Source organism: Neofelis nebulosa, chromosome 18 (assembly GCF_028018385.1).
Source record: "Neofelis nebulosa isolate mNeoNeb1 chromosome 18, mNeoNeb1.pri, whole genome shotgun sequence".
NCBI lineage: Eukaryota > Metazoa > Chordata > Mammalia > Carnivora > Felidae > Neofelis > Neofelis nebulosa.
This window is the reverse complement of record NC_080799.1, coordinates 327,355-565,773: the sequence shown is the minus strand read 5'-3', so window position 1 is coordinate 565,773 and position 238,419 is coordinate 327,355. Positions and strand designations below refer to the sequence as shown.

The 238,419-nt window shown below is 59.6% G+C and overlaps 4 protein-coding genes and 1 long non-coding RNA gene across 12 annotated transcripts; 2 read left to right on the top strand and 3 right to left on the bottom strand.

Moving 5' to 3' along the window:
* Window positions 1-8,227: 8,227 nt before the first annotated feature.
* On the bottom strand, window positions 8,228-14,634 carry LOC131501232 (uncharacterized). The gene is made up of 2 exons (XR_009256697.1): window positions 13,723-14,634; window positions 8,228-12,656 (listed from the first exon to the last, which is right to left on the bottom strand). It is a non-coding gene; the product is annotated as an uncharacterized LOC131501232 (long non-coding RNA).
* Window positions 14,635-18,875: 4,241 nt separating this feature from the next.
* Window positions 18,876-67,599, bottom strand: DNAAF5 (dynein axonemal assembly factor 5). Of its 3 annotated transcripts, XM_058711055.1 has the most exons (13): window positions 66,948-67,597; window positions 64,303-64,487; window positions 55,933-56,057; window positions 55,433-55,551; window positions 43,912-44,144; window positions 42,645-42,857; window positions 37,677-37,820; window positions 36,248-36,416; window positions 34,108-34,255; window positions 31,479-31,629; window positions 29,922-30,078; window positions 27,353-27,547; window positions 18,876-19,897 (listed from the first exon to the last, which is right to left on the bottom strand). In XM_058711055.1, exons 1-13 carry the CDS (start codon window positions 67,564-67,566, stop codon window positions 19,761-19,763), a joined length of 2,595 nt encoding a protein of 864 aa, XP_058567038.1. In that variant the 5' UTR covers window positions 67,567-67,597; the 3' UTR covers window positions 18,876-19,760. The 3 variants fall into 3 exon arrangements, with proteins under 3 accessions (XP_058567038.1, XP_058567040.1, XP_058567041.1); XM_058711057.1 differs by lacking the exon at window positions 37,677-37,820; XM_058711058.1 differs by lacking the exons at window positions 18,876-19,897; window positions 27,353-27,547; window positions 29,922-30,078; window positions 31,479-31,629 and adding an exon at window positions 32,637-32,875 and having other exon boundaries at window positions 66,948-67,599.
* Window positions 67,600-79,909: 12,310 nt separating this feature from the next.
* PRKAR1B (protein kinase cAMP-dependent type I regulatory subunit beta) lies at window positions 79,910-184,947 on the top strand. Of its 2 annotated transcripts, none has more exons than XM_058711060.1 (11): window positions 79,910-80,032; window positions 81,518-81,718; window positions 98,174-98,332; window positions 101,028-101,119; window positions 150,607-150,668; window positions 151,062-151,108; window positions 159,953-160,111; window positions 166,125-166,185; window positions 171,404-171,525; window positions 183,104-183,185; window positions 183,529-184,947. In XM_058711060.1, exons 2-11 carry the CDS (start codon window positions 81,539-81,541, stop codon window positions 183,699-183,701), a joined length of 1,137 nt encoding a protein of 378 aa, XP_058567043.1. In that variant the 5' UTR covers window positions 79,910-80,032; window positions 81,518-81,538; the 3' UTR covers window positions 183,702-184,947. The 2 variants fall into 2 exon arrangements, with proteins under 2 accessions (XP_058567043.1, XP_058567042.1); XM_058711059.1 differs by lacking the exon at window positions 79,910-80,032 and adding an exon at window positions 80,362-80,488.
* A 17,450-nt stretch (window positions 184,948-202,397) lies between these two features.
* Window positions 202,398-206,187, bottom strand: LOC131500765 (uncharacterized). 2 transcript variants are annotated; one of them, XR_009256449.1, is made up of 2 exons: window positions 203,568-204,507; window positions 202,398-202,713 (listed from the first exon to the last, which is right to left on the bottom strand). XR_009256449.1 is itself a non-coding variant. In XM_058710220.1 (2 exons), the coding sequence occupies exons 1-2, from the start codon at window positions 205,420-205,422 to the stop codon at window positions 202,438-202,440; spliced, it is 1,002 nt and encodes a 333-aa protein (XP_058566203.1). In that variant the 5' UTR covers window positions 205,423-206,187; the 3' UTR covers window positions 202,398-202,437. The 2 variants fall into 2 exon arrangements, 1 of the variants encoding a protein (XP_058566203.1); XM_058710220.1 differs by lacking the exon at window positions 203,568-204,507 and adding an exon at window positions 204,697-206,187.
* Window positions 206,188-206,376: 189 nt separating this feature from the next.
* Window positions 206,377-226,881, top strand: PDGFA (platelet derived growth factor subunit A). Of its 4 annotated transcripts, none has more exons than XM_058710222.1 (8): window positions 206,377-206,496; window positions 207,942-208,071; window positions 209,517-209,613; window positions 214,306-214,410; window positions 216,896-217,083; window positions 223,355-223,481; window positions 223,868-223,936; window positions 225,776-226,881. In XM_058710222.1, exons 2-7 carry the CDS (start codon window positions 208,009-208,011, stop codon window positions 223,921-223,923), a joined length of 636 nt encoding a protein of 211 aa, XP_058566205.1. In that variant the 5' UTR covers window positions 206,377-206,496; window positions 207,942-208,008; the 3' UTR covers window positions 223,924-223,936; window positions 225,776-226,881. The 4 variants fall into 4 exon arrangements, with proteins under 4 accessions (XP_058566205.1, XP_058566206.1, XP_058566204.1 ...); XM_058710223.1 differs by lacking the exon at window positions 206,377-206,496 and adding an exon at window positions 206,869-206,983; XM_058710221.1 differs by lacking the exon at window positions 206,377-206,496 and adding an exon at window positions 207,296-207,546.
* The last annotated feature ends 11,538 nt before the right edge of the window (window positions 226,882-238,419 follow it).

Below are 238,419 nucleotides of genomic sequence, written 5' to 3'. Positions count from 1 at the left end.
CGGTCGAAGCAGAGATGACAGCGGCCTCTTCTCCGCGAAGCCCACCGCCCGCGCGCACACACAGTGATGGGAGGAAACCCACAGCCCCCCTCCCCTGTATCTTGTCTCTGCCACCTGGGGAGTATCAGTGATGGGGAAAGAGGCAGAAATCAGGGAGGAACCCAGTGGTGCCGACTCAGGTGAGCACCTGAGCTGGGGAACAGCTTCCACACCTGGAGCCCTTCCTGCGACCCTCAGCACCCTTACGGGCTTCCATCTAGCCTGTGTTGCTGCGTCTGGACTGAACTGGCTGCGACCGGAATGTACCAGTGAACCGGTTTGAAAGAATCCATCTGTTACCATAGCTGTGGGAGGCGGGTCAGCACCATGACGAATACCCTGGAGGACGCTAGTCCAGCCTCTCGAGACAAGGCGTGAGAAGGGAGAGACTTCTCTATGAGCACCGTCGGGGCGATGGGGGCCCTTGCATTACTTGCCTTGTTTGCCCCCCTTCCCTCTCGCTGTTGGCGGCCTACTCCACTAGACCTTCCCCACTCGCCCGGCCGGTTGGTGATCCCTTTACCCCAAACCCAGCACACTCTCTCCTGGACAGTTCCTCAGTCCTCTGTGTCCTCCTTACTGGGATTGCACTGATTGAACGCATGTCTGCTGGGTGCCAGGTACTGTAGCAGGTGCGGAGGTGCAAATTCTCTGTCCCCGTGTTCCAGGGGGCAGAGCTATGCGGAAACAGCACCGTGTGTTTCTGTGGTCTGGGAATGTGGTGAGCACCTTGGAAGAAAACAAAGCAGACTCAGGGCTAGGGTGTGGGGGGCCTGCAAATTTAAATGTGGCGGTGACACTTGAGACCCAAAGGGAGGGAACGAGCAGAGAACTTGGGAGAGAACATTCTGGGCAGAGAAGAGTGCAGGTGCCAGCGCCTGAGGTGGCGGTTAAAGACAGAGAGGCCTTCGCTCACTGTTCAAGGAAGCAGGGTACGTGTGGACACTGGCTTCCAGGTGGAAAGAAAAGGAAAGAATTCTTCAAGATCACAATGAGAGACCTTGACTGGAACGTGACGTTGTAGACTTAAATCATGGGAGGAAGACACAAGTCCAGGAACAAAGCTAGTTCTTGAAAAAGAGACACTGCCTTACAGTGTCACGTAAATGCAGAGGCCAGGACTTGAAACGCACTTAGGAAGCGACGAGCGGTTCACCGCAACACGAATGGGCCGCAGGACTCTGTGGCTCACGCACACACGGCACAGAAAACCGACAGCTGTAATTCTGTCCAAGTAGGGGCGTCTGAGATTGCTTTTCTCTTCCTACTTGATGTTATCTGTATTTTGCACAATTAACTCAAAAGTTTTAGAAATTTTAAAAGTGTCTGGGTGCCTGGGTGGCTCAATTGGTTAGGTGCCTGACTTCAGCTCAGGTCATGATCTCACAGTATGTGAGTTCGAGCCCCACATTGGGTTTTGTACTGACAGCTCAGAGCCTGGAGCCTGCTGCGGATTCTGTGTCTCCCTCTCTCTCTCTGCCCCTCCCCACTCATGCTCTCTCTGTCTTAAAAATAAATGAAACATTAAAAAAAAAAAAAAAAGACAAGATGCTTGAGTTCACTTGTGATCCAAAGAATGCAAATGGAAGTAAGTAACTTCTTCCCTCTGCACCTCCGTCCAGCGGGCAGCAGAGGGTGGGTACCACCAAGCGCTGGTGCACAGGTGGGGGGCACAGGGATGCTCGCGCCCCGTGACCTCACACCCCGCCCCAGACCCGTGGGAAGGGGACCTGAGCAGGCCCTCCCTTCCGGGACACCCATCCTGATACCCTAGGGAGGAACGAAAAGCTGTACTCGGCAGTGGGTAGATGGGCACTGGCCGTGTCGAGCGGGGCAGTGAGGACACCTCTGGTCGTGCAGACCCCGACACCCTGGCAGACAGGGGGGCCCTGGCCCAGTGGGGCAACAACCTGGATCGGCGTAGGCGAACTGGGAAGATGGTGTGCTGGTTAATTTCATGTGTCAGCTGGACTGGCCACCGGGGGCCCAGATATTTGCTCACAGATTATTCTGGGCATGTCTGTGAGAGTGTTTCCAGATGAGATAAACATTTGATTCAGCAGACTGATAGGGCAGATGGCCCCCTCCAGTGTGGGTGGGCCTCGTCCAATCCACTGTGGCCGGGATAGAGCACAAGGCAGAGGGAGAAAGGATTGTCTCTCTCTGCCTGTCCTTGAGCTGGGACATCGGTCTTCTCCTGCCTTTGGATCAGACTCAGACTGGAGCTCACAGCAACGGCCCCCTGGGTCTCCAGCCACCGGATGTCTGAGCCTCCATAATCATGTGACAATTTCATATATTTATACACACACACACACACACAAACTTATTATATATGATACATACATCCAGATGTCCTGTGGGTGCATACCTCGCGTACATGACGTGTCTCCCACTGGTTCCGTTTCTCTGGAGAACCCAGACTAACACATACTGACTCCCTCCCGCAGCAGGACAGCATTTAGTTAAGCGAAAACACACCCAAACACTGCTGTATGTCTAATGAGGACACTGGGGACAAGAAAGACACCAAGCATACGGTACAGATGCCTTTGGGGACGGGGGTGGCAATGGAGTAGGGAAGGATACGGAGAATAAATGGGTAAAATGAGAAGGGTTCAACGATGATGGCCATGGAGGAGGGTTTAATTATTGCCTCCTTCCACACTGGATGGGGAGGTGGGGGACGTTATACAGATTGATGGTAGGTAAATAACTAGGTAAGGAGAAGACGGATGGATGGATGGATGGATGGATAGATAGGTGATAGATAGATGATTCATAGGGCTAATGCTCCCCCGTCCCCTTCTCAGCCCTCGATGTCTTCCCTCAGCTAGGAGGCTGGCGGACAGATCAGCAGTGGCTGTTCCTCCCGCACACGCACAGCCCTGGGTATCAGTGCACCTGGAGCACCAGTGCGTGCCCCGCTCTGCTCAGCGAGCCCCCCACGTTAGGATTTGAGTTGGAACCCCTTGATTTCGAGGGCTCGACTCCATCCCTGATGCCGGATGTGTCGTATTCCACACTGAGGACAGAATAAATCTGACCTGATGTTCTCGTAGTGGTGGGTGTTCAGTCCCCTCCCAGGGTGTGTCTTGTGCAGAAGCTTCGCTAGCGCGTTACCCACAAGTGGAGCCTCTCGGTGCAGAGACGACACGTTACCAATTTTAGACACAGCTATCTTCATAATAAATGTTCGACTTAATGTGGTTATGTGTTCTATTAAGAATTATTATTTCAGGGTGCCTGGGGGGCTCAGTCGGTTAAGCGTCCGACTTCAGCTCAGGTCATGATCTCACAGTTCATGAGTTCCAGCCCCGCATTGGGCTCTGTGCTGACAGCTTGGAGCCTGGAGCCCTTGAATTCTGTCTCCCTCTCTCTCTGCCCCTCCCCTGCTCACATTCTGTCTGTCTGTCTCTCTCTCTCTCTCTCTCTCTCTCAAAAATAAACATTTAAAAAAAAAAAGAGTCATTATTTCAAGGGGCGTCTGGGTGACTCAGCTGGTTCAGCGTCTGACTCTTGGTCTCAGCTCACGCAGGGCTTGATCTCAGAGCCCTGGGTTCAAGCCCCATGTTGGACCCTGCACTGGGTGTGAACCCTACTTAAAAGAAAAGTTATATTGCATTTAGAGAAGTTATTAAAATATGACTAAATACAGACTATGTTAACAAACAGTACATTTATATATCACGTAAATATCTACATGTATCATAGAAACAAATGAGTTCAGTATGTTTGTGTATCCTATGAGTGAATACAAGTATAATTTATTTATTTACAACCACATAAATTCCAAAGAGTTAATGAAGAAAAACCCGCCAGATTTCAGTCAAGGTAGAGAAGCAACAGAATCCAAATTTCTCTGATACTTTCCCATTTTTTGGAACTAAACGTGATTTTTTCAAGATAATTTCACGCCACTCAAAAACCCATTTTGCCTTAACCCACAGGTGCGGAATAAAGTCGTGATAGGTGGGAAGAGTGGAAGATTGTAGGTTGTTATTCTCCCCCAAGGGCTAAGCGGGGGGAGTGTGGGTTGGGGGGACCGGCGGCTCCGGCCTCACACCCACCCTGAGTCAGCCAGCTGGAGCTGTGTGGCCCAGGCCAAAGTCCTCGGCCTCTCTGAGCCCCAGGGGCCTCCCCTATCAACAGGATTCATAATGTGTACCTGCAGGGTCTGTGCGAGAATGGAGGTAAAGTGTTTGCAGTGGCCGGCCCTCTGGAGGTGACCGGTAAGGGATGTCCACTGCTACACAGCAGTGACAGCAGTAAGTACATGGGATGGAACCTAGGGTCAGCTCTGGAGCAGACAGGCTGGAGTCTGGGGACGGCCTCAGGACCCACGTCGTGGGCGTGCGTGCAGGTGGGTCGCTCACCTCCGAAACCCCATCGTTCTGCAGGCCCGAGGCGTCACCTCACACCCCGGCTCACCAGGCCAAGGGACACTCCTGGTTGTCACGTATCATGTGCGTGAAGACAAGGGCTTTCAGGAGCATGACTCAAGTGGCCTCTGCACCCAGAGCCCACGGCCTGGTCTCCACACTGGAGAGGACCTTGCCCCTGGGGGTGCTGGAGGCCTCCGCGTAAGGGAGGGACCAGGAGAGGCAGGCGGGAGGGTCTGGGGGGCCTCCCCACGAAGGGCAGCCAGGGTCTGCTTCTCTGCCGGGAAGCAAACAGCCTGGTGGGCTGCCAGCCCACCCACCACACTCCCAAACTGCCGGTGCCTGCGTTGCCCGCCTCCCCGCTGCTGCCGGTCACAGCCCGGCCGGAGTGGAAACAGGGCGGTGACACGGCTGCTCACGGTCTCAGCTCGAGGCCGGGGAAGTAGACAGAGGGCAACGACCGCGGAGGGAACGGTTCTCTTTCCTCCGGGAGCTCCTGCCTCCAGTTTGGCACGGTTGCTTTCAGTTGTAAACAGAACCTGACTCCAGGGAGAGGAGGAGGAAAGCCTTGTAAACAGAACCTGACTCCCGAGAGAGGAGGAGGAAAGCCGGGGTCAGAAACCCAAGCCCGGCTCTGAGGGCCAACATGAGATCAGGGGGCGGGGCTGGCAGGGAGCCGGGTTAGGAAAGTTACCAGGGGCAGCGCCCGCCCGGAGAGGGGGAACAATTTCCCCTCTTGCGCTGGTTCCTGCCCCTGCTGCTTCTGGGTCCTCCTTGGGCCGGGGGTGGGGGGGGGGGGGTGTCATCCACAAAGGACCTGCTGGCCTCTGCTGTCTGTAAGTGTGCCCTGCGGGCGGCAAACGGTGGCTCCCAGGCCCTGGTGTGGTTTCACGAACAACGCAGGGATGCCTAGAAGGAACGAGACAGACAGCTGTGGCCGTGCCGCTCCGGCCAGCTTTCCCAAATTCCAGAATTCCAACATCCGCGTAGGGATACGCTCACTGTCGACAAGGGGTTCTCTCTGTTTTATTCACCCTGTGTCCCTAACAGCACCAGCCAAGGGCTGCAAGGAGCCTCGTGAGGGAGGCTCTTCCAGGCTGCTGTGCGTAAGTGGGGAGGGTCCCTCCGTGTCTCTCCAGCTTCTGGAGGCTCCTGCCGTCCTTGCTGTGGCCTCCTGCTTCCGGCTCTTTCCCCGTGTGGGTGTCCTTTTCTGCCTTTCTCTTCCTGTAAGGTCACCCGTCGGTGGGCTTAGGGCCCCCCCTAACCCAGGGTGACCCCATCACCAGACTCTTACTGCAATTAGATCTGAAAAGACCCTTATTCCAAATGAAGTCATGTTCAGGGTTCTGGTGGGCACACTGATCACCCCACCACGTGTGTTTCATAAACCTGCTGAGGGACACCTTGTACCCCTCCCCCGTCCTCTGCTAAGCAAAATCGCTCGCATCCGAAAAACCGAACCACAAAACTCAAAAAACCTCCCAGGCCCTCCTCTGCCTGCCTCCTCGTTCCTCTCCTTGGAGGAACGATCCGCTCCCCCAGCCTCCTCTTGCTGTCTCCGGAGCCCTCCTTGCTTCTGCTGAGGCCACCGCCGACCTCTGCCTCACGGAAGCCAGTGCTTGGCCGCAGCCTCATCTGGATGGTGCTCCGCCCCAACCCCGCTCCACGCGTCCCCTGGCTCTCCGGCTCCTCCTCGGCTTCTTCGAGCCTCCTCATCCCTCCAACCCCTCGATGCCCATGCCTGGACGTCGTATTTCTGTCCAACGCGCATTCCTTTCAACACGTCGTCGGCTGAGGGTGCCAAGATTCGTGTCTCCAGATGGGAACCATCCCTGACCTCTGGCTGCAGACGTCCGATCACCTACAATCCACCTCTTCTCAGATTCCCCTCTACCTTGCAGACAGATGCAGAGTCGGACCGCGTCCCCTCTCTGTGGCCATGACCCCGACCCAAGCCACTACCGCTCTTTGCTCAGATTACCACAGGAGCCTCCCAGCCGGTGTCCCTGCTCCGGCTTAGCCGTCAGACCCTTCTTGGTCCCATGACCTCTCCCTTCACAACCACCCGTGGCTCTCAGGTCACTCAGAGGAAAAGCCCGAGTCCGTATCCTGGCCTTGAGCAACTCCCCCCTTTTAACTTTTCTTTTAATTGAGGTGAAATTCACATAACGTAAAATTAACCAGTTTATGAGAAGGCAAAATGGTGCCATTGCTGTGAAACAGTCTGGCAGCTCCTCAGAAACTTAAACGGATTCCCGGGTGACCCAGCAATTCCACGGCCGGGTACGTGACCAGAAGAACGGAACGAAGCACTCAAAGAAATGCTTTCGCCCCATGTTCACAGCAGCGTGGTTCCCAACGGCCAGGACGTGGGAGCCACCCAAGTATCCACTGACAAGCGAGCGGATGAACAAAATGTGGTCCGTGCACACAGAATGTCAGCCTTAGAGAGGAAACCTGCCACGACATGGGTGGTGCTCGGTAAGACAGACGCTGTAGTATATTGTGCTTCCGTGGGGTCCCGGGGTCTTCAGACTCACAAAGACAGAGTAGGCGGTGGGGGCAGGGGCTGGGGGCAGGCGTGTTTAACGGGGACAGGGTTCGTTCTGCAAAGAGCGAAAGCGCTTTGGACACGGACGGTGGCGGCGGCCGCACAATACCACTGAACGACCCACTTAAAAACGGTGAAGGGGGGGGCGCCTGGGGGGCTCAGTCGGTTAAGCGGCCGACTTTGGCTCAGGTCATGATCTCACGGTCTGTGAGTTCGAGCCCCGAGTCGGGCTCTGTGCTGACAGCTCAGAGCCTGGAGCCTGCTTCGGATCCTGTGTCTCCCTCTCTCTGACCCTCCCCCGTTCATGCTCTGTCTCTCTCTGTCTCAAAAATAAATATACGTTAGGGGCGCCTGGGTGGCGCAGTCGGTTAAGCGTCCGACTTCGGCCAGGTCACGATCTCGCGGTCCGTGAGGTCGAGCCCCGCGTCGGGCTCTGGGCTGATGGCTTGGAGCCTGGAGCCTGTTTCCGATTCTGTGTCTCCCTCTCTCTCTGCCCCTCCCCCGTTCATGCTCTGTCTCTCTCTGTCCCAAAAATAAATAAAAAATGTTGAAAAAAAAAAAAATAAATAAATAAATATACGTTAAAAAAAAAAAAAAAAAAAAAAACGGTGAAGGGGGTAGACTGCATGTGAACCATCACGAACCATCTGGAAAGCAGCCTTCCCCAGATTCTGCCTGTGGATGAAATTCCCCCACAGATTGTAACACCACCTGCTTGGGGACTTGAACCGGTCCAGAGGAGAGAGGGCGGCCTGCATACCGCGACCCGGGAGCCAGACGGGAGAGAAGCGAGGCTTGCCTCTGATGGGGCGCAAGGGCGTCGCTCAGGCCACAGTGGGGCCACACCCGCTGCAGGTGGCAGCCGCTTTTCAGCTTTTATTATTTTTCCATTTCGCAGGCAAGCTGTGTTGTAGTGAAAACGGGAGGAAAAACCCATCATGGGAGGACAACCTAATACCACCTTAAGACATCCCTGCAGCAACCCACGGCCAAAGTCAAAGACGAGCTGCTCACGCCCACCACGTGCTCATGCTCAAGCTTTTGTACTTTCCCCCCAACCTTCCACACCCTTTGAGGAAAACGGGCGCTCTTTGCACCCCCCGGCTGGCCTTCCTGGGGTGTAGGACGCTCAGAGCCAGAACCCCCGTGGTTCCGGGTGAACCACGATGGTTGAAAGTCCTATCGGTCGTCACGGAGATGTGCTGTGTGTGTAAACACACGTCAGATTTGAAAAGACTCAGTATGAAGAAAAGAATGTAAAATAACTCATTCTACTTTAGGTTGACTAGTGAGATAATTTTTTTATATACTGGGTCTGGGTGAAATAAAGTATGTTATCCAAATGAATTTCCTCCATTTCTTTTTTTCCCCTATCGCAGCCATTAGAAAAATTTAGAGGCATACGTGTTACATGATGCTTCTGCTGGACACGATGTATCTGACTCTGGGTTCTGGGAGGCGGTGGGGGGGGCGGACTGACCCACATGAGGCGGATGGATTCTGTACAACAAATGGACCCTGGGCCTATTTGTTTGCATGGACACACACCCTTGGAAAAATTATGCCAGGAAATACTTTGTAATGTTTATTTTTGAGAGAGCGCAGGCAGGGGAGGGGCAGAGAGAGGGAGACACAGAATCGGAAGTGGGCTCCAGGTTCCGAGCTGTCAGCACAGAGCCCGACGCAGGGGTTGAACCCACGAACCGTGAGATCATGACCTGAGCCCAAGTCGGACGCCCAAACCGACTGAGCCACCCAGGCCCCGTTTGTTTTTTTTATCTTAACATAATAGTAGGATAAGAGCCAGCCTGGATGGAGCCTGCCCGCTGTGGGCCCGGCCCTCTGCTGGGCTCTGCGCGTGCAGCCTCACGGGGTCCTTGGAGCGGCTCTCATGGCCAGGGAGGACACTGAGGCCGAGGGTTCGCTGCTAGTAAGCGGCAGATGTAACACTTGAAAATCCAGACTCAAGTGACCCCGCAGCCCGCGCCTTTAGCCACCATACAACTTCTGTCCTCATAACCGAAGTTTCTAGAAAGTATGTGAAAGTGTGTTAAACTTAAAAAAAATGTATAGGCAACTTTAACCCCACCACCCAGAAGTAACTACTGTAAATGTTTTAAGGCCTATCCTGTCACTTGTCTATGTACACGTAGATTTTTATATAAGTGGATGCCATGTACGCTGTTCCATAATTGGCCTTCTTTACTGAGCCATGCGTGTGGACATCCGGCCAGTCTGCGAATGGAAATCCAGGCCTCAGTGCGAGATAGAGAGGAGCGGGGCAATGTCCTCCGCTGTCACCTCTGGCCTCACGGAGGTGACTCACAGACTAGTGCAGTGGGAGGGGGCAGGCAGAGGTGTGGGAGGAGGAGGCTCCCCCCCCAGAAGAGGTATGGGGGGTTGGGGCAGGGTGCAGGTGGGGCTGGCACCAAGGGACGGCCTGAAGCTGGAATGAGTCCTCCTTCCATAAGCCCGCCACACAGCAACGGGTCAGAACGCCAGCTAGCTCTTCTCCCAAAGCACTCGGGAGCGCTCGGGATCTGGTCTTCCCAAGTCATTCATTCCTCAGTCTGGCATCTGGTAAGGCCTCGAGCGGCTCCTTCCTTTCCGAACCTCACAGAAAAAGCCCGACATCTGGTGAACCCTCGGACATGAAGCCCCGTCATCCTTTCTATTTAGCAGGGAGGCCCGTCAAGGAAACTGAGTTACCTGGAATGATCAAGAAAGTTCTGACCACACCAAGAGATGGAAAAAATGCAGGGAAAATGGAACTCACACATTCCTGCTGGGAATACCAGACGGGCGACTGCTTCGGAGAACAGCTCAGCGGTTTATTATCTAGTTCGACGCGTGTTTTCCATGCAGCGTGGCTGTTCTACTCTTGGGTATTTGCTCAGGCGACATGAAAACCTGTCCACACAAACGCTTGTACACTTGTACGTTCGTAGGAGCAGCGTTCAAAAGTGAGCTGGAAAAACCCCAACACCCCTCACCCGACGAACAGTCTAAAAACTGTGTTATGTCCACACAACAGAGAGCTACTTAGCAGTCAAGATGCAGTGAGGTGCTGATAGATGCAAGGACGTGGGTCTCATTATGCTGACCACGACAGTCTAGAAAACACAACTCCAATCTGCGAATCTGACGGTGGGTGCCCAGAGCCTGGGTGTGGGGTGGGGTGTGACTGGGAAGGGGCCCAAGGTAACCGTATTTTGATGGTGGTGATACTCACACAGTGGCATAAAAACTCATCAGAACATACACTTAAAATGGGACCGTTTCATTGTATGTGAATCAAATATCAATAAAGTTCATTAAAAATAAAAGGGAATCCTAAAAAGTAAGTGGTAGAAATAAAATGGTTAATAGGAAGGTTAGAAGATAAAGTCAAATATCTATCTCAGGACATAGATCATCAAGTGATCCAGAAAGAAAAGGAGTTAGAAGAGGAAAGAGAACAGGTGAGGTGCCGGGACAGGGGGACACATTCAGCATGTGCAACATCATGCACACAGACGCTTGTCACCAGACGACAGAGAAGACTAAGAAAAGGGCCCCACTTGCACGGAGCAGAATAAATGAAGAAAAGATTCCGTCTAGACTTGCTCTTGTGGAATTTCAGAACATTAGGGATAAAGAAGGATGTTAAAAGCATCCAGAAATTGAACTCATGACTCTTACAAAGGAAGCGTCATCAAACTGTCAACAGCAAGACACTAACAGAGCTGTGCCTTCACAATTTGAGGCGAGACTTGGGATCCACAAGTCTACGTCCGCTAGGACGGCAAGTTAAAGGCCTTCTTAGCGCGCAAAGACTCCCCTTTCTGAGGACCTGCTTGTAACGTATGTCAGAGAACCAAGGACACCGAGAACAGGGGAAGCATGGGACCAGCTGAGCAGTGGGCCAGTCCGGAGGCTCGTGGGGTGATGTCCACAGTGACGGCCGGGCAGCAGGCCTGGACAGCAAAGAGGCTGGAGAGCTCTGGGACTGACCACTCCAGGGGAAAAGGCGGGCATCTGGGGCAAGATCTAGCATGAGAGGCCGTGTCAACTGACGATACGGTGAAGGCACGCTCTTTAGAAAATGAGAAAAAATAAAGGCAATCAGAAACTCAGTAAATAAAATGAAAAGCTGTAGCCATGAGCTGTGCAAATATGGCCCAAAGAAAACTATGGCAACATCTTGGGCTATTCATGGAACGTAATCATTTTCCTTAAGGCCATCGGGCATGAAGAGAGAAATGCTAGTTCAAAAGGTTGTTCAAGAAATAAAACTCATATAGCAGCCATAAAGGGAAAATATTGCTGATTGACTTCTAGACTTTGGCATCAGCCTACAAGCAACACAATCTCTTCTAATGATAAGCAGCAGCCTGGACAATGTCCAGGCAAAAGCAAAGGTGACGTGAGCCAGGAGGCGGTGGAGGCATGGGAGGCCGAGGGGAGGGTGGGATCCCTCTCTTCTGTGGTGGGAGAGGATGCAGAAACCATCCAAGCTGCTGGACCAGATACAGAGCTTTAAGTATGAAATAGGACATAATGCTACACAGGTAATTGAGAAAAACCCAAAAGGATACTCAAACCGTACTAAATGGAGGTGGGAGATGTGAAGGGGTGGGTGAGGATTCCTTCTCTAACCTCACCTGATGTGGCCCCCATGACACGCTGGCCATCTGTCCAAGCTCGCCTCCTGCCACCTTCCTCCTGCTCATCCATAAGCCCCCCAACCTGGGCTCCTCGTCGCTCTCCAATCTGCCGAGCTTGTCCCTGCCGGACACATCCGTACTCGCCAAGCCGGTAAAGGCAGGTTGGGCACCCGAGAGCCCATGAAGGGCAACCACCCGAGCTTCCCATCAGCTCGCCCCATTCCGGGACACGAGGGCAGCCCGGACGTGGACTCCCCTTGCTCCCCCAGCCCAGGAGAAGGATGAATTCACCCTGGCCCACCTGAATCTGGCAAACAAAACAAAGCAAAACAAAGCACAGACAATTCGCAAATGCTTTGCCCAGCTTTTCCCACCGTTAACGCCTTACAGCTCTATGGCATAAATATCAAAGCCAGGTAGCTAATTCTGGTGCAATACTGTCTCGGTCTGGTGGGGCCGCCGGAACAAAATAACACAGGCTGGGGAGCCAGAACGACAAGCGTGTACTTCCCACGGTCCTGGAGGCTGGAGTCCAAAGCCAAGGCTTCGGCAGGTTGGTGCCTGGCGAAAGCCCGCCTCTTGGTTCAGAGACAGCTGTCTTCTCTCGGCGTCCTCGCGTGGCAGAAGGGACACGCTGGTTCTCTAGGCTCTTCTATGAGGGCGCGGGTCACATTCTGGAGGGCTCCACTCTTAGGACCTCAGCACCTCCCACAGGTCCCGCCTCCAGACACCATCACACTGGGGATTAGGTTTCAAAGGCCAAGTTCGGGGGGGAAAACACGAATATTCAGTCCGTGGCGCACACTGTCAACTGCCTCTGGACTTGATTCAGATTTCATGTTTTCCACTAACGTACTCTTCCCGGTCTGGGCCAGTCCAGAGCCCCACGTCGCGTTTGGCTGTCATGCTCCTCACACAGCTCCGATCTGGGACAGCTCCTGAGGACTGCCTTATCTGCCGGGAGCGTGGCCCTTTGGGACAGCACTCTGTTCCGCTGAACAATGTCTTGCTGTATTTCTCTGACCTGTTCCCAGGATCCTGGCGAGAAAAACCACAGAAGTGATGTTGGGCCTTTCTCAACGCGTTACTACATCAGGGACCATGCCGTCGCTTCATCACCGCTTCTGCTCGCTGATCTTAGCACCGTCCGATCTCGCGGTGACCGCCACGGCAGAGGCGCCACGGTGGCGTCTGCCTCGAGTCGCTCCCCGGCTTCCCCCACCCCTACTACACCTCTTGTGATATTTCTACAGGAAAGGGCCGTCCCTTCTCCCTCGCCGACTTGGCTGCTGTTTCTTTATAGCGCTATGGACTCGTGGGTGTTCAGCTACGAAAACAGTTATCACCCAACAGCACTACCTCTGTGCTCATTATTGCTCCAGCCTGGGCCGCCGGGAGCTCCTCCGGGCTGGCTCCTGAGCCCTTGCACACCCCATATCGGTTGGTGAGCGCCTCCTTCCCTTCTAGCGACACAGGACGCATCGGGCTCATCCTGTGCTCTCCCGATGGTGCCGGCCCTGGAACCCGCCCGTTCGTTAAGAGGCTCATTCGGAAGCAGCAGCAGGGTGTGGTGAAGAGGGAAGGAAGGGCGCTCCCGGCCTCCTCCTCCCACCCCAGGCCCCCGAGGGGTGTGCTTCCCACCCCGGAGGCTGCGGCGGGCAGCAGGTGGACTCCCCGCAGCGGAGCGCGGAGGGGGTGTGGGGGAGGGGGCCCTGCGGCTCTTCTGAGGGCGGCGTCTGGGGCTGGCGACTGCAGTCGGAGGTGCGGGGCGAGGCCTCGACGGGCGGGGCACCCCGGAGGAGGAGGGGGGGCTAAGTGCCCGCGGCCCGGGCCGCACTTGGAGGTGCAGGGTGTGGCCTCGGCTCCCGGCCCGCCCCCCTCCCCCCCCCCCCCCCGCCAGCCCCAGGAAGAAGGGCTAATTGCCGCACTCGGGGCTGCAGTCGGTCGGCACCACCTCCCCTCGCCCTCTGGGCCCCTCCCCGAGTAGGGACGGCGTGGGTGGGTGGGTGGGTGGGGGGTGAGCCCGGTGAGGATGGGCTCGAAGCCCAGTGGCCCAGGAACCTCCTCTGGGTCAGACCGACGCTCGGGAGACGGACACTCTGACCTCGAACGGGTCGTTCTGACCGCGGTTGGCCGCTGTTTCGAGGGAAGAACGCTCGGCTCGAACCGGCGCCAGCAGCGCAGGCTGCGAACACCCGGGGGTCTGCAGGTGCATTTCTGGGAGGGGGAGGGGGACAACGCCACCCCTGCACCAGCCACCGCCGAGGCGGCGCTGGGACCCGGGACCTCCACCCTCCAGAGGAGGGGCGCGGCCACGTGACCCGGATGCGGCCAATCGGGGGCGACGGCGCAGAGGCGCCCGCGCCGTTGTCTTCCGGAGCGTCGCCTGCCGAGGGCGCTGGGCGGCGCTCGCCGGGTCGTCTGCTGGTGGTCACGTGCCCCAAGCGACAGCAGGGGCACCTGTCAGGCTACTCGGAGGCGACGGGGCCCTGGGGGCTGTGGGGGCGGGCGCCGGGCGTGCTGGGGGTGCTAGGGACGCGAGCGCTAGGGGAGCTGGGGGCCGGGGCGGGAGGGCGCCGGGGACCCTCCCAACAACCCCGGGCGCAGGGAACGCCGGCTGCGCCCAGCTGCACCCAGCCCTGCATGTTGGGCGTGGGCACCGGCTGCTAGGTGACGCTGGCGCCTCCACCATGTCTGGCGGTGGGCTCTTGGGCTCCGATCCGAGGCATCCCGGGCCACGCAGCTGGGGGAAGATAGGGTTTTGTCCTAGAGCGAGTCCTAGACAAGTTGGTAGTGCCTAATCGTGGTTTTGCCACTACGTGTTTTATCAGGGGTTTCAAGTCGTGTGTGAAATGTTCACAGTGGTTTCTCAAGAATAAATTTCACGTCGTGAATAAGGGGAAGATGTGCAGGTTAAAGCCCTTTGATGAGAGGGTTAGTGGCAAGGGCCGTCATCCCGCCAGGAGGCCCAGGGCCCCTTCTCAAGGACGAGTGAAGCCTCCCCAGGAGGACCGTTTCCAGCAGGTTGTTGACCTGCCCAGCCTCGGTCACCTGCTGGTGTGCAAGCGGCAGGACTGGTGGGTGTGCTCGCACTAGAACCAGGACGCCCCTGCGCGCGCACACAGCCCAGAACAGTTGATCTTGTTGCTTGTAGACCGAAACATTGCCAATGTTGCACACCAAAGCCAGTTCGCCTGCGTTCATGTAAAAGGCAGTGTTTCCCGGTTTTACATTTGCCGTGGTCGCTGCACCTCTTTGCGCTCAATCTTAGCCAAAACGGCCAACTCACATTCTGAAGGACAAAAATGTAAACTAACGAAGTCCTAGAGGATAAAGGCGCCCGGCAGTTAGGCCCGGGACAGAACACTTAGGCTTCTTCATAGGTTCTTCCGTCTATGGTTATCTTTCTCGTCCGCCAGCGACAGGCACTGCCGTGTCTCCAAGTTACACTGTCCCAAACCGGAAAACCCCGTGCAGATGCCTGGGGACAAATCAGCAAGTGCTGCTGTCCTCGCTGCAGGTCCCAGGCCTCCCTGCCCCAGCCAGGAAGAGTCACAGGAAGGAGGCTCGGACCCTGGGGACAAGGCCAAGGACACTCCCAGGTCAAAGGAGGGGCTGGGGGAATAGAGTCCAGGCTGCAGCCTCCCTTCCGGGACAGCAGTTCTCATCCACGACCGCACTGCCCGTGGCCTCTGAAAATCCGTAGCCCACCCTAAGTCACACGTAGTAATTTTTCCCTCGTGTCTGACATCACACAGGCAGTGACTGGATGTCTGATGACCCTGGCTGTTTAGACAGTCCGGGAGATGGAGAAAAGTCAGGAAGAAAGCTTTTTCTTTAGAGAAAACTTAATTTTCCACCCTGATTGTAAGGCGACTGGAAAGGTGAGTCTGGTAAAGGGGACGCCCCACCCCCCGCCCTGGGGAGTGGTGGCCTCAGCACCAGTCTGAGCCTGTGCCTTCCGGATCGTCCCATGATTGTTTTTCAGGTTTGTAACACTTTCAATTATGGAAATGTTCACACAAAGTTTGCACATGTGCAAGTAGAGAAAAGAGGGTAACGGTCCCTGAAATGACCATGTTGATTCAGTGGTTGAAAAACAACTGGCGGGGGGGGCGCCTGGGTGGCTCAGTCAGTTAAGCGTCTTGACTCCTGATTTCTGCTCAGATCATGACCTCATGGTTCCGGAGATCACGCCCTGCGTTGGGCTCTGTGCTGACAGCAAGGAGCTTGCTTGGGATTCTCCCTCTCTCTGCCCCTCCGCAACTCACTCTCTCAAGATGAACAGACATTAAAAAAAATATTTATTTATTCTTGAGAGACAGAGAGACAATGCAAGCAGGGGCAGGGCAGAGAGGGAGAGACAGAATCCGAGCAGGGCTCAACCTCCCCAACTGCGAGATCATGACCTGAGCTGAAGTCGGACGCTTAATCGACTGAGCCACCCAAGCACCCCAACAAACATTTTTATAAGAAAGTAAATTCAGAGACACCAAAGGGCACAGATAGAACTCTCACTGCAGCTGTCACACAGGCGCCCTCCCCGGAGGCCACCACCCTCACGAGTTTCTTCTGTGCCCTTCCAGAACTAGTTTATGCGCATGAGAGCAAACAGGCTAGCTCTCTCCTCTTACATACGGTTCATCCTATACAGCGTGGTTTAGTCACTACTGCACTTTATGCGGGCATGTCTGGGGCCACATGTTTTATCTTGCACCAACTGCCCCTAGAGACATGCCGTGTGTTCATAGAGGCCACAGAAAGGAGATTTTCAGAGCAAGTGAAGCTTGCCTTTGATTGGTGCTGTAGGTAGGGGCAGGCAGAGGAATCATCTGTGTGTAAAGAACTTTCTGAGCTTCTTAAAGTTTAGAAGTGAAACTTGCGTTTCAGTGAAGATTTCTTAGAACACAAAAAACACAATAAAATAACATATTGATACGCTTTCGAAACTAGTTTCTGTTCTTTGAGAGACGTTGTTGGAGGGTGAAAACGGGCGCCCGGCTGGCCCAGCTGGTGGAGCGCACGACTGTCCATCGCGGGTTGTGAGTCTGGGTCCCGCGCTGGATGTGGAGGTTACTCAAAAACAAAAGCCCAAAGAGGAAGATGAAAATAAGCTCCAGAACGAGTGGTAATATTTGCAAGCCGTACGTGACGAAGCTCTCGTATCCACAATATCTCATATTCAATATGAAGGCCTCATTTTGAAAAAATGGGCAAGAGATTTTAAGACATTTCACCAGTGAAGACATACACAGACAGACAAGCACGTGGGAGGGGCTCTGCATCGTTAGACGTTAGGGAAATGCAGACTGAAGCCATCCCGAAGTCCCCCTCCGTGCCCGTTAGAGTGGCTCCGGTTAAAGACGCTGCCGTGTCACGTGTCGGCAGGACAGTGGTGCTGGTGGGCGGATGAGGTGGTCCCGCCGCTCCGGCTGGACGTTCCCCCCTCCTGGGCGTCCGCCCCAGAGAGATGAAAGGCGTGTCCATTCGACGACGTGCACACAGTGTCCCAAGAAGCCATCTCTGTGATGGCCACCAGGTGTGGCCTAGACACAGGGCGGAACACTACTGCTCAGCAACGGAAGGAACAAGCCGCCACCCACCGGCGCTACAACGTGGGTGCATCTTGGTCATGCCTTGGGAACGCGGACGAGGAAAGGAGACCAGAAACACTGTGTCCACTTACGTACAGTCCCACGGAGGGCAGACTGTGGGGTAGTGACCACGGCAGATCAGAGTTGCCTGGAGGTGGGCAGAGGGGCGGGAGAGAATGCCTGCGGGTGGCGGGGAGGTTGGTGGTCTGGCCTGTGGTGGTGGTTCTGTGCGTGTACGCGTGTGTCGGGATTTCTCAAAGTGCCCACTTAAGTATGTGCAGTGAATTGTAGGTCAGGCATCCCTCAGTGAAGCAGTAAAAAATAGCAATAAATCAATCAACCGGGGCTACAAACACGTATCAAATATGACCTAGTAATTCTACTCAGAGGTACCCGCCCAAGAGCGATGGCCATGAATCATCTACGCGTACCACAGAGCTCAGAGTGGTTTTATTCATGATGGCCTCAAACCTAAATGCCCATCAACAGGTGAGTGGAAAACAGTAGAGTTGGGACTATTGGGTCCACAAAGCCTAAAATATTTACCCTCTGGCGCTTTCCAGAAAGAGGTGCCCATCCCCGAACCAGTGCGTGAATAGATAACCTCAAAAACTATGCTAAGTGAAAAAAGCCAGACGTCTAAGACCACCTATCATATGGTCCCACGTATATGAAGCATCCGGAACACACACCACCTTAGACACAGAGCAGCTCGGTGCTTGCTGGGGCTGGGAATGTGGGCAGGGATCAGCTGCACACGGGTTTGGGTGGGTGGGGGCCCTCGCATGATACAGTGCTGAACCAGCCACGGCGGTTGGCATACAGCTCCGTAAATTACATCTCAATAATGCTGTAAACTTTCAGGGACCAAGTTTTTTTTTTTAATGTTTATTTTTTATTTATTTTGAAAGAGAGAGGGAGAGTGCTAAAAGGGGAGGGGCAGAGAGAGAAAGAGAGAGAGAGGATCCCAAGCAGGCTCTACACCGTCAGCACTGAGCCCAATGCGGGGCTTGATCCCTCAAACTATGAGATCATGACCCGAACCGAAATCAAGAGTTGGACGCTTAACTGGCTGAGACCCCCAGACACCCCTCAGGGACCAAATTCTACGTGTCCCTGTCCTCGGCCACCAGCACAGGGAGGGTAGGGCTCCATGAACATTTGAGGAGTTGAGCGAAGAGTGCATAACACTTGCCAAGGACACGTCGGTTCTCAGGCACTTAGATCGCTAACCCCGTCAGCTGAGCCTTTGTGTCTTTCTCCGGACACACACCTGCTCACGTCACACCGAGTGGTACTGACTCACTGTCCTGCTGCCTCTGCACACTTCCCCTGGAAGATGTGCAGAAACAACGTCCTGCCTCTCCCTGGCGGCCGGCGTGGTTTGGATCCCGCTGCCTCTCCAGGCCCGCTTTCCCTGCCTGCGCCGCACACTCAGGCGCGCCCGCGGAGGGCCCCACGAGCTTGGCGGCCGGCGTGATGGGGTTTGGAGCTCCTGCCACCTGGTGTCCAGAGAGGACACTGCACCCAGCAGTGGGAGAGCCTGGGGCCCGCCACCCAGATCTCGGGGCGGGGTCGCCGGGGGATGAGAGCTAAGGGAAAAATAAGCGATTTCCAAAAATGTTGATTAACTACTAAAGCACATTAACACAGGCATACAAAATAACTGTAATAAATATTTTTAATTAAATTTTCAAACACCTAAGCATAAATGTTCATATTTGATTGTTAGAAAATACACACAGTATTTTTTTCCCTGGTAACATAAATATTTGGCTTATGGAAATAATATCCATTTAAAATAAAATTTTTTAGGCACTTGGGTGTAGAAAGTGCTAGAGAATAGAACCCCATTTTACTTTACTGCTGCTTATATGAGAGAGCTACCAAAATTACATCTGATAAAACATTGTATTTTCAACACTGTTTGCATAAGAAAAAAATATCATGACCGAATGTATCCACGAACACTCCGAGTTCCAGGTATCTTACACGGAAAACTGTAACTGATAAAGATTTCAAATTCCTTTTAGACTGTTCACTGTGATGCTAAGTTTTAGTAGACACAACACAAAGAAAGAACAAAATTTCTTTTTAATAACTTTTGCTTGAAAGAAAAAGAGTCAAGAACCTTCTCGGTGAGGCGGGCATTTACGCAAGACAGATGTTGACCCGCGAGCGTAGCAGGTGCATGCAGCTTTGAAACAAACAGGACGCTTCGGCTGCCGGGGTGAGCAGGTGCCATCTCGTTCTACTTTCAAATTACCCGCAGGTTTTGGGGAGATGTGTCAACGAACTGTAATAGATGAGACATGACAGTACAGAAGCCGCTCGGCGAACGTTACCTCGGAAACTGCCGGGCCCGAGAGGTGTCTTGGGGGAATCTTGCACACGTTTCCTGCAATACTCTCGCTATCAAAGTCTCGCCTGTGAGCGTCCTAGCTCGTTGGCACCAAGGTGCCGCGTTGTGAGGTGGAGAGGCCCCGGCCCCGCCCCAGGGGAGCACGGGAGCTCGGGGCTCGCTCGGGGCTCGCTCGGGGCTGGCTGCTCACTGGGCAGGCGGCTGGGCCTGCAGGTGCTGTAGCAGCTGCTGGCAGAGGGCAGGAGAGCGGTGCTTGTGGACGACAGCCTCTGTCTCTCTAGCCAGGAGCTCAGGGGACAGGACACTGCCTGCTTTGAGGACCTCTGTAAAACAGCAAAACACCATTAACACGCCAGAAAGAAACACGAAACCAATCCCTGTTTATGAAAAGGGAGCGAGCGGCCACATGCTACCCGATGACAAAGGGTCAGATCTCCACGCGACCAACGAGCCTGTGCAGTACGTGCCCTAATAGCAGAGCGCCCAACCACGTGAGGCAGGTCAATCCACGCTGTGTCTAGAGACTTCCACACTCTCTGTCAGAGATGGACGGACCCGGCCAGCAGAGAACCAGTGAGGACGCGGCTTAACAACGGCACCACCCATCACTGGCTACGACGGATGTGTGCAGACGACTCTGTCCGACGGCATCCGAATACGAGTCCTTCTCAAGCTCTTGTGGCACACTCACCAAGACAGACCACGTTCCGGGCCATGAAAAACACCGCAACAAATTTAAAAAACACCAGTCCTACGATGTCTGCTCTCAGAACACAATAGAGTTAAACCAGAAATCAATGAAAGAGACGTAAGCTGGAAAAATCCCCAAATACGTGGAGATTAAACAAAACATTTCTAAATAACACGATAGTCGAAGAAATCTCAAGAGAAACGGAGACTATCTGAACTAAACGAGAATGAAAACACAACTTAACCCAAATTCGTAGGATGTGGCGAAAGCGGTGCCTGGAGGGGACTCACAGCATCGAGTGCCCGTGTGAGACGTGCAGAAAGATCTACAAGTCGATACTCTCCTTTACCACCTTAGGAAACTAGAAAAAGAAAGGCAAATCCAAAGTAAGCAGAAGAAAGGAAGTAAGAATTCTAAAAGCAGAAACCAATGAAGAAAATCAACAAAACCAAAAGCTGGCGTCCTCTGACCAAGTCCTGGACCGCAGATGTGACGTGACCCCGACGGGGTGGACGGACCCCTTCCCTGAAAGACACTCACACAGGAATAGACGATCTCCACAGACCTACATGGATCCAAGAAACCATCAATAATTAATAACCTCCCCAAACAGAAAGCACCAGCCCCAGATGGGTTCACTGGTTCACCAAACTTCCAGGAAGAAATTCCACCAACTGTCTACCACCTCTTAGGAAGAATAGAAGCTTCCTAACTCACTCTATGAGGCCAGCATGACCCGGATACAAAACCAAAGACATCACAAGAAAAGGAAGCCACGGATGGTTACCTCTCATGGACAGAGATGCAAAAATCCTCAACAAAATAGTAGCAAATCGAATCCAATAGTGTTTAAAAAGAATTACGTGTGAAGCCCAAACGCAAGATGGTTCAATATTCCAAAATCAGTTAATGTAATCCACAGCATCAATAGGCTGAAAAAAAAAATCATATGGTCACATAAATAGCATTTTGACGAACGCTGGTACCCATTCATGGTAAAAATTCTCAGCAAACTAGGAATAGAGGGGCACCTCCTCAACACAATAAAGAAAATCTGTAAAAAACCTCAGAGCTAAAGTCATACTTAATGGCGAGAAACTCAAAGCTTTTCCACTAAGATCCCAAATTGCCACTCCTTTTCAACATTGTACCGGAAGTCCTATTGAGTGCAATAAGAAAAAGAAGTAAAAACTAAACCAAAGGTGGTATATAAATGAAAGAAAAAAGAACATAATAAAATAAATGGGACGGCCATTATGTGAATTTCGGGTTCAAGGACAGGAAAGCTCAACATTGTTAAGATGTCAGTTCTCCCCAACTTGATCTATAGACTTAAGGCAATCACAATAAAAATGCCAGCAGGTCACATTTCAGATACTGACTAAGTGAATGTAAAGTCCCAGAAGAGCCAACGCAACACTGAAGGAGAACGAAGTTGGAGAACTGACACATTCTGACTTTAAGAGTTTCTATAAAGCCAGAGTAGCGAAGACAGTGTGGTCCTGTTGAAGGAACAGATAGATTGATGGGCCAGGACAGAGACCCAAACGCAGACCTGGTCACCCAACAGGGCACAGAGGCTCCGTTCCAATAAACGGAACTGGGACGAGTGGGTGTCCATGTGCCGGGGGAAAAAAGAATCTAGACACAGACTTTACGTCCTTCACAAAAGCTAACTCAAGACGGGTCACAGACCTAAACGTGAAACTGGGCAAAGAATGAAAAAGTACAGGACTCCTGGAAGAGAACGCAGAAGAGAACCCAGGGGACCCCGGGTGTGGCGATGACTTTTGGACACAACACCGAAGGTAAGACCCACGGAAGAAGTAACTGATGGGCTGGACGTCATTACCTTCAACACTCGTGCTCCACAAAAGGCAGCGTCGAGAGACTGAGAAGGCAAAGCCTCGGGCCGGGAGACAGTTCACAGAAGGCACATCTGATAAAGGACTGTTATCCAGATGCACGAAGAACTCCAAACGCTCACCAACGTTGAGAACAATCCAAGCAAGAAACGAGCCGAAGACCTAACGACACCCCAGCAGGGGAGACACAGAGCGCAGACAGGCACCGGACACGAGGTTCCACGTTGCGTGTCCTCTGGGAAACGTGGAACAAAACAGCAAGGGGACGCCACCACGCGCCTGTCGCAAGGGCCATGGCCCACAACACGTCACGGCGGACGCTGGCGAGGACGCGGAGCAGCAGGAATCCCAGGCCCTGCCGGCGGCAACGCGGAACGGGGCAGCCGCCTCGCAAGACAGGTTGGCGAGACTCGTGACAGGACTAGTACGTTCTCACCACGCGACCCCGCAATCGTGCCACTTGCTATCTACCCGAAGGAGCTGAAGCCTTATGTGCACACATATTTACAGCAGCTTTGTCCGTAACTGTCCTTCAGCAGCCGGACGGGTGAATAACGGGTGGTCTGTCTAGATGGTGGATTATTCAGTGCTGAGAAGAAGTGAGCTGTGAAGCCACGAAAAGACACGGAAGCACCTTAAACGCGTTAGCAAGTGAACGAGCCGGTCTGGGAAGGCTTCATACTGTAGCACTCTGACCCTGTGACACTCTGGAAAAGGCCCAACTATGGAGACGGTAACAGACCAGTGGCTGTCGGGGTGGGAGGCTTCAGGCAGAGCACACACAGCAGTGGGACTATTCTGTGTGGCTCTGGAATGGTGGGCCCGGGTCACACGTCCGTGCGCGGCCGCCTAGAGAGAGCCTCACGGAACCTGGACTCTTGGTGGTGCTGGCCTGTCAGTGTGGGTCAACAGCCGTGAGGGACAGGTGCACCGCCAGTGGGGAGGGTGATGCGTGTGGGGGGCAGCTGGTAAGTGGGAGAGTTCTGTACCTTCCTCTCAATTTAGCTGTGACCCTAAAACCACTCTAAAAAAAACAAAGTTTTAAATAGAAAGTTGTTACAGCATTTAAATCCGTCGGATGTTGCTGGGTCAGCATACAATGGTCCCAGTGTAGACAAACAGAACTTAAAAATAATCTTGGAGGGGCGCCTGGGTGGCTCAGTCGGTTGAGCGTCTGGATCTTGATTTCGGCCCAGGTCACAGTCTCACGGCGTAGTAGGTTCGAGCCCCGTGTCGGGCTCTGTGCTGGCAGGCAGGGCCTGCCTGAGGTTATCTCTCTCTCTAGTCCTCCCGAGCTTGCACTCTCTCTCTCAAAATAAATACACTTAAAAAAAAAAAAATCTTGGGAGTTGTTGGTGGACCACGAAAGTCCTCCAAAATCCCCAAGGGTGATTTATGTGTGTCATTTTGGCCTTAGAAACAGCTCTTACATTAGTAGATAAACTGGCCCAGAGATATGGTCAACCCTGTCATCACACTGACACTGATTCATTCAACAAACACCTCCTGCAGGCCCGCTGTGTGCTGGGCTCCGTGGATACGGCAGGCAACAAACGTGTGTCTAGGGACCCTTCGCACTGTAGTCTGAGAGCAGCCTCTGAGAGTCAGAAGGAGGAGGGAAGCCGGGAGCAGCACGCGAGAGTCAGAAGGAAGAGGCAAAGCTGGGAGCACATAAAGAGTCAGAAGGAGGGGGGACCAGCGTGCAACAGTCCGAAGGAGGAGGGACCAGCACACGAGAGTCAGGAGGAGGAGGAAGGCTCAGAACAGCTTGCAAGAGTCAGGAGGAGGAGGGAAGGCTGGGAGCAGCATACGAGAGTCGGAAGGAGGAGGGAAAGCTGGGAGCAGCATGCGAGTGTCAGAAGGAGGAAGGAAGCCGGGAGCAGCACATGAGAGTCAGAAGGAGGAGGGAAAGCTGGAAGCAGCTCATGAGAGTCTGAAGGAGGAGGGAAATCTGGGAGCAGCACACAAGAGTCAGAAAGAGGAGAAAGCGGTACATGAGAGTCAGAAGGAGGAGGGAAAGCTGGGAGCAGCACGCGAGTGTCAGAAGGAGGAAGGAAGCCGGGAACAGCACATGAGAGTCAGAAGGAGGAGGGAAAGCTGGAAGCAGCTCATGAGAGTCTGAAGGAGGAGGGAAAGCTGGGAGCAGCACATCAGAGTCAGAAAGAGGAGAAAGCGGTACATGAGAGTCAGAAGGAGGAGGGAAAGCTGGGAGCAGCACATGAGAGTCAGAAGGAGGAGGGAAAGCTGGGAGCAGCACATGAGAGTCAGAAGGAGGAGGGAAAGCTGGAAGCAGCTCATGAGAGTCTGAAGGAGGAGGGAAAGCTGGGAGCAGCACATCAGAGTCAGAAAGAGGAGAAAGCGGTACATGAGAGTCAGAAGGAGGAGGGAAAGCTGGGAGCAGCACACGAGAGTCAGAAGGAGGGGGGAAAGCCAGGAGCAGCACACGAGAGTCAGAAGGAGGAGGGAAAGCCGGGAGCAGCACACGAAAGTCAGAAGGAAGAGGGAAAGCCAGGAGCAGCACACGAGAGTCAGAAGGAGGAGGGAAAGCTGGAAGCAGCTCACGAGAGTCTGAAGGAGGAGGGAAAGCTGGGAGCAGCACACGAGAGTCAGAAAGAGGAGAAAGCGGTACATGAGAGTCAGAAGGAGGACGAAAGGTGTGTGCAGCACGTGAGAGTCAGAAGGAGGAGGGAGCACACACGAGAGTCAGAAGGAGCAGGGACAAGCACACGCAAGTCAGAAGGAAGAGGAAGACTGGGAGCAGCACACAAGAGTCAGAAGGAGGAAGAAAGCACAGTGTTCCTGGTCACCACTACAATGGGCACGGTGGGGGGCTGGTAGGGGCTGGACTCTGGGTGGGAAGGGAGGTGGCAGGTGCCGTGGGCCGAGCACTGGAGTCATCCAAGCCATCTTGCAGGAGTGCCCTGGTGGATGCAGGCAGGGGTGGACAGAGACAAGCCGACTTAGGAGGTCATTGGATTTGGCTCCGAGGTTTCTGCCGTCAATCACGAGGAGGACGGAACGTTGCTGGTGGTAATAGGGACGTGGTGGGGGAGCAGGGTGGCCAAGCAGGGGCAGTGGCCCCGGGGGTGGCCCGAACGTTACAGCTGTTGTGCCCGGCAGACGCTCGTGTCCTCTGAGCACCTGGGTATGTCCGTGTCTAGAATCTGGGGCAGACGTCTGGCCTGGATTTCGGTTTGGGGGATCCCGGCACATGGGTAGCATCTGAAGCCAGGAGAGGAGACAAGGTCACCAAGATGCCATGTGCGGAAAGAAGCAGTGGCCAGAGGGACGGAAGGCAACCCAGGAGCCATGGGGGTGGTGACCAGTGGTCCCGTCGAGTATATGCAGGTGCAGAAGAGTCCCGAGCAGGAGGCTTGGGCAGCAGGCTCTCAGGCACCAGGACAAGAATGGGTCTGGGGGGGGTTGGGGACACGTGGGACCAGCCGTGGGAGTGGACATGGAGGAACTTCGCCTTGTCAGTGGGACAGAAGCACCGTCATTGGTCAAGAGGTCCCCAGGTGTGAGGTGCTGAGGGGAGGCCGGCAGGGGGAGCCAGTCTTCCGGAGGGGAGGCCGGCAGGGGGGAAGACCAGTCCTCTGGAGGGGAGGCTGGGAGGGGGGAAGTCCAGTCCTCAGGAGGGGAGGCCGGGAGGGGGGAAGGCCAGTCCTCAGGAGGGGAGGCCGGCAGGGGGGAAGACCAGTCCTCCGGAGGGGAGGCCGGGAAGGGGGAAGTCCAGTCCTCAGGAGGGGAGGCCGGGAGGAGGGAAGGCCAGTCCTCAGGAGGGGAGGCCAGCAGGGGGGAAGGCCAGTCCTCTGTAGGGGAGGCCGGGAGGGGGGAAGACCAGTCCTCCAGAGGGGAGGCTGGCAGGGGGGGGAAGGCCAGTCCTCAGGAGGGGAGGCTGCACCCGGTCTCTCTGTCTCCGGTTGGCCCTGTCTCTGTGTTCTCCCTGGCCTCCTTTCTTGATTTCCTTTGGGTTATTGGAGTATCGTTTGGAATTCCATTCAAATCTACTTCTTGGCATTTTACTGGCACTTCTTGGCACAACACTGTTCGTGCTGCTCTGGGGACGACACCTGATGTCCCTGCTCTGCGGCATCTGCCGTCGGAGTGTCCTGTGCGGTGGGGCGGGGGCACGGCGGGGTGTGCCTGGGTCCCCAGGACGCCGCTTCCACGACAGCACGAAGACTCAGGTTCCTCGCACTTGGGGACCAGGCAGGACACCGTCTCAAAAACGAATAGAGTGACGGTACTTGTGGCCAATGAGAAGATTTAAGCTTTCAAGCGGAAACCGCAATCATGGTAACTTGTTTCCAACACCGCCAGCTGAACGGCTTCCTGCAACTTTTCTTCCCGAGACTTTTCTGAGCTCGATGCCGACAAATGTGACTTCTGGACACGGCCTGACAAAATGTCAACGTGCAGGACCGACCAACAGGCGAGAACGTAGCCGGAGTCAACCCCACAGGACCCTGGAACGACCGCCTGGGCAGGTCGGGGCGGTATGAAGGCATCTCTGTGGTTACACACAACGGGTACCCCCCGCCTGCGACAGCGTACCTGTCCGGGGCCAGGTTCCTTCACACGCTTCCCTGGACAACACGCACCACGGCCAAGAACGCGGAAGCCGCAAACGCCCAGCTGCTTCTACTGAGACGCGCAGAAAGGTAAAGCGATGCTCCTCTGTCTGCGTGTTATTGTTTTAGAAAATACATCTTCCAGGGGCACCTGGGGCTCTGTCAGTTCGTCTTCCGACTTCGGCTCAGGTCATGCTCTCACGGTTCGTGGGTTCAAGTCCTGTGTTGGGCTCTGTGCTGACAACTCAGAACCCGGAACCTGCTTTGGATTCGGGGTCTCCCTCTCTCTCTACTCCCTCCCCCGTGCCAGCTCTCTTTCTCAAAGAGAAATAGACACTAAAAACGTTTTAAAAAGAAGAAAGAAGAAAACCTACGTTTCAAAACCACACATTAATTATGTTAATATATGATGGATTTATAGTTATTCTAAACAAATTAATAAACACCTCAGATTTTTCTCCACTGTAACTTCTACCGTGGTAAGTTTCGAGGGCTGTAACCCACCCAGGAGGCCAGTCCACAGACGCCCTGAGGCCGTGGCCCTGCCCCCTGCCCGCATGTGGCCAGCCCGTGACTCGGCTGTGAGGAGCCGCGTCCAGGCTCTGGGGACAGCCTTCACAATGCAGCACGCACGGTGGAGACTCCTACCTAAAACCGCATCCTGGACAGTGCTGTCCGGGTCATCGAGGTACACGAGGAGCTCTCTGTACAGGAACTGAATGTGGCTCTGGTAGCAGGACTTCGCGTCGTTGTCGCTTCTGACACACGCCAGCCACGTGACCAAGGTGGAGGTGGCCGCGAGCCTCACTTCGTGGGAGACGTCGTCCAGACGCTTCAGGAGCTCTGGAGGGAGGGCCAGATGGGACAGTGAGACAGAGGCCAGCACAGACGGAGCACTGGAGCTTCCAGAGTGGGGACCTGACCCCACCCCTGGGGCACTCGCCCTCGGGCCATGGTAAACCCAACCTGTGGGGAGACTGGTGCTCGCGTGCCAGGGGCTGGGGGCGGCTCCCGGTGTGCCGGGCCCCTTGACCGCACTGGCCACAGGGTGGACCCTGGGCAGGGTGGGAGGAGGGGTGGGCAGACCTGAGCTGCTCTCCCTGTCTCACCTGCCAGGTGTCCCGGGCTCTCTGTGGCTCCAAGATGCTCCGTGTGTCACCATGGGCATCACACCCTGGCTGCCCGTCCCCTGGATGTACACACCGCCCTCCCAACTGGGCTCTGGGGACAGAGCTCGGGCCCCAGTGACATGACCGCCACCACCTGTATCAGTGTTGTTTCTGCTGAGCTCTGGGGCCAGACCACTCAGCTGCTGAAAACAGGAACCACCTCTCCAGTTAGCAGAAACTCACCGTTCACCGGTGAGGTTTTTATCAAATGTATACTTTTCTCCCCCAGACTGCGAGAAATCCCTGGCCCTGTGGCTGGGTGTCTCTGGAGGCTCAGCAGTCGCTCGGGCACTCCGTGAGCAGGGCAAGAGGTAGCCGGGGGTAGGGGGTAGGGAGCAGGGCTGTGGCCCCAGGTGGTGGGAGGCGCGGCCCCCGGAAGTGAGCAGGCAGGGCTGTGGGCTCGTGGCACTGCGGCCTCCTGCCGGGCACTAGCTCATGGCAGGAGGGCTTTCCTAAGGGTCTGGGCCTCACCCAGTCCTGGGACGGCGGCCTGGCGGGCACACCACCACCCGAGTCCCGCAGGGACTCCTCCCACGTCCTCAGTTCCTCCGGCTCAGGCCGACTCTGGCGTGGCGTGTTTTCCTCTGACGGTAATTCCCGAGTTTTAAGAAGTGGCCTGGAAATTCACTTTTGTGATTGGGGTCAGCCGTCACGTGCAACTGTGGGCTTGGAACAAAGGGTGGCTCTCTTGGGGCCCGTGCTGGGTACACATGCATCCTCCATACGACAGACCTCGGGGCGTCCTGCCCTCTGCAATCACATCGCCACCCAGAGCCCTGAACTGGTCCCGAGAAAGGAGCCCGCGAGGAAATGCTTTTGCATGAAAACAACCCCCAAAGCCCAGATATGTGCGATCTTTTCGCTGGCTCTTTTTAGACGTGAGCAAAATCCCAACGGACTCTGACAGTCACCAACTCACTTGGCGCAAACAGAACTGTAAGGGTCGCCGGGAGGAATACGGTGTTTGTTGTCACAAAAGTAAACACAAAAAGCGAAAAGAAACTCGCAAGAACGCGTGAGAAAGGGGACTTCAACTCTGGATTTCAGCAGGCGGCTTCCTGCTCAGCATCAAGATGCACCACCTGCAGTTCCGGAATATCCTGAGCCACCTCCTCTGCCGGTATCAGCCGTCCATCCCTCCCCCCGGGGCTGGGAGCGCTGGAGCCCCTCTCCCCGCAGACGCGTGTCTTCCTCTCACGGCGTCCCGAGTGGACTCAGCTCACGAATCCCATCCCCACCACGCTCCGTCTTGTGCACCCAGTGGCTGCAGCTCTGAACTTCAGGGACTTTTCATTTCTGGGACTTCTGAAAACCACCTTTTAGGAATCACTCCATCAGCTAAATGCTGCGGCACGGAGGACAGCCCAGTGCGGCTCTGACGGGCCGTGGAAACCAGCCACAGGTGCACCCGCAGACGCTGCACGCCCCACCTGAGGCTGACCGCCCCCCTCCTCCTCCTCCTCCTCCACCTCCCCTACCTCTTCCTCCTCCTCTTCCTCCTCCACAGGACCCTCCCTCCAGTTGGCGTGCACAAGCCTAGAGCGTCTGCTGGGCCCCTTCTTATCTGCAGCTTCGTGCTGTTTGCGTTTTTGTCTGAGCTCTGAGCTGGGCTCTGGAACATCTATCCCTGCAGCGTTGGGATCCTAGTTCTCCTCCTCAACGTGGTTTTCTCTGTGTTCTTAGGAATCCTCTGCGTTTGCTACTCTGCTCGGCGCCGGGGTTGTTCCTCTGCTTCTGATCGGAGACTCGCCCGGTGCTGGGGCTCCAAAGAGGCGGAGACGTGGGACGGAAGGCACAGCCGCCGCAGAAGCTCTTGCCGCGCCCGTCCTCGCACCCTGGCCTGGCTGCAGCACCTGCTCTGGGGCGGGGGTGCGGGGCCCCACTGCCTGGGCACGGGCTGCCTGCCTCGCTCTCTCTTCAGTGACGGCTCACCTGTCACGGCTGCGTCTGGACTCCTGGCACCAGGCCGACCGGAAGTCCAAGTACCAGTTTCCATTTCCCTCTAGAAGAAACAGACCCACACAGTTCGGGAAAGAAAACCATCGTACCAGGATAAACCTTGACGAGCTTATCGGCACCAGCCACACCACCGGAGGTCTTTAGAAATGTGTTGATGATTTGGCACGAAATTAATCGAGTCATCTGGGAATCTTCTTCCAGGGAGGTTAGAATCTGCGGCATCAGCGTCTCCTGAACTTTCCGGATCTGTAATCGGAAGACAGAGGAGGGTCCTGATCGGCTCTATCCCGGAGGTGACAGCGCTGGTCCCTCCCTGTGCACACGCTGCCCATGATGGAAGGAGCTTGGCTCTCGTACAGATATAAAGGAGTCTGGAATGTTTTAAACATTTTTATATGAGAACTCAAACCTTGATTTTAAAATCTAGATGACTTAGGGCGCCTGGGGGGCTCAGTCGGTTAAGCGTCTGACCTCGACTTCAGTTCGTGTCATGATCTCGTGGTTTTCAAGTGCAAGCCCCACGTTGGGCTCTGTGCTGACAGCTCAGAGCCTGGAGCCTGCTTCTGATGCTGTGTCTCCCTCTCTCTCTGCCCCTCCCCTGCTCGCATTCTGTCTCTCTCTCTCAAAAATAAACAAACGCTAAAAAAGAAATAAAATCTAGATGAACAGTTGAACAGTTTTGTTTAACCTGGTCAGTGGACAAGCCCATCGCTCACAAAGCCGTGGAGACAAGCCTACAGCCTGCTCCTTGCTAGCGTGGCTGCATGTTGTGTCCATACAACTTGGGGGACGTTTTAACTCAAATCATGGTGGTTCACATTTGCAACAACGTGGATGGAACTAGACGTATCATGCTAAGTGAAATAAGGCAGTCAGAGAAAGACAAGTATCACACGATTTCACTCGTGTGAAATTTAAAAAACAAATGAACATAGAAGAAGGGAAGGAAAAATAAGATAAAAACAGGGAGGCAAACTGTAAGAGACTCTTAAATACGAAGAACAAACTGAGGGTTGCTGGCGGGGTGTTGGGTGGGGGGATGGGCTAAATGGGCGAGGGGACGTTAAGGAGGGCACTTGTTGGGACGAACACCGGGTGCGATACGTAAGCGATAAATCGCTAAGTTCTATTCCTGAAATCACTCTTACGCTACATGTTAACTGACTTGGATTTAAGTTTGAATAAATCAATAAAACAAAACCTACTTAAAACTCATGGCAGTTCAGTGGACCAGGAGGTGGAGCTCACACACTAGACGAACACCTGGCCGGATGCCTGCAGACCTGGGGCCAAGCGCAGAGCAACAGCAAGGCCTTCCGACAGCTGCCCCTCGCCCCCCGTTTCCCCGATCCCGTTGCGCAGGTAGGAGTAACAGTAGCGCAGAAACCCCGAGATCGGCCAAGCTCAGGCAGAGTTCTGTGCATACGTTCTCTGCTCCGTAAAGAGCCACATTCAATATATATCAATACATACACCTAACAGCAGCCCCAGCTGATCAAAACAAAATGCTACGGGTCACGATGGCCAGTGGTGCCCTGCGCGGCCCCCAGGCTCCCTCCCCTGTCAGTTTCGGAAAGCAGTGTTTGGCGGCTACACGTGTGTGTCCCCACCCCCCGCCCCCCGGCAGGTGTCCCTGGGAGCCCCACCTGCTCGTCCAACAGGACCTCACTGCTGATGAGCGCCCAGAGGCAGGACACGGCTGCCGTGCGGATGGCTGCAGCCGTCTTCCCTGCGTGCCACTGCAGATTGGGGACCAAGATGTCCTTCGTCACAGTGTCGAGGTAGTGGTGAAAGTGCCTGGGGTGGAGACACGAGACAGCAGGTGAAGGGGAGCGCGCGGGGCAGAGGGGAGCCGGAATAGGAGGACGGCTGCCTCCCTGGGGCGGGCGCCTTCCCTGCAGGGGAGTGGGTGCCCGGGGGAGAGCCAGCGGCCTTCCCAGCTCCTGCTGGCCTCTGCTGGGCCTGCAGCCTCCAGAGCACCCCAACCCCCCTCTGCAGGGGTGAGGCTGTGGGGGCCCCACCCATCTCTGCTGGGCTCTAAAAGAGGAGACGTGAGGTCACCGGGCACATCGACCAGGCCAGCAAAGTCATTTGCACGTGTGGCCATCCTACGCACGCACACCCGACACCCTCCCGTGGGCACGCTCCCCTCCGCACCCAAGGCCCGAGCGCCACGGTCACAGAGACGTGGACGTTCCTGCCGGCAGTCTGGGCACTTGGTCTGGATGTAAACTCACACATCCCGCTGTGCCGGGCGGCTCGTGCTGCGGAGTCACACTCTGAGCACCCCGTTGAGAGGCACCCAGAGAAAAGCCTGAGCGTCCTCACGAATCCCACTGCGCTGCCACCATTAGACCGAAACACGTTTGCTTGAACGAGTAATTCATCAACTTATTTCTGAACCTTACTCCAAAGTGTATTTCAAAGGTGGCTCACGTCTCAAATACCAGCTGTTCTGGAATACCGAGAAGGTGTAGTAGCTTCCAAGGCGAGGCCAGAGCTGCGTGGCACCGAGGCTCTCCCTGCACCCTGCCCTCCGGCCTCTGCTTCTGTCCCTCTCCGCTGCCTGGACCCTCACTCAGGGACCGTCCCTTCTGGGGAAGGCGCCACCTGCTTGCTTCCAGCAGGGGGCACCCAAGAGCCAGAGATATAGGTAAGCGGCAAATCTGGTTCTGGACTTGCACACACACACACACACACACATGCTCGCTCACATGCGCGGGCGCGCACACACACACACACACACACTCACACACACGCTCACTCACACACACACTCACACAATTAGGTTTTTAACGTGCTTTAATTTTTACACAAAGGGCTATTTCCCGCAAAACGATTTACAAGAGGGCTCTGTGGAAAGACCCAACGGTCCTGTTCTCTGAGGCGTCAGGTGAAGTGGCTGGAAAAGCAAGGACCACGTGCTGGCCAGGCTGCCGCTCTGCCGTGGGAGATGGGCAGCAACCCAGGGCCCATCAGCGCTGCGCTAAGACCCAGCACCTGACTTTGCGGAGCAGCTCCATTGCGCAAAGGAAGGTCCCCGCTGGAATGAGGACGCACGTCGGCAGGTCGCCCACAGGCCTCCCCCGGACCGATGCCGTCCAAGGAACCGCGGGGCCACCTTTGCGGGCAGCGCTCTGAAGACAGACCTCCTACCGCTGTTGGCGCCCCTCCCCCAGTCCCCAGTCGACCTCGAGGAGCGGGCAGAGCCCAGGTGGTGGCCAGCAAGGTCTGTCGCGTCTCCACAGACGCCCCGGAGAGCAGAGGCCACGGGATTGGGGGTGCAGGGACCACCAAGAGCAATGACCGAACCCAGGACAGGCGGGGGGCCGGCACCAAGGGCCCACGCTGGGGGCGCTCTGTGGAGGGAGCAACCCGTCCATGGAGGGTCCCTAAAACAGCACCTCCTCAAACTGAGGAACCCGACTTGGCGCTTCAGTAGGACATCGTGAGGCCAAGGACCCAGGGCAGCCGATCAGCGCCTGTGTTCCGCCACCTCGGCCTCAGGTTGGGACCCGCAGGCGGCCGGCGAACACCTTCTGGCAGAAAAGGGTCGGCAGTGCATCCCCAGGGCTCCCCGTGCCCGGGGGGCTTGTTGAGGCCCCTCGCGAGGTCGTGGGGGAGCACAGGCTGTGAGGCGCCAGCTGGCCCGCGCCCTTGCGGCTTATCCACGGGAAGCTCCCCTGCTGGGAGGCCTGCGGGCCAACATCATCTCTTTATGGCCCTTGTAAGCTGGAAGCTCGGGCAGATGAGCAGCAGACAGGATTCCCTGCCTGCGGATGGGCCGGCAGGGCCCGGGGAGAGGAGGAGCCCCAGGGAAAGTTCCCAGCACACTCGTGACATGGCAGGGGACGGGGTCCCCACACGCCTTACCGCCCACCCAGCCGCTGGGGGCCTGGGGGCGAGGTGCACCCACGCGGCGCCCGACCAGCCAGGGTCTGCCGCCGGCCCGTCACGGGTTTGCTGCCCTAAGTCCTTGCTGGCAACAGGGTTTTCCTCACGCTTTAACCACTAATGGCGATTCAGCCCATTCTCTATTAGGTTTCAAATGTACCAAAGGCATTTAAAACTGAGAATAGCTAACGTATAAACCATTAACAGTTAACGTTCCCTACACCCTCTTCGTTCGATGGAATTTTAATGGCCACGTGGAAACGACGTGGACTTCATGTCTGTCTGGGCGGGTGCTCGCTCCCGCGGCCAGCGCCAGAGCCCGGGGTGACCCCAGCTCCCACCTGAGAACACCCGCAGAGGCTGGAGGCCGGGCACACCTACCCCTGGGAGTCGACCGTCTGCTTTGCGCTCAGCAGCACCCGCGACAGGGAGGAGAAGAGCCGCAGGCGCATCTGCGGGTCCCGGGAGGGCTGGAGGCAGCTCCTGAGGACGGGCACCAGGTGGGGGAGCACTTCTCCCAGCGCCGGGCCTGGAAAACACACAGCTCACGGTTCCCACGGCTCCTGCTCGTGGGACGACGCAGCCCCCACCCCGCCGCCGGGTCGGCGCCGGGTGCCGGGGAGGGGCCGTGGGCACAGGGGCGGTTACGGCCCGTCCACCACCTTCCTCTCCTTTCTGGATCGAGGGTGTCCCTGTAAAAGCAAACACTTAACCCCCAAATCGTGCTAATTGTTCAATACGGTGACTTTCTATTTCCTCACGTTTTCTCAGATTCTTAAAAAAAAAAAAACGTTACAGTCAAGCAACACTTTAAAGATCAACCAAGATAAATTATTCAGAACACGTACGGTGTTTAATATTTGCCTCTACACTCGGCAGCCACCGCCCTTCCCAAGCTGCTGCTGGACAGGCGCCTACGCGGCTTCCCCAGGACCGTGGGCCTCACACACGGGCAACGAGCCTTAGTATCTGGAAGCGCATCGAGTCGTGATCGGAATAAAGAGTCCCCGGGGTGCAGACACGCGCTCAGGGTGCAAGGACCCGGGTCACGGAGCGCCCTCCCCTCCAGGCGCGCCCTCTCCCAGCCACCCTGCTCACAACGCGCTTGCTCGTCCCACGGCAAGGCCCAGATGCATTGTCTCACACTCGGCGTCAAAGATGCAAGACGGAAACGCAAGGCCGCGCATTAATCTGAGGGCAGGTGTGAGTCTGGGGGAGAAAGAGAAACAAAGGCAGAAGGAGGACGTGGCCCAGGGGCAGGACACTGCCAGTACCGGTGGGCACCGGGTCTGCTCACACCCTCTGGGGTTTGTTTTCCTTGGAGATCGTACGGAAGACAGAGCTCCGGACCTCTCCCTGCAGGAGGAGGGAGCAATCTTCCGGGAAGAGACCCCGATCTCCCGAGGCCGCGTTTTCACGGAAGACAGAGCGCACGAGCAAGAAGAGAGAGGGGTTTCAGGGAGCATCTTCCGGCCCCTCCTATAAAGACACTTTCCGCTCACGTGCATCACTGTCCCCTCATTGCTATCCAGGCACCAAATGCCGTTTTGAACAAGTCCAGTCTGTTGAACATGCTCTATAAAAACAAAGTTTCCTCCAGACAGCAGGGCGTCTGTCACGGCTGACGGAGTAACGAGACACGTAAACGGGAGCGTCCTATGGGAGAATGCCGACACCGAACAGACCCGGGGGCGCAGCAGTGTGCTCTCAGCGGGACGATGCTGCGTGGGGTGCGGGTACCTGGCGATGAACGCCGCCCAAGCACAGCGCGTGTGAAGCAGGACGCTTCCAGACAGAGGACGGAGAAACACGCCATCAACACTCTGAGAAAGCACTTGGAAAAGCGCACTGAGGCCGCGTCCCCTCTTCCTGATTGGCCGGCCTCAAGGGTGCACAGGTTTTCGGGTTCCGGAGCCTTGGGATGCGGCCTCTGGCCGTTTTCTAAGGTGGGGAGGGAGCTGCTGTTCAGAGTCTAAGATCTTTTCTTTTTTTTTTTTGACTCATCTTTTTAAAATGAAATCTGTCCGGTGAGACCTCTACGGACGTCCCAAGGCAGGGAGAAGGCACGGGTCTGAGCATAAGCTCTGCCTAAGGAACGTTCTTTCACCCACCCCGCGGCCCGGCGGGGAAGGGCCTGGAGACACTGGACCACAGAGGCCCACGCCATGAGTGAGGCTCTGCAGGGACACTGCGGACTGTGCGAAGAACACACTACGCCCAAGGCCACAATAAGCACACCTCCGTGGCTTAACATAAACACCGTATGCCTGGCAGACTTTCTTTTCTTTACGTTTTTGTTTACTTCGGAGGAGAGAGGCAGAGAGAGAGAGAGACACACACACACACACACACACACACACACACACACACACAAGCCGAAGCAGCTCCAGGCTCTGAGCTGTCAGCACAGAGCCCGATGTGGGGCTCGAACTCACAAACCGTGAGATCATGACCTGAGCCACCCAGGTGCCCCTGCCAGGCAGACTTTCAAGGGCCACATTACACGGTTTCGGGAGCTCACCTGCGTGGTTGACCACCACGACGAACTGCAGAAGCTCTGCTGAGTGGACAGTCCAGTCGTGGTGCGACGCGGCCAGCCACTCCACTAGGGGGCCCGCGTGTTCCCGGTACAGATCCTGGCGGCCGTCGATGTCCTGTGCCGCGGCCAGCGCGTCCATGGTCTCCTGGACCTGGAAATGCGAGTCAGTGGCTGGGGAAACTCCACTCCTAAGGCTCAAAAGCCCAGGGGAGACCAATCGTCATCATCAGAGAGCGCTCTGTCACACGACAGGCTAGGATGACCCGGCCGACCGGGAGCGCTCCACCGCTGAGGACGCGCGACACGACAGAGCCCCTGGAGCACCCGCGGGGGCTAGGACTGCAGGGGCCTGTCTGACGGCTACTGTTCACGTTGGGTCTGCGCCATCTGGATGACAAAAAACAGACTTGCATTTATAAGAGATTCAGCCGCCGTGCCCCCAGGCTGCACAAGGCTTCTCCTGGGGTCCTCAGGCCCCCTGCGGCGGGAGGGCTCCATCTGTGAGGAACAAGGGCGGCTGGTGGCTGCAGGGCACTGAACTGAGGGACATAAACTATGCTTGCCCGAGGCCACCCTGTGACCAGGCCTTCCGGTGGTGACAGTGGTGACAGAGGTGACAGCGGGCCAGGGGACAGGAGATGGGCCGGCAGCCACCTCCCAGCAGCCTGTGCCTACAACCTGGCGGCTGCTCGGTTTCCTTCCTGTGGGTCCCAGGCACATGGATTCGGCTCTTGCTAGTGTGTGTGGCTTTACGGTGACAAGCCGCCTGCCGAGGTATGTGCCCTTTGGAAAAGTGGAAAGGTTGTCTTTAAACGAAAGAGAACACAATTCAGATGCCCAAGAAAGGAGGGGGAGGGCGGGGGGCTTCCTGGACATAGGGCCTGTGGTCCTGTGAGGCTCCCCGGCACGCCTCCTCCATAGGTGAGCCCCAGAGCTCTGTGCACGGCTGTAGGAGGAAGACACCCCCCCCAAAAGGTCCCTGGAGCCCAAGGGGAACTGGACGTCAGTAGAGCATTTAAAGCCTAGACCCAGAGCTGAGAGAACAGAAGCAGTCCTGTAAAGCTGGCCTGTGATTAAACAGGGAACATGATGCTATTTTCTCTCTAGACGGTCAGTCACCTACGTGTTTACCACAGACGGGAAGCGAGGCTACACGTGTCCGTCTGTCTGTCTGCAGCTGTCACCCCTGAGACACGATGACAGGCGGCAGGTGGAGGGAATCTGAAATTCCCCGCGTCCCCGAGGCTGCCTCACGAGCAACTCGTCCCACACGCCCTTCCACGCTTCCGGTCAGCCGAGCCAGGCAAGCCCGAGGCTTCCGATTCCACAGCAGGATTTCTGGATGGTGGTTCCGCCTGCTCAGGGCCGAGCACCCTCCTCAGCATAGGCTCCGTCCCCCGCGCAGCCTCACCTTGTCGCCGAGGCCTGTGGCACCCCAGAGCGCCTCTATGGTCACCAGCACCTCCAAGAGCTGTAAGCTGCACTGTCTGCAGTCTTCGCGGCACACGGAGACCAGGGTCCGCACGCACAGCAGCAGGTGCTCCCCGTAAAGGTGCTGCCGGGAGAGCAAGGGAGCACCTGAGCCAGCTCTCCCCCAGCCTGTGTGCTCCTGCCCCCTGCCGCGCCCCCAGGGCCGCCCTGCACCCCCGTCCCAGCCCCCTCCCCTTCTGCCCCCTCCAGCTCCTGTCTCCCCCTGCACCCACCCACAGGACACAGCACACTCTGGCCGCAGGTTAGAACACACGGACCGTAAGGAGGGCATTCCTCGACGGGAAAACTTTATGGCGTTCTTTTCCAGGGGAAACTGAACACGGCCCCGCAAAGAAATGCTTAACGTCTCTGAGTTACGCTTAAAGAAGTTCTCACGCGTCAGCAACACATCCCCTAGAATTCACAAGGGAAACGGATCTGCTTGCAAACACCCAGCCCCCACCAACCTGCCCCCAAAGGTAAGAGAAACAGCGGTGGGAGGTGGACACACAGCAGAGTCCGAGCCCACGGCCGCTGAGGCTGTGTGGGGGCACACGGGGTTCATTCTGCTCTTCTGCTGCTGTGTTTCCGAGTCTTCCCACGCTACCGTTTTAACAAAAAGAAAGAAATTCCGTGGCTTGGGAAGTGCTTCCTGGTGGCCAGGGAGACAAGGGGCTGCCTCGCCTGGTCCGTCCAGCCGCTCCCCTCCTGGCCTCCCAGCCTCGTCATCTGTGGGCCAGGAGCGAGCGTCCACGTGTGCTTCTAGTGCGTCCCTCCACACGTCTGCTTCACGCATTTCACGAGGGGCAGGAAGGATGGGGTCGTGGTCACGGAGCAGCGCACAGACACGGGAGGCGTGCTCACCGTGCCGCTGGCGGGGCTGGGTCCAGAGTCCCTTCTGGGGCCCTGGGGCTCGTGCACAAGGGACGTAAGCCACCAAAGTTTAAACAGAACTCACACGGGATCACAGAGGAGTGTGGTCTGTGCACGCGGCTCGGGAGCAGGACAGGACGAGGCCTTGAGGGCTGGGTGTCCAGCTACCCCGAGGAGCCAGGCTGGTGACTTTGCTCAAAGCCTCACGTGCCCTACAGCCCAATTCCTTCTGGTCCTGGACTGAGAGCAAATGAGTTTCTGAGGACGTGAGTTCAGCGAATTTCTTTTTTGTTGTAAATATCTACCAAGGGAGACAGCGAGACACGGCGCGTGCGAGACAGGGGAGGGGCAGAGAGAGCGAGACCAAGCGAGTGACAATCCCAAGCAGGTTCTGTGCTGTTGCACAGAGCCTGACTCGGGGCTCGATCCCACGAACCTGAGCCGAATTCAAGAGTTAGGCGTCTACCCGACCGAGCCCCGCAGGCCGCCCTTAGCTAACTTCTGAAGTGACCTGGACCAGATGCTTCGGGAGCGATTCGGGGAGGAGGAAGCTCCCTTCTGGAGGCGCGAGCTGTTCGATTCTGGGTGGTCCCGAGGCTGCGACTCCCGTGCCAGTGAGGAGTCACGTTCCCAGCGGCGGCGCCGACCACGGAGAACGGTCCCCACCTACCTGCCCCCCAGAGGCGGAAAGGGCGCAGGCCGCACACGGACACCCGAAGTCATGTTTTAGCCTCTGCTCCTGAAGGTGTCACCCGAGGCCGCTGACTTTACTGCCAGAAAGTGCTTGGGACTGACGTTTCGGTAACGGCGCCGGCGCCCCCGCACCCCGGGTCTCCGCTGGTTCAACGGGACCGCATGACTTCTCCTTACGCCATCAGACAATTTCCTCACCTCGAGCTCCTGTCACAAAGCAAACATTTCGAAGGGAAGGATCTGATCCCTGGGCCCGGCCCCGGCCAGACGCACGCACCTGTCGCGGGTCCCCCGACTCACCCCCCCGCCCCCAGGCCCCACTGCTGGACAGACACGATTGTGTCCACCCCTCGGCTGGCTCTCGGGAAACGGCCGCCTGGGGACGTCTGCGGGAAGCACGTGTGTGTCCTGGGTCACCACAGGAGCACGAGACCCTCCCCGCCTGGGGCTGGGGCCGGGGGTGACAGGGCTGCGTCCGCGAGTGAAGGGGAGGGAGGCGGCTGGAGCGCGTCCAGAGGGACACTCGGCGACACGGCGCTTCCTCAGCGAGGCGTCTGTGTACAAACGTCGTTGCAGAAACACCTCCTCGAAAAAGCTGGGCGCTTAATCCGAACCGCGTGGGTTAAGGGACCGGTTTTCCCGTGGACGACACCGAGGCATGAAGGTCGTATCTTCTCTGCCGTAAAACGTGGAAGATCTGTGTTCGAACACCTGTGCGGGGGCGCCTGGGGGGCTCGGTCGGTTGAGGGTCCGACTTCGGCTCCGGTCTCGCGGTCGGTGACCCCAAGCCCCGCTCTGGGCTCTGCACCCTCTCTCCGCCCCTCGCTCACGCACGCCCTCTTTCTCTCTCTCAAAACAGATAAATAAGTAAAACGCTAGCGAAAAACAGAAACATAAACACCTATGCTCCTTCTCAAACTTAATTTTCTGGGAGGAGAAAAGCTTCTGGCTCACACATCTATAGAGGAGTCAGAACTGTTTCCAGACTCGCCTGCATACACGTGCACAATTCACGTGGATTCGCTGACTCTCTGAAAACCAGGTTTGGGAAGAGGTGAACCGTCCTGGAAGCACCAAAAGCAGGTGGAGCGGCTCACGGCCCCCTCCCGCCGACACAGCCCCACTCCCTCCGTTTAGACGGCCTTGCACGTGGATGTGTGACCGAGCCCAGACCACCTTGTCGCCTGGGAGCGAGGCGGGGAAGGGGCCGCGAGGACCAGAGGAGCCCGCGCAGAGCACCCTGGTGGCCGTGCGGGAGGCGTGGCCGGGCCCCAGCCCCGCCGAGCGCCCCGAGCGGGGTCCCTGGCCGGCCAGCGGGGGGCGGGCCCTTGTCCACACAGAGGAGAGGGAGGGCAGCGCCCAGGGCTGGGGACACAGGGCTGAAGCCTGTGGCCGCCGCGCACAAAGTCCTCATTTTTTCTCAACGGGAAACGATTGCAAATCAGTCCACACGGCTAGGCCCGAGCGCCCAGACGGCGTCGGGAGCAGAGGGGGCGGACGCCATCACCGCTTCCCAGCGCGTTAGTAAAACATCCAGGGACGCGAGCGACGCCCCGGCTCCTGGGGACGGGCCCGGCCCCGCGGCCGTCCCCGGCGTGGACGTGTCCCGCTCCGTGCTGCCCCCCACAGAGGCTGCTGGGCAGGTGGGAGGAGGCCAGCGTGCACTTTCAACATGTCTTTTTAAAAAACGTTTATTTTCGAGAAAAGGAGAAAGTGCAAATGGGGGAGGCGGGAAAGAGAGGGAGACACAGAATCCACGGCAGGATCCAGGCTCCGAGCCGTCAGCACAGAGCCTGATGTGGGGCCTGAACCCACGAACCTTGAGATCGTGACCTGGGCCGAGGTCAGCCGCCCGACCAACCGAGCCACCCACGTACCCCCCAACGTGTTTAGTTTTACCGTAACAGGCTACCGACTGGCCAGAGCAGAACGTGGCAGTGGGCACAAGAGTCCCCAGACCCTGGCTGCCATTGTCAGGCGGAAGCGTCTGACGGCTGGGACCTGACGTCATAACCATCACAGCAGTGCATGCCGGGACCTCATCTGACAACAATCTGCGGCGGTGCGTCCGGTCCGGCTAGAACCATTCGTGGCAGTACATCCGGGACCTAACGTCATATCCATCCGCGGCGATGCGTGCTGGGGGAACCTCATCTGATAACCATCCGCGGCGGTGTGTCCGGTACCTCATCTGATAACCATCCATGAGGATGCGTGACGGCACCTGATGCAAGAACCACCCGTGGCGGTGCGTGCCGGGACCTCAATTGATAACCATCCGCGGCGGTGCGTGCTGAGCTCATCTGATAACCATCCGCGGCGGTGCGTCCAGCCCAGCTATACCCATTCGTGGCAGTACATCCGGGACCTGACGTCCTAACGCTCCGCGGCGATGCGTACTGGCACCTATCTGGTAACCAGCCGCGGCGGTGCGTGCCAGGCCCTCATCTGGTAACCATCCGCGGGGATGCGTCCGACCCTGACGTCATAACCATCTGCGGCGTGCGTGCCGGGACCTCACATGATAACCATCCACAGCGGTGCGTCCGGCCTTGACGTAATAATCATCTGCGACGGTGTGTGCTGAGACCTGACGCAACAGCCATCCGCGACAGTACTTCCGGACCCTGACGTAATAACCATCCGCGGCAGTGCGCCCCAGACCTGACGTAATAACTAGCCGCGGCGGTCCGTGCTGGGATTTGACGCAATAACCACCTGAGGCGCTACATCTCGGCCCCGACATCATAACCATCCGCAGCAGTGCATCCGGGACCTGACGCAGGAACCTTCCGCGGCGGTGCGTGCTGGGACGTCGTCTGATAACCATCCGCGGGGATGCGCCCGGCACTAAGGTGATAACCATCCGCGGCAGTGCATGCCAGAACCTCACGTGATAACACTCCGCAGCGGTGCGTCGAGCCCCGACGTAATAATCTGGGCGGTGTGTGCTAAGACCTGACGCAATAACCATCCGCGGCAGCACATCCGGCCCGTGAGGTCATAACTATGCGCAGCACTGCGTCTGGTACCTGACATCATAACCATCCGCAGCAGTGCATCCGGGATCTGACGCGGGAATGCGCCCGGCACGAAGGAAATAACCATCCGCGGCAGTACATCCGGGACCTGAAGCAGAAACCATCCGCGGCGGTGCGTCCTGGCACCTGACGTCATAACCATCTGCGGGGATGCATCCCGGCCGTGACGTTATAACCAGCCGCGGCACTGCTTCCGGGACCGGATCTAATAGCTGTCCGCGGCGATGCGTGGACAGTGTCGGCAGGGGGCGCTGTCCACCCCCTCACGACGCGCTCCACCCGCCTCCCTTCCTACAACTTACATTTTCAGAGCCTTGACAGATGTGGGGCCGGGCCAGCTCCGTAGCGATGAGCGTCAGGTGCGGCCGGAGGGCCTCCCTAGGGCAGCCTCTGACGATGGACGCAAGGGTCAGGAGGCCGGAGGGGGAGGGCGACTTCTTCAGCGCGGGCAGGACCAGCTTCAGAAACACCTCCGGGCTGACGAACGCCCCGACCAGCTCGGCAGATCGGGTGCCCTGTGCGAGGAGAAGAGCCGCTGGCGGGCTGCTCCCGGCCTTCCCGCGGCTCCCTGCAGGCCTCCCGGCCCTCCCGCGGCTCCCCGCAGGCCTCCCGGCCCTCCCGCGGCTCCCCGCAGGCCTCCCGGCCCTCCCGCGGCTCCCCGCAGGCCTCCAGGCCCTCCCGCGGCTCCCCGCAGGCCGCCAGGCCCTCCCGCGGCTCCCTGCAGGCCTCCCGGCCCAGCACAGACAGCGAGGTCTGTGCCCGGCGTGTGTGCCACAGTTAGTGCCCACCGGGTCCCACACCCCTTGGCTGCTGCCGGTGACCCAAGCTTGCTTCGAACAAACAGCCACACGACGGCACCACCGTGCCATGGGTGCCACTGGGCAGTCGGGACAGTGGGCCCTAGGGCATCGGGAGGAGCGAAAAAAGCCGACCTCTAAAGGGCACACTGCACGATGCCATCTACACAATATCCCCTGGTGACGCAATGGGACGACCACCAGACTGTCAGGTCACTGTTGCAGGCCCACATACGTCCGAAGTGAGGTCCACGTGGGCTGTGGCTTGGCAAGGTGGGCCAATCAGGACAAGGGAAGTAAACCTGAGGCTCGACTCGCGGCACACGGGGTGGCGCTAACCGCCAGCCGTCACACGCCGGGCCGCACCCCTGCCTGGCTTTCCCTGCAGAGCCCGTGGGCGTGACGGCCACCAGGGCCAGGGAGGCGCCCTCCTGCCCAAGCTAGACTCTCAGGAACAAGCCCGTGGGCGGTGTCCCCGGCTCGCTGGTGGGATCGATGCGTCCAGAGCCATCGCCCGCACGTGCTGGGAGCGCAGCCGTGGGGAGCGGCGGGCTGGAGCCTGCTGAAGAGGGACCCTACGTGTCCCCCTCCGCGGGACCCGAAACCAGACATGGGTTGTGCAGGGGCTGTGAGCGAGGGCGCGGCTGCCGAGACCCCAGGGGATCTCAGGCGACGCGAACGTTATCCTGGCCCTCCCGTTTGGTAAAACCCGCAGACCCGCGCGGCCTAACCAGGGTAGCCACAGCTTCCGTGACCGGAAGAGGCAACTCACGCTGCGGACCACGGCCCTGTCGTCGTCGGCGCAGGCCCGGTGCAGGGTTCGCAGGACGACCTCCAGGTGCTGCGTGACGTGGTCCTCGGCGTGCAGCAGCAGCACCGCCAGCAGCTGCGCGGCCTTCACCCTGGTCCCCGCCACCCAGTCGGTGACATCATGGCAGATGGCGGGAAGGATCTTGGAGAGGTTTCTGAAGACGAGCTCCCGACAGCCCAACCCGGGGCGGTTGTCTGCGGGCGAAAACACAAACTGCAACTCACAAAGCACGTCCCACGACTCCCGGGGAAGGTCATTGCTCACACATCCCTTACTCGAGGGGCGCCTGCAAGTCCCATTTCATTTCGAGATGTTAAAAACGCACGCTGCCTCTGAGGACGCACATGGAGCCGCGTGTCCTCACTTGGCTCAAAAGGGTTGCATGGCGGCCGAGGGCTAGGTGACACACAACCAAGTGCACCGCGTGCCTGAGCCGCTGTGTTCTGACACGCGGATACACCTCCGCACCGGCGCTGCAAGCAGGATGCAGCTACCCGCGGCCCCAAAGCTTCCAGCACCCCTGTGGGTGGTGCTCCCGGGCTCCCCACTCCGCTTCCCGTCGCTGCACACGGGCCGGGCCGTCTCTAAGCGGGACCGTGCGGCTCACACCGGCTTCCCCCTTCCCCCATCCGTGTGGCCGTGTGCGTTCATCCCTCTGCCTGTCCGTCACCTGCCGGGACCTCGGGCTGCTTCCCGGGCTGGCTGTGGCCAAGAAGGTTGCGTGGACGCAGCGGCCACTCCCCGGGGGCGGGGACGACGACGACGACGACGACAATACTCCACCGAAGCGAAGCGGCAGCGGCCTCACCCCTTCCAAACTGGCTGCGGTGCTTCGCATCCTGCCCCCTGGGCGTGTGGGGGGCCAGTGCTCAACGACAGCCACTTAGAGCGTGCGTAGAGCCTGCTGTGGTTCCCCGTTGCTTCCTAAGGACGCGGAGCAGCTTCTCGCGAGGTTGTTTGTATCTTCCGTGGGGAGGCGCTCTACAAAATCTGCCCACTGAAAAATCTGACTGTTCTTGTATCATCGAGTTCTGAGCGTTGTTTCTGTATTCTGAATGCAGCCCTTCAATCTGTAATTTGCAAATCTTTTCCGTCTGTGGCTGTTGCTTCGCTCTGTCAACAACGTCTTCCACGGAGCACAGGTCGTCGGTCTGGTGAAGCCCACTTCATCGGCTACCCTTCCGCCACGACGCTCCCCACGACGTGCGAGAGAACGCCCCAGCCCCCGCTCACAGAGGTTTACAGGCTTAGGTGTTACATTTAGGCGCAGGATGCAATTCAGGTTAATTTTTGTAAATCATATGAGGAACGGACCCAAATTCATACCCAATTATGTGCAAATCCAATTCTTCCAGCACCAATGCTGAAAGACCATCCTTTCTCCGCCAAATTGTCGCGGAACCTGTCAAAGATCAGCCGTCCACATGCGTGGGTGTCTACTTGTGGACACGTGACCCCTGCCCCGTTTCCCCCCCCCCCCCTCCCGCGCCCCCCACCTGTGGGTTGGCCCCATGCAGTCTGGAGTTCTGTGCTCTCACTCTGCAGATTGTTCTGGAAAAGGAAGCGTTAGCCTTTCAACTTTGCTCTCCGTTGTCAACGTTCTGGCTGCCCTAGGTCCTCCGTATTTCCATGTGATCTTAGAGTAACTTTGTTAATTTCCACAAAAACAGGTTCAAAGATTCTGATTAGAAGTCTGATCTTAAAAATTTTAAACTCTGTTCTCAAACTATTCCAAAAGTGGAAGAGGAAGGAAAACTTCCAAATTCATTCTGTGAAGCCAGAACCGCCCTGATACCAAAACCAGACAAAGACACCACAAAAAAAGAGAACTAGAGGCCAGTATCCCTCATGAACACAGGTGCAAAAGTCCTCAACAGAATATTAGCAAGCCGAATCTAACAGTACATTAAAAAACTCACTCACCACAATCAAGTAGGAAGGATTCCCGGGCTGCAAGCATGGTTCAATATTCAAAAATCAATCAACGTGATACATTCCATTAACAAAAGGACAGATAAGAACCACATGATCATTTCAATAGATGCAGAAAAAACTTTTGACAAAGTACAACATCCATTCGTGATAAAAACCCTCAACAAAGTGGAAACAGAAGGAACAAACCGCAACATAATAAAGGCCATATATGAAAACCCCAGGGAACATCATACTCCATGGGGAAAAAACCGAGAGCTTTTCCCTAAGGTCAGGAACTAGACAAGGACGTCCACCCTCACCACTGTTGTTCAACACGGTACCGGAAGTCCTAGCCTCAGCAATCAGACAACACAAAGGACTAAAAGGTATCCAGATTAGTAAAGAAGAAGTAAAATTTTCACTATTTGCGGATGACGTGATACTATACATGGGAAACTGGAAAGACACCACCAAAAAAAACCCCTGCTGGAACTGATACATGAATTCAGTAAAGTTGCAGGATACAAACTCAATGTATAGGAATGTGTTGCGTTTCTATACACCAATAATGAAACAGCAGAAGGAAAAATTAAGAAAACAATCCCATGTACAATTGCACCAAAATACTAAGACACCCAGGAATAAACCTAACCAAGAAGGTAAAAGACCTGTATCTGAAAACTATAAAACATTAACGAAAAAAACTGAAAAGGACACAAAGAAATGCAAAGACATTCCATGCTCATGGATTGAAAGAACAAATATTGTTGAAATGTCCATACTACCCAAACCAATCTACAGATTGAAGATTTTATTAAGTATTCTTGAGACCCAACATAGGGCTCAAACTCACAACCCCGAGATCAAGAGTCGCACACTCCACTGACCGAGCCAGCCAGGGGCTCCAGCAATCTACACAGTTAATGCAATCCTATCAAGATACCAACAGTATTTTTCACAGAGCTAGAAGAAACAATCCTAAAATTTGTATGGAACCACAAAAGACCGCGAATAACCAAAGCCATCTTGAAAAACCAAAACAAAGCTGGAGGCATCACAATTCTGGACCTCAAGCTATATTACGAAGCTATAGTGATCACAGCAGTATGGGATTGGCACAAAAACAGACACGCAGATCAATAGAACAGAAGAGAGAACCCAGAAATGAACCCATGATTATATGGTCAATTAATCCTCGACGAAGCAGAAGAAAATATCCAGTGTGAAAAAGACACTTCAACAAATGGTGCTGGGGAAACTGGACCACTTTCTTACACTATGCATAAAAATAAACTCAAAATGGATTAAAGACCTAAAAATCCTACAGTAAAACACAGGCACACAGGCAGTAACTTCTTTGACATTGGCTGTCCGTAGCAACTTTTTTCTAGATATGTCTCCTGAGTCCATGGAAATAAATAAACTACTGGGACTCTATCAAAATAAAAAGCTTCTAAACGGTGAAGGAAACAATCAACAAAACTAAAAGGCAGCCTATGGAATGGGAGAAGATATTTGCAAATGACATATCTGATAAAGGGTTAATATCCAAAACATATAAAAAAAACCACATACAACTCAACACCTAAAAACCAAACAATCCAATTAAAAAAGGGGCAGAAGACATGAACAGGCACTTCTCCAAGGACGACATCCAGATGCCAACAGACACGTGAGAAAGTGCTCGTCATCACCGATCATCAGGGAAATTACACATCAAAACTACAACGAGGTACCACCTCACAGAATAGCTAAAATCAAGAACACAAGAAACAGCCAGTGTTGGCGAGGATAGAGAAAGGGGAACTCTCAGGCATTGTTGGTGGGAATGCAAACTGGGGCAGCCACTCTGGAAAACACTACGGAGGTTCCTCAAAAATTAAAAACAGAACTTACTCTACGATTCAGTAATTGCACAAGAACACTAATTCAAAGGGGCACATGCCCCCCACGTTATAGCAGCGCAATCAACAACGGCCAAGCTGTAAAGGAGCCCCGGTGTCCACCGACTGATGAACAGACACAGAAGATGTGGCGTCTGTGCAATGGAGTATTATTCAGCCATAAAAAAGAATGAGATCTTGCCCTTTGCAACCACACGGATAGATCTAGGGAGTATTATGCTAAGAAGGTGAGTCGGTCAGAAAAAGACAAACACCAGATGACTTCACTCATGTGGAATTTAAGAAAACAAAACAAAAAAATGAACAAAGGCAAAAAGAGGGGGGGGAGAGGGAGAGAGGGGGAGAGGGGGAGAGGGGGATAGGGGGAGAGGGGGAGGGGGAGAGGGGGAGAGGGGGAGAGGGGGAGAGGGGGAGAGAGGGAGAGGGAGAGGGAGAGAGAGAGAGAGAGAGAGAGGGAGGGAGAGGGAGAGAGAGAGAGGGAGGGAGGAGGGGAGAGGGGGAGAGAGGGAGGGGGGAGAGGGGGAGAGAGGGAGGGGGGAGAGGGGGAGAGGGGGAGAGAGAGGGAGAGAGGGGGAGAGGGAGAGAGAGAGAGAGAGAGAGAAAGGGGGGCAAACTACGAAAACAGACTCCTAACTAGAGAACACACGGCTGGTCACTGGGGTGGGGGGTGATGGGGAACAGGCGATGGGGATAAAGGACGCACCTGCGATGGGCAGCAGGTGGTATGTGCAGTGTGAATCACTACTCTGTATGCCTGAAAACATTACACTGCACGGTAACTAACCGGAATTCAAATGAAAACTTCATGAAAATTCAAAACTGTAAAGGCAGAAAGGAAACTGAGCTCAAAGTTCGAAGGCTGTGTTTTAGGAAAAGCAACAGTATGCACCAGGAGGCCCCATTTCCAGGTCTTCCCGGTTACTTTTCTGTTCTCGTGCTGTATTAGGAAATTAGTTCCAAGCGATTCCTTGTTGGCTGCTGAAGTGAGCCTGCTGTAATTTCGCCAACAACAAATAAACAAGAAATACCTTTCTTCCTAATGATGCACCCAGTGTGGGAAGTCTGTCAGATGAGGGGACGTGAAGCAGGGTGCCAGGTGACAAGGGGCCACGAGGCATTTTCGCAGAAACACGGGGCCTCACTACATCTGTGTTCTGAAGCCTACCTTCCTGTGCTGGTTAATGGACCAGAGGTGACCATACTCTTCCGGACCAGGGGTCCAGGAGCCACATGTGGCGTGCTGCCTCTTTCTGTAAATTGAGTGATAGCGGGGGATGCGGCTGCCCCTGCTCATTTACTATTGTCTAGGGCCGCTGTGACATCACCACAGCAAGTGGACCAGCTGTGGCACACACGTGGCCTCCCAAGCCTGATATACCAACCGTATGGTCTTTCACAGAAAGAGTTGGCTGAATCCCACTCTAGACTCTAGAATTGCAATTTCCAGCCTGGTAGCTGCTAACCAACATGGCTGTTTGAAGTTTGTTAGGCTTAAATGAATTAAAATCCGGTTTCTCGGTCCCCGAAGAACATTTCAAGTGCTCAGTAGCCGCCCACAGCTGGCGGCTGCTGTCCCGGACGGCAGAGGACACCCCGGCTCGGCACAGTCCTCGTGCTCGGTGCTGCACTGGAAGACGCGAGGAGAACCCAGGCTGTGGTCTCAAGCAGCAGATGGAACAGAGCACCGTCATCTACGGACTGATCCTTGGTGTCCTCGATTTGCAAAGCGAAACAGCCAATCGAGTAGCTGGGGAGGATGAACTAGGTGGCCCGGGGGGACACGAAATGCACCTGCCACCCCTGGCCCCAGAAACCCGGGCACACGCCTCTGTGCCTGGCTGTTCCCGGCGCTCTGGGGCCCACGCTCTCCCCACGGCACATGCAGGGCCGCTCTGGACACGCAGCTCTTCGTGGTGTGCTGTGTGCTCTCCAGCCCCAGGGCCATGGGCGGCTCCCGTCCGGTGGCTCTGCGAGCACCTGTGGGTGCAGGCATTCTAATCCCGGGAGAGCCTCTGGGTCTGGGGGCACAGGTGGTGTGTCCTTTCCTTACATTTAGGTCCAGGCTGTGCTGAGACAGAGACAGGGATACAGTGAGGCACATTCAAACAGCTGGCACCTAGAAGTTTCCATAGCTGTTATCTCCAAAACGATCACTTTGGCGGAAGTAAACCCTCCCACTGCCTCTGGGTGTGTGCATCCCCGTGTGGCCTCCTGGAGAATATATAAACGAAGTAAACAGGATGTGAGGGAGAAACGGGCCTGGGCGAGTGGCAGCCTGTGGCCGGGGCGGCCCCGGACCTGGCTCTACCCTCAGAGCGCCCACGTCCCAGGTGTTCAACTCAGACCTGACCCCAAACTACAGCCCCTCCAGCAGTCCGCCGTCAGGGTGCTGGGCCTCCCCGGCACCTGCACCCTCGGGTGCCGCGGCTCCAGAGTCCCATCACGCGAGGGCCGTCCCCGGAGACCGAGCCCTGAGCGGGGAAAGAGGCCGTCGAGCCACCATATTCTGCACCGTGGGGCGGGAGCCCCCGGTACATGCTCACTGGACCCACCAACAGCCTGCTAACCCTGACACGCCTTGCGGGCTTCGCGGCGCTGCCGAGCTGTGATCTACCTGCCTTGGAGGCTACCCGCGGCCCTGTGCACGGAGGGGCTCCCCCCAGTGGTACCCCAGCCCACACAGCCCCGTGCTGCTGGCCGCCAGCACCTCCCCTGCCCTGAGTCAGCTTTCCCCGCCTACCCTTCCACCTCTTCTAGAGGGCTCACGTGACCGAGCCCGTTCACTAAACACGACGTTTCTGAGTCATTCATGTCGGGGCACACGTCAGAACACTCCTCTTCGTGGCCAGGTGCTGCTCCACGGTGGCAGCAGACATGACTTGTGGTCCAACCAGCTGGTGGACCCTGGGTGTTCCCACTTTGGGGCTGTTATAAACGATGCTGCTGTGAGCACGCACGTCCGTGTCTTGTCGAGCATTCTTCCGGGCTGGGACGGTGGGGTCACGTGATCGCGTGGGACGTGCAGGTTCATCTGGGTTGGGACAGCGGGGTCACATGGTAACTGCGTGTTTAACACTTGAAGACGCTCCCAAACTTTTCCAAAGCAGCGGCACCATTTTTTACCTTCGCACCGGCACCGCGTGAGGCTTCTCTTTCCCCACGTCGCGATTACTGTTGACTTAGGAAACCACGCAAGGTCAGCGTTCCTGTTTGTCCTGGAATTCGGGGAAGCGCCCCGAGGCCTGAGTGATCGACTCATGTCCAGAGTCCAGACTGCAGCTCAGCCGCTATCTTCTCATCTTGTCCCTGAAAAGTCCCGGGCATGCAGAGGCAGCTCAAGCGGACAGAGGGCGGCCGGCGTGCTGGCTCGGCCCCACAGAACCAGCCGCCGTTACCAGCCTTGCTCAACCTTACAGCAAGCAGGCCAGACAGACGCTCGTACAGCCAATTTGTTTTCATAATTGAAACAAAATTAACCGACGGCCACAGACAATTGCTTCACCTCGCTAGAAACCAAAGTGAAGGTCAGGAGTAACACGGCAACCTCGTGTCGCCTCTGGGGGTGACACTGTAAAGGTGGGCTGCGAAGGAGGGTCAGAGCCAGCTGGGTGTCAAGTCTGTGCGCACTGGAGGCAGACAGGCTCTGGGAGTGGTGACCTCTGGGTCTGAGGTCAAAGTTCAAATCCTGGCTCAAAGCGCAGGTGTTCTGTCTTCCCTGTAGGTGTCCTTGATTCATCCCGAGGTCGTTTTTCCCACCAGCTGACCTGGGGCTTTATCAGCGGGCTGGGTGGGTGCCCGGGGGCTGCCAGGCCTGTGGGTGACACCCCTGGTGCAGACGCAGCGGCCGAGACCCATCCTGGGGCAGGGAGGGGCGCGGTCTGCAAATGGGCAGAGCGCCCCCCACCGTGCTGGAGTTTTAACTCAAGGAGGGGTCGACGCAAAGCCTTGACTAAGCTGGGCCAGAAGCACGCAGAACGTTACGTCGGCTTAGTTCTTGCTCCATCAGGCAAAGCGCAACTTAATCGTGGGCAGAAAAACAGCTCAGCGGCTTTTTAACGCACGCATCTAAGTGCCACCAGGTCTGCCCTGAACGTGTGTGGGTTTATGAGGCACCGCAAACAGGCAGGGTGACACTCGGGCTTCTGCACAAGGTTCCCGTGGACGCGGCTCAGAGTCGACCAGAGACCACCCCTCCTCAAGAAGTGCAGGGGGCGGCGGTCAGCGGGAAGGCTGGGGAGGGTCACCAGGGACACACACGCGTGTCCTAAGCCCCAACGTGGCTCAGGCGGGTGCCGGTCCTGACTCCCTGCCTGTGGACCAGCCGCTCCCTGCTTTGGGCCTGGGCGCCTCACCTCCGATAAGGAGAAAACCAGGTTCGCCCAGCCTTCTGAGCAGCGGGACCCCGCCCGTGTCCCGGAGCCTCCGCTCCCCAGCACCCAAGGCTCCGAGCGGCTGTGCTGTGCGCCACGGACCCTCGCTTGGTTGCACACGGTACAAACCCGCCCCCGCCCCCCATGCCCGCCCATCTCTCCTCCGCACAATGTGACTCTCCTGACCACTGCCACCTCTCCAGATACCTGGACGAAACAGGCAAGCAGAGCAGGTCTGAGCTCTGCAAAGAACACGAAAACCCTGAAGGGCATCACCGTGAAAGCGCTCACGTGACAACGGTGTTTATTCAAACGGAACTCTACTTATTTCTAAGCCGGGGAAAAACCAACTCTGTTCTCTCTTGCGTCAAAAGGTCTGGCAAGCCGGTCACTGTCACGAGGAAATGCTTTCCTCTTCGCTCAAGCGGCACCAAGGACAACAGTGTTCACAGGAGGAAAATTTCCGGGAGAAGGGACTCCGGAACCCACGGTTCGAGGGCGCGACGGATGGGCACGTCCTCTGCAAGCACGAACCTGCACTTCTTGGTTCAGCGAGCGGCTGACTCCGGGACGTAGCTGGTTCTAAAAGTGGAGATTGATTTCTGTGCTGCAACAGGACACTTGCGTTTGTCAAGCTAATGGCAAACCGTGTGGTGACGATGATGGCCCGTGCTACGCGCACCTGGTCCGAACCCCGCTGTGACAGGACGAAGGTCCCTCGGCAGTGAGCCGCGTACCTCCTCAAATCCGTCCGTCCGCTCACGGAAGCACGGGGTCAGGGACAGCGAGAGGCCCGTGAGCAGGAGGGGGTCTCCTTCTGCGAGTCAGAGTGAGCGGAGCAGGCCCCGCCAGGGCCACCGGCCACGGGCAAGCTGGGGACTCCAAAGGCGGTCCGGCCAGAGAGAAGGGGCGCAGGACACAGAGCCGACAGAGGCCCGTGCCCAAAACGCGTGAGGAATCCTCACAACTCGACAGTAAGACAACAAACAACCCAATTTAACCCGGACGACAGATCTGGGCACTCGACCCAAGACGACGCGTGGATGAGCACGGGGCGTGAGTGCACGACAGATGCTGAAGTCAGATTAGAGCCACGACACGCCCGTGAGGACGGCCGAACAGCAGACCCAATGCCACGGCGTGTGCTGACCAGGACCAACAGCGACCTGCCCCCTGCAGGTGGGACGCAGACACGCAGCTGACAGACAGACACAGAGAAACAGAGACTGAGAGGACACAGAGTGACACCCAGAGACAGAGAGAGAGAGAGAGAGAGAGAGAAAAAGAGACTGAGAGAAACAGAGAGAGAGAGAGAGACAGAGAGACACGGAGACAGAGAAAGAGACTGAAACAGAGAGAGACACACAGAGATTGAGAGACAGACACACAGAGAAAGAGACAGAGAAGACAAAGACAGAGACACAGAAAGAGAGAGACACACAGACACAGACTGAGAGACAGAAAGAGAGCGAGAGACAGAGAGACAGAGAGAATGGCAGCACCCACTCCCTGGGGCTTAACCGAGAGAGCACATAGTTCATGCAGAGACCCGGACGCAGGTCCTCAGACAGGCCTTAATCGAAATCACCCAAACCCAGAAATGACCTAGACATCCTGGCTCCAGCGGTAGGTAAGCTGAGGCACGTCCACAGAAGGAGATGCTCCCTGAGGCAGGAACGTAGGCCCCCACCCGAGGGAGCCTTCTGTGGGAAGGGTGAACGTGCAAACAAATGATCTCACGGCCGTGTCACGAGTCGAGGGGAGGCGGGCAGCAGGGCCTGGGGTGGCTCGTGAAATGTGATGTATGAAATGGTGTGTAAAAAAAAAAAAAAAAAAAAAAAAAAAATCTTAAAACTTAGATTTGAAAGTCTAATTACAAAGAAGTAATTTTAGGAGAAAAATGCTAACAATCTAACAAAATCTAGTGCTCATGCCGCTAACCACGATTGGAATTTGTTCCAAACTCGTTCCGGTGGGACTGAAACAAGCCTCTGGGAGGTGGCTGTCTCGGAGCCTGAGAGCCACCAGCCTGCGTGTCTCAGAGCCTGAGAGCCACCAGCCTGCGTGCCCCTGAGCCTGCGTGACCTGGGAGATGACCCAGCACCGCGCCCACACCGGACAAAATGTCCCTGCAGTGCGAGGACGGCCCCGCGTGCACGCGGGTAGCCGGGGGAGGGGGGGCAGGGCGACAGGCTGACCACTCCTGGGCGGAGACCCATGTGACACGTGGGGAGCTGTCGGCCGAGAACCTCAGGTTTGTCCAGGACCGGGGAGGGAGGCGTCCCGACCTCACGTCCCAGGGCGGTCGTCATTTCCCGTCCGCGGTGAGAAGCCGGCCGGGACGGCCCGTCGGCAAGCGGAGTGTGGTCTCCCGCCGGGCCAAGTGGCGAGATGCTGCCTCCAGGCAGCGGAGGGCAGGAAGGCGCCTTCGGAGCTCGGCTTCCTTCACAGGCCATGAGAGCGCGTTTAAAAATAAAATCACAGCGAGCTCTACGTCGAAGGTCCACACTTTAAAAAGACGCCGCGCCGTCAAACTTTACTAAGGCAGAAAAACCCCGCCGGCCGCTGAAGTTGGCCCTTTCTACAACCTGTGTGATCTCCCCTGTAGCAGCTGAGCACACACCGGAAGGGGTCACAGGGCTGGGGGGCTGGGGGGCCGCTCCCAAGCCGGCCTCGGAGCCCCTGTCGTGGCAGGTGTCCGCGCGGCCCTCACGCCACGGGCTCCTCGTGGCCGCTGTGGTCCGACCGTGCATCTTCACCACCGTGGCCCTCGCCAGCGTTGTGTCTGAAGGAGACTCGCTGCAGACAGACCGCAGCAGGAAACGCTGCGTCCCCGGCGCAAAGTGCTGCTCGGCACGTGGGTCCGTGGGGCAGGGAGGAGGGACGGCTCCGGGGGGTGGCTCCGCCCGGCCTGGCTCGCGTGCCGGGACGCGCCGACGACGACACGTGTGTGCTCGCGGTGTGGCAGGGACCCACAGGGAGGCCGTGGGGGCGCCTCTGTTCTGAGCGTGCCCCTGGCCCGGGCCCTGCTCTTCCCCTGTAACTGCACTTTGGCTGCAGGTCACAGGTTCTCTTGTAAAGTGACAGCACCGCCTGCTTCCACAATTCCTGCCACGGCCAGCAGCCGCCGCCCACGGCTTCGCGGCCTGACGTATCCCCGACACCCGCAGCGGGCCCAGAGGGGAAGGCCCCAGGGAGGTGTCCTGGGCCGGGTCTCCAGCACGCTCTACTGTGCGGGCCCGCGCCCCAGCCCCGGCACAGAACCCCTCACCCGCCCGGGCGGCCCACACTCACCTGGCGAGGGGTGGTGGGCTGGAGGGGGCGAGGCGAAGTCCAGCTTATCTTTGAGGTCGTCTTCGTTCTCCCTCTGCCACTGCAGGCCCACCTTCTCCCAGAGGCTGGCGGCCGCGAGCCTGCGGCACAACACGCGTGTCAGGCGGGCATGTGGAAGGCCGGAGCCACGTCTGCCCCCGAGGGCGCTGGGAACTCTGAGGGCTTCTGACGGCTCTGCTCACGGTGCTAAACCCAGATGACTCCTTGATGTGCCCGAAGCACCGGGAACTCTCGACTATTTAAAAGCCGCAGACGCGTCCCGTGGGACACACGATCCCACAGCAAACAGGACAGAGGGGACGAGGCGGGCTCCAGGAGGGACTCCGCAGCAGACACAGCACCGCTGCTATAAGTGACAACTTTGGAGGGGCCCCTGACGGTCCCGGAAACACGGGGACCTGCACCCGGCCGGCCCAGGCCTCGCCCAGAGCGGCGGCCACCAGCATGAGCTCCGTACTTACGCGATCTCAGGGATGTCGTCCTCGAGGTTGCTAAGCAACAGTGGGATCAGCTTGTGGAAGAAGGAGTAGCGGTCCCGCAGGTCCAGCAGCCAGCCCCCCACCACACAAGTCACCGCCTGCCGCACCTGCACGCGAAGGAAGTGTGTGGGGGGGAAGGGCTTCAGCCGGGCACAGGACGTGCAGGGGGCACCCGCCGCGCAGACCCTGCAGCGAGCTCGGGCGCTGCCATCCTGGCCCGATGCCCGCCTGGGGTCCCAGAGCGTCTCTGCCGTCCACACCGCGGGCTGGCGGAGGAAACGCCAGGACTGCCCCATCTCGTGGGCGTGAGCCCACGTCTCCCGGGCTCTGGCCTGGTCCTCTGCTGGCTGCAGCAGGTCCCACGGGTCTCGCCGGCAGGGCCTTCGGTGTGGGAACGCCCCGGGCTGGGCGCCGTCTCACCGCGGGTATTCAAATGGGCCGTGGGCGAGCCCCCGCGAAACGTCAGCCTGCAGAGGCCACACCGCCGAGGCCTCAGGCCCCGGAGCGCGAGGGCCTCCTGAGGAGGCCAACGGGCGGCCCCTGGTTCTGGCCGTGTGCCAAGGCGGCCTGCAGGCCTCTGCCCACTTTGCCCGCCACAGGGAAGAAACGAGGTGCCTGAGGCCCAGATCCCTCAGAACAGAGCCCGGGGCGGGGACTCAGCCAGCCTGGCATCGTGGGAGGAGAGCAGGATGGGCTGAGCCCCAGCCTGCGCCCGATCCTGGGGAGCGCGGGAGCGCCACCGCCCCCCTCCGAGGGCTGTGTTACCCTGGGCAGGCGGCCAGGGTACGTGCCCACCGCTGGCTGGGGCTGCACTTGCAAGGGCCCCCTGGCGGGTGTGCCGTAGCAGTGACGCCCCCGCCGCTCACAGGCCGGGGGACCAGCGCGGGGAGCCCACGCTCATGTTCAGGCACCTGCACCCGAAATGGGCCATGCGGCCGCCGACCTCCCTGAAGCTCACTCTCCCTTCTCCAAAATGGGAGAACAGGACGCTGGCTCCCGGCCAGGGAGGAAGGCACCTGGGGCGAGGCTTGACGCACAGGAGGGCCAGGCACCTGGCTCACTAACCCCAGCGGCCCGTGGGTGTAAACAGGGCCGACCAAGGGAGGGGCGGTTGGGGCTCCGCGCTACTGTTGAACTTCTCGTGAAATTATTAACAATCAAAACTGCAGCTAAGGATCCCGGAGAATCTGAGACGTGCTCCCAACGATAGAGGCCCCGGTACCTACAAATGGACACCCACAGCCGCCCCACGCCGACTGTGCCGCCGAGGACAGAAGTAGCATAGAGCAATCTCTCCGTGAGGTCCTCCTGCGTGACCCCGGGCCCCCGAGGGACTCCTGAGGAATCAACGTGCCTCAGGGCAAAAGTACAAGCAGCAGGCGAGACCCTCGAAGCTCAGCCAACACCTTGAGCTGGTGGCGCCCGAGAGCCTGTCTGACGAGGGCCTACCTGCCACCCTGCTGGGTGCCCGAACACGGGGAACGACTGGGGCCTCTGCAGGATGGCAGGCGCTCGGGACCACCAGACTCCAGGGGGCCGACCCCTGCAGTGAAGGCGTGTCCCGGCCGCTGGGGGTCAGGGACCTGCCGGACCCTCCAGACCGTCCGGCTGCGCTCTCCCGACAGTCACTGCAATGTCCCCCAAGATCCAGGCATTTTGCAGGTTGGAGACTTCAGGTGTCTCCCCTCGTGAGCTGGGAGAGCCCGAGGGCCGGCCTCCCCCAGCCTCAAGCTGGTGTCGCCAGAAACCTGCCGATCCCCGTCATCACGAGACAAATTACCCCTTTCAGCTCAGGAAAACAGCACTGGGCAGAGTTGCCAAGTAACAGTTTGACTAAGCAGGAAATCTTTCAACTAAAGGAGAAAAAGCAGAATGAACCGAGAGTTCTTCCTCTCCGAGTCAGGCTGCAGACCGGGGGGGCTGGGCCAGAGAGACCGGGCACCGACAGCCAAGGGGGAAGAGCCGTGTACTTAACACAGCACGTGAACACGGAAGAGAACGTCCCACTCTCCTTTAACTGGAGCGTCTCAGGGAGCCAGTGAACCGCCCGGCTCTTGCAAGGAGCCCGTTTATTTCCGTACCCTGCTCTCAGCAGAGGCTAGTAAGGCCAAGGCCAACTCCTCAGCAGACTGGCACTCGTCATCCCACCAGACTCGAAAGCAGTTGGAGGAAGTCACCTTTCCCTGGAGCTTGAGCAGTTCACGCTTGGGGGCTGGGGGTCTTTCTGTCCAGGGCCTGAGTGTAATTAACCATCTCATGTGAAATCATTCCGCAGCACATCACGGCCCGTGCTCACCAAATGCCTTGAATTTTACGCATCTTACATCATTTCAAGTAAGCCCCATCTTTATAATAAAAAACTTTATTTTATTTTATTTTTTTTTTAATTTTTTCTAACGTTTTTATTTATTTTTGAGACAGGGAGAGACAGAGCATGAACAGGGGAGGGTCAGAGAGAGAGGGAGACACAGAATCTGAAACAGGCTCCAGCCTCTGAGCTGTCAGCACAGAGCCCGACACGGGGCTCTAACTCACGGACCGCGAGATCATGACCTGAGCCGAAGTCAGACGTTTAACCGACTGAGCCACCCAGGTGCCCCAATAAAAAACTTTTTTAATAGTATCAACACAATAATATATTTTGTTATTTTATTTAAAAAATTTTTCAGTAGGCTCCACACCTAGCACAGAGCCCAACAAGGGGCTCAAATTCACGACCCTGAGGTCAAGACCTGAGCTGAGATCCAGAGTCAGATGCTTAACCAACCGAGCCACCCAGGTGCCCCTCAACACAATATTTTAATAACACAGCAAATTCTGTTTCAAGTATACAGTATTTAAATTCAGTTAAAAAAATTAGCAGAAAGGGTTTCAACTCAACCTGTAACATTTTTAGTTCTTAATCCTGAAAAAGGTTCAACATAATATTTCCTAAGTATGCACTGGACCTGAACAGCCGCTGTATCTGTTGCCAGTTTTCCTTCATTTTAACGTCAGGGGCAGGAGGCGGGAAGCAGAGGGGGAAGGCGGGAAGGTCACGAGATGGGAGGGGGAAGGCGGGAAGGTCACGAGATGGGAGGGGGAAGGCAGGAAGGTCGCAAGGTGGGAGGCGGAGGGGGAAGGCGGGGAGGTCACGAGGCAGGAAAGTCACCAGGCGAGAGAAGGAGGGGGAAGGCAGGAAGGTCATGAAGTGGGAGGGGGAAGGAGGGAAGGTCACAAAGTGGGAGGTGGAGGAGGAAGGCAGGAAGGTCACAAGGCGGGAAGGTCAGGAGGCGGGAGGGGGAAGGAGGGAAGGTCACAAGGCGGGAGGCGGAGGGGGAAGGCAGGAAGGTCATGAGGTGGGAGGCAGAGGGAGAAGGCGGGAAGGTCACCAGGCGGGAAGGTCAGGAGGCGGGAGGGGGTAGGAGGGAAGGTCACAAGGCGGGAGGCGGAGGGGGAAGGCAGGAAGGTCATGAGGTGGGAGGCAGAGGGAGAAGGCGGGAAGGTCACCAGGCGGGAAGGTCAGGAGGCGGGAGGGGGTAGGAGGGAAGGTCACAAGGCGGGAGGCGGAGGAGGAAGGCAGGAAGGTCATGAGGTGGGAGGCAGAGGGAGAAGGCGGGAAGGTCACCAGGCGGGAAGGTCAGGAGGCGGGAGGGGGTAGGAGGGAAGGTCACAAGGCGGGAGGCGGAGGGGGAAGGCAGGAAGGTCATGAGGTGGGAGGCAGAGGGAGAAGGCGGGAAGGTCACCAGGCGGGAAGGTCAGGAGGCGGGAGGGGGTAGGAGGGAAGGTCACAAGGCGGGAGGTGGAGGAGGAAGGCAGGAAGGTCACCAGGCGGGAAGGTCAGGAGGCGGGAGGGGGAAGGAGGGAAGGTCACAAAGCGGGAGGTGGAGGAGGAAGGCAGGAAGGTCACCAGGCGGGAAGGTCAGGAGGCGGGAGGGGGAAGGAGGGAAGGTCACAAAGCGGGAGGTGGAGGAGGAAGGCAGGAAGGTCACCAGGCGGGAAGGTCAGGAGGCGGGAGGGGGTAGGAGGGAAGGTCACAAAGCGGGAGGTGGAGGAGGAAGGCAGGAAGGTCACCAGGCGGGAAGGTCAGGAGGCGGGAGGGGGAAGGAGGGAAGGTCACAAGGCGGGAGGTGGAGGAGGAAGGCGGGAATTCCCAGTCATGAGGTGGGAGGGGGAAGGCGGGAAGGTCACGAGGCAGGAGGGGGAAGGAGGGAAGGTCACAAGGCGGGAAGGTCAGGAGGCAGGAAGGGGAAGGCAGGAAGGTCACCAGGCGGGAGGCGGAGGGGGAAGGCAGGGAGGTCACGAGGCAGGAGGCAGAGGGGGAAGGCAGGAAGGTCACCATGACGGCAGAGCACATGGGGACCCCATTTCCCCTGCGCACAGGTCCCAGATCTTCTCGCTCCTGCGGTGAAATCGAGACCTGCCACCAGAGAGTACCCTGCTCCACAAGAGCGACAGGCTCCCAGTCTCAGGCTGTTCTGACCGAACGCAGGACTCCGACACCCGCTCGGTGCCCCGCGGCAGGACTCCACCCGGGGTCTGCAGTTCATCACGTCCCCTCCCACAGCCTCGAAAGTCCCCAGAACCGCTGGGGGCGCACCGTCCTCTCCTCAGGCACCGCTCCGTCCCCACACCCATCACCCCTCAGCCCCAGTGAGGTCCTCGCGGGGCGGGGGGCAGGGCCCGCCCACTTCTCTGCTCCCCCGGGGAGCTGGCAGAAGGCGGGGCCTGGGGACGTCCAAGGCTGGGCCTGGGCGCCCGCTGGGCTGGCGGCAGGGGTGCAGGCGGGGCGGCCAAGCTCCAGCCTGCCAAGCCAGGCATTCCCGGGCAGGGCCCCGCGCGGCAACCAGGCAGGTCACAGGTCCCAGGCACTTCCGTAACGGGGTCGGCGCGTGCGGAGGACGGGTTACAGAGGAAGCCACCTCAGCCCTGCCGCGCTGGGACACCCTCTTCCCACATGCTCAGACATGTCCCGGAGACCTGAGGTGACGGACCTCCAGAGCAGGAATTCCGGGACCTACCGCCCATGTTCTGAGCTCCCTTGCCCCTGGGGCAAGCTCCGTGCCCCTCTGTGCCCCGCTTCCCCACCTGTGAGACGGGGGTCCTCACGGTCTCCTCTGCACGGGAGGGCCACACAGACCGAAAGGGTCAATTTGGGCGAAACACCTCTAGTAAGTTACTTCTGGCAGCCACCTGCCCTGCAGTGGGGTGACCCAGGATACGGTCCGGCAAAAGCCGTAGGACAGTAGCTGCGGGATGTTTTCCACAAGTTACGGAGCAGGGAGATCCTCACCTTCAGCGTGGAGCGTGGTGAGATCCGGACACGGCCCCGGGCTGTCCACGGGACCGCGGGTCCGCAAGAGGCCCGGCCCCTGAAACCGCAGAAACACCCGCGGAGCCCGGGACCACGAGGGCCTGAGACCCCGTGCAGACGCATAAGGGGTAGCCAGTGACTTCCCTACCAACTCACTGCGAGGAACTTGTTGGGCACCCCGCTGACAGGACCCCTCATCGGCGAGAAAGCTGGTGGCCAGCTCCAGGTTGGATTGGAAAGCCTACCTCGATCGGCCCTGGAAATTGTGCAGAGCAAATCAAATCCCACCGGGAAGAAACGAAAATAAAGACAGCTTTAATAACGGACAGTGTTTCTGGAACACTAAATCACAAGAAAGAGTTGCAGCCCCAAGTTCTGGAAAACTCCGTCACCAAGGAGGCGGAATGTTGCCCCTGACGGCAGCAACGGCCGTGCCGTTCTCAGGGACCTGTCCGTTGACACGTAGCCACAGGGTTCACAGGGACCTGTCGACACCCATCCTCACAGGTCCACACTCACGGGGCCTGTGACACAACCAGGCTGTTTACGGGAAGCTCCCAACTGATACTCAGTAGCACTGTTGACAGAAAGCTGTCGTACGCAGTCATCACGCTCCTTCGAGGAAAGCTGTTCCACATGCCCTCGCGCCCCGGGTCCGCCTGGCACAAGCCGGGAGGGAGGCCGTCCCGGGGGTGGCGGCACCACCGTCTGCCACCGGGATCCACCTCGGCCCCCGCCTCCTGCAGCAGGTCTCCAGTCGAGCTGCCGGTCTCCAGTCCAGGCTGCAGCCGACCCAGCGCCCCGCCCCCTCCCGGGGCAGAGCCCACTTCTGCTCTCAGTCCCCACCTCCCACGCTGCCCGGTGCCGACCCCATACAGCTCACGGGGGGGGTGGGGGGGGGGCCGCGTCCCCAGTCACCCCAGTTCAGCAGCCCGCAGGTTGTTGGGAGCAGGGAGGGGCTCTCTGTCCCTGGGGTGTAGGGACATGGCCTGAAGCGACATCCTGGGCGGCTGGCACGTCACACCCGGACCCCGGTGTGGGAAGTCACAGGCGGGCAACTGAGGGGGGCTTCTGTCCTGGCCCCTAGAGCCCTGAGGGGCTCATCCTGCCGAGAGGCACCTCCAGTCCCCAAGGGGCGCCGGGGCCACCCCCAGCCCCTCTGCCTCCTCAGGCATCCAACAGCAAGTGGTAAGAAGCTCTAAGCCGTCCACACAACCCCAACAGGCATCGGGGCCCCTTCCGGGCACGTGTGCACACGTGCCTACAGGCCACACTGTCAGGGGCCCCGAGCTGAATGTTCTCGCCTGTCAGGTAGACAATCCGGCAACAAGCACGCGAAAATATGCTCGACGTCACTCACCATCAGGGAAACAGAGTCACGGCCACACTGAGACGCCGCTTCGCACCCGGCAGGACGGCGACAGACACACACAGACCCCGGAGAAGCTCCGTGGGGACGTGGAGGGGGCGGACCCCTCGCGCACCGCCGCCGGGAATGCCAGGCGCGCGGCCACCGCGGAGAGTGGCCCGATGGCTCTTCCATAGGCTAAACGGACAGTTACCGTACGACCCGGCACCCCCACTCCTGGGTCTACGCCCCGGCCCCCAGAGAAGCGAAGGTGGGCTCAGACACCTGCGTCCCCACGTTGGCACAAGCGCCCGGCGACGGGTGAAGGGACAGAATACAGCCCACCGCACAACGGCGATCCCTCAGCCTCACGGAGGAACACAGCGTGACCCCCGCTGCAACACGTCGCCTGGTGGAAGAGCCACCAAGACCACTCGCTGTCCTGCTCACGGGCGGCAGGGAGTGGGGGCGGGGAGGAGGGGGGAGGGTGCGATGGGAAGAAGTTGTGGTTAACGGCAGCGGTCCCACCGCGTCGTGAATGCGCTTCACGCGTCCGAACTCCATCTCAAAAGTGGTAGAGATGGCCCACTTTACGTTACGCGTATTTTACCAAACACTCTAAAAATGACATAACAAAAACGCTGAACGCTTAAATGAGTGATTTGCACACTATGTGAGTTGTTGCCCATAAAGCTGCGTAAAAAAATAAAACCAAACAAAGCAACTTGGAAGGAAACTGAAGCGTGCCTGCGGCCAGGCGGCCGGATGGTGCCGGGCAACACTCTCTAGTGTCACCACACCTGGGCCCTGGGGGCCAGCTCCAGCGGGGCCACCCTGAGCGTGCAGCACCATTTCTAGACCGCAGGGGACATGCGAGCGGCTGGTGTGAAGGGTTAAAGGAGATGGTGTGTGGACAATGGGGGAGGGGCCGGCACACAAGTGCTCCCCCATCGGGACAGCAGGGGCCAGGCGGCCATAGCACCAGCTTCTCAGTCCTTGGCCACCTTGGGCCACCTCATGCCCCCACGGCCACAGGCAGGGGCACTTTCTAACCACTCGGGGGACTTCCGCCAGCAACCACTGCCCCTCCCTCCCCGGGCGACCCCCTCGTCCGTCTCCTCCCTCCCCTAAGTGATCCCCTCCCCGTCTCCTCCCTCTGGGGGGCGGGTGGCTCTCCTCCCCTTGTTGTTGCCGGGGGTCTTCAGGCTCTATAAGCAAACTGTGGCCTCACATCCATGACCCAGCCTCTAACCTGACTTCTGCCAACAGAAAAGCCAGCATTCTGGTCTCGGTCTGTCTCTCTCGGTGTGTCCCAAGGCCCAAAAGAAACATGACCCTGACACACCAATTCCGACCCTCCTCCTCCTCCTCCTCCTCACAGGTCTGGTTCACCAACCGCTGGGGTTCATCAATCCGCCTCGATGGACGTGCGTCTCACAGACGCCTCTGAAACCACGCGCTACACACGGTTCGACTGTTTTCCAAGGAGGAAATACTCCCGTCCCACGTTCCCCCAAGTGAAGAACAACGAACATATTAAAACAATTCAACTCTCCCCGTTTTCCCAGAGGCGTGAACCAAGACCACCCAGTGACGGCAAATGATGCAAGATGTCCGGGGCAACAGGTAAGAGTTTTACAGAAAAAAAGAAGTTACAAATAGCGCGTTCCCGGTGAAGAGGGGGGGACCGCTTAGAGGAGAAACTCATTACCTGGGGGACGTCATCGAAGAGCCTCTGAGCAAAGTGAGGGAGGACGTCGTCCACCGACTTCCCGCTGCCAAACTGGATCACAGAGCCGGTGGCCTCGATGACAGCCACCCGCACCTTCCAGTGCTGGTGTGAGATGCTCTGCATCAGGGGGCCGATCAAGGACTCCGACTGCATGTGGACGTGGTCTGTGAGACAGGGGAGGAACCCAGTTACCTCCACGGGCTCCTGGGAGGACAGGCCCCACCATGTCCCGGAACGCCCTCTCCCCACCCAGGTCCCTGCTGCCGGCCTGCCGAGCACAGGTGTGTGCCCCCTGGCGCCGGGAGAGGCACAGGACTGGCGTGTGACCCAGACGGCACGGAAGGAAAAGGCCAGGGGCTTGACTCCCTCTCGGCCGAAGGCATGAGCTACGAGGAGAGTGTGAGGCTGTCAGCAGTGGCACTGGGTGTCCAAGAGGGATGCCAACCAAAGGAGAGAAACGGAGCTGGAGGACGCTGCCCAAGTCCCCACACTGGCTGTGTCTCGAAGCCAGATGGCTGGTGCTACACAGGGAACAGGGCCGACATCACTTGGGGTAAAGCCACTCCACTTCCTACTTGTTCAGGCCTCGCACAAAATCAGAACTGGGATGTCTCTGGCAGGTAGGCCGGCCCGCTGGTGTTGGAGTTCTGACTTCAGTTCTGCCGCTGCTGGAGCCACAACCGCAGACGGCTACTTTGGTGATGCTGTAGCTGAGTTCTTTCGCCCTGAGGGCCTCAGATCAAGGCGGGATATTGACCTAGCGCTGCCCAGTGTGGTGTGGATCCAGGAGAGGGTCCTCACGGGGAGCCGGCAGAGTAGAGGGTTTGGAAGAGGGACGTCCTTCAAGCACAAGGAACCGTCCTTCGCTCGGAAATGAGTGGGCACCTAGGATGCGGGCAGGCACTGCCCCACCCTTCCAGAACTTACAATCCAGTGAGGGAACACGCAAAGGCTGCAAGGCAGAAGCTGTCACCCTGGCTGACACACAGACCAGGGAGCGAAGTGGTTGGGGGTCAATGAGAAATGTGTTAAAAGCTTGTAACTCCCTTGGGGCGCCTGGGTGGCTCGGTCAATTAAGCGTCCGACTTCGGCTCAGGTCATGATCTCACAGTTCGTGAGTTCGAGCCCCACGTCGGGCTCTGTGCTGACGGCTCAGAGCCTGGAGCCTGCTTCACATTCTGTGTCTCCCTCTCTCTCTGCCCCTCCCCCGTTCATGCTCTGTCTCTCTCCGTCTCAAAAATAAATAAACATTAAAAAAAATTAAAAAAAAAAATAAACAAAAGCTTGTAATTCCCAAAGGCTGTCTCCAGCCCAAGCCTCAAACCCAGCTCTCTTAGAAATTCTGTACTATTTGAATCCAAACTTGTCACTCACAATGGAAATCTTGACGGTCCCTAATGGCAAGGGGTGAAAAGAAGCCTCATTCATTCTTCTTTGTCTCCTGTCCACCCAAACCTCCTTCTCCCTCATCCCCCACCCAGTTCAACAGGACACCCTGCCCGCTCCGTGCCCGACATCCATCCGTCCACTTTCTTCCATGTCTGTTAGCCGACCGCTCACCCCCACAAGTCCAAGCCAACCATCATCTAAGTATGGATTAACTCTCGCCCCAACTGACCTTCTCATTTCCCCTTGCCACCTTTGGTGATCAATTCTCTGAGCACCACCGTGATCTTTTAAACATCAGAACTGGGGTGCCTGGGTGGCTCAGTCGGTTAAGGATCCGACTTCAGCTCAGGTCATGATCTCCCAGTTTGTGGGTTCAAGCCCCGCGTCGGGCCCTGTGCTGACAGCTCAGAGCCTGGAGCCTGCTTGGGATTCTGTGTCTCCTTCTCTCTCTGCCCCTCCCCCACTTGTGCTCTGTTTCTCTGTCTCTAAAATAAATACACGTTAAAAACAAATCAGAATCTGAGCCTCTCCCGCCCTTTCTCCACACCCCCCGCTGGCTCCCCATTGCATTTAACACTAAGTTCAAACCTGCAGCAGCTTCCCCCCTTTCTTCCCTCCAGCAATCTTGACCTCCTTTCTGCTCCTCACATCTACCAAGTTGTTTATTCCTCAAAGCTGGTTTCCTCCAGACCACAGATCACAGATCTTCAACCTCTATATTTCCTCCTACAGGAAGCCTTCCCAACGGGACTAAGTAGAGGCCTCCAACCATTCCACATCCCAGTCTGAGGCAGTAAGGAGAAGTTAACTGGGGCAAGATCCTGCAGAAACAGCTACTTAGAAAAAGGGAATGTCCTGATCAGATTAGAATTGTTAAAATAATGGAGAACGAATTAAAGGAAAACATGAGAGAAGCGGCCTCTCTCCGTTTAGGAGGACAGCGCTCCGACCCAAAGAGGGAAGACCGATAGGCTTAGCGATGGGGACGAGGCCTGGGAGACCGCAGCGGTGATTCTCGGAGCGCGCTCCCACCAGCGCCCGGGTTCGTCACGCGGGTGAGAAGCAGCTACCGGAACGCGCCGCGTCCCAGACCCTCTGGGCGATTTCCGCGGGGTTTCCGCGACTCTGCATTTTGCGAACCACCGAACGGCGAGGAGCGGCCGCAGCTTCGGGCGTCGGGGACGGCGCCCGTGCCTGCCCGCGCCCCCACCCCGACCCCCGCGCGAGACGGGCACCTGGCGTGGCGCGCGCCAGGCTGGCGGCGCACTGGCAGCTCTCGCGGCGCACGGCGGCGAAGGGGTCGAGCAGCGTGCAGCGCAGCACCCTCACGGCGTCGTCCAGGTGGGGCGCGAGCGCGGCGCCGCCCAGGCGCACGGCCAGGCCGAGCAGCTGCACGAGCGCCAGGCGCAGCTCCTCGCAGGTCTCGGGCGGCCGGCCGCGCTCGGACTCGGGGCCGGCCAGGCGCGCGACCAGCGCCGGCAGCAGGCGCGGCAGGGCGTCGCGGGGCCGCGCGGCGCGCCGCAGGCCCAGGCCCAGCAGGTGCGCCGCCAGCGCGCGGCAGCCCTCCGCCGGGTCGGCCAGGCAGCGCAGCAGGCGCGGCAGCAGCAGGCGCGCCCACGGGCCCTGGAAGCCTGCGGCCGCGGCGGCGGACTCGGCGGCGGGCTCCTCGGGCCACGCCGCCTCGATTGCGCGCTGCAGCGCCTCGAGCGCGCGCCGCCGGCTCAGCTTGCTGTCGGCCTCAAGCCCGGGCAGCAGGCGGCTCAGGGCGCGGCTCAGCTCCGCCGCCTCGGCCGTCTCGGCCGCCTCGGCCGGGCCCGGAGGCGCCGCGGCCTCCGCCGCCACCAGTGCCGCCATCTTGCCCGCGTTGCCCGTCGCTAGGGGAGACCGGCGCTTTCACGACGGCCGCGGCGCGGATTACGGCTCCCCTTCCGGTTGGTCGCGAATACAACTTTATTGGCAGCTCTGGGCGCGGACGGGACACTGCCGGGAGGGGCCGGAAACGCCGCGGGTTCCTGCGCGCTCGGGTCTCAGCGTAGCGGATAGGAGGCGAAACTGGTCGGGGGGAATGAATGGCGAGGGGACTTGATGTGGACAGGTAAGTCCTGCCCGTGAAGTGACAGCACCGGTGACAGGGCAGGGTCAGTGAGAGGAACTCCGCGGAGGCGCTGGCTGGAGAGCTGGAGCGGGAGGGAAACGGCGGGGGCAGAGGCCCCGGGTGGGGGTGCTGTGGTTTGAATTGTGTCCCCCAAGTTCGTGTATTGGAGTCCTAGTCCCGAGAACCCCAGAACGTGACCTTATTTAGCGATAGGGACCTTACAGCGGCCATCAGGGTAAAAATACGTCACGGGGGCCACGGTCCCATGCGACTGCCCCTATTGTTGCATCCACACGATTCCTGAAACAGAATGCTATGGGCACCAGTGACAGTCACAACAAAGTTTATTACAATGAGAGGCAAGGCCGACCGACTGGGACCAACACTCTTGATAAGAGTGCAGCCTCGAACACCCGGGGTAGAGAGTTTTTATAACCGATCACATCGTTTTATCATCACCTGGGAACAGAACAAAGAAACAGTTTCTAGATGAGTTAGGAACAGTTGCCAGATGAGTTAGAAACAGTTGCCTAATGAGGTGTTTATTTTAGACTTTCTGCCTCTAAGTTGCAACCAGTGGATCTCCTTGACCCTGCCTTTGATGCTCTTTTCTTTGAACTTTTGTTTCCTTAATTGGTGAAGCCTAATTTACAAGAGTATGAGGCATAGTTTACAAGAGCAAAGCAAGGCTGTTATCTCTTAACCTTCAGTGTCAACCCAAAGCTGTTATTTTTCAAGCTAAGCGTTAGCCCTACACTACAGTTTAACCCTTACACTATGAAGGGCGGATCTTGGAGGTGGATGCAGCACACACGGAGAACACCACATGTGCAGGCTAGGGACAGCGGCTCGGGACAGAGCGGCCCAGCAGCCTGGGGACAGCGGCCGGGACAGAGCCGCCCTGCAGCCTCCGGACTGGGTGGTCCAGCAGCCTAGGGACAGCGGCCTGGGACAGAGAGGCCCGGCAGCCTGGGGACAGCGGCTTGGGACAGGCTGGCCTGGCAGCCTAGGGACAGTGGGCCGGGACAGACCTGCCCCAGCAGCCTGGGGAGGAACCAGCCCTGACTTCTGGCCTCCAGACTGTCGTGGAAGGCACCCGGTCTGCCAAGGGAGCCCATCAGGGAGTCCCCGAGGCTGTTCTGGAAGCTCCTTGTGGCTGCAGCCCAGGGACCCAGGGAGAGCAGGAAGAGGGGGAGGGGGTCAGACCACCAGGGCCTTTATCTTAGACTGATGGGGACACAAGGAAGGCTGTAGGGGTGGGAGAGTCGGCACCGGCAAGCTTGCACTTTTCTGAGCGTGCTTTGCTGCTGTGGGGGGAGTGGGGGGGCAGTTGTGGCTGTTTGAAGGTGAGCTCTGCCCCAGATGGGAAACAGCAGGCAGTCGACTTAGGATGTTGCGGCCTCCTGCTCCAGAAAGCGTGGTGCAGATTCACTGTTCCTTGCTCCTTCCTGTGGAATACCTTACCAGTAATTCCACAGTGATGGGAAAGGACAGGCCAGGGTCCTCAGCACTGGGTGGCAGCCGCACAGTGGGTTCCCTGGGTTTTCCTCTTCTCTCTCACAGGTTCCCAGAATGGGTGCCAGAGAGGCCTGCAGCCCAACCCAGAACTGCCTGCAGGCTGTTGAGTTTGACTAAACTCGTCTATAATGTTGCTGCCTCTGTGTCCGTGGAGTGTAGCCAGGCAGCCTGCAGGGGCTTTGGACCAGCACCAGCCCCTCCCACGCGCACGTGTCCTACAATTCCTGCAGAGTCACAGTCAGTGAAAGTTTTGGTATAACTCTCCTGCAACCCTTGTGATAAGCACGTTCCCCTGACGCCCAGGGAGCCCCTGCAAAGCTGACCAAAGCCCTGCTCTTTTTGACTCAAATTGACCGATCCAGCCTTAGCCCAGAACCCCCAAAGCACTCCACGGACCCTTTCTCTGCCTGTGCCCTGCCTCGACCTCCCCACATGCTGTGCTGTGCACCCCCAGGACCTGTGAGTCATAAGCCCCTCTCTTGTACTTTCCCTCCCAGTCCTTGTTGACCCCTCAGGTTCTGCCTGTCACGTGTTAATTTAACAGTCACAGCGCAGGCAAGAAAATTGCAGGACGAACCACCGCTTCCTGGCCACAGGACTGGGAAACACATCATAGTTAAACTTCTGAAAACCGAAGAGAGGAGAAAAAATGTTATACATAGCAACGATGCGTGGCCTGTACGGGAACAGCAGCATGAGTGACAGCAGGTGTCTTATCCTACATCACAGAGGCCGGGAGGAAGCGGCATGTTGTTCAAGCATCGAAAGAGGTTGAAAGGGAAGTGAATTCTCTACCAACAGAACTGTCCTCAGGAGTGAAGGAGGAATGAAAATATTCTCAGACAGAGGCAGACTGATAGAATTTGTTGCTAGCAGACTTGCCCTTGGTGAATGATTAAAAGGAGCTGTCCAAGAAGAGGAAAATTGTAACAGGAAGGCAGGGACCTTCAGAAAATTAAGAATAGAACGGGTAAGAGTGGAAGGAAACACGACTGACCGTCTTTCACTTCGTAAGTTTCTTCAGTCATGGTTGATGCTTGAAGCAGAAAATATCACTGATGTGGGGCTCAGTGTATGCAGAGGAAATATTTATAATTATATTTGAAAAGTGGGAAGGATGAAGGGACGTAGTGGCAGTAAGGCTTCTACACTGCACTCGACGTGGCACAACATCGATACCAGGGGACCTCTCAGTGCCGTGTGTGTGTGTGGTGATGTCTGGAGCAGCCGCTGAGAAAGCTCAACATGGCAGTAAAGGCAGAAACATTAAATGGAATTCTAACAAATGTTTCAGGGTCTCACAGGGCACAAGAGAGGAAACAAGCACGATTAATGAAATGGCAGACGGAAGCCCTAATACGTCAATGATTACTTTAACGTAAATGGTCTAAATGTACCAGTTAGAGGACAGAGGTTGGCAGAGTGAATAAAAAAACCGAGACCCGACTCTGCGTTGTCTACTATATATGCTGAAGCCCATTTTGGCCACAGGGACATGGGTAGATTGAAAGTAAAAGCACGGAAGAGGATATATCAAGTAAACATTAACTTTTAATAAGCAGATGGAGTCTATTAATGTCAGCCAAAATGATCTTCAGAGTGAAGAAACTTTCTCAGAAAAAACCAGGGACGTTACCTAATGATAAAATGACCAATCCCAAGTGCACAGGCACCAAATGACAGCTTCAGAGCATATGAAGGACTTTATATGAGGACTTCTTACCCACTCTCAGCAGTTGTAGAATTACGAGACAGACATTCAGCAAAGATATACAAGAGCACCGCCCTCAACCGACAAGATTAAGGGACACTTGTGGAACACTCCACCCAACGACAGCAGAGGACACATTCTTTCCCAGTGACCGTGGAACATATTCCAAGAGAGACCATATCTTGGGCCATAAAACAAAATCAATTTAAAAGAACTGAAACCATACGGAGACTATGTTCTCTGAATCAAACTGAAAATCAGTAGCAGGCAATAAGAAAATCTTCAAACGTGGAAATTCAGCACAGGTGTCCTCAGAGATACAAAGGAATGAACGGCTGCTCTACACAAGGAGCTGGTGACTCTAGGGAAAATGTCCTGAGTCCAAAGGGCAGTCATTAAAGGGTGAGTGCAGCGAGATCCCACTTACGTGACATTCGTGAAGTGACAAGTCCAGGTCTTCCTGGTCTCCGGGGTTAGGGATGGAGCTGGGAGTGGCCCTGACGCACCGATGGGGCAGTCGTGTGTGGTGACGGTACTTAAGCATTGTGATGGTGGTGGTGGCGGCCGCTCGGATACACAGACGGCATCTGCCCTGTCTCCTTCCCGAAGACACACAGCCAGACCGAAGGGAAGGGAGTAAACCGGTGATCCCAGGAGCAGCCCAACGGAAGGGCCAGTGCGTCAAAATAAGTACGACATGCCCATAAAAGAGGTGAAGGTCTTTATCTTGGCGGTGTGACACCGGGAACAAGAAGAAGGTGCCTAAAAGAGGGGGATGGAAGAAAAAATGCTGATATCTGGTTTGTGGATGCCCTAGAGAAAGGGGTCATAAATACGGGGAGTAGCCAATATTTGAAGGGACAACGGAGACAAATTTTCCAGAGTGGAAGAGAAAGGACCGCCAGGTTAGATCTGCAGAGTACCAAGGAGACGCACATATTGACAGGCTATGGAATCCAAGAATGTCAAAGACAAATGTGGAGAGGACTGCCAGAGAAAAAACAGACTGCTTTCAAAGGAACAGGAATCAGACTGAGATCAGATGTTGTTACTCCACCGCTATCTCCGTTACGCTTTTTGCGTAGAGTACGAAAGGTTGATTTTTCCCCCCAGTAGCAAAATACGTAGATAAACCTGAACCTGGCAAAAAAAAAAAAAAAAAAAAAAAAAAAAAAAAAAAAAGGAATAATAAAGGTTAGAACAGAAAGTAATGAAATAGAAAAACGTACAGTGGAGAGTATCAATAAAACCAAGAGTTTGTTCTTTTACAAGGCTACGAAAATTGCTAAACCTCTGTTAAGACTGACAAGGGGAGAAAATGCGAAAGCACAAAACCAACATGGAGTGGAAAGGGGTTATCACTACAGGTCCTAAGCAATAAAGAGACACTGCAAGGATCATATGAATCACTTTATTCCTCCCAAAGCAGATGAATTGGTGGATTCCTAGGAAAATGTGGTTTACTAAAACTTATGCAAGAAGAAATAGGAAGGCAGGAGAGTGTGGTACCTAGTAAAGAAATTGGCTTTGTGGTTTAAAAGCATTGGGGCGCCTGGGTGGCTCAGTCGGTTAAGCGAGTGACTTCGGCTCAGGTCATGACCTCGCAGTCGGTGGGTTCAAGCCTCGTGTCAGGCTCTGTGCTGACAGCTCAGAGCCTGGAGCCTGTTTTGGATTCTGTGTCTCCCTCTCTGCCCCTTCCCAGCTCACACTCTGTCTCTCTCTCTCTCTCTCAAAAATAAACATTAAAAAAATAAATAAAAAGCTTCCCACGATAATGGCTGTAAGCACAGGTCTTTATTAACTTCAAAACATTTAACTAGGAAATAACTCTGGGCCTAGACTCTTTGACACCAGGAAGAGGGAGCATCTCTAAACCCATTTTATGAGGCCAGCATCATAACCTTGATCCCACACGGTGACAGGGACATTACACAAAAGGAATATTATAGATCAGTCTCTCTCATTGAATACAGGTGTAAAAATCCCAAATAAAATATTAACCAACTCAGTCTGGAAATCAAGAATTTAAAAAGAATAATACATCGTGACCAGATTGAATTTATTCCAGGAATGCAAGTTAATTTAACATAGAAATGAATGTAATTTACCACATTAAAACAAGCTGAAGAAAAAAAAAATCATGGGATCATCTTGGTGGGTGCAGAAAAAGCACGTGATGAAACATGACACCTGTTCGTGACAACAACTTGGCAGATGAGGGATAGAAGGCACACCCACAAATACCCACTTAGCACATGTCACATGAGATGCAGAGGACAGGTTCCAAAGACAGCTGCTGACATTCCTCCCATGCCTGCACACGGATCCAGCCTCGTGTTGAATCTGAGCTGGCCCGCGAGCTCGCCTGGTCCCTGGAACGCCGCTGGGGAAGATGGTCTGGCGGCTCCTCAAAAAACGAAACCTGGGACTCCCGTAAGCTCCACCACGTCTGTGTCCTGTTACACAGCCTATAGAGGTGGACACGAGTCAGGCAGGTCCCTGCACGCCCGTGCTCCCAGCAGCCGAGCGGCGGAAGCGGCCCGGGTGTCCATCACGGGTGACGGATCAAGCGTGGGGTACTGTTGAGCTGCAGAAGGAACGAAGTGTGGACGCCGGCCACCGTGTGGCTGAACCCCGGAAACACGATGCTCGGTGAGAGCCCGACACGGAAGGCCACGCAGCGTAGAGGCCCCTCCTGGGAGGTCCCTGGGGCCGACACAGTGGCCGGTGGTGTGCCCTCTTCTGGGAATTCTAGATGCCAGAGGCTGTTCCGGCGCAGGAGGGGGCAGGCCCCGTTAAGGAGTCTGGGGAGGGCGGTGGGAGAGCGAGAGAGGGGCAGAGCTAAGGGACCCCTCTCCTTCCCCACTGCTCGCAGCAGGGGCGCCTCGTTGGAGGAGGCCGTGCTCCTAATCTCGGTCTGGTTTCGCGTTTTCATCACTTCCTGGTCCTGGACGATTACGACGACTGAGCGGACTGACGCTGGGTTCGTATCTTAGCGTAAACTTAGAACTTTGAAACTCTATGTTTGAGCCAGAACGAGATGCCACTGTCCACACGTGCCTCTCGGGGCAGAGACAGGACTGCCTCCACTGAGTAAAGAGTCAGGAAGAGGTAAGGAAAACGTGATTTCCAAGTCTGTTCGTGGAGTCTCGCTTGTTCAGTGTCCTGTGCCACGTGTTTTAAAGCGTGTCATTTAAGCCAGTATAACAAACTGACTTCAGCAAGTAATTCCTGCTTGGTTGATTCATTCGTGATCTCATCCAACACACGTGGGCTGTTTGACGTTTCTGGGCATCCTGCTGGGCACCAGGATACAGCAGGCAGTCAAAGCAGACGCTGTCACTTCTCACGGAGCCGACAGCCGGGAGGGGAGGTGCCACGTGCAGTGGGGGGCAGGGCGGAGGTGCAGACGCCCCCAGGAGAGACTCTGGAAGTGGGGTCCGAGGTGGAGGAACTCAGGCACAGAGGAAGGGAATGCTGGTCCGAGGGCCTGGGAGCAGAGGGAGGGAGGGGGATGGGGACCTTGGCTGGCTTGAAGGCGTCACTGGCTTTGCCCCTGGACCGGCCTGATGGGAGACGGTGGGGCACGTGGGCAGGGGCACGGTTACTTCGCAGAAGCAGATTCGGGGCTGAGGGGCAGGGGGATGACCAGGGCGTTCCGATTTCTGGCTTGGACAGGGTCACAGACGGCTGAGACCTCCAGGATCCAGTAAGTCAACATGGTGTAGCCTCCGTCCCAACGCTCACCGGCTCGCATGAGTTAGGAAGTCCGTAGGCTGGGAGTGGTCTCCAGCCCGTGATGGACGGGCCCCCTCGAAGGCCGGGGCCCTGCTGCGGGGCAGCTCTCCTCCTGGCCAACTCCGGCTTCCTAACTGGTGTGATGGTGGGCAGTTTCTCGCATCCGATGTGTGGCTTCACCCCTCGAGCGACACAGGCCCTCAGGGAAGCTCGGCGGCTGTCGGACGTTGGGTGCGTGTGGTGGCGGGAGGGCCGCTGCTTTTAGGCCCTGCTGGTCAGGCCGGGCACTGGGGGACTGCTGGTGTCAGTGTCTTGGTGTCAGGCTCTCCGCAGAAGACCCACCAGCGCCGGGGGAGGGCGAAGATGGGGCCCCCGGCGTTCCGGTGAGGGGCAGGGGTCCGCCCTGGTTTGGGTCTCTGCTGTCCTGGACCCCCAGTCTAGAGACCGTCCTCCTCCTCCGGGGCCGCAAGGCCGACTCTCCCCCAGCTCCAGCAGCTCGCCCTTCCAGGGGATCCGGTGAGACCACTTCTGAGGCTGCGGGGGTGGGGGTGGGGAGGCCTGTGGTGTGAACTGGGCTCTTCGACAGGCTCTTTCTGCCAGTTCACAGTTCAGTAAGTCGACGACGGCTCTCCCGTTCTCGTTTGGGCTCCCAGACTCTTGTGAGGGTCTCCCCTGGGTTCTCCCCGTCCTCGGGGCTTTGCGCCTTTACAACAAAGTCCCTTGGAGCACCTGGGTGGCTCAGCCAGTTGGGCGTCTGACTTGGTCAGGTCATGATCTCGCAGTTCGTGACCTTGAGCCCATTGTCAGGCTCTGTGCAGAAGCCGCTTCAGATCTTCTGCCCGCCCGCCCCCCTGTGCCCCTCACCCGCTTGCGCTCTCTCTCAAAAATGAATATTAAAAAAAAAATGCCTTTATTGTGATTTTAGTGTGGTTTGTGGAGGAAGCGAAAATAACAGGTGTTTTGAATTCCCTCTTTCCAGGAAGATTTTAAAAATTTAATGTAAAGAAAATCGATTACTTTTGAACGGTTAAGACACGCATTTGGGGCACAGCTCGAATGGCACTCGAGGACACGGAACACAGAAGGGCTCCTGCCCCCGCTCGCCTCAGAGGCCGCCTGTGTCCTTCGGTGTCCCTCTGGAGGCGCCATGCCTGAATCCGCACGCGCCCACACGTACGGCCACCCCTCAGCTGGCAGCGCACGTGCCAAGTTTCACACCGTGGTTTTGGTTTCTGCTCAGGACCACGCCGTGGGGATGGGTTAGCGTTAGTGCACTCAGGGCCACCACATGCTCTTTAAACGGTCGTGTGGCGCCCCGTGGTCCCGTGGGCCGCAGAGTATTTCGTCAGACCCTGTCGATGGACACTTGGTTTTTCCTGCCACTCTGCTTCTCAGGAGTTTCTGTGCGCCCGGAAAGGTATACGTTGACCCACGTGCAGAAAAACGCACCCATCGGGATAGTCACTGCGGTATTGATTTGTTATCAAATGATTGATAAACCTAGCGAGGTAGGATTGCTAGGATCTGGGTATTTAACGATTTTCCACAAGTGTGCGAAGAGGCCCCTCTGTGCACACCCCCACCAGAAGCGCGGGGGGGGGGGGGCGTTTCCCATGCCCCCACCACCTGCAATTGCCAGACCGCAGGGCCTGTGTGAGCCCGACAGGTTAATCTGCACTGGGTGTCTTCAGAGGAAATCGGCCCTTTGTGACGGGTATCGTGAATTTATTGCCTGTTTTGTTTTTATTTTGAACGTGCGAGGGTTTTTTTACGCACAGGTTCTCATTTTTACAGAGTTGAGTTTATCAGTTTTCATATTTACGGCTCCTGGATGTATGATTACAAAGGCCTCCTGTGACAAGGGCGTCTGGGTGGCTCGGTCGGTTGAGCGTCCAACTTCGGCTCAGGTCACGATCTCACGGTTCGTGGGTTTGAGCTCCATGTCAGGCTCTGTCCTGACAGCTCAGAGCCTGGATCCTCCTTCGGATTCTGTGTCTCCCACCCTCAGCAACCCCCCACCCCCCGCTCTCTCTCTCCTCCTCTCTCTCTGCCTGTCCCCTACTCATGCTCTCTCTCTCTCAAAAATAAAAAATAAACGTTAAAAAAAACAAGGCTTCCTGTGTCTGGAGATGATATTTCCCAGGCGTTACTTTTGTTGCTTGTGTATCATCTGACCCGTCTCAAGTTGATACAAAGAGAGACACTGGGATCCAACCCAACTTTTTTCCAACTGACTTTACTTCTTCCCCAACTGTTAAGTTACGTCATCCCCACAAATATGCAATGCCACCTTTATCACGTACAGAGTCCCTGTAAATATTGGTTTGGGTTTATTTCTGGATTCCTTGTTCTGATTCTTGAACGTCTGTTCTTTCCTGTACCCTGTTCATAATCTTTTAATGTATCTTCCTATGTGGCTCTGCTGGATATTCCCGCCTCCTGAGTCTGCTCGGGCTGCTACGACAAAATTACCACAGGCCGGGCAGCTTGTGAACAGCAGACACTGATTCCTCACGGCCCCGGAGGCTGGACGGGGAGAGGAAGAACCCCCTGTGGTTCCGGCCAGGCCGCTGCTGGCCGTCTGGTCACCGCATCCTCGCCGGGCTGCGGGGGCGAGGGCGCGCCCCGGGTCTCTTTCGTGAGGGCACTGAGCTCGCCGTGAGGGTCCTGCCCGGGACCTGGCACCCCACGCTGGGGGTCAGGACTTGAACAGGAGTTTGGGGGGCCGCAAACGTTCTGTCTGTGGCATTTCTGTAGCTGCGTTCTCGTCCAGCACCCACCCGGACGTGAGGCTGGGCTTCTCCCTGGCCCCCACCCCCTGCCCGGGACTCAGCTGTCCACGGAAAGAGTCCCCGCAAACGCACTGACTGAACAACACACCCGATTATCCCGTGGCTCTGTGGGCCTGGGGTCTGTGTTCTCACCGGAGGCCCCACGGGGTGTCTGCTTCCAAGCGTGGGCTGTCACACAGCAGGGCCACCCCAGGGAGCGTGGGTGATCAGACTTCACAGACATGTGACAAAACTGGTAGGAAGTTGTGCATCCCAGACCCACCTCACGAGCCATTTAAAAGCTGAAAAATCAAGGAGCGCCTGGGTGGCTCGGTTGAGCGTCCAACTTCGGCTCAGGTCACGATCTCACAATTCACGGGTTTGAGCCCCACATCGAACTCTGTGCTGACAGCTCAGAGCCTGGAGCCTGCTTCGCATTCTGTGTCTCCCTCTCTCTCTGTCCCTCCCTGGCTCATGCTCGGACTCTCTCAAAACTAAATAAACATGAAAAGAAATAAAAGCTGAAAACTGGGTAACATTGTTCTTGCAACGTTCTCCTGCTGCCTCCTTCCCAAGGAATCTGTCTCACCGAATGCAGCTTCTTCAGAAGTACAGGGTTTGGGGGATGCTTCCCGCCTCCTCTCCCCCTGTGGCCCGTCTTCTGCATCCCTACAGAGCCCCTGCCTGTGTGTGCTCAGGGTGGGACTTAGAGCCCTCCCCGAGGAACTGCTGTGGCCCTAAGAATGATAACCACTGGGGGTCACGGTCACTGGCCCCTGCTGCCTGCTGCTCCCTACACGCCCGGCCTCCGTCCCAGCTCCTCACCTAAAAGTTGCACTCGAGTACCATCCACCCGTTTGAGGTGTAAGGGCCTCTCCAGGAAGGCTCTGGCACCCGGCTGTCCCCCAAGGGCCTCTCCAGGAAGGCTCTGGCACCCGGCTGTCCCCCAAGGGCCTCTCCAGGAAGGTTCTGGCACCCGGCTGTCCCCCAGCGAGCAGGTCAGTAGCAGTCAGCCACATCCTCCGCCCTCAAGGCTTCTGCACGCTGCCCAGGACACGGTGCCTGTGGGGAAGTCAGACCACGGTGCCCCACCACATCTCCAGAGGCCAGGGTCGAACGAGTCATTTTCCCTTCTGCACCCAGAGAATGTTTGTGTCTCTGCCCTGAAGACTGAATAAAGGAGGAGAAAAACAGCACCGCGCCTATTTGAGCTCTCAGCATTAAGCAAGCAGATTCACATAGTCCCACGAGGGGAGTCCACGTTGCCCCCACAGGTGCCCACCTCCGTGCAGGGGCAGCGCCACAGGGAAGTGTTCCTGCAGGAGAAACACTCCGGTGGTTGAATCTTGGCGGGAGAATGGAGCTGACAGATCCAGGGGTGGTGCTCGGGAAAGAACGTGGCTCTGAAGTCGGGTCTTTGCAAGGCTTGGTCACCCAGGTTCTAGGGGTAAATACCCCCCCCCCCCCACCCCAGAGCTCGGATTGTCGATAACCTCTGCTGGGGAATGCAGTAGGCCTGAGCATGTAGTGGGGGGCCTCCCTGTGGGTGGAAGGGACGTTCTCAGACGAGCACTATTTACGGGGCTTGTGAATGGGCGACCTGATTCCAGCCATTTGTTCCCAGTGGAAGGTGGGGGCTCTTGGACACCCTACAGGAAGCCAGGATTTATCACTTCCCCGGGGGGAGGTGACCTACCCGTGACTGTCAGCATTGTGGGTGCTCATGGTTTCACACCCCAGCTCTGCGAGGGACATTCCCGCTGTCCTCACGTAAGCGCATTGGCTACTGATTGTCCAGTTGGCTGCCCAGCTGACCCCTGACCTCCCCCCACATTGAGGGCAGGCGCTGGGGAAGCGGAAAGGAGCTCCTAGCTTCTCCACCTGAGTGTGACCTGTTCCTTTATCTTTACGTAGGCAAGAGAAAGTGGGGCCAGCGTCAGCCCTCGTGGGGGAGCGCACCGGCCTTGCTGTGATGTGCTGAGGACAGGTGAGCGGAGGACAGGTGACGGTGCACAGGAGAGTGTGGGAGACGTGCACAAATATCTTCTGTCCCTTCAAGGCCTGGGTTCCCTGTCCCTTCTCCTGGTATCTGGACCACTCTGTGGCAAGGGTGGGGTCCCCCAGAAGACTCAGATGAGTTTCTGCCCCCACCCTGCCAGAATGGGGGCAAAGCATGGTTTGGGCAAGAGGAAAATAAGGACAGTTCCGTTTTCTGCAGGTCTGGGCTTACAGATTAGGAAGTCACTGGCGGGGGGTGGGGGGGGGGCTCTGCAGGCCTCGGTAACTTCGTGGACACTGGAGGGTGGTGGGAAGAAATTAGGATGACCCCCTGATTTCCCACTGGGACATCTGAAGGAAATCGGCTCACCTCTAGGTCTGGGCCCATCTGGCCCCCTCTTCTGGCCCTGACTTGGGGCCCTCGACCCCGAGAATGGGTGCACTTGCTGGAACCAGTATGCTGCAGGCTGTGTAGATGGAACACGCCAGGTGTGAGCAGTGGGGGCCAGGTGTGAGCAGTGGGGGGGCCCGGCCGTGACCCTGATGCCGCCTCAGCTGCAGCCAACCAGGGTGCAGGGGAGGGGGGGGAGGAGGTGTGGGCGGTGGGCGGCGGAGGGCGGTGGTCCCGGCCAGCCGTGGGTTTGCGCAACTCGAGGCCCGCCTGGGCTTGGCCAAGGCGGGGAGGGGGGAGTGCAGAGGTAAGCCAGGGGCGAGGGGACATCCGCGCAGAGAGGTCTGTGGTCGGGCAGAGGGAGGCACGCCGCGGCGCCGGAAGTAGACGAGGTGGGGGGCGGGCGGGGGGAGGGGGCCGGCCGGGAGCCGGGGGCGGGTCGGCGCGGCGCGGGGGCGGGCGGAGGGCGGCGCCGCTGCAGTGCGGGGACCCGCTCGCCCGCCGTCCCCGCGTCCGCGCGCAGCCGCCTGGGGCTTCGGGCGCCGCGCCTGCAGGTACGCGGGGCTGCGACGGGGTCTGCGTAGGGCCCCCCGGCCTGCGCGGGCTGAGGGGTGGGCTGGGCCGGCCGCGAGGCCCGGGGAAATGTGGGCCCGGGGAGCCCCCGCCCCCTTGGCCGCACCTGGGCCCGTCGCGCAGTCGTGAGGGGCGCGCGGGCTGGGGGCTCAGGGCGGGGGCGCCGGGCCTGGGGAAGGGGTGCGGGGGCCCGAGGAGGTGGGGCCTGGGGAAGGGGGACAGGGACGGGGTGGGGGAGCGCAGGGCTTGGAGAAGGGGCAGGGGGCGCAGAGGTGGGGGAGGGGCGCGGGGTCTGGGGAGGGGATGCAGGGGCCCGAGGAGGTGGGGCCTGGGGAAGGGGCGCAGGGACCGGGGGCGCGCAGGGCTTGGAGGAGGGCCGGGGGCGCAGAGGCGGGGGAGGGGGCGCGAGGGGCCTGTGGGGGGCTGCGCAGCCTTGGCACCTTCCTGGGGTCCCCGCGAGGCGGGGGGGGGGGGGGGGCCGCGGCTGGCGGGAGTTGTGCAGCCCCAGTTCCTGACCTGTCATTGTGACTTAGCCCCCACCGCCGGGCTGAGAACTGCGCGGCCCTGCCATTGTTCCCCATGTTCCATCCTTCCAGAAGGCCCCTCAGCTGGCTTTCAACTGTTTTCCTTGTTTTCTTTCTGTTCCTGCAAAGCAGGCTTCTCGACCCCGTAGCAGCACCCCTTCATTTCCCCGGTTCACACAGCTGTCCCTACAAAGGGGGGAGGGATGGTCGCCACTCAGGTTCCCAGGGCCCCCACTTTCCGCCTTCGGGTTTCTCGGAGACCAGGGGTTTGCTCATCTACAAAATCTGGTTGATCCTCCCCCATGCCCACAAAGATCTTCGCGGTAAGGCTTTGTGTTGACGACTCATCCAGCCTCTGAAAAGGAAGACCTGTGACAGGCGGAGGGGAGGCACGTCCGCCCGTCGTGGGGTTGTTGGATTTGACATCGACACATCCCAGGTGCCTTTCAGATGCATGTGTACAGTGGCCTGCGTTTTCTTCCCCAGGAGGCCAGAAGTGGGGCCACCATGGCGTCCCCGTCCTCTTGCCCGGCGGCGGAGGAGGACGAGAGCCTGAAGGGGTGCGAGCTGTATGTGCAGAAGCATGGTGTTCAGCAGGTCCTGAAGGACTGCATCGTGCACCTGTGTGTGTCCAAGCCGGACAGGCCCATGAAGTTCCTGCGGGAGCACTTCGAGAAGCTGGAGAAGGTCAGTGCCGCCCGGTGTCCCCCTCCCTGCACAGGGGTGCTGGGCCCACCTGCTGGAGCGCGAGCTCAGGAGAGTGCCCCGCGGCTCTTCCAGGGCCCAGCCCGGGAGGCTGACCTCACCTGATTCATTCTCCTGCTCCGAGGTCCCAGCCACCACCTCCCTGCCCCCCTGCCCTCCCAGCGGTTCGGGGTCTGCCAGGCACAGCGCCTTAGGGAGAACTGACTGGGAAGACGGCCTACGGGGCCCACTGACAGTTTTCTCTTTTCACGTTTATTTATTTTTGAGGGAGAGAGAGAGAGAGAGAGAGAGCGCGCGGGAGCCCAAGTGGGAGAGGGGCAGAGAGAGAGGGAGACGCAGGATCCGAAACAGGCTCCAGGCTCTGAGCTGTCAGCACGGAGCCCGACGCGGGGCTCGAACCCACGAACCGTGAGGTCATGACCTGAGCCGAAGTCGGACGCTCAACCGACTGAGCCCCCAGGCGCCCCTTCGGGGCCCACTGAGTTTTCAACTAGGGGGACAGAGACGGGGACCGGGTGTCGTTATGGGTGCGTTGACATTTGGGATGAAAGGACGCAGGTCTGAAGTGCATGTGACGCTCGATTCCGCAGCAGTCTGCCTCTGGGAGGAGGTGGGCGCCCGCAGAGGGAAACGCCCCTTAGAGGCATGCAGCGTGGGGAAGTGCACACGACCCACGCCTCTCTTCTGAGGAGCGACCCTGCCACCCCCTGGCTCATTCCTCCATGAACGGTCTCCCTCACCTCTTCCTGGTCCATCGGTGGGAGGACGGGCTCGGAGCGGGAGGGGGTTCCCGAGCCCCTTGGCGACCTGCCCTTCCGTGGCGGGCTCCTTCCTCTGGCTTCCCACCCTGAACCCTCTCCGGGGGGCACCTGAGGGTCCTCCTCTGGGCCCCTTGCTCACAACCTAACTTAACTGTCCCTGCCCTAGTCTCACAGGGTGGATAGAACCCTGGGGTCAGACTCAGGTCTGTTCTTTTTTTTAAACATTTTTTAAAATGTTTATTTTTTGGGAGAGGGGGAGAGAGAGTGAGCAAACCAGGCAGGGGTAGAGAGAGAAGGAGAGATGAATCCCAAGCAGGCTCCACGCTGTCTGTGCAGAGCCCCATGCGGGGCTCGAACTCATGAACGGTGACATCATGACCTGAGGAAGCTCAGGTTTGCTCTTAAGCCTCTCTGAGTCCCCCCTCCCCCCCAGGGACCTCCTGTGACCCTTAGCTCCCACCCAAAGGAATTCCTTTCTTTCCTTTAAAACAGTCTGTTAGGGGCACCTGGTGGCTCAGTCATCTGACTCTTGATCTCAGCTCAGGTCATGATCTCACCGTTCGTGGGTTCTGGCCCCTCGTCAGGTTCTGTGCTGAGAGCACGGAGCCTGCTTGGGACTCTCTCTCCTCCCGTCTGCTCCTGTCCCACTCTTGTCCTCTCTCTCTCTCTCAAAATAAACAAACTTAAGAAAATTAAAACAACCCGTTAAACAACATTTTCGAGTAAGGCCTATCTTTAAAAAAAATTTTTTAATGTTTATTTTTGAGAGAGAGACACAGTGCGAGCGGCAGAGGGAGACACGGAATCAGTGGGAAGCAAGGCTTCAGGCTCTGAGCCGTCAGCACAGAGCCAGACTCGAGGCTCAAACTCACGGACTGTGAGATCATGACCTGAGCCGAAGTCATACGCTCAATTGACTGAGCCACCCAGGTGCTCCAAGTAATGCATACCTTTGAAAGAAAGTTTGAAAGGTTCAGAAGCAGAAAGAAGGAGTAACAGTCATACGTGGCCCCCCTCCACCCAGTTGCCCCCTCTCCCCACACAATCGTGTCATAGATGCCATTTTATATCACGTACTTGTGCTTTTCACAGACCTCACTCGGCTGGGTGTGTGACCCTACGTTGAAGTTTTCTCAACACTCTCCCTCATGACGAGACAACTGAGTTGTTTGTGGTTTTCTTCAAAGTTGAAAATAATGCCACACCAACACATTTGTACGTGGTCTTTTCCCCCTGTGTGTGGCATTGTTTGTTTAGTACAGTTTTTGGAAATGGGATTATGGAAATTCCAGATGGCATTGTTGAGTGGCTATGGCTTCGTTGGGTGGTGGAGGTCCCGGTGGGTGGAGGAGGCCCCCCCCGTTGGGTGGCTGTGGCCTTGTCGTGGCAGCTCACGTGCCCGCCGCCGACAGAGTTTGGCTGTGGGTCTGCCCGTCGTAGCTGGCTTGGGCAGTTTTCATTTGAAAGGCTGTCGTTCCCAGTTGATGTGCAACAGTCCTGTGGCCCTCATCCACTTTGCTTACTCTTGAGGTCATGGTTGTGGAGCGGTGCCGTGGGTGTGAGTGTTGGCCACCAGGCCCACCCACAGGTGACGTGCCTGTCCCTGTGGCCTCCTCCCTTGCCTCAGACCCTCACTGTCAGGGCTGCAGTCATTTGCTGGGGTTGCTCCCAAGTGGTACCCGCTAGGCGACGTGTCTCGGAGGTGTGGCTGACGGGCATCAGCGCGAGATGGAGAGGAGGTTCTCCACCGGGGACGGTTGGCCCCCAGGGGACACGCGGCACTGGCCGGAGACGGTTGAGCATCCAGCGGGGGTGCGGAGGGGAGGCAACACGGCTGTCAGTTGTGGCTCAGTGCTCAGGGCTGGCTGGTGGAGCGGACGTAGGAGCGGGGCAAGAGGCTTTGGTGTGGACCTGAGTGAATGGCAGTGCCACCTGGCAAGAAGGGGACAAGTGGGAGCAGACGGGCAGGGCGGGAGAGCGGCGACAGCACGAGTCTTCAGGAGGCTGTGAGCTCGCGTTGGGGGCAGGGGGTGGCCGGCAAAGGGCAGGGGGCGGGAAGGTTCTCTGATCATACTTGCCCTAGGAGGTGACAGGTGAGGACCGGGCTCTGGAAGAGGAGGGTGGCCTGTCACAGTCGGGGGAGGAGACTGAGCAGTTTCCTACTACTTGACAACGAGGGATTCGTATCCTCGCCAAGTCATGGTCACCGTAGCCACCACGTCAGCCTGCCGGGGCCGCCGGGTCAAAGCCCCGCAGACCAGGAAGCCACACTTGGTCCTGGAGGCTGCGGGCGCGGGCCCGGCCTGCCCCAGACGCCCAGACGCCTCCCCCAGGGTCAGCCTGCGGTGCTCCCATCCCGACCTGCATCCACCCTCACACGGCCTTCTCTCTTTCCGTGGGGACACGTCACCTTGCCTGGGGGCCCACCCCGTGACGTCATTTTAATGATCACATCCGCAAAGACCCTGTCTGCAGATGAGTTTACGGTCTAAGGTCCTGGGGTTGGGAACCCAACAGCTGTGCCCTGGGGGGTTGCAGTCCGGCTGCAAAGGGCTGCTTTGCTTAGGCTGCGGGCGACCGCGAGCCACTGGTAACGGGAAGAGCGGGTGACCAGCCTTCACGTCTTTGTCAAAGGCAGCGCCAGACGAGCTCCGAGGTGTGTGACAGACGGTGCGGACAGAAGCCGGTGCCTCAGGGCCCGGCTGCGGCCTGTTGTCTCTTCTCCGCCACGGCTGACGCGCTCGGGCGCTGGGGGGATTTTGCGGGTTCTCTGACACCACGCACATGCTTTCACGTGTGGGTGACTCTACTAGGGAGTCCGTCCCTGGTGCCAGATCTGAGACCCCTGCCTGAGGGCGTCCTGAGCTCCCACGGGAGTCTCACTCGCTCAGCCAGCGTTCGTTAATATGGGAGCAGGAAGGCTCTTTGCCTGTGGCTGGGGGAGGGGCGGAGTCCCGGGCCACCTGCTCCCTGCAGAGGCCACCGTGAGTGGACAGCAGGCAGACGCCCGGGGAGGGGGAATTTTCTCGTGTGACAAGCGGGAAGCGTGTGTGCGCGGCCCAGATAAAGGCCCGGCACAGAGCGGCGGGGATGGCCCAGCTCTCGGGGCGCTGCCCTGGCCGGCCCTCGGGCCTCCATGAGAGACTTCATCGCGGGCCGTTTAAGCAGGTGGTTCTTCTAAGGTCCAGACTTGAGGGGGCCAGACGGTCCTTATGCACTGACGACACGGCCCCGAAGCGTCTCCAAGACGTGGTCTTTCAGAAGATCATGGGCAATGAAGTCGTCCGTCCTTTCCAGAATGGAGTTTAGACGCTGTAAGCAAGAGTTCCCTCCATAAAGATACACCTGTTACCGTTCACGTACGTACCAACCCTGCGTTTTCACGAGGACTGTTCCCACTGTGCGGCAGACACGTGCACGTGCAGACCTGAGTCGTCGTCTTGTACGCGCACTTTCGGTTTGACTTTTTGTTAGTGTTCTTTCATTGTAGTAAAACATATGGGACATCAAGTTCACTCTGTTGACCATTTTATTTTTATTTATTATTTTTTAAAATGTATTAAACATTTTTTAATGTTTAATTTTGAGAGAGAGAGAAAGAGAGAGAGAGGGACACAGAGCATGAGTGGGGGAGGGACAGAGAGGGAGGGAGACACAGAATCGGAAGCAGCCTCCAGGCTCCGAGCTGTCAGCACAGAGCCTGACGCGGGGCTTGATCCCATGAGTCATGAGATCGTGACCTGAGCCGAAGTCGGACGCTCAACTGACTGAGGCCCCAAGGCGCCCCCTTGAACGTTTTAAAGTGTCCATTCTAGTGGTGTCAAATGCATTGATGTTCTGTGCTCGTCTCAGTAGCACCGTTATGGCATCTGTGGCCATAAGATCACGTGGATGTCGTGGCCTTTGTTTGCGTTGTTTCGTGTTTGATGGTTTTCAGTTTCTTTCTTTTTTTTCTTTTTTTCCTTCAGAAAACACCTTTGTGCCTTTGTGCTGCAGTCAGGGCCTGTGCTCTGGGGTCTGCGTGTCTGCGTGTTTTTACAGCTCTAGAGCCACGTTTCTGGTTTACTCCACAGAATTAGATGAGTTTGTGGTTTCCCTAACACGCGTGGCTCGTGCCGAATTCCCAGATCCTCACCAACATTGGCTTCTTTGACCGTTGTTTTGTGCTCATCTGTGGACATCGATACCTCACTGTCGTGCCTGCCCCCCCCCCCCCCCAGCCCCCCGTGCCGGATATCGGTTCAGCGGTGGTGACACAGTCCGAGCGGCCAGGCTCACTGCTATGTCTTTAGTAAAAACTAACAAGTCACGTGTCTTGCTTTTGGAAGGAGCGGACACAGCTCAGAAGGGGCAGCTCTCCTGGGAGACATCCGTGGCAGTAAGTGGCGTCCCACCCAGACAACCGCTCCTGAGGGCGGTGGGTGGACGCTGGGCTACGGGATGGGTCTCTGGTCGCTCAGTTTGGAAGCTCAGCACGTGCTTCCCGGTGACCGGTGCCATTCTGGTGGCGCCCAGAGGCCCAGACGGATGGACTGCTTCATTGCACACCTGGGGGACGCAGAGGGGCAGAGTCGCATGGAATCACCACCTGCTTGCTCCCTGGCACTTAGAGCCGCCAGGCCTTCCGGGCTCCGAGGTGACTGCTGCCGTGCCCGGGGACGAGAGCGGCTGCGACAGCACCCGTACCGTCAGTTAAGGCCCCGCGTCGGGCAGGGGACAAGACAGCTTCTCAGAGCAGGACGCCCTACTGGATGCACGTGCCAGTGAGGCAGCCCAGAAAAGTGATGTGTGCGTATGGCACAGAGTCAAAGGTGTGAAAGCTAAAAGTCTCTCACCCCCACCGCCCCTGCCGCCCAGAGCCCACCTCTGTTGGTTCCGTTGTCTGAGATTTCTCGGGAGGATGTTACGCATTTTGAGCAACGTGGGTGCGATTTCTGGGCTGACCTGCACGTGGGCACGCTGCCCTGAGCCTGGCCTGTCCCCGCTGATGGGTCACTCGAGGGGACGCTCCATGGCAGCACGGGTAAGCCCGCTCCGCTCGCCTGTTAAAATTCTCCTTGAATTTAAATGCCCTGAAGCTCGTGCTGTGTACTGTGCAACCACATGAGCTCTGACCGTAGTGTTCCTGCCACCGTAACCGAGGCCCAGACCTGAGGTGCCGCTGTTCTCTTGTCTGCATCCCCCCCCCCCCCCCCGGCCCATTTCTTTCTGCCTGTGCTGGTCAGACCATCCCCCACCTATAATCCCTGGCACCACTGGAGTGTCTGAAGCTCTGCATTTTCAAGAATGTTCCGTCAGTGGAGTCCTGCGTGGCATGTGGCCTTTCGAGGAGTTTGGGTTCTTTAACTTAACAAAGCGCCTCTGAGATTCCTCGAGGTTTTGTGAGTGTCCTGAGTTTGAGTTATTTTGCTGAACTGCACTCCGCTGTGTAGACGGAGCAAGTGTGTTCATCCTTTGGCGGGTTGCATTCCCACCAGCAGTGGCTCTTGCACTGACTCACATAGCCAGCACTTGATGTTATCAGGTTTGAAAGTTTAGCCATTCTTTTTTTTTTTTTTTTTTCAACGTTTTTTTATTTATTTTTGGGACAGAGAGAGACAGAGCATGAACGGGGGAGGGGCAGAGAGAGAGAGGGAGACACAGAATCGGAAACAGGCTCCAGGCTCCGAGCCATCAGCCCAGAGCCTGACGCGGGGCTCGAACTCACGGACCGCGAGATCGCGACCTGGCTGAAGTCGGACGCTTAACCGACTGCGCCACCCAGGCGCCCCAAAAGTTTAGCCATTCTAATGGGCATGGGGTGGCCCTTCAGGCCACTGTTGCATTTCCTAATGACCAGTGTCGCTGAGCTTCTTCCCGTGCTCTTCCTATGCCCTTACTTGCCCTTGGCCTGTCTCCTCGCTGAAGTGCCTGTTCATGGCTCTTGTCCATTTTCCTACCAGGTCCTTCTCTTACTGCTGGGCTTGGAAACTCCGTGTATTCAACTCGTGCCCTTATGAGCATGGATGCAAGTCCTGCGTCAGGTTCTGGTTTGCAGACACCTCCTTCCAGTCCGTCCTCAGCCTGTCTGCCTGTTTTCTCACTAGTGTGTTTCACAGAGTGGAAGTTCTGGCTTCTGAAGTCTGGTTTTTCAAGGTATTTGTTTTAGTGGATTGTGCTTTTGTGTTTAGCTTTGTGTGAAGAACTCTGCACTGAATTTGGGCAGACCTTTGACTTCATCAGCTGGCCGTACACTGGGGGCATGTCTCTGGATCTTTCTTTTTTTTTTTTTAATGTTTTATTCATTTTTGAAAGAGAGAGAGGGAAGGGGCAGAGAGAGAGAGAGAGAGAGAGAGACACAGACAGAATCTGAGGCAGGCTCAGGCTCCGAGCTGTCAGCACAGGGCCCAACGTGGGGCACAAACTCACAAACCCTGAACTCATGACCTGAGCTGAAGTCGGACACTCAACCGACTAAGCCCCCTGGTGCCCCTGGATCATTCTGCCGTTATGTGAAGATCGAAGTCGGGTAGTATGAGCCTCCCTGCATTATTCTTTTTCTTTTCTTCTTCTTCTTTTTTTTTTTTAAAACGTTCATTTATTTATTTTGAGAGAGAGAGAGAGAGACAGAGACAGAGAACGATTTGGGGAAGGGGCAGAGGGAGGTGGAGAGAGCGAATCCCAAGCAGGCTCCGTGCTCATTGCTTAGCACAGAGCCTGACATGGGCCTCGGTGTCACGACTGTGACATGACCTGAGCCAAACTCAAGAGTCGGATTCTCAACCGACTGAGCCACCAGGCGCCCCTGCATTGTTCTTTTTCAAAATTGTTTTGTCCACCCCGGTTCCTCTGCCTTTTTAGGCGGGTTTTAGCGTGATCTTGGTGACATGGACCAAAAAATCCTCTTGGGATTTTGAGTGGGTTCACGTTGATACATAAATCAGTTTAAGGAGAATAGACAACAATCTAGAATCTTCTAGTTATCCTGCAGCTAACTTTCCAGGATAGCTCTCCGTTTATCTAGGTCTTTGATTTCTAATGTCAATGAAAGAAAAACTTGTATTTATTTAACTTTTATTTATTTATTTTTAAGGAGAATAGACCACAATCTAGAATCTTCTAGTTACCCTGCAGCTAACTTTCCAGAATAGCTCTCCGTTTATCTAGGTCTTTGATTTCTAATGTCAATGAAAAAAAAACTTGTATTTATTTAATTTTTATTTATTTATTTTTATTTTAGAGAGAGAGTGGGTATGTGCAAGTGGGGAGAGGGGCAAAGAGAGAATCCCAAGCAAGCTCCACACTCAGTGCAGAGCCTGACGTGGGGCTCGATCTCATGGCCCTGGGATCATGGCCTGAGCTGAAATCAAGAGTTGGACGCTCAACTGACTGAGCCACCAGACGCCCCTTTATATTTTTAATACACAGCTCCTTCATGTGTTTGGTTAGATTTACTCCTGTTTCGTTTTTTATTGTTATTTAAGTGGTGTTTTTAATGGACAGGTGTTATCTTGTGGGAGCAGTTTTAGGGCCGCAGGGCTCCCGCGTGCCCCGCTCCGTGCGGCTCCCCGTTAGTCCCGCTGTGTCAGTGGAGTGTGTTAACAGCTGGCGAGAGCCACCGCCCTCGACTGAAGCCTGTAATTTATGTCAGGGTCACTCCGTGTGCGCCACAGTCCTGTGGCTTCTGACAGATGCCTGATGTCACATACCTGTCGTTAAAGTATCATTTTGATTAGTGCTGCTGCCCTACAAACTCCGAGCTCTACCCTATTCATGCCTCCCGCTTTCCCTCTGAACCCTTGGTCTTTTACCGGCTCCCTGGCCCTGCCGTTCCCAGAAGGCCACTCGGCTGGGATCACCCAGGGTGCGGCCCCTCCAGACTGGCTTCCTTCACGCAGTAACCTGGATCGAAGGTGCCTCCGCGTCGTTCTTGGCTTCGCGGCTCCCTTCGTTCCGGGGCTGAGTAAAACCCCACCGCCCGGATGGAGCCCGGTTGTCCACCAGCCACCGAAGGGCGTCCGGTTGCTGCCCGGGTTCAGTAATAACGGATAAAGCCGCTGCAAACATCCGCGTGCAGGTCTGTGAGCACGCACGCTCTCACATCTTGGAACGTGACCGCAGGACCGCACGGCGAGACCGTGCTCGGTTTTGTGAGACACCAGGGTCCCTCTCGGAGCGGCCGCGGCATTCTGCGTCCCCTCTGCTCCCCGTCCCGCCAGCACCTGGCGGTGACGTGCTGTGGGCCGTGGCCCTTCTGACAGGCGGTGGTGGCCTCTCCTTGCTGTCTTGCTCCCCGTCTCCCTGACGGCACACGACGTGGAGCACGTTCCCGTGCGCGCCTGCCCTCCCACATGCGTTCTCCCCCGGCTTCTGCTCCGATCTCCTGCCTGGTGTTTAACTGGGTTGTTTGCTTTCTTGTTGACCTTATGAGGTTTCTCGAGCATTTTGGACACGAGTCCTTAGCGGATGTGTGTTTTTGAGTATTTTCTCCTAGTCTGTGGCTTGTGTTTTCATTCCCTTAACTGTATGTAATTTTGACTCCTTTTTTTTTTTTTTAATATTTATTTTTGAGAGAGAGAGAGAGCGAGCGAGCGTGCGCGTGCGAGGGAGGGGGCAGAGAGAGAGGGAGATACAGAATCTGAAGCAGGCTCCAGGCTCTGAGCTGTCAGCACAGAGCCTGACGCGGGGTTTGACCCCACAAACTGCAAGATCATGACCTGAGCCGAAGTTGGATGCTCACCCGACTGAGCCACCCAGGCGCCCCTATGATCATCTCTGTGACCGTTAAATGTTACTAAAAACATGATACAACAGGCCAGAGTATTCTATTACATAGATATTTCTAAATTATTTTTTTTAATTTTTTTTTAATGTTTATTTATTTTTGAGACAGGGAGAGACAGAGCATGAACAGGGGAGGGTCAGAGAGAGGGAGACACAGAATATGAAGCAGGCTCCAGGCTCTGAGCTGTCAGCACAGAGCCCGATGCGGGGCTTGAACTCACAGACCGCGAGATCATGACCTGAGCCGACGTCAGCCGCCCAACTGACTGAGCCACCCAGGCGCCCCTTATGAAGGTATTTCTAAATTGATTCAAGCAATTTCTTGCTGCTAGCTGGATTAAAAATTTGTTGAAACACTGCAGAGAACATTCTAGTACAGATATCTCTGACACCTCTCATTGCTTCCTTTGGATATATTTTAAGAGATAGATTCATGGGGCCTAGAAGTGTCCATCGATTTGTGGTGACAGTTCTCCAAAAAGGTTTTATTCACTTACTCACTTAGTTGACAGATGTTTATTGAACACCAGCTACGTGGCAGGTGCTGTTCTAGGTACCGGGCCGGATCTGGGAGCACATCAGGAAGCCCAGGACTTCCCCGCTGTGCCGCCCTGGGCGTGCGCACTGCCCTTCACCCAACTGCACGAGGCAGCAGGGCCACGGCTGGTCAGGGCCCCAGGTCGGCTCTGCATCCTTACTGACTTATGTTCTTTCTGGGATGCTTCAGTGTGTGCTCAGGCAACTGACGAGATCCTGGAAAGGGGTGTGTAAATCAGAATTTTACAATCAAGTACATCCCCTGATGAGGTTAAATCTTTTTCTTACTCAAAAACCATATTCTTTGACCATAACCTAATAAAGTTGTTTTACTGTCCTTAATAAAGTGCTAACCAGGAGAAAACGGAGGAAGCCAGCCTCCGCGTACGCTTGGAAACCAGTAATGAGCGTTTGTGTAATTTGTGAAAGAAGATTGTCATAGTAAAAAATTACAAGATATTTAGAATTAAGTGACATTTAAAGCATCCCAGTTGGTCTTTTTTTTTTTTTTTTTTTTAACGTTTATTCATTTTTGAGACAGAGAGAGACAGAGCATGAACGGGGGAGGGTCAGAGAGAGAGGGAGACACAGAATCGGAAGCAGGCTCCAGGCTCTGAGCCGTCAGCCCAGAGCCCGACGCGGGGCTCGAACTCACGGACGGTGAGATCATGACCTGCCTGAGCTGAAGTCGGACGCTTAACCGACTGAGCCACCCAGGCGCCCCCTAGTTGGTCTTTAGAGGGAAAATTATTGCTTCACTGGACTAAGATTAGGAATTACTGAACCATGTGTCTCCGACTCCTACAGCACCAGAGCAAATCCTCACAGACTGGGGGGCCGCGACCAGCAGGAATTTTCTGCCCCACGGCTGGGAGGCCGGGAGCCCAAGCTCAGAGCTGCAGCAGGCACTTCCTCCTGGTGGTCCCGACACGGGTCCGTCCCGGCCTCACGTTGCTCTCAGCCCCTGATGTGCAGACACATCACCCGGCCTCTGCCTCTGTCTTCACGGTGAGATCTGCCCTGAGCCGTGTGTCCAAATCCTCCTCCTGTTATGAGGACACCAAGACCTCATTTTCACCTGTGTCTGCAAAGGTCCTGTTTCCAAATAGAGCTGCCCTCTGAATTTTCAAGGGAGCCTATGGAAGCCGCTACGGTGTGCGGCCTGGGAGGTTGGAAAGAGGGTGAGTGACAGAGCCACACGGTGGAAATAACAAGGATAAAGCAGAAGTTAATGAAACGGAAATGGAGGAGGTGACGGCAGACGGTAAAGGAGGTGACTCTGGGGATGAATAAAATGGACAGCTGGGAAGGTGGCTGCACAAAGAAGGGACCATGTAAACGGGAATATGCCACAGGTCCGGAGAGGGCACCTGGGGAGGTGGGGGGCTGAGCTCCCAACGACCCACGGTGTCCCCTGGGTTCGGCCTGTCTCATCCGGGCCAGCTCAGAAGGCCCCTCCTCCAGGAAGCCCTCCCGGCCTCTTCCTTCCCAGGGGTGGCCTAGGAGCCCCCTTGCCTGCACAGCCCTTGTATCTAGTCCTTCATGGCTCAGCCGGTTTCTCTGTCAGACTTGGACCCGTCTTTCCTATTAGATCGAAACCTTCCGTGACAAACCGTGCCTTTTTCTCTGTATGAGGGCTAGTATTCAGAAAGTGCTCAATAAATGGTTGAAACTGCACCTTTCTCTCCTCTCTTTGCCACTGAAGGTCGAGCGCCCCTGGACATGCCCCTTGCACTCTCCGGGCCTCGGTTTCCTTGCCTTGTAGGTGGGGATGGCTGGCCTCGGGGCCTGCCTCGTGCTCTGAGATGCTGCAGCCCTGGGAGGGGGCTTGTGGTTGGTCCAGGGGTGGCACCATGGACCCCTGTCCTGGACGCCGCAGGTCCCCAAGTACCACGGCTCTCCCTCGGTCGGAGGGGACAGGGAGGCAAGGGACAGTCCCCCTGGGGGGAGGTCCAGAAACGCCAACTTGGCCACCACTGGGGAAGCGGCCCCTCCTCCTGCGGGGTGTTCAGGACCAGCGTGGGCAATCAGGCTGGCGTGGACCGCTGCCCCAGAAGGCCTCTCAAAAGGACCGGCAGGCTGTGTCGTCAGCCAGAGAGGGGGAGCATGGGGTGGAGGGGACGACTCCATCTGTGCCGGGTCCCAGGCACGTGGGCTTCTCAGCAGCATATACTCAGTTCCAGAAAGTCTCCCGACATCCCGCCTCCCGACATTCAGAAGAGAATGTCCTCTTCTGAGGCCGCAAGGCCGCATTTTGCCCCTCGTGCCGGAAAATCATGGTCAGAAGACAGTGAACGTCATATGCGGTCTGGGGAGAACGTGGCCCCGGGGCAGAGCAAGGACGGTCCCTGGGGCGGCATTAGGCATTTCTGGGGAAGGTTCTGGCCGCAGAGCTTTCTGGAATCGCCGTTCCCACACTGTTGTGAAGATTCCTCTGACCTCCTGCCCTTGACCATCCTGCAACCCAGATAGTTCATCTGCGTGAGAGCAGGAGACAGGAAGGGGGCTCTGGAAAACCAGAGGCTTTCCTGGAATCCCGAGGAGGAGGGGAAGGGGTGCCGTCCAGAAATAACGGCCCCGTTTCCGCCCAGCACCTCCCCGAGTGGCCTTGCATTTGGAAGCCCCCGAATCCATGGAAAGTGGCTGGTGCCAGGACAGCAGTGCCCACGGCCCCATGGAAGGGGGGGCCCCGACAGTGCTTCCCTTGAGAAGGTGGCCTCTGGCCGGTCTCTTGCGTGCAACCCCGCCCTTTCCGCTTGGACCCCCCTCGCCGCACCCGAGCCTCTCAAGGGGGCCGCGGGGCCGCCGAGACGCACCCGGAGCCTGGGCCCTGAAGGGCGCGTCGCTGGACCCGGCCCCACGTCAGCCCCTGAGCTCTGTGGCCAGGGGCTGGGGTAGCCGAGTGGTGCTTTGTGGTCCCGACGGCTCATGTAGCTTGAGGACATGGGGCTCTATGTTTTTTAAAGGTCATCTTTTAGGAGGTACATACTAAAAGGTCTAAAATGAAATTCATGGGGTGCCTGGGTGGCTCCATCGGTTGAGCGTCCGACTTCAGGTCAGGTCACGATCGCACGGTCTGTGAGTTCGAGCCCCGCGTCGGGCTCTGTGCTGACAGCTCAGAGCCCGGAGCCTGCTTGGGATTCTGTGTCTTCCTCTCTCTCTGCCCCTCACCCCTCACGCTCTGTCTCACTCTGTTTCTCAAAAATAAATAAATGTCAAAAAAATTTTTTTAATTTTTTTTTTTAAATTTTCAATATTTATTTATTTTTGAGAAAGGGAGAGAGACAGAGCATGAATGGGGGAAGGTCAGGGAGAGAGGGAGACACAGAATCCGAAGCAGGTTCTAGGCTCTGAGCCGTCAGCACGGAGCCCGATGCGGGGCTTGAACTCACGGACCGCGAGATCGTGACCTGAGCCGAAGTCGGACGCTGAACCAATGGAGCCACCCAGGTGCCCCCCAAAAAAGAAAACTTTTCAATGAAATTCATAACATCCGGGATTTGCTTCAATCTCCCGTGTGTCAGAGGAGTCTTGTGTGTGTCTTGTATACACGTATGTGTTACACGTGCAGAGCTGTGTACGTATGTGTGTGTATATGTCGCGTATGCGTGTCTGTGCATGTTGTGTGCGTGTACATTGTATGCGTGTGTTATTGTAGGTGCGCGTACCTTGTATACACGTGTTATAGGTGTGTGCGCACCGTATACATGTTGTCCTAGGCACATGTGCACTGTACGTGTGCTATGTTTCTGAATATACTGTATACGTGTGTTACGTGTGCCTGTGTGTTATACGTGTGCACGTTGTATGTCTGTCATATGCGTGTTCTACGCGTTGTGTGTATGTTGTGTGTGTCATGTGCACACATCATCGGGTGTCACGTGTGCATGCATGTATACATGTGTGTTGCGTGCATGGACACGTGTTCGTGTTACATGTGTGCGTGCGTGCGTGTGGAGTGCGTGGAGGTGAGCTGAAGTAGGTGTGCCCTGTTTTGATGATTGTTGAAGATGTGTGATGGGATTTTGGTGATCGTCTGTCACTCCCTCTGCTACCCTACGGACTTGAGGGTTTCCACACTGGGACGTGAAAAGGGGCGGTGGTAGGAAGGGAGGAGCTCACCTCTGCACACCTTTCTGAGTTGGGGGGTGGGGTGCCGCGCCCCAGGGTGTGGCTCCCTATGGACCCGGTGGCCCTTGCTCCCCAGGGTGTGGCTCCCCACGAACCCGTCGGGCCCCCCCGTCTGCCTGGAGGCTCCCTCCTTGGATCCGGGGGCCTGTTCCCTGCACACCCTCCGTGTGGCTTGCTCTGGCTGAGTGCCAGGCAGCTTGCTGTCCTGTTTTCCAGAGACCTGTGGAGGCATATGCCCCGTGGTCCTCACCGTGCGGACTCACCTCCACTCAGGCTTTAATTTTACCATCATTTAGGGGAGGGGGGAGGGAGGATGTGTACCACCCATCTGCTAACCCTTTCTTTTGGAAGTTCTATAAAGATACTTTATTTTTTTCTTTATTTTTTATTTTATTTTTATTTTTGTTTTTAACGTTTATTTTTGAGACAGAGACAGAGCATGAACGGGGGAGGGTCAGAGAGAGGGAGACACAGAGTCTGAAACAGGCTCCAGGCTCTGAGCGGTGAGCACAGAGCCCGACGCGGGGCTCGAACTCACGGACCGCGAGATCATGACCTGAGCCGAAGTCGGCCACTCAACCGACTGAGCCACCCAGGCGCCCCTAAAGATACTTTTAAATAGCTGCGTGAAGTCACTTTCAACAGTCCTTGATGGAGGCCCAGAGAGGTGAAGGGATTCACTCAGGATTGCACAGTGCACTCCGGAAGGAGCCTTCTCAGCTCACTGTCCTGCCCACTGGGCACACGTACCTTCCAGGCTCTCCTGACTGCTGGTGCTCTGCCCGCCCGTTCGTCTTCTCTCTGTCTCGTTCCCTCCTCCCTGCAAGGGGCAGGATCGCACCTGGGGGGAGCCGGGGCCTCTGCTTCTGCTCTGAGCTCAGGCTGCAGCAGGTCATGGGGCACAGGGGGCAGCTCGTGCGTGGAGAGCTACGGTGCTTTTAAAGGCCTTGAAATTCCCTGCAAGGAGCCTGGTTTGTGGGCCTCACCGGAGGGGAAGTAAGGGAGCAGCCGCGGGCCCGCGAACACTGGTCTTGGGCCCAGGCGGTGGCCGCAGGCGGGCGTGTCCTGTGGTCCACGCCACCAGCGTCCCCCACCCGGGGCACAAGTGCCACGTAACGTCCCGCAAAGCTGACGTGCGCCGTGTCGAACTTTCGCTTGGCTCTGTATTCTTTGCTTGTTTTTAGTGGAAGAAATAAACTTGTTTGAGGGAAAAGCAAAACCCCGACAACAGCACCTGGCATGCGACAGGCGGCCCTCCTACGAGGAATAATGGCAGAACTGTGTTGGTTTTGGGAGGACGATAGCTTCTTGACTTTCTTTTTTCTGTGGGTTCCCAGTCGGAATACCACACCTCCCGTTTGAACTTCAGAGTCCCGTCTGGGGTCTTTGAAAACGTCGTCTTTAGAAAGTACAAGCCCTCTGGGGGAAGAATGCCTCCAGAAGTCATTTACACTGTAGTATGAATTAGGATAGTTTCAGGGTTCTCTCAGGGTTCACGGGCTGCCTGGGAAGCAGGGAGGGGTGCTTTGGAATGTGGGGCAGCGGGAACCCCTGAGGAACCGTGGGTGGGACTCAGTTTCCTTCCTAACTTCATGTTTTTGCTGGGTCGCTGCCTGGTAAAGTCGGATTAATTGTTGTGCTGGGTTGACCCGGGAGGTTGCTGGGTGTGGGTGTTGTGGGGAAGGTGGCCCTCGCCGATGAGGGGACGGGGGCCTTGTCCTAGGTAGGTGGGGAGACAGGTGAGGGCCTGCTTGCCTTGGATCCCCACCTCACTCTGTGCTGCCCCACCGGTCTTGACACTGATTTTGGGATGTGGGGATGTGGTGGCTGGAGCGTCAGGTGTGGGGGCCTGCTTGTCAGTGTGTGGTGCGTGTTCCTTTACACTTTTGGAATTCTGTGCCCTCTGTACGCACTCACAATTTGTAAACCATATAAATAATGAAGGGAGGGAAGAAAACAAAACAGATTTCCTTTCCTTTTATGTATCCGCCCACCATTTCTTGCGTGTCTGCCCGCGTGGGATGCGGGGGTACAGGGGTGAATGGAGCGGATGTGCCCCCCGCCCCCTGGGCCCGGCCATCAGGGCCGTGTGGGTGGGGGAGGGGGACTTGGAGGTGGCCTGGGAGCGGGGGGCTCTTCCCGGCCTGGAGAGGCCGTCAGAGGGGAGCCCTGGAAGGTGCTGAAGGAGCAGGCTCGGGACGGCGGACAGACCCAAGTCTGAGCCCGCCCGCTGTCTTCCCCACAGGAGGAAACCAGACAGATTCTGACGCAGCAGAAGTCAGACTCCCACGACGAGGAGGTCTCCCCGACCCCGCCGAACCCGGTGGTGAAAGCCCGCCGTCGCCGAGGGGGTGTGAGTGCCGAGGTGTATACGGAGGAGGACGCCGTGTCCTACGTGAGGAAGGTGGGCCTGCCCCCCCCCCACCCCCCCCGGCCCGGGCCCTCAGGGTCCCAGCTTCTGGCCACGCTCCCTTCTGGTCAGGGAGGGGCCGGTGTGATGGCAACGTCATGGTCAGGGTCACGGTCATGCCCGTGGGCTCTCCTGTGGGGTTTCCTGGAACCCACGTGTTCCAGGGAGGGACGGGACAGCAGCTCACGGGGTGTGGGCGGAGGGGCCCGAATCCCGATCCCGTGGTCCCTGTCCTCCTAGACTTCCTTCTGCCCTGGAGGCTGGCGCCTGGCCTCAGAGCCGCCTGGTGGGAATTCCCTCCTCCATGTTGCTGGTCCTCAGTGTCCCTCCCTTGGGGACGGCGACCAGCAGGTGTGCCTGAGTCAGGACGTGCTCTGGAGCGCGAGGACACGTGGTGTCCCTGTGCCTGTTGCTGTGCCCGGCCCCCTGCCCGGCGCCCCCTGCCCACCCCCCGCCTGCCCTTAGACGTGGGCTCTGTCGTTTCCATTTTGTGTGTTTCTAGCCTCAGTTTTACTTTCTTTTCTTGGTATTTTTAGTTTCGGACCTTTTAGAAAATCTAATCAGGCAAACACACACAACGTAGCTTATTGTCTCTGTGAGCCTGCATAGCTGGGGCAAAGATGCTCGCTCACGGTCTGGAGGCTGGACGTCCGGGAGCAGGTGCTGGCTGGCTCTTGGTGGGAGCCGCTCGGCCTCCTGTGTCCTCGGGCATCTGGGGAAGGGGGAGTGGGCTCTCAGGGTCTCTTGCCAGGAGGGCGCTGATCTTTCCGGGCCACCTCCAGACACCACGCACTGGTGCCTGGGCTTCAACACACGGGTTTTGGGGGCAGCTGGGTCCCGGGGCCACTGAGCACGTTCACGCTGCCGAGCGGCCATCCCCACCGTCTGCCTCCAGAATGTTCCGTCCTCCTGCACTGAGACTCTGGCCCCGTTACATGCTGACCCCAGCACTTAGTGCTTTCACCATCAGGGATGAGAAACCACCGAAAGTGTCGTTTAAAACCCCCAGGGCACTTCACTTCTGTGGTCTTCCCCCCGCAGCACCCCCTACCACCTCGAGAAGATCCCAGACAAACCCCGGTGGATGGACATTCTGCAAAGTAACTGGCCAGCACCCCTCAGACCCGTCCAGGCCATCAAACCAAGGGCGCCCTAAGCAACTGTCCAGAGCGGGGGGCTCGGGGTGCAGTCACTGAATGTGACCTGGGTGAGGCCCAGGGACAGGGTGAGCGGCTGGGGTGAAACTGAGGACGTGTTGCCAGCACGCACCGTGGCTGGTTCCGTGGCTGTGGTGTGTTCCCGAGTAAGGTCAGGTGCCAGCAGTGGGGCCAAGTGGCTGCAGGGTACGGGCACTGCCTTTGGCAACTTTTCCATAAGTCTGAACTATTCTAAATTTTTTTTTTAATGTTTTATTTATTTTTGAGACAGAGAGAGACAGAGCATGAGCAGGGGAGGGGCAGAGAGAGAGGGAGACACAGGATCCGACGCAGGCTCCAGGCTCCGAGCTGTCAGCCCAGAGCCCGACGCGGGGCCCGAACGCACAGACCCTGAGATCACGACCTGAGCCGGAGTTGGACGCTTAACCGACCGAGCCACCCAGGCGCCCCAAGTCTGAACTATTCTGAAATAAAAGGCTTATTTTTAAAGAGTAAATCGCTAGGGCTTGAGTCCCATCTCTCAAAGTCCCTGGGTGAAGACCCATGGTATTAAATGTAATGCGCACATATGCTGGGGCCTAATGCCACCCCCCAGCCTGGCAGAGCTTTCTGGCAGCTGAGCTCCGAGAGGGGGTCACGTTACGGCCCAAATAGCCCTCCCACCGGTGTCTTTTATTTTGAGGGAGAAATCTTGGCGTTTGAGATGCTTGTAATGTGAGATGCAGGCACTTTGTGCTGTTCGGTCGGTGATGGAGCTCTTGGGCATGTGCTTACTGGGAGCTCTGAGCAGGCAGGTCTGCTGTGGTGGACGCTTCCCCGCGCCCGGTTACTGGCAGGGGCTGAGCCCCCCTTACTAGGCCCCCATTGCCATGCCGAGGGTCCTGAGCCCCCCCCCCCTTTACTAGGCACCCCCCCATCACCACACCCAGTTATCAGCAGGGTCCTGAGCCCCCACCCCTTATAAGGCCCGCCCATCATCGGGCTCAGTTACCGGCAGAGCCTCCCTTACAAGGCCCACCCATCACCGCCTCTGAGGGTGAAGGTCAGCCTTGGGTGTGGCTCCAAACTTGGCTCAAGCTGTGCTTTTTTTTTCAGTCTTCAAATATTTACACAAGTGTTTTATTACCTTAAAAACAAAGCCACTGAAATAAAACAGAAGAACTGATAATCCAGGGCACTGGAGCATCCTCTAGGGGTCCCTAAGGCCCGCCAGGGCCAGTCCACCAAGGCCCCAAGTCCTCCAGGTTCTTAGGCCACCTCTCAGAGCACCGTGCTTTCTCGTCTTCCCTTTCTTTCGTCATGTTGGTTCCAGCTGCTTACAGCGATGGTGACATACACATCCCATTCCGGGATCACACTCCGGGCTGTCTGTCTTTGCGGTCCTCCAGCAGTAACACGCTGAAGGTCGGACGGTTCTGTGTCCAGCCACGTCATGGTTTCTCAGGGTCCCGCAGGTGCTGGGAGGGGCCAGGCCCCGAGCCCTGACCCTCAGGGGTGCCCGGAAGTCTGACTTCCGCTGGCTTCCCCTGCAGGTTATTCCCAAGGACTACAAGACCATGACGGCACTCGCCAAGGCCATCTCCAAGAACGTGCTGTTTGCTCACCTGGACGACAATGAGAGAAGGTAGGAACCTGGGAGGGGCAGGGCTGGGATTGACACCCCTCCAGGGAGGCCTTGCTGGTCACCATCAGCCCTGAACCCCGGGGACCCGGTCACAGGGCACACTTTTGGAAGCATGTGCTCACAGAACATGGGCGGCTTCCAGAAATAATGTGCTCTGTGCACCTGCTGTCCTTCTGCATACCAGGTTAGGATCTGTGGGTTCCATGTGACTTTGTCGTCAAGAGACACTGTGGGTCTCCTCGCTCTGACCACTGGGGGCCTAGTCTTCCAGCAACTTCTACAAGGATCTGCCTTGTTGGGCTGAGCTCACTGCCTGGTGGGGAGATGGGACTGGCAGGCGGGGCTCGGGGGTCCAGGAAGGTGACTGACCAGGTGCTGATGTCAGTCACATGGTCTAGAAGGGCCGCAGGAATGGCCGTGGGTGGGGTCTGTCCAGGGACGGGCACCTGGCAGCTGTGACGGGCTGGGTGCCATGCTTGGGAATTAAGGTCCTACACATAGTTGGGAAAATCGGACTGGGAGCGTTTTGGGGTGATCCTTGAGGGTTTACTTGAAGCGTGCGCTCTAATTCCATGTTGGCACAAAATGGGATCACATTCTACGAGTTTGTCGTGCTTACGAGGTCACGGACATCCCTCTTTGTCAGTAAAGACTTTTTCAGGGCTCATTGTATGGATTTCTGCGGAGTTGCTATAACTTCCTTACTTCTCTGTGTCTGTTTCTTCCTTCGAGCTAAGCTCCTCAGGGTGGATGAAAGGCTGTGCAGTGTTTTAATTCTCTTTTTCTTCCATTTTTGGTGAATTATGTTTCTTGGTTCGATAACCTAGTGTTCTGATGACAGTCCTATACAGAATCTAAACAACACGCAAACCCACAAAATAAGAAGAGAAAGTCTTCTCGCAGCCTCATCCTGTGACGCTCGTGGGTCCTTCCGCGTGAGCGTCTGGGATGGTTAACATCTGCTGAGCGCCGCACCGTGCGGGGAGAGAAAGGGTCTTTGGGAGGCTTGCGGTTCTTGGATGCCATGGTGCCCCGGCGGACAGGAAGGAGCAGTGTTTACGCAGGATGGGCCCCCCACAGAGGAGCTGGGCCAGAGAGATGGGGCGTAGGGTCTCCGTAGGTGCCAGTGCGTTTTCCAGGGCTTTTGGCAACACGGCACAGGCTGGTCACCCAGGAAGGCCGCAGGGAAGGCCTGCCCACACCTTGGGCGCTCCCGGAGTCTCCGAGGTGAGGCCTGGCTGGCGCCGTGTTCCGGGAGTGTCTCGGGGGCCTTTGAGATGTCCACCCGTCAGAAGCACATGGGGGCGTGACGGGCAGGGCGGGAGGCCAGTTCTCCACGTGGGCCCCCCAGCTGGGCTCACGCCCCAGGAGGGTTTTGACACGGAGAGGTGGTCCGGGATTCACCCTCCACAGGCCCTAAATGCAGGCTTGTGTCCTTGCAAGAGGGGAGCATGGGGGGGATTGCTCCGAAGAGAAGCCCTGTGACTGCTGCTGCTGCTGCGCTGATTCTGGGCTCCTGGCTTCCAGAACTGGAGACAGTCCCCTGTTCTCAGCCTTCGTGGAGGTGTCCACCTGGCAGGTAGGTCCTCGGTCACCAGGTGGGACCAGATGACTCGGAGTTGTAGCTTTATTAACTTGACTGTAAACTTCAAAAACTCAGTCCAGATTTAAACCCGGGCTCTGACTGGATGGTGCGTTCACACGGGTCGAAATTCAGAAGGTGCCAGGGGTCCAGAGTGAAAGGTGAGCCGTCTGGAGATGGCCCCAGGACCCTGGCTCGTCTCTGTGGACAGACTCCGCACCCTCAGGCAGGAGGTCAGATGCTCCCCACAGCGGCCACACAGACCACCGTCCATTCTTTTTTTTAAAAAAAAAAAAAATTTTTTAACGTTTATTTATTTTTGAGACAGAGAGAGAGAGAGAGAGAGAGAGCATGAACGGGGGAGGGGCAGAGAGACAGGGAGACACAGAATCGGAAGCAAGCTCCAGGCTCTGAGCCGTCAGCCCAGAGCCTGATGCGGGGCTCGAACTCGCGGACCGGGAGATGGTGACCTGAGCCGAAGTCGGACGCTTAACGGACTGAGCCACCCAGGCGCCCCCACCGTCCATTCTTTACCGGGTTTCAGTCCTTAGGGAAGGGCTGGACCGTGCCTGGGTCCATCAGGGTCCTGGCACTTTGCAGCCAGCTCGGGGGTAGGAGGCGCCGCTCTGGGTAGAGGAGACGCTGTGGGCACGCAGCTGCCGGGCGGTGCGGGGCGGACCTCGATGCCGGAGCCCGGCCGGCGTGTGCACCTGACCTGTATGCTGCAGCCGCTGGCCCCGTCGTCACCGGGTCGGGCCCGTCCCCGAGTGTGGGGCGGGAGTTCCGGGGCGCCGTGATTTGGGCTGTCCCCCAAAACCCAGCTCACACGGAAGGTTGGTTTTGTTCTCTGGGCCTCGGTGTCCCGGTCTGGTCCGCGTGAAGCCCCTGTGGGAACGGCCGCGGTGGCGGTGGCGGTCACCCCCAGGAGCTTCTCCTTGCTCGTGTGTTTCCGGACGCAAGAGCAGCGCAGGCCTGGCGCCTGCGTGAGCGGTGGTGGGTGGGGCTGAGGGCGTGGCATGCGTGAGCTTTGGGTTCTCACAGGTCCGTGCCTGAGCGGTGGTGGGTGGGGCTGAGGGCGTGGCATCCCCGGGCCGCGTGAGGGTGACAGCAGGAGGTAACCGTGTGAGCGGGCCCTGGCTGCCGCCGGAAGTCGACTTCATCGGAGCGGGGGGGAGGGGGGGGGGGGCACCCAGCTGTCCCCCGTCGTTCGGCCCCTGACCTGATAAAGTTGACGGTGAAAGCGGCGAACAGACGGAGGTCACCCCGAGTTTGTGTGTCCGGCTCCACGGAGGTCAGGGCGCGATTGCAGAGCGTGTGCTGGGCTGCGCGCAGGTGCTGGGGGCGGCGGAGCAGAGGACGAGGTCCTGCCTCGCGGGGCTGGCCTCCCCGGAAGTGTCCATCAAGGGAACGCAGACGCCCGCAAGTTTGGAGGCTGTGCTGGGACGGTCGTCCGGGGAGGCCCCAACATGTAGCATGGGGTGACTGTCCCCAGGTAGGGCGCAGCCGGGTGGAGGTTGGGGGCAGGAAAGCTCGGTTGTGGCGGCCCAGACCGGCCGGCCCCCCCTGTGCTCCGGACACTGCTGTGCTGGTGTCACAGGGCACAGAGGGGTGCTTGGCGTGTGGCCGGAATCTCGGGACTGTCCCAGGACTCACGGGATCGTCCCCTCCCAGGGATCCTCCCAGAACACTCGCCTGGCCTGGCCTGGCCTGGCCTGGCCGTGGGGATGCCGCCTGAGGCAGGGAGGCTGCAGACGGAGGCCGAGGCGCGGTCTCGTCAACGACACCCACCCGACCTCCCCCCAGCGCAGGTTCACAGACATACCCCCGGAACAGTCACACCGCGTCTGTCCTCTTGTGTCGGCTCGCACCCTCGGGGTGCCCCGGGTCAGTCCTCATTTCTTTCTGAGGGTGGGGGGTCTCCCCGTTGCAGGGGGGCCACCATGTGTTTATCCGCTTCTCCGCTGACAGACGCTGGGGCTGCTCCCACCTCTTGGTCGTCGAGCAAAATGCTCCCGTGAACACGGGCGTCTGGGTCTTTTGGTTGCAAACCCAGAGGTGGCTCGCGGGGCAGATAGTCCTTCCCCGTGTAGCTTTGTGAGGAACCCCACACTCAGCTTCCCTTCTGGCCCCACGGAGCTTCAAGTCCCCCCTTCTGTGGAGCCCGGGTGCCCCTTGGGGGGCAGTCGTGTTCGAGCCACGCCCTCCACACCCTTTGGTGGCCCCTTCCCAGCTCCCAGGCACTGGCTGGCCAGGGGCCGGTGTGGCCCGAGGACACGTTGATCCAAGTGGTGTCTCTGGCCACGTGCGTCCAGGAAGTGTCTGTGCCGGGGTCCTGTGCCCTTGGCCCTGACTTTCCAGACTCGCGCAGCTCCTGCCGTCTCGGACTTTTCCAGATCTGGGAGCCAGGTGGACAAAAGTGCAGGAAGCAGATGGTTGGATTGAAAATTCCTCTTTGCGAGGCTGGCTTAGGAAGAGAGCTTTCTGTCAGGGGGTGTGTCTGTGGTTCAGATCTTTGTTTTGCCCTCAGGAAAACTCACTTTCCATATTGAAACCCTGTGGGGGGGGGGGGGCTCCTCTTTCTGGCCTCTGAAGGAACAGGCTGACGGTTCAGGAAGTGGCCTCCGGGGGAGCTGGCGGCCAGAGACTCGTCTCTTGACCTTTCCCTCGATGTCCCCTGTGTGACACACAAATACTTTGCTTTTTCCAGTTCAGGAGAAGGCGGGCTCAGCAGCTTGGGCTGTGGTTTGGGGCCCATTCTTTGCAGATGCACGTCTCGACTCAGAGGCTGCCTCCCGCGTGAATCCCCAGGAGTGAATCCGCTGGGGGCGAGTGCACCTTTGTGCTGAAAGACCCGCCCCCAGCTCAGGTGTGAGACCAGTAACCCTGTGGTCACGGGCTGGGTGGTTTTGCCCTTGTCGGTTAACGACGGCATCTGTCCTTCAGTCTGTGTGCAGATACTTGTGCGTGCGAAGAGGTGAGCACTTTGTTCAAAATCTTTTCTTGAAAAGAAGGTGATGCAACATAGCCATGGGGGAAGGGTCCTAACCCCCAAACCGCCACCTGTCTCCTAGGAGAGAGCGTCCGTCGAAGGCTCTCTCTGGACCCCTGCCTCGGGTACCCCCTCCGTGCATAAAAAGGGGGTGTCTTTTGACCAAGGCCCCACACTTGTCACAGCAGAGCCAGGACTCCTGAGTCTTGGGGGCTCCGAAGCCATGCTCCCCCTCCCTCACTCCTCTGACGACAGGTCACATACACCTGCAGGAGGAAGGAACACTGGAGGGTGGGTGATCCAGACGTGGTCATTGGGGGGGTCCGCAGGTATCCTGGGGTGAATTGGCAGTGGGGGATCTGGGGAGCCAGAGGGAGGACCAGAAGACCCCTGAACACGGTGGCAGCTCAGAGCTTTCTTAAGCACATACACACCCCGACTCACACACACACGTGTACAGACACAGGCATACTCACACATGCACACGTTCACGCTGCAGAATCCCACGTGTGTTAAAACGTCTTTTGGAAGGAGACAGTTGAATCATGTCTTTAAGTTGCGTAATGACCTTCTCGGGGACTCCGTTTCCTCAAACGTGTCAAAAGTGTCAAATGGGAGGAATAAAACCAACTTCGAGGGTTGCAGTGACGGTGGATTGTAGTAATGTCCATGGGAGTGTCCTCCCATGTTCTGTCGTCATCCCCATTGTCATCGTCCCTGTCATCGTCACCCACACCGCCACCATCACCCCCACCCTCCTCCCCTTCCCCATCCTAGTCACCGTCGTCATCCTCTTTCCGCCAGCCCTTTGGCTGTTTGGAAGGCAGACTGCATCACTGGGCTTCTCCCTGCCCACAGCCTTGCTGCTCTGATGCTGGCCCAGATGCCCACACGAGCCCCACAGCCCGGCCTCACTCCCTCCCAGTGCTCAGTCCGTGGCCACTCCACAAGGTCGTGCTCTGCTCCATCCTGGGCCTGAGGTGGGTCAGCTGGCTGCTCTGGGCCTCCGGATGCAGCAGGAAGGGCTGTGGGTGACCAGCTCATCTCCCAACCTCAGTGTACAGACGACGGTTTCGAGGCCCAGTGAGGGGAGGGCCTTTGTCCTTCGCTCCAGGTCACAGTAGGTGTCCGAGCGGGGGCTGGAGCTGGTGTCTTCACGCCCCTCCACAGCTCCTCTGCTAAATTGAGTTACTCCGGGTGAGGGTCCTGGGGGCAGGGGGCAGGTGCAGGCTCCTTGCTTGGTATCACGTACGGTGAGCAAAGTCAGATCCTTTGTCCTTCCTGGGGGTGCTGGGGGCACGTACTCTGCTCAGGGACACAGGCGGCCTCAGAGGGCAGCCTGCAGGGCGCCCCACAGCCCTGGGAAGGGCCATGAACCTTGGCCTGGCCCCGAGGGTGCATCCCAGGCCTGAGGGAGGGAGGTGGGAGCCCCCGGGTTCAGTCGAGCACCGCCGCCGTGCCCCTGGGAGCCGTGCCCCTGGGAGTCGGGAAGCGTGGCAATGAGGAGGCCCCGTGTGTGTGTGTGTGTGTGTGTGTGTGTGTGTGTGTGTGTGTGTGTGGTGCTTCAGGCCTCAGCGGGGGCCTCGTTGCTGGAGCCGCCCGCCCCACGAGCGGGCGAGGGCATCTCACCCTGGGGCGGTCTTCCTGGCTGGCCCTGTTCTCTCTGCAGCTCTAATTAGAACGGGCCTCTGGCTGGAGCGCCGCACCGCTGGCCTGAGCGGCTGTCTCCTGCTACCTGCCGCTGTCCCTCTGCCTCCCGCCCGCGCATCTCTGCAGTCTGTTTTTCCACAGATTGGCTCAGGTTCCCAGGTGATGAGAAAAACATGCTGCGGCCGAGGCATGGCCTCTGCCTGGCCCTTCTCTCCCGTCTGGCCTGGCTCTGGCTTCAGGGCGTGCTGCTTCCCTTTCAGGCAACACACAAAAAAAAACAAAATTAGCATTTTGGAGAACGCAGGGCCTCATCTCAGGAGGAGCTTAATGGCTTGAACATGCAACGAATTTGGTTTTCCTCTTGCATAAAGCCTCCAGCTCCGGGCAGAGGAGACCGTGAGGACTGGAGCTTGCTTCACGTGACCTGTTCTGAGCTAGTCCCTGGACCTCGGGCCTCACGGGCACCGTCTCGTTAGAACAGCGCTGGCCGGCTTCGCTGCTGGGGCCTCTGATGAGGCGTAGAGGCACAGAGAGGTTAGGCAGGCTGCTCAGAGCCCCCAGCTAGGACTGGGAGAAGCTGGGCTTGCACCCCGCCAGGACAGGGCTGCACTGGGCCGGCCTGTCTCCGTGTGATGGTACCCCCCAGCTCAGTAACCCCCCCAGGGAAAGAGAAGAGTTCTTTCCCTCGTGCCCAGAATTAGTCCAGCTGATGGGGAGTCGTGTGGTTCCAGAAGGAGAACAAGGCACAGCTTTGGGGTCTCTGCGGAGTCTTTGCTGAGAAGAGCTGCCCAGGCTTGTGAGCACAGAGCGGTTAGAGCCCGTCCCGTCTGTCGCCCAGCTGTGGACATGTGGCGGTCTGTCTGTGGTCTTGGTGGTTGGGTGCCACAACACTTTGAACCTTCTAGCATTTGGCCGTGTGCCGTTCCCAGAATGCCACAGACCCTCCTGTTCCCCTTCTCCCCACCCAACTGGCTCTCCTGCTGATGCCACCTGACGAGGCCCCGTGGGCGATGGGTTTGAGCTGCCCGATGTCTTCTGTCGCCAGTACCCTTTCCATGGGCGAGGGCGTGGGGGCCCAGAGAGGGGTGGGACAGCCTGTTGCCCAGGGGCAGGGACTGGGGCCATTCCTTCAGCACCGAGTCCCGGAGGGCCGCTCCTCAAGATGCCCCCTGGCGGTGAGCGGGCCCACTGCACCTCTGCCCCCCACCCCCAGGGGGCGATGCGGCCCCAGGAAGGGGGCAGGCGCTGGCTTTGAGACCCAGTGGGCGCCTTGGGTCCTGGCTCCGCTCCGTTCTTGAGCCGCGGTCCCTAAACATAGGTGAATTGCCTGCCAGCTGGGGTGTGAGGAATTCACCAGCTGGCTGGGGTCAGAGCGGGGGTTGTAGGGAGAGGCCGGGGTGAAGGGCAGGTGGCCGAGAGGACTGTGGTCACCCACACTTGTCCTCATCTCCAGGGGGACTCCGTGGGGGCCTGGCCGGCTTCCCCGCTCCCGTTTGTCAGGTGGGAACATTGAGGCCCGGAGGAGGCGGGTGACTGACTGAAGGTCACGTGGGTTCCTTGGGGAGCACCAGTCTTCCCGAGACAGTTGTGCACGCGTCCCGGCTTCTGCAGTGAGAAAGCCTCGGGTATCTCAGTGTAACTTTAGGTGATGCTGCGCTCTGCATCAGGGCCCTGGGTCTGTCCCGACCCGCACAGCTGCCCCGTGAGAGTCAGTGATGGGGTCTCCTGTGCTCCAGCTGAGGGCGAAGTCGCTTGCCCTGGGTCCCACAACCCGTGACCAATCGTGGTGAGCCCCGGTCAAGGCGCTGTGTGGTGCGTGGCCGTGCGCCGTCAGGACCCTGCCCGCAGCTGTGCCTCCCTCCTGCTGAGGGCTCATCCCAGTGGGGACCTTTCTGGGAGGAGGCTGCCCTGTGCCTCAATGCTGTGGGCTCACAGAGGAGGTGAGGACCCCATTCTCCCTGTACTTTTGGGGCGCTCACTTACCAGAACCAGCGACCTTTGAGCCCGGTCTTCGAGGATGGGCAGAAGAGAGTGGGGAGGGCATTCGAGTGTTGGGAACAGTGTGGGCAGGCGGAGGCAGCAGCAGGGGTGGAGGAAGGGGGTGCCGGAACAGATGCTGAGTGAAGCTGGGGCCACGGCTCAGTGGGAAGACGTCTTCTCCGACGCAGAGAGGGACAGAGGGAAGCAGGGAGGCCCGCGCTGGCACCCCCTCTGGGACACGGTCTTTGCTGCCCCCACAGCCCCGCCTGATTCCTGTCAGGTGTCTGTGCCCTTGGGTCAAATGGAGCCGGCTTCGCGTTTGGAAGGAGTGGGAGGAGGCACCCGCCTTCCAGTGGCCCAGCGCTGCGTGCGGTGCCCACGCCTGTGGCTTCCCGCCTGGCACGTCCACCGGGAAATGCCACCTCTGGTCACTGCGGCTGCCGCTCCGGAGGCGCCTGCTCGCCCTTTCGTGACCCGCCGTCCCCGGAGCCTCATCTCCGCCAGGGGCCCACACGGCCCGCATGCAGGGGACCCTCCAGGGGAAGGGATTGCGCTGCCTCCGCCCGGTTTCTGCCTTTCGTTTCCCGCAAACTCGTGGCAGTGGGTCCTCGGTGCGTGGGACCTTGTGGGAGTGGGTCCCGGTGCATGTTGGAGTCTCCCCTCTGTCTTCAAGGCTGAAATAGTAATATTCTACTGGACGGGCTGGGCTTTGTTCGCCCGTTGATGGGAGGCTGTAGGTTTTACGTTGGCAGATTTCCTCTCCTTCCTCGATGGCTTCTGATGCTCTTCTCAGAACGCCTTCCAGACTTCAAGACCATAAGCAAACACACTCGTGATCTTTTCTAGAACCTTCCCAGATTGCCTGTTGCTTGTTTCTCTTTCAGTGATGGGAGGCTTGATCCACCAGGAATTTTATTTTGGTTTAGGGACGTAAGCACATCGCATCTTCCCAAACAGCCATGCATGCTGACACCGCCACTGAGCGGAAGTGTCTCTGTGCCTACTGATCCGACAGAAACCGTGTCCCTGTACGTGTGGGGGTCTCTGCCGGGTCTGCGCGTTCACTGAGCACCTGGAGGGGGGCCTGGCCCCGGCCCGCATGTTCTGAAGGCCTCCCCGCAGGGGCGTGTGGGCCTGGAGACCCCAGCAGGCTGCGGCCCCTCTCTGGGTGGGGCCGGGGGGTGCCGGCCCTGGGCTCAGCAGCCGCCGGGTGGCTGTGGGGCGCCGTGAGGGCGTTGGGGGGTCCAGGAAGGCGTGCTCAGGTTTCCGTTGTGTGGAGCTCACTGGCGGGTTAGGGGAGCATGGGCGGGGGGTTCAGGTTGGCTCTGCTGAGGTGGGGTGCGGACGGATGTCCCCAATGAGCGTGTTGTGTGTGCACGTGGCGTGTGTGACTTCTGCTGTTGGTGTGGGGGAGTGCGTTTGGGTGACTGTTGCTGGAAACGCTGCGGGACCCTCTGTTACAAGTTCTGTCGCAGAGAATGGCAGGCGTGGGCGGCAGGGAGGGGGCCGTGCCAAGGAGCCTTGGCTGCCGCGGTCCCACCCTTCCTCCCCCTGCCCACGGACCCTCAGCCGTCACTCGGCCTCGCTGTTGATACTTCGTGAGGCGAACGTGTCACCCGCTCCTGTCCTCCACGTTTGGTGCGCACTTGGGACAGGGTGGCGCTCACTGGGAGGTGGCGCCCGGAGCTGCCGCGTGTAGCCTCGCGTGTCCAGATGGGAGCACCCCTTCCCACGTGGGATCAGGGCCCCCATATGGTCCAGGGGCCGGTGGCGCGCCCTAAGCGTGTGGGCAGCCAGGAGCGGAACGCAGCGAGGACCCTCCGGAACTCCGACAGTCGGGGGGGGGGGGGGGGGGTCCCGTCCGCGTGGCTCCTGAAGGGCCGGCTCCCCGCGCTGCGACCCGGGGGCGACAGCTGGTCCTGCCGCCTCCTTCAGAGAGCGAGGCGGCTGCACAGATGTGCTTTGACCTCAGGGGCAGCTGTGGGGGTGGGGGGGACACGGCAGGCCTCAGACCTGCCTGCAGCGGGGCCCTTTCACCCTTCGGGGCCACCGACACCTCCTCCCACCCTGCCCGCCCCCCACTTGTGTCCCACACTGAGATCAGGCCTCTGGCCATTGGCATAGAGCCCTCTTTTGGTGGAGGCTAGACCGGGGCTGTTGGGGGACTGGAGGCCATTTCTCATTCATTCATTCGTTCTCCTTCCCTTCTTCCTCCAGTATCTGTCCTCATTCACTCGTTCATGCGATGTGATCCAGCATCATTCATTCATTCGTGCCTGTCATTCATTCATTCACTCGTTCACTCCTGTGATCCAGCCTCATTCATTCATTTTCATTCTCCTTCCCTTCTTCCTCCAGTATCTGTCCTCATTCACTCATTCATGTGATGTGATCCGTCCTCATTCATTCATTCATTCATTCCTGTCATTCATTCATTCATTCCTGTCATTCATTCATTCAGTCGTTCACTCCCGTGATCTGGCCTCATTCATTCATTCATTCATTCCTGTCATTCATTCATTCACTTGTTCACTCCATGTGATCCTGCCTCATTCATTCATTCATTCCTGCCATTCATGCATTCACTCGTTCACTCCACGTGATCCGGCCTCATTCATTCATTCATTTCTGTCATTCATTCATTCACTCGTTCATGCCACGTGATCTGGCCTCATTCTCCCACTCCTTACCTATTCCCACTCATTCATTCATTTGGTGAGATCGTCCCCATGGATCCATCCTCAATCACTCCTTGACCATTCAGGTTCCCGTGGCTTTTCCTGACCTTTCTCTGGCCTTTCAGAAAAGACCGTTTTCTAAAGGTTTGTTCCAGTGCTTGGCAGGGGTTACCCCTGCCTCAGGTATTGGTTTTGCCCAGTGGCTCCCAGTCGTCAGTGTTGGCTTCATCTGTGCTGTGTACCTGCTGAGCACCGGGCACTTGTGACCTCATTAATCTCTCTCAGCAGCCGTGTGTGTGTGTGTGTGTGTGTGTGTGTGTGTGTGTGTGTGTATGTGTGTGTGTGTGTGTGTTGTCTCTGTCTGATGTTTAGGTGAGGAAAGTGGGCTCATAGGTGAAAGGGCTTGTGTGTGGTCCCAGAGAAGCCAGACCAGCATCCAGCCTGGCCTGTGTGGGCACGAGGTCCCCTCTGCAGACTTCAGGGCCATCGGCCCCAGTAAGCTTGGCTCTGTGAGCTGTCCTGGGCTGGGTGCGGTGGGGAGTCTGGGCAGGGCAGCGGAACTCTGACCCTGGCCTTGAGAAGTGCTCAAATTCTGGGCCTGGGAGAGTTTCAGCACTGAAAAGGGAGGAGCCTAGGGAAGCTTCCAGAAGGCAGAGGGCCTGGAGTACCCTTAGAGTGGTGGCCATGCTAGAGACTGTTTTTTTTTTTAAGTTTATTTATTTATTTTGAGAGAGAGAGAGACAGAGAGAGAGAGAGAGAGCGCTGGGGAGGGGAGGGAAAGGGGCAGAGAGAGCATCCCAAGCAGGCTCTGGTCTGCACTGTCAGCACAGAGCCCAATGCGGGGCTTGATCCTGCTAAACCTAAGATCGTGACCTGAGCTGGAATCAACACTCAGACGCTTAACCGACTGAGCCCCCCATGATCCCCCCTCCAGGAGCCCCAACACTGTTTTGCTATCAAGAGGAGGCTATGTCAGACAGGGGAGCCAGAGGATGACCCTGGGCGCCGGCCTGGCCTTGCTGAGGGCTGGCTGTGTGACCTCGGAGGCAGGAGCTCTCTCCCGCTCACTCGCTCATCGGCATGTGATTCTGTGCTTTCTAGGGAGGGTGGGGGCTTTGTGGGAAACGCACCGGGAGTGGGCGGGGGAGGGTCTGTGCTGGACACGCAGCTAGGGACGGCCTTTCGCGGGCCGAGGAACGTTTCAGCCAAGACCGGAAAGCGTGGGGATCGGGAAGCTTGTTTCTGGTCTGAGGGCCAAGGGCAGCCTGGGTGGTCGGAGGTGACCAGGAGGAATCCTGTCAAGGCGGAGAGGGTGACCCAGACCCTGCCCTTCTGAGGGCCGAGATCCTCCAGCATGACGTACAGACCCTGGTGTGCAAGCCCTCCACGGGCCACTCAACGGGGTCAGAGTCCTGCGTTTCAGATTCCAGATTCGCACTTGGGACCGAGCAGTCGAAGTCACCTTTCCCCGACTTTTCCCCGACCTTTCCTGACCGATCCTAGCCCTTACTCTTAAAAAGTTGACCTCCGGGGCGCCTGGGTGGCTCAGTCGGTTAAGCGTCCGACTTCAGCTCAGGTCACGATCTCACGGTCCGTGAGTTCGAGCCCCGCGTCTCCCTCTCTCTCTGCCCCTCCCCAGTTCATGCTGTGTCTCTCTCTGTCCCAAAAATAAATAAAAAAAAAAAAAAGTTAAAAAAAAAAAAAAAAGTTGACCTCCTCCGCTGTCAGAGGGGCGGTCTTACCTGGGTGGATTGCCCCAAGGTGCAGAAGCCTCAGGGCCACGAAACGTTGGAACAAGGCCTCATTTTATTTTTTTTTTTTATTTTTATTTTTATTTTTTTTTAATTTTTTTTTTCAACGTTTTTTATTTATTTTTGGGACAGAGAGAGACAGAGCATGAACGGGGGAGGGGCAGAGAGAGAGGGAGACACAGAATCGGAAACAGGCTCCAGGCTCCGAGCCATCAGCCCAGAGCCTGACGCGGGGCTCGAACTCACGGACCGCGAGATCGTGACCTGGTTGAAGTCGGACGCTTAACCGACTGCGCCACCCAGGCGCCCCCAAGGCCTCATTTTAAATAAGGCGCTATAAATCAGTATAAATACAAAAACTCCAAGTGGTGTATTTGCAGAACAGTCATAATCTTTCAATTTAATAATTATTTATCAAAAATGTTGACGTATTTACATTTAGTCAGCCAATATAAAAAAAAACACTTCTGTATCTTAAAAAAATTACGATAAAAGCTCCAGAAATTCAGTGTATCTCGTACGGAGAGGTGTGGTAGGGTGATGGACGAGACAAGGCATAAATGTTCTTATGTTCGGGTATGTTCTGTGCGGAAAGCTCTGGAGACAAGGAGCCATGTGAACATCAAGCGCTCAGTAATGTCCCGTTTTAAGTAGCTGGCGAGGGGCCGGTCACCCTCGCCATACTGGGGAGGATTCTCTGGGGAGACGAGGCCAGTGGGGTGCAGACATACCTGAGGCATTTGGTACCGGAGTCGGGTCGTGTGATTGTGGGGGCTGACCCAGCAGAGCCCGCTGTGTGCTCTGGGCTGAGTCTGAGTGCCCGGGACCCAGGAGCCCTGCTGTCTGGGGGCAGGAGGACGTGATGTCCCAGCTTGCACAGAGAGCCGACTCTCCTGCTATCCTCCCCACCCGCCCCCCCCCCCCCCCCAGGCCCTCCGTGGGTGGGATGGCGCCCACTCACCACGGGGACGGCCATCTCCATTCCATCCTCCGGTCCAGGTGCCCAGCTTCTCCTCCAGCTCCTCCACACGCACCTGGAAGTAACACTTCTCCGTCTGGGCATCATCGGGGCATCCCGTGGCCTGGGCGGTGGGCACACGAAGTCTCCTTCGCACAAAGGGTTTACGTTGACCGTATTTGCAGAAGGACAGAAGGACGGGTGGCAGGCTGTTGTCTGCAGCGGCCAGAAGTCACTCCCTGTCCAAGTATGTGAACACACAGTGCAGCATTTTCGTTGTCGGCTTAGAAACACCCGAAGGGATGTGGTTTAAGGGTACTCATGTGCAGGCATCGCGACCACGGGCGTAGTCACAGGAAGGGAGGGACTGTGGATGTAGCCTGGGTTCAGGGAGGCTGCCAGTGGCCTTAGATCCGGAGAGCCTGGCTGGGGCAGCCCGCTGGGCACTGGAGGGAGGTGTCATGTGCCCTGGGTGCCCTCTCCGCTGCCCCGCTGCCCCGTTCCTGCACGGCGTGTGCTCAGCCGATGGCCTTTTGGATTGGAACCGCCTTCCTGTTATATTCAGGCCAGCAGCCAATTTCAGCATTTAAGTCTTGGTTTTCGTTGAGTTTGTTGAACATGACTTGTTCTTAATTACCCCTGCCGTGATGGCTCGTAGTTCAAAGCTAAGCGTCTCTCAGAGCAATTAACTCATAATCAATTTTACGTGGCTCGTTGTGAGTTCCCGGGTCCGGGCCGAGAACAGAGCCACTTCCTAGTGATGCTTTCGTGGCGAACAAGGTTTAATTGTGTGGAAATGATGATGATTCTGCAAGCAGCTGTGTTCCTGGAGCATTTTGCTCCTTTCAGCCACGTCGCAGCTGTGGTTAGCCGGAGTGCTGGCGGAAGGACACGGTGTTCTCGTGTCCTCTGGGCTCCGTGGCCTTCAGCACTCGGATTTGCAGAACCGGAAAAGTTCACGAACATCAGACTTCCCACGTTTTGGAATCTGTGCGCCACCTGGCCAGAAACATTGAGAGTCTTCTCCTGAAGGGGGAGCACGAGGTTGAGATTTGGGGTGGGGTGCAGCTCCTCAGAGCCAGGTTCTCAGGCCCCTGCCTCCCTGGGTCCAGTGTGAACTTGAGCGTGGCCGCCCCGTGTCCAGCCTTTCCCAGATGGATGTCTGATCTTGTCCCCGCCTGTCTTACGGGGCCGTGTGGTGACATCACGGCGTCCGGCATCGGGTGTGAAGGAGACGGTGGACATAAGCCCACTCACGTCCGGTGCGCGGTGCCCTCCACACGCAGAAGCTGCGACCGCGTTTCCCGCCATCGGGTCACCGCAGTGTGTCCTATCACCTTGCCATCAGGTGCCCGTGAACTCACTGCTGTGTTCAGCTACAGCATGCCGGGGCACTGCGGTGGGATACGAGACGCACGGGTGGCCCTGCCCTTGCCCCCCGGCCCGAGGGAGGCCTTACTGGAAGTAACCGACTGGGTTTCCTAGGGTGAGCCGGGGCCCCCATGTTGCACTAGACTTGACTGGTGTTTCTTTCACGGGTTCTGAGCCAGCCCGATGCTAAAGCCACGTGTGGACGTAGGTCTGGCCGAGGACGTGCACCCGAATTCCAGCTGCGTTCTGTTCCTGCGGGTTCTCTCTGCAGCCCCTGTGTTCTCGAGGGGAGGGCACGTGGGCCTGGGGACGCTGAGCGACCTTGGGCAGGCACTGCTTCCTCTGGCCCCCACGATGAGCGGGGACGGTGCGGGAAGGGAGGGGCTCCAGAGACACGTCTGCTCCTTTCTCATCTGTGTCTCTCAGTTAAGGATCTCGAGTGAGTCACGGGTCGCAGGACAAGCTGCACCTTGTTTACAGAGGCTGAGAGGCTCAGTGTGCAGAAGACGCCTGTCCTCACTCACCCTCACGGGGTCACGGCTCTTAGACATCTCGAGAGAGGACCGTCCAGATATCCAGGGGGCCCTCCACGTGGGGCCCGGCCGTGCCCCTGCGGGGACCCTCGGCTCCAGGGAGCCTGGTCTGGGCCCCCGAGGAGTGAATTCTGTCTCTAGCACGTGGACCACCTTCCCCTGACCGCGTGGGCTTCCGGAGCTCAGAAGTGGGTGATTTGAACAGCATTTTAAGAGATCTTTGACATCTTGAGATGCTTTGGACAAGGGAGCTGCTCTGTTAGCCCAGGGCTCGCTCTCGGTGCGGGTAAGTGTCTGCACGCGAACCCACTTTTCTGCAGACGGGCGGGGGCACCGCTGCCCCCTGCTCGCCCACGTGCTGCAGACCAAGGTGCATCGGCCCCCCAGACGTTGCGGCCTGAGCAGTGGCCGTCTGTCATGCTGGTGGGGCCCAATGGGGACGGCTTCCGAGCCCCACGAGGCCAGGGACCGCAGCCGGGAAAACACAGAAACAAAGAGTTAATGAGGGCTCTGCACCCCAAGACTGGTGCCAGATGCGGGGTCTGCACCCCAAGTCTGGTGCCGGGCTCGGCCGACTTGAGGTCTGGGCCGGGCTGGTGCCTGGAGCGTGGTGGCCTCGGCCCTCGGACTCCCTTGTGACGGATCGGGACTCCCGCAGAACGAGGTGGAAGGAAGCCGAGTGACCAGTTACGACCGAGCTGCCCCACAGTGTCCTTTGCAAGGTTTTCGGTCACCAGTCTTGCTCCTCCTGGGGTCCCAGTCAAGTGTGCGCCTGGAGGCCATTGGGCACCAGCGCGGGAAGAGACGGGACTGCGTTTTGGCCCAGGATTGTGCGCTCTCGAGCCACGCCACTGGAAGCCGCCTGAAAGAGTGACCATATGTCCAGAAGTTTGAGGTAAAGCTTCATTTTCTTCTTCCTCTTTTGCACCAGAAAAGTTCCGTTACGTTCCTGCTGAACAGCCCTCTGCTCAGAGCCAGACCGCTCGGCACCTGCTCCATGCTGGGGGCTCCACGCGTGTCACCGCTCGCCGTCTGGGCGGTAGGGGTGCGGCCTGCCTTTTCCTAGGGTGGAAGCAGGCTGGGAACGGCCGGCAGGACCGGGACCTCGCCGTCTCCCCTGGGTGTCCCGTCATGACGCCAGCTGTCTGGCGTTTAGGAACCAGGGGCCGACCCGGGTCCTTGGAAGACAGGTGTTTTCCTGCCTCTCCTTCTCTCTCTTTCCGGAGCCACTCGGTCGGGGTATCGCACACATACCGTACCGCTCGCCCAGAGTAAGCGTCTGACTCCATGACTCCTGCCGACGTACGTCCCCGGTGCCTATTTGCCATCCGTCCTCTCCACTGCCCTACCTCACCACGACTCTGCACACCTTTTCTGGACGCTTGAAATGTTGGAAGCAGACCCTGCGTGGCCCTGTGTTTCTGGCTGCTTTTACGTAGAACGACGTTGGCTCGCCTGTGCTTGGATTGCCGTCAGCCTCGCGGGTATCGTACGTGGCTTCGCTTTGCATGTGCCTAGTGACTAATGACACTGGACGGCTTTCCAGGTGCTTCTTAGCCATTTGTACGAAGTCTTTGGCAAAGTCCTTAGTTAAATTTTTTGCTCATTTTTCAGTCGAGTTCTTGGTCTTATTGTTGACTTTGGAGCACTCTTTATATATTCTGGACGTGGATTCTTTATCAGATGTATGTTTGCAAATCTTTCCTTCCCACTTGGTTTGGCATTTCTTTTTTCTTTTTTTTTTTTTAACTTGTGTAATGTTTATTTATTTTTGAGAGAGAGAGAAAGAGAGAAAGCTGGGGAGGGGCAGAGAGGAAGACAGAATGTGAAGCAGGCTCCAGGTTCCGAGCTGTCAGCACAGAGCCCAACATGGGGATTAAACTCACGGACCGTGAGATCATGACCGACCTGAGCTGATGTCAGACGCTTAACCCACTGAGCCACCCAGGCACCCCAGTCTACGACCCATTTTGAGTTACTTTTTGTGTGTGGCTGGAGGTCAGGGTCCAGGAGTATTTCTTTCCTGTGGATTCCCGTTGTCCCAGCGCCTTCTGTTGAAACACTGCTCTCCGTGTTGGACAGGAACCTACGGCTGGAAGTGTGAAGGCTTATTTCTAGACTCTCAGTCTGTCCGTTGCTCCGTGTGCTCGTTGTGGCACCGAAGGCCGTGTGAGGCAGGGGGGCTCTGTCGTAAGTTCTGAAACCAAGTTGTGCAAGCCTTTCATTTTGTTCTTTCTCAAAACCGTCCTGGTTGCTATGGGGCCTTTGGTTTTCTTTATTATTATTATTTTTTTTTACATTTATTTATTTTTGAGACAGAGAGGGACAGAGCATGAACAGGGGAGGGTCAGAGAGAGAGGGAGACACAGAATCTGAAGCAGGTTCCAGGCTCTGAGCTGTCAGCACAGAGCCCGACGCGGGGCTCGAAATCACGGACCGCGAGATCATACCTGAGCCGAAGCCGGATGCACAACCAACTGAGCCACCCACCCAGGCACCCTGGAGATCGGTTTCTTACCGAACTGGTATCTCGTCAGTATCACGGCTTCAGAGTCCCGGAAGTGAGACCTCCCTCCGTGTATTCGGACTCTTCGTTTCTCTTCACAACGTTCTCTAGTTTTCAGTTTCAGTCTTGCATTTCTCTTGGTAGATGTTCTATTCTTTTCGACGCTACTGTGAGACAGACCTTGTCCTCGGCAGGGTGGGCCGGCTTTGGCCTGGAGGCCGCCGTGGGGCCTCTGGTGGGCAGGCGTGTGGCGGGCCGGTCCACCGCAGCGGGCTGCCGGGGGACTTTGGCTGTGGCTTTGCCTCATCTCTGCTGGGCCCAGGGACAGCTGCTCAGTCCCCACCAGGTGGAGCTGGGTGAGGTCTCCAGATGGGGTTTAGTTATGGGAAGTGTGCCTTTGCACGTTGCCTCTGGGACCAGTTAGGGGGAGAGGCTGTTCCCCCGCTCAACATTCGCTGCTCTGCTCTGGGCATAGGCTGGCATTTAAGTTAAAATGTGCCAAGTCCCAGGGACTCACAGACATTCTGAAGATATTCTAGGCCTTTGTTCCACAGGTTCATTTCAGGGCATTTATTAAATGCCTGCTGTGTACCCTCGCCGGCCGGGCATTTATTGTGTGCCTGCTGTGTGCCTTCACTGGCCTGTGGCACTCAGATATTATCAGTGCTTGCGAGGCCGGCAGCTGCCAGGGCCCCCCCCCAGGCCTTCTCCGGGCAGGACGAGGCCTTGGAACAGAGCACAGCATGAACAGAACGGGCTCTTCCTTGCCCTGAGCTGAAGAGACTGCAAGAACCAGCTGCCGGCATCCGGGGACCCCAGCATGGGGCTCTCCCCCTTCGCGAGCTGGGGGGGATGCCCGGGGACCCCAGCATGGGGCTCTGCACCTTCACGAGCTGGAGGGGGATGCCTGGGGACCCCAGCATGGGGCTCTGCACCTTCACGAGCTGGAGGGGGATGCCTGGGGACCCCAGCATGGGGCTCTGCACCTTCACGAGCTGGAGGGGGATGCCTGGGGACCCCAGCATGGGGCTCTGCACCTTCACGAGCTGGAGGGGGATGCCTGGGGACCCCAGCATGGGGCTCTCCCCCTTCACGAGCTGGGGGGGATGTCCGGGGTTTCCAGCACTGGGCTGTGCCCCCTCCAGCATGAGGTATGTATGCCTGGTTCTAGCTTTCCCGATTCTCATTGTTTTCTTCTTTACTCCTTTATTTTATTTTTTGTCCCTATAACATTGTTGAAAGTCTTTATTTAGGAATTTACAGTCTTGTATAAAAGGTTTTTTCTTAATTTAATTTTTTATTTTTTAAAATTTACATCCAAATTAGTTAGCATATAATATAGTGCAACACTGATTTCAGGAGTAGATTCCTTAGTGCCCCTTACCCATTTAGCCCATCCCCCCTCCCACACCCCTTCCAGTAACCCTCAGTTTGTTCTCCATATGTATGAGTCTCTTCTGTTTTGCCCCCCTCCCTGTTTTTTATATTATTTTCGTTTCCTTTCCGTTATGTTCATGTGTTTTGTCTCTTAAAGTCCTCATATGAGTGAAGTCATATGATATTTGTCTTTCTCTGACTAATTTCACTTAGCATAATATCCTCCAGTTCCATCCACGTAGTTGCAAATGGCAAGATTTCATTCTTTTTGATGGCTGAGTAATACTCCATTGTATATATATATCACATCTTCTTTATCCATTCATCTGTCGATGGACATTTGGGGTCTTTCCATCCTTTGGCTATTGTCGATAGTGCTGCTATAAACATGGGGGTGCCTTCAAAACAGCACACCAGTATCCCGTGGATAAATGCCTAGTAGTGCAATTGCTGGGTCGAAGGGTAGTTCTATTTTTAGTTTTTTGAGGAACCTCCATGCTGTTTTCCAGAGTGTCTGCACCAGCTTGCATTCCCACCAGCAGTGCAAAAGAGATACTCTTTTTCTCCGCATCCTCGCCAACATCCGTTGTTGCCTGAGTTGTTAATTTTAGCCATTCTGACAGGCACCAGGTGGTATCTCAGTGTGGTTTTGATTTGTATTTCCCTGATCATGAGTGATGTTGAGCATCTTTTCATGTGCCTGTTGGCCATCTGGATGTCTTCTTTGGAGAAGTGTCTATTCGTGTCTTTTGCCCATTTCTTCACTGGATTATTTGTTATTTGGGTGTTGAGTTTGATAAGTTCTTTATAGATTTTGGACACTGACCTTTTATCTGATATGCCATTTTCAAATATCTTCTCCCATTCTGTCGGTTGCCTTTTAGTTTTGCTGACTGTTTCCTTTGCTGTGCAGAAAGAAGCTTTTTATTTTGATTTTGCTTTTGTTTCCCTTGCCTCCGGAGATGCGTTGAATAAGAAGTTGCTGCGGCCAAGATTGAGGTTTTTGCCTGCTTTCTCCTCGAGGATTTTGATGGCTTCCTGTCTTACATTGAGGTCTTCCATCCATTTTGAGTTTATTTTTGTGTCTGGTGTAAGAAAGTGGTCCAGGTTCATTCTTTTCTGCATGTCGCTGTCCAGTTCTCCCAGCACCACTTGCTGAAGAGACTGTCTTTATTCCATTGGATATTCTTTCCTGCTTTGTCAAAGGTTAGTTGGCCATACGTTTGTGGGTCCATTTCTGGGTTCTCTTTTCTGTTCCATTGATCTGTCTGTTCTTGTGCCAGTACCATACTGTCTTGATGATTACAGCTTTGTAATACAGCTTGAAGTCCGTGATTGTGATGCCTCCTACTTTGGTTTTCTTTTTCAAGATTGCTTTGGCTATTCAGGGTCTTTTCTGGTTCCATACAAATTTTAGGATTATTTGTTCTAGCTCTGTGAAGAATGCTGGTGTTATTTTGATAGGGATTGCATTGAATATGTAGATTGCTGTGGGTAGTATCGACATTTTATTTTTTATTTTATTTATTTATTTTTTTTAATTTAAGTGTTTTTTTTTATTTTTTTTATTTTTGGGACAGAGAGAGACAGAGCATGAACAGGGGAGGGGCAGAGAGAGAGGGAGACACAGACTCGGAAACAGGCTCCAGGCTCCGAGCCGTCAGCCCAGAGCCTGACGCGGGGCTCGAACTCACGGACCGCGAGATCGTGACCTGGCTGAAGTCGGACGCTTAACCGACTGCGCCACCCAGGCGCCCCAGTATTGACATTTTAACAATATTTGTTCTTTCTTTACTCCTTTAAAGTGTGTTTTAGATTTACATACATCAGGAAGAATGCCATTTTCTTTTTCCTTCGTTTAAAATGTTTCCAATTTTGGAGAGAGAGAGGGACAGAGTGCGTATGCTAGCGGGGAAGGGGCAGAGAGTGAGAGAGAATCCCCAGCATGCTCTCTAGTCATCACGGAGCCTGATGCAGGGCTCAATCCCATGATCCTGGGATCATGACCTGAGCCGAAATCAAGAGTCGGACATTTAACCGACTGAGCCCCCCCAGGAATGCCTTAAAGAATGCATAATGCATTTTATTCTATTTTATTTTATTTATTTAAAAAAAAAATTTTTTTAACGTTTATTTATTTTTGAGACAGAGAGAGACACAGCATGAACGGGAGAGGGGCAGAGAGAGAGGGAGACACAGAATCGGAAGCAGGCTCCAGGCTCCGAGCCGTCAGCCCAGAGCCCGACGCGGGGCTCGAACTCGCGGACCGCGAGATCGTGACCTGAGCTGAAGTCGGCCGCTTAACTGACTGAGCCACCCAGGTGCCCCTGTATAATGCATTTTAGTGAAGTAATTCTGACGGACCAAACTGTGAGGGTTAAGAACCAGAAGAGTTAGCGTCCGTTCTGGGGACTCATTCCCTGTAACACTTGATAATTTTGCCACCGACGTGTACTTGCCCGAAGCATGCATTCTTGTTCTGCGTATTTTAAGTTTTGTATAAATGGAGTCATTCTCTTTGTTATTTTCTTTTCTGTCTTATTTTCTGTTCAATGTTCTAAGATTCGTTCATTGAAGAAAGCAGCTGTCATTTATTCTTTTTTTCTTTAATTAGGGTGAAACTCGTGTAACCTAAAACTAACCATTTTTAGAGTGAACACAGCACTCCAGTCACAGCACCATGCATCCGCCCCACCATCTTGTTCTGGAACCTTTACACCACCCCACAGGGTACCCTGTGCCCACTGGTCATTGCTCCCCATCTCCCCGCCCCACCCCTGCAACCACCAGCCGCCTCTGTGCATGTGCCCATTCTGGCTGCTTCATGAACACGGAATCACTCAACACGTGGTCTCGACAAGTCTGGCTTCTGTCATTTAACATAATGCCTTCCAGGTTCATTGTCGCTGCAACATAGATGAGAACTCGCTTCCTCTTTGTGGTTGAGTGGCGGCCCACGGTATGGCTAGAGCACGTTTGGTTTGCCCATTCGTCTGTTGGTGGACGTCAGGCTGTTCCCACAGTTGGGTTCTTGTGAATAGCACTGCCGTGAACATCTACACGCATGTATTCACATGAGCACGCTTTCAGTCCTCTTGGGCACCTACCTACCAGGGTCTGTGGCAGCTCTGTACAGGTGTGACCTTTGAGGAGCTGTCCCGTTTTTGTTGGGTACAGTGTTTGATTGTCTGAATATTCCATGGCTGACCCGTTCCATAGTTGACGGTTGTTTGGCTAGACCCTGCTTTTTGGTGGCTGTGAGCGTTTGTGCTTCCTTTGCACATGGACAGGCATTGTCCACGGTATGTACTCAGGTGTGGACCTGCTGGGTTGTCATCCGTGTGTGTCTTCCGTCCACTGGGGAAAGCTGCGTGTGCGGGCCCCACTTCCCCACACCGTCACCAACGCTGGGTATTGCTGGCTGGTGGTGGGCTTCTTGGTTATTTCGGTGGCTGTGTGATGCTGCCTCGTTGTGGTTTCAATTTACATTTTCCTGATGACTGATTCGATGAAGCATCTTTTCATCTGTTCATTCCCTGTGCGAGTCGTTTACCCATTTCGGTACTGGGTTGTATGTCTTTTTCTAATCCTTTTTTTTTTTTTGGTTATTAAAAAAATTGTTTTTAAATGTTCACCTATTTTCTGAGAGAGAAAGAAACAGAACATGAGTAGGGGAGGGGCAGAGAGAGAGGGAGACACGGAAACCAAAGCAGGCTCCAGGCTCCGAGCTGTCAGCACGGAGCCTGTCGTGGGGCTCGAACTCACAAACTCACGAACTTTGAGATCGTGACCTGAGATGAAGTCAGACACCCAGCTGACTGAGCCACCCAGGCGTGCCTGTCTTTTTCTAGTTCTTTTTATGGGTTGTAAAATGTTGTAGATATTAAACCACCGTCTCTTTGTGCTTGCACATTCGTCCCCCAGTTTGTGGCTTGTCCAAGGTAGTTGAATGTACTGCTTTTTCCTGTTAAGGTCAGTGTTTTTGTGACTTGATGAAGGATAAAGAAATCCTGTCCTTTCCTGAGACCATGAGGATGGTCTCCTAAGTTATGTTAGGAACCTTACAGTGTTTTCTTTTGTACTTAGGTCTCAGGTGTCCCTGGAATTGGTGTTTTCTATGGTATGAAGGAGGGGTACAGTTTGGCCTTTCCACAGGGACAACCAGGTGTCCCAGAAGCACCTGCTAAGATTCTGCCTTCCTTGCACTGACCTGGAATACCGCCCCTATTGTGTATCAAGTGCGTTTCCTCTCTGGACGATTGGACTGCCTACCTCTCCCTGACCCAGCGCCACCCTGTCAGTCACCGTAGCTGTAACAGGAGTCTTGATTTGTGATCAGGAAGATGCTCCCTCTTTCTTTTTCGTTTGTCCTACTTCAAATAATTCTTTTTCTGCCTCTTTTGTTCTCCATCTCTGTCTTCTCTTTAAGTTGCAAGCTACATCGTATACACAGAAGAGCGCACAGAACGTTTACACGTGTGTGCACACATGCACTCACAGGGCTTAGAGAGCACATATAAAATGAGCACCCGTGTAGCCATGATCCGTTTGTAAGTGGCTACACCTCGGGGCTTCCAGTATGCCTCTCCCGACCACGCTGCGTGACTTCTGTGGTCATTACTCTCCTGCGTTTCCTTTTAGTCCTCTGGCGTGCACACAGCCCCAACAGGGCAATGTGGCTTTCTCTGCTGCTACCCGGTTTGGAACTTCATATGAATGGAGTGAATGTGTATGTTTTTGTGTCTTGGATCCCTGTCCGACTTGGTGAGCTTTTACTGGTGCTGGAAGTCACTGTTCCCTTCATTTTCATCACTGAATAGGCCTTTGTGTTTTCCTCATAGTTTGTAATCAGCTTGTCCGGTTCTCCAGAGTCACCACTTGGGGTTTTGACCCGTATTGCACTGAGTTCTGCATTTATTCGGTGACAATCGACACCTTTCCTATGTAACCCATGAACATGGTGTCTCTCTTATCTAGGACTTTAAAGAATTTTCCAACAGTTTTCTCCATGAAGGTCATAAAATCTTCTGTTCAGTTTGTTCCCAAGTGATTCACATTTTCATGTTTTTATAAATGGTATCTTTAAAACATTTCAATTTTTGATAGCCTGTTAGGTTATATGCTAATGCGGTGGGTTTTGATAAAATGGCCTGGAGTCCACAGAGACTACAATTAGCACTCACAATTTATCTGCAGACCCTTCGTACGATTTCCCCCTGTAATCTGTCACCAGGATGGGTTTACATTCAGTGATTTCCCACGTTAAATCAACTGTGGGCTAAACCCGAGGAATCTACAGAAGTTCCCAGAACTAATGCATGAGTTCGGCACGACCGCAGAATGCAAGGTCAGCTTGCAAACACCACCTGCATTTCCACATACGAGCAATGTGCCGTGTGAACAGAAATTAAAGATGCAGTATCGTTACAGCCGCTGTAAATAAAGTGACCTCCTTCAGTACAAACTTAACACGTGCAGGATATGCGTGCTTAAAATTACAAAATGCTGAGGAAAGAAGTCCAAGAACCCTGAATATGCAGAGAAACATACCATGTCCATGGATGAGGAGACTCCACCTTGGAAAGATGTCACTTGTCCTCAGACTGATCCCTGGGTTTAATGCATTTGCTACCAGTATCTCAGCAGGTGTTTAGTTAAAATCTGCGTGGGAGTGGACAGAACCCAGGGCAGCAGAAACAACATTGCAAAGGAACAACGAGTTAATAAGGCAGGAGGCTCGCTGTGTCCCTGCGGCAGCCAGGATGCGGCTCAGAACAGGAACCACACAGCTGTGCCCAGCCGACTTCTGATGGGACCGGGATGGTGAGGCAGCGGAGGGGGATAGGCTTTCCACGTAGGGGCCGGAAAGCGGCCTCGACCTCAATCCTGCATCTTACTCAAAACGGAACTCGAGATGGATCGCAGACCTAGCACGGCTGTGAAACTTCTAGGGAAGGTCTTCGGGCCCCATGACTGGCTGGGACAGAGCACTTTGATGGCAAGACTGTGATATATGAAAGGAAGATAGACAAACTGACTTCTCAAATTTAAGGTGTTTGGTCCTTGAAGGGTCATGTGCAGAGGGTAGGGGACGGGCCTAAGGTGAGAGCACACGTCCCCAGCCACATGCCCGAACGAGGCCTAGTGTCTAGAATATAGAAAGACCTCCGGAATCCGCTACACAAAGCCAAACTGTCTGCTTAGATATTGGGCAGGAGACACGGAGAGACCCTTCCTGGAAAAGGAAACGCAGGTGGAACAGATGCAGGGACAGATGTCCAGACGGTCAGCCTTCAGGAACCCTGACCCCTGGAGCCCCGCCTCCAGCCCCGGGAGCCCCGCCTCCAGCCCCGGGAGTCCCGCCTCCAGTCCCGGGAGCCCCGCCTCCAGCCCCGGGAGCCCCGCCTCCAGCCCCGGGAGTCCCGCCTCCAGTCCCGGGAGCCGCGCCTGTCTGGTCTGAAATAAACGGCAGGGACCCCTCCTGAGCCGTAGAGGGTGTGGAGACACGGGTTGCTCAGCCCGGGTGGGGGGCGGGGCGCAGATGCCACAGCCTGCAGGGCACTTTGACAGCTTTTTAAAGACCTAAAATTGATTCTGCCGAGTGACCAGCACTCAGTTGCCTGTCCCGGAGCAGCGGTGGCTTACGTCCCCACGAACACCTGTGCGTTAGTTTTGCTCACGGCAGCTTTATTTGTGATAGCCCCAACCTGGAAACGACCCCGACGCCCTTCAGTGGGTGCAGGGTGGAGTAAAGCGGGTGCACACGCACTGTGGATGAGGCCTCGGCCCGAACAGGGAGGGGACCTTGGATACGGCAGCAGCTGGAGAGTATCTTGGGGGCTGTGCTGAAGGAGACCAGCCAGTCCCTGGGGGTTACATCCCGGTGCTTCCGTTGAAGTCCGTGCTCAAAGTGTCAAATTGGAGAAATGGGGAAGAGGTTGGTGGCTACCAGGGGTTGGAAGCTGGGGCAGAGGAGGGAGGGAGGGATCGGGAAGACGGGGTGGGTGTGGCTTTTAAAGGACCGAGTGAGCCATCCTGGTGGCCCCTGATGACCCGAATCTGGGTGTATCACCGTGGGCACCCTGGACGCTGCCACCATCTTGTAGATCGTTACCTTTGGGGAGAGGGTGTCGCGGGCACATGAGCTCTCTCTCTATTTCTTGCTACTGTTTCTGCAGATTTAAACCTGCACAAGGAGTCCGCAGTGGTATTTTCTTTGTGTTTCTTTGTAGTTCGTGAGGATGTCCCCTCTCCTACCCGGTGGCTCGTTCTGTGGGAGCTGATGCTCTTGTCAACTCACCTTCTGGCTGGAGCAAAATATGGTTGCTGTTCCATTTTCTCGTTAGATTGGATTTTTATATATTGATGCGTTTGTCCAGTACGGAGTACTGCTTTCCTTTTTTTTTTTTTTAAAGGGAGAGAGAGAGAGAGAGCGCGTGTGCACGCGCCTGAGTCTGAGTGGGGGAGGGGCAGAGAGAGAGAGGGAGAGAATCCCAAGCTTTGCTGACAGCACAGAGCCCGACGCGGGATTCGATCTCATGACTATGGTATCATAACCTGAGCCGAAGTCAAGAGTCGAACGCTTAACCAGCTGATCCCCCATGCCCCCTAATGCCTGGTATTCTTTTTTTTTTATTTTCCATTTTTTAAAATTTACATCCAAATTAGTTAGCATATAGTGCAACAGTGATTTCAGGAGTAGATTCCTTAGTGCCCCTGACCCATTTAGCCCATCCCCCCTCCCACACCCCCTCCAGTAACCCTCAGTTTGTTCTCCATATGTATGAGTCTCTTCTGTTTTGTCCCCCTCCCTATTTTTTATATTATTTTCATTTCCTTTCCGTTATGTTCATCTGTTTTGTCTCTTAAAGTCCTCATGTGAGTGAAGTCATATGATTTTTGTCTTTCTGACTAATTTCACTTAGCATTACACCCTCCAGTTCCATCCACGTAGTCGCAAATGGCAAGATTTCATTCTCTTTGATTGCCGAGTAATATTCCGTTGTGTGTGTGTGTGTGTGTGTGTGTGTGTGTATGCATGCCACGTTTTCTTTATCCATGCATCCATCGATGGACATTGGGCTCTTTCCATAGTTCGGCTGTTGTCGATAGTGCTGCTATAAACATGGGGGTGCATGTGTCCCTTCGAAACAGCACCCCTGTATCCCGTGGATAAATGCCTGGTGGTGCAGTTGCTGGGCCGTAGGGTAGTTCTATTTTTAGTTTTTTGAGGAACCTCCAGACTGTTTCCCGGAGTGGCTGCGCCAGCTTGCATTCCCAACGGCTGGTATTCTTGCACTTGACTTCATGGTTCTGACGAGCAGGGCGGTGTGCACCTGTGCATGTGGGTGGGTCACTGAGAAGCATCTGAGGCATGTGTATAATGAGGATTGCATGCCAGGCAGTTTGCTAGGACCGTTTAACCTCACAGAAACCACAGAAGGCTGGTGGTAGTCGACCCCCCGCTACAGGTAAGGACACTGAGTCCCAGAGTGTGAGGTGGCTTGCTCAGGGCACACAGCCGTGACAGCACAGAGCCAACTTAAGTCCTGTTCTAAGGAGTCCAAAGGCCACAACCGCTGACAGGGCCTTCCCAGGGGATGGCCCTGCCCAGCTGAGCCTATGGGGTGGGATGGGGCTCTGGAGGGCTGGGGTGCACCTTCTGACCAGCAGGAAGAGTGGCTTTGGGGGCACTGGGGAGTGGGGTGGGAGCGAGGATGGGGCCCAGAGTGCAGATGTCAGGGCTCCTACGTGCACAGTGGACTCCTGTCTGGGTGGCTTTGGCACATCGCTTCCTTCACACAGGACCGCTTGGGCTGTGCTCGGTGAGAGTGGGATCTGAATCTCCCAGGACCAGTTGTGTGTGCATCGTTGGCCGAGAGGCCGTTTCGGCCTCCTCCAAGCACGGTGCCCTGTGACCTGGCCTCGGGTGGGGGTGTACGGGGGTGCCTGAACCCTGTGAGTTTGAGGCAAAGTGCATGGATGTGCATTCTGCTGGGAGAGTGGTGTGGCTCCTCTGGGGTCTCAGAGGAGCCGGATGGCTCAGAAAAGTAAGAGTCCTTGTTATGGAGCCTCTAGGAAGCGGGCATCATGATGCTGGTAACTGACCAGCCTGAACTTAGCTCCTGGCTCCAAGGCTCAGGTTGAGTCCCGCTCCTGAAGCAGGGGGAGTGGGGGGCGGGCAGAGGGCCTGGAGGGACGTCCCTGCCTGCCCTGGCATCTTATTTGCCATGAGTCACATGACAGCAGCAGGGACAGTGATGACGGTCAGTCGTCATGTACGTGTCCTCATTTGTGACGTGCCATCTACGTGCTCTTTACTGAATAACTCAACAGCTGCCCCTTGACACTCACTGGGTGCTGGGTGCTGAGTACAGCTCCAGGGGCTGGGTGCTGAGTTGAGTACAGGTTCAGGGGCTTGGTGCTGGATGCTGGGTATAGCTCGAGGGGCCGGGTGCTGGGTTCTCCTCCAGGGGCTGGGTGCTGGGTGCAGCTCTAGGGGCTGGATGCTGGGTGCTGGGTACAGCTTCAGGGGCTGGGTGCTGGGTACTGGTGCAGTTCCAAGAGCTGGGTGCTGGGTGCAGTTCCAGGGACATGGTGCTGGGTGCTGGGTGCAGCTCCAGGGGCTGGATGCTGGGTGCTGGTGCAGCTCCAGGGGCTGGGGGCAAGGTGCTGAGTTGAGTACAGGTCCAGGGGCTTGGTGCTGGATGCTGGGTGCAGCTCCAGGGCCTGGGTGCTGGGTGCTGGGTGCAGCTCCAGGGCCTGGGTGCTGGGTGCTGGGTGCAGCTCCAGGGCTGGGCTTTCAGCAGCAAATGAGGACAGTCCTGGCCCTCCAGCGCGTGTCTGATATGCTTCCACAGGTATTTCGGGAGGCCGTGTCCTTGTGGGCTCTTTTGCCAGACGGACCAGAGCAGGGAGGTGGGCAGCTCCGCCCGGGCTGCCCAGCCCATCACGGATCCGGGATCCCCAGCCTTCCCTGTTACTCTGACTCCTGCGGCCTGACCCACTGGCCCACCCTGCAGGCCGGCTCCCCACCCCCACCAGCTTTGGGAAGGGGGGCCTGCCATTGACGGCCTCAGGGCCCGGGGAGGGTGACCCACCTTCCTGTCCCCTGTGCCGTGCCCATTTGGTGGTCTCAGCCGTTGGCGGGAGCTTCTCCGGACGAGGGGGTGAGGCAGGGTGGCGCCCGCCCTGTGCCGGGTGGAGAGACCCACCCACACCGAGCAGTGCTGCGCAGGGTCCCGTGTGACAGGAGAAGCTCGGCGTCTGCTTTCCGTCTTGTGAAGCCATCGGTGGGGAGGTGCCGGCCACCTGGGGTCACTGTGCTCCAGCTGTTGGAGAGGGCGGGAATGGAGCTGACCCCCATCCCTGCTGGAGGAGCCTGGGCGTCCCCCGTCCCCCGGGAGGAAGGCGGCCTTGGTGGCAGGGGACAGGTGCCTCTACAGCACCCCGTGGAGCTCGCTTCCCTCTGTGGTGTCGTTTCCCGCACGGGGAAGTCGAGACTCAGCCGGGCCTGCGGCCACCCTGCTTGCCACAGATCGAGACAGGTTGAGATTCTCTTCCTGACTCCAGAGCCCGGCAGCCTCACGCCTCTCTGCGCGTCTCTCCACCCTGCTGCTCCACGCCCGCCTTCTGCGTCCTGGTGGCCGAACGGTGGAGTCCCGGGGGTCTTGGAGGCAGCGTTCCAGAGCCCCCAGGCCTGGCCAGACTCTCGGGGCTCAGGTGTGCGGGTGCTCGACATCCGTGCGCTCAGCATCCGCCGAGGCCTCGCCGAGCCCGGGCCCCTTGGTCCCCCGCCCAGAGAGGACGCTGGGGCCAGTCCAGAGTGGCGAAGTTCCCGCCAGCAGGGCCCCGGCTCGCCAGCCTGCGCCCTGGTCTCTGTGCCCCATCGGCCAGATCTCAGATCTGTCCAGAGAAGCTCAAAGTCAAGGTTTTTGTGTACTCGTTTTTTCCCTTTTGACTTAAAAAAAAAAGTTTTTTATTTAGTAAATTTTTAAAAATTTCTTTTATTTACTTATTACTATTTTTTATTTTCTCCTTTTTTTGAAAGTGTCTCAAACAGAAAAGTTTACAAGGAGCGTGTGCCTCCCCCGGACCTGCCAGCTGACGCCGTCCACGTGTCTCTGCCTCTTAGTTACCCCCGTGCCGCTTGAGACTGAGTGACCTCGGCACGTCCCCCACGAATGGGGCCCCTCGGAGGGTGATGACCGCAGTCAGGACGCTGTCACGGCTGCGGGTTCCTCACTAACCCGGTCCGGGCCCGGCACCTGCCCGGTTTCTCAAGTGCCCGGAGCGGCCTTACGGTTTCTGGCCCGGCTGAGTCCGCTCATGACTAGGTTCAGGTTATTCGCTTCCGGCGGGAAAGCCACCGCGTCACGTCCCTGACTCATTCAGGAGGGGGCAGCTGACTTAAGCAGGTGTGTGTGGAGGGTAGGCTGGGACCGCGACCCGGTTTCCTGTCTGACTTGAAGAGGAGGCTCTTGAGCTCTAGAATCTTCCGGATTGCGGTTGGAGCCCAGCTCCACCATGGCCTGGCTGGGGAACCTTGGCCAGATGCAGTTTCTCAGTCAAGCCAGATGTCATCACCCCTAGAATGGTGGGGCCCACGGGGCACGGATGCCCGGCTCCAGCATCCAGGGAGGCCGCCCTGCCGCTCGCTCACTCCTTCCTTCACCTCCCTCCCTCCCTCCCTCCCTCCCTTCTTCCTCCCTTCCTGCCTTCCCCCTTCTTCCCTCCCTCCCTCCTTCTTCCTCCCTCCCTCCCTCCTCTCTTCCTCCCTCCCTCCTCCCTTCCTCCCTCCCTCCTCCCTTCCTCCCTCCTCCCTTCCTCCCTGCCCCCTTCCTCCCTCCCTCCCTCCTTCCTCCCTCCCTCCTCCCTCCTTCCTCCCTTCCCCCTTCCTCCCTCCCTCCCTCCCTCCTCCTTCCTTCCTCCCTCCTCGCTTCCTCCCTGCCTCCTCCCTCCCCCTTCCTCCCTCCCCCCTTCCTCCCTCCCTCCTCCCTCCCTCCCTCCTCCCTCCCTCCCTCCTCCCTTCCTCCCTGCCCCCTTCCTCCCTCCTTCCTCCCTCCCTCCTCCCTTCCCCCTTCCTCCCTCCCTCCCTCCTCCTTCCTTCCTCCCTCCTCCCTTCCTCCCTGCCTCCTCCCTCCCCCCTTCCTCCCTCCCCCCTTCCTCCCTCCCTCCTCCCTCCTTTCTTCCTCCCTTCCTCCTTCCTCTCTCCCTCCTCCCTCCTTCCTCTTTCCCTCCTCCCTCCTTCCTCTCTCTCCTCTCTCCTTCCTTCCTCCCTTCCCCCCTTCTCCCCCTTCATTCCTCCCTCCCTCCCTCCTTCCTTCCTCCTTCCTTTCTCCCTCCCTTCTCCCTTCCTCCCTCCCTCCTCCTCCCTCCCTTTCTCCTTTCCTCCCTCCCCCTTCCTCTCTCCCTCCTCCCTCCTTCCTTCCTCCCTTCTCCCCCTTCATTCCTTCCTCCCTCCCTCCCTCCTTCATTCCTCCCTCCCTTCCCCCTTCCTCCTTTCCTCCCTTCCTCCCTCCCTCCCTGCCCCCCTTTCTCCCTTCCCCCCTCCCTCCCTGCCCCCTTCCTCCCTTCCCCTCTTCCTCCCTTCCCCCATCCCCCCATCCTCCCTTCCCCCCTTCCTCCCTTCCTCCCTTCCCCCTTCCTCCCTGCACCCCTTCCTCCCTTCTCCCCCTTCCTCCCTCCCTCCCTGCCCCCCCTTCATCCCTCCCCCCTTTCTCCCTTCCTCCCTCCCCCCTTCCTCTCTCCCTCCTCCCTCCTTCCTTCTTCCCTTCTCCCTCTTCATTCCTTCCTCCTTCCCTCCCTCTTTCATTCCTCCCTCCCTTCCCCCTTCCTCCCTTCTCCCCTTCCTCCCTTCCCCCTATTCTCCCTTCTCCACTTCCTCCCTGCTCCCCTTCCTTCCTGCCCCCCTCCCTCCCGCCCTGCCCCCTTCCTCCCTCCCCCCTTCCCCCATTCCTCCCTTCCTCCTTCCTCTTTCCTTCCACACAGACCATCCAGTCCCCCATGCCCAGCCTGTCCTGAGGGTAGGAGTCACAGACTGTTTCCAGTGACTGGAGTTGTTCAGGGTTGTATAGGGGTGGACGGGAGGTGTGGGGTAGACGGTATCATCCAGCACCAACAGGAGTGGTACACGGAGGGCTTCCTGGGGGAGGAGGCGTCTGTGCCGGGTCTGGAAGCCTGAGCAGAGCCAGGAGATGAGAGGTCTGAGACACATCAGCCCCCTGCATGCTCCTCCTTGTCCCAGAGAGTAGGATGAGCCCACAGAGAAATCTTCCTCCTTCAGATTTTAGGGTGTGGTACCCCCAGGGAGTTTCGGTGTCCCTTGGATCCGGCGTGGCTTGGCAGTCGCATTGTGTCTGTGTGACCTGTGATCCACGGTGGTGCCTCTGAGCCTCAGTTGCCCCCTCTGTTTGATGGAGGGGGCTCTCAGGCTGGCCCCACCGCCCTGCTGGGGCACCCGGCTGTGGCTGTGGCCTCTGCATGCCTTGAGACCCCGTTTCCCACCCCGGGTGGCCAGAGCCCTAGCACTCAGCACACGCCTCGTGTCGAGGGCTGGGCCGAGTGAGACAGCGCGAAGACCCCTGAGCAGTGTCCCCACTGCCTCAGACGCCCGGCTGTGCCTGCAAGCCCGCCTCTGGGTCCCCCTGCCTCTCTCAGACTGCTGGGGCCCGGGGCTCACGCTTGTTCTGGCCGTCACACGGCGGGGACGGCCTGCCTTTCGTTTCTGCCCTTGCGGGGGTGGGGGGTGGAACAGCGTAGCCTCTTACCTGGCAGAGAAGCCTGAGCCCACCGTGTGGTTCTGAGCGGCTGACCCGGCACAGGTAGGGGAGGCCAGGTGTGGGGGGCATGTCGCCTTGCCTGGGCCAGGCTGACGGTTCCCGGGGGTGGCCGGGGCTCAGCTTCTGCACCGGCTCGGCGTCCTGTCCGTGTCTGTGGGGCACCTGCCCGGGGCTCCCTGCTCATTCCCTGGCCGGAGCCCACGTAGGAGAACGGGCCCCCGAGCACTAGAGCCCAGCCCGCCCTGCGGCCTCACGCCCAGCGCGTGGAGCAGGTGCGGGCCCAGTGGCCCCGACGGGAGAGGCCTGCGCAGGGCGGACAGGCGAGGGGCGTGCCCGATGGACATCACCGAGCTGCCTCCCCGCTCCTCCGCCCTCCAGGTTAGTGTGGGGCTTCCCGAGTCCGGCTCTTTCCTGGTGGCCCTTCCTCTGCCAGCCCCCCGACCTCGGCGTGCCCTCGGGCCCCTACCACCGACTGGTGCTGGGACTGCCCCGCCTGCGGCCCACAGAGCCTCCGTGAAGGCTCCTCCGTCTCTGCTGTGAGCCCCTTCGTTTTTGCCATTTTCCTTGCTTCCTGGTATTTTAGGACATTGTAGGCTTGGCTTGTGTTTTCTGCCCCAGACCTGAAGTCACTCTTTCTCCAAAGAAAAAACTGCCACTCTGAGTTGTCATTCTTCCAGGCTTTTTTTTTTTTTTTTTAAAGTTTATTTATTTTTGAGAGAGACAGAGACAGAATGCAAGTGGGTTAGGGGCAGAGAGAGAGGGAGACACAGAATCCAAAGCAGGCTCCAGGCTCCAGGCTCCGAGCTCTCAGCACAGAGCCCGATGCAGGGCATGAACCCACGAGCTGTGAGATCATGACCTGAGCTGAAGTCGGACGCTCCACCGACTGAGCCACCCAGCCACCCCCTTCCAGGCTTTTCTGTGGACGGAACCAGGAATTTTTTCAGGATAAAATACTTCGTGTGTTCACATGGGCTCTTCAGTTCCGCCTCAGGGCTACAGGCTTGGGCTCTTATCTTCCCTGTAGCACAGCTCGATGGGTGCCGTGCATGTGTCTCTCCTCCCGTAAGTGCCAGATCTAAACGACACCCGCTGAAGATTGCTCTGTTTTATTCCAGCACACGCTCGCGCCCCGTCTTGGGATGACGGCACCATTAGCCCCACCTGCCACCAGCAAGGGTCCGTGACACTCACTTTGTCCCCAGGTACCATTTGGGGGCAGTTACGCTATCATTTGTTGCCGTTTACTTTTTGTAAGTATTGCCTTTCCGATCCCAGCTTTGTTTTTATAATCGTGCGGAGCAGTGATGTGTTTCCGAGGCCGTGCCCGCAGACAAGGTATCTCCCTTCCGCACCTTCTACCCTCACGGTTTGTCTCTGGTTTCAGTGAGCAAAAACGCACCCACGTCCACGTCTGTCCCCGCCTTCCTTGCAGACACTGCCCCTGCCCCTCCACGTGGAACCCCACCTTGCTTTTCTCACATAACCCTGCGTCCTGGCACAACCTGGCTTCCCGGCTCGGTGATCATGCCAGCACCCGGCCAGTCCCGGGGTTGGGGGGGCGGGTGCGGTCTGCCTGCACCTGGCCTGTGGGCATGGCCCCGGAGCCCCGCCGATTGCCCCGGAGCGGGCACAGGTTCGCGTGTGTCCAGGTGTGGCCGGCTGTGCACAGGGAACCCCGGCAGAGTCCAGCCCAGCGCGTGAGCGCGAGAATGACCCAGGGTGCATCCGGCCATGCCCTTTGCTTTGGCTCACTGGGTGGGGGGAGCGGCGTGGAGAAGCAAGTGCAGGCCAGCATCGTGGGGCTCTTGTAGCAGGGAGAGAGCCTTAGCCCAGAACCAACCAGAAACAGAGGCACTGCACCTCTCAAGATTGTTTAAAACTGATGATTCGTAATCAGGTAACAGATAAACACGAAACACCCTGACCGGGTAGGCGAGGACAAACAGACCGCGGCCCGGCACCTGCCCGCGGCCCGGAGACGCCCCCGCTGCCCTGTGGGACACGCGTCGCTCCGGGGTGGCTGCCTTGCACACGTGCGCGCGTCTTCCGATATGACGAGCTGTCCTGTCACACGCTCTGCCCCTCTGAGGTCGCCCCGGTGACCGTTCTGGATCAGCACGGAGGCCTCCCCGTCCTCGAGTGACTGCCCAGCAAGCTGCCCCTGGTGACAGACGCGCCGGTGGTTCTGTGGTTTTTGCCCGTGGCTTTCCGACGGGCATCCTTGGTGCCTCGGCTGGCCTTGTTTTCTCCCTTCCCAGTGCCGGGTGCGGGTATGAGGCGCGGGGACCCTGGGGCCACGTGGCCAGCTTCAGGCAGAGCTCCTCCTGGCCCTGGCCCTGGTCTGGCCAGCGACAGGCTTCACCCGTTCTTGTTCTCTGCGCTGGCCTTGGTGGGGTGGCAGAAGTGGGTGCCGTCTGCATCTGGCCACAGCCATGCGCTTTTTGACCAACAGGTGCTCTTAAAGTGACAGTCCGCCCTCGCCGTCGTGTGGGACACAGGAGTGTTACTCATTCTGGGCCCTCACTGCACTCCGGTCATGGGCTCTCTGCAGATGGGGGAGTGCGCTCCTGGTCCCTGGGCCTGCCTAGGCCCACGGGGGGCTGACTCCGTGAGCCCTGGCTGTCTCCACAGTCCCGGTGGCCCCTCCGGCTCTGAGAGCAGTAACCCCCTTGCTGGCGTGCTCATGCCTGGTGGCCTGGGGTATGTCCCTCGGGTGCCTTTGACATAGGAGGGTCTGACTCAGGGCCAGCCTTGTAAAAGCTGTGTGTTTTCGCTCAGGTTCAGAGTAATAATAGCAAAGTTAAATGACTCTGAGTTGGCCACATATCCTCTCTGAACAGGAGCCTCGGGACCCTGATGGCATCACTAGAGACCATCCACCCGGTGTCCACGCACCTTAGCTGTGTGCTAACTGGGCACCCCCTGGTGGGACCCCCATGGCACCCCCTGGTGGGACCCCCACCGCATCCCTTGGTGGGACCCCCACGGCACCCCCTGGCGGGACCCCCACGGCATCCCTTGGTGGGACCCCCATGGCACCCCCTGGCGGGACCCCCACGGCATCCCTTGGTGGGACCCCCATGGCACCCCCTGGCGGGACCCCCACGCCCCCTGGTGGGACCCCCATGGCACCCCCTGGTGGGACCCCCACGGCATCCCTTGTTGGGACCCCCACGGCAGCCCCTGGCGGGACCCCCACGGCATCCCTTGTTGGGACCCCCATGGCACCCCCTGGCGGGACCCCCACACCCCCTGGTGGGACCCCCCTGGCACCTCCTGGCGGGAACCCCCTGGCGGGACCTTCCCACCCCCTGGTGGGACCCCTACGGCACCCCTTCTCGGTGCCCCCCTGGCACCTCCTGGTGGGACCCCCCCTGGTACCCCTTGGCAGGACCCCCACACCCGGGGCAGTTTGTTTCTCCTTTGGGCAGCTCCGGCTCTTCCCAGGAGGACTGCCGGTCCCTGGCCCCGAGTGCTGGTGCTTCCCAGCTGCCCACCTGTTGAGAGCCTGGGTCCTGCCCCCTGGCCGGCCAGCTTGTGACCCACCCTTCCACCTCAGCCTCCGAAGAACCCTTCCACTCCGCCTCCCTGGCCCTGGGTGCCTCTGTGCCCACCCTGGGAAGTGGCCCGTGGAGCAGCTGATTGGTTTAGCAGCCGTGGAAAGAAAGCACACGTGTCCCCAGCCCACGGAGCCCCGGTGGCGGTGTCTACAGACAGGCCGCTGCGTTCTCCCCTCCCACGTGCTTGGAGCGGGGTCTGCGGTTATGACGACACCGGCTGCCTGGATCTTGTGACCGGTCCGTGGGCCCTCTGGTTTAAAATAAGCGAGATGCCTTTGACCCTGGACAACACGCCCGCCTTGCAAGGTGATGGGGAGGGGGAGGGCAGCAGAGTTCCTGGGTCGTGTCCCTGGCTGTGGACGTGGCCTGCAGAAGGGCAGCTGGGAAGGGGGGGTCCTCTTCACTGTAAACTTTCACACCGGGGTCACCCGGCCCTGCGAGGATAGCGCAGGGCCGCTCAGGGCTTCTGAGACCCACGTCCCTCCAGGATTAGCACTGCCGTGGGCTGCAGAACGCCAAATCTTGTTCCTCAGGGGCTCAAACCACCTGCTCTACAAACCGGCCTGAGAACCAAGGAACCCTGACTGGTGGGGGGGGGGGGGGGGGGGGAGGAATCCCAGGGGACTGCTTGGAGGAGGCGAGGACAGTAGTGTTCAGGTGGGAGACAGACGCGGCCGTGGAGCTCCGCAAGCCCCAGGTGCTTGGGCGAGGGTGCCCCACGTTACTCCCGAGTAGTCGGGGCCGGAGGGCAGACTTGCTTGCCCACTGCCTGGCCGTCTGGCGGGGAGGCTGCACTGACCCAGGCTGAACCTCAGACGGACTCCTGCCGGCTGGCTTCTCTGCGCATCCCCTCAACCCTGCCGCCCGCCACAGCTCCCTCCCCCCCCCCCCCCCCCCCCCCCGCCACCCCCCAGTCTGCCCCGGAGCCGGATGCCCAGCCCCAGCTGCTGGCATGAAATCCTTGAAGAAAGATCTAGCATCTGAGTCTCAGGAGACAGGCTCTTGGAGGTGACTCCCCTTGGCTCCCAGGCACTGTTTCTGAGCCCGTCGTGCCGAGGTGGTGATGAGGTTTCCAGCCCAGCCTTGGTTACCATGTGGGACGGGTCCCGACCCGGAGCCTTCTGTGCCCGTTCCCTGTCTCTGGTTGATCTGCCGCAAGTACCGGCAGCTGCTTCTGGGGTGTCCTCCCCATTACTGGGCCCCCAGGCCGAGGATACCAGGGCACTGCCGTTGTCTGTCCACACGGGGCATTGGTGCCTCTCCTCTCGCATGGTCTTTGCCCAGTGGCAAGCAAGGGATGGGCTTTCTTACCTGCGCTCCGACCACGGCCTGAGGCCGGCAGGGGGCTGACCTGGCATTGAGCCTCTGTGTGTCTGTTGAAAAGCAACAGCCGGAAGGCCCCAGCTGTTTGGCACCCACCCCGTGTTGCTGCCACCTCTCGAGGCAGGGACTGCGCCTGCCTTGTTCTCCACGGTCTCCCGGTGGGCGAGTCAGACTGGGTGTGGTGCTCGAACCTCCCTGGGGCTGCTCACCCTCGCCCAGAGGTGCCCAGCAGGAGCCGGGGTTGATGGGGCTCTCAGTCGGGTGGCCCCTGGAGCCTCCGCTACCCCCTGGGGGTTCTTGGTGCCCTCCGAGGACGGATGGCTGCACGTGTCCTCTGTGGTGCAACCAGGCTTCCATCCGGGGGGCTGCGGGTGCTGCATCTGAAAAGTCATTGTCAAACCCAAGGTAGATTGTTTTCTGTTATCTTCTAAAAGTGTTAAAAAAATTTAAAAAAAATTTTTTTTACATTTATTTATTTTTGAGAGACAGAGCACAAGTGGGGGAGGGGCAGAGAGATGGGGAGACACAGAATCCGAAGCGGTTTCCAGGCTCTGAGCTGTCAGCACAGAGACCAACGTGGGGCTCGAACTCACAAACCGTGAGACTATGACCTGAGCCGAAGTCAGACCGCTTAACTGACTGAGCCACCCAGGTGCCCCTAAAAACATTTTTTTAATGTGTATTTATTTTGGAGAGAGACAGAGTGTGAGCAGGGGAGGGGCAGAGAGAGAGAGGGAGACACAGAATCCGAAGCAGGCTCCAGGTTCCGAGCTGCCAGCACAGAGCCCGACCTGGGGCTCAAACCCATGAATGGTGAGATCATGACTGAGCCAAAGTCGGACGCTCAACCAAATGAGCCACCCAGGCGCCCCTGTGTTTTATGATTAGATCTATGATCCATCTTGAGTTAGTTCTTGTAAAGGAAGTAAAGTCTGGGTCTAGACTCAGCGTGTGGACATCCTCTTGTTCCAGCTCAGTGTTGGGGAGACTGACTGTCTTTGCTCCTTTATCAAAGGTTGGTTGACTGTATTCGGGGCGTTCTATTTCTGGGCTCTCCATTCCGTTCCCAGGATCTATTATTTGCCTGTACTCTTGCCAACACCACACTGTCTCAATTATTACAGCAGCCCTCTGGCAGGTCCTGACGTCCGGCAGTCCGCGCTCAGACTTCAATACTGTGCAGGCTGTTCGGCGTCGTGTGCTTCTATGTGTGAACCGTAGGATCGGTGTGTTGATCTCTACAAAATGACTTGTTGGGATTTTTATTGGAATTGAATCTGTAGATCAAGTTGGGATCCAGTTGACAATTTGTATTTGTTACTTAATTTTTTTTTCATCCGAGTTTTGTAGTTTTCCTCACATCGATCTCATGCATATTTTGTTAGGTTTATGCCTGAGTATTTCATCTTGAGGGGTGCTACTGTAAATGGTGTTGTGTTTTTAATCTCACATTTCACTGTTTCGTTGCTGGTATGTAAAAAAGTGACCGGCTTTTGTATATTAAGCTTGTATCTTGCAACCATATCTTGAGATATTGGTCTGTAGTTTAACTTTTTTTGTAAGGCCTTTGTCTGGTTTTGGTGTTAGGCTAATGCTGCCCTCGTAGAATGAGTGAGAAACTTTCCTCTGCTTCGGTTTTCTGGAAGACATGGTTGGGAATTGGTATAATTTCTTCCTTAAATATTTGACAGAATTCACTAATGAGCCCTCCGGGCCTGCGGGCTCTCTGTTATGGAAAATTAATAATTATTGATTCAATTTCTTGCATATATTACCTATTTCTTCTTGTCAGTTTTGGTGGGTAATGTCTTTCAAAAAAACTGGTCTCTTTCACCTAGGTTTTCACACTGTGGTGTTCGTAGCATTCCTTTATCAGACTCTTAGTGTCTCTGCAAAGACACTTTATTCATCTTTGCAAAGAACCTGGTTTGGTTTTGTCGATTTTCTCTGTTCACTTCCTATTTTATTTTTATTTTCATTTCATTAAAAAAAAATTTTAATGTTTATTTTTGAGAGAGAGAGAGACAGAGCATGAGCGGGGAGAGGGGCAGAGAGGGAGGGAGACACAGAATCGGAAGCAGGCTCCAGGCTCCGAGCCGTCAGCACAGAGCCGGACGCGGGGCTCGAACCCACGAACCGTGAGATCGTACCTGAGCCGAAGTGGGACGCTCAACCGACTGAGCCCCCCCAGGCGCCCCTCCACAGATTTTAATAAGCTGCATTTTCATTTGTGTTTAGTTAGAAACACTCCCGGTTTCTCTTGAGCCTTCTTCTTTGACCTATGTGTTAATTCAGTGTGGTTTTCAACCTGCACATATTAGGACTTTCAAGCTCTCTTTTTGTTACTAATTTCTGGTTTAATTCCGCTGTGGCCCAGGAGGAGACACTGTGTCTTTTAAACGTGTTCAGGTGTATTCTACGGTCCAGGATGTGGTCCATCATGGTAAACTCCTGCCAACTTGAGAAGGATGTGTGTTCTGCTGTGTTGGAGAAGGAGCCCTGTAAACGTGAGCCGCGTCTGCTTAGCCGATGGTGCTTTTCAGCTCAGCTGCGTCCTGGCTGGTTTTCTGCCTGTGGAGCTGCCGGGAACTCACAAAGGGGTGTTGAAACGCTCCAGTCTAATTTGGGTTTGCTCGTTTCTCCTTGCAGTTCTGTCAGACTCGTTTTGCGAGATGTTTTCTATTTAGCAGACCTGTAACGGGCGCCCGTGTTCCGCGCAGAGGTGCGTCTGCAATGCCCTCGCCTGGTCCGTAATTAGTAATTTATTTAACGGGTCCCCAGCCGTCAGGTGTTACGGATTGCCGTGACTGCAGACAGCGCGGTCCCCGGCGGCCCAGCGGGCGCACCGCACCTCGTGTGTTTAACTGTGCCTCCAGAGTGAGCGCGGGAGGGAGTAGAACCTCAGCCGCCCTGGGGGGTCAGAGGGCACATTCTTAAGAGAAAAGCTCCCCGGCCTCAGCCTACGCCTGCGGGCACCGGCCTCCATCCAAGGTGCCTTCTGACGCAGCAGCTCCGCTTGGCCGGGGCCTCTGGGGGCTGTGCGCTGGAGATTCTGGGCTGGCGATCCTGGCCCCCACCCCTTCCCCCGAGGCCCGGCCCCCGGCCCCCGTCCCGGGTGCTGCGGACACGCTCCCCACCGGAGTCCCGGGCGCGTGTTCGTGCGCCCCTCTCCAGGGCCCGGCGTTTGTGCGTGGGGAACCGCTGCAGACGAGGTGGCACCGGGCCCCCGGGGCAGAGGCTCCCGAGCTCCTGGTGCTCCAGCACCGTGTCTCCAGAGGACACGGCCACGCCTGAGTTATCGCTGTTTACAGAGGATTGTTTGGAAACTTGCAGTGGATGGAGAAACATAGTGAGCTCTCACCCAAACAGTGGAGAGGCCTAAACACAGCCCGGGGCCACTGTCACTCGGGCTGTGACAGGCAGCATAAAGCAGGATGTGGGCACCAGAGCTTTGCCTGCGGGTCCCGGGCGCTTGCTTCCCTGGGTGACATTGGCCGAGTCCAAACAGCCGGAGAGAAGTTCTCCCGTGGCCGAGGCGGCAGGCTTGGGTCCTTCCGAACCACTTCTGAAGGGGGCGGACCAGACATCCCGTCTCTGGCATCACTTTGGAGCCAGGAAAACACGCTCGTGTGCACCGGGACACGCTTTCCGCAGCCTGGGCGGTCTTTGTTCTTGCGTTCTGTTCACATCACTCGCGCCTCCCTTGTGTTCTTCGTGGTACACGGACGTGCGCTTCTGTGCACACCCGCGGCCGGTGCACGGCCGAGGGGCTGCCTTCTGCTCCTCGGACATTGCCAGCCGGAGGTGTAGCACATCCCCCTCCCACATCCGCGTCCCCTCTGTGCTTCTGAAAGTTTGACGTTTGTCCGAGTAAGTCGTTTAAAGAAGTAGAGATCCAGAAATGTCGAAAGCGCTGATGCAGTCTGCTTTCCTTCTTACTGGAGGCGACCCTGTGGCCCGTGTCCTGGGGCTTCCTGCGTAAATCCCGGGAATGCCCTCCACCCGCCAGGGTTTCCAAGATGCAGCACCGCGGGTTTCTGGAGCTGGGGAGGGGGCGGTCCGTGTGGGACCCTGTCAGTCCCACCCCGCCGCGTCCCAGCACTGGAAGGAGGCCGGGTGCGTGGGGCCACATGCAGGTCTGGCTGCTGGGTGCCTCCTCCCAGGCCCGTCCTGCTCAGGGAGGCCTCGCTCTGAGAACTGGCGTGGCCTGTTTGCTTCTGCAGCTTCACAGGGGTGGGGGCAGGCCGCCTGGGCTGCGGCTCCAAGTATGTTGCAAATGTGAGCCGGCAACAAGGGGTACAGAAGCCGTGCTGGGTCGTGAGGCTGGCGAAGACGGGGGTGCGACGTGCCCCGGCTGGCTTCATCCCCAGGGGACCCTGAGACACGCGTGGGCATCCTAGCAGGGCCTTGGGGGGGGGATCTGGAGCCGGCAGAAACGGTCGCGGGAGCTCCTGATGGCGGGGCTCGTTCTGCTAAGTGCTTCACGAGTGGTTACACGCCCCGTGGCCTGTGAGCATGCCGCCTGCCCATTCTCCGGATGGGTTAAGTCCTCGGAGAGGCCGCCCCTGGGGTCTCTCCAGGCAAGTTGAGGAGTGGCACTGGGTTCCTGGGTTGCCATCAGAGAAGCAGTTGTCACAGGACGGCCCCCCCCCCCCCCCCCCCCCCCCCCCGCCGCCGTGATGAAGTCCCATGTGTGCGGCTCCCCACAGCGGGTGCAGGGGCGGGCTGGTGCACGCAGATGGTTACAGGGGCAGGAATCCATGGCCTTCTGGGGATAGTGGCCAAACGGAGAGCATGCGGTCTGACCAGGGTGGAAATGGCCTGAGCTCTTGCTTTGTGAGAACACAGACCCCATGTAGCTAGAGCTAACTTTTATTTAAAAAATTTTTTTTTTTTCAACGTTTTTTATTTATTTTTGGGACAGAGAGAGACATAGCATGAACGGGGGAGGGGCAGAGAGAGAGGGAGACACAGAATCGGAAACATGCTCCAGGCTCTGAGCCATCAGCCCAGAGCCTGACGCGGGGCTCGAACTCACGGACCGCGAGATCGTGACCTGGCTGAAGTCGGACGCTTAACCGACTGCGCCACCCAGGCGCCCCTAACTTTTATTTTTTAAAGAAAAGCCAAAAACTTCGGTTTTTATAACTCTGTCAATTCTTAAATGTTGGGAGCTAACTTTGAACGTGCAGCTAACATTGGCACGTGAAGAAACAGTTAAGTGTGGAACGATCAATAAACACTAAGGAGGTTAAATGGTAACCAAGGGCCTGCCCCCTCCGGAGAGGCCAGGCCCCGACGGCTTTACGGGAGAGTCCTGTCCAACGTCACCAGATCGTTCTCCTTTTAGCAGTGGCTGCAGAGAACGGAAAACCAGGAGAGCCGCCCAGCTCATTGTACGAGGACAGTATAATCTGGATCCCAGCACGTGGTACGGGCAGTGTGAGAAAACGAATAAGAAGTCGTATAAAAACTACAGGTGTAGGGGCACCTGGGTGGCTCAGTCGGTTAAGCGTCCAAGTTCAGCTCAGGTCACGATCTCATGGGTCATGAGTTCGAGCCCCGCGTCGGGCTCTGCTGACCGCTCCGAGCCTGGAGCTGCTTCGGATTCTGTGTCTCCCTCTCTCTGCCCCTCCCCCACTCGTGCTCTCCCTCTAAAAAATAAACAAACATTAAAAAAAAATTATAGGTGTAGTATATGTTCTGTGAACGTGGATGCAAAAACCCTAAATAGCCAAACAGATCCAACTTGATTTTTGAAAACCACACATCCAGATCAGGTAGGGTTTATCTGGTTTTCAAAAGCGGTTTGAGCTCAGAACACTGTCCATGTGTTGCCACATTGATAGATCCCAGGGAAGAGATCTGTGTGGTAGATGACGTAGGTGTGGGAAAAGAATTTCATACAGCGCAGCACCTATTATAAAAATTCTTAGCAAACTAGTCCCAGCAGGAAAATGTTTTAATTTAGTAAAGGTCACACATGCCCATCGCAGACAAGCATCCTGACGTGAAGGGACTTTGCTTTTGTGCCGGATCACCTGGTTTGCAGTCTTGCACTCCCACTTTCTGGCTGTGTGACCCCAAGCAAGTTCCTTACCCTCTCTGTGCTTCAGTCCTCCTCTCGCCACAACGGGATGACGGTGATAAATGCCACAAGGTTGTAGTGAGAAGTGCCTGAGCCGAGATTTCACCCCAGCAGGGTGAATGCGCCCTCTTCCTCCCGGGAGAGACAGAGGGGGTTCCTGTCCACACCCCCAGGGATCAGCACCCAGGGGTTGTTTTCTGCTCGGATAGAGGAGGAGATGGGGGCTGGCCTGAGGTGACAGTGACGTGACAAAGGGACTCCTCACACCCGGGAAGTGTCTGGTGGCCCCCAGCCGGCTTGGTTTCATCCTGCAAAGTCTTATTTTCAGGGTCGAGATAAGTAACTCAGCCGGAGGTCATGTTCTACATACTGACTTGCGTTTGGACTGTTTGGACTGTGTATGGGGTTTAGACTGAAAACAGACAAAAACCCAAGGTTTTCTATGTCGTGGGGCTTAGCTGTGGCACGTTTACACCGCTTTATTTGGTGGGGATGAGCTCCCGAGATGGGCCAGGAGCTCTTCCCTGAAATACCTTAAGTCGGGGTTCATTGGTGGCATTCTGACCTCAAGGCTGGGACCTCATTTTGAACTTGTCTTTGAAAACATGACTTCACGTGAACCCCCTTCCCCCCGCAAGAGAGTCAGGCTTGGGGGTAGGGTCACCCCCCTGCAAGGGAGTCAGGAGTGAGGGGGAGGGTCACCCCCCCCATAGGGTCACCCCCCTGCAAGGGAGTCAGGAGTGAGGGGGAGGGTCACCCCCCCCCAGGGTGTCAGGCGTCGGGGGGAGGGTCACCCCCCCAGGGAGTCAGGCGTCGGGGGGAGGGTCACCCCACCCCCCAGGGCATCAGGCGTGACAGGTGGTCTAGGCTTTGAAGTTGATGCCCGCTGATGCCTGTGGCCTTGTCGCTGGAACCAGGGAGAGTGCAGCTCTCAGGATGTGGCTCTCTCTGGGACTCAGTTTTCCCGCCTGGGAACTGGGCACCCGGTGGGATCCAGGTGGCAGCCAGGTGTGCCTGGAAGTGCAAGTGTGACCGTAGGCGGCGGGGGGCGGGGGGGGGGGGGGTGATGCCCTGTGGTCCATGCAGGGTCCTGGCTGGCATCCAGCCTTCCTGCCCTGGGAACATCTCCAGGAGGCCAGATCTCGGTATGGACCCACCCCACGAGTCAGGGCCTGGCGCCTGGCCAGAGAGAGCAGACTCCCCCGCCCTGGTTGTTCTTCTGTGCGTCCTCTGCAGCATGAGCGAGTGGGACCTTGATGGGGTGGTCAGCCTTACTGCATCCCAAACCAGCTGCGTGACTGTGGGTGAGTCACTTAGCCTTTCTGAACCTTGATATTCCTGTCGGTAGAGTGGGGACAGTGATGGGAGCCAATGTCTTTCCATGCTTGTGAGGTTCAAATGGGAGAAGGTTAATGAGGCTTTGTTTTGGGTCGAGGGTACTGGGCTCCGCCTGAGGAATCTAGATCGATAGCCACCATTTTCAGTGAATGGCTTCAGGAAGCAGGGACTTTTGTTACAAGACCCACACCATGTTCTAGTTGATCTCCTGTCTTGGAGCTGCCTTAACAGACAGCTCGTTCTCCATCTATCTTTCCTTCCTTCCTTCCATCCATCCATCCATCCCCCCCCATTCACCACCCACCCACCCATCCATCCATCCACCCACCCACCCATTCACCCATCCGTCCATCTATCCATCTGCCATCCATCCACCCACCGACCCATCTACCCCCGCCATTCACCACCCACCCACCCACCCATCCATCCATCCACCCACCCATCCACACCACCCACCCATCCACCCACCTACCCATCTACCCCCCCCCCCCCATTCACCACCGACCCACCCATCTACCCACTCACCATCCACCAGCCAACCTCTGTCCTTCCATCCATACCGAAGACCTGCTCTGAGTCAGACCTGGGCGGGCCAATGTGTGTCAGACTGCAGTGAGATGGTCTTCATTCTCAGAAGTCACAGTCAGCTGGGGGATATGGGGTCAGGAAACCATCAACAGCAGGGGGAGGAGGGTGAGAGCTGAGCAGCCCAGGGAAGGAGGGGCACCAGGACAAGGAGTAAGTCAGGTGGGAACTTCCATGGGCTCTGGTCTCTGAGCCGTAAACCCTGCGGGACCTGGGACCCAGCACTCCGCAGGCCCTGAGCATCAGGGGCCAGGCCCGGCTGTGGCTGGGGTCCAAGTCTGCCCATTCCCTGACCACCATCCTGCCCCAGCTCCCTGTCAGCGGTGCTCTGCTCCGGGTCCCAGCACCCGGCACGGATGGAGGTAGGAGGCCGTAAAGGGGTCCGTGGACTTGGTTGGGAAAGCCGCCGTCCGACAGTCACCAGCCCACTAAGGCTGGCGTTTCCCTCCATTGTGCACCTGAGCGGTGCCTGGGATGTGTTTCCGCACCCATCCTGGCTGTTGCAGATTGTCTCAAAAGAGGCTCACGCTCGTGGCTCCCTCACCGTCGGGTGCTCCCTAGGCCCCTGCTCGCTGTGATGCAGGCAGGTGTGCGAGTGCCTGGGCCAGTCTGCTGCAGACCACTTGTCTGAGTGTTTGGATCCCTGTCTCCGTATCGTTGACTGCGCTGGTTTTTCTATTTATTCTGCTTTTCTGGAAGGCATGCATAAACACAGCTAGAAACCGAAGACATCCATCTCAGGCGCAGCGGGCCTGAGAACCAACCTTGGCCTGAAGTTGACAGAAACCATCGGTACCAATAAGTAATCATAATTAAAACAAAATGAATAGATAATGCCTCTGCCCCCATCACTCCTGGTCAAACCCTGAGGGCCCCTCCGCTGCCCTCGAGCGAGGTGAGTTCACCTCGCTCTGGCGAGAGGTGCCCGCGGGGCCACATGGACACGGGGCTAAGACCAGCAGGCACCCCTTCGTCAGCTGCTCCCTGCTGTTGAGGGAGTGGTGACCACTCTGGCCTGGGGACCTCTCAGGAGCCAGAGGACCCCACCGTCAGGCCAAGATCGGAGGAGGGCAGGGTGTGCCTGTGGCTTCCCCGGGGCTGGCGGCCAGGACCCTCCACCACCTGCTCTCTCAGGGCACTTCCTGAGACCGGGAAGGCCCCGTGCCCCCGAACACACCGGGAGGCCTCGCTCAGCCCCGGGCGCCCCACAGAGCCCTGCACAGGAAGGCAGGGGTGCGGCCTGGCCTCACCTCTTCCCAGCTGCTGACCTTGGCAGAGTTACTTAGTGTCTCTGGTTTCCTTGTCTGGACGAGACAGCCGCAGGTCTGACCTCGGAGCAGTTGGGCGGATGGAGGGCACCCGGCCAGCGTCCTTGGGGAGTGAGGGCTGTAACCTCTTCACGTTTCTGTGTCTCCACGGCCGCGAGGGCTGTGTCCCCGGGCCTGGCTCAGGCCCCGACCCAGGAGTTGCCAAGCCCAGTTCCGGAGCCTGGCGGGGGCCGCGGCAGGACCCGGTGTCAGACGCTGAGATGCAGGCGACAGCTTCAGTAGAGGTTTCCAGAGGTCACTTACAGATGAGAATAGAAAACCGTTTCTCTTTTCATCAGAGTCTTTTAATGCCATTAAGGGCTAAGAGGCAGGAAGGATCGGGTCTTGTTTGAGAGGACGCAGAGGTGGGGAAGGAGGGGGGCCTCTCGGCGTCCGCCCCGCACACGGCCTGTGTTCCAGCCTTGGTGACGGGCTGGGGGGCTCTGGGGGCGTTAGCTTCTTCTGAGGGAAAAGGGGGAGGGCGGCCCTTTTTGGTGCATGGGGCTGGGCTCTCCGGCCTCGCTGTTCACAGATTGGGCGTCATCGCTGCTTCTGTACCTGGGGAGTCGCCTGTGTGGTCAGCAGGGTGCTGGCCTGGCCTCGGCAGGACGGCCGCCAAGGGATTCTCCATCTGGACACACATCACGAAGCACAGGACAAAAACTGGAGTTACAGCCGTTACTTCTGTGTGAATGACAAAGGCACCAAATCGAGACAGACTTTTCCATGGGCTCGTCCGTGTGGAATGGAAGTGCAGGCCGCGTGTGGGGTGGGCGGTGGGTTGCGGCCCTGCCCTGGGGCTTGACCGCTGTCCCAAGCACCTGCCCCGGCTGGGTGGTGACGGGTCCCGGGGTTGGCTTGATTACTCGTGGCATTTGGGAAAATGTTTTACCATTACCGTTGAGAATTTTTTTAAAAACGAGGCAGGAATTGTAAAATCGTTTCTTCAACATCTGCTCACTTTGAGATCCCTGGTGCTGTGGTTTTGAAGCAATGCAGTTTGGACAACTGACCAGACCCGTCTGCAGACGGTCCCCCCTGGCCGAGAAGCGCAGCCCAGGCCGGGGCACAGATACCGGCTCCCCCGGGGGGCGGGGGGGGGGAGGAGAGAGGGCCGGAGGGGCTCCTGCAAACACCCTGAAGCCCCTGCCACCCCGCGGCTCCTGTCCTCTTTCTCAGGGAGGAAATAGCTACTACTTCAAGGGTGACTTTTTAACGTTTCCTGGACCCTAGAGACAGCGGAGCACAAGGCTGTTGGGATCTCTGGTTTCGCGCTTGCCCCTGGGGGGTCGTGTCCAACTCCCGCGAGTTCCTCTGAGGTTCACTCGACCTGACCAGTCTGGCGAAGGTTTCCCGTTCAGCGGGGGGAGAGGAGACAGGTCCCCACCCCCCCCCCCCCCCCCCCCGAGCCCTGCCGTGTGCCCTGACCACACAGGGGCCCCAGCTGCCCGATTCTCCTTCGGGACCCCGTGGGTGGGTGGGTGGGCGTGGTCTCCTGGGCGTGGCCATCGCATTTCGGGAGCGAGGCTGACCTCTGACAGTGCATTCTGGATGCAGTCCTGCGGAGATGAGGGTCCCATGCTCCACCTCCCCCCTGCCTGGGTCCTGCGTGTTCGGTGCATCCGACAGCCACATTTAGGAAACTCAACGGCCAGGCCGCCCTTTGGCACAGCCCGCGGGTCAGGCTCCGGTGGCCGGCCAGGCCGCGTAGAGGCCCTGGTTCCTGCCTCGGGGATCTCGGGACGCCCCTCGAGGGAAGTGTGCAGAAAGCAGGCCCACAGGACGTGTCCGGGCGGACTCACGTTTCCTGACGCAAGGAACAGCCAGGGTCTGCCGTCAGCTTGTTTTTGTGTCTGACGCAGTGCGTGCGGTCTGATTCCGTTTCTGTGGAGACCCAGACCGAGAACCCCGTGGATCCCGGCACGGACACGGTCTGGAGGTTGGGAGCTGTTGCCCGGACGGCAGGGCCACGAAGGGTCATGATTTCCTCCGAAGGCGGATCTTTCCGTTTCCCCGGGTGACCGGAGCTCGTTGCTCCGCGTGAGGTGGGGGGGGGTGGGGGGGGTGGGGAGGGGTCCGTGCCCCGCGCTGCCGCAGCCCCCACATGCCGTGCGTTTTCTCTTCCAGCGACATATTCGACGCCATGTTCCCCGTCACGCACATCGCCGGGGAGACTGTCATCCAGCAAGGTATGTTCCCTGCTTCCCTGAGCCAGGGCGCCGGGCCGCCAGCTTCCCGTGAGCACAACGCCCGCCCGCCTGCGAGAAAGGTCAGGGCTCTCTGCACGCCAACCCCACGTCTCCGTAACTTTCCACCAGCGAAGCTGGACCCTGAGACGGGCCAGGCGGGGACCACGGGGGCCCCACCACACACGGAGCATGGGGGGCCGCACGAGGGGAGCGTGCCCCTGTGGGTCAACCCTTGTGTCGTGCGTGCGAGTTTTATTTAACAAACCAGAAACAGCCGGCGAGACCCAGGGACCTTGGCCTCTGTGAAGCTGGGGCAGGTCCAGCTTCCGGGAGGACGGAAGCGTGGTCCCCGGTGCCCTTTGCGGTGTGCACAGCGTGTTTCTCTCCTTACAGGGGACGAAGGAGATAACTTCTACGTGATCGACCAAGGAGAAGTGGACGTGAGTATCTCTTCCCTGCCTGGTCCGCGGTCCGGTCAGCCCAGGAGCGCGTTTCATCCGAAGGCCGGTGTAATGCACCTGAGCGTGGCATGAGTAAGAGAGTGTGCGCCCACGGACGGTGGTCCCCAGGGTCCCCAGCGCTTCGTAAAGCGGGCAGGGAGCCGAGTGTTCACAGACCCCAAGGCCCTGGACAGCCTTCCTCCTGTTCCCGCTCACCTTCCTCTGTCCACCTTTCTGGTCCGGGGCTTAGGAACCCCCCCACCCATTGTGGACTTGTTGGGCGTGGCACAGACACACCCCTGCAGCCACCCTCCCCCCACTCAAGTGGTGAGGGAATCCGTCCCTCCCTGGGTCCCCAGGCTGCCGTCCACACGGGGTCTGGCGGACAGCGTCTCCAGGAAAGCCTTCAAATGGGCTTCTCTCTCACTCAGGCCCAAGTCCCTTATGTGACCAGACGATGGGCCCGTGCCCCGCCAGCGGCTCTGTCTTCCTTCCTGGGGTCCCGCTTCCTGGGGCCTGCCCCCCCCACCAGCGGTGCCCTCTTGCTTCCTGGGGTCCCGCTTCCTGGGGCCTGCTCCCCCCCAGCGGTGCCCTCTTGCTTCCTGGGGTCCCACTTCCTGGGGCCTGCCCCCCCCCCCCCCACCAGCGGTGCCCTCTTGCTTCCTGGGGTCCCGCTTCTTGGGGCCTGCCCTCCCCAGCGGTGCCCTGTTGCTTCCTGGGGTCTCGCTTCCTGGGGTCCCACTTCCTGGGGTCCCGCTTCCTGGGGTCCTGCTTCCTGGGGCCTGCTCCCCCCCAGCGGTGCCCTCTTGCTTCCTGGGGTCCCGCTTCCTGGGGTCCTGCTTCTTGGGGCCTGCTCCCCCCCAGCGGTGCCCTCTTGCTTCCTGGGGTCCCGCTTCTTGGGGCCTGCCCTCCCCAGCGGTGCCCTGTTGCTTCCTGGGGTCTCGCTTCCTGGGGTCCCGCTTCCTGGGGTCCTGCTTCCTGGGGCCTGCTCCCCCCCAGCGGTGCCCTCTTGCTTCCTGGGGTCCCGCTTCCTGGCGTCCCGCTTCCTGGGGCCTGCCCCCCCACCAGCGGTGCCCTCTTGCTTCCTGGGGTCCCGCTTCCTGGCGTCCCGCTTCCTGGGGCCTGCCCCCCCACCAGCGGTGCCCTCTTGCTTCCTGGGGTCCCGCTTCCTGGCGTCCTGCTTCTTGGGGCCTGCCCTCCCCCCCCACCCCCCCCCCCAGCCCCAAGCGGTGCCCTCTTGTTTCCTGGGGTCCCGCTTCCTGGGGTCCTGCTTCTTGGGGCCTGCTCCCCGCCAGCGGTGCCCTCTTGCTTCCTGGGGTCCCGCTTCTTGGGGCCTGCCCTCCCCAGCGGTGCCCTGTTGCTTCCTGGGGTTTCGCTTCCTGGGGTCCCGCTTCCTGGGGTCCCGCTTCCTGGGGTCCTGCTTCCTGGGGCCTGCTCCCCCCCAGCGGTGCCCTCTTGCTTCCTGGGGTCCCGCTTCCTGGGGTCCTGCTTCTTGGGGCCTGCTCCCCACCAGCGGTGCCCTCTTGCTTCCTGGGGTCCCGCTTCCTGGCGTCCTGCTTCTTGGGGCCTGCCCTCCCCCCCCCCCCCCCCCAAGCCCCAAGCGGTGCCCTCTCGCTTCCTGGGGCCTGCTGGCGCTGTGCAGCCTCTGCCAGGACCCCTGCTGCCCCTCTTGCTCCCGCTTCTCCATTGGCCTCCCTGGGACATCCCTCCTCCGCACGTGCACCTGGCCCCATGGTTCTCTGTGGCCGAGCAGCCTCCTTCCTGTGACTCAGCTCAGCTCGTGGTTACACACCCATGGCCAGGTTACACAGCAGGGCTGGGGTGCTCGGTGTCTCCATGCCTCCCCCTGCACCGCGCTCCCTGCCTGCGAGGGGCCCCCGCCTCCCCCGCCCGGCTCCTGGACCCTGTTCTCCGTCAGGAGCCCCCCTCCCCCGCCTGTCCTCACCTTGCTCGCATTTTTGGTCAGATGTTTCCGGAGCCCTGCTGTGTGCTGAGAACGCACTTGGGGGCACGTGGCCCCTGCCCTCAGGGTCTGCACAGCAATGAGCAAGTGCCTTACCTCTGGGTCTTTCCTCTTCCATCGGTTCCTGTTTCTGCTGTTCCTCGCAAACTCCTATGCATCCTCAAGACCCCGCCCACCCAAGCCCGGCTGCCCCTTAGTCCAGGCAGAGCCACACCCAGCTCCTCTCTTGTGCTGCTGCGCTGATGACCCAGGACCTTCCCTGCCACACAGGGAGCCCGACCTAGACCCAGATCTTGGCTCCTGTTTCTCCTCCCCTGGGATGTTCCTTCCTCTTCTGTGTTCACTGGAGTTCGTGAATCTTCTAATTCAATCTGGAGACGTCTCCCATCGCTTCTCGGCCTTTTGGCTAAGATCAAGTGCAATCTGGAGACGTCTTCAAAGGGCTGACTCGAGTCGTACCACCAGGGCTCAGGCAGCAACGAGAGCAAACCCTGGGACTTCTGGGCACACCCGGGGTGCTGCTGGGGTGAGCGGGTGCGGGACGCGGGGGACCTTCTCCCAGAGTTCTTGCATTTCTCTTCAGGAGCCTGGAGGGCCCACAGCAGGGTCTCGTGAGATGTTTCTCCCTGGCCCGTGTGGGAAGGCAGCAGACGGTCAGACACCCCCCAGGCTTGGGCCTGAGAGCCGAGGCCTTGTACTGACTACTGTGTCCGTGTCCTCGAAGGACACAGAGCTCACAGACCAAAGGGAGCAGTCCTCCTGATGTGGCCTTGCAGAGCCCGTTGTGGGGTCAGGAGGAGGCTCTGTGGATGTGGTCCCTTTTTCTACACTACCCCCCCCCCCCCCAACCCCGCTAATCTGCTCTCTCTGGGCCGCTGCGGCCACTGTCCTGGGCAGACCCTAACCCTCCTGCCCGCACCTGCACCACAAAGAACCCCCCCCCGCCCAGCTCCCCACCCCAGCTCTGATGCAGAGAGTGCACCTGGCGGGAAGCGCTTGAAGGTGTGAGAGGCGGGTGCCCACCAGGACCTGCCCCCTGACAGAGGGTCCCCTAAACAGCTCGTGGGCCCTGCCACCCCAGATGATGGTGCCCCTGACGCTCAGCGTCTTAGCGTGGACTGTTCCCTCCTCACACCCACCGTTACATCTGTCCGAGTGCCCTCAGGTCCCACAGGATAGCGTCTCCTTCCACTGCCCCCGGCCCCTTCGTAAGTGGGACGTGACGGGGAAGAGGCAGCTGAGAATCGGCTGGCTTGGCCTGCCCTTCCTGACAGGGACCCTCCACACCCCCAGGGGAGGTCACGGAGCCCGGCCCCAGGGCCCCTTGGGGTGGGGTAGGGGCCGACAGGCAGTCCCCAGCCTCCCCATGACGTGCCAGGGGTCATAGCTGGCTTTTGTTTAGGCCAGGGACCCGCGGAGGCGGTTTGGGGAGGGAAGAAGTGAGGTCACCTTCTTGCAAGCTGGTTTCCCAAATATGTTGTCTGGGCGGGGTCCGGCCCCGGCCTCAGAAGTTCAGGTACAAAGGTGTCTTTAAGGTGCCCGCCGTACCCAGGCTCCTGGAGCAGGATGTCTGGGCACCGTGGGTGGATGCCCGCGTCCGACAGAGTCTCTGGTTTGGGCCAGGCAGTGCCTTGTAGGGGTCCCTCTGTCAGGCCCTTCGGGTCCCCAGCTGGGCGGGCGCCGTCCTGTGATGTGGGACCCACCGGGCAGCATAGCAGTGTGGTTGAAAGCCACATGTGAGGGAATCAAAACGGCTCAGTCAGGAATCTGGGATGTCAGCTGGCCGGGGTGCGGTATGGGGCACGGGGTATCGTGATTACTGCCACCACGCTCCCGGTGTGGAATCACAACCAGATTCTCTGTGGCCCTGGCACCACGCTGAACGTGCCCATTTCTGTGAGCCGCCCTCCAGGGCACAGGGGAGCGGCCTGGCTGACCCGGCCCCGGGGTCGCCGAGCCTGGCTGTGCGGCCTCACGAGGGGAGGGGGGCCCACTAAGTCTGGAAGCCTCGAGGACGACCCCCGCCCCCTCCGGGCCCTCTTCCTGGCTGGGCTCGGCACCCTGAACACCTTCCCCTTCTGCGGCATGGATGCTGCCCTCGGCCCAGCGGCGCCCTGGGGGGATGGCCAGGTGGCCGGTGCCCAAAACACCAGGTTCGGCTTCAATTATGGTTTTCGAGAGACACCACAGCATGTGTTGCCAAGAGCTGTAATCCATTTTTCTAAGTTTAAAAATATCTCCCAATTTGTTTTATTCGTGGAACATAGCATTTCTACTTAAAAGGATACTCCACTGCCGATTTTAGGGCTCAGGAACGTAGTTCTGTCTGAGGCCTGGCTCCTCCCTAATCCTGGGAGGCTTTCGTTATTTTCGGACCCTCTTTGTGCTGGGACCGCCCCCACCCCCACTCCCACCCCCAGGCTCCTGCCCCGCCCAGTTCCCTCCGGTTCCCAGCCTCCAGGGGAGGCCTCTGAGCTGTGTCCCCCGCCCCGGACAGGGCACCCCGGGGCATGGTCGCTTGTTATTCAGCATTTGCCTGGTGCTCTGTTTTTTTAAAGTTGGTAAAATACACACAACATGAAATTTTCCGTCTTAACCAGTTTCAAGCCTACAGCTCAGGGGCACCGAGCACATTCACGCTGCCATGCGGCCGCCCCACCGTCCGGCTCCAGAACGTCCCATCTCCCCACACTGAGACTCTGTCCCGTTACGCACGGACTGACCCCCACCCGCTCCTCCAGCCCCGGCCCCACTGTCTCCTCTGTGTCCGTGAGACTGACGACCCCGGGACCTCAAGGGAGTGGGTCCCGGTGCGTGTCCTCCCGTGTCCATGAGTCTGACGACCCCGGGACCTCGAGGGAGTGGGTCTCGGTGCGTGTCCTTCTGTGTCTGGCTTGTGTCACTCAGCGTCACGTCCTTCAGATTTATCCGCGTTGTGGCAGGGTCATAGTTTCCTTCCTTCGTGAAGCTCAGTGATAGATAGTGGGTTGTGTGGATGGATCACGCTGTGTCTGGTCACGTCAGTGGACACGGGGTGGCTCCCACACCTCTTGGTTGTCGTGGATCATGCTGCTATGAACGAGGTGTGAGTGTCTCTTCTAGTCCCTGTTCTCAGGTTGTCCCTGTTAATCAGTCACTTACTACGTGCTGTGGCCACGGCCTAGAGCTGGTGGTGACGTTTCTCTGCTGCATTTGCGGCCTTCCAACCCATTTCGTCCGCAGAGCACATCTGGGGCCCGCTGTGGTCAGGGGCTGCTTCGGACTCCGCGGGTAATGACTGTTCTCTGGGACTGGGAGACGGTGAGCCGACCCGCCCCAGTGTGATGGTGGCCTTTGTACACATGCCCTGCTCCACGTTTAGGAGGGGCGCTCCGGGGTCCTGGCGAAATCCTGCTCTGTGGGTGCCTAGTGTGGTCTGTGTGGGGAGGGGGCAGGAGGACGCCCGCGTGCCATGACAGATTTGAGGCTCCTCTGGAGGGGGCCGGCCGGCTCTCCACCCGGGTGGAAACTGAACCCGCGTGGCCCGGGTGCTGCGGACGGGAGCGTCAACGCCCGTGCTCGGGGCGCGCTGTGAACGGCAGCCAGCCAGGCCGCCCCGTGGGCATCCGGCTTCGGGGCTAGAGACGGCCCAGGCCTGGTAGGGAGAGCCGCGGGGTGTCCCCTGCCCCCAGGGCTCCTGTGGGCAACCGGCTGAGCAACCTGGATGCGGGGGCCGACTCCGGGCGCTCCCATGAGGGACTGGGAGGCCGGAGGAGACGGGCCATTAGCTTGTCCTTGCCCTCTGTGAAGGAAAACAACAGCGGGGCACACGGGCCGCCCCAGGCCGGCCCCAGGCGGCGTGAGAAAGCGGGCGGGGCTGCGGGCACTCCTCCCGCCAGACGCGCTCTGTCTCCACCTCCCAGATGGTTTCTGCTTTCTGGGCGGTAGAGCGTTGCACCGAGATGCCCGGGTCGGGAGGGCAGGTGGCAGGGCGAGGCGGGGGGCACCGCCAGGAGGGCGATGCTCACTCCCCTCCACGCACGGGCCCCCCTGCCCTGGGCTCTCGTGAGCAGGACCCTGTGCCTCCCTGCGCGCCCCGTCCGATCGCTGTCTGTACCTCTGCGTGGAGCGGAAACAGGCTGTCCAGCTTGGGCCACGTCACAGCCACCTGTTGAGTGGCCTCCCCACCCCTCCCCCTCTCCCCTCGGGCAGCCCCACACTGTTCTCCACTCCCCAGCAGAGGGAGTGTCACAGTGTAAACCAGATGAGGTGCCGGAACCTTCTGTGGCTGCCTTTTGCTTCTAGAACAACATTGCAGCCCTTCCCTCCCTGACCCCCTGTTCTTGCCCCCGTGGCGTCTGTCCCTGCTTCGTCATGCTGCATCTAGTATCCATTCCATTGTGGCCCCAGGGACTTTGCACGTCCTGTCCTTGGCTTCAGTCGCCCTTCTCCCACGTCTTTGCTCGTTGAGCCGGACGCTCAGGCCTGGCTCAAGTGCCCCTTCACAGAGAGCTCTCTGCAGACAGTCACTGCCGTGGCCGTTCTGAACGCTCTCTTCACGCCCGGAGCGTGTGTCATGACGATGTGTGTTTGTGTGATTATTTGCATACAGCCTTTCTCCCGGCCGGTGGGTGAGTCCTGTGGACAGGAACCCGCTGCCTTGCCCTGCTGACCGCCAGCAGTTAGAACGCGCAGGGCACAGAGGGGCGCTCAGTCCACACCGGGGTGGTGGACACACGGATGGGTGGGGGTTCTGCTCACGCAGAACGGCCGGGTGGGGGCTCCGGGTTCAGCTGGAGAAGGCACTGTCAGTGGTGGGACCATGCGTGCAGCCCAGTGGGGCCTCCCACCATTTTTCTTCTAAAAGAAGAAGAAACAAAAAGTGAAACAAAGCAAGAAGTAGCCCGTTTGCGTGCCAGCTGGGGTGGGGCCCGGCGCTGTGCCGGTCGCCGTGACAGAGGCCAGTGTCCCGAGAAGGATGGCCTCTTTGTGCTCTGTGGCCGGCCTGCAGTGTGGTCCTGGGCCCTCTGTGGCTCCGCACAATGGTTTTCTCTGACGTCTCACAGGGAGCTCTCCCAGGCCTGGGCTCTGGGCAGGGAAGGGGGTCCCCTTAGTCCTGCCCTGCCTTTGGGGATGTGCCTCAGGAAACCGGGGTCCAGGGACGCCTGGATGGCTCTGCTGAGCCCCATTCTCTGTCCCCTGGGTCCCTGTGCTGTTTTGTCTGTTGGGCGGGCTGGCCCTGCCGTCAGCCGATGGAGGCAGGTGGCTTCTGTGCCCCCTAAGGCAAAGAGACAGGCCCACCCACCTCCCCAGACTGTCAGCAAAGTCTCCCGACCTCCCACGACCCACGACCCGAGCCCGACATTCCCCCTGGAGGAGTCACAGGAACCATCTGTGTCCTGCAGGATGGGTGCCCGCTCCACGGCTGTGCCGAGCAGCCAGCTGGGCCCCGCAGCGCACGGCGAGGGCAGAGGCACGTGCCCCCGATTGCTTCCCGAGGGGCCGTGGTTGCTGGAGGGGACCTGGGGACGTCTGGGGCGTCCTGGAGCTATGCAGCTGGGGTCCATGCACGTGGCTGCTGGGGGAGTCACGCCTCCGTGGCCAGGACTTCACCGCAAGGAAGCCCAGTGCGGGGAGGGCTGGCCCGGCTGTGCCTGGGTCACCGGGAACACCGATAAGTGGTCACTGCCCCCTCTCCACGGGCCCCGGGTCCCCTTTGAGAAAACCAGGGGTGCACGTTCTGGAGGATGTCCCTGCACGTCCGTGGCAGAGCAAGGCGGCCTGTTCCCTGCCTCATGGGAAGGACGGGACACTGTTCTCGTTCCTCGAGGGCCTCGTCGTGTGGACCCTGGCGTCTCTTCCCCCAGGGGCCCCGCTGCCCAGACTTCCCTGCGGGAAGCGAATGCCGAGCCCCTGCTCCTGGGCCTCACTGTGCCTCAGCCCTGCCCGCCCCTCTTGGTCGGCCGGGTCTCCCCTGACCCTCGCCCACACGGAACGCGGAGTTCTCACCTGCATGGCGTCTCCTTGCAGACACGCGCTTCTGTGTGTCAGTCGTAGAGCAGATAATGAGTCGTTGATTCTGGCAAGAATCACGCCCGTGATTCACCGCAATCCATTCTTTCCCGACGCGCACCCATTTTGCCAATGGGAGCTGTTCTTAAAGCTCATTGACACGCTGGGGGATAATGCACGTGTTGTGTCAGTTTATAGGAACCAGATCGGCACCACATAATGAACAATCTCGCCATTCTTGTGCGGTCCGGAACGTGCAGGGTCGGTCATAGTGGGAGCACTGTGCCGAGTACGCACGCGGGCTGAAAGGGCCCTTCTCAGCACAGCCTCGTCTCGTCGGTGCCCCAGCAGCGTCTCCACTGACCGCAGGCCCAGGGAGCCTGGCGCTGTCCCGGGCAGGGCAGGCCCTGCCAACATGGCTCCTTCCGGGCCAGGCCGGGCCCGCGCGCTGGTTGGAGGTGGGGGCGCCGGGCAGAGACCCGGAGAGCGTCCGCAGGGGCGCCCTGAGGGTGCAGCTGGGGAGACAGGCCCCAAGGCCCACCTCAGGCGGATGAGGAATCGAATCGAAGGCCGGCCAGGGACGCAGGCAGGGCTTTGCTCGGACCAGGAGCCATGGGCGGCACTTCCCCCTTCGTCTCCGGCCCGTCTCGCCGACAACTGGGGCCAGACTCAGAAGGTGCCATCGCCCCCGCCCAGCCAGGGCTCTGTGCGGGGCTGGGAGTGAGACGGGCAGCAAAGCTGGCAGAGGTCCAGGCCGTGCCCGGGCAGGCGAGGTCCTTGCCGGGTCCCCTCTGGTGGGCGTGGAGGAGGGCTCCCGGTGTGGGACGCGCCGGCGTGACCGCACGTGTCCCCTGGGACACCTCTGACATTTCTCTCTCTGTCCCCTGAAGGTATACGTGAATGGAGAGTGGGTGACGAGCATCAGCGAAGGGGGCAGCTTTGGGGAGCTGGCGCTCATCTACGGCACCCCCAGGGCAGCGACCGTGAAAGCCAAGACGGACCTCAAGCTCTGGGGCATTGACCGGGACAGCTACCGGCGCATCCTCATGGTGAGCGGCACCCGGCACACCCACAGCCAAGCATCTGTGGGGAACCCTAGCTTTATCCAAGGGAGGGTGATAGATAAGGGCCAGTGGGGTGGGTGGAAAGTGTGGGAGAGATTCTGGAAACTTCTTAAAAGGCAAGCAGGTAGCTGGGGGGGCTCCTTTGCCTTCCTTCCCTGTCTCTTTTTAGCTGTTTGGAATGGGGTCGTGATGGCTGGAGCTCTCGCTGCCACCCTGGATCACGAGGTGACTGAGACTAGAAACCCACTCACCAAGGGGGTAGAGCAAAGAGATCCAGGGGCCTGGCTCTGTGGTGGCCCCAGCACAGTGGGACCAGACTGATTGGCCCCAGACATCCTCACGCAGGGATCAACCTTCAGGCGTTTTTGCCTCTCTCTCTCATGGGTAGCCACATCCACTCTTGGCTGGTGCAGGGTGGGCACAGGTCCCCTGTTGTACCATCAGGGGCATGGCAGATGCACAGGGGGCTCCCAGAGGTGATCTGGGAGCTGGGGAGGCCCTGGCTGTGCCCACTCAGTGCCCGTCCTGCACACATGTTTGTGGTGCTGAGACCCACCCGGGAATACCACGGGTGCCGCACCCGGCCTTGGGAAGCTTCCCTCGTGCTAGTGGGGGAGTCAGGGGACAAACACACACCTCAGGTGATGACAGTTCCTTGGAGAAAGATAAAGCTGAGAACGGGGTGGAGGCGACTGGGAGGCGTGGAGGGGCTGCTGTTTTCTAGAAAGGCCCCAAGCCCCCCTCCCGTGATGAGGTGGCATTTGAGCAGAGGTATCTGAGCAGGAACCAGCGTGTCCAGGAGAGGAGTGTCCGGGCTTGCGTGGACAGAGGGAGCAGTGGGGTTACCACCGTGGATGGGGACGCAGGGGTCCCGTGGGGGATGCGGTCCGTGGGCTCACCACCCCCACAGAGCCCTCAGCTCCCACCCGAGTGTGCAGGGGGGCCCCCAGAGAGGCTTCCACAATGGACGGGGGGCCATCCTGGGGGGCATGGAAACATCCTGACCCTGGGAGGGTGAGGGAGACCATCCCCCAGCCTGGAGACCTGTGGTGTCCCCCACGTGCCCTGCAGGGCTAGGCTGTGTCCCTGGGGACGGTGCAGCTTCCGGTGATGGCGTGGGGTGGGGGCTGTGACCTGGGGACTCTCTGGGGGAGGCCTGGGTTCGGTCCACAGGCAGTTTAGAGAAGCCCCAGGCCTCAGTCAGATGGGAGCCTGGGGTTAGGGCCCGGCCCAGACTGCCCCTCATCCTGGGAACACCCGCGCCCCCGACCCGTCCTGGTCCCGCTGTAACACCGGGTCTGCATGACGCGGGGAGGGTTCAGTGCCGTCTGGGGGGTCGTGGTCTGATCGGGCTCCGTGCGTGTGAGGAAGTGCCCTCCGTGCACTCAGCAAGCATCCACGGAGCGCCCACCGCGTACGGGAGATGTGGAGCCCCGGATACGCTGGGAGAAAGCTGCACGTCCCTGCGTCCTGGAGCCCAGCCCGTGCTCTCTGCTCTTGTCCTCCACCTGCCGGCGCCTGTTCTCCTGGGAGAGGCCGGCTGCCCGGTGGGGGAGGGGGGGGTGCCCTGACCCCCCCATCCCCACCCCGCCCCCTCCCGGCCGGGGCAGGTTTGGGAGCGGACCCAGAAGCCTCTGCCCCTCCGCACACACCTGGCCCGTGTTGCATAAGCCACTGTCTCTCGCCATCGTCAGTGCTGAGTCCTTCTGGGCTGTGGGATTTTTGTGGCTGGAACCTTGTGTTCAGGGAAGTTCCCAAACCACCCAGGCAGCTGGCACTTCCTCTGTCTTCATTCTGAAGCCCCGTGTGCTAAGAATAGCCACAGCTGTGCTGCGAGTCCGCAGAGCCTCCCAGTCTGGGGAAGGAACACGGCAAGTGCCGGCCGCCTCGGAAGGGAGTGTCCTGCCGGACGCGTCCGTCTTAGCGTCCGTCCTGGGTCTGGACAGATTTGGAGGCACCCGTCATACAGAGTGGCCCTGCCATCATGCATCCGCTTAGCGCTGAGCTGGGACACGCCGTGGGGGGCGGGGGGGATGGTGGAGGGTGCCAGTGGTGTCCCCAGGGATTCAGGACGTCTGATCTAGAAAGTTCCCATGAGCGTCCCTTCCCTTCCCTCTGCTGCTCCGTGTGGTGCGGAGGCACGGACAGAGCTCGGCGAGGCCAGCCCGCCCGGCCACCACCACTGAGCAGGGCCAGGCTCTGTCCCCGCATCTGCAGCGAGGGGGCGTCCTGGTCTGCCGGCTGCTCCCCCTGCGTGGAGAACGTGGAGAATCTCCTTGGGCCACCATGCTCCCGGGAAGCGGAGTCCCACGCCAGCCTCTCCTGCACCGAGGGGTGCTGCAGACTCTCAGAGCTGCCTCCCACTCAGCTGTGAACAGGCCCTCGGGCTCCCACCCACCCTCACCCAAAGTCTCTGTCACAGCGGGAAGCCACCCCAAGGCGGGGGGGGGGGGGGGGGGGCGCCTCGGTCGGCCGCTGCGGCCAGTCTCCTCCCGTGAGCTGTCCTGCAGCAGGAGACGGCTGGACCGAGCTACGCTGGCCTTTAGTGTCCGAGGTCCCTGGGCAGAGTCGGGCCTGTCTTCCACTGGGTGGCATCCTTGCTGGGAGGGCTGTGGGAACCATCGGTGGTTTTTCAGAAGAAATGTGTTTTCCGCAGTGAGGCCGGCGAGGACGTCAGGTGGCCCGGGCTGAGCATCCACACCGGCCACAATGGCGGCCACGGTGTTGGAAACGCCCTGGGCTCTGCCACGGGCCGCCTGGCTCTGCGTCCTCACCTTGGCCACCAGCCGCGGCCCGGCAGAAGCCCCTTCAGTGCTGTGTCGTCTGGCAGGGAGGTGGACGGCTGACTGGGTCCCCTGGCCCTGTTGGGGCCTCGCCGGATGGAGGGCCCCGGGGATGACCGTGGGCCTCTGTGTGGATTCTGAACTCGGGACTTGTAGCCTCTGTGGTGCTGGGGAGGCCTGGGCTCCCGTAACCTTCACGGGACCCTCTGGGGCGGGACTTGTGCAGCCGAGGAAACAGGCTGGAAGTGGGAATGTTTGCCCGCACGCCTAGTCGGGGGGCGGCGATCAGACCCAGGGCTGTCCGGACGCCCCTCCTGTGTCACGTGTGCGTGCAGCTCCCAAGTCCTGGACGCCCTGAGCTGGGGAAAGGTGCACAGCGCAGCCTCCGTTGGTCTGCCTGGGGCCTGCCCTGCCCCCCGCACCCAACGCCTCCCACGCTCAGCACCGCCCTTCCCATCCTGGCTCGCCCAAGTCTCCCACCTTCTCCTATGCATCCCGTGTCTGTGTGGCCACGAGACAAGGGGTGTCCGCCCCAGTGGACCCCCTGTGCTGGCCTCTTGGAGCGGCCTCCCAGCGCTGCCCTCGCCTGCCATCGGTCCCTGTGCCCTGTGTCAGGCACCGTGAGGTTCTCACTGCAGAATGGTAAGGCCGGGCCTCCAGTGGCCCCGTGGGTGGCTGCACTGACCAGGCAGGGGCAGAGCTCTGTACTTACCCACGGCTCCTGAGCGCACTCCGTGCGCTGGGGACAGGCCCTCCTGGTGTCAGCCTGGGCTGCCTCTGCCTTCAGATGTCAGGCCCTGCGGGGGGAGGGCCACCGGTCCCCCAGTTTCCAGCCCTTTCTGTGGGTATGGAGCACCCCCCACCCCTACCTGAAGAGGGCCTGTCTGAAAACGACCTTATGCTCTAGAACATTCTCAGCATTTCTTTGGGTTGAGCCTCAGGAGGCTGTGGGTGTAGTGGTGACCCCCTGAATTCGGAGGCTGAGGGCTGGATGGTCCCGGCTCTGCTCAGCCACCGGGCGGCCTGGCGCTTCAGGGGAGGGGTGATGCCCAGCGTACCGCGGTCCAGGACTGCATGCAGTGGGTGCCTTCCAGGGATGGGTGATGCCCAGCGTACCACGGCCCAGGACTGCACACAGTGGGTGCCTTCCAGGGAGGAGTGGTGCCCAGAGTACCGCGGTCCAGGACCGCACACAGTGGGTGCCTTCCAGGGAGGGGTGATGCCCAGAGTACCGCGGTCCAGGACCGCATGCAGTGGGTGCCCTCTGCAGGGGGGGGTGATGCCCAGCATGTCTCCATCTCTGTGGCATGAACACCAATTGTACCTCGACATCCCGCTTTGACCCCGACCACGCCTCTTAGTGGCCACGAGCAGGTTACGACCGCTCCCTGACCTGCACACCTCCCTGTAGAGTGGAGACTGGTGGCGACCCCAGGGTCACGGAGAGAGCTGATCCTTCGAGGCGCTGGTCTTAGCAGCACTGAGGACGTCTGAGCTGAGCTCACCTCTTCCCAGATCAGGCGTCTGGGCAGCTGCGAGGGCCTGTTTGCAGAGGTTCCAGCCCCATCTCTGATGGTGGGGCGGGGCGGGGGGGGTCATTCTGAGGCTGATGGCTCTCCCTCTGCGTCTCAGTGGGAAGCAGACGAGGAGCCTTCTGGGCTGAGGCAAGGATGTGGGCAGTTTGGAGGAAGGTAGGGAGAAGCCCAGGTCGAAGACGCGGAGAACGTGGTGCTGACCGACCGCTCTCCCGTTGGGGTAACTGAGGCCCCGAGGTGGTGAGACTGGTCTGAGAGCATGGGAGGTTATGGGTGATGTGGATGTGGAATGGGACTCTCCCGAACCTCGCCATCAGCCCTCCACCCTCCACCACCGTACTTGGTAAAGGTCATCACTGCTCCCGCCGCCATCGTCACTGTCCACCCCGCCATCACCACCGCCATCATCATCACCATCACCTCCGCCACGATCACCACCATCATCACCAAGCTTTGGGATGCGTAGGACCCAGCCTGGGTTTCATTCCTGCTCCTGTGATCCCAGTCTAGGCATTTGCTTGCCCCTCGAGCCTGCTTCCTCATCTGGGGATGAGGGTAACCGTGCCCTTGTCTCACGGGACTCTCGCGAGGTTGAGGTGGGCCTGAGCGTTTTGGGTTTCTGCTGCTGCCCTGGCCCGAGCACATTGTCATCGTCGCTGTCCTCCTCCCTCCTCTCTCCATACCAGGTGTCGGGTCTGTGGTCGACCCATCCTTTCCACGTCCCAGGTGATGGATGAGGCCGTTTGAATTTAACCAGACCAGGCTTGCTGCTCTGCCGGTGGAGAGCATGTCCCCGTTTTCTGAATGTGCAGTGCTTAACAGGACTTAGTGGTGGCGTAGCCATGTCCAGTTGTGGAGTGTGTACGCTGTGCAAAGGCCCTGGGCAGCAGGCCAAGGGGATAAAGTCCAGACTGCTCTCTACCTGCCGGGCTGGCGCTGGCTGCTGGAAGGCTGGGCCGCCTCCTCCTTCACTTAGGCCACCAGCTCGCTGGGATGCGTACTTGAGGAAGCGGGTGCCCTTTTCCAGTTCGTGTTCCGGTTCTACTTTTTGGAGTGGATTTTCATTTCTAATTCACGCGGAGGTTGACGGGGCCCTGTCTGCTGGTTTTATCTTATTCAGCCAGCACTTGGTTGGGAAAGAAGCAACTCATTGGCCCTTCTCACCAGGCCCCAGGTTCAGGCACGACCAGCCCGGGGACTTGACCCATGTCGGCTACTCCCTCCCTTAGCGTATCACACACTCAGTTCTGCCGCCAGCCCCAGAGCCTCTCCAGGTGTGTGTGTGTGTGTGTGTGTGTGTGTGTGTGTGTGTGTGTGTGTGTGTTGGGGGAAGGGTGGGGGTGCGGTGAGCCCGGCTCAGACAATACCCCTTGCAATCCCGCCTTGGGGACATCTGCCTTGAGCACGTGGAAACCCCAGTGCAGGATTCTGGTTGGCTGGGTGCTCGTCGTGTGGACCAGTCACTGGCCCGGGCTGGATGAGGTCACTGTCGGCGGCCGGGGGAGGCGCAGCTGCCTGGAGGAGGTGTTGGCTGGGGTCTTTGAGGGGCTTGCGGGACATGGAATGGTCAAAGGGTTTCCTTTTAAGAGTTCAGAGTCACTTGGGGAAATTTGGAAATGTCAACATGATTCAGGCACAAAGACCCACCTTCTTTTCTGTCTTCTCCTTTCTCTGGAACAGGGCAGCACCCTGAGAAAACGCAAGATGTACGAGGAGTTTCTCAGCAAGGTCTCCATCCTGGGTCAGTGGCCCCCACCCCGTGCGCGAGCCTGTGCTGGTAACTTCCTCCGGTCTCATCTGAGTCCTGCCTGCTGGGTCCAGCCATTTCCACGTTCCCCGTGTGCCTGGAAGGTTCAGCCCTCCGGGTGACGTGTGGGTTTGGGACAGGCATACGTGTGAACCCACACAGGCATGGCTCACACGTATGCACCCACGCGGGCATGCTCGCCACTCGCTCACACGCGTGTGCACCCGCGAGGTACAGTTGCACACGTGCATATGCATATACTCACACAGGCACATTCACACACGTGTGCACACACAGCCACACTCACACGTGCACACGCGTGTGTCTGTCCACGTGCACCTAGAGCTCTGTGTCTGATCCGCCGGCCACCGTCATCCTCTCCTGGGCCGTCTGTGCCCTCGTCCCGCGTGCTCTGCCTGTCCGTCCCTCTGCTTTCGGTGTCCCCGCCAGCCCTTCCTCTGTATCCGTCAGTTTCGAGACCCATTTCATGTTCTAGTAAATGTGGTCCCCGGTGTCGAGCATTCCCGGGCCTGATTTGTTTTCTTTTCCCAAGCGGGTTTCTCCTGGTGCACTCACTGCCCTTTCTTGCCCTGTGGTCTGATAAACACGTTGGCTGCATTTCAGTCGATTTCCAGCACTGTCAACAGAACTCTCACCAGCAAGAGTCTTCAGTGTTTTGGAGTAGCTGTGACATACACAGGGGCCACCGTTTGTAGCCGGCCGATCCCGTCAGGGAGAACCTTCAGCCGTGGTGATGGTCCTTTCTGCGTTGAGCACCTGACCTGTGGCTGGTGTGCCCGAGGAACCGAATTTTCATTTTGTCCCATTTTAATCAAGTGAAACGCAAGTACGCAGGGCAGCACTCGCCCACGGGCGGGGCCCCGCTTGGGAGGGCGAGGGACAGCGGAGTGCCGAGCCTCCGGGAACCTCTGGAAACCACCGTCCAGCAGCGGTCCCCATGGCCTTCTGGGTGAGGATGGGGAGCGAAGGGTGTTCTCCTTTTCCAAGAGCGTGCTGGGGCAAGGAAGGAAAAGAAGCAAACAAAACCCACTGGGTGTGAGTCCGGCACTGGGGCTGAGGCTCGCGGATGACGTTACAGGATTGGGGCGCTCCCCTCCCTGCGCGGCGTGAGCCTGTAGGGACGCCGGGCTGAGCCGGCACCAGAGCAGCCCTGGCTCCCAGCTGGGCTACCTCTGCCCGGGGCCCGCTGTCCAGGCTGCAGAGACAAGGGTGGGGGGTGCCCGCCGCCTGCCCTTCCAGCGGAGGACTGGGGGGCAGGTCAGGAGGAAGCCCCACCCGCACCCCCTGCACCAAGCCTGGATGCGTGGGGGGAAAGGCCACCGCGGCCGAACAGACTGGGACTGGGATAGGTGCCGGAAGTACCAAGGAAAGCTGAGAGCCAGCCACACATGGAAGGAACCCAGTTAGGAAGAGAGCACGGCCACAGAAACAAATCAAATCCAGGACAGGGTTCGTCTAGGACACACGTCCGCCCAGAGAGCAGCGGCCTGAAGAGGGAAGAGCTGGAGAGATGCGTTCCGGCCAAGCCTCGGAGGTCCGCAGGGTCGCGGGAGGAGCAGGCACAGCGGTGCCCCCCCCCCCCCCCCCCCCCCCCCCGCCCTACAGCCTTCGGGAGTCTCTCGCGAGGGCGCAGAGAGAGACCGCGGTGTTTGGCATCCAGGCGGTGGAGACGGCGTGAGGCCTGCCGCGTCCTCTGGGGTGGAGGGCAGTCAAGCGAGTGACCAGAGCTGCGGGCAGGCAGAAAGCAGCAGACGGTCCCGGCTCAGCAGGGCCTGCGAAGCCATCTTGCGGCAAAAGCGGAAGACCAGCCGCCGGGTCCTGGGACGTCGTAGCCGCGGGGAGGGAGGCGGGAGTCAGGTTGGGCGCCCTGTGCAGGGCACTGGCGTTTTATCAGTGACGCTGCGGTCAACCACGCTTCAATAATAACGAACTAAAAATTTTAAAACCTCAACAAATGGATCTGAAGCAATCGTGACAAAACCTTCACGTGATTTTGCGCAGGACGGATGTTGCTGGGTTACGTCATGTGCGCTACTGTGTCGATAACTTTTTTTCCAAATGAGGACGGATGGACGAGATAGAGCACGGAGCAGGTCCCCGGGGAGGGCACGTCGCCGAGCCCAGGAGAGCGCCCGGGGGTGTGGCTGGCTGCTGCGGGCGGAGGAAGGGCAGAGCCACACGGAGGCATTCGATCGAGGCAGGGCACAAGGCAGCCCCCGCCAGGCCCCAGGCGCCCAGAGCAGGAGGGCCAGCGCCCCGGAGGCAGGCTCAGAAGACCCTGGATGGGATGGGTGTGTCCGCTCCTTCTCAGCCCACACCGGGAAGCGAAAACCAACACGGGAGGGAGGCCAGACGGGGCCACCTGTTCCCTCGACACAGAGCCTGCCTGCAGTTCAGGGTGTCAAGTCGAGCCACATGAAATGGCCTGTTTTTGGGGCGCCTGCATGGCTCAGTCGGTTAAGCGTCTGACTTCGGCTCAGGTCATGATCTCACAGTTCGTGAGTTGGAGCCCGGCGTCGGGCTCTGTGCTGGCAGCTCGGAGCCCGGAGGCTGCTTCGGATTCTGTGTCTCCCTCTCTCTCTGCCCCTCCCCTGCTTGTGCTCTGTCTCTCTGTCTCAAAAATGAATAAACATCGAGAAAAATTGAAATGGCCTGTTTTCTACCCCTTTGGACCTAAAAAGTGGGCGTTCCACCTGCATCAATGTGTGTGAAACCTGACCACTGAGTCAGTGTTTTTCGTGATCTCTTTTAGGGGAGTGTTTTGGAAAAGAAGGTATCTTACCTCGAAAGAGACAGAGAGAGACTCTTGGTTTCTTTGCCTGGTGTTAAATTCAGGCAGAGTAAACTTTAAGACTTTACATTGGAATCGCCTGGTGGTCATGTTTGTAAAAGCAGCTGTGACCGTCTTCTGTCCACCCTCCCGTCTGGCTCTATGACTGGAGACGCACTCGGCCAGGCGATGTGACGTAGGGTGGCATTCTGCACTTTTTCACATTCTTTTCGCTTCGTTCCGTTTCTTGAGTTATTTGTAGCGAATCTGAGTAACTTAACCAAAAACAATCAAGTAGGCCTGCCAGAGAGGGCCCCGCAGGGCGTCTGACCCCGGGGTTGGGGCGCATGCCACGGCACGACCCCACACCCTCTGAAGTCCCGCGAAACGAACAGAGAAGGGTCTGGTTTTCCTCGTGCTCTTGTGGTAAAAGTTCATCCACTGTCCCAGAGTTTTTACCTTCGGGGCGTCTGCACTCAGGGTTCTGCCCCCACCCCCACTCCCTGGTTCCAGAACCTTCTTGTCACCCTCGGGGGAGGCCCTGTGCCCACGAGCCCATCTCTGCAGGTGCCTGGTCTGGGCGCGTCATACAAAGGGGTGCTGTGCTGATGGGTCAGCGTCGCACTCGGCGGCGTGAGACTCGGCAGCCTCATGCGCGGGTCCTCGGGGTCTCACGGAGGCTGGGAGGAGGGGTGCTTTAGCCCCACGAGAAATCCCCGGGCCTGGGGCCCCCTGGTCCCTCACCGTCTCCCGTTCCCTCAGAGCCCAAGCGCCCCAGTCGCCTTCCGATCCCTCCTGCTCTTACTGTGTGCCAGGCGCGCTCAGTGCTCTGCTCAGCTGCACGCGGAAGCTTTGTTCCCTCCGATGAACCCGTTGCCAGCCAGCGCTTCTCCGTGGCCGTCGGGCAGAGCGACCCCGAGACTGACCCCTTGGCCCTCAGTCACCCAGCTGCACAGAGCCCTCCGGCATTGGAAGGTGGGGGGGCCTTGGTCTCGGCAGCCTGCCCCCAGCAGGAAGGAGCGTGGGCGGCCACGATGCGCCCGGGGCCCGGGGGTTCTGGTTTGTGCGCACGGACATAGGAGTCGGCCTCTGGCGGGCACCGAACGTGGCGGAACCCCAGGGGGTGTGAGCGCAGAAGCCACCCCGGCCTCCCCGTGTCCTGCTCGCAGGCCACACGCCTGCTGGCTCTCGGGCTCTGGCTGCAGGACGTCTGTGACAGCGGAGGGACGCCTGCCTCCGTTTGCATCCTGTGCGGGTGCGGTGTTGACCGTCCCACTCGGGAAAGGGGCCCGTGCTGCCTGGAGGGTCGGGCTGTGCACAGCAGAAGAACCACTCCCGGGGCTTCTTTCCTGAGTTGCGTCAGAGAAGAGATTGTTCAGTAATCGGGGCCCAGAAACCGCCTGGCGTCTTCTGACGGGACGCAGCTTCGCGAGTCGACGTTCAGGCCTCGGAGCGTCACGTTTCAGGTGTAACGAGGAACCTGCTGAAGAGACACGCGGGGACAGATGTCTCCCCAGCAGCGTGACTCGTGGCTCTCGCTCGGAACCCACGGGCAAGACCTCCGCGTTGGCCGGGCCCGCGCGCGCGCGCCCACCTCCCGACGAGCACCGCTCGTGCCGCTCCTGAGGCCGCTGCTCTGTTCGGTCCCCCGGCGGTGGATGTGCAAGGCTGCGTGGGAACGCCCGGCTTCTGACTCCCCAGCGGCCCCGCCGGCCTTGCAGACCTTTCCAGGCGGGCCGGTGGGGCGCGTGCACTGACGGCTCCCCGAAAGCCGGTCCTTTGCTACGAGAAGCACTGGCAGGCGTCTTAAAGTGGAGAAATCCCGCTCCTAACCTAGTTCTAAAATAAACGCTTTGCTTTGTATTTTTAGCCGCTGACCCACTTAAGCAGCATCTGAAGAGTCTAGGCCGGGGAGGTTTCTTCTGCCGAGAAAGAAATAGTTAATCAGGCAGTCGTTATTTTCTTACAGAAGGAGCGTATGGGGCGTATTGGGTGTTTTTTCCCTTCCTGAGGGCTAGGGATGGACAGTGACCAGGAAGGGGAGGTGTGGGGAGGGGCAGCAGGGGACACGGGACTTGCAAGCTGTGCCGAGAAGCATGAGTTGGAATTAAGTGTGTTGACCTGAAATAATGGAAGGCGAGCCGTGCCGAGCCTCGCAGCTGAGCGGTGATGAAGCGTCTTCCCAGCCGGTGGTGGTTCCCAGCAGGCTCGCGTTAAACCGCGTCGTGGCCTCAGTGCTCGGCGGGCGCGCTGGCCGGGTCCCCCCACCGGGCCCGACTTAGTGCTGCGACGCCCAGGCCCTCCCAGCGCACAGACGCGCCCCGGGTCCCTCGCTGCCGATCCACGGCACTCGCGGAGCGAGCGCTCGGGTGCAGGGCAGGGGTGAGGCCGCAGTGACGGTCCCCTTGTCGCCCACTCTAGAGTCGCTGGAGAAGTGGGAGCGCCTGACCGTGGCTGACGCCTTGGAGCCTGTGCAGTTTGAGGACGGGGAGAAGATTGTGGTCCAGGGGGAGCCCGGGGACGATTTCTTCATCATCACGGAGGTGAGTGCCGCCCTCACGGGGGCCCCGTCCACGTTGCTCCCGTGTGCCGACCCCGGGCCCCCCGCCCTCTGCCCCGCTAACGGCCTCACGCCGTGCCGTCGTGTCTTCTCGCCCTGGAGAGTCGGAAGCGAGACTCTCCTCTTGGAAAACAGCGTCGGGTCCCCAGGCGTGCGGTGCCCCGGGAGGACGTTGTGCCGGGCTGAACACGAGCGTGTGCGCAGTGGGGGTGGAGAGTCGGAACCCACGTCGGGACCCTGGGTGGCGCGGCACCTCAAGTTCTGTGGCGCGTTGTCACTGGCGGACAAAGAGGTCTGTGGCATCTCTCCGTGCTGCCTCTCACGACTATGCGCCCATCTACAAGGATCTCAGACGAGGACGTTGGTTCTTAAAAGTGGCTCCCGGTTCCCAGGCTGGAGGCGCGTGAGTCATTCTTACGAGGCCCGGCGACAGCTGGCGCTGGGGCTGTAATCCGTGTCGGCCACACTCGCGCCTGTCACTGACAGAGGCCAGCAGCTGCCGTGGCTGCCCGTCCCCAGGGCTGTGCTGGGCTGGGACCCCCGGGGTGAGCCCCCACCCAGACGCTGCCCAGAACGAATGGGGGGCCCGCCTCGCGGGGGGGGCAGCACCGATTACGCGGGGCCACAAGTATGCCGCCGCCTGTTGGGCTCGCTTCCTCCTCCCGTGGCGCTCAGGGGCGGAAGGATTTCACGTTCATGCTCATTAAAACACATTCTTCAGCTGTGCATCTTGCCGCCGGAGAGAGGGAGGCCTCGGCAGGGCGGCGCGGGGCCCGGCGCTGTCCGGAGCAGGCCGTCCACGCTGCAGTTTCTGCACGGCCAGCAAAGTACGCCCTGCTCGGTGCCCGTGGCCACTTTCTGGGTCCAAAACCAACGAAGGAGGGGCGCCTGGGGGCTCCGTCGGTACGTCTGACTCTCGACAGCCGTCCGGGGCTGGTCACGGTCTCGCGGTTCGTGGGATCGAGCCCCGTGCCAGGCTCCGTGCTCACGGTGCGGAGTTTGCTTGGGACCCTCCCTCCCCCTCTCTCCCCGCCCCTCCCCTGCTCGCACACTCTCACGCTCTCGCCCAAAAAATAAACGTTTTTAAAAATAAAAACAAAACAAGAGGGGACCTTGCCGGGTCGTCGGTGCTGGTGAGATGCGGAGCCCTCTCTGCCGGCACACGAAGCACGAACAGCACGGGTGAGACCTGGACAGGAAACACAGACCTGGTTTGTGACTCCTGGGAGGGCGTGTCAGGGTCCCTTTCTGCCACCCGCCTGAAATTTCTGGAAGGTGGGTCTGCCAGGGCACCGGAGGCACAACCCGCCCCCAGGCCCCGCGCCCGTCCCAGCCCCGCGCCCACCCACCGGGGACACATGGTGCCTGCGGGTGGGGGGGCGCATGCGGCTCCTTCGCCCCAGGCTCCCTGGAAGCCGTGTGAATCTTTCTGAAGGACCCCAGCCCCAGCGGTTCTCGGCTGCGTGAGTCACGAGTCCTGAAGGGAGAGAGAAGGAAGGAGAAAACGGAATGAATTCTGATTCTAGGTCGACAGCGAGTGGAGCCGGTCCCAGGGGAGTGCCCGCCGGCTTCTTCCTCCTGTGACGAGCTTGGGGGGGGGGGGGGGAGACCCTTGAGGTCCCGTCCTGCTCCTCAAAGGGGCTGGTGGGTGATGTCCTCTCTGCTGTGGCCTCGGACGGGACACCCTCTCTGGGTCTGTGTGGGCCTGGCATTTCCCGGTTAAAAACATGAGGTCCAGGAGGGGGTGAAGGGGGGTCCCTCCAGCCACCACTTCGTTGGACCCCACCCCCAAATCTGCATTGGATGTGACCAACCGTAGGGTCCTCACTGCTTCCTGGACAAGCGGGGTCTGACTCACCGGGACACCCAGGCTGGTCGTGGGGGCGCCTCCTTCCTGGCACCAGCGGCCGTGCTGAGACACCCACACGGCTCAGCTCATCAGTGGGGCCCTGAGCTCCGGGCACAGGACGCCCCACCTTGGGTGTCCAGCCCACTGCACCTCCAGAGAGCGGCCGTGGTCCCCGGGCTTAGCAGGTGCCTAGGTGAGAGCAGCCGGTGAGAGGGGGACAGACCGTGGCTCTGAGTCACCAACCCCTGAAACCGCCTGTGTGTCCCCGTGAGGGGTGCACGTGTGGAGCCCCTCCTCCGATGACCTGGGACCAAGGGGAGGGTGTGGTGCCGGCTCGAAGGCACAAATCCTTTCCTGCCCTAGGTTTCAACTCACTAATAAGAAGCTGGTGCTCACGGGGCCACTTTGGCTCAGAGGTGCGTTTGTATTCATCTGCGTGGTGGTTTTTTTAAACATTTGAATTAATTACTAGTGTTTAAAAATCAAGGTCTTTCTCGTCGCAGTTGGAATCTAACTTCTCTGTAAATGTGTGGCACCTAGCCACAATCGGCAGACTGGAGGGGTGGGAAAGGACCTCTGTTAGCCACAGTCCCCACCCGGCCCTTGTGTCTGGCCTGCCGGCCTCGCAGGCTTTGAGGTTCATGGTCTCAGGGGTCATGGTCTCCGAGCTGAGGGAGTAACTCTGGCCAGCCCACACAATTGTCCATCATTTGCTGTGGACTAAGGCTTGGACCTCCCAGCCGGGTCCAAGGACACGGGTAAAAAAAGCATTAAACACGTGTGATGGGCACAGATTGGCGAGGGGGTGGGGGGCCCTCACACAGCTCCAGGGAGGGGAGTGGTCACCTGGTTTGTTAATCCCGATGTCGTGAGCTGGGACTTTCTGAGCCCAGGATGCGCCGGGCGTTGTGTGAGCCCCCAGGCACCTGTCAGGGAGGTCTGGTCAGGGGCCAGCGTCCCTCCTGGGGCAGAGGAGGGCTGGGCCTTTGCCCAAGGCCACACAGCCAGCAAGCGTCCGCCCTGCATCCCAGTGGCCGGGGTCCTGCTCCTTGCTCCTGCGTGATGGGTGCACACGTGTGTGTCCCACAAGAGGGTCCGGGCACCCCTCATTCTTGTCTAGGGCCCTAGAGATGCCACGACCCTCTGTGATTCACACAGGGTGATGGGTGACGACGCAGAGGGACCTTTCTGGGTCTTGTGTTGTGCCCGGGGCAGGCCTGTGTGGCTCCCTGCGGGGTCTCCAGGAGAAGGTGCCGAGGGAGGGCGGTGGGGTGACAGTGACACTGGGCCCTGCCCTGGGCCTGGGGCCCCGTGCAGGAACGTCCTCCGTGTGGATGGGGGCAGGGGCTCGTGCACCGGCTCCGGAATGTAACCCGACCCTCCTGGAAATGTATTTGAAGTTGTCTCCTTGGCAACTTGGATTTTTTTCCCCTTTTCCTCTGTGATCAACCAGGTCCGGTAGGTCCTGGTGGGATCCCAGGGTTCACGGGAATCGAGGCTCTCAGCCTGAAATGCAGCTTCCTGGGTGTTTGCTACACGGCCAGAGGCGGCCCGCTGGCTACAGCTGCCACACCTGGGGCAGGCCTGCCAGCCTCGCTCCCCCACAGCACCCAGCGAGCTGCCTGGTGGCTCCCCGGTCTGAGTGGTGCCTCAGGTGGGGAAGCCAGCCTCCATCTGACCCGAGCCGACCCAGACTGTCGTGGGACGAAGCAGGAGAAGGTTAGGGTTACTCGTGCGTTTTGTTGGGTCGGCCGTTCTCCCTCCGAGGGCTGTTCCGTTGGTTGGATACTTCTGGAAACCCCAGTGACCATCCTGTGGCCAATGTTTCCTTACGAGAAGAGACCCCCCCCCCCCCTCCAGGCCAGGCCTGGGGTGAGGCGAGGCGCGGGTGGCCCATGTTCTTGTGGAAGCTTTCGGGCGCGTGGCCAGTCTGGTTTGAGCTGTCCTCTTTCAGCTGGCGAACAGCACACGCACACAGTGGAGTGGGTTAACCCCCGGTTCCTGGGCCGCCTGTGAGCTCCCCCACACAGCAGGGCTGGTCTGCGCACAGGGAGATGGCGGGAAGGGGGCCCGGGCCCCGTGGCTCCCTGCGGTCAGGGTCAGTTTGATGGGTCGGCTTGAGCAAGCCGCGGTCCCCGGGTGTCTAGATGTTTCTGCGAAGGTATTTTTCAGATGGGACTAGCACGGACATGAGCTGATGTTGAGTGAAAGGGGGGGCCTCAGCCAGTCAGTTGAAGGCTTTTCTTGAGAGAAGAAAGACCCGCGTGTCCCCCCGGGGGAGACACCTCCTGCCGGCCGGCCGGCCCTATAGATTCTGGACTCGCGGTCCCCACTGTCCTGTGAGCCAATTCCTGGGCTCGACGTCTCTCTACACATATACGTCCCATTGGCTGGCTGTCTGGAGAACCCCGACTGACGTGCCTGTCGGCTTTTCTGGAATAGACAGGTGTCTGTGCGGGGGGCGGGGGGCCCCTGAGGCCCAGGCCCGGGTGCCGGGCAGGTGCAGGGCCCTGGGCGCCTGCAGACGCGGCTGCCGTAGGGAGGAGCATGGGCTGGGAGGCCCTGGCTGGGGGGCTCTGCGTCCTCCAGTCAGTAAGTGGGGCCGGGCCCCCGCCCTCATGCCTTTGCCTGGCTGAGTGTCTCCGCTCCGTTTTGGAAGATGGTCGTGGGGTTTGCTTATTCGTCTTCTCTCTGCTGGTCCCCGAGGTGTGACCGAGGCTGGTGGAGACCCCCTGCCCTGCACAGGTGCGGGAAACGGCCCTACAGACCCTTGGTGAGTCATGAATGCCTGCCGTCCGGTGGGAGCCCGGCTGGGAAGGCAGGGCTGGGCTGCAAGACCGGGGGCCTCGCCTGAGCCCTGAGGGTCTCTGTGCCGGAGCAGTGCCCCTCCTGGGCAAGGTGGCCTCCCGGCTCTGTGCGCGCACCTGCTGTGTCTGAATCCCCAGGACACCAGACCCCCAGAGCTCTTGAAAACATCCTCAGTGGATGAGCGAGGTCAGCCTGGTAAACCCGGCCGACAGACCCGGAGAGTACAAAGCCCCTGGGTCCTCCCAGGGCCTGACCCGTGGCTGCCAGTGGGGTGGGCGTGGCCCCGTGTTCTCTAGACCACTTCCCTCCCAAAGAGCTGGCAGGCGCACCAGGTGGGACCCACCACGTCCAGGCCTCCTCAGGGATTGGGCTCCGGGCAGAGAGAGGGCGAGCGGGTGCAGAACTGGCCAGGCCCCCAGCCGTTCCAGGCCCTGAGACTCCCGGCTCCTGGTCTCCAGAACTGGCAAGGAGGTGGGCGGGCCTAACTCTGCATGCCCAGGAGGACCCCCTGAGGCCCACCAGCTGGCGGCTGGGGAGACACTGTCACAGAAACTCCAGATTTGGTTCATCTGCTCTCTTAGTAAGTTAATTTTGTAAACATCCACAGTGTTGGAGCGAAGGCATAACCACTGCTCCCGAGGCCACGGTCTGTCCGGGGACTGGCCCTGTTGGCCCCTCAGACACACGGACCAGGCTGGTGGGCACGCACGATTCACCGGGATCTTGGGGGATAGGGAGGAGACCTCCCCCGTGGGCATGTCCTTCTGTGCCCAGGGCTGTTCGTGGCTGGGCTGGTGCCATGCCCTTGCTGCGTGCCAGGCCGAGGCGGGGCGGGGACAGCAGCTACGGGCGCTTCCGTGTTTACTTGCCAAGGAGGGAAGTGGTCCCAGTCCGTTGGCACAGACTGGCCCTGGGTCCGCGGGGAGGAGGGCCGGGCCTTGGCAGGAGGGCCCTGTAGCTGGGGGCCCTGGGGCCAGGAGGCAGCAGGGACGGTCCCACCGGAGAGAGGGTGTGCTGGGCAGGTCGGGGTGGGGGCCTGAGGTGCAGGAAACGTTCTGCAGACGGAAACCAACAGAGGGAAGTGGCCTCCGGTCCGCATCCGGGGATAGCGATTGGCCCAGACCGTTGTTCTGCGGGCCTGGCGAGGGGCTGCCCGAGGTCACGGGTGCTTGCTGGCTCGTCGGCCAGACCCCCAGAATAAGAGAGAGCAGGATTTCAGAGAAGTTCTCTCTCTCTCTCTCTGATTTTTAAGATCTGATTTTTTTTAAGTTTATTTATTTATTTTGAGAGAGAGAGAGTGCTCGCGCACACGTGAGTGTTCACGAGCTGGGGGCGGGCAGGAGAGCAGGAGAGAGAATCCCAAGCAGGCTCCGAGCTGTCAGCTCGATCCCACAAGCCACGAGATCACGACTTGAGCCGAGGTCAAGAGTCAGACACTCACCTGACTGACTGAGCCCCCAGGTGCCCTAAGACTTCATTTTTTAGGGTAGTTTTAGATTCACCGCAACATTGAGCTGAATGGACAGAGATTACCCGTAATTCCCCGCTCCCCCCCGGACTCCCCCGTTCTCGGCGTCCCCCAGATGGTGGATTTGTCGCAGTCGGTGACCCCACACTGACACGCTGTTCTCACCCGGAGTCCACGGTTCACGGGAGGGTCCCTCTGGGTGGGTGCACGTTCCGTGGGTTTGGGCAAACGTGGGACGGCAGGTGTCCACCGTCCCGTGTCCCTCGCGCTGTTCGCCGCCCTAAGAGTCCCCTGTGCTCCCCCTGCTCCTCCCTCCGCCCTGAGCCCCGGCAGCCGCCGTCTTCTGTCTCGCAGCCCCGCCTCTTCCAGGACGTCCTGTCGGTGGAATCAGACAGCGTGCCGTCCAGGTCATCGGTGATCGCATGCAGTCCTTTGTGGCACAGAATCACGGCCCCTCGTCTGGACCTGACCCCGCGTGGCCGCTCGCCTGCTCAGGGGCAGCATGCTTGCTGTGGGCAAAGCTGCCCTGAACACCCAGCCACCGGTTTTTGTGTGGCCCGGGGGCGCGGTTGCCGGGTGCAAGGGGTTTGTGTCCGCCCACCCTGGTGCCCGCTCGGTGCCTGGACGGCCTCCCTCCGATGCCAGCGGGGCCTCCCAGGCCCCGTCCCGTGCGGGCCGCTGTGATGTCTTCTTCCTCGTCAGGGGCCCGACGACCCCCTTGCCAGCTCACCTGCCTGCACACCTGGCCGACCCCTCAGGCAGGACCTGGCAGGCCAGGCCCTCGACTCTGATCGGCCTCGGCACACACGGGCGTGAGGGCACGCACATCACCTTCCGTGCCGCCGTGGATTAAGTGCACTGTCGTGTGGCTCTGTCTGCCCCAGAACATTCTGGATCACCACACAAGTCAGCTTGCTGGAAGCTGAGGCTAGACCTCAATGGGAGCCTTAGAAAAACAAAACATTAACAAAATCGTGCCACCGAAGTGTCACTTCCTGGAACAAGTCTGGTGACACAGAAACGTCTTTAGGAAAACATTGCCTCCTCCCCACCCGCCATCCCCCCCTTCACCGCCGTCCCCACGGCGGCTCGTGTGCGTCCCTAAGTGCCTTCTCCTTGACGGGTTCTTCCTGGCTTCTGTTATCAGCGTCAGAGACGTGGTGAAAGTCTGGGGGATGTTTCTCCCAGACAGAAAACGTGCCCCCCGCCCCAAGGTCTGCACGTCCAGACTCTGTTTCTGGCTCAGGCCTTCACCCCGGGCGCAGGGCTGGAGCGTAGTTGCTGGCCACGGTGCCCTGTGTGGTCTGGGTTGGGTCGCCCACCCCCCGGGGAGGCGTTGGGACAGGAGCCTACCCGTGGCTCCGGTGCCCCGGGTGGAGGCCGCCAGCCAGCACAGGGAGTCTGCGGACGGTGGTTCCTGGGGACGGGGCTGGTGGCCGTTGGGCTCGGCTGAGCACCAGAACCATTGGACCCCAGAGTGGACTGCAGCGGGCTGCCCGCCCCCCACCCCCAACCTGGAAGGAGCCCTGGGTGGTGGTCCCTCTCTCCTGCCCTCACTCGAAGCAGGGCGTGTGTGGCCAGGAAGCCTCGGACCCACTCCCCGGTGCCCCTGAGGCTGCGGGTGGCAGGGAGGAACCGGCCGGATGTTGGGGGCAGAGCCCGGGGGGGGGAAGGGAGCCGTGGCCTGGGACCCGCAGGCCCCTCCCGTTATGCTCCAGGACACGTTTGGTGCGGCCGCCTGTGTGCAGCCCGGACATCGTGTGTGCCCGCTGGAGCATCGGTCACCGGCCACTTCACCCTGCTCCTGACAGACGTCGTCGCCTGACTTGGGGGGCATGAGACAGACCGTGGGTTTGGAGGAAGGACCGCCAGCAGCCAGGGCTTGTGGCGCTTCACGCTCTGGGGCCCCGGCCTCACGGGTGACCTTTGGACACCAGCGCGAACCCGGCCAGGGTGTGGGCGGCCGCTGGGTGTGATGCCCTTGCCCCGTGGCTTTCCGCCGTGCCGCAGGGAGGGGGACCGGGGCTCTGGCAGAGTCGGCCCGGCCCCTTGGGAGGAACAGAGAGGAGCTCGACGGGCGCCCACTCGCCGATGCAGGGGGAGCCCGGGGCTGTCTGCGAGGTGCTCTCACCCGCAGGCTCAGTTACTCCCGTGCGCGTGCAGACGTGCAGCACGCCGCCTGTGCATAAGCACACAAACACGGACGGCGGTGCGTCCACAGGGGTCCCCGGGCGTCAGGCAGGAACGGGCGGGGATGTCTCGTGAACGCCGCAGCCACGGGTGTTTTCTGTTCCGCTCATTCAAGCGCCCACTACCCTCACGACCACCTGTCCCGTCTGACGGGGATGGAGCTACTTCTGAAGTGAAGGTGGTCGGGCCCCAGCTCCGGGAGGCTGAACGGTCCTGTACCCATTCTGTGGAAGAGGAGGCTGAGGCCGGGAAGTGGGGGGCCCCCCGCGGCTGTGGCCGGCGCTCCGCCGAGCTGAGGTCGGCCGACTGTGGCTTCAGGTGGGGCCGGTGCGTCTCTCACGGCTTTCCAGCCCCTGCCTGGCGGCGCTCAGTTGTTCAGGGGCGCGTACAGGGTCTGACGGACGCGGGTCCCGCACGAGCCTGTCGTCCGCCCGGGGTGGTGGGTCCAGGGGTCCAGGGGGTCGCTCTGCAGGCACTGAGCCCCTGAACGAATGAGTAAAAGGGTGTGCGGCTGGGGTCCTGGAGGAGAAGCCGCCCCCACGTGCCCACCCGTGTGCCACCCTGACAGGTTCCCCTCACTGTGGGCATCGCACCCACCCACGGGAGAAAATCTGAGCCACAGAAATCTCGTCGGTTTTTAAAACTGAAACAGCGCCGAAGGAGGGAGTCATTTAGGAATCCCGCCCCTGACGCCGGTGCTAACGCTCTTCTCCTGGGCCCTCCCAGGCCGCGTTCGGCGAGACCCGATTATTTTCGGGCCGGGCCTAGAGTCACTGAGAGAGGAATTTGACGAGTACGGTCTAGCCTTCTGGCGAGTGTTTCTCCGGCCCGGAACATTCCGGCTGGCGGTCCCCCGGGGGCGTCTGTGCAGCCCCGTCGGCAGCCTGGGCAGCGAGTCGTGGGAACCGCGGCCCCGCGGGCGCAGGGTCTGCACCCACAGCGTCTGCCGGCACCGCCAGATCAGGAGACCCCGAAACCACACGCCCGAGAGCGCAAGGAAACGTGTTCTCGTGGGCACGTTCTGGGCCGGGAGGTGGCTCCACGTGGCCCTGGGGCCCGCTCGCCTTGGCGCCCGCGGTCGACGTCACAGCCGCGGGGGGCAGCACACACCCTGTCCATCTGTCCATCCGGGAGAGGGTGGTCTTGTCTACCCACAAAGGAGGCGGGGGCCGCGGCCGGCGACAGTGGTGCTCCCCTGCTGTGTGTTTGCCGTGGGCTCTCCCTGCTTCATGTGTGACGACCTTGCTTCCGTCTGGCTGGGACGGTGACATACCCGTGTGCACGTGCCCCCCAGCGTCCACGGTCATGGCCTGCCTCGTCTCACGGGGCCATTGCTCTGTGCGCCCCCGAGAAGGAAATGCTGCTGGTCTCTCGGTGGATGGTGGTCTCCCGACCAGTGCTGGCCCACCCAGACCCATCCCTACTCCTTCCTGCGAACACCACCCGATCGGCCGGGCCTTGGTGAGCGTGCGACCTGTTTGGGCCAATGTGGCGTGAGGGAAGGTTGCTGGGAGCTTCTGGAAGGTTTTCCTGCTGAGGAGAGAAGCTGCAGGAGGAAGCAGTGGGTTCTATGCCTGCTGATAGCAAGGGGAGACACTTGGCGACTCCCGGAACCGCGGCAGCTCCTGTGCCACCATGAGGGCCTGAGGTCGCCAGAGCAGGACGCAGGGGTGAGCCCCGGGCCCTGACACCTGTCTGGGCCACTGAACCGGCTGCCCATCTTCTGGTTCCACTGCCTCACAGATACTCCAGGAGCCCTCAGGCCCCTGCAGCTGGCTTTGCATCTGAACGGACGCTCTCGGCCTGGAGTGTCACTGATTCTACACACGGGACACATCCAGTTCCACTGCTGGGGTTTTGAAAGAGGAAAACAATCCCAGTTGTAAAATGGAAATTATGTAAATGGGAATGAAAGGCGTGTAGGTCACGTACGTCATCATTATAGGACATAAATGTCAAAGAATTAGGTGGGCACAACGGGGCTCTGAGAAAAATCACGCCCGTCTCGGCAGCCCAGGGCACGGAGGGCCCGCACGTGGTGCCGGGGTGACCTTCCCTGTGCCTCCCTGACCATGTCGGAGCCCGTGAGTCCCCTCAGCCTTGCTCCCAGCCCAGGAAGGAGTCTGTGCCTTCTGGGGTTGGGCAGGGAGCACGTGTGCTCCAGGCCCTGCCACCCTTGCCTCCCGGGCAGTGGCGGCATCGCTCTGCTGTTTAGACGTCTGGCTCCATCCATCAGCTGGCTTCATAAACACGCCAGACGCCCATGAGCCGAGCGGCCCCATGGCCGGAGCAGGGGTGAGCGCGGGGATCCAGCTGCTGGCGGTGGGGGAGGGGGGCGGCTGCCGATCGGGGCCCGGAGATTCCAGGCACGGCAGCACCAGCAGGGTCTTCTCACGGCGTCTCCCCCAGCCTGCGGTGAGGCAGGAGCCGGCCTGGCCGGCGACCCGAGCCGGGTAAACTGAGCCCCCCCTTGGATCAGGATCACGTCTGTCGGTGCTGCAAGGGCACGGGGCTGCGCACGACCAGCTGAGGGCCCGGGTGCCCCGGGGCAGCAGAGGGTACAGGGGCCCTCGTCCACCCCGGGCCTCAGCCCTCGGCAGCAGTGAAGGAGCCGGCAGCCTGTCCCAGAGGCTCGGTTATTCCGGAGGCCAGGCCGTTCGGCCCGGCCGCGGGGCTCAGCTGCAGGAGTGATGCTGTTTATGCGCATCCACCGAGCAGGGCTGAGCGCGGGCTGGATGCTCCGGGCAGTTTACAAAGCCTCACTTCTGATCCTCACAGGTGTAGAGTCGGGGGGCTCCCCAGACAGGGGACTGGCCTGAGGCGCTTGGCAGGTGAGGGGGCCTGGGGTCAGAGCCCGTCTGCGGCTCCAGGACATCCCTGCCCGCGTGTGAGGCGGCTCCGTGGGCTCCTTGTTAATCATTGAGCCTCTGCAGACCCCCCACCCCCCGCTCGGGAGGGGCCTCCGCTGCTCCCTGGGGGCATGACCTTAGACCACGCCCATCCCACTGGAGCGCCAAGTCCTTGGGAGCCAGCCCGAGGTCAGCCCGGGGTGCCCGCAAAGATTCTCCCCACTGTCCGGCCTGCGGTGGCCTCTGACCTCACACCCTTCTGCCTCCAAGGAGGAAACGCCTGACTTCGGTTTAGACGGGGAGCAGGCAGACGGGAGCTGGAGGGGGGGGGTTGGGCACGCCCCCTCGCCTGTGACCCCCCAACTGCTGACCCTCACCTGTCCCTTGGCGTCTGCAGGGCACGGCCTCCGTCCTCCAGCGCCGATCCCCCAACGAAGAGTACGTGGAGGTGGGGCGCCTGGGGCCCTCCGACTACTTTGGTGAGTGTGGGTTCCCCGCCCTCTCATAGGGGAGCCCCAGAAGGGCCCTGAGGTGGAGAGTTGCGGGGGCGCCCGTGGGGGGCAGGCCGGGACACCCTCAACGGACATGGCTGTCCCCAGGGAGGGCATGACCTGGAGCCCCGAGTGACCCAAGTCCCTGCGGGGAGGCAGGACGGTGCCCAGCTGTGCTCCAAGGGTGACGTGTCAGTGTGTGTGTGTGTGTGTGTGTGTGTGTGTGTGTGTGCTCTCGCGTGCGTGCACGTGCGCGTGCTGGGGGCCAGTGGGGGCCAGCCGTCTGGAGCAGCCCTGGGGACCCGGCCCCTGACCGCCCGCTCGCCCGCAGGGGAGATTGCGCTGCTGCTGAACCGGCCCCGGGCGGCCACCGTGGTGGCCCGGGGGCCCCTCAAGTGCGTCAAGCTGGACCGGCCCCGCTTCGAGCGCGTGCTGGGCCCCTGCTCCGAGATCCTCAAGAGGAACATCCAGCGGTACAACAGCTTCATCTCCCTCACCGTCTGAGCCCCGCGGCCCCGCAGCCCCACTTCCGTGTGCTGGCCTGTTCCCGTGTCCGTGGGCCGTGGGGGCGGGCGCCCCAACTCCGCGGGGCTGCCCCTTCCTCCGGACTCATGTTTGGAAAAAAACGGTCACCTCGTGCGTTTCAAAAACAAACGGCCCTCAAGACCCCCCAGGCCCTCCCCTCTGCCGCTTGTGGGACCCAGCCTCACTCCTCCCCGACTCTTGGGGGCGCAGGAGTCAGCTGTGAATCCGGGCCAGCCCGGAGCGGGAGGGGGTTGCTGGGCTGGCCGGGTCGGGACGTGCGCTCGCCCCTGTGCCCCAGGGGCCAGGCCACCAGGGCTGCAGTCTGAGTGGGGTGCAGTGACGTGAAAGGGGGTATCCCACGGGGATCCTCTGTTTCCAGGGGGTCCTGTCGGAGACGCCAGGCAGGAGAGTGACCGAAAGCGGCCCCTGTCTCAGACAGGAGGGGGCCTCATCTGGCCGCAGGCGAGCCCCCCCCCCCCCCCAACCCCGGGGCCCAGGCTCGTGGGAGCCCCTAGAGGAGAGATGTGGTCAAGTGTGCGTCCCCACCTTTCCAGAGAATCGCCCCTCGGGATGGCCAGCGTGCCAGACGGTCACCCTCGCTGGGCCGGACACCCGAGACAGGAAGGAGACATCAGGAGTTGGATGCTTTCCACGACCCAGGGAGCACGGTTCTCTCAGAGTCAGGCTGGGGGCCGCATGATATTCGCTTCTTTGCAGAGCACCTCCTTGGGGACCTTCTGAGGGGGAGGAGGGGTTTTCCAGACACGCTCTGGGTACGGTTGTGAGGGCCAGGGGCTCCTCCTCACTTGTCCGGCGGTGCCCCACTGGACACGAGCCCTTGCCCCGGGAGACAGGTGCTTTCTGAACCTCCATCCTCCCGGAGCAGGAAAGATAAAAACCAAACAGGCCCCACACCGGCCCAGGTCGACGTTCGACTGAATCCCCACTTAAATGTGCTTTCGGTCCGCGTCAGCTGGAGCTAGAGAGGCCCGGGGGCAGGACAGAGAGCCACGGTGGCCCCTGGGGACAGACATGAGAACAACAAGGTCGTGCAGTTAGCCCGATTTTGCCCTTGCTACGCACGTCTGGGAAGCCGCCAGTGTGAGGCGACCCCGGCCAGCCCTGCCTTTGCCCGTGGATTTTCTGTGATGCCTGAGCCCCCATGCGTACCGTGAAGTTTCAACGCTGCATGTGTATTAAATGTGCCACAAAGTACCTCTTCCCACGTTGGGCTTTGGTCTGAAATCTTTAACAGAGGAGGGTTTTTCTTCTGTTTTTATGGTGCAAAAATATACATAACGTGAGCTTTACCGTCATTTTAAAAAATACAGGGCCACCGAGCACATTCACGCTGCTGTGCAGCCCTCCCCACCGTCCGGCTCCGGAACGTTCCATGTCCCCACCCTGAGACTCGGTCCTGTTACACACGGACCCCCACTTGCTCCCCCAGCCCCAGCCCCACTGTCTCCTCCGTGTGTGTGAGTCTGACGACCCGGGGCCTCGTGGGAGTGGGTCCCAGTGCGTGTCCTCCCGTGTCCGTGAGTCTGACCACCCTGGGGCCTCGTGGGAGTGGGTCTCAGTGCGTGTCCTCCCGTGTCTGTGAGTCTGATGACCCCGGGACCTCGTGGGAGTGGGTCCCAGTGCGCGTCCTCCCGTGTCTGTGAGTCTGATGACCCCGGGACCTCGTGGGAGTGGGTCCCAGTGCGTGTCCTCCCGTGTCTGTGAGTCTGATGACCCCGGGACCTCATGGGAGTGGGTCCCAGTGCGTGTCTTCCCGTGTCCGTGAGTGTGATGACCCCGGGACCTCGAGTGAGTGGGCCCCAGTGCGTGTCTTCCCGTGTCCCTGAGTCTGACGACCCGGGGCCTCGTGGGAGTGGGTCCCAGTGCGTGTCCTCCCGTGTCCCTGAGTCTGACGACCCGGGGCCTCATGGGAGTGGGCCCCAGTGCATGTCCTCACGTGTCCCTGAGTCTGACGACCCGGGGCCTCGTGGGAGTGGGCCCCAGTGCGTGTCCTCCCGTGTCCGTAAGTCTGACGACCCGGGGCCTCATGGGAGTGGATCCTCCTGTGTCCCTGAGTCTGACGACCCGGGGCCTCGTGGGAGTGGGCCCCAGTGCGTGTCCTCCCGTGTCCCTGAGTCTGACGACCCGGGGCCTCGTGTGTACTCAAAGTATTGCCATTTGAGCATCTTCGCAATATCAGAAAAGGCTCCTGAGAGATTCTGTGCTCCTCTGGGGATGCGGTCTTGGGTCCCGGCGTGCATTTACACGTGCAGTGCGGCTCAGGGTGCATGCGTGGGGCGCCCGCCGGCCGCGTGCTGCTGTGGCTGCCGGTCTGCCCGGCACGCTCCATGTGCAGTGCCGATGTGTGCACGCTGTGGGTCTGGTACAGACCTGGGGACGGCCTCCTCCTGGGCCCTGGCCCCCGCTGCTCGGAACCGACCTGTGGGAATTGGCCGGATGTCTGTGACCTTCATCCACATCCCCGGACCTTCTTTTATCCATGTCAGAAGTGCCCCAATGTTCTCCGCGATTGATTCTGTTAAAGTCACACATCTGACCCTGTGAGACGTAGGTCTATAAATAACTCTTATCTTCCTAAATCCATTAGAATGCCCCCCCGTCCTGTGGCTCGGAACGTGAAGGCCCTGATTTGATGTCAGAGTGTCCCCAAGGGAGGCGGCCTGGGGGCCCCACGCTGGCAGGAACCTGGCCTGGGGGGCTGGGTTTGGGGGGAGACAGCGAGGGAGACTGGGGGAAGGACCCTGGGCAGGGCGGAGGTGCGTGTCAAGGGACCCCCCTCAGAGGGTGGGCATTGGGTCCCAGAGCCTCTCTGTTCCCTCCTGCCGCGGAATGAATTCCCCAAGTTTGGCAGCCCCAGACATCGGGGGCCTCGGGGAGCGGCTTAGCTGGGCGGTTCTGGCCTGGGTCCCCCGAGAGGAGGAGGCCGGGGTGGGGGCTGGGTCTGCCTCCCCGGGGCCGCCCCCCACACCCCATGTGCAGGGAGGCCTCTGTCCTGGTGCGGGAACGCTCCCGGGGACACCTGGGCTCCCCCCGCGAGTGGCCCGAGGGAGTGAGCCTGTCAGGACCTCGTCCTGAAGTCACGTTCAGTAGAAACGTGACTCCCACTCGTGGGGACGTGGGGTGTCACTGCCCAGCGCGCAGCCCCGAGGTCAGGGCTCTGGCCGCTGGGTCCCGCTGGCGGCCGGGGCCGTGACGGGCATCAGGGGCGCCGTGGCACGGGGCGTGTCCTGACCACCGCAGGCAGAGGGGCGCGAAGAACCCTGAGACCCCATGGCACAGATGAGCAGCCGGAGGCCGGGGACGGTGGCCGCTGCTCGTGGCTGTGTAGCCGCCAGCCCTTCTCCGCCCCGTCTGCAAGGCCGCACCGAGCAGCATCCTCCCTCCGTCCTCTGAGACTGCTTCCTGGCCTGGGCCTGGGGCCACACTGAGCCACCGAAGGAAGGCACAGCGTTTTGTCACAGCGGCCGCGGGAAACTCGAACCGAGGCCCGGCTGGGTGTGGGGCCGAGCCCTGTGCCCATCTCCAAGGCTAGGGTCGACCACCACCTGAGCTGCCCGGCACTCGGGCCCCTCCTCAGAGGCTGGGCCCTGCTGCCTGCCGCGGGGCCAAGGCCCCCGAAGCATCTTCCCCAGCTGGGCCCTGGGCCCGATCCCTCTGGCACCAGGCGGGCACAGACCCGGGCTTGTGGGCTCGTGAAAGCGTACTTTTGTGTGCCTGAGACAACAAGCTGGGCGATTGTTCCTGCCCCCTTGCGGCCCCCAGGGCGGTGCCAGGGGCTCCGTACGGCATCCACTGCCGGGAAGGGGTCCGAGCTTGTGTGGTCACCCCCACCCTCCGTGGCCTGGGGACTGTGGCCACGCAGACGGAGCTCCACACCGCCCCCCCACCCCCACCCCAGGCGCAGGGGCCGTGGTGGCCTCTCTGTCCCCGGTGGCCCCGGTCCTTTCTGCTCCTCTGGGGGCTGACTTGGACCCCACGAGGCACGGAAGCGGTCAGGGCGTGGCTGGGGCCCAGCTGGGTGGACCCCCGGCCCTGATAAACACTGGGATAAATACACAAAAGCACACCAACTGTTGGCTGAGGGAGGGAGGTGCTGGGAGATTCGGTCTCTGGCTTCCGTGGGCCAAAAACACTTCGACCCGAGTCTCACGCCTTCTGCAAAAATCAGCTCGACACAGCTCACAGACATCCACGTAAACATAGAAGGCTAAACTTCCAGAAACACAAACAGGAGAAGATCCTGGGATCTCGAGCGAGCAAGGAAATTGCTCTGAGATCAGATACCCAAAACACAATCCGTAAAAGGGAAATTGGATTACTTGGAATTCCTGAAAATTAAAAACATTTGTCCTCCAGCCGCCTCCGTGAAGGAAACGAAAAGGCAACCTGCAGACGGGAGAGAATTTTCCAACCACATGTCCCACAAAGGAAAGAAATCCGGACACCCAACGTAAGACACAGCCACCCAGCGAGGGTGTGAGGGGGCGTCGCCCTGGAGAGAGCCGCACGGCCAGCGGGGTGCAGACCTCGGGGACCACACTGCACACCCATCGGGGCGGCCGGGGCGAAGGGCGGCGACAGCGGCCAGTGCCGGCAGCACGCGGGGCCACGGTGCGGCCGTGCGGGAGACGGTGGCGTCTTTTTTTTTTTTTTTTTTAAACGTTTATTTATTTTTGAGACAGAGACAGAGCATGAGCGGGGGAGGGGCACAGAGAGAGGGAGACCCAGAACCCGAAGCAGCTCCAGGCTCCGAGCCGTCGGCACAGAGCCCGACGCGGGGCTCGAACTCACGGACCGCGAGATCGTGACCTGAGCTGACGTCGGACGCCCAACCGACCGAGCCACCCAGGCGCCCCGACGGTGGCGTCTTTAAAAAGGAACAAACCACACGCAGCACCAAGCAGCACGTGGCACAGCCGTGGCACAGCCGTCACACGGCGGAGAGGGGCGGGTGTGTGCTCGCGGGATGCCTCACGCCGAGGCTCCCGCAGCCTCCGTCTGGGGCCCCGCTCGGGCAGCTACCCGGCCGTCCACAGGGGAGCGAGCCACGCACTCCGCTCGGCCACGGAAAGGGGCTGAGCGCTAACGCGGCAGCAGGACCCCAGGCGCGTCTCCAGAGGGTGGTGCTGAGCAGAGGCGTGGCCTGCCCCTGCCGCGTGTGGCCTCCTCGAGAGGACAAAACGAGGAAGTGGCGGGGGCCGGGGAGGGAGCCGCTCGAGAAACGGCCCCCCGGGCGCTGCGGGGGTGATGGGCCCATTGGCTGGACCCGCGTCAGGACCCTGCTCGTGGGACCGCGCTCGCGCTCTGCCAGACGTGAGCCCTGGAGGCAACCGGGTAACGCGTACGCAGATTCCCGGTATTTGGATTAAAAGGGAAAGACGGAGGCTGGGCGTCTAAGGGGCAGGAAGGAGAAGGCGGAGGAAGGCGAGGTGGGGGCAGGGGTGGGGAGGGGCACAGACACCCCCGGACACCCTGCCGAGGGCCCTGGGTCACGGTCGGAAGCCCCCGGACGGCGTGGAGCCCAGGAGCCCCAAGTGCGGCGTGTGGTATGGACGGCCCGGGGTCTCGCGGGACAGCAGGGAGGACAGGGCCCGGGGAGGGTCGGCCTCGAGAGCCTCCTCCCGAGGCCTCAGGCAGAGCAGGAGGGGGGCCCCAGGGGGGGGGTCAGCTCCCTGAGTCTTCACTTCGAAGCGGCACCACCACCCTGCCCCAGCCCCTCTGCCCACACGCCCAGAGGAAAGTCCCCAGAGCCACTCATGTGGCCGCAGGCCAGTCCCTGGACCTCTCCAGGCCTTCCTGCCCCTCTCTAGAGTAGCCTGGGAACGCATCCCCGGCCCACAGTGGTCCAGAATCCCCTCCCTGACCTGGGGTGGGCTTGGGGGGCGGGGCTGGGGACAGGTGGCTCCGGGATCGCTGGGCAGCCTGGCCGGGCCAGAGTTAGAGGCCATCCCTGCAGCGACCACGCAGGTTCCTTCAGGAGTTCATTCCTTCTGCACCCCTTTCACTGTTCCCGGCAGTGGGGGTGGCTCAGCGCCCCCACAGACACCCTCTCCGGCTGTCTGGGCTGAGGGTTCAGAGGAGGGACCCACCCTTGGGTCCAGAAGCCCCTCTTGCTGCGCGTGAGCGGCTGCGGCGGCTTTTCCGGGCCAGACGCGGGTCTTGTGAGCCTCAGCGTCCCCACCTGTGAAGTGGGGATAACGACCCCCACAGCCCTGTGGCAAGAGAAGAGCCCAACAAGCGAGAGGAGCCTGGCAGGTCCCGGCCGCCCTGCACAGCCTGCTGGGGGCCCTCCGTGCCGCCCGTGGCTGCGGTCGGCCCGGCCTCACCTCGCCAGGCTCAGCGGCTGAATCAGCCGGGCGGTGACTCACTTTGAGGTCGGGCACTTCCCTCCCGGGGCCAGGGCTGCCGGGCCGTGCCTGGGGGAGGGTGACTCCTCGTCTGGGAGGCTCTCGCCCTCGGCGGTGGCCTGTCCGTCTGGGCTGACGTGGGGGTCCTGGGCCCCGCAGTTCAAAGGCTCCTGCGGCCGCTGCAGGCCGTGGGGGCTCTGGTCCCTGAGACTCAGATCCAGACGGGGTCCCTGGGGTCTGGCCTCGCCTCCCCAGAGTGTGGCTCGACCCCACCCCCTTCCAGGAAGACTTTCCTGACGCCTCTGACCGCACTGACCTCGCTCTCCCCTCTTGGACGGCTCTTGCCTCCTGGGATGTGACCAAATTAGGAAGTCGATGACTCACTTCTCTGCCCCAGCCTCACCTCCAGTTGGGCAGGGCACCCCCTGTCTTCTGGGGGTCAGCTAGTCTGGTTCTAACTTAAGCTCCAAGGGCAGGGAAACCTTCAATTAGTCTCTCCATCTGGGCCGAGTAACCTCAGACCCACGGCATGCTTGGGGGCCACAAGGCCCTCAGAACCTTTCCATGGGAATCGTTCAACAAAGAAAGACCTTGCGCGGGTGCAGAGGATTTTAAAGTCCACGTGTAGAGCTCACACTCGGCCTCCCAGGTCGCGGGATTGAATTTGCTGCTCCAGTGGGAGTCCGCTGTAGCTGGGGGTCAGGTCTGCCTCCAGGACAGAGCCCTGTGTCATCCCCCCGGACACCTCCCTTTCAGCCTCCCCGGTCAAACGTTCCTTTTCCCTTTACATTGGAGAAATCAGGCGGGTGTGTTTGGGGAACGTTCTGGGGAACTACCTCACCGTGCTGGCGACAGGGGAGCCTATGTCGGGCTGCGAACGCACGGTCGTTAGAATATAATCCAATTTGCCTCGAGTCCTGGTCCCATTTCTTATGAGCCGTGGGGCACCAGGCAGATTTCTTCACTTGCCCTGTTCAGGGCCTCGACTGTTTGATGTACAAAGTGGGGGTACGAAGCGGGATTAGATGTGCCATGAAATGGGGTCCTTGCGTGGACACCACTGAGCAGGCAGTCTGGAGACACCCCAGTGTGGAGTTACCGCTACGTGGGACGTCCGATCATGTCGCACGCACTCACGATGATGCCAGGCTCTCCCGCTTTACCCAGGCGTGTGAATCCCAGAGCCTGTGGCTCCGATGGGTCTGGCTCCCGGCTATGGGGCCCGTCCCGCACATGCCAGCCAGACACGTGTCCTTCCTCCCCCTTCCTCTGCTCGTTGAGCCCCCCCCCCGCTCCCGTCTCCCTGGGGCTGGCCCCTGAGGATGCCCAGATGAGGAACGGCCACCCAGCAGCTGCTCTGGGACCCAGCTTTGTGGAGGTGACAGATGTGTCCTTGTACACGCGACTCCTCCGTGTAGTGTCCCTCTGAGGCCCGGGGGCCTGAACACCCACCATAGATTGTGCAGGTTAAGACATGGGTCAGAGCCCGGTGAGCGTGGCTTGTCTCTGCTCCCCGACGTCAGGGCTCGGGGACCTCATGAGCAGGGGACAGCTGCTGGAGCGTTCCTCTGACCTTGTTCCGGGTACTCTGCTGGGCCCCGAGGACGGAACCCACGGCTCCTGGGGTGGCCTGAGCTTCTGCACAGCCGGCCTCCCTCCGTGGGCGCTGCATGTCCAGGAGCGGGGTGGAACACCCGGCCGGAGGTGCTCTTAGGCCCTGCTCTGAGGGTTGGGGGTGTCACCTCTGCGTATTCTCTGCTGTCCAGCCCACCTGGACTCAGGGAGGGGACCCGGGCCCCACTTCCTGGTGGGGGAGAGTTTGAAGAACAAGCAGCCATGTTTCTGAATTGCCGCTCTCCCCCAGTTCCTAGGAACACTGGGCCCTGGCCGGGGGTCAGCAGACCACGTTGTGCTGGGCCTCGTGTCTCTCCAGGTCCTCAGGAGGGGGCTCTCCTGAGGCAGGAGGGGCCCTCCTGGGGCAGTCTTGGGGTGGCCGAGGCTGCGGGCCAGCTCATCAGTCTACACCAGGCCGGGTGTCTCCCTACACAGGGGCCCTCTCGGTCTGGTCCACAGCTGTCCCCCACATAGGCCCATGCGAACACGTTTGTCGGACGAACGCATGATCGACTGAACCCACACGTAAGCCCTTGCAGAGACCGCCTGGATCCGAATGGACTGAACTGCCTAGTCGAGGACCCCGAGGAGCCTCAGACGGGGCGGGAGGGCTGAGCCGAGAGAGGGCGCTTCACCAGCCCCAGTAGATGCCAGAGCTGGGACGGGAGCCCCCGGGGCCCCAGACCCCCCTGTGGTTCCCCCAAGCTGCCGGCTCAGGTGGAAACGTGTGGTGTTTGGCTTTTGGCTGATTTACAAATGCGCTCTGGCAAATGGTACGTGTTTCTGAGGGACAGAGCCCTGGTCATACCTGGAGACTCCTAGGAACACCCACGTTTCATTTTTCTAAGGACTAAATAGGTTGCCAGGAAAAACCCGACGAATTTAGGCAGTTCAGGTGTGAGTTCTCCACATCAGCTGCTTGTGGTGTGTGTGTCTGTGAGTGGCCTCTCTGGAGGGGTGAGGGTGGCGGGGGACAGTCTCAGCAACCCGGGGCCTGGAGGAGGGGCAGGAGTGACCCCCGGGGGGCCCCGGGCCTGAGACTGTGGCCACACCCTGGGGACCGTGAGCCTTGGTCCCAGGGGACGAGAGGTGCGGCCCCACGGGCAGGGGGGCCTCACCCAGCCAGGGCTGCCCCCGCTGCTATGCCCTGCCACCCCCACACATTCCAGGCCACCCCCAGTCCAGGCCTCATGCGTCACCAGCCTCCCGGCAGCTCCCGGCCCCCTGCTTCCCTGCTTTAGGCTCCAGCCCCAGACCGGCCCCAGGGAGCCTGCAGACTGAGACCAGCACAGAGCCCTTCCTCTCCTGGTGCTCCCACCCCCAGACCCCGGGCAGCCCTGGTCCTCACCTGCCCCAGATCCACACCCCTCCCCAGGGCTTGCCCCTCACACTTCTCCTGCGCCCCCACCTCCAATTCCAGTGCCCCCCCCCCCCCCCCCCCCCGTCGGTCCTGCTTCACAATCCACTTGGGCCTCGCACATGGCAGCCGGTCCAGAGATCTCTGAGGCATGACAAGAACCAATGGGGAGTGTCTGGCCTCAGGGCGGGACTCAAGTTGGGAAACCCCAGCGAACTTCCACGGGCCTGGGGGCACCCACCATCACCCTCCCAAGTGCTGATGCCTGGGCTGCGTGGGGCCAAGGGAAGTTCCTCGACTCCCAGCTCCTGGATAGAGCCCTAGGAGACGGGGAACCTTCCGGAATGGAATGCAGGCCGCCCGCGGGTGTTGAAGCTTCCTGTGTGGGAAGCTTCAGTCCTGGTCTCCGTCCCTCAGGTGGCCGCTGCTCCTGAACTAGCGGGTTGAACTACGGGGCCCCCAGAGGGTCCTCGAGGTGCTGGGGAGGGAAAGGGATCTCGGCTGTGGGCTGGCCAAGGGGCAACGTGGACAAGGCCGCCTGGCTTCAGACCTCACACTGACCCTGGGGGGCTGGGGACCCCCTCGCTGCCGCAGGGGAGCAGGAGAGGTCTGAGCGCCACCCACGAGGTACGGGGCTCCAGGCCTCTCGGGGACCGTCCTGGGAGACCTGGGAGCCCACCTCACGGGGGCTGACAGCAGGTCAGGCTGGTGCCTCATGCCTGGCTCCCTCCCTCCCTCCGTCCGTCACTCATTCATTCATTCGCTCAGAAGGCCAGCGCCCACCAGGGCCGAGGGGGCTCCTGGGTGGGCGCCCATTCCCACAGTCCTGCTCCAGGCCTCCCCGGGCCCTGGGAGCCAACAACTCCCAAGTGCTTTTTGCCTTTCGAGGAGGGGCCGGCCCTGTGGTGGACGTGGCGGATGCTGCATTGGCACAGAGCCACCACGCCAGCCTCACAGCCACTGCCGTGTGCCGAGGCCCGAGCGTGTGCCAGGCGTGTGCTGAGCGCCCAGGTCCCCAGCACAGAGGGCCCCCCAGCAGCCTGCGGGACCCACTGTCCCGCTGAGGAAACAGAGCTCGGAGAAGGGCTGACGTCTGTGGCAGCCGCCTTGGGGCCCCTCCATTCCCACTCAGGCGTGGTCTCCCCCACCCTGGAGCCCTGATCTGAGCCTGCCCCTGCCGCCGTTCCCTGTCGCTGATCACAGACCCTCTGTGCACAGCCAGGCCGCCACCCCAGGGGAGCCGGCCGGCTTCCTCCTCTGGGGTCACCTTGCCGCCATGCGGGGCCGACACCAGGGCTGGTGAGGGGAGGCTGTGGGATGCGGAGAGCAGTGCCCCCACGGTTCACGGCCAGCCCCCTCGTCTGGGCCTCCGCAGCCCCTGCATGGCCCTGGGCACAGCAGAGGCCTCTCCCTGGGGCCACCCGCCCAGGCACCTCAGCTTCTAGGCTGAGACCCAGGGAGAATGTGGGCCAAGCAAGGGGCCTGGCACGTCCCACAGACGTTGTCAGGACCGGGGTCCCATGACAAATGGCCACGTCCTCCCCGGAGCCCCGACCTGGTGGGGCCATGAGACACTACGTGGGCGGGCAGTGAGTTCCTGTGTTCCATGAAGAAGACGTAGCCGGTCACGGCTTTGATAGGGCTGGGGGAGGGGGGAGGAGGGGGGCGGCTAGGAAGGAGGGGCGGGGCTTTGACGGGGCTGGGGAGGAGGGGGCGGGGCAGGACGCACAGGGCAATGGTAGTAGAGGGTGTCTGGGAGGTCCGGCTGGGGGCTCCAGGCAGATGTAGCCTAAGGGCAGAGTCACTGTTGGGAACAGAGCCCCCGCCCAGCCTCCTCCTCCAGGTCAGCCCTGCTGTAAGCCCAGCACTCCGCTCCTGCTCCTGGGACAGGTGCAGAACCGAGCAGAGCGCCAGCCCCCAACAGGCCACCAAGGTGGACGCCTCGCCTGGAGGTTCGGCCAGGCACCCAGGTACATTTGGAGCCCCTCAGGCAAGGCTGCTTGGGCTCAAACGGGTGCCCGCCTCCAGCTGGGAGGAGCCCAGCTCGCAAACACAGACGCAGGGGTGCAGGCACCAGCCCCTCTGGTGTCTGAGCACGTGCGAGGAGGGCGCCGCCGGGGCCTGGGGGCTGACCCCACCCAGCCACCCTTCCACAAGATTAACCTTGCAGGGCTCTGACCACCTTCAGGACACCTCCCGGGGTCAGCAGGTGAGCTGAGGAAGGGGAGGAAAGGGAGCTGGGAGAGGAGAGGGGTTGCCTTGGGAAGCACACAGGCAGGGCAGGGCTGCAAGGCCTCGTCTGGACTCTGTCCTGCTCTCAACCCCTGTGGGGCCACAGCAAGACACGGGAGCCCACAGAGGCCGGGCCCGAGCTACAGGCTCAGAGGGGCTGCTGAGCCGAGAGGGTGTAAGGACCCACAGGATGCTGTCCCTTCGAGTCCCCGCCACTGGTGGCACAGAGAGACACGCTGAGCTTCTCGTCCTCCAGGTGCCCCCTCCTCCAGGGAGGCCACCAGGAAAGCACGAGGCCCTTGTTCAGCCGCTTCCAGAAGCCGGAGCCCCGTGAAGAGAGAACGAACGCTTGGGGTGCAGAGGAGACAGGGTGGGGACGTTGTGGGTTCGGGCAGATCTCTACTGGGGTCTGGCTGAGCGGGATGCCGAGAGCTGGCACGTCCCCCTTGGGCCAGAGGGTCTGGGGCAGGTCCCTGAGGAGACACCCCCCCCCCCCACGCCCCGCCCCCAGGCTGGGAAGTCACCTCCTCCTTCCTGCCCTGGCCTCCAGGGTGACAGGGAGCCCTGGGGAGTCCCTGGCCCATCCTTCATCCTCGTGGCCTGGTGGCCGGAATGGTGCGGCTGGGTCAGGAAGGGATGGGTTGGCACTGGAGGCTCAGGACGGGCAGGAGGAGGATGGGGACAGCGAGGAGGGGGAGGGGTGGTGGAGGAATTGGAAGTGCATTCCAGACGGTTGACTCAGCACTGCAGCCGGGCTGGGGAGGGGAGCGGCCCAGCTGCCCTCCCGGGAAGGTCCCTGGGATCGCTCCCTGGAGAGGAGATAAGATGGGTGGGGCCCCGGCTGGAAGGAGAATCCCTGGCCTGGGCAGCTCTGCTGCTGGCTGCTGGCTGCTGTCCTAGGCTCTGCTCAGGTGCCTCCCCCTGGAAGCCTTCTGGGATTCCTCCTCTGCTCCTGGACCCAGGGGTGCCCTTGGGGAGCGTGGCTTTATTCAGCCTCCTGTCAGACACGGGCAGCGTCCAGGGGGGCCGGGGGGATCCTGGGAGCTGAGTGGGTGGATGTTTTGGGGGACCCTTCAGGAAAGTGCTAAGCCATGCCCCCAGGCACAGCCACCAGCAGAAGGGATGCACCCCCTTTGCTAAACAAGGCCCCAAGCCGCCCGCCTGGCTGGGCCCTGTTCACTGCTTCCCGCTGAGTCTGGAAGACCCAGGGGCCCGTTCTCTGGAGGCTGAGTTGGTTGAGAGGCCCCCGAACTTCTCCTGGGAGGCGAGGGGTGCGTGGTCCAAGAGTCCCCCACGTGCCTGTGGTGGGAGCTTGCCTAGCCCTGGAAACCACCCTTAAGTCCAGGGCGCCCTGGGGTCCCCCCACCCACGTGGGTCACCCGGAGGGTACTGTGGAGGACGGGGTGCTGAGGACGCTTTCTCTGGGGGGTCTCCCTGTGGGGGGAAGCCGGGCGCCGGGTCGTGAGGACACATGCGGCCTGAGCAAGGACCGAAGTGCCCAGAGCCGTCCAGCTGGCTCAGCCCCGGGTGCCCGGCCCACGGAGACAGTGGGGTGCGTGGTCCTTGTGGTTCTAACCTCCTGGTTTGGGTCTTGTTATGACTCCTGAGAAGCCGAGGCCCAGAGTGGCTCCATGACTTACCCACAGAACATGCTAGAAAGAGCGTGGACTTGGACCTGGGTTTTCCAGGTGCTGAGCTGCCCTCACCCCAGACCCCACAGTCCTCAATAGTCCTCGAGAGACCCTCAGGAACACTTGGGGGGGCCTCTCGGCCCGGCCGCACCAGCCACTTGGAAAGGTGACAGCTGGGTGGTCCCAACTGCGGGATCTCGTGGGGGGTGGGGGGCCGTGGGCCCCTGGCCCCGGGCAGATCCCGGGTGGCTGCTTCCTGCCCACACACCAGCTTCGCCAGTGGGAGCCTGCACGGTGAGGAGAGGATTATTTATAACCTGTTATCTGTCGGGACAAGGCTCTGTAACTCAGGGGAGGGCCCAAGGCTCAGCGAGGCGGGTTCGGCGGCAGCAGTGGGCACGGGCAGTAGGGGCCATGCACTTCATTCCCGCCAGAGCCCAATGCACACTTAATTTCCCCTGGAGCCCCCGGGACAAGGCTGGGGCCGAGGGCAGGCTGACGCGTCTGAGGGGGTCACTCTAGCAGCAGAGTGGAGATGCACTGGCTGGGGGGGGGGGGGGTGTGTGCCTGGGACAGTTTTCCTGTGGGAAGGTGGGGGCTGGGGCCAGGAGGTGACCTCGGGGAGGCACTGGTCAGGTTTCAGGGACATTTTGAGGGCCGAGTCAACAATATTTCCTGACACACGGACGTACAGGCAGACGGCTTCAGGGTTGGCTCGCAGGCTGTGGTCTGAGCGGCCAGAAGGACGGTGTCCCCAGGGACAGAGCACGCAGCAGAGCCAGGGGCTGGTTTTGGCCGCGTTAAGTTTGACTTGACTGTCGGACACCCAGGCAGAGGTGCTGAGTGGAGTCTGGGGCTCGGGAGGGAGCTCTGGGTTCGAGGTCTTGGCAGAGGGGCCAGTGGAGCACAGGACGCAAGAACGCCATCGCACCATTTCGGGGCAAGGGCAGTGCTCTGAGACGGAGCTTGCTCGGTGTGAACGCGGGAGCCCCAGCTGCTTCTGGCAGTCGTCTCGTCACCGTGAGGCCTCAGCTGAAGGAAGACACCGAGGGAGAGAGGGCCACTAACACACAGAGCCGCGTGCTCGACCAGACCTCTCCTGAAGGCAGACGCCCACTGGGCAAGCCAGGTTCGGTCGAGTTCCCCCACCCTGAAGCCGAAAGCTTCTGGCCAAGGGCATCAGCAGGCAGGTGAACCCCTTCCTCCGTGTTGTCCGTCTCCACCTTCCGGGAGGTCAACTCTGTGAGGGCAGGGATGGTGCTCCTCACGCATGACACATAGCAGGTGCATGGCAAATGTCTGCTGTGGAAGGAACGCGTCTCAGGGCGTCTGTCTCAGAGAGAGGGTGTCTCTGATAAAACATTTCCAGAATGTCAGCTTCAGGGGATCCAGAAATAACCCTAGTGTAGACCAGAGTTTGGGTCGTAGGGGCCGGGTGGCTCTGTTTTGCGTTCACAGGGCACACGCTGTGATCTTAGCTGCACGTGAAGGCTTGAAGGGCGGAGCGCAGCGCCGTCCCGGGGAGACTGGAGCTGGTGACGTGGGGTGCGGAGGGACCCCTCGCCCGCACGTGTGGGGCCACGCTGCCTGTGCTCCCCCACCCAGGGCTCCTGTGGCTGGGGGGGGGGGGGGGGGGGGCGGGGAGCTCTGAGCTGCAGGCGGAAACGCCCCGAGCTGAGCGCCGGGCACAAGGTCTGTGCCCGCGTCACCGCACGTGGCCTTCTCCGCACCCCGGCAGTGAGACGCTCGCCGGCTCTGTGCTCACTGCTTCCCAGGCATCGCCCCCGTCACCTGAGACCACAGGCGCTCAGAGAGGTGAAGCCTCTTGTGGTGGGCTGCACAGCCAGCTGGTGGTGAAGCCATTCTCAGACCCGGGCTGGCTCCCCCGGGGCCTTGGGCCTGGTCTCTCTCCTGTCCTTCTGACGTCCCGCCGGCAGGCGCATAGTAGGAGCTCAGGAAGCCGGGGGACCCACACGCCGCTCCCCTTGTCCCCCCAGAGGGGAGCCTGGGCCGCAGAGGTCGCCAGGCCTCCCCCCACCCCAGGTCTCCCGAGGGTCACCGCAGGACAAGGATAAGATTATCCTCCGTACTTTGCTCTCTCTTGTCGAGAAAAACAGCCACAGATGAAAATAGCTTCCCCGGCAGTCACAGACGGGGAGGGGTGTCAAGCTCTCCCTCTGCTGGGCCCACAGCCCTTGTCCCCAGGGAGGAAGGACACTGCCGGGGTCACTCAGAGCACAGGTGTGAGCCCTGAGCTCCGGCACCCCCTCCCGGGGGGGCACCAGCCAGCAGGGGTCGGGGGCCAAGCGGGCCAGGACAGAGCGGCCCCTCCCAGCCCGGCCTGGTGCAGGGTGGGGTGGGGGACGCCTGGAGGGCTGAGGACCACCCAAGGAGGGCCGCATGCAGCCTGGCCCTTCGGGGCATCGTGTCCCCACCTCCCGCCGGTCAGTGTCCCCGCTCTAAAAGGGCCACCATCCCTGCAGTGTGGGGGGGGGGGGGGAGGCAGGGCAGGGGGGGAGCGCTGCCCTCTTCAGAGCCTGGGTGTCTCTTCTGAAACAGACGGGACTGTACCTCTCACACCAGTGACAGCCGCACCCCACGCCACCTGGACGCTGGGCGGAAGGAAGCCAGACCAGCGGCGGATGCTCTGACCCCGCCGTGGACAGCGTCCCGTCTCCGTGGTTTCCACTTCGGGGAGCTGTCTTCGCCGCTGTCCCGGGGATGGACAGTTTCCAACCAGAGGGTCAGGAAAACAAGGCCTCTCACACCTGGGATTTTAGGTTGTTTCCAGTGTTTGTGGGACCGGTCGCGCCCCCCCCCGGAGCCCGCCCCCCCCCCCCCCCCCCCCCCCCCGCGCGCGCGGCCGCTCTGTGGTCGGGCCATTTCCTTAGGCCAGGTGCCCAGACGCGGGGCTGCAGGGTTGGGTCGCGGCCAGGGCTCGAGGTGCCAAGTTGCTGTCAGCGTCGCCGCGGCCCCTCCCCCACTCCTGCCGGCGCCCTCCGCTCGGGCCGCTCGCGCTGTCCGTGGGCCCGTCCACCGGCCTTGTGGCCAGGCGCCCCCAGGGCTTGCTTGCCCTGTGTGTGTCAGCCCGTGCTTTCCCGAGGAGGGACGCGCGAGGGAGACCCGGCAGGTAGACGGCTGTGACCACCATACGCTTTTCCTACGCGGATCAATACGCGGGGAGGCCGGAAACGCGATCGTAACAGACAGCGGTTGTGTTCGGGTTTTCAAGTTTTTACTCTGTTTCAAATTTCTAGGCTGGGCTTTGTTGAACCTAAACACTGTGAGCGGCGACCCTGCTGCCCACAGTGATCTGTGGTCCGTGCTGTCTTCCGGAGAAAGCTCCCTGTCTTCCAGAACTTCGGCAAACCGTGGGAAAACTGGGAAACAGCGATCAGCGTTCCCCCACAGCCTTGTGTTTGAGCGCTGTCGGCCTTCCAGAACAGGCGTGAGAACCGACAGTGAACCTCGGCTCGCCCGCCTCCCGCGTCCCCCGCTCCGCCGCTGTCGACCCACCGGTCACCTTCACACCCGGACCCCGGCCGCTGGAAGCAAGCCGCGGGCATCATGACCTTTCACCCCAGGTCCCAAGGCGCGCGGCATCACCACGACCGTCCCTTTCTCCCTGGTCCTGGTGGCGCCCCTGGCTGCCCGGGTTTTGGTGGAGCCGTCCAGACGCTCTCGTCTGCTGTCCCCAGAGCAACCTGCCTCGGGGGCTTCTCGCGACCACGACCAGCAGGTGCCTGTGGATTGCTCTCCGCCCGGAGGGGGCTGCTTGCTCCTGCGAGGCTGGCCAAGAGCACGCACGTTGGCAGGAGCCTGGCAGGCGGCGGTGCGAGCTTCCCCCCTGCAGAGATGCACCCGCCCCACACGTGTTCCAGAACATTCATCGAACCGTTGCCGGATCCCCCTGAAGTGCATTTAGCGCTGGGGGTAAAGTGTGGTTTCACCAGGTCACTCTTCCAGACTGTCCTATGGAATAAACAGGCCGGTACCTCGCCCGGCTTCTCCTCTGGGACGGAGTCTTTTCTGGGCTCCGTGGTTCTGGTCCGTTTGTCACACGAGAGCCTCCCTGTTCTGATTATGGTAGCTCCGTGACCCATTTGCCTCTTCCTTCTAGAAGTGTCTGTGCTTCCTGCATGCACCTTTAGCCCCTTGGCCCGGCTTCTACGGGCCACTTGAGCACCCTTCTCCCCCTGCTGAGGGAGGCCCCCCGAGTTGACCCCACAGCTCTGGTCGGATTTGCGCTCCCATCCAGGGAGGTGCAGGCCTCTCTGACGTCGGGAGGCTTTTCCGTCTGGTGGGCCCACGTCTCTGGAGGGTGTGACCTCACTGTCCTCTCTCAGGGAGGCCTGGCAGGCCATCCCTGCACTATATCCCCAGCCGTCCCGGGGTCCAGCCGCTAGCTCTGACCTCTGCCCGGCAGGGGTGAGTCCTGTCTGTCTGATGGCCAAGGGCTGCTGCAGGCCTTTCCCGCCCCGTCCACGGTCACAGACCCGAGAGGGACAGGGCCCGTGGGCAGTGCCTGGGGAAAGAGGTGGGGGATGGCTCTGGGTTCAGACCCGGTGGCCAGCCCCATCTCCTTGGAATTCACACCCAGAACACAGGAACTTGGCCACAAGTCCTGAAGACCCCAGGAGGCAAGCGAGGGGACCAGGGGGTTGCTGCTTTGGCCGGGGAGGCTGGCAGCTAAACTTCCCATCTAGGCTGCCACATTTTGTGTTCCCTGCCCACACTCTCTAATGCCTTCCATGCCCCTAAAGTCCAGATGCCTTACTTTGGTCTCAAGGCCTGTGTGACCTGCCCCACTGCCTGCCTCCCCCAGCTCACCTTCTCCCACCATCCCATGCCCCTTGTTGTTCCTTGAACAAGCCAAGCCAGTTCCTGCCCCGGGGCCTTTGCACGTGCTATTGTTGTTTCTGCCTATAATACTGGATCTAGACTTTCTAGATGGCCGGTTGGCTTCCTCTCCAACAGACCTTACTGACCACTCCCGAAACATTACCTGAAACAGTACATGCCTATTTGTCACTTGCTTATCCGGAGACCCCGAGTTCCAGGAGAGCTTTGTTTCAGCTTTGCACCCCTAGTGCTCCACAGAGTGGAGTACGTGAGTATTTGTTGAATGGGGTGAATGAGTATTCCTTAAAGCAACCCTCTATGCTGGCCATTATCCAGAGGAGAAAACCGAGGCTCCAAGATGCCCAACACTTTGCTCAAGATCACACAGCCGGTGAGGCCAGCGGGGGTGTCCCCGTCCCCTGGCTCTGCTGGTCTTGGGGTGTCTGAGGGTCCAGACCTCTGCTGGCTTCAAGGCTGGAGGTGGCCCGCCAGCACTCACCTGGCTGGCTCTGCGCTGCAGGTTTGAACTGCATGTGTCTAGACGAGCTTTGCCCAATGGACGTATCGTTTTAGGACATTTCAAATGTTCTATAGTGGCCGCGTCAAACCAAGGAAAAACAGGTGAAACTAATTTCAGTAATATAATTTATTTAAGCGATACATCGAAAACGCTATCGTCTCAACATGGAACTAATAGAAACATTGGCAATGAGAAATGTCACACCCTTTGCCTGCTCACGAAGCCCTCTCGGCCACGGAGGCCCTGCGTGTCTGGCGTATCGCCGGGCGAAGCAGCCACGGTTCACACGCCGGCGGCCACAGGTGGCTGGTGGCTCCCGTACCACACAGTCTAGCCTGCAAGCTGCCGAGTGTCCCTTGCCGTGGGTCTTCACGCACAGAATACTCGCAAGATGACTGCGGGCTCGCAGCTGTTTCAAACTCCGTTTCTGTTTGTGAATTTAAAAAGGGAAATAAAAGCATTTAATAGGGAGTAAAAAACAACACTGGGAATGCCCTGCCGGCCTGCCGACAGGTTTATCACCCTTTCTGGGAAGGCTGCATGGAGAGGCCTGGGGCGGCCGAGGTAATAACCTCATTAACGCCTGCACGGGCCCTCTTGATCTTCAAGGAGCCGTGCCCGTGCCCGCTCGGCCTTTGGATCAGCTGCCCTGAGCCGAGAGAGCCTTGCCCAGAGATAAAGCGAGACGTGTCTCGTCATTACAAATTGTTCTGAAATCTGGTCTGGCTCCTGGCAGAGGCCTGGGCTCTGCCGCTCTGCGGGCCCCCCGCGTCAGCGAGCTGGGGCAACGCCGCCGGGCAGGTGCGCGTGCTGCGCGTGCTTGTGCGTGCGTGTGCGCGCGCGCGCGCGCAGGCTGCTTCTCCCTGGTGGGGCGGGGGCGGAGGCTCACTCCCGGCCCTGGGAAGGCTTCTCGGCCCCCTTTCCCGCACGAGAGAGCGGAGACACGGCAGCGTGAGGACAGACACATCACCGAGGCCCAGCACGGGGGGCGGCGGGCAGCCAGCCCCTCCTTGCCCCCGTGCGCGGGGGCCAAGTGGACACAGACTCCAGTCTTACTGCCTATATATACTGCTGGCGGCCGAAGCATCTGTCACCGTCCTGTCTGTGACCCGTGGGACAGACAAATGCCACCTGAGCAGCTCGGCTTGCGCCGACGAGCCCATGGCATCAGAGCCCCCTGCCTGGGGCGGAGCCACGCCTCAGCTCCGGCCCTGCGGGCCAAGGGTCTGGCTTCCGGGCCTCAGTGCTCCCATGTGTAAAATGGGGAGAGGTGGGACAGACCTGCTCTCGTCTGTGTCCGTGTGAGGGAAATGAAGTCACACAAGGACCCAGGTGCTCAGTGGATGTTCGTCGTGACTCCCACCGGGAAGTAACAGCAATCCTAGCAGTAGTGGCGTGTCAGCTGGTGTCAGGCCCCAGGCAGGCACTGGCGGCGGGCGGAGAGGGAGTGAGGTGCGGTGGGGTTAGGGAGACACGCAGGCTGCACAGCTCACAGGGTGCCTGATGAAGCGGGTGCCCCTCTGGCCCCTACTTTGCTCCGAGGAACGGCCAAGGTCCTTCCCACTCCTCCCTGCTGCGGGATCATGGGCAGTATGGTGAGGCACCAGTGGCTGTCGCCCAACCAGTCACCCCAGCTGCACGGCACCCCCTCTCTCCGCCTATTTAGAGCACCTGACTCACTCTAATTATGGGCCTGCAGGCACGTCGGGGCGCGCCGGAGACGCCCGCGATAGCCCGGAAGCACCCGCTCCGGGGGCGACCGGACATCCCAGCGGCCAGGTGCACCTTCACCTCCCGCCAGCACCTCCCCACCCTGGAGATCCCTGCGGCGCCCCCTCCTTCCGCCAGGGGCCCTCTAGGTGGCCTCTGGGGACAGTGCCCCAGCCTGGGGCCGGAATGGCCCCGGGGGCGGCGCGCGGGGCGGGTCTCCCTGCAGCACGCAGCCTGGTGCCCGTCCCGGGGTCCCGCGCCTCAGCAGGGCCTGGGTGGGGATGCCCGCCCAGCCGGGAACGCCGCGCCCACGCTCTCCGCACGGCCGCCCACGCCTCCTCCGATTCCGATGTATATTTAGCCTCATTATCAAATATTTGCAATGAACCGTGTGAACCGCCTAATAGCGGCTGGAAGGGAAACTCGATCCGGGGCAGAAAGAAGCACGTGACCACGCCTGATCCGCAAGGAGCGCGGACCCGGCGCACCGGGCAGGTGCAGCAGCCCTCCCCCCCCCCCCCCCCCCACGCGCCTGGCCTCCGGACTTTCGGCTCCCCGTCCGGGGTGAGCCCCCGAAGCCCACCTGCTCACCCAGTGCCCCCCTCTCCGCGGGCCGAAAGGGAGACGCTTGGGACCTGAGTGGGCGGGGCGCCGCGCGGCACGGGCCGGGGAGGAGGGAGCGCGTCGCGTGGGTTCTCACCCAAGTTGCTGACCTCTTGGTCAAGTCAGTTGTATCTCTACGTCGCATTCTTGGAAGCCGGGCCCCTGGCTCTATTTCTGCCAGTTTTTTCGGGGGTGGGGGAGGGCGGGGCCCGTGGGGCTGGGGTCGTAGCCCCGCCCCGGCTGGAACGCGCGGCGTGCCCCCGAATCTCCCCCAGAGGCGCCGGTGGCACGGTTTTTGCCGCCCTCCCGCAGCGGCTGTTGTCTGGTCGCTATGACGACTCGCTGAGGTTTTTATTTTTAATAGCCGCCGGCGATTATAGGGACGCCTGCGCCGCGCCCCCAAAAGCTCTCCAGTCCGGGGGCGGGATGCACCCCGGCCTCGCCCTTGCCTTCCGCCCCGGGGCTGGCCTGCAACTCCTATCCAAAGCGCCCCCTTGGCCGCCGTGCTGGCCGCAAACTCCAGCTGGGCACCCCTGAAGTGCCGCCAGGGAGGGGCGCGGAGGGAGGCACCCACCTCAGCCCCCGCACGGGCCGCGGAGTTCCTCCTCCATTCCCGCGCCCACGACCGGACCCAGCCCTTTAGCCCCGAGGGACTGTCCTCGGGCCCCTCTGCCGGAGAGGAATCCCGGGCTCGAGCGGACGTGATGCAGTCAATTCGGGAGGCGCGTAGGCGATGGCTCAGACCCGGTCCAGCCTGAGTCCTTGGGGGTGCCTGTTCGGCTGCCCTCCCCAAGCCTGCCAGTGGTGCCCCTCTCGGAGCCATCGAAGGTTCCAGCTGGACGGACAAGGACTGGCCCTCACGTGCTTCTAAACGTTTCCAAGTTTTCCCTGCTTCTACCTCGGGCTTTCTCCATCCTGACCACCTGGAGAGCGGGGTTGGTGGCGGGGTCCCTGCGAGGGGCTGCAGCCAGGGGAAGGCAGGGGCATCGGGGAGGCTGCAGGTGTGTGAAGGCACGTGGAAGGGCGCTGGTAGACCCGGGCCCTCGGGGAAGGGCAGGAGAGGCCCAGCCTCCACCCTCCTCACCCTCACCCCGAGGTATTTGGGGGGAAGGCGAGCGCCCCCCCCCCCCCCCCCAAGCGCCTTCCCGACTTGGCCTTTGAAATGCCGGAGCCCGCCGTTCGATGAAAGACCGCCCGCAGGCTTTGCCTTTACTGCCTTTGTCTGGCGGGAGGGCGGCCGAGGCGGGGCGCGGGCCTAATCCACAGGATGGGGCAGATGGGGGCGGAGGCCTGGGGCCGGCGGAATTCCAGGCGGCCGCCCACCCACCCACCCACCCATCGGGGAGTCCCCTAACCCTCAGGGGGCCTCGCCGTCTAGCGTTGGGGTGGCGAGGCCCGCCTTCCCTCCTAGGCCGGGTTCCAGGCTCGGCTGCCCCCTCGAGAGACCAGCCGGGGGGCCGATCCCACCTGGTGTAGGCGGGCGGAACCTGCCCAGCTCGGGCGCACCTGCCCTTCCGCGGCAGGGGAACGGTGCAGCCCGCTCAGGCCTGGGCCTCCCGCGCGCCGGTCCCCGGCATCGCGCTCTGTGCCGCGCCTCGGCCGGAGGTGGCGCTCTGTACGCCCAGCGGATCCCGGCGTGGGAGGCTCAGACTCCGGGGGTTCCTCCCCGAGCGGATCCTTTCTCCTCCTTCCCTTCCGCCCCCTCGAGTTCCCGGCTCAGGCCGCAGCCCAGCCTTCCACGAGGGAGTGGGGACGCGGGGTCCCAGGGTGGGGACCAGGCACGCTGCAGCCCCCTCCTCCGACCTGGGCGCTCTCCCGTCTCGGAATGCGGGTGGAGGTTCCTCATTCAGGCGCCCCAGGCATCGGATTCTGGGCGGGGGCGCGTGGCAGCCGCCAGGTGAGTGCCCCAGACGCGCCCCTAAACCCGCCCCACCTCTCACCAGAGACTCACTCCCCCTCCTTTTATGGAGACGGGGAGGCAGGGGCCCTGGATCCTAGCGGTGGAAAGAGGCCCGAGCGCCGGGGCGGGGGGCCGGAGGCGGGGGCCGGCTCGCTTTTGCCCTTTTCGGCGTAGCAGCTCTGGGCGCTGCCCTCCGCCGCCGCTGGGGCCGAGGGAGGAGAGCCGACGACGGCGGCTCTTCCGCGGCGGCCTCCTCCCCTCCCCGTCCGGTGCCGCAGGATTGCAGCTGGCACTGGAGGGTGGGCAAGCTCCGGGGAGGGGCGCGCGGGGAGCCCCGCCGGGCGAGCGGAGCCCGGCGGCTGTGCTCGGAGCCGGGCGCGGGGCTTTGATGGATTTTACTGCCTGCGTGAGCGCCGGCGTGTGCTCACTGCGGCGGCGGCGGCCGGGCCCTGCCCGGCCCGTGCGGCCCCCGCGCGCTTCCGAGGTGCGGGTCCGGGGCCCGGAATCCGGGGGAGGCGAGGGGGAGGGGGCGGGGGAGGGGCGCGGCGGCGGCGGCGGCGCTATAACCCCCCTCCCCGCCGCCGGCCGGCTCCACACGCGCGCCCTGCGGAGCCCGCACAACTCCGGCGAGCCGGGCCTGCCGGCGCCTCCTCCTCGTCCTCCTCCTCTCGCGGCGGCGGCGGCGGCGGCGGCGGCGGCGGCGGCGGCGGCGGCGGCTGCTCCAGCTCGGCCCTGCGCCCGCCCTCCTCGGGCCGGCGCGGCGAGGCCCCGGGCGGGCGGCGGCTGCCAGGCGGCGCGGCCGCGGGCGCTGCCCGGCTCGGGCCGGCGGAGGGCGGAGCGCGGCGCCAGAGCCGAGGGCACGCCGCGGAGGGGCGCACGCAGGCCTCCGGGCCGCGCCGTGCTGGGCCGCGCCGTGCCCGGCCGGGCGGCGGCTGCAGGAGGAGGGCCGGAGGCGAGCGCGGGGCCGGCGGTGGGCGCGCAGGGCCGCCCGCAGCCCGCAGGGAGAGCGCGAGCCCGCGGCCGGGGCCCGGCCGGGCGTCCAGACAGGTGATGGGTGGTGCGGCGGCGGCGGCTCCAGCCTCGCTCCGGGGTCCCTCTCGGGGCTGATGCCCGCAAATATGCAGAATTACCGGCCGGGTCGCTCCTAAAGCCAGCGCCGGGGAGCGAGCGCGGCGGCGGCCAGCACCGGGAACGCACCAAGGAAGAGGCCCAGCCCCCGCCCTCCGCCCCTTCCGTCCCCACCCCCTACCCGGCGGCCCAGGAGGCTCCCGGCGCGGCGGGCGCGGCGAGCGCGCACTCCCTGCTCCTCCTCCTCGCTGGCGCTGCCCGCCTCTCCGCACTCGCTGCTCGCGCCGGGCGCGCTCCGCCGGCTCCCTGCTCTCCGCGCCACCCTCCTCCGGGCCGCGCTCCCTGAGGGATGGTACTGAATTTCGCCGCCACAGGAGCCCGGCTGGAGCGCCCGCCCCGCGGCCTCGCCTCCCCGCCGAGCCGCCAGCGCCTCGGGACGCGATGAGGACCTGGGCTTGCCTGCTGCTCTTCGGCTGCGGATACCTCGCCCATGCCCTGGCCGAGGTGGGTGCCACCCCCGCGCCCCGTCCCCTCTCCGACTCCCCCGGCGCACGCCTCCTGCAGCCGCCCGCGGGCCGGGGCGCCTCGGGCTCTGGGGCTTTGCGGAGCGCATTTTGATTTCTGCTAGGGTGGTCGATTTTTCGATTTTCCCAACTGGGTTTTATTTTCTGCCAAGCCGAAGTGTGTCTGGTGAGTTTCCAGCGTGTTGCGTCGCTCTGCCGTGGAGGGACGGAGTGGCGCGGGGTGGACGAGTGGGGAGAAACTTCGGGGGGCGCGGGCCCCTCTCCGGAAGGGGAGTCCGGAGGGCGGCGGACAATGCAGTATCGGGGTGCGGGGAGCGCAGAAGGGGGTGTGTGTGACCTGGCGGAGCCAGCGGCGGATAAACAGGGGCGGCTGCTGCGGCAGTCCCCGTCAGGCAGGGTGGGCAGCAGGCAGCGGGGGGTGGGGGGGGGGCGGGTCACAGCCCCTCCCTCCCGCCCACCCCCCGGTCCCTGTCCCTGAGCCTAGCCCTGGCTAGGCTGGGCCGGCGCAGTCCCGCCAGCCCGGGGCCTGCTTACAGGTGGCTGAGTGAGGCGAGCCGGGGCCGGGCCAGGCGCCCGCGCCCTCCCACCGCCGGCGTCCCCACCCCCCCCAATGTCGAATCCCGAATCCCCGGGAGCTCTCCTGTGATGAATGACTTTCTGCAGCCCCCGTCGTGGGAACTTGGTGCTTGAGACCCCTTCCCCACCCCCTCCCCAGCAGCGACCCCCGACTCCCTTTAAAAATCTGGAGGAGGGGGGAGCCCGCGAGGCGGGGGTGGTCTGGGCAGGGACCGCGAGCTGCGAGAGGTGGAGATTTAACCCTCCCATTGCCATGCAGCCTCTCCCAGCCGGCGGCTGGATTTGGGGCGTCTTGGGCGGCGCTAGGGCCGCGGCCGGGCCGTAGCGGGTGGGGCGCGCGTGTGAACGAGTGAATGCGCGCGCGCGTGTTTTTGCGACGGAGACCCTCGACCCCGCAGGTTCGGCCGGGGATTCCGGGGTGTGAAATTTAAGCCGCTGGCAGGATTAAAGTGTTAAGGCTGCCGTGACTTTCGTCGCCGATCCGTGACGCATTTCAACTTGATCTTTCTGGATGTCGATTTCACTATTAAATCAGAAACTCCTCGGGCTCTCCGCTGCCCCTAGACCTACTGTAACTGACACCCGGGGCGGAGGGTCCGCAGTGCCGGGCTTTTGTTTGAAAATTTAAAGGTGGGAGGGCTTTCTTTCTGCAAAGGTGGACCTGGATGGGAGCCGAGCATTTGGGGTCTCACCCACCCAGCCCCACCCCTGGCCTCGGACTCCAGGGCCCCGCGGGTAGGGGCCGGGCAGCCTTGGAGCAGGAGGCCGGGGGGGCGAGGGGCGGGCGCGGGGGGCGCAGGGCGCGAGCCGGCCCGGCCGCTGGCGCTGACCGTGTGGGTCTGTTTGCAGGAAGCCGAGATCCCCCACGAGGTGATTGAGAGGCTGGCGCACAGTCAGATCCACAGCATCCGGGACCTCCAGCGACTCCTGGAGATAGACTCCGTAGGTAAATCGCGCCCCTTCCCTCGGCGCGCGGGGTGGGTGTGCGGGGATATGAGCCCCGCGCCGCCTCCCGCGCTCGGGCCGGGCCGGGCGCCGCTCAGGAACGAACCGAAAGGTCAGAATCCAATCCCGGGCCATAAAAGCCCAGGCGGATGAGTCAGGAGTTTCTCTTCCAATCCCCACTTTCTCTCCGGAGGCGGCCGCGATTTGCTCGCTTGCCCGGGGATTGTTTTTGCATTTAAGGAAAATGCCGTGTGTGTCACTGAAAGTTCAGCCGCATAGGGGGCGCCGGCGCCCGGGCCAGGTGCGCGGGCCCCGGGCCTGCCCTCCGGCCGGAGGAGCGGCAGAGCGGGCCGGGGCCTGGGCGCGGAGCCCTGGCCGTGCGCCCCGCGGGCAGGCGTGTGCTGGAGGAGCTGCCCCCTTGTCTTCGCGCGGGGAACTGGTGCCCCGCTCCTGTGGCGGGGGCGGCGGGGCCTTTGTGGTTTCCGGAGACCCGTGCCTTTCTCTTTTCACGGGCCAATAAAAAGGCACGTCTTGGACACATCTGGTGTTTGGGGGCTATTTTGGGGCTCACCCCCAGGCCCTGGAGCCTAGCCACTCCGGTTTATCTGTAAATGGAGAGTTTTGAAGATCTTTAGCGTCAGCTGCAGAATTGGAGGGGACTGGCGCGCACAGGTCCCCTGGGACCCAGGTTGTAGTGGGTGGTGTTTGTTGATGGCTGGCTGCACTGCGGTGTGAACTGAGGGAGCCCTTTTCTAGAGGACCAGGATTCTGACCCACATCTTCATGGTGTCCTGCTCGAAATTTGTCTTTGGTGGGGGAAACGAGGCATGTGGAGGGTCAGCGACAGAAATGCATCTGTCAGAGGACATTTGTCAGTGTCTGGTTGAAAAGAGGCCCAAGATGGACTTGTCAGACAGAGCCACGGCAAGTGGTGGAGGTCGGTGGAAGGATTCAGTGAAGATTTCTCTCTCCCTGCAGACTACCCTGAAAGAGGGGGGCCGAGGGGGAATTAAGTAAAATCACATGGTCTAGTCATTTGGAAATTTGTACCTAATTATGGTGGTGGAGAGGCCTGAACTATTTTCATTTCATGCCAAGACCATTTTCTAGCAAGGCCCATGGTTTCTGTAGTTTCGTGACCCAGGAAATCCTCTGGCTGATCCTTATCAGGAAGGGGGTAGAATTTCACTTGGAGATCAGAGTTGGGCCAGGGGGGGATTTTGGTCTGGTTCCTTGATGTGTAACCCTGGGGAGAAGGATTTGGCTTCGGTTAGCTGAGGAGAAGCCTGCATTCTGCTGGGCCCTGGCGGATTTGTACGAGTGGGGAGACCGCTTCCCTGAGAAGGTTCACGGCCTTTTTTTTCAGCTTTCGGGAACGAGGCCTGTGAAGGGCTGGGCCTCCCTGTGGGACGGCTTTGGGACGCCACCGGGAAATGGGCCATTCACTTTCTGTTGGGACCATTCTTATTCTGGTCTCTGCAGCCCCGCCCCCCCACCCCCACCCATTAACACTTTTTGCATTTGCAGCTGGGTGGGTTATGCTGATGGCATTCCTGACCTGGGGGCTCTTGGGCCCGGGATTCTCTGGGAGGGTCCAAACTGAAGAAGCTGGACGCACCAGCTAGTTCCCTGGGCTGGTCTCAAATTGCCCCCTTACCAAAAGCCCCGGGCCCTCCTCCTCGTCCTGCACCCCCACCCCTGTCTGCTGCACGGTTTGGGGTCTGGCTAGGATCCTGGGTTAGGACTCATCTTGCTGGGGATACCGGGGTGAGAATGGAGCCGGGCTTCTGGGATCTTACGTGCTCGCCAGGAGCGGGCCTAGGAGGCCCTTTGTGACACAGCCTCGGGTGGCTCTCCATCCGGGTCTGGCCCCTTTCACGGGGATGTGGAAGCTGGGAACCACGGCAGTGCGTGGCCTCTGGCCTCAGCGTAGGGGTTGCTGCTGGCTGCTTCTAGAGCTTGTTTTGGGGTCTTTCCCCCCCAACACCTGTTCCCGCCCAAAGGGATGAGTTGAACCAGATCTTGCTGTTGGGGAAGGTTGTAAACAGCCGAGGGGTCAGTTGTCTGTGGACTGAGCTGCCCTCCAGGCCCTGGAGCCTGTCTGGGATCCCTGAGGAAGGAGCTGGGGTGTGGAGAAACCCAGACACCCAGCCGGTGGGTCTTTATCCCTCTTGGTAACTCAAGGGTGAGGCGCTCCCCCCCCCCCCCCCCAAAAGGTCGGAGGTCGGGGTGTGAAGGGAATTCGGCCCCAGGGGCAGAAAAGGCTTTTTCTTACAGGCTGACTCCTCCCTCCTGGCATGGGCGGGGCTTAGGGGGACCTGTAGGATCCCGGGGTTCTTCCCCGTGGGTGGGTGGGTGTATCCCCATTTTACAGATGAAGCCTGTCCCGGTAGGATTCCTACCCCAGGGGCAATGGCAACAGCCCTGAGTCTGAGCGTTGCTGGAGGGCGAACGGAGTTGGGGCGTCGCTGACTCTCCACGTGGGGCGTTTGGGTGGAGGGACCAGTGTGTGGTCTCTGAGTGACCAGTAGCTGGAGTTCAGGATGAGAAAGAGCCACTAAGCAGGACAGCGGGGGTGCTTTGTTATCCCAGCAGCCGGGGTTGGGGGGGGTGGTCACTGAGTGACTGATGCATAAACATCCCCGTCCTGGGCCATTAATGCTGCTCTAGGACTGAAGGCTGGAGGGGGCTTGTCCCCATCCTGAGCTGTCACTCGGACATTTGTGCACGGGAGACAAAAGGGAAACCCACTTGATTAACTGTCCTGAGAGCAGTTTTAGGGCATCGTTCAGGCGGGGCCTTCTCCCCCAAGTCGCTGCTGGGCCATTTCTCAAGCGGCATCAATCAGAAGGCCGCTCCCCCGTGAGCGTGGATGGGCGCGCAGTGCACGGCCACCCATCTGGATCCGCGGGGCAACGGAGGGCCGAGGGCGTGTTTGACCAGGAGCTATTTCTACCCCGCCTCTTGTCTTGAAAGCAATCTGCCGGTTCAGGTTTCAGCGCCGTTGATAAGCTGGCAGGGCCCTTGTCTTCTCTGTTTATTCAGGCGAGAGGCCCGGACGGGGCTCCCGGGTCCTCCTGTGGCCATGCCCCTACCCAGCGCTCGCGTCTTGGGCCTCAGTTTCCTCAGGTGTCAGGAAGTGGAGGCGCCCCCTGGGGACACGTCAGGACCGAGTCTCCAGGAAAGCGATAGGTGACCCCTGGCTTTAGTAAGTCTTGGAAGCTGGTGGCCCGCGTGCCGTGACGCTTGCCCCTGGAAGCTGGCGGCGGGCCGGCTTCTCTTTGGTGTGGGGACGGCAAGATGGCCGCCACCGGGACGTGACTCATAAATGTCACTTTTTTGCGAAAAAATGCCTCTTGTAACAGTTGGTTGATGGGAAATTCTTACTGCATGAATAGTTGTGTTCTGATCTTATTTCGGGTCTCAAAAAAAATTAGTGGCAGTGGAACATTGAGTCATTTTAAGTGAAAAGTTGGGTTTTTCCCAGACTTCAGTTTTCTGAAAGAACGTATCTTGTGCTGATTGTACCTTTCGCCTGGTATTTGGTTTTCATGTTGAAAGAGTGGAGCTTTCGGATTTGTGGGTTTGTAGACAGTCCCTGAGGCCTTGGTGGTCTGGGCGCCCAGGAGGGGGCCTCTGGCTTGGGCTGGTGGCCGGGACGCCACGGAAGAAGGGGTCTGCTGGAGCCCCTGTCTGTTGGAGCTCCTCAGACCCCGGGGCCCCTGCTCCTCTACAGGGGGAGGCCGAGGCTGGAGGGGGATGTGGAAGGAGACCCCCTTCCCCCCGTGGCTGGGTCTGGGGTCAAGGCAGGGAGACCAGGTGCGACCCACAGCAGTCATCCTCCGGGCACAGGCAGTGTCATGGGGCCTGGTCGGTGTGAGTGGCAGGCGGCAGGACTGTGTGTCCCTCCTACCCCCCCTGGGGCTCCCCTAGGCTGCCCAGGGGCACTGGGGTGGGAGAGGGCAGTGGCGTGTGTCCTGGGGCTGTCGCGGGCCTGGGGGATGAGGGTCCGGTTCTGATTTTAGCGCTGGGACCACTGCTCTGAGGCCAAGGGCAGCAAGCACGCTTGCCTTCCTGCCAGCCGGCCTCTCGGCCGCGCACTGGGATTCCCGCTCCTTTGCTTCTCTGCGTGCGTTTCTTGTGGACTCAGAGTGGGCCAGGCGGGGTCCAGCTGTCGGTCCAGTGGGGCCTGGCTTCCCGTGCCCCTCAAAGGTTAGGGTGCTTCATCGAGAGTCGGTCTGGCGAGAAAGAGGGAGACACACACACACACACACCCCAGGAAAGTCACAGCGTGCTGGTCCTTCTGGCACCTTTTCCCGGAGGTGGGCCTGGGAAAAGGGGGCTGTGAGCAGGGGGCCTGGGTCTTTTGGACAAGGAAGGCCTTCCCTGCTCTGGCCCTCACTTGGGGAGGCGCCCCAGGGGAGACCACACGTGGCCCCTTTACCCCAAGTCCACAGCTTTGCTTCAAGGTACGGCCAGGGCACAGCCCGGGCCCCTCTGTGTATGCTTCGCAGAGGTTGGGGGGCCGAGTTTTGGCAGTCAGGATTTGCATCCTCTGCGCCTGTGGGAGTGGCGGGTCTCCTAGGGGACCCTGTCTGTCTGGGGGAGGCAGGTAGGAAGCATTGCTGGACAGGCCCCCGGGCGCCACGCAGATGGGGGGCTGCCGGTCACCATTTCCTCTTTCTCCCTGCAGGGCCCGAGGGTGCTCTGGAGGCGAGTCTGAGAGCCCACGGGGGCCACTCCTCCAAGCATGCGCCCGAGAAGCGGCCCGTGCCCATTCGGAGGAAGAGAAGCATTGGTGAGCCCCGGGCCTGCCGGGTGGGGGGGGTGGGGGGGGGGCACCGGGCTGGGGGGGCTCGCCCCCACCGTGCCTTCAGGACCACCACCCCGGCCCTCCTCCGTGAAACAAAGGCCCGGCCTGCGCAGGGGCCCCAGCGACTTCAGCTCTGGCCGCCCGCCGTCTCTGGAGGCCTCCCTCCTCTGCCGGGGGCGTCTCCCTGCCCTGGCCCGTCTGCTGCCTGCTGCAGCCTGGCCTGGGCCAAGAGTTTCCAGGAGAGGAGAGCCATCATAAATTCCTTAAGTGCCCGGTCTTGTTGGGGCCTGTTCTGGAGGAGGCCTTGCTGGAAAACGTGGTCGTGTTTCATTTCCAGTCTGTAGCGCGGTGCACCGGAGCTCAGGCTCCAGGCTGCGGAGCCAGAGATGCGGTCGAGCTGTGTGTGCTGGGCCCTGCCCTCGGCCCCCGCCCCGCTCGGCCTCGGCTCCTGGGCTCTGCCCGGCCTGGGTTCGGGTGGCGTTTCTGTCCTGTCGCCTAGCAGGGCATCCCCGTGTCTGCTGGCCCCTGAGGAAGGACTGGCCGTTGTGGGGGGCGGGGCGGGGGCTCTGGGGGCTCTGGGTCGGCTGCGACACAGCCTCGGCCTGCGCTTTCTTGCGCTGGGACTCGGGCTCCGGGGTTGGAGTCGATGCCACCTGGGGGTTCGTTCCTGCCACTTTTCCTTACTGCCTGGTTGTGACCACGCACTGCTGCTCTCTGCTGTGTGACATTGGGCAGCACCTGCCTTCTCTGAGCTTTAGATTTCCTCCCAGGAGGTAGATTTCCTAGCTTCTGTCATTGAGCGCAGCGTGTGGGTGATGATTCCTAGCGAAGGCAGCGGACATTTACCGTTTGACTGTAGGTTTCAGGTTCTCCAGACCAGTGTCAGAGGCCTGTCCTATTCCAGACCAGGAGCCCTGGACTCAAGTCCTCTCTCCCCAGCTCCACCCTCGGCCCCACCTGGACGGGTTCCCCAGACCCCTCCCAGGTGGTGGGCACTGGGCTGGGAGCTGAGACCACCGCCCCCCCTGCCCCCAGCACCCAGCCTTCCCTGTAGGTGGGGCTGTTCTTGGAGGCCCAGTGCCCCCCTCTCCAGGTGCTCCCTGAGCACCGTGGGGGATTCGAGTACCCCGAGTCTCCCGAGGCTCTGGGGGGGGGGGTCTCACCCTAGTGGCAGATGGGCAGGAGAGAGGCTGGCACCCCTCCCTGGCTTCACCCACATCTCAAGCTTGTCTGCAGAAGACAAGGCCCTGCCTCATGCCAGCTGGCCACAGGGGTCAGGCCGAGCCCTCTGCACCCAGGAGCGGCTCCCTCCAGTTCTGGGCTCAGGGGTCCCTGCTTGCCCCTGGAGGCAGCAGCTCCCGTGGGCAGCACCAGAGCCTGGCGGGGCCCTCCAGGCACACGGTGGGGGGCCCTCCAGGCGCACGCTGGGGGGCCAGGGCCAGCGCCACAGCCGGATGCTGCCAGAGGGCGGCCTGGGCACTGGGGTCCCCGGGTGGATTCCTCATCTGGCGGGCATGCCCTGGCGCCCCCTGAACTTCGGGGCTTCGGGGTGGACGGGCTGGCCTGTGCTGAGGAGCACAGAGGAGGTAGCACCGGCTTCTCCTCGGAGGCCGGCGGGGTGGTCTCTTGGTGCCCTTTGCTGAGCAGAACTGTGGCTGGTGGGCTGGGGAGGCAGGGCCGTGTCCCTTCCTGGGGCAGGGCCTGGCTTTGTGGGGGCGGCCGCAGGCAGGGCTGTCGCTGTGGGGGTCCCAGCCTCAGCTTCCCTGTTCTACCCATTTTCCACCGGCCCTGGGAGCGCCCTAACCGTCGATGGAGACACTCCTCTTTCTTTTTTTTTTTTTTTTTTTTTTTTTTTTTTTTTTTTAAATTTTTTTTTCAACGCTTTTTTATTTATTTTTGGGACAGAGAGAGACAGAGTATGAATGGGGGAGGGGCAGAGAGAGAGGGAGACAGAATCGGAAACAGGCTCCAGGCTCCGAGCCATCAGCCCAGAGCCTGACGCGGGGCTCGAACTCACGGACCGCGAGATCGTGACCTGGCTGAAGTCGGACGCTTAACCGACTGCGCCACCCAGGCGCCCCAACACTCCTCTTTCAGCATCGGTTCCCTCGCCCGCCCCCTCTGCGGGCCACCTGGGGCTTCCCTGGCCTCTGGGCTCCCTGTGTCTTGTGGTCCCCTTTGCCAGCAAGGCCTTTCTCCTGGGGGGTCCCCGCCTGGCCCTCGCTGCTGCTCACTCACCTTGATCCCGCTCAGATGCACCTGTCCGGGTCCGGGGTGTCTGTCCCCCTTTGCTCGGCCCGGGAGCCGTGGGACGTTTTCCGCTTGGGAGAAGCCGCGGCCGGGTGGGGGCGCACCGGCCCGAGCTGGGCTCCCGGTTGCCCCTCCAGGGCCGCGCGGGTCATGGGGTGGCCTGGGTGCTGGTGGGAGCCGGGGCGTCGCCTCCACATTCACCGTGGCTCTTGCCCTGCAGAGGAAGCCATCCCCGCGGTCTGCAAGACCAGAACGGTCATTTACGAGATACCTCGGAGTCAGGTCGACCCCACGTCTGCCAACTTCCTGATCTGGCCCCCGTGCGTGGAGGTGAAGCGCTGTGCGGGCTGCTGCAACACCAGCAGCGTCAAGTGCCAGCCTTCCCGCGTCCACCACCGGAGTGTCAAGGTGAGCCCCGGGGGCTCCCTGCGGCCGGGGACCTGCTCGAGTCCCGAGGCCACGCCCGTTCCCTTGGCCACACTGCCAGGCTCTGGGTGCAGAGCCGGGGCGGGCAGAGCCGGGACTGGGGCTTGGTCGGCTGCCAGGGGGGTGGGGGGAGTGGGGGAGGGGTGTCTGGCTCCCTTCCCCCTCCACCGCACACAGCCTCCCCCGCGAGGTCGCGGGGGGGAAGGGCCGTGAGGAAAGCAGCCTCAGGACACGCGTTGCTCGTGCACTGCTGCATGTGCGCTCCGAGCCCCGTGCCACGGGGTGCGTGTGTGTCCGTGGAGTCCTTCTCCGGAAGGGCCCTCGCGGGGTTGCCTCGCTCTCCGGGGCCGCAAGGCCAACGCTTCCCCTCGTTCTCGGAAGCCGTGCTCTGCCCGGAGACCCCCAGGATCGGCGCTGGGCTCACTGTCCCAGGCAGGGTGCCGGCCGTGGTGACCTCCGAGGCAGAACTGGGGGAGGTGTCTCTTCGGGTCACTCTGGCCTGCCAGATGGGGGTCTGTTTGGGGGGCCAGTGGCCGGAAGGTTCTGCTGGGGCGTGGGTCTGCTTCCCTCGGGCCTCATTTGCTGCATCTGTGAGATGAGTCTGTCTGGGGCCGTGCGGGACCCAGGCGAGTCCCGGGTGGTCCCTGTCTCCGGGAGGGGGCTGCCTTCCTGGGAAGCTGGCTCTGGCCTGGCGGGTTACCGTCCCGGGTGACCCTGGAGTGTGGACTTGGGCAGCGGGCAAGGCACGTCAGACCTTAATTGGGGCTGTGGTCCTCGAGCACCTGGGGCCTTGAGTGAGCAGATTCCACGGCTTGCTGCACTGTGATCCGCAAGGCGGACGCTCCCCTGCAGCGGGGCTCTCGGGCCTGACCCCCGACGGGGCCCCCAGCCGGGTGCCGAGCCCAGCACTGCACCCTTGTCAAAGGGGGACACAGAGGCCAGAGGGGACAGGACCTGAGCATTCTGCACCTGCTGTGGGGCCGTGGCCAGTGCAGCCTCCCTCAGATCTCGGTGTCCTCACCTGTGCCATGTTTGAGGGGGCCCTGAGCCCCAAGAATCCAGGTGCTGAGATCTTTCCTTCCTGGCCATGGGGATGGTGGTGCTCTCTCTCTCTCTTTTTTTTTTTTTTTTTTTGACATTTATTTAGTTTTGAGAAACAGAGAGAGACAGAGCATGAGCAGGGGAGGGGCAGAGAGAGAGGGAGACACAGGATCCGAAGCGGGCTCCGGGCTCCGAGCCGTCAGCACAGAGCCCGACGCGGGGCTCGAACCGAAGTCGGACGCTCAACCGCTGAGCCACCGGGGCGCCCGGTGCTCTTGATGGGACAGCCCCACGCGTGGGCGCTGGGGCTGCCTTTCGTGTCCAGTCGGGCTCTCGCAGATGCAGAGGTGCGGGAATGAAGTGGGCTCCTGCCTCCCATGGGGTAAGGACTGTAGAGCGTCTGGTCCTGGGACGGCCAGGGATGCCCTCTTCCTGGCCCACCTGAGTGGGTGAGTGGGGGTCCAGACGCTCCCGCGGGGCCTCCAGCACGGTGTGCGTTGGCGGGTGGGGGGTGCGGCCCATGTCTGCCTTGGGCACAGGCCCAAAGGGCTGGGCAGAGTGGCACTGGGCCAGGGCTCCCCCTACGGGCCTTCATCTGCTCTGAGGGGGTCACGGTCCACCCAAGGGGACAGAGGAGCTAGTCCTGCAGCTGGAGCTCAGTGGCCCGGTTCCATGTCCCGCGTCCTGCTCCTCTCAGACCCCTTCCTCCTTCCCCTCTCCCTGCCTCCCCATCACAGGGTTGGCAGGGAAACATCCGGCCCCAGACACTTGGGGTTTTGGCCGAGAAGGGACAAAAGGTCAGTGGGAACAGGAGGTCCATTGTGGAGGCCAGCCTGGCCCCCACGCCTGCCCAGCGAGCTGTCCCTGGTCCGTGGGGTTTGAGGCAGAGCTCGTGGCCCTGGGCTCTGCAGAGTCCCGGGCTGAGTGTCCATGAGGGGCGCTGGGGGCCAGCAGGGGACCGTGTTGCCGGGCAGGTGGGAGGTCCTGCCCCGGGCTGGCACGTGCCTGGTTTTCTGGTTTACGGCCTTTTGATCACAGTTGAAGGTCACAGACTGGAGAAGGGAAGGGAAGGCCGGGAGTGGCCACCTCCTTGAAGCCCAGGTGGTGAATTGTCCAGTGTGCCCAGCTGAAGGCTGCCAGGGGTCCCCAGGCCCTGAGCGTCAGGACTCACTGACGTTGGAGGGTGGCTCTCCTCTGTGACCGCCATAGAGGGTGGCCTGAGGGTTCTTGTGACCCCAGCTCGACCGTGGTTTCAGGTGCGGGCCTTCACTCTCTGGGGCTGTGGCCTCGTCTGTTCTCCGGGACCTGCCCTTGGTGGGGGACTGGACCCCGTGGTCCTGGGGGCCGTGTCCCTGCATCAGCTTGCCGTGGTCAGTGTTTGGGGTCTGCTCTTGGGGGCACCAAGCATGCTCTCTGACTGGTATCCTGGAGGGACGAGCCCTTCCTCTACTCCCCAGTGAGTGCTGACCCCAGACCCTGCAGGCATCTGACCCTGTCCCCCACACCCAGGCCTCGTGGGCCAGGAGAAGGTGGTGTAGACAGCACGGCCCCGGACTCTGGTGGTGTCGTGCTGGTTGGGCCGGCTATGGGGTGGCCTTGGGAGTTGGGGTTTCCCGTGTTCTTCAGGTAGCCCGCGGGCTTACAGCTGAGTTGGTCACTCAGTTAAGTCGGTCAGGCCCACAGGTCTCCAGAGGCCAGGACCCAGCTCTGTGGCCACGTCCAGGGCAGCTGGCTGTGGCTTTGCATTGCTAGACCTCCGGCTTCTGGAAGGGGGTCTGAGTGTGTTCGCTGGGGTGCCCCGGACAGGCCTCTGCACCTCGGATGGAGTGGGGGGGGGGGGGGTCCAGTTCAGGGGCCTTGGGGAGAGATGAGCGGCTCTAGCGGCGAGGGTCTCCCGTGAAGGGATTCCGAGCCCCTCCCCACGGTGAGCAGGGCTCCAGGCTCCCGCCCCCTGCCTGCCTGGGGAGAGCCCTAGACGTGGCCTCAGGAAGCCATTGCCCCTGGGCTGTGCTGGCCTTTCTAGCCGGCGGGGGGACGAGGGCTCCACACCGCCTGCCTGCTGAGCCAGGTCAGAGCATGTGTCGTGACCCTGGGGCTCAGTCCCGTGGAGTGGATGTGGAGGACGTAGAGGGACACCAGGAGTCCCGTGTCTGGAACAGCAGGGCTCTGGAGTCCTCATGCCCAGCAGGACAGTTTTCCCCCACTTAGAAAGTCCCTCGGTTAAGGGATGAGCTCAGGGCCTCTGTGGTTTCCAAGTCCAGGCCTCCTTCCAGTGAAAGGAGACGCCCAGGTTCCCTGTCTGTAAACGGACCCTAGCCGTGCCCTCACGGGGTAGCTGTGAGTGTGACAACGAGCAGCACAGGGGGGGTCCAGTAAATGCTGGTGTTTGTCATCGACGGTGCCCCGCCCTGGACTCTGGGGGCGGGGGCGCAGAGCTTCAGGTCATTGGTGAGCGTCCTTCGTCTGGAAGGGGTCGTGGCATCACCGGGTGATGTGTTTGGGTGGATTTGCCCCAGGAGTGAGCGGGTGTGGGGCGGTTCATGGCGGGCCGACTTGCAGTGGGAAAGCTGAGTGTCCTGTTTATCAGGTGCAGCTCAGGCCCCCAGGAGACAGACAAAAGGGGAAGGGAGGGAGGGGCGGGGCACGGCACCCCGTCTGGGTTCCTGGATGGGTCTGGGGGCCTCAGCCCCCACCAGGGTCCCCAGGACATAGCTGCCTTGTTCTGGGGATTGGCTAGCATGGAGGCCGCTTTTGAGAATTTAATACTGACAGTGTGCTCTTGGGGGGGAAAATGCAGCCATTTCCTGGCCAGACAGAGGTGGCGGAACGGCCCGGAATCCTCACATACCCAGAAGCAGGTGCAATCATAAATCACTGTTTGTTTTTCTTTGATAAAGACGGGCCCGTCTGAGGAGAAAGTGGGTTCCCAGACCGCAGTGGCTGGGGTTGTGAGTGCTTTGCCAAGGGGACCACGGGGGGTGGATTCGTGGAGTGCCCACCCTCCCCGTGGTGGCCGGTCTGTCGTGTGGAGAGAACAAGCCTGCCCCCCACCCCCCCCCCCCCCCCCGCATCTGCCCCCCCAGGGGACACAATAGGTGAGGCGCTTGCTGAACAGAGGCTGTGCAAGCAGGGGGGCCAGGCTGGGGTCCCTGCGAGGTGGACCCTCCCGGTGCCCTAAGGGCTGGGGGCCGCTGTGGGAAGGCACAGGGGACCCCTCGCTCCGGAAGGTGCCCGTTGCAAGTCCCAGTGCTTTTATGCGTGCGAAGTCCTGGGGGCTGTGACGCTTGTGCCCAAGAGCCCCATGTCCAAGGATCTCTCCGTCTCCCTGCCTCCCTCCCTCTCTCCCTCTCCCTCCCTCTCTCCCTCCCTCCCTCCCTCCCTCCCTGCCTCCCGTGTGGTCCTGGCTCCCAGAACAGCCCGTGGAGCTAACCGTGCCCTGTGGCTGTGGTTGGTCATGCCCCCAGCCCCTTTCTCTTAATGTTGTCTACTTAGGAGGCTTCCCAGGCCTGGCCCCAGACCTGGCCTGGCTCCCACCCCACCTGTGAGCCCACACCTGCCCGTCCACATTCACACCTGAGGCTGCACACCTCTTCCCGCGCTCGCGGGGCACCCAGCCCCCTTTGCGCTGCGGGTTAACCATTAATGCAGCCCCGCGGCCACAGGTCTGGATAAGCCAGGGGCCTGCTGACCTGTGGGATGGGCTGTCCCACTTGCCTGGGGTCCTCTGGCTTCTGGACTCTAGGCCTCTGCAAAGGAGCCATCCCTCCCGCCTCCCCCCCCGCCCCCCACCACCACACCGTCCCTCCTGCCTCCTCCCCTCCTGACTGTCCCCAGGCTGGGGGTTTCTGCTGTCAGTCATGCCTGGGTGCACCCTGCTCCCTTTCTGCCTCAGTTTCCCCAGGCCAACAGAGAGGGGGACAGAACGGATACCCCTGAGGGCCGTTGCCAGGACCTGAGACCGCAGCCCCGGTGTTGGCACAGATGGAATGTGTGTCCTGTGCCCGGGTCCGCAGGGTTCAGGGCTGGCGGGAAGATGGCCCTCCTGCCCCTGCTGGGGATTGAGCTCAGGCACTTGGTGGGGGGGAGCCCGTTGGGGCTGCAGAGAGGGGCGGGGAGGATTGTTTCTCACGTTATCTATTTCCTCCGTGCCCTGGGATGAAGCGAGGCCACCTTGACCCTGCTCGCTGTGTGTACGAAGTGCCCTCTGATGCCAGGTGCGTGCGTGTGCGTGTGTGTGTGTGTGCGTGTGTGTAAGCAGTTTCTGTTTCTAGGACACGGCTCGTGCGTGTGTGTGTGTGCTGCGAGTGCACGTGTGTGTCCACGTGGAGGGCGGAGCTGTGTTCCCATGACAGGTGGGGCCCGTGGGGCCCGTGGGGACTTGGTCACTTGGCTGCCCGGACTTGTGCCCCACAGGCTGGACCGTCAGGCCTGCTGCGCTGTGGTTCTGTGCCGAGGGTTTGGGCCGACACGGCCTGTGGATGGAGCAGGCGCTGGCTCAGTTCTAGACCCTTCCGGGAGGGCCCTGGGTCCCTGCCCATGTTTCCGGGAAGCCTGGCTTTCTCCAGTCCCAGGGCGGCTGCGGCCGGGGCGTGAGAAGGCCTCAAGGCTGGGACTGAGGCCGTGGGGTGGCTGTGGGGTGGCCGTGGGGTGGGCAGTGTGGCCTGGAGCCCGTGGCGTCCTGATCTGTCGTCCAAAGGAGACCAGAATCCACGTCCAAACCTGACAGCCTTCCTGTGGGCCCTTAGGGCTGTGCTCGCTCCTCCTGGGGCTTTGGCGGGATGGGCAGAGGGGAGAGTGACCCCCCCCCCCCCCCCCAAGCCCCGTGCAGCAGGCCAGCTCCTCGGCCGTGGGATTTTCCCCTTGAATAAGCAAGCTTGCGTCTGGAAACCGGCCACTGCCGCGGATGCCCTTAAGACCCGGAAGCGAACCCCTTCCCTGCCCTGTGTCCCTCAGAACTCTTACCTCAAGGGGCACCTGCACGCCTGCCGGCTGGCACCAATGAGCCTTCGGGTTCCGAGTGAAGTGGACCAGACCGCAAATGCCGAGGGCTCCTTTTCCGCCAGCACTCCTGCCTCTTCCGCTAGGAAGGAGGTCAGAGGGTGGAGTTCAGAGGTCACCCTCCCGGCCCCGGGTAGGGCCGGGCACATCCCCCCTCTCCCAGTGACCCGTGTGGGGCGCGGCCGGGGCGCTCACGGCGGGGTTGTCTCGGCAGGTGGCCAAGGTGGAGTACATCAGGAAGAAGCCAAAGTTAAAGGAGGTGCAGGTGCGGCTGGAGGAGCATCTGGAGTGCACGTGCACGGCCACCGGCCCGACCCCGGACCACCGGGAGGAGGAGACAGGTAGGCGCTGCCGCTGCCGTGGGGTCTGGTGCCGGGGACACCGCTGCCCGCAGGCGTCGCTGGAGTGCGAAGGGGCAGACGCTCGAAGTCCCCACCACGCAGAAGGGGGGTCGGGGGCCGTGTGGCCGAGAAAGGCCCTGCCCCCGGGAGGTGGGCGCTGGGTGTGCTGGGGGACCTGGCGGCCTCCCCCGTCCGGGCAGACTTTGCCCAGAAGCAGCGTGGCGTTGGGACCCGCCGTGTCGGGCTGGCTCAGGGCACCAGGAAGTGTCTCTGTGCCAAAGCTAATCGAGTTTTCTTCCAGAAAGACAAACACCTGAGGTATTTATTGCTGCAGCTTTGCAGCCCTCCCTTAGGCCCGCTCACCCTCCCTGCCCTTCTGTTAACAGGAAGGCGTAGGGAGTCAGGTAAAAAACGGAAAAGAAAAAGGTTAAAACCCACCTAACGCAGCCAACCAGGTAGGAGCTGCCCGTGGATACACTGTGGTCTTGCGGGTGGAGGTGTGCTGGCTGATCACACGGCGAATCCCTCCCGCGGCGGCCTGATTGGGCCTGATCCGTCTGCAAGCTTCCGGGGCCTGGCTGGGCTGTGGGTCTGCTCGCTCCCGTCCCCGGCTCCCCCTCCTGCCGCACACGGAGCCTGATCCACGGCTCCCTTCTGCTCTGGAGCCCCTGCTCTGGCTTTGGCCTCTTCCGCTGATTGGGGAGGCCCCAGCATCACGTGACTGGAGTGATTCGGGTTCCTGAACAGCCCTGGGGTAGCTCCGACGTTCGTTAGCTGGGATCACCACGTCCGGCAGGTTACCCGCCCCATTTGACAGATGAGAAATTGAGGCTTACAGGATTGTGGGTTAGGGTAGTCAAAGACCGAGTAGATCCTGCCCGAAACCGTTTCATAAACGTACGGGGCTGTTGGCTACTGTGTTGGAAATTGTGTTTGGCTGCTAGTAACCACACCGAAAACAGGGCTGAGATAAGATAGGCATTTAAGAGTAGGCGTGGCCTTCTCCGGGTATCATCGGGAAGGACCCCCTTCCGTTTGGGACTGGTGGTGTCTGTCCTCAGAATTGCTTCGTGGTTCAGTATGGCTGCTGAAGCTCCGGAAATCCCATGTACACCCCAGGCTGGAAGAGTAAGGTGGGGAGAGGGGCAGAAAAACCCTCTCGGAGAAGTGCCCCCTGGGGACTGGTGCTCTCATACCCTGGCTGTCCTTCGGCTGCCGGGGGCCCGGGAAGTGTAGTCTTGTAGAGAGGTGTACTGTTTCCCAGAGGAAGACGGGGTTTGAGCAGGCACAGCCGTCATGGAGGCCGTTTGCAGCCTTTCTGCTCCTTGTTGGCGGCCTGTCTGCTCTGGAGAACCCCCCCCTGGCGTGGGGGAGCCCGTAGCGTCCAAAACAGGTGGCTGTGGGAGAAATTCTTAGAGGCGGTGTCCTCCAAGAGCCCGGGCTCTGGTGGAGCGAGCGCGGAAAGCTGCCAGGTCAGGAGTGCTGGGGCCCGAGGGTCCGGGCCATTCAGTAGAATCCTCTGGGGAGGAAAGGTCCACGAGGGGGTTCCTGAAGCAGCCTCAGAACAACTGCCTGGCTGAGGCTTTTGCTTTCCCCGGGGGTGCGGCTCCACGCCTCCCTGCGCATCCAGTCGGCACACTGCTGGTTGGGCTTGGCCTCCATGGGCCAGCCGATGACAGGACCCCGAGTGAGAGGCCAGGGTTGTCCCTGCCACCCCAGGCCCTGCTAGCGTGTGGGCGGTAAAGGTGTTGAGATGAGCGGTGAACAGGTAACACGGGTAGGGAAGAGTGGCTCTTAGCTCAGAGCTCAGTGTAGTATCTGCCTGGACACAGAGACCCTGCCTGTCTGCCTGGTGGTGTCCTTCTTCAGGGCTGTCTCATGGCCCAGGATGGCTGCCAGAGCTCCAGAAGTCACGTCAAGCCCTACGTCGGAGGAAAGAGGCAAAAAAAAAAAAAAAAAAAAAAAAAAAAAAACAAAACCCACCGAAACAAAACACAACTTTCTGGGCCTCAGTTCCCCTCATCTGTGCAATGGGAGAATGGGGGCTTGCTCTAAGGAATGTTCTGTGAGATCCCAAGAGTCTAACCCCAATCCTGGTCAGGATGTTACGGAAAGGGTAATGAGGTACATCTGATTTGAAAAATTCCACCAAACCCTCGAATCCCGAGACTCGTCGTGGTGCGTGCGTGAGTGCGTACCGTACCCTCGCTCAGGTTCATCGTTCCGCGGCGGTCCCCACCCACGAGCGCGCTCGGTCCCCCCTCAGTGTCCGCCTGTCTCCTCTCTCCCTGCAGATGTGAGGTGAGAATAAGCCAGCGGCCCTTTTCCGGGACACGGATGTACATGGCGTGTTACATTCCTGAACCTACTATGTGCGGTGCTTACTGCCAGTGTGTGGTCTTTGTCCTCCGTGAAAAACTGTCTCCACGCGCACTCTGGAGAACAAAGAGACAGTACACGTTTGTTCAGTGCAACATCAAAGCAAGTATTGTAGCGCTCGGTGAAACAATAGGAAGCCTCGTCGTCAAACAAAAAGGACAGAGAGCGAGCAAACAACCACGAAACATGACAAACAAAACTGACTCACACAAATATCTACACAGTTGTCGGAATGGAGGGACGCCCCGTGGGCCGGACGTGTCGCGCCTCGGTGGACTGGATTTCTGTCCAGGCTGGTCACAGGTGCTTCTGCCGGGAACACAGCGCCTGCTTTCCGGAGGACTCCGGGCGGGCGCCGAGGGCCCTGCGGGGCACGCGGGAGCCAGGAGTGTCTCAGAACCGCCACGGGACTTAGAAACACATCTCCTTGCCGTAGTGTTTAAGTCTATACAGAAACCTTCCCGAGAGCCTTAAGTGGATTTTTTTTTACACCATAAAGTGATTATTAAGCTTTCCTTTTTACTCTTTGGCTAGTGTTTTTGTTTTTGTTCTTGTTTTTTTTTTTTTTTTTTTAATGATCTCTTGGATGGCATTGACACCTATAACACCAGGCTGCTGTAAGTCAGGACAGTGGGACGGTATTTCTCCTCGCAGGATGCAAACAAACGAGATGTATTGAAATAAACATGGTGTGCCCACCTATGCATCATTTCCTAAATGTTTCTGGCTTTACGTGTTTCTCCCCTGCCCCATTTCATCTTACTTTTTAATTTAAGCCATTTCGAGAGAACAGTTGCGTGAACCAATCGAGTCCGTCCCGGCCTGCCGGTCCCGGGCTCCCTGCCCTGGCCGCCGCCAGGCCGCCCCTGTGCCAGTGTTTGGACAGAATCTAAATTCTTTATTTTTGGGAAGATGTTACGCTTTACATGTATTCAACAGAAATGTGTGTGTGTGTTGTGTTTTTGTTTTGTAAAGGTGAAGTTTGTATTTTTATCTAATATTACCACTTTTATATACCTGAGAGCCTGCTATGGTTTTTTTTTTTTTTGTTTTTTTTGTTTTTTTTGTTTTGAATCAAAAGGAAAAAGAAAAACTCACCAACAAAACCCATACACGGGAAAAGTGCTTTGTGGTCCATTTTTCTAGTCGCGTGACCGAGTCTAGACCCGTCTCCCATCACGTGTCCGCGGAGCGGTTTCTGGAGCTGCGGACGATCACTTGGAGGAGCCCCGCGCCCTCCCCGCCACAAGAGCCCGCGGAGCGAGGCCGGCTCTCGAGATTCCGGAGCCTCGCGGGGATGGGCCAACGGAGCCATCGGGCCAGGGGCGCGGCCGAGCAGACGATAGGTTTAATCTGGAAGTGAGTTGACTTGATTGTCCCCGCCTGCGCGAGCCAGTGAAGGCAGGCAGCCCCACGTCGCCCGTGGCCTGCCGTCCGTGTCCCCAAAGTGGACACGCTACGTGGCCGTCAAGATCCCTTTGCTGTGGGCGGGGACTCCAGCGCGAGAGCGAGTGTCTCCGGTGTCTGTGTGTTCGTGGGAGGACTTTTATAAAGGAATTTCTCCAGCAGCACATCTGCACGGTGTAGTTTTTGGTCGGCAGGACGAGCGAAGGGAGCCTGGGGTGGGGGGGAGGCCGGAGGGGGCAGGTGGCCACGGGCCCCTGTTTGCGCCCAGCCCCAGGTGCAGCTGACGCCGTGCCAGGCATCTCGAGCCCGCGCCGCTCACGACCCCGTGCGCTGGCAGTGGGTCTGACGGGAGATGGACGATGGTGATTTATGTGTGTATGTCTCTGTGAGATGCTGATAACACCACCCGGTTTCTTCCCTTCGCCCAAAGCCGGCGGACGGAAGGGTCTGTCCATTAACGCTGGAGCAGAAAAGCTGGTGCCCTGCTGGGGAGGGGGGGAGGGGGGGAGGGGGGGAGGGGGGGAGGCGGGAAGAGGGCCCGTGGGCGGCGGGGGGAGGGTTGGGGGGGAGACCTGGCCGCCTGCCTCCCTGCTGAGGGCCTGAGCTGCTGGGTGGAGCGGGGGGGGGGGGGGGGGGGGGGGGGGCAGGCTGGCGTCCACACCCAGCCAGGAAGGGGCTGACACCCGGCGGAGGCCGCGGTCTGTGGCCGGGTTGTTTCTGGATCGCAGGCCTACGTGGCCCACGGGCTTTGTTGCGGCTTTGCCCTAAATTCTTGGCATTTCTGCGCCTGTCTGGGCCCCTCCCAGCCTGTCACCCTAGCCCGTACCTGGGTGCGTCTGCTCAGGGCTGGTGCTCTGCAATCTTGTAAGCCTTGTGTCCCTGAGCCACGGGCCTGTGTGTCCATCTGCACTGTGGGGACCGCAGCTTGGCATACAGCAAGGGTTCTGTACGACGCGCACGGGGACCCCGGCGGGGACCTCCCTGTGCAGAAGCACGGCGCCCCCGCCCCCTGGCTTGTCCTTTCGGCTTCCGGGCCCGACGCTGCAGCGGAGCAAAGCTTTGGGTGGCTTCCCTTCCACTGGATGCACTGCCCTGAGAGCCACAGTCACCTGTCCTTGCCCAGGGCCCCTCCTCCCAGCTTGGGCAGCCCACGCCCCCCACCCACACTTGCCGCCCTGGTCCGTGAAGTGGGTGTTCCTGGCGTGTGTGGTGGGGTTCCACACGCTGCTCTCCAGCCTGGGCCGGGCCCAGACCACTGCGTTCTGGGGGGTGGGCACAAAGGATGGGGCGCTGCGCCCTTGACATGCCCTTGGGCCTCGGAAGAGGGGGCCACGTTCTCCGGGGGCGGGGCGCAGCAGGCAGCCTGGCCTCGGCCTCCCTGGGACACGTGAGCCAGGGGAGCCTCTCTGCAGTGCCGTGGCCGTGGCCGCAGCCGGGCCCGGGTGAGGGCCTTCACGTGCTGTGGAACAGGGTTGGGGACGGCGGCCGCCCGGACCCCCAGCGAGTGCAACATGCCCAGGGTCAGAGGAGAAGGAAGAAGAGGAGAAGACCCAGAGGGTCAGGGGTTTGGACAAGGCCTCCCATAGTCCTCTCTCCACCCACAACCCATCCCCATGGAGGCGGGCCCAAGGCCCTGACCCGTGACCTGGCGCCACGGCGAGTCCTTCCTGCCACGTGCCGCCGGCCGGTGCAGCCCGAGTGCGTTTTACGAGGTGCGTGTGGTTGGCCGGCGATGTGACGCGCAGTGTAGTTAGTGGTGGCGCCATTCTCTCCGGTACTCGTGTCCCCGCCTGTCCCTGCACGACATCATCACATCGGTGACTCTTCCCTCCGCTTGTCCTTCCCGCCCCCCCCCCGCGACTTGCTTGTGTCCCAACTGGGAGTTTGTGCCTCCGAATCCCCTTCCCCTGTTTCGCCCGCCCCCCACCCCCAGCAGCGCTGAGTTTTATTTCCTCCTCCCTGTCACCGCAGCCGTCACCACGTCCCATGGGAAGGGCCGGCCCTTGGTCCCAGCTGCTCCCAGCCAAGCTGAAGCCCCAGGCCAGTTAGGCTGTCCTCCACCTGTCCCGCTTCACCCGGGATGGAGCAGAGACGCCTGGTCCCCGGGCCTGGTCCCTGGTGAGTGTCAGGTTCTGTGGTCTGCCACGGCGTGTGGCGTCCTTGTGCGGACGGGGACAGAGGCTCCGAAGCTCAGGCGTCCCCCCGAGGCAGTAGCTGGAGGTGGGATTTGAGGCTGGCCCCCGCCCCGCTCACGTCCGCTTGGGGTCCCAGCTGCAGTTCCCTTGGGGCGCCCGCTGCTGTCCCAGCCCTGCCCCTGCCAGCTGCACACCAGGAGGCTCCGCGATGGGTCTCGTCCTGGGCTCTGGGTATCAGGACCCGGCAAGGTTGCGGTGGGTGCCCCAGGCCCTGCCCCCAAAGCCCTCTGGGTTCAGTCCACCCTGCCTGCCGCGTGGCCCATTTTGTAGAGGCACAGACTGGGGTTCGGCATGAGCCAGCGTGGCCCGGAAGGGTCTGTGTTCACTGAGCAGCGATGCACGAGGAATCCAGTTGGCCCCGGTGCCGCGACCGTTCATTTTTGTCAGCGACGTGCACTTCAGTTTTGTAAAAGACTGTTGAGGTCAGTTAACCGTTCGGGTGGAGCATGGGTGCCCGGCTGCTGAGCCCTGGCCCGCAGGACTGAGTGGCAGGGCCGAGGGGACTCCCGGGCCGGGCCCGGCTTCCGGGCAGGCCGCGCTCACGGGGGATGGTGGACGGCCGTGTGTTCTCAGACTGTGGTGCCTTAACCTGGGCTCCCCAGAGCAGAGCCTGAGGAGGGCTGGTGGGCAGGTAGTTCCTTGGAGAAGAGATACAGGGCTGGAAGCAGGGAGATGCCCAGGGCACCACCCACCTCTGCTCTTTCCTGTGGGACCCCGGGGGCCTTGCGAACGTCTCTGGCAGCCGTTCCCCCGGGAAAGGGGGCGCCCGTGTGAGCGTATGGTCCTACGGGCTCCCTCCTGGCACGAGAGGAGGCCAGCAGGGGCCGAGGGTGCTGTCAGGCCACCGCTGCGGGGGGACGCCTGCGTGGGGCCGAGTGGGGGTGCTGGCGGGGAAGGAGTGGGCGCCCAGCTGCGCGTGGCCACGGAAACCACAGTGTAGTGGGGCCGTGTCTCCGTGGCTTCGGGGCTGATCTCGGGTCTCCGTGCCGCGGCCGTCTGCGGCCCAGACCTCCCAGTGTGCCCACCTCTGTGACACTTAACATGAAGGTTGCACCCAGGGGTGGGCCTGGGGCCCTGCCTGGCCGGGACCCGTTGCCCCCAGCTCTCCACCGACCTCCCCGGCTCTATCCATCTGTGGACCGTTCGTGTCCACGGGCTGGGGGCAGCCGAGGGTGGGGTTTGAGAATGTGGCTCTGTGGGGCTCCCCCGTGTCCTGGACCACCCGGTAGTGAGACCTTGGGTGTCTCACCACGTGACCTCGGACGACCTAGCCGTGTGACCCTGGGTGTCCTCACCGGATGACTCCGGCCAGTCACCTCCCGCTCTCGAAAACCGTTGCTGGCCGTCTGTGCTGGTCGCCCCGACGTACCCAAGGGGCTCGGCCTACAGCAGCCCCTCGGAGTGGAGTCACGGGGTCTTCGAAACACAAAGGAGGCGTAGGGGAGGAGCTGCCCCCTCAGGCCAGGGGAGCATGATTGGGGGTGGCCCCAGGCCCCAAAACCGTCCAACCCGCCTTCCACCCACCCAGGCGGCTTCTCACACAGGGAGGGCGGAGGGTACAAACTCACGCACCCGTCCACCTTCCCACGCCGCAGGCACAGAGTGTGCGGAGGAGGTGAAGGCTGGGCCAGGTGGCCTCCAGGTGTGAGGGCCTGGAAGTTTCTCTGCCTGCCCCTCCCGGGCGGGACCACCTCACGCTGCTCACACCTTCTTCAGCTGATGTGGCTTCTGGGTCCCAGACTGTCTCCTCGCCAGCTGGGGACTCTCAGAGGCAGGAATAGGAGTCCGTCCTTCCAGGTTCCTGAGCAGCCCGTGAAGGGAGGCCTGGTGGCCCCTGGGGCACCAGGCAGAGCCCGCGTCCTCGTGCCCCTGAGGGCCCCCGTCTCAGATGGTCCTCGCAGCACCAAGGGAGGCACCCTCGGATTCACCCCCGGGCTGGGGGCCCGCGCCCAGCCTGGCCTCAGAGGTGACAGCAGTGTGCAGAAGCTGGCCTGCCGCCCCGCAGTGCCCACCCCCACTCCCTGCAGGGCACGGGGCGCAAAGCGTGTGGTTTCTGCAGAATAAAACAGTGACTGTTTCCAACCAGGCCCTTGAGCCGCCAAAAAATGTGGAGTATTCGCTATCTGGCCCCCAGCCTGCTGATCAGTGGGCAGTGTTCCTGGGAGGACCAGGGAGCAGACGCGGTCCCTGTTGGGGCCTGCGCCCCGCAGCCCAAGTGAGGCCCTGCCCGGAGCCCCGGGGGCTGAGGCACCCCCGCCCGGCCCTTTTGGCTCCTGGGCTGGAGCTGGCGGCCTGTGGCCCTTGCTGGCATAGCCATGCCACACGGGGGTTCCACCAGGCGCTTTGCTGCCCAGAAGGCCCTTTGTGGTTCTGATGTACAGCAGACAGACAGACGGACAGAAATACTGCTTCCCCTCTGAGCTCCTCCTGGACGGTCCCCGGGTGGGGCGTCCATTGCAGACTTCAGGTGTGGGCAGGGGCTCCCGGCCTCCCCGAGGGGGCCGGCCCCAGTCCTTGGCCACAGAACATGGGCTGAGTCCCCTCACCTTACCTGGGGGACTCGAGGCCCTTAAGAGTAGCTCCCAGACTGCCCCTCATCCTGGCTGTCAGGGGACGAGGACCCCAGAGCTCGGCCGGCCTTGGACAGTTTCTCCAAAGCTCTGCCAGTGGCTCAGTCCTGCGCTTATCAGCAGCTCTGGGCTCTGGGCCGGCCATGCCATTCGCAGGGAGTGCCCGTCGGAGGGCGATGGTGGGGCGCCCGTTCTGGCCTTTCCTGCTGCACCGGAGAAGCTTGCTGGTCTCTTGGGCTGTGCATGGGCCTGGGTGGGCATTGCCCCGTGGCAGTTCCAGGGGACCCGGGGGACAGAGGCATCTTCTCTAGGTGCTTGGAAGGGGCCTTCCACTCGGGATAGCTGGGGACAGGCGCAGGGACCCTGGTCTTTCTGTCCAGCTGCCCTCAGGGTCCTTCCTGGTCCCTGCTCAGTCCCACCTGCCCAGGGAGAGCAGGCAGCTGTCCCCGCCACATCCCCTGGTGCCCGCCCTCGGGGACCCCAGACAGAGGCCCTGAGCCTTTCCCTACAGCTGCATTTTTGGCGAGAAAGAGGCTGCTGTAGACCTACTGGAACCTGTGCCCCCGGAGAGGCGGCTGCCAAGACACGGGGTCTCCTAGCTCAGCACTGTAGCACCCGCCATGACCTCCGCCTGACCCCAGGGCTGCCTTCCAATCCTCCACTGGTCCAGAGCCCTCCACCCTGTCCCCCAGCACAGCCTGGTGGTGCCAGCTGCCACTGCCCCCTCCCGCAGAACAGCACCCACCCAGACGTCCTCAGAGCCGGCCAGCCCTAACTTCTAGAGAGCTGGAGGGCCGTGGCTGTGGCCGCCAGATCTCTGGAAGTTGTTCATCCATCCATCCATCCATCCATCCATCCATCCATCCATCCATCTGTCCAGCCATCTATCTATCCATCCATCCATCTATCCATCCATGTATCCGTCCATCCATCTATCCATCCGTCCATCCATCTATCCATCCACCCACCCATCCGTCCTTGTCTTGGAGACAGTGCACACCAAGGGAGTTCCTTGAAGAAGTCACAGGTTACACACAGGGCTGCCCCCTCTCTGGGTCTTGGTTGTCTCACCTGTGCCCCGAGATTATAGTACTCCAGAGTTGCCCCAAATTGTATGAACAGGATGATTTTAGGGGATGCAGTGGTGAAGGTTTATGGCCATGTTTTCTCCTAAGAGTTTATAGTTTTAGCTTTTATATTTAGGTCTTTAACCCATTCTGAGTTAATTTTTGTACATGGTGTGAGGTAGGGGTCTACTTTTATTTTTTTTCCCCACGGACGTCCAGTTGTCCATCCGTGGAAAGACTATTTTTCTCCCATTGAATTGGCTTGACACCCTTCTTGAAAATCAATTAACCATGAATGTAAGGGTTTATTTCTGGACTCTCAATTCTGTTCCTCTGACTTGTCCCTCCTTGTGACTGCACACACTGTCATCATTACTGCGGTTTATAGTAAGGGTGACGTCGGAAAGTGTGAGTCCTCCCTCCAACTTTGGTCTTCTTGGCCAATGTTGTTTTGGCTATTTTGGATCTACTGTCCTTCCATTTGAATTTTAGGATCAGCTTTGTCAATTTCCTCAAAAAAGGCAGCTGGGATTTTGGGTGGGGACTGAATCTGCCAATCAGTTTGGGGTTTGCCACCGTAATACTGCGTCTTTAACTTCTTAAGTGATATTTTTGTGATTTTTAACATGCAAGTCTCACAATTCTTTGGTTACACTTATTCCTAAGTTATTTTACTCTTTTCAATGCTATTGTAAACGGAATTGTTTTCTTTAATTTTTAGATTGTTTATTGCTAGGGCTTACTGATCAGCAGACAACTGGCTTTATGTATTGATCTTGTATTCTGCAACTTTGCTGACTCGTTTATCAGCTCTGCCATGTATGAGTGTGTGTGTTTGGATTTCATAAGATTTTTTATGTGCAAGACCACATCACCTTCAGATAGGAGTAGTTATTTCTTCCTTCTCAACCCAATGCATTATTCCTTGTGTGTGTGTGTGTGTGTGTGTGTGTGTGTGTGTGTTTAATTGCACTCGCCAGAATGTCCAATATAGCATTGAGTACAGGTGGAAAGAGCACACAGTGTTGTATTGATCCTGGTCTTGGGGGGTAAGTGTTAAGTCTTTCACTATTAAATATGGTGTTGTTCTGTCAACACCCTTTATCCAATGAGGAAGGTCCCTTCTGTTTCTCCTTTGCTGAGTGTTTTGTTTTGTTTTGTTTGTTTTTTTATCATGAAATGGTGCTGGGTTGTGGTCAAAATGCTCTTTTCTGCAGTTGAGGTGATCATGTTTTTTTTTTCTTTATTCTTTTAATGTTTTATATATACACACACACACAATATTATATGTCTCTTGTATGTTAAACCAACCTTGCATTCCTGGGATAAACCCCAGCTGGTCATAGAGTATCATCACTTTTTTATGTGTTGCTGGATTTGGTCTGCTAATAATTCCTTGAAGACTGAAGACTTTTATGTCTATACACGAATGGTAGTTGTCCATGGTCTTCTTTGCTTGTGATCACTTGGTTTTGGTGTCAGTACATAAAAATAATGATTCCATGAGAAGGAATTCCTTCCCCTTTTATTTTTTGCAAGAGTTTGTGAAGCCGTGGTGTTAATTTTTTTTTTTTTTTTTTAATGTCTGGTAGAATTCACCCATGAAGGCTGGCCTTGTCTCTGTAGGAAGTTTGTTTGTTTTTTAATGAATTTATTCTCTCTGCTCATTATGGATCTTCATTTTTCTTGGAGTCATTTCTTTTTGAGTCAATTTCCATAATTTGTAGGGTTTTGAGAGTTCATCCATCTCATCTAGGTGATGTAATTTCTTGGCTTACAACTGTTGAGAGTGCTCTCTTTTAATTCTTTTTATTTCTGTAAGGTTAGTAGTGATGTTCTCTTTTTTCATTTCTGATTTTAGTAGTCTGAGTTCTCTTTCTATGAGTAAAGCTAAAGTTTCATCAATTTTGTTGCTGTTTTCAGAGATTCAACTTTTGGCTTTGTTAACATTCTCTACTGTTTTCTTATCTCTCTGTTATTATTCCCCTCTAATTTTTGTTATTTCATTTCCCTGCTTGTTTTGGGTTGAGTTTGCTTTTTCAGTTCCAGGTTCTTATGATAGAAGATTAAATTACTGATTTGAGATCTTTTTTTTTTTTTTTTTTTACAGACTAGGAGTTTCCAAGTTCTGGATCTCTCTCCACGCACAGCTGTAGCACTCACCATGAGTTTTGGTGTTGTGTGTTTTAGTTTTCATTCACCTCAAAGAATTTTCTAGTTTCCCTTGAGTACTCCTTGTATGTACTTCATGTTTCTTTCCACTCCTGAAAAGAGTCCCTTCCCGATTATTAAATATGCTTCAAAACCGTGATTTCTGCTGGCTTCCAGGGTGGGCACTGGGCTCCGACCACCACCTGATGGTGTCCTTCTGTGGCCACGTAGGTGACCCCTGTTTCCCATTTGCTGTGGGACCTAGCTGAGTTCCTGGGCACGTGGTCTTTCCAGAAGTGGGAGCACCTCCCCCCGGCATCCTTCTCTGGATGACGCTGTGGCCTGCACAAGCACGTGGATGCACAGCCCTCCTGAGCAGAAAGCAAGTGCCAGGACCCATGGCCCGCACTAATGAAATGCCTTGTGCGTGTGGCAGTGAGGGGGCAGTGCCGTTAGGGTGGTCCCGCTTGGCCCGAGGGGCAGGGAGTAGCCTCAGCAGACCTGCCTGTGACGGCTCAGGGCCCTGAAAGCCTGCTGTGTTTGAATGCATGAAGTGTCACACTTCATCGGGAGGCAGAACCCCAGGCTGAAAGCAGGTCTGGGGACACCGGACAGGTGCAGGGCACAGGCCTGGCCGTGTGGCCCTGGGCAGGTCCTCCCCTCTCTGGATCTCAGCCCCTGGGCCCTGAGAGGATTGTCCTGGTGATTATCTGGGTCTGTGCTTTACAGAGTATTTGCAGGTTAAGGAGAACTTTTTTCAGGACTTCACTTCAGACATCTTAGCCAAGCATCCCCCTGTGACACGGACCCTCTCAGCTGGGGGAGTGGGGACATGACCCACCAGAACAGGACTCTTCCCCACGTCCTGCTCCCTCATCCCCCTTCCTCCTCCCTTCCCCTTCTCCCTCTTCCTCCTCCCTCCTCCCCCTTTCTCCTCCCTCCTCCTCCTCTCTCCGCCTCCTCCCTCATCCCCTTCCTCCTCCCTCTCCCCCCTCCCTCTGCCCCCTCACTCCTCCCTCTCTCTACTCCCTCTCCCTCCTCCCTCTCCTCTCCCTCTCCCTCCTCCCTCTGCCCCCTCCCTCCTCCCCTCCCTCTTCCCTTTCCTCCTCCCTCCCCCTTCTCCCTCTTCCTCCTCCCTCCTCCCCCTTTCTCCTCCCTCCTCCTCCTCTCTCCGCCTTCTCCCTCATCCCCTTCCTCCTCCCTCTCCCTCCTCCCTCTGCCCCCTCCCTCCTCCCCTCCCTCTTCCCTCCTCCCCTCTTCGTCCTCCCTCCCCCTCTCCCTCCTCCCTCCTCCCCCCTCCTCTTCCCTCTCCCTCCTCCCTCTTCCCCTCCCTCCTCCCCTCCCTCTTCCCCTTCCTCCTCCCTCTCCCTCCTCCCCTCTTCCTCCTCCCTCTCCCTCCTCCCCTCTTCCTCCTCCCTCCCCCTTCTCCCTCTCCTCCTCCCTCCTCCCCCCTCCTCTTCCCTCTCCCTCCTCCCTCTGCCTCCTCCCCTCCCTCCTCCCCTCCCTCCTCCCTCTCCCTTCTCCCTCTCCCTCCTCCCTCCTCCCCTCCCTCTACTCTCTTTCTCCCTCTTTCCCCCTCCTCCCTCCTTCTCACCCTCCTCCCCTTTCCCTTCCTCCTCCTTCATTATTTGGAAGCCACCTTCCTAGGGATTGGAGCTACCTTGGGAAGACCCTGGGAACCGGAGCCTCGGGCAGCAGCCGCAGCTCCCAGATTATGGGGGGCCCTGTGCAGGGATGGCGCTGGGGCCCGGGCGGAGACTCTGTTTACCTAATACGGGCTGTGGGGGGTTGGCAAACAGCCCTTGGCCGTGGGCCTGAACCACCGTCCGTCTGCCTGGGTGGCGTCTGTACCCCCTCAGCCCTGCATACCTTTCCCCCCCACCCCAGGCTCTGCTCCCGCCTCCCCCGCCTCCTGAAACACCGACCTTCGGCGACCCTGAACACAGGAAATCCCTAAAGCTAACTTCCACGGGGCTGGTGGGCTGGGGGCCCGTCTGTGGGGCCTCGGGAGGCACGCCCGCTCACGTCTTCTCTGGCCCCAAGCTCACAGGGAAACACCTGAGCAGACTCCGGCCCCTCAGGGCGGCTGAGGAATGTGCCAAGAAACGTAGGGTGAGCCGGTCACAGCTTCAGGGCCGAGAGGGAGGCCCGGGGGACCCCAGGGACCCTCCCATTCTTGGCTTCTCCAGGCCTCACTGAACAGGTAAACTGGGTTTCACGCCAGGTCGGGGGCGGGGTGGGGGTTCCAGTCCACGAGCAGTAGGAAGAGGGAGGGCCCGACTGGGGACAGCAGAGGGACAGACCCCACTTTCCGAGGCAGGCTGGGCTCCCGTGCCAATTCATAACAGCCCAAAGAACACCCTCCGGAAAAAAGCAGCCCAAATCATCGTCTCGTGTGCTTAAAGAATTCTGGCATTTTCCCCTCAAAAATCTGTCCTAGTTATGCTTGAGATCTCCTGACCCCAGAATACTTTTATTTATGACAGAAAATCATCTCCATGGCAACGCCTTCGGAAGCCCCAGCCTCGAGATGATAGCTCTCCGAGCGGTGAAGACAATAGACGGATTTTCCACAAAAACTGCGAAGAGTGACTCCTGGCGGGGGGGGGGGGGGGGGGGGGGGGTGGGGGGGGATGTGGAGGGAGGGCCCGGGGTGGGGGCGCGCAAAGCACACCAGGTCGTAGGCCGAGGGAGGATGCCCTGTGGTGGTCTCCGTTCCGGCTTTTAGAGAGCAGCCAGCACTCACCCTGAGTCCCACAAACGTGGCCCGACCCGGGGCTCGGCTCGGCAGAGGCAAATGCCCCTCCCTAAGGCAGGGCGGTCCCCACCCAGGGGGTCTGCCAGCATCAGCTCCCAGTAGCGTCTGTATCTCCTCCCCCTTGCCTGGGAGATGGGCCCGGGCGTGGCAGAGCTCCGTTCGTCCCGGTCCTCAGGAACCCAGGCTGAACACCCTTCTCTGCACAGCTGTGCTCCAGGGCACCTAAACTCCACCCTGGGGGCGGGGGGGGGGGTGGGGGAAGAGACGTGCCTCCTGCCAGGCCGGGTGCCCCTGACTGCACTGCAATTAGACATCAGAAAGGGACTGCCTCGGGAGCGTCCCTTGCATTGGTCCCCTCCACCCATCCACCTTCCCATCAGCCCACCCACCCATCCACCCTTCCGTCCGTCC

Bases quoted from the DNA above. Each gene is read 5' to 3' on its own strand.
- PDGFA (XM_058710222.1), top strand. From the start codon at position 208,009: ATGAGGACCTGGGCTTGCCTGCTGCTCTTCGGCTGCGGATACCTCGCC. The intron at 208,072-209,516 runs GTGGGTGCCACC...GTCTGTTTGCAG, and splicing joins TCGCCCATGCCCTGGCCGAG to GAAGCCGAGATCCCCCACGA. The intron at 214,411-216,895 runs GTGAGCCCCGGG...CTTGCCCTGCAG, and splicing joins TCGGAGGAAGAGAAGCATTG to AGGAAGCCATCCCCGCGGTC.
- DNAAF5 (XM_058711055.1), bottom strand. From the start codon at position 67,566: ATGGCGGCACTGGTGGCGGCGGAGGCCGCGGCGCCTCCGGGCCCGGCC. The intron at 34,256-36,247 runs GTGAGCTCCCGA...TGTGTTTTCCAG, and splicing joins CGTGGTGGTCAACCACGCAG to GCCCGGCGCTGGGAGAAGTG. The intron at 31,630-34,107 runs GTAGGTGTGCCC...TCTCCACCCCAG, and splicing joins CAGACGGTCGACTCCCAGGG to GCACTTTCACCACTACCTCG.
- PRKAR1B (XM_058711060.1), top strand. From the start codon at position 81,539: ATGGCGTCCCCGTCCTCTTGCCCGGCGGCGGAGGAGGACGAGAGCCTG. The intron at 81,719-98,173 runs GTCAGTGCCGCC...TCTTCCCCACAG, and splicing joins ACTTCGAGAAGCTGGAGAAG to GAGGAAACCAGACAGATTCT. The intron at 183,186-183,528 runs GTGAGTGTGGGT...GCTCGCCCGCAG, and splicing joins GGGGCCCTCCGACTACTTTG to GGGAGATTGCGCTGCTGCTG.
- LOC131500765 (XM_058710220.1), bottom strand. From the start codon at position 205,422: ATGGCTCCGAGAGGGGCACCACTGGCAGGCTTGGGGAGGGCAGCCGAA. The intron at 202,714-204,696 runs GTGAGAACCCAC...ATTCACAAACAG, and splicing joins CCAAGAGGTCAGCAACTTGG to AAACGGAGTTTGAAACAGCT.